This window comes from Brachyistius frenatus, unplaced genomic scaffold (genome assembly GCF_029030835.1).
Source record: "Brachyistius frenatus isolate BFR_SWC_R1_liver_20210118 unplaced genomic scaffold, ASM2903083v1 Contig_26, whole genome shotgun sequence".
NCBI classification, from domain to species: Eukaryota; Metazoa; Chordata; class Actinopteri; family Embiotocidae; genus Brachyistius; species Brachyistius frenatus.
Window position 1 is genome coordinate 4,208,275 of NW_027210625.1, and position 279,510 is coordinate 4,487,784.

Here is a 279,510-nt window from a genome sequence, read left to right on the forward strand (position 1 = left end):
CGAGATTCCCCGTGTCGCTTTTATGTGTTAATCGTCACCGCTCAGTGAGACTATTGTGCTGTCTGCATCGCCGGGGGAGGAAACCGCAAAAAAAAAAAAAAATAAAAAAAGAGAGGAGTTTATACGGGGAATGAATGCGAGCAGCGGAGACTGCCAGCACCGTTTCACACGAGCAGAGAATCGCCTCATCCCCCCGTTGACGAGGGTCCAAGAGTGCAATGTGGTGCTCTGCCATCGCAGACGTCTCTAATTGGTGGGAAAGAAAATGCAAAGCAAATGAAGAGTTCATTTTTATATTCAGGATGGAAGGACAATTATCACCTCAAGCCCTCGAAGACGTAAGGGAGCAGGTGTGAGCAGGTCTGCCCGCCACCGACCGAAGTTACCTGTGAGCCCTTTAAAGTGGCCCTAAGCAGTCGCACATCTGTCACCTCAACTTCACACTTTAAAGCCTCAATGCGTCAGTCGGTGTATTCAAATATTTTTGTGTAATCTTAAAGGGATACTGTCCTGCGTTTTTCCCGGAAAACGGTGACGTAATACAACAGTCGTATAGGAGAAATGCCCATTTTAGATTTTTCTTAAACACTCTTTTAAACCTGCACGTTTAAGGAGAAATTTTGGGATCGATAATGTAGTTGAGCAGGAGACTTTCTTCTGTAAACTCATCTTAATGTGTTCAACCGTCAGTGGAAATTCAAGCCCCGATTCCTGCCAATGTCCGAAAGTTTCCCGAGATACCGAATATGAATTATGAGCACGAGACGTCGAGAATACGTCTATTTGATAAAATAATAAGGCGAATATTAACTGTGGATTCTCGGGGTGTATATTCACCTTAATATAGACATGTGGCTCCGTGGCAGATAAGGAATATTCTGCATTAGTGATGTCAGTTAATGTGGATAAACATTCGACACATTCGACCATTTGAAGGCATAAAGAAGTCGGAGAGAGAATATCGGTGTCGAGTTCGGCCACCTTCGTGCGACCCTCTTCCCTTAAAGGGCCATTCCAGAGATTTAGAGTAAAAGAAATGTAAAATCGAAGCAGCAGAGGTCCCGAGTTTGCAATCCTCCGTTTCCCAGAATGCAAGTTGACGGCGTCTTTTCCCACGTTACCAGCGTATTATGCAGCTTTACTGTCGAAAGCATCAGTCCCAAACTGAAATAACACTGAAACCACCCATGTTAACACGTCAGACGTGTCAAAGTTCCTACAAAAAACGCAGCAGAAGTTTGTAAGGCTGAGTCGAGCTCCCCGCGGTGATTCAAATTAGGTTTATATGTACATCTGTAACTGTAAGTAGCTTCTGTTTTTTCTTTAAGAACAATTTCAAACATGTATAATAATTTAGGTTGCTCGGTTTTTATTTGACTAGAAATACAGAGCAGTTTGGACACAGAAATTTCCCTCAGGATGCATTTAAGTTCCATCTTATCTCCTTTGTATCGACATGTTTTCTCACTGCACTGGTCAAATATCACCACAGTAAAAAAAAATGTATAAGCTGCATCACGTGTAAAATTAGAATGAAAATGAATGAAACTTAATTATTATTATTATTATTATTAATTCTGCAGAATTAGTCCTATTATTTGGTGGCTTTTTCAGGAAATTTTGAAATCAGATTTGGATTTATTAGTATGAATAGTGGCTTGTTGCACAATGTGAAGTTGTAACGATGGAGCTCCTGATGAAGAGTCACAGAAGTTGAAGAGGTTAAGGGGAATTTACAGTGTGAAGTGTTAAGTGTTGTTGCTCCCTAGCTGCTTTAAAAAAGAACAAATACACTGAAAAGCTGCTCAGTTGCAGCTCTGCTCTGAATGCTAATATCTCAGCTGTGTGTGTGTGTGTGTGTGTGTGTGTGTGTGTGTGTGTGTGTGTGTGTGTGTGTGTGTGTGTGTGTGTGTGTGTGTGTGTGTGTGTGTGTGTGTGTGTGTGTGTGTGGGTGTGCAAAGCAGATGCCATTCTGCTGATCTCAGTCCACATCCATCCGTCTACAGCCCAAATCTTCCCGAAGGCCGCCGGGAGGATCCGTCTTCCCTCCGCAGGTCAGGCGGCGTCTGAACCGTTTCATCTCGTCTCGCAGGTCGACCGACGCCTGACGAAGAACATCTGCCCGACAAAAATTCACAAGCTGCCGCAGACACGGCGTCAACAGTCGGTTTGTGTTTCTGCCGCCACACGGTGTCATCGACAGTGTTGAATGTTGACGAATCTGTTGTGCTGCCGAGTTAGCTGCGTCTCTGTCTGATCTGCAGGGATTCAAATAACAACAAATGTCTTTCAATGTAAATGCTATTCAACACGTGCAATTCACAGCACTTTGTATTTAAATGGAGTCCCAACTCGGAGTCTTTTATTTTTCTGGTCAAAATCAACAACAAAAAATTCCCTTCGACTTTAAGAAAATCTGAAAAAAAATAAAACGATAATATAACGCTCGCGTATGAAAATAAAGTAGGAAACTACAAATAAATATCTTAATATTGACAAGTAAGATGTGAATGTGGAAAAATATGCAAATGGTAACTTAAAAAAGCAAGAATATAATTTTAGTAACAGTTGAATATTAACTCAAGATGATAACTGAAAAATAAAGAAAAGTGGCTCATTTATTTTCAAAGAAGAAACAACAGTCCAAATTTCAGTCATTTCGACCTGCATTCTGGTGACCTTTCCGCAACTTTTTTTTTTTAGAGAAATTGCTGCAGCTCCTTTTAATAAAGGAGCACTTTAACCCCGATCCACCGCATCTGATAAACCTACCAATCCAAAAGCACCACCCCGGTTTAGAAATGAGCTCTAAAAGCGGATTTGCGGCAGCAGAACAAAGGCAAGTTTGAAAAGGTTTAAAGGTTGCATGGACTGTGTGGAGAGTGCAGCTTGTTACGACTCAAACTGCGAGCGCACTCGTTTGCAGAAACGTGTGCGGAGGGTTTAAAGGTCGCATACATTGAGCAGAAACGTAGTGAAACCATTTGACTTCCCTGGAAAAGTACAGTCAATATTGTGAGAGGCTTTAATGGTCAAACATATGCATATGTTCTGCTCCAGTCTTCCAGCTTTGATAAAGCTAAAATACATTCGGTATCATCTATCAAACGGGGTGGAGGAGGAGGAGGAGGCGGAGGAGGAGGAGGAAGAGGAAGAGGAGGGGAGGCTGCAGAACAGAAGTTAGGTTTCGCCACGGTACCGAGCAGTTATTTTATTGACGTGGGAAGACACAGGAAACGAGCTGCTTTCACTCTTGCATGTCGAGTCCTTCTGTTGGCGCGCGAATCCAAAACAATTTGAGATTTTGAGAAATACGGGGGCAGCTGGCGTTCCCACAGCCGTGCTGGAATTAGCCGTTTACGCGCTGCAACCCTATCTGCTCTGCACCTGGGCGGCTCGCAGGGCAAGCCTGCACCTTTGACTCGGGCGCACAGGCCATTACTGTCTGTGAGAGGGTGAGACAGGCAGCATGTGCTGCGAGCGTCTCATGGCCCAAGAAAAACCTTCTGCAGCACCTCCCTGCATGTATTTAAACTTTATTTTCACTAGTTGGATGTTAGTTTAGTGTCATGACCATCGGGCACTTTGAAGTCATATTAACACACAATTAAAACCTGACAGCTCCCCTGCAAATAAATTATTCAAAATAACCTCTCGGATTGCACAACACTGGCTATACGCTGAGCTTAAGTAAGAAAACGTAATACTTTTGCAATTTATGTATGCGATATTGTCGGTGCGGGAATTCAAAATTCAACAAGCTACAGAAAAAAAAGCTGCAGAAAACCAAAGAAAATGATGAGAAATTGCCTTAAAAGTAAAAAGGTTACGAAAAAATAATGAGAAAGGTTAGAAATGATGGGTGTCTTATTTTGGGCGATGCTGGCAGTAAGGCAATACATCATCATAAAACAGCCATTTATTGAATGTACTGTTATTATTCTGATAAGAAAGTACATACAATTTTGTAAATGGTCAGTCACGCCTCAGTTCAGAAAACAGACAGGGTGTTATCGTGGATCCAAACCGACCACAGGTCCACGGGAAGTCTATCAAACCTGCACTGAATAAATATTTAATTAGCAGGACTTCATTGGTTTGGGTTTTACTGAAGAGGATTTGGTGTCATAAAGGCTTTCCCAGCCGGCCAAAATTCTAACTCTGCATTCACTGCCGGTGACTTCATCTCTACTGGACCTTTCGTACCGGTGCGGCGTGACAGGCAGGCGTGGTGAACAGCGGTGAGGAGCGAACATGTTGTCGCCCGTGTTGAACATCTGACCTGGCTGGAACCTGCGGCGAGCGGCACAGCTGAACAGGAGGCCGTCTGGATGGGAGAGGAAGGGGGGAGGGAGGGAGGCTTGGCTGTACAAGCTTGGCTACTTGCCCCGGTCCCATTGACCAGACAGCTGAACTAGCGAGGGAAGGAGGGAGGGAGGGAGGACAGGCAGGAAATGGATGGAGCTTCTGTTTTTTTATACATGAGAAAATAATCATCTGAGCAGTTAACGATCACTCTGAGGTGTGTCTGCACCTGTCCATCGAACGTCTGCGTGTGAGGTCCTCTGTGGTGGGAAATACATCCGGTTGATGTCTCGAGTTTCTGTCTCCAACAGGAAAAGTGACCCGAGAGCAACAGATTTGTCCACAGTAAAAGGCCCAGTAACCCAGTCACACCGCAGCGATGATAACGCTACCTGAGGAAGAAGTCAGGACAAGGTGAGTGCTGCTAACATTAGCATCGCTGAAGTCATGAACTGACTTATTTACGGTCGAGCGGACCAAAACATTTCAACATTGGGTTCTTTAGAAGCAGATTTTATTGAAAAAAAAATTAATTTTCGTCTTCTTCTATTTGTGTGTCCATGCAGAGCACACTTGTAGGCGTACGCAGCTTGAGCACGTGTCCCTGTTGTCTGTCGGTGCCCGTCTCCACGTGACTGCCTCTGCTGGGTCCCAGCGGGGGGCCCGCGGGTGGCCCCGCCCACCCGGAGTTGGTTCCAGCCAATCAGGTGCTAATGTGCGGGAACAGGAGAGGGCTGCGCTGACAGATGGCGGACTGACCTGGAAAACCTGCCCCCTTTTCAGGGTTCAGCAGTCGGCAGATGACAGGTATTATTTCATAACCCAAAGAGTGAAGAGGGGACGGTGGTGGGATTCACACACACACACACACACACACACACACGCTGTCAGTTTGAATCATTAACGAGTTGAATGTCTTGTTGCGTTTGGTCACTTTTGCTCGTGAATTCGGCCGTTTTTCTCTCTTAGAATCAAATCGTAAGCATGTCGTATATATCATTGAATCTTTCTGGTTTTATCACCTACAAAATGTTTTTCAATCTAAACAAAGACGTGCATTATGAACAAAACATATTGCACATGTATAAGAAATAATATTAATTTTAGGCTCAGAAAAACAGTTATTAGAGTTGTTATAATTGTTTTTTTGAAGCACAATGCATATGCGATACCTGCTTCACACTCCTATTGGCACCAAAAATCATGTTTTCGAAAAGATTTAATTTGATTTTTTTTTTTTTTTTTTTTTAGGCTGCAGATTTCCAAAAGTTACACACTCTGCCAGCTCCCAGTTTTACCTTCAACCACCGACACACAAACACACACACACTCATTTATCTGACTCTCCAACCAGCCATGTAACTCCAACGTCAGGGCAGATCTGTCTGGCAGAAAGTGCTTTTTGATGAAGTTGTTCATAAATTTTAATACAACATGTCAGCTAACATGATGTATAGACTGGCTGCTCATTCATATTTCAAAGAGTCTGCTGTTGAGAAAACAGCGGGGTTGTACCTTGCTCTACCTTAAAGTGCCGTGTGGTTGCAGCTGTCAGAGTGTGTGCAGGAGCGCAGAGAAACGCTGCGAGCGAGTCGCTGACAATTTACACTCTCGGTTCAGGGATTTTGATACAAATCGACCATTTCTGCCCGCACCGTAGAGAAAACAGAGGTATCAGAAATATAATCTCCAATAAATGAAGAAAATCTGAAACATTCTGGTGTGAAAAATATCCGTTAAAGGATAAATCATTTATTTGTCATCAATAATGTAATCATTTTAAGAGCAAGAAGGTAATAGCTGTTGACACAGTGCAGTCCAGAGCTGCCTTCTACATGTTTGTACTCCAGATAGATAGTTGTAAACTATACAAATGATTATATTATATTGTGCCAGCAGCAAAAACAGAAATCAGTGTGCTAATAGTTCATATCGAATAGTAAATAAATGTTAGCTCACACAACGATGTAATGAGATGGCGATAAAACAGGTGTTTTCAGTGGTCAGTGACAAAAATGAACATAATTACATTAAAAGGCAAGGCAGGTTTATTTGTGTATCAAACTTTTAACAAAATGGCAATTTGAAGCGTGAAAACATCAAGCCAAAAAAAAAAACACACCAAACAAGACATTTAAAAACAATTAAAAACAGTAAAAAGTTCAAAGTAAAAAAACAAATAAAAAAAAAACAGGATAGTTCATGTAAAAAATTAAAGGTTCAATGAAAGGCAGCAGCAAACGTAAAAGTTTCCGTGCGATTAATAAGGCAACTTTTGAAAAGTTAGTATGCGCGGGAGTAGTTTAATTTTAACTTTGTAAATGATCGATGTTGATGCTTCAGAGGGTGAAAGGTCACGGCTGGAGTTATTTAATGTTTTTCTTCATATCAATGAATCAGCTCAAAACTGACAACATGTTTGTCCCGAGTACTTTCACTAAAAACTGGTCCGATCGCTGCAGTTTCTTAATTTTCAGCTCCGAGTTTTCACATCGAATGACGGAGTGAGTATTTCTGGCAGCAGGATGGCGTATCAACTCAAACTGGTAGTCGCGATTTTGCCAGCGGAAGCTCACGTATCCCAGTGAAACCGTGGCTGGCCTAAAAACCTGCCAGCTTTCCACTTTAAAGATCTTTACTGCAACAGAAAACCACTTCTTAAACCACGACAGATGAAAGATCTCAAACTTTGGGAGTTAAAAAATGTGGAGGGTCAAAAGGAGAAGCGAGAGCCAGACAGAAAGTATTCCTCGTGCGATGCCGCCCTGAACAGCTGAGCATCATATCGAATTCTCCTCCACATAACTCCGACTGATGCTCGCCTCGCTCAGTCGAAGGTGGCCGATATCTGATTTTCCCAACCTAAGACTCTCGCCTTGTATGAAAATGAGACACATTACCGGTCCATTAATTGATCCGGGCGCCGCTTTGAAATGTGGACCTTCCTGAGAATCAGGAATTAGGGCCGACCCCCGGGCCAATTAGGTGAGACTTTGCCGTGTCTCCACCGGCTCCTCCGATGCATCTCAATCAATGCGGACCGTCCGCAGGTGAAATGCCAGACGGAGTCGCCGGTCGCTGTCGTGAATGCTAAAGGCAGGTCGGGCGGTAATACTATTCATGTCCAAATCATGCCACGCATACAGCACAGCGGGGCAGAGGCTAATAGTCTCTCAGCGGCTGCTTTTACCTTTCATGATCCTCCGTCTGCTGCTAAACATCATTGACCGATCAGAAACGGGTTCTTCGCCCGGCGTGCGATACCACCTTTTACCTTCCCGTTTCATCTCCACCAATAACAGAAGCGGCACCGCTACGAATAGCAAAGAAGAAACGGCGAGGTAGTTATCCCTCTGAGAGGATCCACGCCTTCTCTCGTGATACACCTTTTAATATGTAATGCACATCGACTGACGGGATGTGTCTCTGAGAATAGTTACGTAAAAGATTCACGGAGAGGCATTATTTTTTTGCTTATACTGTGGGCCCTTTACATCCTCCACAGGGAGGTCAAAGGTCAGGCAGCATCGTGCTATTATGATTAGGTCTTTCAGTGCTAAAGCTAAGTCCAACATCACATATATGACACTGTTCAGCTGAACTTTTAGGCTACTCGAGGGACAGTCATTATCGGACAATTTTTTTTTTTTAAATAGACAATAAATTTAACCCTATCCGTTATCACAATGCGTACGCGTATAGCCGACGACACGCAGACATCAGTAGCTTTATGTTTTGTATATATATTAAATTATGTAGGGTTAAATTATACTTCTTAAAGTGCGTGTACAATTAGAGCATGTGGGAGTGCCAAGAACTTATGTTGAAGATATAATTAAGCTGTTTGCAACGATAATGAAGCAGTAAGAAAAAGGAAAATAATTCCACAAGTAAATATTGCTGCAGTTACATTTCAACTTTTTCCTGTAAACATATTTTGTTGTTGTAAGAATACAACTAAAGACAACCCATTAAAAATATTCACACAGTTTCAGCTCACTTTAATGTAAACATTTGAAAAAGTATTGAGTTAGAAAACTCAAATCAACCGTGACCCACAACAAATTTAGAGCACACCAAAAAAAAAATATGGTGAATAATAAAGTTGTTTTTTTTTTTAAATAGATTTGACTGATCTATGAAAATGAAAATAGTAAAAGTGTCCCTGCATCAAAACCCTATCTTTGGACAGATAATGACTGCCCCTGCTGCCTGTGTTCATACTAATTCTGGCTCGCTGTCTGTCATATCTCAGCGATATAATCCCTGGGCGTCGACTGGCTGACCATGTGCTGTGTTCAGATGTGTCCTGCCACTCTAAACCCTGTTGTAATCCCGCGTTCAGCCAGCGTGAGCCTTAATTGAAATAATCCCTGCCGATGAGCGGGGCGGTGCTGCACAGACCTGCGGCCGGAGCCAGTTTCACGATGGGTCCAGTTTAACCCACTGTGTGACTCTGACCTTTCCCTCGCTGCTCGCTGGGACCATCTGAACCCGTCCCAGTAAGGACATCTGGTCGGGTACCGGGGAGGTCGTTTGATCCGCCCGGCTGGTCCCAGAGGCCTTTCAGACCTCTCAGACTTACTGTACAACGCCGAGTGCTGCTGGAGGGGCGAGTGACAGCAGCACAGCAGAGCAGCTTTCCATCAGTCACAGAGAGGAGATGATTTTGGACTCGTGTGTTGAGTCAGCGGCTGAAAAATACATGTTTTCGATGACCTATTTACAGCAGCCCATTAGAAAACATATTAATATAAACCTGCCTCAGCAGGCCGCAGTTCAACATTTTAACGCCTTTGTTTTAGATTTCTAAATATCATCTGTACATATTTGGTCCAAAATATAATAACTCGGGGTTGCATTTTCTCCCTCGGCACGTAATTTAATAACATTATTTAATACATCTGCAGGGAACGTGCAGCAACACGGGACAAAAATAACTTTATTTCAGCAGAATAATCAGGATAGTATCAGCGATACTTTAAACTAGTATTTTAACACTACGTCTAATAAAAAACAAACAAATGCCACAGTTGTAAGTGTTTTTACTGGCCCGTTGCCAGATTAATTTAATTGTCACAGAATAGTCACGCGCGCTATTCAAAAACTGAGCATATAATCATTGTGGAGGCAAAAATAAGCTTCCGCAAAGTGACAAACATTTAGTATACAAACATTTTACGGGGTAAAGTCTGTCATCTGCTTCAAAAATTATCCACCATAACAAGTAGCATCGTCAATAGGTTCATAAGCCTGAAAAAACTCAAAACCCAATGAGCTGAGAGGATTACTTCTAGTAAGAGTCATTTTAATTTAAACACCTAAACAACGCCTTCGGACGTACAGAAATTACTTCATTTCAGAGCCTAAAATACACCTAAAAAGAAATAAACCTAAAAAAAAAAAACCAAACTCCTTCAATTTCCAGTGTAATTGTTTCTTTAACTTAAAGAAGCTTCATCGAAACACTCGCGTCTTATTTCAAAGTACAAAAAACATCCCGACTGGATGTTTGAACCAGAGACCTGAGCCAATAAACTTCAGGACATCACGAGGCCGAGCCGAGTGAAACCTACACAGAAGATTTGAAACATTCCCGCTGTGTTTAAACAGCAGTGTTTATAAGGCATCGCCTCTGAATTATTATCCAGCGTGTGTTCTGCTCTAATGAATGTGTTTCTCTCTCTGGATGTGCGTCTGAACGGGTTTGTCTCTGCCTCTTTTTCCTGCCACTGTATCTAAAACAGTGCATTAACATCTGCAGCCCATTTAATGCTGCTGACACCAGGCTAATAACAGTGTGTGTGCGTGTGCGTGTGTGTGTGTGTGCGTGCGTGTGTGTAAGCACCAGCCAACAAGCACAGCTGAAAGGTGTCACCGAGGCTCCTACGCCTCCTCTAACAGTAACTGATTCACGGGGCGCTTGTTGTTTTGTTTTTTTCTTCCTCTTTTTCCTTTCTTTTTTTTTTTTTTTTCGCGGCCTCAAGCTGCCGGCTTTAAAGGGACATTCAGCAGAAATGTTGTACGTGTTCGACATCCAGTCGGTTGTTTTCAGCCCGGTTCGGCGGCTGTAATGGCTCCGTTATTAGACGTAATGAAACGCCTCAGAAGGTTGCCGCCGCCGACACCTGAGGGACATATCTGGAGGTGAACGGGGGGGGGGGGGGGGGGGCTGATTGGTGCATGCAGATGGGAAGGAGGGGCGGTCGTTAAAAAAGGAAAAAAATCGCGTAACGCTGTGTCCGCACCTCCTGCTTATTCCTCCACTCTCTTTCTCTGCATTGTTATTTGTCCAGTTCAAATTATTGATCTTTTACAAATATTTTTCAAGGTATCTTAATTACTCGCAAAAGAAGCGGCGCCTTGGCCGGCGGACAACACAAATAAGTTAATTTGCATTTCTGTGTTGTGAGTGTTTTGGCAGGCGCTGCGCCGGTCCAGATTGTAACCCCTATTTCTGCCTCCAAAAACCTGCCTTGGAGGAGCGTCCACGGAGGGATTAGGGATTTAGTGGGGAAGGTAAGTGTGACTACAAGCTTTGGCTCGCCATCTGCTCCCCAGCAGAGTTGAGGCCAACCTGTGCAGCCTGCAGCAAAGACCTGGGCACTGTGCTAACTCTGGCTCGAGCCAACCTGGCGCCCGCGGCCCCAATCACCAACAGTCTGCTGATTAGTTGTAAGAAGCACTCCATATGTAGCAAAGTTTTTTCCTCCTCTCTGTCTGTCTGTCTGTCTCCTTCCCTTCCTTCCTTCCTTCCTCTCCTCCTCGTGTATTCTCTCAGCACATTAAATAAATATGGATGTATGGAATTTTTTTTTTTTTTTTTTTTTTTTTTTTACAGCAAATGGCAGATCGCCTTCGGTTGTCTGGCAGGGTGAAAACGAGGCTGTTCTTCTTCTCTCTCTCCCTCCCTCTCACCTCTGACTGAATACCCAGCCAGGGAAGGAAAAGGAGATGAAGAAGAAGAAATCCTGGCCGTCCTCCTCTCTTCTTCTCCTTCCCTCCCTTGCTCTCGTTTGCCTGGCAGCGCCGGGAGACAGATGACAGGGGTTTGTGGCCGTCTGATCACCCCTGGGTGGGTATTTCTAATTTATTTAACGGCAGCTTATTAAAGAAAAAACAAGATGAAGAGGAGGAGGAGGAGGAAGAAGAATAAAGAACACAGGCGGAAGGCAGGTCTCTCGCCCCAGCGGCCAGGGGAGTCAACCCAGCCAAGGAAGAACCAACGAAGAAGAAGAGGATGCGGCGACTCCCTCGGTAGAGATACCCGAGAAGATCAAACGACACCGGAGGAGGACGAGAGAAAGAAAAGGAGGTGGGGGGGGGGGACACAGAAGAAACATAATGCTCATTATTAAATTGCAGCCATTCCTGCTGCCAGGAACCTATTTCTCAGTATTAATTATTCATATTTTATTTCAGTAATCCAATACTCAGGTGAGAGCGGCTGCTCGTGATAGAACATGTAATTTTGAAGCTTAATGGCAGCGGGGCGGCCTCAGCAGAGGATTAGAAACCGAGTATAAATCACTAACGGCTGCACCGACGCGCGGCGCCTCGGATCCGTCTTGCTTTGTGTTTACTTCTGTTTTATTGCGCCGCGACGCTCCGAGGAAAACACTTTGCCTCGACCTCTCTCCCGAACCGGAGAAACAACGCTTGCAGGAAAGGGAGAGGGGGGGGGGAGATAAAAACAAAATCACTGTTGACAAGCCGAATAAGAGAATTTCCTGATTTGTCTAAACAAAGAGTTCATCAGCATTTTCCTCCGTTCCTCTGAACGCACAGGAAGCGGAGGCCCGACAAACACGGCCCGATTCGTACAAATTGTGTTTTTCAGGCGCAGCGGCGCCATCGCTTATTTTTGATCCGATTAGCTTGATTCTGTTCCCTCCTCGTTGAAATTCATCTTCACCCCAACACCTCCATTTGTCTGCTCGCTGCAGCTCCTCACCGCCGGAGCAATTTATGGACCTGCAGGAATTTGGAAAAGATTATAAACGCGCAGCGTTTTTGTTTTTTTTGTCAGCTCACTGTAAAAGCCCGAGGCGTCCACATAAATGTCTCTGTCGTCCCGTAAGCCATCGCTCTCAGACCGGACGGGTGCAAAGGAGCGAGCGCCTCCTGCACCGTCCGCCTTCTCCGGTACAGAAAAAAGCAAAACGCTGGAACCCAAAGACAGACGAACGCTCGACAGCGACCCGGCGCGCTCGAAACATTTACGTCAGCGGGCGCTTTTTAAGTTCCTCGTCTCTTTTTGCCGAGCGTCGGGACGAGAAGATCGACGCCTCTCTCGCGATCTCTGCAATAGGTATGAAGTTTAAGCGAGTTAGCTTAGCTTAGCATAAAGACTGGAAATGGGTGCAAACTGCTAGCTCGAGTGTCTTTTCTCGCTTCCCTTTTCGTACGAAGTTAAAACGTCCAGATCTTATTGTTTTCCGCGAGGCAGCAAACCCGTTGGGTTTCTTAAAAAGAAAACGGGCGGTCCGACAAAACAATAGGACGCGAGCTGGCGGAGAATCCAACAAGAGGCGGCATCCAAACACGGAAAGCAACCGGGTGGATAAAGAACAGTTCTCGGGTGGACTCGGGCACTCTGACAACAGGCCAACATAACAGTCTGGCAGCAGAGAGGTGAACAGGCTGAGCACAAATACCTGGTGGGAAAACAAGACGCGGGCGGGGAAACTAAAAAAAAAACAAATTGTCAGGAGACAAAGCGCACGGGGACGCTGCAGGAGGAGGAATCTGAAATAAAACAGGAAGCGGTCGCACAGAGTCCACGATCAGAAACGTCTCCACGCTCACGTAGGTGAGTTTTTTGTTTTCTAACGAGCCGGTGAATTTGACGTCTTCGCTGTAAACATCTCAGACGGGTTCATTCAAGGACAATGATTCTCTTGTTAAATGCTCTTAATTCTACTTTACCAAACACCCCGGGCCCGTCGGGTCACGTCCGCCGAGCGGGCGGTGAGGATCTCTGCCCCACAAGAAAAGGGAAAAAAACAAAACAATTAGGTCATAGAATATGCACACATCTTGCATGCTCTCTGGTCTCCCGCAATTTGGGCTCAAAAAAAAAAAAAAAAAAAAAAAAAGTAAAGGTCAGCCACGTTAGTCAGATTGCGCTCGACAAATTCTAAAAAGGCTCGCCGGTCACGCCGAATGTATTCCCTGCAACATAATTAGCCCCCTCAATTCCCTGTCGTGCCAGGCAACCGGGTGTCTCAAAAGCCCCACCCTTTCCCCCAAAATGCCTTTCACCTTTGCTTGCTCTGCAGTGATGCCCCCTCCTCTTCCTCCTCCTCCCTTCCTCTATCACACATTGTTGCTCCCCTAAACTTGCTGCAGATGCGGTCGGCTGATGCATAAATTAGTCATCAACATTAGCATTAGCCGGAGCGTGGCACCCGGTGCCAACTGCTCTCCGAACGGCCATAAAAGGTCATGTTTTGATGACTGAATGCCACACAGGCACCTTGGCTCCCCGGAGGAGGGTTCCCCAGGTGCACGTGAAAGGTTAAAAATTACCTACCCGCCACCGCCTGTCTCTGGTGAAGGAAATAATTAGGGGGTTTTTAGGGAGCGGCAGAATGCCTCGCTGTCAGATGACAGAGCGTTACCTAATGGTCGTATCTGGGGAAGAGTCAACCGGCCTGTCATTCTCTTGACAGGACAAATGAGCATAATGGTGGCAGGGAAATGGGCGCCTGTTCCCCCCTTCTTTTTTTTTTTTCCAGCCAGGGAGGTGGGGAGGAGGAAGGAGGAGGAGGAGGGGTGGGGGTGGGGGGGTGAAATGGCAGTGCCTGAGCAGAATAACACAAGGACGTTAACCTTTTACATAAATCTGTTAACACGTGTATGAGTGCTGTAAAAGTGAGGCTTGATGCTCTGCCGCTCCGAGGTGGGGCCGGCCTGTTGTTTCCTGCCGATCCCTGCTCGAATTTCAACGTAGTGTATTTTTTTTTAATTTTATTCTTTCTTTCTTTCTTTCTTTTATCAGGTGAACTTCAATCTGTCCCGTCTTGTCGCTGACAGAGAGAGGATTCGTACTCGCAGGAAAATGACAGATGACGTAAAGGGCATTAGATCGTCCAATCAGAGCCCGCTTAAATACATACGGGACATCGACGCAATATTTTCAAATAGAAATAGCCTGCGAGGTTTGATAGGTGATGCTGAATCGAAACCAGAGCCCGTAAAGAACAGGGCACGCGTTCCAGTGAGTGTCGATGCCTGATTTTATGATCATTTGCCTCAACAACTCACCACCTCCTCGAGCCCCTTCACTTTAAAAGCCTTCCAGCAGGGGTGGAAGAAGCATCCAGGTCCTTTACTTAAGTAAAAGTACTAAAACCCCCGCTGTCAGTAAAAGCCCCCTTATTCAAAACCCAAGTAAAACGCTTCCCGTCAGTGCGTTGCTGTTGTATTTTCTGCTGCATTAACGTGTATGTAATTGCAGGAGTTGATTAAAAATGTGCCAATTAATGTAATTTTTTTTTTTTATATATACTGTTTATTGTACAGTACCGCATCATAATTGTAGCGCCGCTGTCCAGCGAGAACCACGTATCTCTAAAATGTCAACAAACTGACCCAAGAAGGTTTTTAAATAGTTTATTTAGCTGGAGAAGTAGGAGATTTTTTTTTTTTCCACAGCCATAAAGGAACAATTAACTATCCAGTTTAGCAGAGAAATTCAAAATTACAAACTCTTGTAGATAAGTGCGGCAATACTTTTACTGTGAAAAGTTACCAGTATCTAAAGCTCTGATAAATGTAGTAAAACAAATTTTAATTTTTTTAATTTTTTTTTTTTAAATTGTAGTAAAACCTACAATATTTATAGTGGTGTAGAAGTATAACGTTGCATACAAATTTTGGAAGACATTAGTTGGTACATGCAGCACATTTGTTTTGAAGATTTACTCTGCAGTTCAGCCTCCCGTGCAGCAGGTGGCGGTGTCACACGTCGTCGGTGTCTCGCGGCTCAGACTCAGCAGACGAAGAAGAAATCGGAAACGGTGGAGCGCAACGGGGGACGTCAATGTTTTGTTTTGGAGGATAATTTTCATGAAATAACGAAGGTAGGCAGACGTGCACGTTAAAGTCACTGAGATTTAAACACCAACACGAACTAATAGCGCGGTGTGTTTCTCAGGTTCGGTGAGGACGAGCTGCAGCTGAGCCTCGTGAACTCACCTGCGTCCAGCAGTCACGAGGTAAACGCACACACCTGCGTCTTGTTTACTGTAAACACTGAAATAATTCATCATTTGGATGAATTTAATCATTCTTTCGAGCAAAAAAAAATATCTAAATATGTGTTCTGCTTTGCTCTCTTGTTTTAAATGGTAAAAATAATATATATATATATATTTTTTTTTTCTTTAAAGCAGATTTTAGACTGATGTGGTCAGAAAAAAAACAACCCGGGACATTTAAAGACGTCAGAATCGTACGTGGTTAATTATAAATGATATTCTTGCATTTTGATGAAGTCCTTTAGTAAAAAAAAAAAAAAAAAAAAAAAATGCTGTGAAGTTTGCAGACCTGACGTGTCTTTGTGTCACGTGAGACATTTAAAAGGCTAAAAGTTTACATTGCAAATAGATTTTACTTGCAAAAGTTGGATAAGTGTCAATATTTGGAGGTTGGGTTCATTTGATTTGATTCATGTTACTTGTGGTTAACAAGTGTAAACATCAATGAGTTCTTTCTACGGTAAATAAATCTACAGGCTTGCACATAAACTCGTATTTAAGACAGAGTATATAGTTGTTATTATTATTAGTTCATGTTCTTGAAGAGTATTAAGATACTCCCAGCCTGCGATGAGGTGCAGGTTAACTTCCTCAGAGCGCTGCACAAATACCGCCCGAGTTAAGGCTTAAATAATTGATTTAAACTACACGGGATGTCCAGCTGACCTTTCCCGTCCGTCCGTCTTTGGCGCGAGATGTGCGAGTACGTCCACTCGTGTATGCGCATCGCTGTGTCTGAGGATCGCGAGTACGGCGTTGAAATGGCACTCGGTCGCTCAGTTTCATCTTTTGCACGAATGTTGCATCTTTTTCATTTTGCAAAAGCACTTGTAGCTCTTTATATCTCTTCACTGATAATTCGAGCCGCGTCAGTCGGTCCAGTTTACTCCCGACTCGTGGATGCAGACCGGCAAAAAGCTGCAGCAGGAGATCCGCCCGTGCCTCGAGGCGTGTGCGAAATAAAAACGTCATTATTAATCTTAACTGTAGATTTGGCCTTCAGGTAATTTTGCGATCAGAGCTGCTGTGGATTCGTCTCTTGTCTCCAGCTGTTCAGCTCGTCACACCTCAGATCAGCCTCACAGGTTCCACCCAGGCTCTAAGGTACACTTTAACACACACACACATGCCGGCTTCATCTCTGTTTTCTTCCTGCGCCACATCCTGCATGCTAACAGAGGGGTTATTAACATAACAAACTTAAATGCCCTATATAAATAATATGTTCACAGAAATGCAAACCGGCTCAGCTGACACTGTTTAGGCAGCGCCTCCAACATCTGTTTATGAGCACTTTGCCTAATGATATCATCCGATATCATTAACTGTGGCAGTGCACAGCACAGCAGCAGGTGCAGCTGTTTATGCCCCCCCCCCTCCAACACCACCCCCCTCCACCCCTCATCCCAACACCTCCCCAACACACACACACACACACACACTCGAAGAGAAAAGACTTTCACTGTCTCCTCCAGCAGCAGCACCAACCCTTCCCTCCCTTCCACCCCACAAATCGCCAAACCACTCATTAGGACAATTTTCCTCAACAAAAAAAGCGGCCCCTATGATTTCAATCTGTATATCACCTGTAATTGTAGTTTTTAGCCCGAGTCTGATTCCATACATTTAGCGGCAGTAAACTGCGACTGCGGGCGCGAGCGCCGAAAGCACGCCTCTCGCTGCGGCCGCCAGCTGCAGAGGCTGTTTTTAGATGGCAGCAGCTTTCTGTGGGGAGGCTCGCGAAGGCCTCCGAGTGTGTGTGTGTGTGTGTGTGTGTGTGTGTGTGTGTGTGTGTGTGTGTGTGTGTGTGTGTGTGTGTGTGTGTGTGTGTTATCTGGGAGTGGAGCTTGGCGGGCCACTGCTTTGTTTCCTGACTTGGTCTGCTGTGTTTAGATGATGGAAATTACAGAAAATTATTGAAATTATTATTTCTGCAGCGACAACGCGGCAGCTTCCTCTTCCTGACCGGAAGGCCACGTTCAGGGACTCCGCAGGTTCTCAGATCTCTTCGTTCGCTGCTGCAATTAGTCAGATGGTCCATTTAAATGTTGCGCGACACTGAACTATCTGTTGCATTAGCGCCGCGCTCGAGGCGATTACAGTATTTATAGATCCCAAACAAACAATGCATGTGGCGAGACGTCGACCGACTCCATCTTCATGTTTATTCATAGACCGAAGAATTTGATTTGTGCTTTTTGCAGCCATTTTTGCTCGCACGTTTCAAACTTCAAACTGTCTTGAGTGTCTGAGAATCGGTCATTGTTGTAGTTTGGCCTCAGGTTTGTGCGTCTGTATGTCTCATACAGTAACCGGGTGTCACTAGTGGGTCCAGGAGGGCTTCTGTCAGCTGCTGGGAACTGGTGCATCACCATCATCATCCTCTTCTTCATCCCATGAAGACCGTGTGTGTTGTTTGACTTTGAATTTCACGACCGCGGCTCCTTGTGAACATGTCGCGCTGAGATCAGTGTTTACGTTCCGTCTGTTCGGGTCTCGTTGTGTCGGCTAGTTATTGTCGCAGGTTTGGACCGGACAAAACACGTTGGACTGAACTGTTCACACTGGAACTAAAACTTGTACATTTTCCCGTCCTTCACGCGGCCGTGGATGAAAGTTTTGAAGGTGAAGGTGGTGATTTTGTTTACGCTGATGTAAACTGTCAGTTATTCTACAAAAGCGTAAACACCCTCGTCCGTGGTGAGCTCCTTCTCCGTCAAGCCTCCTTCGCTCTGACAGCTCCACCCAGAGACGAGCGTGCTGGCGCCCGGCGGAGGAGTTTGATTTGCGGGCAAAGACCCCGACTCTGAACCCGCTCTGAGCACCGAGGGCCGGCGGGGAATACGCACCGACCGCACACAGACACACACCCGATGATCCGCCACGAAACCAAAACACACACACGACAGATCAGATATATCTGAACGTGAGAAAACACACACACACACACACACACACACACTTAGACTCAGTCCTCCTTCCAGCTGTTCTCTAAATGTTGATTACACAAGACACCGGGGGGAGGCTCTTCCTCCTCCTCCTTCCCCCCTCCTCCTTCCTCCTCCTCGATCCGGTAGCCGGGCGATTCCTTCACAAGGAGGCTGAGCGGAACCGGCCGACCCGAGGTGCTCAGTGACCCGGGGTTGGGGGTCCAGAGAGGGCCGCGGCCCCGGGGCCTCTTGGCTCGGCTCCCCCCTTCCCCTCTCCCTCTTTCCCTCAGCTCCGTGAGCAGCACATCTCGGGACGGGAGACACGGGCAGAGACAGCAACGGCCCGGGGACAACTGGCCGAGGAGCAGGAATAAGAAACCAAACCCTGAAACTCCTCCGCTGTCGAGACGCTCGGCTAACTTTGCGTCGGCGCGAGATGATTTTTATTTGAGTTGATTTTGTTCAGAGGAAATTTGTACATTTTCAGGCTTTTAGCTGAGGCTCTTATCCAGCAGGAGAATGAGATGAAGGCACTTGAGGCGGCGTGTTGATGTAAAAAATACTCTCCATCGGTGGAAGCGCGGGGTCCCGTTAGAGACGACCGACCGACCGCTCTCAGATGGACAGAAGTGATCGGTTACATCAGAAGACAAAACACCTGCGGCCGGGCAGAAAAGAAAACTTTTTTTTTTTTTTTTTTTTTTAAATTAGTCGACAAACCCCACATCTGTCAGTCTGCGTCCTTATTGGACCGATTCCTGTTTTACTGTGTCAGTAACATGAAAAGCACGGAATACACACCGGGTCCTTGTGTGTCCTTGCTGCGTGGTTTGACCACCAGAGGACACTTGACGAGTATCTTCACTTATTTCATTTACGTCTTCGTCTCCGTGAGACGATATTTTTTGTGGTTTTAAGAAGCGAAGGATATCTTTGCGTGGTTTTACATTTCTTCATCTTCTCGCTGGAGCTCCACCACCAACAGGCTGTTTTGTGTCCGTGTCTTTAAGGCGCATTAACGACCCGCTCCTCTGATTGGCCGGCTCTTTTCTGAGTGACACGCATCCGGGCCAATCGCACGTTTCCTTCCGTCTTGTAGTTTTGTAGCTCCACGACAGAGTTGCTGCTCGTTGTTTTCTTGCACACGAGAGGTCGGACTGGGCGGCGCCGAGGGCGTGACGTGCGACGTGAGTTTGTGACATCACTAACTGGCAGGAAGTCCTAACAGCACATTTGCTAGATACGGGCTGTGTGCATTTGTGGGGCTTTAAAATGTGCTTTTCAGTCTATGAAGGATCCATTGATATGTTATTTGGCCACAAGTTAAATTGTCCCCGATAAACATATAATCGATATAATTATGAAAAAACGACGGATACTCAGTGAACCGGGGCCTTTCTGCGGCCACCGAGGAGTTTCCTACTTCACCTGGTCGGTATTCCAGCGTCGCTGTTCATTGTTTGTGTCCGTTTCTTGTGATTCTCGGTGCACGTAGGAAATGTTTAGTGCTTTGATGAACACCTCGCTGTGCATAACGCTGATCTGACAAACGGCAGCTACAAACGCTCATAAAACGAGGTTGAAAATGTCTGTCGAATACATCCAGTGGGAAATCAGCAGTTTGTGCAGTAAAAAAAAAAAAAGGGAGTTTGGAGCGATCTGCATATACGTGCGTTCGGCATTCAGCCCCCGCGTCAGCTGCCTCTAAGCCTGAACTTCCTGCTGCTTAATGTATGCTCGCTGTGCGTTTGCCTGACCTGTCTGAAGTGACTTCTGACGGCCTTGTTTAATTAGCCGGATGTGTGTGTACTTTTATACATATTCATCGAGCGCGGATTTCAGGCCGATTGATGTTGTAATTGATTCAGAAGGTTTTATAATTCCTGCAAAAGCAGACCAGGAATTTCAATGACTTTGCGATTTGGGGGGAAGAGAAAGGGAGGGAGGGGGTAGGAGGGGCGGAGGGGGGGGGGGTGTGAGGGCGCTGCGTCTCCACCTGAGGAGACGTCGACACGCTCGGTCGCTGTGATTTTTATCATTTTACAGAGGAACAGACAGAGAGAGGGGAATGTCAGCTGCTTTGTTGTTCCTTTTTCACACGTAAATTACACATTTAGGATTTATTAAGACAAGAAACAGTTTTCAAATAGTGAATCTGTGGAGCCTCCGTGGAGATGTGCTCATTACTCTGTAGCCCCGGGCCATGTTCAGCACCTCAAATGTGTCTTTTTTTTTTTTTTTTTTTTCTCTCTCCTCTTCTTCCTCCCCTCAGTCTGTGTTTTTCGCCGCCGCGTTGCCGTGCCTGATGCCGTAATGTCGCAGCGGTTTGTTCAAAGCTGCGACGATGATTTGGGCTCCCAGCAGGTGCCGCCCCGATGTCTGTTCAATTATTAAAGTGAGGGCCACATGGATGCATTACAGCCGCCGCACCCATTAGATAAAAAGACGACAGCTTTTGACACGGCGCATATTTCCTCTCCGCCTCACAAAGAAACCGGCGCCGCCGCCGCAGTCCTTTCTTGTTGCTTCTTTTTGTTTTATTCATCACCGTTCGTATGATTTTTTTTTTTTTTTTTTCCCAGTTCTTTTGGTATGCATGGAAATATTAAAGAGCCATTTGTTCCCTTTCAGTGTTGTGGGTACAAGAGCTATCGTGATCTTTTTGATTCCCCCTCGTCAAACTGAGGTCACGTCTGCTCCTTGTAGCTTCCTCCACTCTTTTTAACTTCCCAGCGGCCCCCCCGCCGCCCCAATCTAACCATGAAAACTGCTGTCGAGTTGATAAATAAATCATGCGGTGGACACAAAGTCAAAACCTCGTCACAATCGCTTCCAGCAGGCCGCCGCCTTCGTCTTTTTCCTCCTCCTCCTCGAGCGCTCAGATGTTCACACTTTGATGACGCCCCAGTAACCAATCAATGCCGGAACAAAGTCCATCGCAATTATTGGAATCGGGCATCAACTCGAAACTAAAAGACGTCACCTATAAATTCTTTATCTGTTATTTCTTCTTCCTCCTTCACAAAAACAAAAAAAAACTTCAACTTTTTTCCTTTTGATTTTCTTTTGTCACGAGAGCGTGAGAAGAAGCAGAAAATGCAGCGGCAGAGTTTGAAGTTAAAACCCGCGGACGACGCGGAGATTTCCGCGAGAGGAACGCGGAGCCGAGCGCCGACGTGCAGAACAAATACTTTTTCCAACCCCACCTGCGTTTAGTCCGTACGGTAGAGGTAGAGCCACAAACTGTAATTAAATCTGGATAGGCGATGTCCACTTTTTGACCCGTATCGCGTATGAATGAGCCGAGAGTTCCAACCGAACCAGCCGGCTGCGTTCTTTGAATTCAAACTACAAGCGAGATGAGAGCAGCTGTCGTGCCTTTGTCTTTTTCCTCCACCTTGAACTGTTGGCTGTTGACTGACGACGCTTTGATAACCAATCGGGGTACTAGGTCCTCCTGAGGGACCCGCTCTCAGGTTGCGTTCAGATGATTTTCACCTGTAGCCGCCGATTGCGGTGAGATTGAGTTTTTATCGTTGTTCGATTTCATCCGTCGTTCGTGTTGACACTTCTCCAGTTAAATTCAAACTGAAGGTGCTTTTTTTTTTTTTTTTTTTTTTAATTTTTGTTCAAATCCAAACGCCTCTCTCATCTTCATCAAGTGTAGATAGTGGTAGTATGAGGCCACACATGCAACCTTCCACTCCCACATAAACAAACCCCAACCTCTCCTCCTCCTCCTCCTCCTCCTTTGATTCTTCGTTGTGTGTTCTGTACATGCCAACAAATCCTAATTGCACCCCACACTCTTTTCTTCCCACCGATGCTGCGCGCGTCGTGCCACCAAATTCCTTGTGTGCTAATTAGGCACGCAACCACGGCGGATACACTCCTGACAGGTGCTGCTGGCCTGCCGGGGTCAAACACACACACACACACACACACACACACACACACACACACACACACACACACACACACACACACACACACACACACACACGACGCGAGAGACAAGGAGAGAGAGAGAGAGAACGCTCGTGCTCGCAGCATTAAAAATAAATGGAGAGAGGAGAATAACGAGAGAGGCAAGACGTGTTAATTTCTAGCTTCCATCTGTTATTACATAAGCACTGCCAACAAGAGAAGAGGAGAGGAGAGGAAGACGGAGAGCCGGAAAAATACCCACAACAACAGCCGTAACCGAAGTCCTCCTGCACTGAAGAAGAATTCCTCGGGGAGGCCGGCCGAGTGGAAATCAGATTGATCGAGCGAACGCACACTTGAAGATTCATCTGAAGGATTTTGCTTCCAAAACAGTTTGAACACATAACCTGGTGTTCCTTCTGCGAAATGTGGCAAAAAAAAACAAAACAACCAACAACAAAGAAAACAAGAAAAGCTTCGACAAATCGAACCTCCGGAGGGAGAAATGTTAAAAAAGTTTTGTAAAAGAGAGGAAACAAAGGAAGAAACAAGTGAATGAGTTTCGCGATTCGTAGGGAAAAAAAAAAAAAAGATCTCTGACTTGTGTTCACAAATCTTTGAACCGGTTGCAGTTGTAAACTAAATGTGATCTTCAGGTAGCGTCGCGCTGGGTTTTCATCCTCTGAAAAGGATGCAAGGAGCTTAAAAAGAGCTTTGCAGGCAGATTTGTTCATCGCTTTCCCAAATGGCTGCCGTTACGAATGAGGTCGCGCTCGACCGCAAAGACAGAAAATGAAGCCGGCAGGTGGCGGTCTGATGTGAAGGAGTTCAAGGGTACCAGTGGGTTGACTTGAGTTTGCCTGTTCTGTATCTGAGGAACATGCATCTAAATATTCATATTCTGTTTCTGTGTTTGTACCGAGGACACGCCGCCTCCTAATTTTGATCAGAATCGACCTCAGCTGTAACTTTGAGATGTGGGGTTTTTTTTGGTGTTTTTTTTCAAGCCCAACATTTTCCATCAGCGTGTTCCAGCCCGATCTGTCCTGTCAAAATAATCCAGTGACAGCGAAGACGTAGCGGCCGGTCACGCAACAAAAACATTTCCCCGTCCGAGGAACAATGGGACGAGCCGAAAAAACAAAGAGCTCCGCGGAGTGACGAGCCGCTCGGGTCCGCGCCGCGTGCTCGGGTCTGGGATCTTTTCCACAGACGCGGCGCTGAGGCGTGTCGATGTCCCGGAGGTGGCGTTTGTGGAGCGAGGTGCAGCAGACAGGAACCCGGCCTTTGTTTTTCAGGAGAGGCCGTGCGAGTGTTTGCCGGGACGGCGCAGATTCTTTCCCAGGGCGGAGGGACGGTGCCGTCAGGATCGTCGCTGCCAGAATACACACCGTAGATCTCGGCAGCATTTCAACACTCCCGCAGTGATATATGCACGCTGGACCGCCGGGAAGCTCAACGGCTCAAAAGCCCGTAGCTGCTGTCTCTGTAATCGGCAGTGTGGGAACGCGCGTTATAATTGTTTGTTCAATTATTTTTCTTGGACGCCGCACCTGAACTTCACCAAGTGAACTCCTGAGGCCGAAGCGCAATTAAGCCTCGCCGACGCCGGCTTAAAGAGCGAGGAGGGACTCGCATAAATACCTTTTTAGCACTCAAGGTAACAAGCGGAGGGTGACAGCGAGAAGGCTCGCAGGGAGCAATTTCCTATTTATTTGTCTTCCGATTTGACCTCTCTCTCGACAAGGTTCCCCGGCTTATTACCGTAGCTGTCCTGCGCTCTAATCGCGGCCCATTACAAGTGTTCGGCGTGCTGAAAGGGCCAGATGTGGGCGAAGGATAAAGGAGGCATTGACGCCCTCGGAAATGTTTAGCGAGGGTCGAGTTTTCACAGATAAGTAGCTCAGATGTTTGCCGAACAACGTAGATAGTGTTGTCTGACCTCCGCCGGCCACTTTAACGAGAGTTTTTGTGCAAAGTGAAGAGCAGAGGTGCGAAGCCGTTTCACACGCGAAGGGAGAAAGTTTACACTTTTCGCTTCGGCGAGGAGAAGTCCCGCAAAGGTTCACGCGCAAGAAAACACGGAGTTCATATTAACTGTGAGAAATGTTCCCACGTACGGCCGTTAACTAAACCGGAACCGGAACCGGCCGAGAAGTACCGCCGAGTCCGCACCGCGGAAAGCCAGAAACCTGCACCTGAAAACCACCCGCCCGTCCGTTCTGGAGCGTACAGAACTTAATTTGAGACGAGCCGAGTGGGGGTTCGTTACAGTGAATCCTCGGGGAGAGCTCGACTGTTTCGCACACCTACCTCCTTGTACGTCAACAGGAAGTCGCGTCCCGTACGTACGACACTTTCCGTTCGAACCTGTTGCACCTGAGGGCCTCGAAGCTGTCACGCTTAATCGCAGGACGCAAACATCATATCAGGGCACCTCGAGTCAGGATCGCTGAAAAAATGTCGTATCCGAGGTGTTCGGGAGCGTTTAATTATCGTTCGGGTCATTCATGAAGTCAAAACTTAAAAAACATCCTCCGATTCCAGCTGATTTTTTTTTTTTGCGCGTGATGTCATTTTTGATCAAAACATTTTGTGGTTTGAAACTATCTGTCGTGCAGCTTCAACCCATCAGATCCCTTTTTGCAGGCTGATCAGTCATACAGTTCATTAGAAAAAGGTTCCTAACATTGAAGAGAATATTTTCAGTACGTTCCACTGAGTTGAAGTGTTTGATGTGATGATCGGACGCCTCGCAGCGGACGTCCGACGAGCGTTTGAGCGTTCGCTCGTTCTGCACACGGAAGCCGGTCGGTGCTTTACGCGGCCCGTCTTCAGTCACACAGCTATCAACCTGGCCGTGCGTACCTTCTCTCCTCCACGCTCGCTGCCCGCCATGCATTATTCACAACCGCATTAAAATAGCGGGCCGGGAGCGAGCGTCGCACGTTAAGGCAGCTGAGTCGGGGAGGTGCCGTCACAACAGCTGAAAGTGTCTGTCACAGAATTATAACTTTTCTTTTTTTCCCATAGTTCCCCGGCAGTGCAGCTGCCTAAATGAGAGGGATTAAGTTAACTCCCTGCTTAGAGGAAGAGCAGGCCCTGGATTAGGGCACTGGGCATGGACACAGAGAGCATTCAAGCAGGAGCCACCGCTTTTTTAAAAAAAAAAAAAAAAAGAGAGAGACGTGGGGAAGAGAGGAAGCAGCGGTGCGCAGCCCTCGCGGGGACCGGCGGCCGAGTTGCTTGAACAAATACATTGACAAGTGTGACGCTGCGCCCGCAACACGGAAAAGGGTGTCAGGGCAAAGAGGGGGAACACAAAAGTTGTGTTTTTTTTTTTACCTCCCCGCCATCTTGCGTCACAACCTCAAACACTGTTTCTCCAAGAAATACGATGACATTGAAGAAACGGGCCGACATTTACAGATCGGCATCTCGATACCGCGCGCTGTATTAACCCTCTGCTCAATGTGAAATGTATTCTTCATATATTGACCTCAAAAATGTTCCTAGCAGTAATTAGTAATAACCAGTGTACCTGTCAGCTGCGGCTCCCTGCGCGAGTAAAGTAATCATTTGGAAGATTTGGATTTAGATGAATGAATGTCTGTTGCCTCCGAATGAAGTAAGACGGTGGCGATTGCGTCCGCGGTCCGCCGAGTAAACCGAAGGAGCTCGGCGTCTGCGGCCGGGCGCTCGGGCGTGCGACGTGTTTCCCGTCACCCGGCTGCGGTCGTCCCGCCCGCCGGAGACGGGCTCGTAGGCGCCACGTGTCACACGCAACACCGGGGGGTGAAAACGCGGCCGAAGTCGGCGCTTAAAACCGGAGGTGCCGTCAAAGAGAGCGAAACGGAGATCTCCCGGATCGCTGCCGTAACTGTCGAAGGAGTCGCGGAGGGGGAATGACGGCGTCGTTGTTTTAGTAGATATTTTGTCGGCGTCCGGACTCCGGAGGTGGTGTCCTGCAGTCGTCGAACGAAAGACCTTCCTTTTCTTTAAAGCTGCACACCGCCGAATGCTGCGGGTTTTAATTTGTGTTTGTTCACTGAATAAAGTCAGTGTCGCACTCCAGGAAAAAAAAAACTCGACGCAGCGGAGGGAAAAGCGAAACAGTTTGAACATAGAGCGGTTCATTTAGTTAATATTGGCCTCAGAGACATAGAAATACATTTTTGAGCTCTTCTTTCGATAAATTGGGCGTCAGAGGTAAACGTGCGCGCACCCTGCTCTATTTCCTGAGGTCTGAAAAGCCCTCCGCAGAGGAGGGGAAAAAAGAAGAAGAAAAAAAGCGCTGGGAAGGAGTGGAGATGAGAACAGGTGGTGAAACAGTGTGAGAAACACGAGGGAGAAAAACAACAGACACCTGCTCGTGAAACCCAACCTGGTTCCTCCATCACATTCCTGCAGAGTTCAGGCTGAGCTGCAGGCAGCGGCTGGGGAGGACGCTCTCCATCTCCGACGCTAAATTACGCCGTGGACATTTACGCGGCTGAGATTACACTCGCGCGCCCGTTGCCGTGTGCGTTTTTAACGGCGGGTTTTGTGTCGGCGGCGAGCTTTTCTTTTTCGGATAAGCGTTTGACGCTGAAACTCTCCTTTGAAGCGTAAACGGTCTCGGCGTCTCCTGGACCTCTGCGCTCCTGCGTTTTACACAACGGCCCTGCTCGTCGCCGTAGAGGAGCAGCCGGTGCAGCTTCACGGCCCCGCGCTTTGGAGTAGAAATGATAAGAGGCGGAGTGCCGGCTTCCCGCTGGAGCCGGCTCCCAGTTTGAGTTTCAGGAGGCGGAGGACCTTCCCCACTTGTGACGATCAGGCTGAAAACTTTCCCGTACAGCCTCAGTCGACCCCGAGCCGTCCCTCAGTCGACCCAGGCCGCTGCATGTCTTTAACGTGGTTTATTATTCCTTCATTTGTCTGCTGCGTGTCCTGTGATTGGAAGGTGTTTTGGGACCACGCTGCGCGTTTCAAACTGATTTACATTGAGCCGAATGTCACGTTAACGGGACGAGTTCACGGTTGAGTTTGTTTTCTTAAAGGTCGGAGACATTTTGGACGGATTGTTTTGGAGCTTATGACCGGAGGCCCTGCTTCCTGTTCTACTCCCGCACATTTAAACGGACTGTTCACTGACAAATGAGACGTCGGACAACGCGTAAAGGCCAGGTGTCACGGCACCGCAGTCCCGCTCGTGGTTTCAACCTGCATCTTTGAGTCAATAATTAAGGGCCCCTGATTTCCTCTGTCTGCTCGTGGCCGCAGGCAGAAGAACCAGGCCTCAGTCACGTCAGCTCCGTGACATCGAAGCGACCGTGACACCGCGCCGGGCCGCCGATGACCGATGCCTTTTTGTCTTCCGCAGTCGGGACGGATCGCGCGGCCGGCGGACGACTGTAATCGGACCGACAGGTGCCGCACACGCGGAAACCGGAAGACGACGACGGGGCGGACCGCTCGGATCACGTGATCGCAGGCCTCCTCGGAGAACAGCGAGCGCGTGAAGAGTTTCACCGTGACGTCACGTGACATTTAGGAGGCGGAACGGCGACCTCGAGACGATCTGCGATCCACACAGGAGACAGCGGGTTTGACATTTCAGAGGGCGTCGCCTCATTTAGGGAAAATATTTTTAAAAAAGACATTTAAGCTAAATTATTAATAACGTGACTGATCCCGATGTTTTAAATATCCTCTCCGCGTGCGATTAGTGCAGCTTCCTGTCGCTCTCCACCTCCGCGGATAGAAAGTGTCGGAGGCAATTTGCTCCAAAAACAACAACTTTTAATATTTTGTGCCGTAAAGCAATCCATCGGATTTTTAATAACGTCTCAATCACTGCGTAAATGTAACGTACAACCTGAAATTCCGTCGAGGCTCTTGTTTGGCGCGCTTCTGCTTTTGTCTCAGAGTTAGTGTCCTTCCTTTAAAGTGAAACGCGTTGGTAAAAGAAAACAAAGAATCGATTTAGTTTGGATGTTAGAAAACGTATTACGCTGCGAGTGTTTGAGAAGTTTTCGTTTGTTCTTTAAAAAAAAAAAAAAAAAAAAAAAAAAACAACGGCCGCGTTACAAAGTGTAAAAGTGACCGGCTCAGTTTTGTGTCACTGACATGACAAGTCGCCTCTGATGTCAAATTCAAACGTCCCTCCGTCATTGAAATTGTCTTCTCGGTCTGTAAAGTCTTCACATCCAGCAGACGTCTTTTGTTCAGTTCATGACGCTCGGTTTGTTTGAGACGCTGTCAGGCTTTGAATTTCTCAGCTTTGTTATCTTTATTTAAATGTTTGTAATAAAGAATGATAGAGAATCTAAATGTACCATAAATGCGTCACGAGTTACCGCAAATAAAACATTCTGCGGTGAGGGGAATATGGAAGGGATGGAGCTGATGTTCGTCTGTTAGAGACAGACAGTAGATACGACTGCACGTTCACCTTGTGATCTTTATGTGTCGTACATATGCACACGAAAGCAGTAGATTGCGCGGGCACGTTGCAATTCATAGCAGCGGCCGCCGCCGCCGCAAAGTGCGCAGTTTGAAGCGCGTGTTTGTATTTTGCTCGGCAAACTTCAGAGGAACTTTGTAGAGCTTTTTGTCATCTGTGGCCCAATTAGCAAACAAATTTCCCAGAGAACAGCAAAAGCGAACGAGCACATATTGTTGTAGGTGGATCGTGAGCTGGAAATAAAGGAGAAGCCCCCCCTCGATGCTGCGCCCTCACACCCCGACCGTTTCAAAGAGCGGCGGCTCGTTTTGTGCCGTCGAATCCCCTCGTCGTTTTATTAGCCGGGCGTCCTCGACGGGCGCCACGCGACCGAATCCCAAATCTTTGCCGCGGCTTCTCGTCTCGAACGCATCTAAGCCGGCGAAGCTCGCGACGGCCCTTCTTCTCCCCCAAACAGAGCGACGGGCCCGGGGCCGGAGAGCGAGACGCGGCTCGGCCGGAGCCCGGGGGAGGCCGGATCCGGTCCGATTTGTTAGAGCTCTCCTTCGTCACTTCTCATCGACGGGGAGGTGGGAGGGGGTGGAGGGGGGGGGGGGGGGGGGGGCTCTAATGTGTTCGCGTCGTCCTCTTCCCCGCATGAGTGTTTTCTGTTTGGCTGCTGTCACTGAAAACAGACACATAAGTACTCGCTCTGTGCCTTCGTGCGCGCGCACACACACACACACACACACACACACACACACACACACACACACACACACACACACACACTCTGTCTGTGAAACACGCTCGGCGGACGCAGCGCTGTGCTCTCCGGGGCTGAGATTTTCCCCTCTCTGTCTTTATCTGCTGGTAAATGTTGACAGACCGCTGAACCCTGATGTCGGTCCGTGACAGGCTGAGCTGTTTGCGGCAGAAAGAACAGAAACAAAAGGGCCTCCGGCGCGGCGGTTAGCCATCGCGGCGGCTCGGCTCGGCTCGGCTCGCGGCGAAAGGACCTCTCGCGCCGCCGTCCCGGCTCCGCCGCGGAGGCGAGCGCTCGGCTGCTCCCGGGTCGGCCCGCTCCGAGACCATTAGGGAAATGGCTGAAGGGTTCTCGCGTTTCAAACCCGGCCGCGCCGTTCAAATTAATGAGGGGATTGTCAGCATATCAGAGTTGACGGGTGTGACGAGCGAGGCCCCGGTACGGATCCGGAAAACAAGAACGCTCGGGACAAAACCGACTCCAGCGGAAACACGGAGGGACTCTTTGGCCTAGTTTGCGCTGCAGTTGGAAACTTCTGGTTTTCTTTTGTGGCGCTTTGACCTCCTGTCTGTCCCTCGGACGGACATGAAGACGCTTTGTTTAGGTCAGGAGAGATCGTTGGTTCAGACAATCACAGTTTCGGGTCGAAACAGAACATTTAGAGAATGAAGGGGCGTTTCATACGCTGCGTACGTATTATTTCTGCGGCCACGTCAGTGTGACTCGGTGCTAACGCGGGAAACAAACACCCGGACACAGATAATGAGGAGCGCTTCGTAGCTTCTCCTCTTTTAGTAGTTGTCGTAGTCCTCGGCTTTCACGCGAACGAACCGGCGTCGGAGCGGGTAGGTACGAAACTGCCCGGCGCGTACGGACCGGGAAAAAAAACAAACGTCTTCGGCGGCCCGGTTTTCAAAGCGAAACGAACTGCGGGGAAGACGGTCCTTCCTTTTTGGGAGGTGTGGAGCCGAAGCGGCGGAGCAGCTCTGGTCTGGCAGCTTCCAGATGAGCAACACGTCCGTGCACCCCGAGACTCAGCGGGACAAAGTGCACACAGACACATCAAACCAGATCCGACGTGACAAAAGCGCCTCTCTCTTTTTATTTTTCCCCGGCCCACCAGCTGCAGCTCGGTCTGCTGCTGCAAGTGTCACAGGCGCTCACCTCTGCTCGTTTGATACGCTTCCCCCGCATCGTTTTTTCCCACCTCTCTCCGCTTCCTGCGGGAGCCGCGTTTCCCCCGGCGAGCCGGAGCGGGGTCACATCTGAGCGAGCCGCCAAACGCGACGGTCCGTGAAGACACAGAGGTGGGGACGGACAATGAGGCGCGGCGCCGGCGGGGTCCCGACCCGCCGGGGCGCCGAGCTTTGACGGTGACAGCGTCTTCCGGCGCGGATGTCGCCCTGACACGTCGGGAGGAACAATGGAGGCCGGGAGCGCAGGATGTAACTGAGCAAATTAAACCGCAGTCACGCGGGCTTCTTTGAATGGAAATGGAAACGCGTCGCGCACCTCCGTATCGAGGCACCGAGCCGCCGGTGTTTCTCCGAAGGAGGAATTAAACGTGTCCTCGGTGTCCTTTCCCGCCCGCGTGCCGCTGAACAAACGCCGCCCGCTGGCTTTGCGTCGGGCCCGGTGAGCGTGGAGGTGTTGAAGTTAGACAACGGGTTCAGGAGAGAGCTTCCCGGTTTCTGTCAGTAAAGATGAAAACGATGATTTGAAATCTGTAAATGGAGGAAACGTGCTGCGCCCGCCCGCCGAAACCCTTCCGATCTGTCCCGTCTGCTCTCTCGCGCGAAGGAAAGGACACACGCGATGTAGTCAATAGACAGGAAAGGCCTGTGACATTCATCTCTGACGTTTGAAATCATGTCTTTTTATGCATAAATACATTTAAAAAAATTATTTTTTAAAAATGCCCATTAAAGCAGACGCATCCAAAATATTCAGGAGTTCAAAATCATCAGCTGCCATTGGAGGATAGTAATCAATGTATTTTTCACCCGCTGTAGGAAAAAGCTCCCGTTAATCGGGTGTCAGAGAGCACGAGAGGAACCGTCCTCCCAGTCGGAGGCGGCTGATTAGAGACAGTTGAACGCGGAGTTAAATGTACGGCAACGATCCCTCGCCCCGCTCCATCTGAACTCGGCTCTCGCGCAGGTCAGTGGACAGTTTTCACAGCGATGATTAAACCAGAGCTGAGCTCATCGTTTCTCCTCCACATCCTGCAGGAAGCTGTTTTCTGTCCACTTGTTTTCCCTCTCTCTCTCCCTCCCTCCCCCTCCCTCCCTCCCTCCTTTCTCCTTCCATCTCGGGGAATTCACTTCACTTTAATTGTTTGACAGTCTTTTCCTGCCTTTACGCCACACGGCCACAGAAGGTGCAGAAGATTTTTTTTTTTTTTTTTCCTCCTTTTTTGAGGCATTAATAACATTCCGCTCGACTGATTCCCCGGGGCACAACCTCATTATGGCTTATAGGCAGAAAAAATAAACTGTCTGTACCGCCTGGCAGCTTTTTCCCCCTCCTTTTCTCTGAGAACTGAGGAGTCGGTGTAAAGTGGCTGCTTGTAAAACAGTCTCCTCGTTGCTAACTAAAACACATGTCTGGGGTGTTATCTGTTTCCGTGGCAGCTGCTGTTGACGGCAGTCTGCACTGGGTGGCAGCACTGTGGGCGACTCACAGAGGAGACGGACTCCGAGCGGAGGACAGGCACGGGTTTATAGACGAGGTCTTCACAAATCCTCTTTTTATTGTAATGATTATATCCCAAAAAATAATAATAATAACCATAATAACTGGATCAATTACAGCTGCGGTGAACGATTGACTGATGCGCAGCACCGATCGGATCGAATGATAAAGCCTTATTTACCTTCACGTGCAGAAATGATTCACAGGGATGATTGAAACTCGTAACAGAAACGTGAAGATCTACTTCCTAGATATGCACTGCAGCTTTCTGTCTTCATCTCCGGTGGTTAATGTTGATCCCTGTGGGCTCATAGAGACGCGATCCTGACTTCTTCCCTGAATGAAAGATGAATACATAGATTATGTTTTATCTGGATGCAGCGGAAGTGGATATGCGGCACAAATAAATGATACATTTTACAAATAAAAGGGACAGCTTTCATCTCGGAATGTGTGAAAATCACCTGAAATTCAATAAGAAGCGACAACATTAAATAAACCTGCAGAATCGCTTTCGGTTGCGATCTTAAAAATGCATTTAAATATCATTTTGTGTGCAGATATTTGAACTTGAAAAACATGCGGGGAGGATGCTTCTTAAATACGAGCTGTTAGAAGCAAAAAGGAAATACAAATCTGGAAAAATATTAGTTTAGTAACAAAGTAAATGAACACGTATAGATATTTGTCTTTACCTTGGTTCTTCTGCATTTAACGTAACAATAGTTATGAAATATGACACGTTTATTAGACAGTAAATAAATCGGTTAAACTACAACATTACAGTTTCTACTTTAATTTCACTGACATTTTAAGTGCGGCACTTTTACTTGTAATGAAGTCGTATTACTACTTTTACTGAGATCAAAGATTTGATTACTTGAAACTGAAGACCATATAACACCGTAAACATCAACAATATTATAATGATGTTGTGTCATCGTTCCTGCCGCATCCTAAAAACCTCTGAACTTTGTAGAATTGAAGGACAAAGTCGTATTTTACTAAGGTTCGTTAAACGCGTTCGGTATCTGCGTTGAAGAGGTGAAACCAAACGGTACGAGCACACAGTCGGTCCGAAAACAAACACGGCCCTCAAAGTACAAAGCGAGAGGAGTCAAATGAAGATTTTAAATCGCATCTAATCATCCGAGGGCAGAGGAGGCGCTTCATCTCGTATTCAAACTGGAAGACGGCCAGTCGTCGGCTGCCGGACGCGCAGCGGTCCGAGGTCAGGAGTCTCGGCCGGAGGTCGGCCGGGCGGCGGCGGGTGGAGTCGGAGAGCTCGTCCTCGTTTTGACGCTCCCTGGTGAAATGTGCCGCTCGAACACCGGAGAGGCCGACGCGCGGAGGCTTTGAATTTCACAGTGAAATATTTCAACCCCTCACGCGCCTCCCCTCTGAGTCCCAAACGAAGACGTTGTTCGTTTAAAGTTGTATTTTAACGCAGCGATCCTCCGCCGTGACCTCGTGGAATAATGCGGAGTTGTTATTATTACATTATTCTGACGGCGAGGACGCGCGGAGACTCTTCCGATCGGTTCGGTCCGTTTCAGTAAAACATCTCGTTGCAAAACTTTTCCTCGAGCGATTCGAACGGCCGGTCGTCGAGACGACGCGACAGCTGCGGAGCGACGCTCTCTCCTCCTCCTCCTCCTCCTCCCGCTCCCGAACGAACGTTCGACGTGAAGCAGATTTAACGTCTTTGTTGTCCCGCGTCGTCGTACCCGTCGCCGTTTTAGCGCCGCGTTTCTGAAAGCTCCTCCCGCTCTCGATTTATATTCATTCGGTTAAATTAAGGGCCGGGTTTGTCGGGAGACGAGTCGAGCGTCGATACGACTTCAATCAGCCGGCATGAATTTCAGGGAGCATCCGGGCAAGGTCTGCATCAAATCCCACTAATGTGCCTCCCAAATTGCAGTTATTGAGTGAAGGCTTGTAATTAAAGGCAGGTTCACATCGATGAATATGGGTTATTTAGCTCAAAGGATAATTTCTGGCGATGCTTTACATAATCCTTAAAATATACAAGGAAGCCCTGCTCCCCAGGAAAAAACATAAATTAATGGGAAAGCTAATGGACATGTTGATGGCATTTCGGTAAACCTAATAAGAATTGATTCGCGGTTGTGAGAACATTTTCATTCCTCAAACCTCCCCCGTGCTTTACATGTGTAATGAACCTGCCTGAGCATTGATCAGAAACAAAAATCGGAGGAGTAAATCTTCTTAAAAAGCCCGTCACCCTCCCCTCCCCCCCTCGTCCGCCCGGGCTTTGTCCTGGCAGCAGGCCGGCCAGCACTTACCGAGGCGCTATATGTCTCTTAAATGACTAAATTGCCTGGCGGCCCCCGTGCCTTTCTCCACCGGCGATGGTTCGCGGGCATTAGCCGAAAGTTTTTCCCGCAAATATTTAATCCTCGCCGTGACTGACAATGTTGTCAGACCTCCGGACGGGTTTTACGCCGTTATTACAAGCGCCGCTCCGTCCGTGGCACTTTGGATTATTCAAGATTATGTTGTAATCCCTTTAATCCTCATTGCATTAAGATTTCAGTCAAAATACCGCAACAGTAAAGTAGCACTCAGAAGCAACGAGGTCTTAAGCAGGCGTCACGACCGGGCCTCGGTTTCCTCCCCGCTCCTCTTTATTTGTCCCGCGCTCTTCTCCGCGTTGTCAATAAGCCGAGCAACAGATATTTGCTTTTGACAAACCGCAACGAGTTATTCGAGGCCGCGGAAGCCGTCTCCAATCACCGCGGAGGAAAAACACATATTTACCAGCTGGCGGCGGCGAGGCGAACCGAGGCGAACCGAGGGCGGGCCGCGTTGGCCAGCACGCCGAGCATCCGAGTTTCCCCCGGCCTGAACTTTTCCGACGAAACGTTCGTCTCCGGCGGCGCGTCCCGCGGTTCCCGTTCAACCGTTTCTCCCCCGACCGACGTTCTCCCGCCGCTCCGTGCGGCCCTCGTCTCGCCGGAGATCCTCCGGCGGACCGTCCGTCTGCGTCCGCGAGCTCCGTGAATAAAACAACGTCCGACTTTTTAAAGCGGGCCTCGTTCACTCGCATCTGAAGAAGGACATTAATCTGCGGGAGCCCCGACGGTGTCGAAGCAGACGTGTCGGGACGCGTGCGTTTGAGGTGATTGTGGATCTTCACGGTTTGATGAAGAGCATCGTGTGCCTGAACTGGCTCGCCGGGTATCGCTCTATTTTAGGCCCGATAATAGTAAATAATAATAAATAATCCACTTTATTTGCTGCGGAAAACGATGAGGTGGAATTATTAGAAGTTATTGTCACGATGATGCGGAATGATCGCTGTCAGGTTTAGCAGAAAATGAGGGAAAAGCTTTTAAAGCAAGCCGTCTAACATCACCTCACAGTCATAGAACAAACCGTTTTTAAGATCAAAAATGAACTTGGACGCTCAAGTTTTTCCCTTTTCTGCACAGGAAGTGCTCGTTGCTCAAATTGTTTTAATATTGAAATAAATTTGAATTAAGGTTGAATATTTCAGAGTGAACTTCACTGAACGCGTACAATTTACACCGCGGAAGTCAGTTTATTTATGCCGCTTTAAAAAAAAAAAACAGTTTTCATGAAAAAGTAAAAGTAGAGTTTGGAAATCTTGTAAATTGTAAGTTAAACTTTGATGATGTTTGACTGCAAGAAAAGATGTAAGGAAATCGGAGGGTTAAAGTCAATAAATGTATCAAGTGCCAACGTGAAGGAAATTAAATCTGGTTAAATATAAGATATATAAATTTCAAAGTAGAGCTACTCTTTTTTTCCTGACCCCAGTATTGATCAGTATTGGATGAGAGCTTTCAGTTCCGACTTAATGATTATTTCTTAAAAGTCCGGTGAACAGTTAGCCGCGCTCGGCGTGAGGTCACGTTCCCGCTGCAGCCGACCGGCCGTTTCCTAATCTGCTCCGTTCTTCCTGTTTTTATCGGCGCCGACATGTTTTCACCGGCGCTCCGAGGCACGGGAGGGAAGATTTTGAACAGCATCGTCCTTAATGCGATCACTGCCGCTCCGCCGGTCCTCCCCGACCACAAAGAGAGAACCCGCTCTGCCTCCTCCGGCTCTTTTCTTCCTTTTCGCCTGATGCGGAAGACGCCGGAGGACGAGATATCGTAGAGGAGGAGAGACCTCTGACGGAACCAGGCCGGGTGGGTGGGACGGGACGGGACGGGACGAGACGAGAACAGCATCGAGAGACAATCGGCAGCAAATACCGGGCAGGTTGATGAGGCCAAGAGATACCCGCAGAGAGGGGCGAGAACAGACCGAGAGGAGAGAGAGAGAGAGACACGTTCGGGGATGTTGGTCAATGCGCAACTTTTAACGAGTCCGGGTCCTCCATCCGTCCTCCATCCGTCTCGGCCGAGTCACTGCACGAATTTAAGATTTGATAATCGTCTGGTTTCGCTCTGTGGCCGATTATAAAAGTAGTTTTCTGTCGCTTTAAATGTCAGTCACAGTTTGATGTCAATGTTTCTTCACAACAGGGATTAAAACACAGGCTGCATGGGATCGGTTACAAAATGCAGTCGACAGGAGAAAGACAGAGAAACCGGCGAGTTCGATCCACATTTAGGGGCGTCAGATCTTTACTTCATTTTGACCTGTCTTTACGGAGTCCGTACTTGGTGTCCTTGAAAAAGACAGTTTTGGGACATCGGGCGCTGCCTTCTTTCTCGGTTTCTAAATCTGCGTTTTCTCCGTTCAAAGTAAAGACGTCTGCCTTGAAATGGCGCACGTACGGTGTAACGGCATGTGAAATGTATAGCGGAGCGGCAGCGACGCACCGCGGGGGGCCGAGGGATCGGAGCCACCCACACTGAGAGAACTCTGAGACTCTTCTGTAGATGCCCTAAAGTTTGCTTCACTACCTCTTTTCTCTTGTGGCCTTTTGACTTTGCAAAACAGACCGAACGTCAAGAGTGGACTGCGTGGCAGGATGTCTGACTGTGTGCGTGGGGGGTGGGGTGGAGGGGGGGTGAAAGTAGGTTACAGTTTGCTTTTAGGACATGTAGCTAACCCCCTGACCCCTGGCTTGAATCCTGCTCCCAGACCCCTTGAGCAGCAACAAACACACACTTCTCCCTGCCGGCCCGCGGGACTCGGTTGCCGGTGTCAGAGTGCACGGGCAGCCCGCAGAAGCTTTCACATAGCGGCAACACTCAAACGGCCGCCCGGCCGTCCCTCCTCCTCCTCCTCCTCCTCCTCCTCCCCGAACGCCGCCCTACAGATGTGTTTTTCCGCAGCTTGTCCCCAAACTCTGTCCTCGTAACGGCCGTCATCGTCGTTGTCGCCTCGGTCACGTCGCAGCGAGCGAGCGGCCGCCGCGCGCCGGCTCGGACGGTTGAGTCAGAGCTGCGGCGAAGCCTCTGACGGTTTGCCTTTGGACGACCCGGATCATGTTGACAAAAACAACAGCGGCGGTTGCACCTCAGAGACACAGAAGTTACCCTGAAAAACGTCCCCGTGATTCGGCTCGGGGCTCAGACTGACATGAAGACGATGATCGAGTGTGTTTGTCCCCCGCGCGTCCAACCGCACACAGTCCAGCTTCGTGTTGAACTCCATTTATCCTCCATTTTGTAAAGCATCAGTCCGACTGATTCGGTGCTGATGAACCAAACTATTTATTGACGTGCAGGAAAACTTCGGTTCTTCTTCTTCTTCTTCTTCTCGCTGCATTTGAAGCGTGAATATGTTTTGTATTTATTTGTGTTAGTATTTGTGCAATATTTAGAATATAGTTTTGTGTCACTTAACTGTGGAGGTGTGTTTTGTCCCATTTTTGTGGTAATGCTGCGTTCATGAGCAACTGGAAAGTTTGATTTTGACCTTTTGATTTAATTAGAGATACAGGTTGATATTTATTGACTGGTTTATATAAAATATGTTTTTTATGGTGTTCATTGAAGTGTGTCAGGAGCAGTTGTGTAGGAAAGACGTATTATTTGTCGGGAGACGGAGCAGTAAGGCCGCGGCGTCGAGGAGGTTTTTCTCTGAAGGTGAGAGCTCGAGCTTCGTCTGCAGTCGTGACTTCTTCTTTTTTTCTTTTCTTTTTTTTTTTTTTATCCCCGGCGATTTCAAGGGAACGCTTGCGTAAAAGGGGCGAGACGTTCCCGCCAGCGCACTTGTGTTTCTTTTCCAGTTTATACGAGGCGCAGCACACACACGCCATAACACAGAAATATTTTGTCAACAGGCATATACAAAGCGCTCCGCGGGCCACAGGAGAGCCCCGAGAGTGTGTCCAATGTTTTTAAGAGGTCGGTTCTGTGTTAAAAACAATGGGCAGTTAAAAAAAAAAGAAGAAGGCCCCCCCCCTCCCCCTCGCCCGGAGGAGAGCGGCCACTTTCGCCGAGTGTTTACACATGCTCAGCTGGATCCGTCGGACCCCACCTCGCCGCCGACCTGCGCCGCCGTACAAATAAACAGGAAGGCCGCAGGCGCTTGGACGGAGGCCACGCTCATAATTCACCAAAAGCAGCGTATTTTACAGACACTTTGGTGCGGCTCCAGCGAAAGGAATAAACTGTTAATCCATAAAAGGGCGCGCTGGTTATGCGATACAGCACTTAGGTGCCATCTGAAGGCTCCGCGTCCTTTAAGCAGCCGGCAGATCTGGATGGAAGTTTAAAGAGGACTGTCAACAATAGAGATCGTATAACACGGCTGTTTGTCAGAAGCGTATTTATACGAAAGTTGTGAGAGGGGGAAAAAAAGAAACGGACCTTTTATAGCAGAAAGTACCGGAATGTAAAAATGTCCAAAACAGCTGCGGCTCAATGAAGTTCGCTCCACAGAAAGAATATTCCCATCAAGCGCCGACCGTTTCCACACGCCGGCGTGCAGCGTGTTGAAACGTGACACCTTGACGATTGACACGAAGTGTTTATCTCGTTAGCGAGAAACAAAAGCGGGAAATTGGCCCTAGAGCCGCCGTTTGCAGACGCTTCGAGCCGAGCGACTCCTTCTCGCGCTTTCTTCACCCGAGCAGCCGAACCGTGCCACAAAAGAGAAAACCGTCCAGATCTTCTGCGCTGCACTTAAACGCTCAAACGAACATGAAAAGCAATCTTCAAAAGCTATCTTTATCCCTCTGCAGTTTGAAGTGCCGAAATTAAAGTTGCATACGGATGCCATCGAGACGCGAGCCACTCGGGGAGATTAACGACAACACGAGGCACCCGCGCGTTCCTAAACCGTGCGCGTCCCGCTCGTATCCCCGCCGCAGCTGACGGGCCCGACGCGTCCTCGCAGATCGGGCCGCGATAATCTCAAATCGCCTCTTTTCAAAGATGTCTAAATCCGGGCCGGGTTACGGCGCCGCCGGAAACCCTCCGAACCGAAGCGCCCGTCGCAATCGGACCGACGTCGTCCGAACAAAGTCGAGGCCTCGCGGTCCGCCCTAAGGAGCCCGTCGCAGTTGTAGATCATCCGTTGACGTTTCGTAGATTAGGAAGAAGCTAATCGATCCGCGTAAGAGTTTTTACAAGTTCAAATTCACGTAGGGAAGAGGTTTTAAAGCGGTAACTGGTGTCGTTAAATTGGTACGATTCGTTACGGCTTTCTACAACATTTCAGTCAGTCCAAAAGAAACGCGTTTTACGCACGACGAAAAGAGTCGGCGCAGAAAGTAACCGCGAAGGATACGAGTCTTCGTCGTCCTCGTCGACTCCCGACCGGCGATGACGAGCGTCCCGACGGGAGTCCGCAGCGGAAGGTGCGCGCCGCGGGAAATATTTCACAAGGAGGGAGTCTTACAAAACGCACCTCTTCTGCAATCCAAACAGGATTTTCATCTAAACTGTGTACACAGCCACAACAGTTCAGCTGCAGCGGCTCAGGTCTGAGCTCACTAATATGGCAGGCAGCATCGATATCACTCAAAGAGCCCAAAGTAAATACAAGCCGGCGACTCGTCCGAGGTAACAATCGAGGTTGTGTACGGTACGACGGAACGCCACAGAACCCCATCGAACGCTACTTCAAATATTTAGATTTCTTTTCGGTATAAATATAACAAGAGAGTTTCGCAGCCGTGGCATTGTTTGGAGGGCCGAGGAAGCCGCGCGTTATAAATGAGGCTCGGTGACAGGTGGCCGCGCAGAAGCGAAGAGCGTCGGGGCCGGAGGTAAACAGAGCGGCCTCGGTGCGTTCGGAGGCGGCGCCGGCCGCCGCCGCCGCGGCATATTTCTCCGCGGTCGCGAGTTTTATTACCTCGGTCGGGCCGCGGAGGAGAAGTCCCCCCGCGCGGCGGGAGCGGCTCTGGAAACGCGACGCCGACGCGTCGTTTTAACTTTGGCTCCGATGCGCGGGGTCACGACGCCCGACCTCCCGTCCCCGTCCTCGTGACGAGCAAGCGAAAAGCGCCGCCGTCTGTTCGGCCGACCTCCCTCCGGAGCGGAGGTCGGTAATTGCTCTGCGCGTCGTGAAGAGGCGCGAGGACGGAGCCTTTTCTTTCCGAGGTCGGGGCCGCGTCACATCAGAGGCCAGACTTTGAAGACACGCGCACTTAAAGCTCGCGCGGCGGAGATGGTAAACACGTCGAGATTGGCTTTAGGAGGAGACGAGCGAGGTATCAAAGCCAGTTAATTTTGCCAGTTAGGAGAATCTGTCAGCGCTTAGAAAGCCTTAAGGAGGAGGACGCTGTCGACTTAAATACGACGTGACGCGTCCACGAGCCACGACCGACCATCTCCATCTCTGAGGATCGCACGCGCGCTGGACAAATTGTCTTTTTGTGGCTCGAACAGCAGCAGAATCGCTTTAATCAGTCGTCCCCCGTCCCCCCCCCAAAAAAAAAAAGAGATTTAACTCGCTTAAGAAAATGAGAAAAACCCTCTTTAATGCTCCTCGCTGCCGCTGGAAGGAGGTTCATTAAGGTTTGATGTGACTGGATAATCACCCTTCAAAATACAAGCAGCGCTGGTAAACACGAATTACCGGGGGAGGGGGGGAACTCCGCAGCAGGACCTCATTTGTAATGCAAAACTTTAATACTCACGACTGAAGAGGCTCGACGTGCCGAGGTGTAATGTCAGCGATCGATTGATCGGCGCTCGGGTGTCTCGCGTCAGACCCCATTGACATTCTCTCGTCTTACGATGGAGGGAACTCGTTATATCTGTTTACGGACGAGAATTCCTTGCTCGTCTCCTTCTTCTTCTTCCCCCCCTTTTTCTGGGAAGGAATCGTAACGGATCTACCGGCGTGTCAGCCGCGGCTCAGGCCGGTGACTGTAAGTGCAAACGGGATTGATCGGTCGCCGTGACGCACACCTCAAACGCACACACACACTCTGGACTGGGTTTGTTTTCAGGCGTTTGAGGGACACAGCTGATGATTTTAGGATGAACAGGACCGGCCGGTGTTTCTGTTATTTTGACTGAGGTTAAATCACAGAAACGTGAGCGAGGATTTGCTCCATTAACTCTTCAACGATGCCGCATCTTTGTTTCTGGACTCTTGTTTTGTAGTTCCGTATTATTTACAAATTGTTTATTTCTTTCAGCTGATCTCTTTAATATCTGGTGATTCCAAACCGTGGCGTTGTCGACCTGCAGTTTGTCACGCCTCTAAAACACTCTCTTCGTATGTATTTTCTCAAAACAAACTCCCAAACACCCGCAGCGAGCGCGCATGTGTTGTTAGGTGACCATCCCCTCCTCGAGGCCCCCTTACCCACACACACACACACACACACACACACACACACACACACACACACACACACACACACACACACACACACACACACACACACACACACACACACACACACACACACACACACACACACACCCCGCCCCGCCCGGTTCATCGCTCTCAGCGGGGTTATTGATTGTGACGTGCTGGCGGCGCACCTTCCCAGTCGCCTGTCAGACAGATGCAGGCTGGCAGGTCCGGTCGCCCGCCACACCCCCACGGCTCCCGCACGGCAGGGAGTGTGTGTATGTGTGTGTGTGTGGAGAGGGTGAGGGGTGGAGGGTGGAGGGGAGCACAGAGGGAGAGAGACAGCTGGCGGGGGCCCGGCCCTCCACGTGTCCCCTCTCTGTCCCCGCGGAAGGAGAAGGTGAACCTCGATTCCTCTGAGCCGCTCCGGTCTGCGTTGCTGTCGTCGTGGCAACAAGGTGAGCGCGGGTCAGCCTCCGTCCGAGGCTCATCAGGTCCGTCACAATGGATCCTCTGCGCCGTATCAACCCTGAGCTGAGCTGCCCCCTCGGGGCCGCAGCGAAGCGTTTCGGTGTGTGCGCCGCGTGACTGTCGCGTTTAGTACAACAAACCCTCCCCTCCCCTCCCCTCCCGGACACCCAAACACACACACACAGTCGACAGACTTTCCATAAAATAACACCACCGTTTGTTTCTGACATCGGCTTATAAATTTATATTCAATCAGGTCCCATTAAGTGTTCCTTTGTGTTACAGAGTTGAAGCGGCTCGTTCCACGAATCGGAAACGACCTCACTTCTCTACCGAACACTAATTTTAGATTTCAAGATGTTCAGATCTGTTGTTGTTGTTTGAAGCTGTTAACATTTTGAAAACATTTTAAAGCTGTGGCGGAGCTTCTCGCGTCCTGTCGCGGGCGGACGATGTTGTAGTTTAGGTGGAGTTTAAATGTGCAGCTGAAATCTTTTGAAAGCGGTCTCGTTGGTCCAAACTCAACAGTTAATTCGAAGCCCCCGTGATTGCGAACAGAAGTTAGTCGTCGGTGTGTTAAAGCTCTCGCCGCCGCGGCTGAGAGTAATAACCAGCACGTGTTGGGACCAGCCCGAAATACTAAATGGATCATAAGTAATAATCACCCCCGGGGTTGCAGACAATAACCCCCCCCGCCCCCCCTCTCCCCTCCGGTATCTCCATTCATTCGTCTTGGAAAAAGGAAATTACTAAATCCAATACGGTTGGATAAAAATCTGGCCCGTCTGGATCGGCCGCTGCAGGATAACGCGGCCTGATAACGCCGCTCGTTTCCGGCCGCGCGCCATCCGTCATCCGGGGGTCGCCGCGCCGGTCAAGCTGTCTGTGGCTCCAACGGACGACCGCAGCGGTTCAGCCGCCCGACGCGCCGCCGAGGCCGCCGAGTCTAGTTGTTCCGAAAGTGTCCGTTCTTTGTTTTTAGCCGCTTTTTTTTTTAAGTCGGCCGAGGATCTGAAACGGACGTGTAAGATGACAGGATCTAGTTTAGTTTGTCAACGCGTCGCTCATCGGTTCAGCCTTCGCTCCCTGCTTCGTACCGTCTGAAACCCGATGTCCTGTCGATGTGACCTCTGACCCCTGCGGGCCCCCCCCTCGAAGCATCGCATCTGTTTCTCTCGTCAGCGATTGACAACCTGCGGCGCTCGTGTGACAGAGCGCGCTGATTAAAGGGAGACCGGACCTCGGTCACGTTCGATAAACTTTGCGGGACTCGAGCGACGGGTCGGGAACCACCGCCGGGTGACTTTCTGGGCTTCCTGGTGTCCGAGTTTTGTTCCCGTTTGGGCCGTTTGTGCCGTGACCTATGACAGTTTTAGTTCCGCCGTTTCCGATGAGAGTACCGGCGATGTGACGCGCGAGCCCCAACAGAGGACACGCGGCGACGGATGTAATCCGGGTTCAGAACCGCTTCCCGCCACACGTTCCTGAAATCGCCCGCTGGATGTTTCCTTCGGGTCCATCGGGAGGTTTCAGCTCCTGCGGTCCTTCGGCTTCTTACAGCGGCGGGAAGCTGCGCCAGGCTGCGGCGTGTATAAATAGGACACAGAAATGAATACTAATCGCCCATTACGAAGCAGATTTGCTTAACAAGTCTCCCTCCGCGGCCCGAGGGAGAACAGGATGTGTCGTCTTTTACTTAAGGTGGCGCCCGACCTCCGAACGACCCGCCGATAAAGAGGGACAAATGTCGCTGCTGTTAACGAGCCGAGGGCGGCGGAGATCGTGAGGGAGGAAGGTGTAAATATCGGGACGCCGTCGGAGACGACGGTCCGAGGGAGCGGAGGAAGCGGGGGGGAGGCCGCGCGCTTCGGTTCGTTTATTTCAGCCGGTGGACGGACAGGACGTGGCGTTTTTTTGCAGTTTACGGATTCTCGGGATCTCGACACGACGCGCCCGTCAATTGTAAACGACACTGAACCGATTTCAGCGATGAAAGTTGTAGTCGACGCGGCGATTTCATTTTTTTCCACGACGCGGCGTAACGGCAGATAAAACGCCTTCTCCGTGCGCAGCGAGTCCGGATCCCCGCCGCCGCCTCCTCCTCGGAGGGTTATCCTGCGGTCCAACCCCCGCGCGGTTTGTCCGGAGAGGCCACCCCGGTCGGCCGCCGGGGCTCCGCGATGCGCCCGTCTGGATTCCATCCACGTCCCCGCCGCAGCGTTTCAACAGACACTTCATGTCATACTTGTTTACGGCTCTCTCTGGAGATCTCAAGTTCAAAATGCATTTTTAATTCAAAATTAAGCCAGAGAAGAAGAAAGAGGAGGAGAGGGGAGGAGAGGGTGGGGTGGGGGGGGTATTCCATGTTCACTTTGCTACAGTTTGACAAACATGACCTCCCCTCGCCGGGGCGGAGGGATTATGTGGAACAAAAGTTGGCCCACTCGCCGTACCAGGGCTTAAGGCTACTGGGGCGACAGATTAGAATATCTTTCACCCTCTGGAGGAGATAAGAGAGACACAACCATCAGGAAACATAATGAACTCCTGATCTCCCTGCACCGGAGAGCACGTGTGGAGTTGAGATTCATAAATCTTCAAAACAGTAATGCAGATTTGTGCACTAATGCTTAAAACATGATGTGGGTTATCAGAGGTTGGAGAGCCTCCCCGCTCATTGTCTTTTTCCTTTCCGAGGAGTCCGCTCTCGGCTCAAACACGGTCCGTCGCCGCGTTTCTTATTATCCCGGATAATTGCAAACATGTCAGACGTGTCCCGGCGCGACGTCCTCCGACGCCGGCGTGTCGGCGGGCCGCGCGGCCGCGGCGACACGGCGATACATCTCGGCCTCTCCCGCTCTCAATTAGCTCCCGGCGCTCCAGGTTAATGGAACTTTTGATTGGGGGAAACTCCGGTTTCCCGGACGCCCGGTTTCCTCGTAGACGGGACGCGCGGGGGGGTCGACCTCGTCCTTATCTGCCGCTGCCGCCTAAACGTACCCGCTGCCGCTTCACTCGATGACCGAAGAGCAGTTGTGACCTCGACAGCGGGTATTAGAATATATTATAATACGTAACAAACGGCATATATGGTACAATATGTAATACGAGCTTCGGTAACGACACGACGATGATGCCATTCCTTTCCGGAGCACGTCGCTCTTTACGTGTACATAATGACGAGGGGAACCAAATATTTGTAGTACCTTACTGTGAATACAAGTATCGACACACGACGTGGTTTTATTTATTGCAATCGGCCGGTTTGTCGGAGGACATTTTGCACCTCGGTCGTCATCCAGTCGAAATGCAACAATAGAACCTTAATATTCGATCTGATGTAGGAAACGGCGTTGAAGCTGCAACTCGGAGTCCGCGTGTCCATCTTTTAAGACGCCTCATTTCACAAGTCAAATGTTGAGCTTGGAGGTTTTAAACACGACAAAGAGCAACGAGAGCGTTGAATCTTTATTGAACTTTAGATAAACTTGAGTCGTGTTTTTAACGTTGCATTTGAATCCACGACACAAATGGATCTAATGCTCTGCTTGCTGGTGAAAAGCAATTCGAGGGTTTAGCTTTAAATCTGAGCAACAGCGACACCGACCGAGTCTATTGGTTTTTTGAAGGCAAGTTTTTGTTTGTGTTGAGGAGTTCTGGCTGCGACCTCCGGGTGGCGGCAAAGAGCGGAGACGGCGCCGCCGTTACGGATGAACGTGTGCTTTCATGCGATTTAAGAGATCTACGGACCTCAGTGCATTTTGGCGAACTTGTGTTTACTACAAAACTCCTTTAATCAGCTGCCGTAAACAATCAGGCGTGAGCAGCTTCATCCGGGACACGGCCGGTTTCTGAGAGGGGAGCGACTCGGCCGCGAGGTCGGAGAGATTACCGGACTCTCGGTCAGCATCCCTCCGCGCAAACCTCCTCCTCCTCCTCGCTCTGGAGCAAACGCATCAGTGAGTCTCACTGCAGCTTGTTTGCGGCCATGTTGGAGGCAAGGTGACAAGAGCAGCACAAGAGAAACATTCCTGTGATTTCCAAACAGAGCTTAAGGTGGAATTGTTCTCGGGAGGGTGGTTGGGGGAGAGAGGGGGGAGGGGGGGGGAGCTGCCTGCCACCTCTCCTTCTTCTTCCCCTGTTTACCTAACTGGCCAAAAAAAAAAGGGGGAGACTTCACCCACACACACACACACAGACAGAGCCCTCCTGAGGAATGGCTGGCGAGCGGGGCAGAAATGCGCCTTGACAATCTCCCCTTCCCTCCGGCAGCTGGATGCCAGAAACGAGCGCAGTTTCTTCTGAGAGATCTTTTACCGAAGATGCCAGGGATTAAGAAAGAAAAGACTGCAGGACACGGCCGTGTCACCTAACATTAAACAGCCCTAAACTCTCCGGTTATGAGATACTCTGCGCAAAATAGGTCAGGCGGGGCGAAATCCCACGGCAAAAAGAGACGTTTTGATTTCTTATCTTTTTTTGCGTGCGCCTTTTCCTCGGAGCTGCGCGGCCTCCGGACGCATCGTGGTGCTCGGCGCCTTCGCACACAAAAAACAAATTATATTCACTAAAATGTAAAAAAAAAAAAAAAACATGGAAGAGGTTTAAGAAGTTGTGTGTTGTAGATGTTTTGCTACAAGGTGGAAGAAAACTTGAGCTGAACTGAGATCCGAATGTGTTTTGTGTTTATTCTTTCTGCGGTGTTTGGACGGAAAATATTTGGGTGTTCAAACTGCCCAATGACAAGTTTAGTTTCCGTCACGGGTGTCAGAGCGTACAAATAATATTGTAAACGTTTACTGCGAAACTCCCGAGTTGCTTCTTTGTGTCATTTCTGCACAAAATAGGGTTTTTGATTTGAAGTATTTGTAGATTCCTATTTTGTATGAAACCAAATGTAACTTTTCTGCTTCCTGACTGTGCTTTTGCCCTCAGGTCTGACCAGGAACAATCCAGGAAGACCCACCGAACTCTGGCCTGAAGAGAGGCGGCTCATTTAATCTGTAAGTCAAGAGTTCAGAGAGCGTTTGTAATGGAGTCCAAACCAAGTCCGGAGCTCTTTTACGCGAAGGTTCTTCTGATCTACGTCGATAAGTTAACTCGCAATAAGTTGAGCGCTCGTACATGTTCCGCCAAAAATCATTTTTAAACGCAGGTTTGCTCTGTGGTATTTTGGGGAAAAGAAATACGTTTTGTTAGTTTTGAGAATTTGCAGACAAAAAAAATCCAGGCAGTGCGACAAATCCAGCAGCCGAGTCGCACAGAGGTCGGCTCTGCCCCCATTTAGAAACGCCTTTCTAATCGTTCGGTTCGTAAAACACCAGATTCCTGGCCCCCCGAGGCGACGTCATGTTTTATTAATGCGAGGCAACAAAAAGCCGGCGTTTGCGGGCACATATTTTGCCTGAAAGAAGTCCTGAATTTTCAGTTTGTTCGATTAAATGAGAATGTAGACAAAATGTGAAACGCGCCTGCTTCAGTGTGTTTCTTTGCGTTTGTTTGACTCTTCTCCGCTCCTGTCGTTCAGCCTTTCGTTGTACTTTTTAAACGGGTCGAGTCGTTCGGACTTCACGTCGTCTACCTGCTGCTCCGACGACAGCTGCGTTTGATGTTTGTGGGTTCAGACGCAGACAGGAAACGCGAGCGCGGTTTGCGGCGCTACAGCGACGACCCAGACCGTTTCTCAAGCAACAGGACGCCCTAAAAAAAGTAAAAAAAAAAAAAAAAAAAAAAAAAACTTTGACAAAGCCACTGCTGCTCTTTAAAGAAGCGTCTGGTGTCGCATTTTAAAATGGAAAAAAAAAAAAAAAAAAAAAACAGGCCCAAAGTTTCCTGTTGTCATCTCTGCGAAGCCGCTCTGCCCGCTCTGAATAATTCAGCGGCTGCCTGGTCGAATGCAAACAAACGGAATAAAACATAGATAGTTATCAGGCATAAATATGAACAAACAGCATCTAAAAGCATTAAGGAAACACAGAGCGTCTGGGGTTTGGAGCGACAGATGAGGACAGCGCGTTTGACTGGCTGGACGGAGCCGTCCCCCCCACCTCCTTCACCCATCCCCCTCCTCCCCCCCTAATGATGTGTGGCCTGTCAGAGAGACGCAGCCAAATTACATTCAGGACTACAAAGCCTTCGTCCGAGGTTTTCTCTCTCTGTGCAACACGCTGCAAAACAATAACTGGGATTCAGCAGCTGCAAATTGCACTAAAATTTCCCAGTCTCTTTCTGTGAATTATTAATGAGAGCCAAACCAAAAAAGACAAAAAAAAAAAAAAGGAGGGGGAGAGGGGGTATATCTACACATGCCCGAGCAGTGGAGAATGCTATAAAGCTGTAATTATGCCAGAGAATGAGAAATGGAACAAAGTTATGGAGCCAGAAAAGGAGAGGCAGAAACTGAAACTAAGAGCTGGAAATTTAGAGCTCGGGGGGGCGAAAAGAAAAGTAGTTTTATTACATATGCAAAAAGCCGAAGCTGCGGGATCGACACGCAATTAAAACGGGGACGAACAACAGCATTCGCAGCCGTCTCTGTCAGGTTTGTTCTGCGAATGCAAACGGGAGGAGAGAGGAGGTCAAATCTACCATCGACTTTTTTGAAGAAAAAAAAAAAAAAAAAAAAAACCAGTTTGGAAACAATCCACAGACTCGAGCGAAAGGAAAACAGAAAAGTGCAGAATAAAAAAATAAAAAAAAGAATACAGCAACAGGTTAAGTGTGCAGACTAGAGTAAAAAAACAAGATTTATACACGATAAAATAGGGAGAACTCAAAACAACCAAAAGAAATCTGTAAAATCCGAAGAACGATTGCAGCTGTAAGAGAAAAAGAGCAGTTAATGTTGAGCGAAGGCAACAAATGCCTTCCAATAAGTAATAACTCACGATGACTCAGATAAGGGAATAAAAGGGTCAATAAACTGTGATTTCCTGATGTGATTTTTCAACATAAAAGGCAGCACCCGGAGTTGACTTTAATCCGATATGAAAAACAATTTTTTTGTTATGAAGTACAATTCCAACTACAGCGACGACGGTGGCATTTCTCTTTTGGACGTATTCGTTGTAAACGGCATCAGAGCTTCTATGTCGACGTTGCCTACGGCAACAGGCCCAAATTGCCGTTGCTAAGAGACGTGCCGTTGGCTCCCACGTCGCGTCCTCGCCCCGTGGAGCCAGTAGACGTCGTTATCGCACGCGCTTCGTTGTGTTCGTGCTGTTTAGTTTGTCTTTTCAGTGTAAAACTAGAAACTAGTGCCGGATGACTTTTGTTGTGTCTAATTTCAGTTTAAATCCTTTGAAGCCCTCGCTCGAAAAAGTTGCAGCGGACCGAGTCGTTCCTCAGTCTGCTTCCAGGAAAGAAATGCTTCATTTTTGTTGCGCTTGAAGATGCCAGGATGTGTATAGATCAGCTTTAATCTGTCGCTTAACACGAAAACTGAACTTTCCATACACATTCTTGTCGCGTATGTAACTCTGATGAAACGTGGTAGTTTCAAAATAAGACATAAACTTTACTGGACAAAATGTGACCAAATTGAAAGGGCACATGTAATGTAGTTGTGTACCAAAACTGAGCGATAAACATTATTAATCCTGTTTCTTTGAAGCGCTTTTCATCGAACCGCATCGTAGAAAGAAAAACAAAAGAAAATAAGTCATTTCAATGTTAATTATTTAAAAAAAATATATATATATATGTTACTTTTAACAGTGTAAACAGTCTTGGGAGCTCCGCTGTCTTTGTCGTCAACATGTTGTCATCTGCTTCTTTATTGTGCGCACGGAGGGACAACTAAAAGCTGTGCAGCTCAGAAGACGTGGTGGTAGTAGTACTAGTAGTAGCAGCAGCGAAAGGTGAGTAAAAGTGACTCAGACTTTGCGACTGACATCTTCTTACCTGTTGCAGCACCCTAACAGCAGCTGCTCGGGGTTAAAGGTCACAATGAGCTGCCAGTGACACTCAGGATTGAAAAGCTCTGCGGGTTCGGGTCTGTTTCCTGGTGCTGTGCTGCCCTCTACTGGCCGCTTGGTGGAAGTGTTGCCGGTGAACTGAGGTGCATGTTGATTTGGTTCTGTATGTTCAAAAGGTGTAGTGACGAAATTTCCATGGTTTTTTTTGTCGTTGTTTCGTTTTGATCTACTGAAGTGTATTTTCGCACGCTAGCGTTCACGTGTAAATCCCTCACCTTCTCCTCAGAGAGTCGATGGTTGAACATCCACTCCGCCGTGATACACTTTTAACACGAGGTTTCCACAAGTAAATAGTGATCCGGAGATGAGAACATCTCAGACTGTGTCACGGTCGGTTTGTAGGATGAAGTATTCAGACCAGCGAGTGAAGTAAAAGAAGCAAAGGTAATATAAGTATTGCACGACAAGTGAAACCTGTGCATTTGTTGTTTTATTCAGCCAAATGGAAGTGTTTATTGTTGTGTAAAGGAAATGAAATGTCTGTAACAGGTCACTCTGCAAACCAAACGCTTTCACTTGCGGCACTTAATATTTTGATGCTGATAGTTTTGTATTTGCGCGACGCATCGCAGGATCACGAGTCTCCGAACGTCATTTACACGAGCGCGTTAATGTTTACGAAGGAGTCGACTTTGTGTTTGAGAGCAGGATCGCGCGTTGTCGCTTTAACGTACATCTGAACCTGCGCTCGTGTCCGGTCTCCTCCTCTTCCCAGGGTTCAAGGTCGCGGCGCGGCTATTTCCAGCTCGTCTTCGGCGCGATCCGTGTCGCAAAATGACAAGGTAGCGCCACTCGGGGGGTCAGCTGCGTTACAGGAAAGAGGAAATCAATCCTGCCTGACAGTGTCTTCGGGATACTCTGACCTGACTGGACCATCTCACACACAGATGTATACAAACAAACATAGCGCGAACACACACTCGACCTCTGTCAGCTCCGGTTTGTCTCGTCAAGGTGCCGGCTAAAAGTGAATCGCAGAAGCACCGTGTGCGAAAAGCTGTTTGCGGCGCTGAGAAATATCCCTTTTATTGGACAAATTATGAATTTATGTGGAAACAAAAAGCACTCGAACATATTGTTAAGCGTGAATTCTCATCGAAGACATTTCACCCTAACGAAGGGTAATTATTGAGTGCACAAATATATAAATATGGTGAAAATGGGATTACATAATGAGATGAATAAAACGAGATTACAAATACACCAGAAACAAACTTTCATGAGCTAATTTGGTAGAGGCCATTTTAAATGGAGCCAAAACAATTAACAGTTTGGGAAATTAATCTAGGCGTTGAATAAAGTATTGGGTTCGGGTTAGATATATGTATGTGTTCATACATTTATGCATATATATATGTATGTATTTATGTGTATATGTACGTACCAACATATGCGGACCACGTGCTAGAGTAGGAATTTTTTTCGTCGTGGGAAGATGTGCCTGTGTCGCTTTTGATTCATGTATTTATTTATCTATATATGTATACACACACATATATATATACAGTGGGTATGGAAAGTATTCAGACCCCTTTAAATTTTTCACTCTTTGCTTCATTGCAGCCATTTGCTAAAATCAAAAAAGTTCATTTTATTTCTCATTATTGTACACTCAGCACCCCATCTTGACAGAAAAAAACAGAAATGTAGAAATTTGTGCAAATGTATTAAAAAAGAAAAACTGAAATATCACATGGTCATAAGTATTCAGACCCTTTGCTGTGACACTCATATTTAACTCACATGCTGTCCATTTCTTCTGATCCTCCTTGAGATGGTTCTACTCCTTCATTGGAGTCCAACTGTGTTTAATTAAACTGATTGGACTTGATTAGGAAAGGCACACATCTGTCTATATAAGACCTTACAGCGCATGTCAGAGCAAATGAGAATCATGAGGTCGAAGGAACTGTCCAAGGAGCTCAGAGACAGAATTGTGGCAAGGCACAGATCTGGCCGTGGTTACAAAATAATTTCTGCAGCACTCAAGGTTCCTAAGAGCACAGTGGCCTCCATAATCCTTAAATGGAAGAAGTTTGGGACGACCAGAACTCTTCCTAGACCTGGCCGTCCAGCCAAACTGAGCAATCGTGGGAGAAGAGCCTTGGTGAGAGAGGTAAAGAAGAACCCAAAGATCACTGTGGCTGAGCTCCAGAGATGCAGTAGGGAGATGGGAGAAAGTTCCACAAAGTCAACGATCACTGCAGCCCTCCACCAGTCGGGGCTTTATGGCAGAGTGGCCCGACGGAAGCCTCTCCTCAGTGCAAGACATATGAAAGCCCGCATAGAGTTTGCCAAAACACACATGAAGGACTCCCAGACTATGAGAAATAAGATTCTCTGGTCTGATGAGACCAAGATTGAACTTTTTGGCGTTAATTCTAAGCGGTATGTGTGGAGAAAACCAGGCACTGCTCATCACCTGCCCAATACAACCCCAACAGTGAAACATGGTGGTGGCAGCATCATGCCATGTTTTTTTTTTTCAGCTGCAGGGACAGGACGACCGGTTGCAATTGAAGGAAAGATGAATGCGGCCAAGTACAGAGATATCCTGGAAGAAAACCTCTTCCAGAGTGCTCTGGACCTCAGACTGGGCCGAAGGTTCACCTTCCAACAAGACAACGACCCGAAGCACACAGCTAAAATAACAAAGGAGTGGCTTGGGAACAACTCTGTGACCATTCTTGACCGGCCCAGCCAGAGCCCTGACCTAAACCCAATTGAGCATCTCTGGAGAGACCTGAAAATGTCTGTCCACCAACGTTCACCATCCAACCTGACGGAACTGGAGAGGATCTGCAAGGAAGAATGGCAGAGGATCCCCAAATCCAGGTGTGAAAAGCTTGTTGCATCATTCCCAAGAAGACTCATAGCTGTACGAGCTCAAAAGGGTGCTTCTACTCAATACTGAGCAAAGGGTCTGAATACTTATGACCATGTGATATTTCAGTTTTTCTTTTTTAATAAATTTGCACAAATTTCTACATTTCTGTTTTTTTCTGTCAAGATGGGGTGCTGAGTGTACATTAATGAGAAATAAAATGAACTTTTTTGATTTTAGCAAATGGCTGCAATGAAACAAAGAGTGAAAAATTTAAAGGGTTCTGAATACTTTCCGTACCCACTGTATATATATATATCCATGGCTCGGGGCATATTTGATCCATTGTAACGAATGTTGTCTTTGTTATTGTTACGGTGGTGGGCGGGTTTAAAACGTGTCTTTCTTTTTTGCGTGACATTTTGAAGGTCATCACGGCGCGCCAGAGGAAAAGGGAGGCATTGAAGGTAAGAAAAAATATTTGTCCAGATGCAACAGTCCTCATGATGGTGATGAGGGGCAATATTTTTACAGGCAAATAAAGATGAAAGATTTCAAGAACTTTAAGGAGATATGATTGTGTTGTTGTTGCAGAGGAGGTCCGCGGTGGGCTAATGAAATCAATCGAACCCGTCCATAAAACGGCTGTTTGTACAACGTTTGACTGCGTGGCGTTCATCTTTGTTCTGTTTGTTGTTTTTCTTACATGCTCCGCTGGCGTGGTAAAGCCGGTTGTTCTTCCACCTCGTCCTTCCTCGCAGCGTCTCGGATGCGCAGCTACTTCGACGAGTCCAGTCAGCGGCAGCATCCTTAAAGTTTACGAGTTACCGAAAGTTAGAGATTTGAAAAGTTAGTGTTTGTTAACATTACTCATTTTAAAGTTGTCTAACTTTGTGTTTGTTAAAGTTAGAGGTTTTAGCAGTTAAAGTTTCACTTAGAAGTTATCAAAGTGTCTTAAGCATTGTAAGAGTTAGTGTTTCAAAGGTTTTTAAACATTTCACATTTCCAAGTTGTCAAGGCTATGTCGCAAAACAACATTACAAGTCACATTAGTAACAAATACAGCCACCTGAGCACAAGTCAGTTACATCACAGTAGCCGCTAATCTAGCGCGTGAAGGAAGGAAAGAGGGAACACCAAACGATAAAAAAAAGTGACAGTTGTGATAATAAAATATAATTGCAATAAACTGGTTTGTCACATGTCAAATGGAAAGGTGTTAAAGTTGTGATGTTTTATCCCCGCAGGTGGACAGCAGACCTGTGCGAGGTCAATGGTAAATTAGGAATCACACGTAAATAAGTGTACATCATGCATGTGTAACCCAATTTACAGATGTTCCAGAAACGTCTCACCATGCGAGCAGAGCCCCCCCCCACGCAGACAAGGTTTGGAGGAAAGTACGACATTTTGAGATTCCCAAGAGATATCGAGTGCTTGTTAACCAAGTTGTGTCTGATAATTGTCATTCATTCACATTGAGGAACATAAAGTAAAAACCAGTCAGGCAGGATAACAACGTTTTGCATGATGTGACTTAATTATTAACTAACAGTCATTGTTAGGAGCTGTTTTAGTGTGTGTGTAAATTGTTTTAAAGTTCTTGTATATGTTGATTGCCAAGTGTTTGAAATTGAGGCAAAATGAGACCTGTCAGTGGGCGGTAGGAACTTATTTGCACTTTGTTTTCTGAGATTCAAACAAACAACTGCAAATACCCAACCCTTCTCTCACGGAACAAATAACTGAAAAACAAAATATCAATAGCACTTATTACATTTTTGTTTAGTTAACTTAATGCTGGTCTTTGAATTACTGCAAAAATATTTTTCGTGAATGTTCATGTTTTTAAAATGCTTGCACCATTTACTACCAGTAGCAGCTAATAAAAAAACATACAATTTACTGCTTCTTATAAAGAGATCAAATTAATATTGAGCTCAGCCTGTTGGCCCTCCACAACAGTCTGAAAGACGAGTCTCTTATTACTATGACTGTTGTCTATTTCCTGTGAAACTGTCACATTTCAGGGGGTACACAGGTTGTGGAGTACTCACAGTTGCCCTTCCTCTTCCTCCAGGACCAGGACGCCCCTCTGAGATCAGATCCGGATGTCAAGAGACCAGTTTCTTATTTGTCAACGACCGACCTGTGGACAGAAGCTGCCAAAGACTTCACACTTGTCTCCATTTCCACTCGCTTTGACCTTCACAGCGACATCTGTCAGATTCATCTTGTTATTCACATTTAGGTTTAAATAGTCTTTATTGAAACTTAAAGTAAGTCATTGGGGGGAGGGAGAGAGAAGTGGGCAGGGCATTTATTCAGCACGTACTCTTAAAAGCAGAAATATTGCTGGTATCAACTAACGTTGCTTTGACATTAGGGATATGAAGTGTATGAAACAGCTCAATAACTGTCAGATAGTGACTTTCTCTATCATTTTGGACTGTGTCTGTGCTTCGTGCCAGGAGGTGAGGAAGATGACATCAGAACCCTCGGCCTGGTTCTCCACAGGCAGAACTGTCAGGTACCTTTTGAAAGAGCGCTACCTCGTCCCTATCAGGAATGCTCTTGAAATATCCGGTCAGCCCTGTTTCCTATTTAACTAGACGCCTACCTACCTGATTTTGGCATAAATAGTATTTAAACAATAATCATTAAGAGATGTGTTTGCAAAAAAATTGAAGGAAAAGTCAGAAATTGTGTGAAGTCATCATTATGAAATCACTTCAATCAGTTTTTGTCCACTTGTCAGTGAGCACGATGCACAAGACCTACTCAAATGTATTTAATCAGCCAGTCGACGTTCGTCCCCTCCAGTTCTATTGTGCTCTTTCTTTAAAGGACATGAGTAAGAGTCCAAAGAATGTGAAGAAGCTGCTGCCTAAGAGGAAACCTTCAGAGGAGGACTTCACGGCCCCAAGACGCGACAGACTCTGAACTCGAGTGAGTGTACACAGCTACTGTACGTGTTAACCATCGTGTGTTCTCTGCAGTTTTTTTAGACAAGGGTGAAAAAAATGCGGCTTTACTTTGAGGTTAAATATAATAAAAGATTACAGGACAGTCAGGGAGGAAGTACAATGTAGCTAAATTGTCTTCATTGTGTTTCTGTCTTCTAACAAATATCAGCGGGAAAATGTTTGAGACACGTCGCATCATCCATTGTGCCTCTGAGGAAAGCGGGACCGATCGGCGCAGCAGGTAGGTCCTCTTGTCTGTTAAACCTGGTTAGATGTGGAAAGTAGTTGCGATGATGCCAGCCTGTAATGACTTTCAGCACTTTGTATTGTAAGGATGTTTGTGAGCTCATTGAAATTGGACATCTGGAGTAGCACAAAGAAGTCTGTTAAAATGACCAGCGTCTATTCTCCTCCACCGGAAACAAGTTGGCTCCAGTTCAATATTAAGAAACCTAAATTGTGTGATTTATAAACAACAGAAATGGATATGTTTAATATTTGAGAGATGCAAAAAAATAAAGTATTTTCGAGGAGGAAAAAAATGAGGTTTGACTTTGTTGAGATTAAATATAATGAAAGACGAGAGGACAGTCAAAGTAGCTTTTTAAGTGGGAGAACTCGCACAATCGGTGGCCGAGCTCCTTTATCAAGTGTAATCCGGGCTCTTCCGATCGAATAATAATAAATATGCGATTTAGAAGTTTGCAATTTTTTAAATTCTTGATCTCAGGGTAACGAAAAGAAGGATCCTTAAATAACCCAAGAAATTATGTCGGCGCAAACGGAGCCACACTTTGTTTACGTCCTCAGATTTGTAACTGAAATGAGGACAGCGTGCATATTTATTAACAAGCTGCCGGTGTACGCACAATTAACCGTTACGGTATTAATGTAACCTATAGTGTCTGAACCTGCTGAATGCTAAAACTCACTACAAGTTCTTGTCATTAAAATAATGTTAACTATTACATTTTAATTTGATGCCACAGCTCTGTTATTTAAGCTAAAGTGATAAACTACTAAGATCTTAAATCAATAGAAGAGCCACATTCATTAACGTCTGTATATTTTATAGTGCATGTTATACTCCCGTGTTGTTTGTAAAGTGCACCGATAGCGGATGAAATGTCGCTAATAAAACTGCGACTCATTTGTTGTTAGCTTAATAGTTAGAGACTTTGTTTGGAAATGTTTTTGCTACAGCAGTATATATATATATGTCTGTTGTGTAACGTGTACACGGAGCGAAATGTGTAGAGGCCGACGAATACGCGATGTCAATGTAAGTGGTAAACAAAAGTTAGCTGGACTTGCTAATTAAATTTTTCGGAGGACTCGCGGGCCGTGAGGCGGTTGTTTTTTTTTAAAGTCCGAGTCCAAAACGGATGTCAAAATTACCGAGAGAAGTTGTATGTTGTAGCGTCACGGTGGCGCAGTGGTTAGGCTTGGTGCCTTTCATGTCAAAGGTAGCGGGTTTGGTTCCCGTCCTACCCGCTCTCACCAGACACTGAGGAAGCGTACGCGCGCCCAGAGAGAGAGAGAGAGAGAGAGAGAGAGAGAGAGAGAGAGAGAGAGAGAGAGAGAGAGAGAGAGAGAGAGAGAGAGAGAGAGAGAGAGAGAGAGAGAGAGAGAGAGAGAGAGAGAGAGAGAGAGAGAGAGAGAGAGAGAGAGAGAGAGAGAGAGAGAGAGAGAGAGAGAGAGAGAGAGAGAGAGAGAGAGAGAGAGAGAGAGAGAGAGAGAGAGAGAGAGAGAGAGAGAGAGATTTTGCCTCACGCTCTTACCTGCCTGCAGAGAGATTTTGCCTGATTTAATGCGCAGCCATTAAAAGACAAAAAATAAACATAGGAGTCCAAATGTTACAAAAGTAACCCGAGTTAGTACATTACTTGGTGCAGAAACTAAACTAAGAGCCAAATCAGAGGCCCAAACATTTGTTTAACAGTACTGTTTAGCCAATCAGAACACAATGTGCACCTTTGAAACTTAACTACTCCAGATGTCCAACTTCAATGAGCTCACAAACATCCTTACAATAACAAGTGCTGAAACTCGCGACAACCCGTACAGAAGTCGTTACGGGCTGACAAATGAACAGAATCAATCACTGTCAAACCGATTTCCGCAGACGCTACTCACCTTCTCCAGCGAACGACACCCGTCCGTTAACAGTCGCTCCCGATTCCTTTGGATCTGCTTCCGTACGGTAAACCTGTGTAGGTCAGGGGAGTCGTCAATTAGATGTGGAAAGACAGACAAATCTTTTCTTTCCATCAACACTGTGCACCGTGGAAGTAAACTTTTAGCGTCGGAGTGTAGTTTATTGAAGAAACACACAGTGAGAACATTCAGACGTGGTTTACGTTTCAAATACAAGTCTCGTTATCCAATATTTATATTCACGTATACAACAAATTTCTGTTTTATATCAGTACCATAGTTTCCGGGAGGAACCGGCCTCACGTGACTTCGGTTTCTAATCTGTCACAGTGATTGACAGAACTCGTACAGGTATATTGGTGGGCCGAGTGGCTACCATGACAACAACGGCATATTTAATTGTATGTACTGTGGCGAAAACCTCACCTGCGTTCGGCACGTTTAGGGGTCCGTGTTCTCGTCCTCCGGCTAGAAATGGAAATAAAAACCGTAATTATTTTCACCGCACTATTAACATATCACTTTTTTGTGTTCACAACTACATTTATTTACATTTCTATCTGCCCTTTTATGGGCATCGGTCACGTGACTCCCCTCAACAACAAATCGTAAGAAGAGGACCTACCCGCTGCTGCGCCCATCCCGATCGGTCCGTTATTCAAAGCCGGCTTTCCTGAGAGACGAGACAAAACAGATGATGCGACGTGTCTCAAACATTTTACCGCTAATATTTGTTAGAAGACAATTTAGCTGCACTGTACTTCCTCCCTGACTGTCCTGTAATCTTTGATTATATTTAATCCCAACCAACTCAAAGTAAAGCCGCATTTTTTTTTCACCTCAAATATACTTTATTTTTTGTGTCTAAAACAACTACAGTGAAACTTTACTTTAAATCTGATAAATCAGGCTTGTTTTCAGTCCGGCAGTTCTCTGCACTGTACAGAAGTGGTTACGGGCTGACAAATGACCACAATCACACAGAATCTGCATCACAACAACTTTCCACATCTAATATATATATATGTATATATCTTTGTACATATAATGTATATATCTGTGTATATACAGTGAACCCTCGTTTTCCGCGGGGGTTACGTTCCAAATAGAAACCGTGATAGGCGAAATCCGTGAAGTAGTAACCTTTATTTTTTTTGCAATTATTGTACATTGAAACCAAAGAACAAAACCTTTTTACAGGCCCAAGCATTTGTTTAACAAATAAAAGTACTGTTTAAAATTTTTTTTTTACAAATAACTACTGTAAAATAATAATTTTAATCATCGAGATCAGCACCGCGACCCGAGTCATTGGATTAGAACGGGAGATTCATTAATTCCGTAATGGCGACCTACAGCCGCATAGCTTCTACCTTCATTTAACATGTCCAGAAGTTTAACTTTTTCTGCGATAGTTAGCATCTTCCTCTGCCTTTTGGGCCCGACCGCAAGTGCCTTTGTCGGTGCAGAACGTTTTGTCGACATTATGGGTTTTAGCAAAACTTGAAATTGCAAGAGAATTTGTAAATTTGGCAAGCTGTTTTACATACGTGTACATATTACACCGCAACGTTATTGACAAACAGGTAGAGAAGAAGCGGAGAGACTGTTCAGCCAATCAGAATGCAGAACACGATGCGAGACCGCAAAAGGTGTACCGCGTTATAGCGAGGGTTCACTGTATATATATATGTGTGTATATATGTATATCTTTGCACATATATGTGTGTATGTATATATACATATATAATGTGTGTATATATCTGTATGTATGCATGTTTATGTGTGTGTGTATTTATGTATGTATATGTTTATGTGTACATATATATCTTTGTACATATATATGTGTGTGTATATATATCTATGCATGTATATATATATATATATATAATGTGTATATGTTTATATGTATATCTTTGTACATATATGTATGTGTATATATCTTTGTACATATATGTATGTGTGTATATATCTGTGTGTGTGTGTATATATATAATGTGTATGTGTGTATATATCTGTATATGTGTGTGTGTATATATATAATGTGTATGTGTGTATATATCTGTATAGGTATGTATCGGTGTGTGTGTATGTATATATATATATACAGTGAACCCTCGCTATAACGCGGTTCACCTTTCACGGTCTCGCTGCTTCACGGATTTGCATCGTGCATTGAAATCACATTACGACTATATGTAACGTAGATATATTTAATGTCCAGTTCTATCTATTTCAATTGTAAAATAAAGGTTACTACTTCACGGATTTCGCCTATCACGGTTTCTATTTGGAACGTAACCCCCGCGAAAAACGAGGGTTCACTGTATATATATATATATATATATGTTTATTATGAATTAAATGACACAAGCACAAGTCAGGTTGCAGCTTTGATGTGTGTATGTATGTATATATATATATCTGTGTGTGTATATGTATGTTATTATATATATATATACACGTATATACATACATACATATATGTATATGTATATATATACACAGATATCTATATATATATACATACAGATATATATATTATATATATAATCTATATATTATATATATACACACAGATATATATGACAACAACATATTTAATTGTATGTACTGTGGCGAAAACCTCACCTGCATTCGGCACGTTTAGGGTCCCAGTCGGTCCGGTCTGTGTCCTTCCTGTGTTCTCGGTCCTCCGGCTTGAAATGGAAATAAAAAACATCGCTTTTAACCGCTGTGTTTTAGTCATTTTTTTCACGACACTATTAAAATATTACTTTTTTTGTTCACAACTGCATTTATTTACATTCACCAAGCTTGTATACATATATATGTGTGTGTATGTGTATATATATACTTACGGTAGTAAGTAAGTAAGTGTCTTTGTTGCCCTGAAGTGATGTAGCTTTGCTGCAATATTGGACCTTGTCAAGTGTTGTGTCCATGTTTATTATGAATGAAATGACACAAGCACAAAAGGCACGTCGCAGCTTTGAAGTGTACATATATATATATATATGTATGTATGTATGTATGTATGTATGTATGTATGTATGTATGTATATATATATATATATCGGTGTGTATGTATGTATGTATATATATCTTTGTGTATATCTCCTCTGTGTCCAGTGGACACAATAACCTGGTAGAGTGGTTGGGATGTGACTGTACTTGCCCCCCCCCCGACCTTAAATCTACTGGAGATCGCACGGTGTCAGTTGGGTCTGCAAATTAAGTAATATGTCTGACAACCACTTTGGAAGCACTGCTCTATCAATCTGAACCACAACTCCTCGCACAGTTGTCTTGATTACAAAGGGGGGGGGCACTGAAGTTTTTGCCTGTTTTAAAAAAAATTAACACAAAAAATTCTTGTTCCTGACTTCTGTAAAAAAATTTCTACATTTCTAGACGTGTGTGTGTGTATATATATATATATATATATATATATATATATACACACACGTATATACATACATATATATATGTGTGTGTATGTAGATATATATATATAGATACACACATCAAAGCTGCGACGTGCCTTTTGTGCTTGTGTCATTTCATTCATAATAAACATGGACACAACACTTCACAAGGTCCAATATTGCAGCAAAGCTACATCACTTCAGGGCAACAAAGACACTTACTTACTTACTACCGTAAGTATATATATATATATATACAGTTGAAACCAGAAGTTTACATACACTGCAAAAAGACACATAACACTTTTTTTCTCACTCACTGCCTGAGGTTAAATCAGACTAAACCTCTCCTGTTTCAGGTCCGTTAGGATTACCTAAATTATTTAACTTTTGCTAAATGTCGCAATAATGACAAAGAGAATTTCTTAGAGAATTTTATATTACTTTCTTTGAGGTCAAAAGTACTATGTCTTTAAACAACGTGGGCGGGCCCGGATGATGATGTCATGGCTTTTGAAGCTCCTGATAGGTTAACTGACAACATGTGAGTTAATTGAAGGCACACCTGGGGATGTATTTTAAGGCCACACCTCAAACGCTCTGCTTCCTCGTTTGAAATCATGGAAAAGTCAAAAGGAATCGTGGAGCTCCACAAGTCTGGTTCTGCCATTTCCACATGCTTGAAGGTGCCACGTTCATCTGTGCAAACAATTATACGCAAGTATAAACGTGGGAATGTCCGACTTTCGCTCCGTGTCCCGGAGATGAACGAAAGCTAAAGACCTTGTGAAGATGACGGCTGAAGCTGGTAAGAAAGTGTCATTGTCCTGCGCCTACTCGGCAAGAAGGAAGCCGTTACTCCTAAAGAAACGTCAAAAAGACACCGAGACAAAGACCTTAACTCCTGGAGACGTGTCCTGTGGTCTGATGAAACTAAAGTGGAGCACCGTTACATTTGGAGGAAAAAGGGGGAAGCTTGTAGACTTGAAAACACCATCTCAACTGTGAAGCGTCGTGTCTTGGGGACGTTTTGCTGCAGCGGGAACTGGAGCTCTTCGTAAAATAGACGTCATCGTGAAGAAAGAACATTACCGGGAAATATTAAGGCGACGTCTCAGGACATCAGCCGGGAAGCTAAAACTTGGGCGCAATTGGGTCTTCCGAATGGACAATGACCCTAAGCGTACTGCCAAAATAGTTTAACAAAAAAGTGGCTTGAGGACAACAAAGCCCAGATCTGAAAAGGCGCGTGCGAGCGAGGCGGCCGACAAACCTGACTCGGAGTACTGTAAGAAGCTTGTGGAAGGATACCCAAAACGTTTGACCCAAGTCGTGCGGTTCAAAGGCAATGCTACTAAATACTAAGGAACTGTATGTAAACTTTTGACCTTGAAGGAAGTCATGAAAAATTCTCTAAAATATTCTCTTTCTCATTATTGTGACATTTAGCAAACGTTACATAATTTCGGTAATCCTAACGGACCTGAAACAGCAGAGGTTTAGTCTGATTTAACTTCAGACGGTGAGAAATAAAGGGTTATGCGTCTTTTTGCACAGCGTATGTAAACTTCTGGTTTCAACTGTATATATACACATACATACATATATACACAGTCACTCCTGATTCCTACAGGTTTACCATACGAAAGCAGATACAAAGGAATCGGGAGTGACTATTAATGGACGGGTCGTTTGCTGGAGAAGGTGTGATTGATTGTCTGTGTTGTCTTGGTGTTGCTTGTTTTTGTGATGATGATGCAGATTCTGTGTGATTGTGGTCATTTGTCCACAAGAAGAGGACCTACCCGCTGCGCCGATCCCGATCGGTCCGTTATTCAAAACCGTCCCGTCCGTCTCCGCCGGCGTCCCGCTTTCCTGAGAGACGAGACAAAACGGATGATGCGACGTGTCTCCAACATTTTACCGCTAATATTTGTTATAAGACAGAAACACAATGAAGACAATTTAGCTGCATTGTACTTCCTCCCTGACTGTCCTGTAATCTTTTATCTTTTATTAGATTTAATCCCAACAACCTCAAGTAAAGCCGCATTTTTTTTTCTCCTGTAAATGCTCCTCAAAAATACTTTATTTTTTGCGTCTCCTTAAAAAAACACTACGGTGAAACTTTAATTTATTGCTTCCTGGTTTGTTGTCATAAATTCAGCTCGTTTTCAGTCCGGCGGCCTAAAAACTGCACATTCCTGTATTTTTAATACAAATACGACGATTGCTGCTGCAATAATATGGGATTTTTGCTTTATTATATTTGTATTTATTTAAATGTGTTTTTATCTCTTTTATACACCTTCAAATTATAAAGTGCATTTCTTACAAGACCCCATTTCCCTTTGTTTTTTTTAAGTTTTATTTTTTTTTGACTCATCACCTCAATCAATGAAGTGTGTTAATTTGCACCCTCAAAGAATTGAAACAATCCAAGCTCACTTTTTCCTATTGCCCTAAAAGTCTGAAACAATGCAGCTTCTATATAGATATTTAATGTACTGTATATATACTGTATGTACTGTGCATTTTATATTTATATTTTTTATTTTATTGCTTTTCTATTATATTATTCTATTCTATTATTATTTTATTCTATTGTTTCTATTATTGCTCCTGTATGTATGCTGCTGTGGCGAAAAAATTTCCCCTCGGGGATTAATAAAGTATATACATACCTACCTACCTTCTGCTACTGTGAGGACAAAGGGCAGAAGGATTCGCATCCAATTGTTTTCTCTAAATTAATGATAATAATTGTAATACCTGTTTTTTATTTTATTTTATCCAAATCAAAAAACAAATTAACTCATCAGTTTACATTCTGCATGTAACTTACTTCCTCTGCTTTCAGGAGGTACTTCTCACTTACAAACAAATCTCAACGACACGGTCCTTCCTCACGTCGGTCGATATAACCGGTGAAGAAGGCCGGCTACAAACTGGACAGCCTGGAAAAGGTGGTGGAGAGGAGGACGCTGAACAAACTATTGTCCGTATTGGATAATCCTGACCTGCACCTCTGGCAAAATCCATCACACAATAATAACACAGTTGTCTGTGTTTCTTGGTTGTTTGTATATATATAGACTGTACTGTGCATTTTATATTTTATATTTTGTATTGCTTTCTATTGTTCTATTATTATCTTATTGCTTCCTGTATGCTGCTGCAGCGAAAAAAAAAAAATTATTAATAAATAAATAAAGGATTAATAAAGTAACTACCTGACCTAAAGGACACTAATCTGACGTTTCGCCAGCTTGAAACTTGATAGCTCTAGTTACAGTAAAACACAAAAACAAGTCTACCAGGTTATTTTGCGAGTAAATCTGCATTTGACATGATTTCTGTTCATTTGTTTACGTTTCCCTCCGATCTACGGTGGCCTACAGACTCCATATCCACGTGTGCCCGTATTTCCATTTTATCGTTCGACTTTTTCGTGCGCATGCGCACGAGTGTTTTTTTTGTTTTGTTTGTTTTTTTGGCACACGCACGTATTCGTCACATTTACACCATTTTTACTTTGAAAACACACAATTTTAAAGTACATACATTGAATTGTTTGACGTACCGGGAGAATGAAGCCGGTCGGACGGTTCGTGCTTCTCCTCCTCCCTCCTCCTCTCGGACACCTTCACCGGGAGACTCCCGAACAAACGGCATTTTCCAAAACTGCTCATTTCGCCTCCGTTTTTCTTTGTCGGCGTCGGTCCCTCGACGATAATTACAGCTTTTCTGCATATTTCGGCTCCGACAGTTTCTTCATACTTAACTACCGCCGTGTCGTTACCTTTGCCTCGTCCCAAATTTTAAAAATGGCGGGGCGCGCGAGTCCATCCGGTCCCCCCCCCCCCCCCTTCCCCTCAGATTAGCCGCGGCGAAAATGATACTGCCCCCCCTACAGGCCGGCGGTGCACTTACGCTTTTACCCCAGACGGTCCCTCGTCTTCTTCTTCTTGTTCTCGTTGTTCCTTTTTGTTGAAATAACTTTGACAAAGCTGCGCTGTAAATTACTTCTGATTTTATTCAATGAAAAAAAAAAAAAAAATGAAAAAAAAAAACTATAAAAAAAAAAAACGACCTTCAAGCAAATACAGTAATTCCCATAGTACACACAGACAGGAACATAAATTAGAGGCGTGGCAGAGACAGACGTCGGAGGGGAAAAGGTGAAATGACACTCTGGACTTTCCGCGTTATTCGTAAAGTCACCGAAAAAGTCGACTGTTCCTGTACACCGACGTCTAAATCAAAGTACAAAAAAAGGGAATAATACAAAATACAAAAAAAAAAAAATAAACAGGGGGAAAAACTGCCCTCGAAACAAACCATAAATATTCATATCGATGCACATTGGTTTAACGAAACGATCGCTTCTGTAAACATTTTGAACACGAGGTGTGCGTTACAATGTAAAAAACCGCCGCGGTCGCGTCCGAAGGGTTACGCGGTCAAAATCGCAGAAACACAAAGACTAACAACTAAGTCCCGGTTCAAAAGACGCCGCTCGGTTCACGTCGTCCCCCCCCCCCCCCCTTCCTCCTCCCCCGAGTGGTTTTCTAACGCCTCCACCGCCCCCACCTCGCACCGGAGGACGCGCCGGGAAGAAAAACAAAACGAGCCGAAGACGTCGAACGCCGTCCTGGGACGGAGCCGCCGCTCGGTTTAAGCGGCGCGCGTCTTCGGTCCGGACTGTCCGAAGAACGTCAACGCAAAGAAACGCCACACGTATACAAATAGAGGTCCGACGTCGAGTCGCGCGGCCGGTTCGGACTAAAGTGTTCCCGCAGTACGCGACGTCCAAACTCGGGCAACTTTTAATCGACTCTTGTAAGGCGACCGTTTAGGGAAACGGGAAGCTAAACTCTCCTTCCAAATAAAGCGTCGGACGATGGGAGACGTCCCGGCCGGGCGGATGGAGGACGATCCGCTGACCCCCCTTCCCTCCTCCATCCCTTCCTGTCAATCCGGCCCGCTGGCCTCCGTGCTACCTTTACGGCCACCCGCGTGTCTTAATTCACAGTTTATCCTCGCCCTGCTCGCGACCGCTACGTTGAAACGGAAAAATCCAGATATTTGTCCCGAAACTCACATTTCCGGGTCTGTGCCGTCGGCGTGGATTTTACATTTCCGGTCCGGGAACCGCGGAAACTAAAGCGGACTGGAAATCCCTCCACACCCCCACCCCCACCCTCACCCCTCCCCTCCTCCCTCCCCAAAAAGTCACTTCGTCGCTAAATAAAAGCCCTACGAATACAGACGGGTGATAAATAGGGTGGATTTTTTTTTTTTTTTTTCTTCCTTTCAAACTCCTTTACGGGTGCGTTCCTTATTTATGTGCAGCGAGTCCAAATATACAGTGTATATTAAAAAAAAAAAAAAAAAAAACGGGGAGGCTAGTTTTGTTCGCCGCGCCGTCGTAAACGGGGCGACTTCTGTCCGACGGAACCTGCGGCGCACGAGGCGACGCGGTAAAAGGAGCGCGGAGAAGTCCGAAGGCCCTCGGTACGTACGGGCCGACATCCGGCGCCCCGCGTTTAGCGGACACGTCGACGACGTCCCTTCGTAAGTCTTCGCTCTAAGGCAAATCGTTCGGCTAAAGTGAAGACGCGGAGGCGGATTTAAACGTCGAGCGTCGTTTCGTCGGAGGAGAACCGCCGCGTTCGCGACGCTCGACGTGGAAATCTTACCGCGGCGGGCGGAACCGGGAGTCGCCCGGACGGACGGGACCGAGCGCGGCCCCTCGTCGAGCTCGGCGGAAGAGGAGAAGGGGATCGGCGCCGAGTCCGGTCCCGTCCGTCGTTCGGGAGTCCGCCTTCTCCGGCTCGGGCGCTTCTCTTCTTCTCATCTCCTTCGTCGTCGGTCGCAATCGTCGCGTCTGTTCGGTCGACGCTTTCGGCGCGGCGGCTGACGTCGGAGGGCGTCGCCTACCAGCTCATGAGGGAGGAGCGGCCCAGGGTCATGAAGTACACCTGGCTGGCGCCTCCGGGGCGCACGGAGGCAAAGAAGACCTGGAGGACCGGCCGCAAAGAGAAAGAACGTATTAACTGCGGGCTGCCGGCGCTCGCCGTCAACTCGTTACTTTCGTTCGCCTTTACGGCTACGTTTGTATTTATGTAAATATTCCACTTTTACAGCCTCGGCGTTTCTTCCGTCGCCCGTTTCGCGCTCACCTTGTCGTTCCTCTCGCAGAGGAACTTGAGTCTCTGGGCTCTCTTGTGCATGAAGACGCCGTCCAGGTGGCCCGTCTCCACGGAGCGGATCTCTATGGCCTTCTCGCCCCAGCCCATGATCTGGTTGGACCTAATGTAGGCTGCGCGGACACACGCGTTTATTGTAATACATAAATAAATACATAAATATTTATTTTTTTTAAACGCAAAAACGAGTCGGATCTCGCCGCTTACCCACTGAAGTCGGCATCTCTCCCCACTGCAGCACCACGTCCTTGGTGATGCGCCCGTAGGTGTTGACGTAGACGCCCTCGTCCTCGTAGCACACCAGCAGCTCGATGCCGTCCGTGTTGGGCAGGATGATGACGGCGTGGCACTGGATGCTGGTCTGGATCTGAGGGAGGAGAGGAGAGGGGAGGAGAGGAGTCGCCAGAGTAAAGGCCGGCGCCGTAAACGAGCCGCGGTCGGACGGCACTCACGTGCGTGGGCAGGTAGATGTCGTAGACGGCGCCCGAGTCCACGTCCACGGCGTGGAAGCCCGAGCGGGAGCCGTAGATGATCTTTAACCTCTGACCTTCTTCCACCGTCAGGTCCACCAGCAGAGGCTTGTGCGCCAGGTCGCCGAAGGACTGGAGCCGACCGAGGACAAAAAGAGTTATCGGGGCGAACCGGCGGCGACGGCTAGAGGGTCGTGGCGGGTCGGCTCACCTTAAAGGCCATGAACTTGTGGTAGGGTTTGGGCGCCCAGGCGTACACCTCCACGGCGCTCCTCAAGGCCAGCACCAGGAACTTGATCCTCTCGTACTTCACTGGAAGAAAAAACAAAGAGGGAGAGGCCGAGCGGCCGTTAAACTCCGGTCCGACTCCGGCTCCGGGAGGCTCGGACCGGCGGGGAAACGTACCGACTTTGTAGTGGACGCAGCCCTCCAGGTCGCCCACGTTCACCCAGCCCTGCTTCTTCTCCACCTCGGGGTCGTTGTGCAAAATCTTGTTCCTCAGCCACGACAGGTAATACACTCGCAGCTTGTTCTTTTTACCTGCGAGGGAAAGACGCGTCGGTAACGCTGTCGAGGCGCCGCCGGAGGCGGAGGCCGAGCTCCGCGGTCAGCGCGCGCGGCTTACCCGATATAGTGACCAGGACGTTGAGTCCCTCCAGGACGTCCATCTGCTGGACGCGTCGTCGGTTGATCAGCGGGTACACCTTCCCCTGACCGCTTCGGTCCAGCAGCATCAGGCCGCTCTCCGTCCCCACCAGCAGATTCACTCCTGGAGCAGAGAAACACGCGTCTTACGCCCGGACGCCTCGGCGAGCGCGCGACCGCTCCTCCTCCTCCTCCTCCTGCTCCTCGTCCTCCGGTCGGCTACTTACCCCAGAGCGCCGCGCACAGGATCTCCGAGTTGAACCTCTTCTTGTACTTGCGGATCTCCGGGGTGTCGCTCGGCGGACGCGTGTTGACCGGGTTGACGTTGACCACCGAGCCTTTGCGGGACGGGTCGGACCTCGGCGGGTCCGCCGGCCGCCCGTCTTGCCCGAATGCCGCTGGAGGGGAGGGGGAGAAACGGAGGAAGGGGCCCGCGTGAGGCCCGGTGTCGGCACGCCGTTAAGAAAACTCAGAGCTGTCCTCGCGGTTGTCCACTCACCCGTGTTGTTGAGGGAGCCGCCGCCGGACGGAGACACCTGGAGCAGGCGCGGGTCGATGAAGGGCGTGAACGAAGAGGAAGACTTGTGCTTGGACGCGGAGTTGCTCTCCGACTGGGAGTGACGGGACATATCGGACGTTTAGAGACCGATGCGGCGCGGACGCCGAAAAGACCTAGACCCGAGTCCGTCCGTCTCTAATGAAACGAATGAAGCCCGACCGCCGCCGGCCGCTCGGAAAGCAGGCGCTCGGCTTAACCGCGTTCCGTCCGGATGTGTTTTTTTTTTTAACCGCCCGAACGAGCCGGGATGGCAAAGTTGAAACGGCGCGTTAAAGGTGACGCGCGGTGACGTTAGTTGTTTTGAAGCGAGCGAGAGGCGCGTAGGGAAACGAGAGACGATCCCGAACGCGGGCTGCTGTCAATTGTTAGAGGAAGAAGCTGCTCGTAGTGAAGACAAAAGAGGGTCGGAACTCCGCCGCCCGGGACGCGTGTCGTTTCCGACGTACGTGTCGCGCCGCTCCTGGGACGTACGCGCGCGAGGATCGTCGCGTCTAAGAACCGCCGTCGCCCCGGGCGCGGCCGCGGCGACTTCGAGCGCGCTTCTTCGTAGCGACTCCCGACGTGCTAAGGTTTAAGTTCTACCGCCGGGCGGCACCGGTGTTAAGCGGCGCAAGGCGGAGGAAAGGAGAAGAGAGGTTGCGGCAGCTCAGGAGATTCGAACCGGGTGTCGGCCGAGTCGGGGAGAAGGGGGGGGGGGGGGGGGCAGGGGGAGGAGGGAGAGGAGGGAAAGGACGCAGAGAGGCTCGGACTCACCGTCGAGGACGGGACGGTTGGCGCGTACGGACTCGGGAGGCCGACGTGAACCCGAATACTTTGAAACGAGCAGCATTTGCAAATGATTTATTTGACCCGGCCGAGGAGGAGATGAAAAGCTGACGGTTATCGTCGCCGCGCTGTAAATTCTTCGCCGTCGTCAACTCGCTAGACCGACAAACATTTGCGGACGACGCTCCGCGGCCGTCCGTTCCTCGGTCGTTCGCCTCGGCGGGTCGAGGGCGACGTATCTCTACGGCGTTGTGGCTACGTGACGAAGGGAAGGAGGGGGAAGAGGAGCGATGGCTCTGCTGGATAAGCGGCGTACGCGGCCGGCGAAGCCGTTTTTCTCAGGGAGCCGGCCGCGACCGGAGCCGGGCGAGGAGGAGGAGGAGGACAACGACGGACCGACCGACCGACCGACCGACCGCTTTGTGTCAGCTGCGCTCCGGAAGCGAGAACGGGCACGCTTTGGGCTCCGGCGAGCGGGCGGAGAGAAGGAGGAGCTGTACGTTCGACCGCTTCCCGTCATCGTTCGCTCCCGTTTCGTCGCACGCCGCGTTCCTTTTATCTGCGTTATATCTACCGATACGCACGAGCTACGACGACGCGACGTATCCGTAAAAGCCAACGGTCGCGCGGGAAGTCCGTCGAACGGAACGGTGACGCGCGGACCCGTAACGGAGGACGAGGACATAAACGCCGGGACGGACGGCGGGAAAATGACATTCCCGCACGCCGCTTTCGTACCTGTCTGATGACCGGCGTGCCGTCCTTGGAGGGCGTCGTCGCTCGCTCGCTCTCCGAGTCTTCCGCCGTCGTGGTCTTCGCGGACTCCGTCTCTCCGTCGCTCGGCCTCCTGTAGAAGCCACGGGAATATCTGACGTCCCCGTAACCGGACCGGTGTTAGCGGCCGTGCGGAGAAGCCGTGCGGAGAAGCCGTGCGGCGGCCTCGACGGGCGCGAAGCCGCCGCCGGCGCTCGTTCCGGCTCAATATTTCTCATTATCCGACGGGGACCGCGGATACCTACCCGGCTCTGGACTCCTCGGCTCCCGAGGTGGACTCCTCTCCCGCCTCCTGGTCCACCTCCTCGTCGTCGTCTTCGTCGGTGGTGCCCGACTCCTCGCTCGAGGAGGAGTAGTCGGTCACCTTGTGGGGAGGCCGCGCGTCGTCCGCGGCGCGGAGCTCCTTGGCCAGAGCGGTCAGGTCCTGAGAGCGACAGGCGACGACTCTGAGAAACACTCGACGTTTGACTTTTATTTGGAAAAACTCAGAGCGACGTTCGGCGGGTTTCTTTTTTCCCCCTATTACGGACCAAATTGAAACGGGGTGAACCGCTTACGAATACGAGAGGCAGCCCGTCCGAGGATAGGGGCCTCGGAGCGACCGCCTTCTCGCTTCGCGCCGACTCCCGGAGATCCGATCGGGTCTTTCCTCGCTCGGATCCCCGGCTACGTGTAGTCGTTTATTTTTTTATCCCGGGGGGAGCCTCTTCTCTGACCGAACGCCCGCGTTCGGGTCAGCGACTTCGCCCCGAGCCAGAGTATCGCCAGCCGAAGGAAAGACGAAAAAAAAAAGAAGGTCCGTTCGACACCTCGCTCGACGTCGGCTCGGATCCCGGCCGGCTAAGTAACGCGTCGTTTGGAAACTCGAGTCGTCGGATCGCTAACGAGCCCCTTTCCGCGTCCCGCTTCCACGACGCGTTCGACGAAGGCAAACGGGCCGCGGTTTATCCCGCGACGAAGCCGGGTGAGATCGGGAGCTACTCTGACGAGCGCGCGGAGGCCGGAGGAGAACGCGTTTGCGTTCGGTCGCGATCCGGCGAGCGATGCGCTCGTAGAGGCGGGGAGGCGATGACGTCGCGGGCGGGAAAACAAATACCGCGTTAATCCCCGCAAAGGAGCGAACCTTTGATGCCGCGAGCGGGGCGGCGGCGCGAGCGTAGAGGTGACATTACATCGTCTCGTTGAAGAGGCTTAAATGCATCGCCCTGAGCACTTTCGCACCCCGGGCAGTTCGATATTCAGAATAGCGGACGATACGAGAAACTAGGAACCGCCGGTTTTCAACCGCTCGCGAGCGTACGACTTTAGTAGGGGAGAGAGAGAGAGAGAGAGACTTACGGCTGGTCGAGTCGGCCTGGCCGGGTTCTTTTCGTCTTGTTTTTTGGGGACGTTTTCAGGCCGCTGGAGAGGCGATCCTTCGGATTTAGAGGAAGCTTTGTGGAAACAAAAGGAAACGGCGTGAGCGAGGGGCCGACGGGAGAGCCGGCCTCTCGAAGGATCTCCCCTCGAAAAACGGCACAAAACTTCAAAGGGCGCGAGCGGACAGCCCGGCGTCGCGTTTGAGCGACAGCGTTGCGATGACGAGCGGTGGGCCGAATGCGGCCGAATACAGTACCGGGGGACTCGCGGCGTGGCCTGAAGCGCTCTCCCGGACCGGCCTGGGCGCCGGGGTCGGAGGAGCCGGAGGAGCTGCCGCTGCCCGGCCGAGACTGCAGCTTCTCCACCCGGTCCCACAGCGGGCGCTGCTCCGCGTTACTGTCACGGAGAACAACGGCACATTTAACAAAACGTCTCGGCGGGGCGCCGGACCTTCCGCTAACTCTCGGCCCCTTTCGACCGCCGCCGAACAAAGACGTCCGTTCGCTCACCCGCCGGCGTTCCTCTGTCCGCCCTGGTTGCCGGGCTGCGACGGCAGCGGGGACTCTCTGCGCGACAGAACCGGAGACCTGGATGTCGTCCTCACCGGTACCTGGAGGAGACGAGACGAGACGACGTTACGCGATTCTACTGAACCGACACCCGAACGACAAACGACAATGTTCCCAAAACGCACCTCCGACATTCAGTTTCGGTACGCGGATGCGTTTTTAGGACGTTCGGCTCCGTAATCGTCGACGCGGGAGCTTTCCCTTCCCTTCCCTTCCCGCGTCGACGGAAAAATACGACGAGGATACGATGCCGCGAAGGACAAAAGATCACGGAAAGACACCCGAGAAGAGCGTCGTGTTCGCCGAGATCCGGTAAAGCCGCGTTTACTGCCGACGGCACCGTTTAGCCCAGAGTCCTCGACGGTTTGGATCGGAGAAACGTTCGCGTCCAAAGTTCCCGAACCTACGCTCTAGAAAAAGGTGTTCGCGACGTCGCCTTCGACGTTAACAAAGGAGACCGAACGCGGGCGGGCGGAGGCCCGACAGCACGACGAGCGGAGAGAGTGACGGAGGAGAGGGTGGAGGACGGGACGGGGCGGGGAGAGGGGCGGCCCGCGGCGGCTCCTTACCTTGGGAGGGACCTCCTCGCCGCCGGCCCGCTGTTCGAGCCGAGCCTGGGCCTGAGGGTGGTGGTGGAGGGGAGGTTGGGGTTGGGGGTCTGTGCGTGCGGGCGATGGGTGGTGGTGGTGGTGGTGGTGATGGTGGGGGTCCTGGGAGCGCAGGTGAAGTTGTGCAAAGTTAGAGGTCACACCACCGGACTCGCTGAAAGACTGGGAGCGAGAGACCACAAGAGGAGGAGGAGGAGGAGGAGGAGGAGGAGGAGAGGGGGAGGCGCTGTTGCTGCTCTTTAGAGCGGCCAGGTGGGCCCGCTGGACGTTTTACGGGGTGAAGGAGGGGGTGGGGTAAGAGGAGGAGGAGGGAGGGAGGGAGGGAGGGAGGGATGGAGGTGGAACAAGCAGACAACACAGTGAGACATGAGGGAAGATGGCTTTTCACATACATGTGCTCAGATATATACACGCGTGAACGACACACGACAACGACGTGTTTCGCTCTGATTTGTCGTCCGGGTTTGGTATTAAAAGACCTGATTTCTAATCGGCAGTGAGGAAGGAAGAGAGTGAGAGGAGTGAGCGGAGGAAGAGGAGGAGGAGGAGGAGGAGGAGGAGGAAGAGGAGGAGGTAAGGGCTGTGGAGCAGCGGGGCGAGTTACCTGAAGCTCCGCGGGCCGGTGCGCGGCGGAGGCCTCGGAGGAGCCGCCGTTGGAGAACGGTTCAGTGGAGCGGGGAGGCAGCGGGGGCTGCTTGGTAGGAGGGGCGATCTGAGGGGAGCCCTGAATGTTCTTACGGTACCTCTCGTCAGCCTGGGAGGAGGGAGGAGAGAGGAGAGAGGAAGGAGGAGAGAGGCGTGGAGGACAAAGACGGGATGAGGGTCGGGGGAAAAAACAGTTGCGCGTTTGAACTCTAAATGGAGAAAATCCAGTAGGAGGGAACCGACGGCCGGAACGCTCGCGGCGTATTTTCTATCCCGATTCTAAACGGTTCCCGACTCCTCGTATTTTCTAGCGTTACGGCCCCCCGAGGAATCCGCAAAATATCACGTCCGACCGACGGCGATGAAAAGGCGCCGACGACCGTGATATTAAACGCGCTCGAGGCCCGTCTCGCGTGCGTGGAGAGTCACGGCGGCCGCGCGCTGAAGATTTGTTTTCGTTTTCAGGTCGACCGTCTGAGACGAAGAGAAACGCCTCGCGCCGTCGGCCCTTTACTCGAAGGACAAAACCGCTAACTGCGTCTCTCCGACGAACGACGGCGTCTTTCTCTCGTTCCGCCCGCTTAAAGTGAAAATGACAACGACGGATAGATATTTCATCGTCGCTTTAGCGGTAGAGCCGCAGAGTCCGCTCCGCCGTGTCAACCGCTACCTTCCAAATGCGCAGACTCTTATCTTTTTACTCCCGCGTTTCAATATTAGCGACGAGGACGACACGCGATGCGGAATCGAAAAAAAAAAAAAAAAAAAAAATCACTTCCCGACCATTGCTCGAAACCGCCGGTGCGCCGGCCCTCCCCGAAGACACGAGAAGGCGGGCGAGGCCGAGAAACGACATCTCTCTTTTCTTTGTCGCGTAAAGGCGTCGAAGGTCCGAACGAAACTCAGACGACGCCGCGGAACGTTTACCGATGACTTCGAAAGCCTTCCTCGACGTCGTACTTTAAAAGACTCCGACGACATCCGAGCGACTCCGACTAAAGTCCGAACGCGCCGTCCCGAACTACGTCGACCGTTTCTTTCAAGATCTCCGTAACTCGCGCCGAGGGCGCCGATATATCGAGGAGGTGGAATGTGTGTGCGTGCGTGCGCGCGACTGACCAGCAGCGTGGCCTGCTCGCGGAGCAGCTGCTCCTGCAGCATCTCCAGGTGTCTCTGCTCCTCCTCCAGCTGACGCCTGATGTACTCCTGTGGGCGGGGAGAAGCGGGGGGAAACGAGCCAGGTTAGAAACGCGGCGAGCGGAGCGGGATGTACGGGCGACCCGGGCCGCGAGAAACCGACCTGCTCGCGATCGTTCCTCCTCTTCTCGTCCTGGCGGCGTTCCTCCTCCTCTTTACGCCGCCGATCCAGCTCCTCGACGCGCCTCTTGTCCTCTTGCTCGCGGCGACGCTGCTCGCGCTCCTGCTGCCTCCTCATCTCCCGTTCGCGTCGCTGTTGCTGCGGGGCGGAAAGCGAGTCGAGAGACGTTACGGGTTTACCCCGACGGGGCGGCTTCTCTCCGAGAGCTGCGCGACGGCGTGGACCCTACCTCCTCCAGCCGCCTCCTCTGCTCCTTCTGTTGCTCGATGCGCTTTTGCCTCTCGGCCAGCAGTTGCCGCTTGTACTCCTCTTGCTCGCGGAGTTGCTGCTCCTGGAGGAGTTGCTGGTGACGGAGCGCCTCCGACCGCTCCTTGTTCTCCTGCTGCAGGCGGATGAAGTCGCGGCGCAGCGTGGACTCGCCGGGCACGTTGACGATGGAGCTGGAGGAGGAGGAGAGAGAGGAGGAGGAGAGGGAGGAGGAGAGGGATCGGGACAGAACGTTACAGTTTCCTTCCGGATGCCTTCGGACGATCGGTTTTCGGGAAGCGGCGCGAGCGTTCGTCCGTACCTGGGCTCTCCTTCCTGCTCCGGAGGGTCCTCCTCCTCCTCCTCGCTGCCGCTGTACTCGTACTCCGTCTCATCTGCACGTGCAAAAAATGACAAACGCGGGCGCCTTAGAATCGCTCACGACGGCTACGGACCGGATACGCGTACCGAACGTCCTTCGGAGAGAGAAAACGCAGAGACGGACGCACCCTTCTCGCCCCTCTTCTTCTTGGTCCGGTCGATGTGGTCTTTGAGCTGTATGCGGACTTGCCTTTCGTTGGGCTGGTCTCGAATGAACGGGTGTTTCAGCAGCTGCTCGGTCGGCGGGCGCTGCGTGTAGTTCTTCACCAGGCAGCCCTCGATGAAGCTGAAAAACTTCTTGGACCTGCAGCGGTTACGGAGGAGACGGGAGCGTTAAAAGGAGACGGCGGGAGCCGGAATAACGTTTCGGCCGCTCGAGGTCGGAGCGCGTCCCGGGATCCCGAGTAAAACCCCGCATTTCTGCGACGCCGCTCCTCCACCCACCCTTTGGCCCCCCACCCCGCCCCCCTCCGAAACCCTCCGCGGCGTCACGACGGCCTCCGGTTTCTCGCTCTAAAGTGGCGGTGAAACCCTCATCGGCGTCGGGTTTAATTAACTTTAATTAATTTATTTAACGCTTTAATTCTTTTCAATTTGAAACCGCGACTCCGCTTTCTGCGCTTTCCGTTTGAAAGACAATCCTAAACCCCGATTCCTCCGAGACCTCGAGCCGGCTATAAAGGACAACGAGAAAAAGAAGAGTTATTTCTGCGGCGCGCGAGTGCCGGCGGAGGCCGAGCTCGAGCCCGCCGGAGCGGGTGTGCCGCGGACGTTCGGCTCCGCGGCGAAGCGCGGAGGAAAGGCCGAGCTCTCGCATTTAAGCCTCCGCGCGAAATCGATACGCCCGATATCCCGGGCTCGCTTTACGCGTCGGGATCTTTTAGGGGTACAGACGAGGATCGGAAAAGCGTCCTTTCGGCCTCGGCACTCACCATTTTTTGGACTTGAGCCGAGGAGGAGGGTTTCTCGGAATGAGGAAGAGCGCACGCATCGGGTGCATGTCGCAAAGAGCTGCGAAAACAGTCACAAAGTCACCAAGGATTCGGCACACGGAAGAAAAACCAAAACGCCAGCGGGGACGGAAACTCACGCGGCGCTCCTTCGGCCATCTCGATCGCCGTGATGCCGCAGGACCACAGGTCGCTCTGCAAGACGAGACTCCAGTTCAGCAAACCCACGGCCAGACACATCGAGGCGTAACACGCGCTCGCTTCACATAATCGCAACGTCCGATTCGGAGAACCTTACTCTGTAGTCGTACGTCGCGTCCGGGTTCTCGTCGCAGGCGATGACCTCCGGGGCCATCCAGTAAGGGGTCCCGATGAAGGTGTTTCTCCTCCCCACCGTCCGGTCCAGCTGAGCGCTCACACCAAAGTCCACTGGAGAGAGAGAAAGAGAGAGAAAAGAAAGAGTGAAAAGTGTCGACGGAGGGCTGAAAAATGTGCCTTTCGCTTTTCCTAATCGATCGCTATCGCTCGACTTTCGGCCGGGATCCAAAGTCACGCGGCGTGCGGTGACGGCGGATCTTCGGCCGCTTGTTATCGGACGCGTTAAAACCGTCGCTCACCCAGTTTAACTTCGGCGTTCTCGGTCAACAGGACGTTCTGGCCTTTGATGTCACGGTGGATGACGTGGTGGGCGTGCAAGTGGGCCAGACCCTGAGGAGGGTGGAGAGACGTTAGTGATGGAGAGGAGAGGAGAGGAGAGGAGAGGAGAGGAGAGGAGAGGAGAGGAGAGGAGAGGAGAGGAGAGGAGAGGAGAGGAGAGGAGAGGAGAGGAGAATGAACTCACTCTGAGGATCTCTCTGGAGATGTATGCGATCCAGTCTTCCTTCAGCTGGTTCCCCTTGGTGTTCTTCACCAGGTCCGTGATGGATCCGGCACCACAGAACTCCATCACCAGCTGGGAAGCAGACACATGTCAATAATCAGGAAGGAAGGAAGGAAGGAAAGAAGGAAGGAAGGAAAGAGGGAAAAAAAAAAAAAAAAAAAAAAGCCTCCGATATCTGACCGGACAATCAAAAAAACATCTCAGCTCGGGGAAAAGGGACAAATTGGAAATATCACAGAGCTTAAAGGAATATAAAACAGGAAGCTGGTAATGAGCAAAGCTGCTACATATTTTTGCCCGGTTTACATTTTTCCCCCTCAAACTTCATTTCCTTCGCCCCTCGGATGGATTTGAGGACTTACCCAGAGCTGGTCGTCGTGTCCCGGAGGGCTCTTCTTGATGAAAGCCCCGTAGTAGGTGGCTATGTTTCTGTGGTGGGAATACTTCTTGAGCATATTGATCTCCAGTTTAATTTCCTCCTCTTCATCCTAGACAGACAAAACACACACGCACACGCGCGCGAACGAACAAAAGTTAAAAAGAGGTCTGGAAAATCCTTATGAGAAAACACAATTACGACCGTGCGGTCGTAACGATGCGGTAGGGGTCCCGGCGACGGCCCCTTTGTTTAAGGATTCGTGACGCCCGAGTGAATCGCGTTGCGAGTTAGGTACGTCGGGTAGGTGTACAGGGTAGGTGTAGGTGTAACGTGTACGTTAGTGTCCTCCTAATATCGTCCCGATTCAACCTTCTTCAGAGTGGAAAGGAAGCCTGGAACGCCATTTACAGTAAAGTGGAAGAGAGTTACGACTCGGCAGAGGGTCGATGAAAATCGGCGAGCGGACGTGGCAATCGCGCCGCGTTTCATCTCTGCCGGAAATGACCTTCAGGAAGCGACCCGTCCGCTGACGCTTCTTCACAAAAACCAAAGGTCGGACCTAGCCGCGGCGCAAAGTCCCCGCTTGCACCCAATAGCGACTTCGCATCGATTAACCGCGACACACTAATTGAACACGCGCAGAGAGCAGCCTGCGAGTGCTTGGTCATTTCACGGCCTCTCCTATAGGCGGCAGCGTTACCCCCCCCCATCTTCCCCCCGCATGATGCGATATGTGGGGGTTCGCGTCATAAAATGAACATTATTTTATACAACGCGGCTGCACAGCACTGAAATGTAGCGCGCTCCTTTAACAAGGGAGACGCTGTGTTCACCGTGCAAACATCAAGTAAAATGGCAGTCATCCGTAATGCTGCTGCATGACTCGTTTTGAGTTGACGTAAGCCTTTCTGTTGTGAGCCTCCGACCCCCCCCCTTCCCCATCCACACCCCCACCCCCCTCCTCCTCCTCCTCCTCCTCCTCCTCTCTGCTGCGCAGCTGTTGGATTATCACACTCCCGACTGTGAAAGCCTCGCTGCCACAAGTCACATGGTGAGAGGACGGCAGACAATCATATGGTGATGTGTGTCAGAGAGGGAGGGGGAGAGAGAGAGGGAGGGGGGGAGAGAGAGAGGGGCTTTGGTCAAAAAAAGCACCGAGGAGATGAGGGAAAACAATATGTACTCGAACGCAGAACATGTTATTAATCTGCGGTACTGGGTCACTTATAAAAAGAATTTTAAAAAATACTTTTTTTTTTTTTTTTTTTTTTAAAAGGCACGCTTTACGCTCAAAGATACAAAGCATAGAAACAACCGACTATAACTCGCTTCAAGTGAATTGTTTCAGCCCTAATCGGGTCGTATCTCCCGCTACGACTCTGCGACTGAACAAAGAGCGGCCTCAAATTCAAGGTGAAGTCAGAGGACGGAAAGCTGCGAGTCGCGGTTTCAATAGTGTTCGATAATCGGCCGAACCGGCTTTAAAGAAACCCGCGTGAGGTCTAGGTCGTAAAAACGCAGCTTCGCTTCAAGGCGACGTCTGCCGCCATAGCCGTCTGGGACGTCTGCGAGCGGGTGCTTCTCTCAGGAGCGAGCGCCCGGGACACAATCAGTCAGCGCCGCGCTACGGAGATACAGATTGCGGACAAATACAAAAAGACACCGGCAGTCCAGAGTTTTTTTTTTTTTTCCCCGCCCGATACGGTCTAACGGGTTTACCTGTCGGTGAATCTGCGTGTGACAGATGATTTCCGTTGGACACGAGCGGCGTCGCCCACAAGTTCCTACGTGCCCGGAAGGCGCGCCCCGCGTTGCGTCAGGCCGAGCGGGAAAACGGTCGGGCGAGCGTGCAACTCTGACTCATCGCCACGACCGCTTACGGGAAGAGCGGCGGAGGGCGAGTCGGGGCGCACGGACCTACGCATCATCGTATTATAAGTGGATTGGGGTGTGTGTGTGTGTGTGTGTGGTGGGGGGGGGCACCTGCTGCACCTGCCGGTGTTGTGACGTCATCGCTGACACGATACGCCGTCTGGCCTTACCTCTGTGACGTCCATGACTTTGATGGCAGCCAGCTGTCCGGTCTTGACGTGTCGTCCCTGTGAGGAAACAAAACAGACGTGAGCGCTCGTTTATTGCCGTGACTGTAAAGTCGACATATTCGGGGTTCGGGCGCCGATCCGACCGAACCGAGTATCCAAAGTCGCCGACTTGAGCTCTGGCAACTTGTAATGGTCGCGTTTCGCTACTTCTTGAACATTTCGTGCACAAAACGGTCAATTAACGCGAGGGTGACAAAACAATTGGCTACCGAGGAGGACGTCCGGCACCCGGAGCTGCGAAGCTCCGACGTTCCCAGACTGCTCTGCTCTCCGAAAACCCTCCTGCCACTCCTTACAAAGGACCCGAACAGAGGCCTCTCTGCGTCCCCTCCCTCCGACCGTGTAGAGGAGATAAAACACGGGACGCTCTCGGTGGGCGTTCGGGGGGGGGGCGTTCGGGTATTCCCCTTCCTTCCTTCTCCGGGACAACTGCTGTCGATCCCCGCGGCAGCTGTACCGGACGCACGCGTGTCAACACGCCGCGCGGACCGTTTCGCCAAAGAGTGACAAGTATTCTCGACACGGTGATCTTAGCCGGTGCGTTCCGTAGTCAATTGAAACTGTACGGATTATGACAATAAAAGCCACGCGGGCTGAGGGGCCCTCTCTTTTCAGGGGGACGAGAGAGGGCCACTTCACAATGACTTTAATCCTCTCCGCTTTCTCCCCAGAGGTCGCCGCTCCGGCGACAACACCGAAGCTCCACGGCAGAGCTCCCCGGCGTGCGGCGCTACGACTACCCTTCAGGGGGAAAAGTCAACATGTAGTCAAAGGATTTCTGGACGTTTGTTTCCGTCTCAATCCGGTGTTCGCGAACAACGCGGCATATTTGTAAATGACTGGGTGCTGCGGTATATCTTGACTTTTTATTATAGTATCGCAATAACTTTACTATTGAGCTAATATAATACTTTATTTAATCAGAACATCAGTCACAACACTGTATTGATTACGGCTTCTTAAATGTAAACGGTTCGGGATTGTAGGTTGGACGAATGAGGTACAGACGTCGTCAATTTTCTAGGTAAATTAAGATTTTTCGCGTACTCGCTGACAAAAAAAACCCCCGAATGAATAAAGACAGAAAATGATGAGCAGGTTAATCAAACGACGCGTAAATTGTGAGCGACGGTGTGGACGAGGGAGGGGTCTTTCGCATGAATGGAAGATCAATCGCGCTCGGCAACTGGCTTTCTCACCGGCTCGACCCGCTGTCCGGCGCAACGCGGTGCTCGGAGCGACCGACGAGCTCGCTGACGAGCCTCGCGGGTGCGAAACAAACTCGCTTTCATGTTATTGGTGCACACGTGGAGGAGGGAGGGAGGGAGGGAGGGAGGGATACCGCTGATGCTGCTGCTGCTGCATACCAGCACACTGACCCAATTCTCACACACACACACACACACACACACACACCCTGGCCCTGCCACCTCCACCCCAGCACTCCCCAGAGAAGTGAGGACAGAAGTGGGGCGATCAGAGACGAGAGACGAGATGAGCGGAGGCGAAACGAAGGACGAGAGGCAACGACAATCACGGGGAGCGCTGAACGCGAGACTGAAAGCCTTGACGGGACCGTTCGTCTATTGATCGCAGTGCAGCAGCTCGCCGCCTCGCCGTGCTTTTCCTCACGACCGCACGGGAACCGACCGACATTTCAACAACATTTGAAGGGTGCGAAACCAACCGAAGGCCGTAAATGATAAATATTTCACTCGCTTATTTGAAGCTTTTTAAGCCGGGGAAAATATTCTCATCCCCGGTACCGGTGTCGTACAAATCAAATCGACTCGTCAAAAAAATGAGAGAAACACCTGACCGATACAAATGGGCTTTCCGTGAAAAAGACCGACGTGTATCTATAAGATCTATTTTTTTTTTCCGCTGCCTATTGGGCCATTAAAGCCAAGACATTTCTTTAGGAAATGTGATCCGGAGGAGAAAAGAGCTACAGAGCGGAGAAAGACAGACAAGAGATTGTCTCGTCCGCCAGCGCCTTTGTGTCTCATCTCAACACCACTCGAGTAATGAGGTGGCTCAATGAGCTACACACACACACACACACACACACACACACACACACACACACACACACACACACACACACACACACACACACACACACACACACACACACAGACAGACACACACACACAGACAGACAGACAGACAGACAGACAGACAGACACACAGAAAGTTTTGTTCAGGCGGCGTGTCCAGTTAGGGGATGTTGCCGGTCTTGTGACACCCATTAGGGAGAGGGGTCACTGTGGGGGAGACGGGGACAAAAGGGACGTCAGATCGAAAAGATGCAGAGCAGAGGAGTGTGTTGCTGTGTGTGTGTGTGTGTGTGTGTGTGTGTGTCTCTCTCGCACTCGCAGCTTTAACTTGCGGTGGAGATGTTTCACACGTCGCGCTGTTCAACCCGATCCTGTGAGCCAACGCAGCGTGCGGGTGAAAAGAGAAAGAGGGACGGGACGCGGGACCGCAGCCGCGGCGTGGGCACGCGGCATTCGACGCCCCCGCCCGGATTCTGACCCGAGAGCAGCCAATCGGCAGCCGGGCTCCCGGGCGCCTCGTTAATTGCGGTGAACGGGCGAGACGCTGCACTGCCGCGAGGTCCCGCGATGGCAACTAAACCGGTCGTCACTTGTGCTGTATTCATTCATTTGACCGGCAAATAGTGAAGCATACCTACACGTTCGATTAAAATCACAAATTAAAAACAATTTAGGATTTAGGTTTTCTTTTTTTCCTTCTTCTTCTTCTTGATTTTACAGCAGACGTTCAAAGAGCCTTCAGTCGCTGCTACTTCCCGCCCTGAGGTTAAATACCGGTCTGGCCCAGCACCGTATGGCACCGGCAGGTATTCAACAGATTGCACGAGAGGCTCGGCCGCCCTCCCCGGAGGCGGCGGCGTAGCTCGCCCCCCGAGGACTTCTTAGTCTGAGGGGAGGGGCGAGGCCGGCCCTCGGGGTGGTGGAGAAAACAAAGACGGAGGACGAGAGCCGCCGAGTTGCAGGGAACCGCTACGAGCCGCTTCCCGATCCATCTTTAGCGTTCGATATCGTTAAACGTCAAGTTACGACTCGCGCCTCAGGCCCCGGCTATATAAGGTCGTTCTGTAGAGCGGAGGGGAATCTAGCCTGCGTACCGGCAACGGTTTGAGGAATTGTGTCTTTTTTCTATTTTATCATTATTTATTTTTTTTTTTTTTACATCCTTCTATCCAGAGAGAAGCACGGGAAGGTCTACGGAGCCAGCTGGTCCGCTGCCAAGAGATACAGAGGGAGAGAGGCTCGGTGAGAGCGCATCTCTTTGTGGAGTGAAACAGCAGTACGTTACAGCGGCGTAGCTACAAATGCATTATCTTCAAATGTGTGCGTCAGACTTCCTGGTGCCGTACTTTGGAGCGACCGCTCATTTCCTACAAACGCCGTATCGCAGGTGGTGACTTAAGTTTTGGGATCTCTTGAAAGCCTAGTTTTTCAACAGAAAGCGTTCGACCGCGGCGCTCGAAGCACTCCGGGCGAATCCGTAAACGAGCGCGTTCGATCTCTTTATGGATCCGGGCTTTTATTCCAATCGGCCGGCTGCTCGAAGCGAAACCGAGCGATCTGAAAAGTGCTTCTTAGCCATTATGCGCTATGCATAATTGCCATTATGGCTGTCAGTCGAGATAGTGCTGTGCTGGTTGTTCAGAAGGTGACTGATGGTAAAGTGGCCCCGGGGGCAGCGGCTCGGAGAAAAGCTCGGGCCCTTGATATGCTATATATACACGTATATATGTGTATATGGAGAGATTCTTATAAGATACAGTCTAAAATGGCCAAAATTAGGATTACAATCAGGATACATCTGATCCCGTAATAAGTCAACGGGGCTACAAATGTGGCCGAACGCGTCGCACCCGACGTTCAGGTACCGCTGGCGGACGAAACGGTCATTTCTCCGCCTCCGAGTGCTGCGCAAATGTTCTCCCGAACAACGTCGAGTGTCGTCAAACATTCATACCGGGAACGTTACGATCGCGTTACGGCGAGGTTCGAAAGACGAAGCTATAAATGCAAATTAAACTGCAACTCTTATTGCCAAAACGAACTTCCTATTCGGTACTTAGGTCCGGACCGGACGTTCCGCTCCCGATAGCCTTCCTTAAATAACTAAACGACTGAAAGGGGAAACGTCTCGAAGGAATCAAAAGTCACGACAAATCAAAGAAGCTCGGTCGCATTGTGTTATCTAAAAGGGTCTCGCAAACTGTGACCGAGCGCTGGACAAAGCAGCAAAAAGGCCTCGGAGGGAGAACAAACTCCGCCCCGTTTTCAGTCGGGGGGCGGGGGGGGGGGGGGGGCCCTGCTGTGATTATTCAAGTCGGTTGGACTTTGAAACCCCCGCGGACAAACGCCTCCTTTCTGTGGAGCCGAGAGACCCAAAAGAGTGAGGAGACAAACTGGGCTTTGTGAGAGTGGTGGGCAGGTTCTGTCTGGAACTGGACAGCTGCTCTTCTACCAGTTGCAGCAGCAGTGCAGCACTCCCCCCCCCCCCCCCGCCTCCACCGCTCCCTTCCCTCGCCTCCTCTCACACCACGGCAGTCCCGCTGCACGTGCTCCCTCCGGTTGACGAGACGGCCAACGCGCCGATCGACAGCTGATCGCCAGGAAGCGACTGCAGCGAAGCCCTCGGTGTCGGGCGACGGCGAGCCGTGACCCCGACGGAGACGCGTCATCTCGACGACCCGAGTCTTCGCGTCAACTCGGAGCTTAATCTGACGGCCCTCGCTTGTACGAGCCCCATTTCCCCACGCGGCAGCGCTCGCAAATAGATTTAGCGTTTGGACGGTGAATGGAGGGAGAGATTAAAAGAGACAAAAACAATTATAAATTCATAAATAAAAAGAGGGAGAAGCAGTATTTCACGGCTCAGAACCAGACCTCCGTGTGGCGACCGGGACACGATGCACGGGCCTGAGCTCAGGTGTGGTGGTTGTGCGCGCACACACACACACACACACACAGATGGGTTCGCTCTGTGAGCTGAGGCAGGAGGAGGAGGGAGGGAGGGAGGGAGGGAGGAAGGGGAAGAAAAAAAGGGGGGGTATCCTGGGTGTGCTAGGGGATTGAATGCAGGTCACTGGAGCAGAGTGGGCTGTCAGAATTAAATACTCAGCTTAGCTTGCTGCTTAGCGCACAAGCAAAGTGATGTTGTTGGTTTTTTTTGGTGGGGGGACCGAAGGGGGCTAGCCTATTAACAGCTAGATATCTGGTTAACTTGTAGTAGCTGTGTGGTTAAATTCCATTTAGCAACGGGCAACAAAATGGAGCCTCCGCTGATTTCACAGCAACAACAACAACAACAACAACAACAACACAAGAAGGCTGCCCTCTTGGATCTGAGGCCATCCCGCCGCTTCGCACAGAAAGAACAAATCTTTGACTTCTACGCCGGGCATTCGCCGTCTTCTCCCTCGTCCTTCTTGGCAACGTCTTTCCACAGCCGCGATGTTAATTTTCACACCGGGAAACGGGACACCGAGAGCAGATGGCCCGGAGAGTGGGACACCCATCCGCTGAACCGGAAAAGAGTTGTGATTTACAGAGGATGTGACATGTGCTGCGGGACAGATGCGAGGCCAGCGGGATTAGTCTTCTGACAGATACGGTTTCGTAGGCGCCGCCTTGCAGGTGATGCAAGAAAGGTGATGCATCAGACGGCAGACCGTCTGATTCAATCCTTGCTCACGCACCTCCCAGCTGAGTAGTTAACAATAACACCAGTCTCCCATTCAGACCCGCTATTTCGTGTTTTCTTTCAACGTAAACATCTGTAATGTGGTTCAATAGCATCGAAAAGATGTCTCTTTTTAAAAAGGCACTTCCTGTGTACCCGGATTTGATTAAAAAATAAATAAATAAATAAAAGGGAATAAAACCATCACGATGGTCAAGATGTGTCTCCACTGTGAAAACAGGACAGGCCGTGCACTGCGCCTCCAACCAACCTTGTATACTTGTCCGTAGGTGCCATTTCCAACTACCTCCACCAGCTCAAATATCCCAGCTGGATCCTGAAAAGAAAAACACACAAATGGATTTCAGTTGGAATAAAAAAAAAAAATTTTTTTTTTTTTTTTTTTTTTAAAGTCATGTTTTTGTGTTATTGTTTGGTTGTTGTTTTTTTTTTTTTTTTTTTTTAAATCATCCTACGAATATTATCCAGGGTGAGCCAGCTGTTGCGCCCTGGTCTACCCTACATGCCAAAATGCATCTCGAACAAAGGAAACCCAGACACTGGCAACACCTCGCTGTGGCTCAGCGGTCATTTTCAACACTTAACCAGCAGAGACACAGAACAACAGCTGGAAACGTGCTCGTATGAGGCAGACGGTGTGGGTTTTTTTTTTTTAATATATATATATATATATATATCGATATGCGTAAACTAAAAGCCGGCAAAAGAGCAAATAATAATCATTTACACAAAAAAAAAAAAAAAAAAAAAAAAAAACATCGCCTCGGTTCGGCAGCACTCACCCGCAACGAAGCCAAGTCGATGTCTACTAGACTTTTAGCCGGAGAGTCGTTCGCCATCTTTCGAATAAAAGCCGAGCTTTCCTTTGCTTTTACCAAAAAAATGGCTCCTGAATCATTTGCAGAGGATGGGGGGGGGGGGGGGGAGCTTCGGGAGAGTCAAATAAATAAGAGGCCGCCGGGTATTCCTCTCTTCGGGGTCCGCTTCTTTGCAGTGAATGCTCGGGTCTCGCTACTCCATGTTGAGGTGGCAGCAGCGAGCTCCCTGTTCGCTCGTGCCACTCGGTGTCAAAACCAGCCCGAGCAGTATCTCACTTCCGGTAGGAGATTTCAACATAAAAGCCGGCAATGCGAGAACAAAATCAAAATAGAATAATAATTTTTTTTTTTTAATTAAAAAAAATAGAGATAGTTTTTCATCGCTTTCTCGAATATAAATGGGGTAAAATAAATTAATAATAAAAAAAAATGTCACTAATATAGCAGGATACAATTTCAAAAACGAGGCAGGTCAAAATTGGAGTATTTAAATACACTACCTCATTTTTATATATATACATAATAAAAAAAATAAAGGATCAATAACACACACAAAAAAATTCTTCTTTAAAACCCTTTAAAAAAAATTAGATTGTATAGCCAGCGCTTCCAGGAAGTTTTTTTTAATTTAATTCTTTTTATCACGAACTTGAATATTTTTCCTGTCCGTTACGGTTCGTTGTGGTTTTATACTGAAAGTAAATCTGCCGGTCTTCCGCTTTCCTCGTGCCCGCTTCCGTGCAGCTTCACGCAGCTTTTGGTTGAGCGTCGCACAAACACAGGAAGCCGGCTCGGCTCCGCACAAGAGAGGGGGAAAAAAAAAAAGGGCTGGGCCTCGACGCATCAAGCGTGGACACCGAGATGAGTTAATGCGCCGCTCCTCCGTGACTCACCGAAACGCACCATTCATCAATGAAGCGGCACAGTTTGCGTTTGTTTTAACAGTTCACACAGAAACCGTAGGACGCACGTGTGATAGAGAGAGAGAGATATATACCTATATAGATGGATGGATGGATGGGTGGATGGATGGAGGCCTTCTGGAGAGAGCATCCGTGTGGACATGCGCGTGTGGGGGGGCTTCACTGTCAATATTGGTAATCATGGGTGTGGCACGTGAGTGATGCTCAAGAGTGAGCAGCACAGCAGAGACAAATAAATCCACCTTTACTGCAGCCGCATGCACGATACCGGCTTCACCAACAAGGTTTCACTCCGCCCTCTTGAGAGAGAAAAAAAATTATAGCTACATAGTCAAAGTGTGTTACGTCATTTAACATTTAACAGGACGAACCAGTCGGACAGCGTGAGAGTGGGAAGCAGGCGGGACGGAGACACACACATATACATGTATAGGAGGATGCGTGAGCAAAGTCTTAAGACACTTAACTGAACGCTTGGGCTCTGTAAATCAACTTAAATCCACCTGCCAAAAGGTAAACTCGGATATTTGACACTGAACGTGTAAATCCTCTTCCACCGCAGGCACGCAACGCTTTCGGGATGTTTGTTACCGACATATAAGGCTGCGAGGTATTTGTTTTAGCCCTCACACTTATGGTTCAAATGTCATTTAGTGTGCTGACATTTCGTCGGAAGGCTTTCAACGAGGTTTGCGGTTCCTCTCGTTACGTGCGTTACCGCCACCTTGCGGACATTTGTCGGTATTGCAACGGTCGCTGCAGTACGTGTAGGGCGAGGTAGTATGTACCTTGTTTTTTTGGATTTTAAAAAAAAGGAGCTTTTTGTTGACTTAGTGCCACGGAGAGGGGGAGGGAGAGGGGGGAGGGAGGGGGAGAGTGGGGGGGGACATCATTTCTGAAGGCCTTTAAAAAAAAAAACAAAAAAAACTTTCAAAACGTACTTATGAAAACACAAAACAAATACTTTACATGTAACTTTATTACAAACTGGCGTTGTCCTTGCAGCACGACCGCCACCTGTGCGAAAGGTCGCCGGGTGGCTGCGGGGAGGCGGTACCGTCCTCCGACCGAGGCGCCGTTTGTGCCGCCGGTCGGCGAGTTAATATTATTATAAATAGCGACGCGTGATACAAATGTCGGGTTGCGAGAGTCACGTTAAGAGCGTTTTACACACGCGGTACATTTCGGATAGAAAATAACACGGTCCTTTAAAATCCAGCGCCGGTTTCCTTCGGTGTCCCGGTAGCGTTAACGGCTAAATAGACGGAGCACTCGGGTATCTTTCCGTTTCGGCGAAGGCGGGCCGGTACGGAGCGCGTTCGAACCGATCGGGAGTCATTTACCGCCTCGCGTGAGACATCCGCGCGAATCCGCGGTACAAAATGTTAAAAGTTTTACGCGAAACGCATCCGTGTCCGATCGGGTCGTATTATATTCTCGCCCGCGGCCGGGCCTCCCCGACCGTCTCCGCCCGCGTCCGGCTTCACGGCTACGAGTGCAGAAGACGGGACGCGTCGTCGAAACCGGAGGTCCGTACGTGGCGACGTGACGTCTCCGCTACGGGGCGAGGGGCCCGTGTCCCCCGGCGTCACCAAGCGCACGGCAACCTTAAATATAACGGCGCGTTTCATTTGCACCTGTAGTTGACCTGTATAAGGACTTCGTCTTCTCGCCGTGGAGACGCTGCGATGATCGCCGACGTCTCCTCCCTCCTACGAAACGCCGTCGAATTGTTACGAAAATACTTCGCCGGCGGGAAGCGCTCGGTCGTCCCGGCTACGGTGGCTAAAATGAGAAGGGGGACGTGGCGCGCGGGTAGCTACGATACGCCTCCGTCCGTCCGTCAACCCGAGATGCCGTCGGCGTCCGGCGGTTTTAGTTCAGCAGAAAGTCCGGGCTCGGGTAGCCGAAGAGGCCGAAGTCGCCGCGGTAACGCGCGTAGAGACGCCTGACGTCCCGCTTGCTGACGCCCGAGAAGTAGCGCTCCACCTTGGTCCTGTTGTAGCGGGTGATGCCCAGAGGGATGGCCGGGTAGGACACCAGCCCCTCGACGCCGGCCGCCCTGAGGATGTGGGGGGCGTCCCGCTCCAGCGTCTCGTGGTGGCCGACCACGCTGTAGTGTATTTCGCACGGCGCGCACAGCTCGGCGTAAGTCACCCAGTGGATAATGTGCTCGCCGAACTGCCGGTCCGTTCGCCGGCGGCCCTCCGCGTCACCCAGGTAACGGACAAAGTCCTCGAAGTGCAGACCCGAGGCGGCGAGGTCGTCGTCGCGGTGGACCTTGCGGTATTTCCGTATGATGGCGGGAGCGATGTCGTGCTTGTACCAAGGCTCGAAGCGAGGGTTCTTCACAAACTTGTCCTTGAACGCGGAGATCAGGCGCTCGAAGGGATCTCGCACGATGAAGAACTTAAAGTACGTGTTCAATCTGTTCAGGCACACAGCGAAGTTTCATGAGAACACTTGTGAACTCTTGTTGACCACCATAAAAATAAAAAAAAATTAAATTAAAAAATGACATTAAAAATAAAAACATGAAATTAAAAATAAAAATAAATAAATAAAATTAAAAAAAATGAAATAAAAATTTTAAAAAATGAAATTACAAAATGACATTAAAAATAAAAACATGAAATTAAAAATAAAAATAAATAAATAAAAAAAATTTAAAAAATGAAATAAAATTTTTAAAAATGAAATTAAAAATTGACATTAAAAATAAAAACATGAAATTAAAAATAAAAATAAATAAATAAAATAAAAAAAATGAAATAAAATTTTTAAAAAATGAAATTAAAAAATGACATTAAAAAAAAAAACATGAAATTAAAAATAAAAATAAATAAATAAAATAAAAAATGAAATAAAATTTTAAAAAAATGAAATTAAAAATTGACATTAAAAATAAAAACATGAAGTTAAAAATAAAAATAAATAAATAAAATTTAAAAAAATGAAATAAATTTTTTTTTAAATGAAATTTAAAAATGACATTAAAAATAAAAACATGAAATTAAAAATAAAAATAAATAAATAAAAAATTTTAAAAAAATGAAATAAAATTTTTAAAAAATGAAATTAAAAATTGACATTAAAAATAAAAACATGAAATTAAAAATAAAAATAAATAAATAAAATAAAAAAATGAAATAAAATTTTAAAAAATGAAATTAAAAAATGACATTAAAAATAAAAACATGAAATTAAAAATAAAAATAAATAAATAAAATTAAAAAAATGAAATAAAATTTTAAAAAAATGAAATTAAAAATTGACATTAAAAATAAAAACATGAAGTTAAAAATAAAAATAAATAAATAAAATAAAAAAAATGAAATAAATTTTTTTTAAATGAAATTAAAAAATGACATTAAAAATAAAAACATGAAATTATAAATAAAAATAAATAAATAAAATAAAAAAATGAAATAAAATTTTAAAAAATGAAATTAAAAATTGACATTAAAAATAAAAACATGAAATTAAAAATAAAAATAAATAAATAAAATTAAAAAATGAAATAAAAATGTTTAAAAATGAAATTAAAAAATGACATTAAAAATAAAAACATGAAATTAAAAATAAAAATAAATAAATAAAATTAAAAAATGAAATAAAAAAAATTTAAAAATGGAATTAAATATAAAAATATGAAATTAAAAATAAAAATAAATAAATAACATTTTAAAAAATGAAATTAAAAATATAAATAAAAAAACTGAACCCATCTTTCATTGTAATAAGTGAAGACTTTAGAGATTATTATCATTATCATCCCACCGCGAGACACAATTTTGGTACATTCTGTCCCGTATTTCGAGGTCATCCGCATCCCGCTGCCTCATTGTTTTCCCCTCATGTCTGTGGAAGACTTATTTTGCAGGAGGTGGGGGGGATTATTTTTCTTTATACATTTTTCAAGCGCGTCGGGGTTTTTTTGTTTTGTTTTTTATCATCACGTGTTCAAAAACATTTGGACAATAAATAAAGAACACCACAGAATCTTTTAGAAGCTAAAACACTCGCGGGACAAAATCATTCAGCTGCTCGCTTTTACATCGGTCCGGTTTCAGGCGACGCCCGACGAGGCTCGTGAAACCGGACCAGACGAGCGCACGGTCGACTGACCTGTGAGTTATTTCCTGCGGAGCGAGTGAGGAGAGGCGAGGCAGGCCGTTTTTGTCGTGGTCGTGGACGAGGTTTTCTGGGATCTCCTCCACACTGGGGAACGCTCCTGCAAACGACAACAGAAACCGTCAACTGAATCAACTAAATCGTCGCCGTCGTAATAATTAACAGGTTGATCCACGACGTCTTTTTCTCACCGCGTCGCTTTTACCTTCGTCCGATCCCCGCTTACCGTTGAGCACAATGAGGACCTTCTTCCACTGCGTGTTTCCCACTTTAGGCGTCTGGCAGAACAGGATCTTTTGTTTGTCGCAGACGAAGATGCGGTCGAGGACGAACTTGCTGATGGAGACGCGAGTCAGATTCCTGAGGCTGCTGTTCTTGCACACGGACGAGAGCAGCTCGACTCGCTTGTCGGAGACCGACTGCCACTCCGTCGCTGTTGGAACCACCGAAAACTGAAAACGCAAACAAATAAACAACAACAACAACAACGCTTAGCCTTGTTTTTAATGTGTTACAGCAGAGAAAAAAAAAAAAAAAAAAAAAAAAAGGAAATGGACTACAATTAGTGACGTGTCAATAAAACACCTGATCTGATGGCTTTGGAGCTCGTTTTTCTGGCCTGGTCCCAGGAATGGGTTTAACCCCCCTGGTGCCCGCCACCGTCCCACTCTGACCACCGGCTCTCTCTCCATAGTCTACAACAACAACAACAACAACAACAAATACACATACACACACGTTATTTACCTCTCTAACCGCGTCAGCTGTGGTTATCAGCATTAAAAGCAGCAGCTCACCATCCACGGCTCTGAAGCTGATGAACTTGCTGACGAACATCAGGATGAGCAGCACCCAGCCGCAAGCCCCGAGGAGCAGCCAGTGGTGCCGCATCGCGTCCTGCGTGAGCCGACGGCCATGGAAACAGCGAGCAGCGCTCCCACCTGGATAGATATAGATATAGATAGATAGATAAATCAATAAATCGTTCAAACATCGTATCAAACGTGTTGTTTTGTTTTGGGTTTTTTTTTTTGTTTTTTTTTAGCCAGCGAGCTAGCTGGTCAGCTAGCCGACCAACTAGCCACACCTGCCGGACTGTCGTCAGCCGAGGAGCGACTTCAACCCGCGCTAATTCAGGTTTTATTCACATTATAATTAAAGAAAGAAAAAAGAAAAGAAAAAAAAAAAACCACACGCCGACCTGAGCTGCCTCGTATCTCACCTCCTCGTCGAGTTACAGCTACTTCACGTCGGACGGAGCCATCGCGTCTCGCCTTCTTCACAACATCCGACTGACAGTAAAAACCAGTAGCGCCCCCTGGCGGCGGCGGCTGGCAGCGGCGGCGCCCCCTGGCGGCGCAGCTCGGTGGCGCACATCCACCTTTTGTTCTCGCTTCATCCAGCCGACGGTGTCTCGATAAATACCTCAAGTATGAAAAGAACTGCAAGGCCGCTTTGTCATGTCTGTCTCCTTCAACGACATACTAATAGGAAGAAATTAAAAACCTTTTTTTTTTTTTCCTTTTCTGACGCAACCATCCTTTCAGCATGTACAGTTGAAATTATGAGGAAGACGCATCGATCGGAGGAGGAAGGACCGGCCGCAAAACAGCTCTTTATTGTCTTAATAAAAGTCATCTTGGTAATAAACATGTTATTGCAAACCCGTCACCAGCATATCGCTCGATTTATATGTTGTTTTTTTCCCCCGTTATAGTACACTTTATGTGTAACGTATAATCCAAAACCCAAACTAACCTTTTAGTATAAAACAAAACCTGAAATAAAGCCACGACAAAAAGAGCTCTTTTTATTTAATTTATTCCACTCGCAGAGGGGACAAATCTAGTTTTCATCAACATTGACCGTCTGCAGACCTGTGGAAGAGAAGAGAGACATGATTTAATAACACGCTTCGATTACATCCGTACACGAGTCGGCGAGCTGCGCGTTTTATTTACCTTTGCATGTGGTGACGGGGACGTACGTGACCAGGGTGTACAGTTTGTTGGGAGAGTCCTCGTCCTCGTTACGCTTCCTGGACAGACGTACGCGTATCCTGTACGGCACGTTCCTGCGGGGGACACACACACACACACCAACACTTAGGACGTCCCGTTTCCAGCACCGCCGAGTGTTATTTCACCGTATTTCAAACGGCCGCCGTCTCACCTGACACCTTTGCTCCACACCGCCTTGTTGAGGCGGGTGTCGATGCGGACATCGGGGGTTCCCATCTCCTTCACCGCGAACTTGCGGATCTCCTTGATGGCGCGTGGAGCCCTCCTCTTGAACCCGCTGCAACAAAAACAACAAACAAACAAACAAACAAACAAACACGTTAAGACTTGGAAGTCGTTCCCTGTTTTCCAAACACGTCTTGGTGGTGTTGAAGATCTCCACTCACACTCCGTGGATGCGCTTGTGGACATTGATGGTGTACTCTCTGGTCACCACCTCGTTGATGGCTGAACGCCCCTTCTTTTTCTCTCCTTTCTTAGTTGGGGCCATCTGCAAACAAGCACGTTGACTTTTGATTTATTTATTTTAAATCTTAAGCGTTAAATACGAGCTGCGCATGCGCAGTTTAAAAAACAACAACAAGACGTTAATAAACTTCGGAGATATCATCGTTTGCGGACTTTATAAGTCCTGTAATAGCAAAGAAAACCCACACAAAAAATACAAAACTGCTTTCAGCACCTACGCAAGCACAAAGTAAAGCTGCGAAGTTAAACGCGAACAACCATTTTAGAGTAAAAACGAGCACCGAGCAGCCCGGCGGTACGAAACCTCCCGCTCGTCGCTGTTAATCGTTTTTAAACACATCCGACCGCGTCAAAAACCTCCCGCGGCAGCACGGAGAATACTAATACACGTATTTACGACAAGTCTGCGCTCAATTCTGCCTTTAATGACACAGGATGGCTCTAGATTGTGGAAATCTAATTCCCGATGAAAACACTCACCTCGGCTGTGAGCTGAGGCGGAAGTCGGAAGGACGGATCAAAAGTAGAGCATTGTGGGTAAAGGAAACCAGTCCGTGTTTTTTTTTATGTCCGCTGACAACAAATGCACTCGCGAGAGTTCCTAGTGTTTCACTAATTCGTATTTGTTCTGCTGAATGGACAAACTTTACCGAAAACAATAAATCAAACAAACTTACGCCCAAAAAAACGTCTACGTTATTGTACTTTTATAAATATTTGGACACGATGAAGACGGTTAAAAGTATTTATCATATTGTAGTATTTATGTTCCCACCTATTCTGCCGTCGTTTATTTCGTTCGTTTAGTGATTTCCTTTTTCTTTGAACGTCAACATAAACCACCTTAACTGCAGTAATACTGCAACGACACGAGCGGATCACGGCAATTGTATTACGGACAATAAAACCCATCGTTGTACTCAATTCAGGAGGCATTTTGGCAAAAGACAATAGATCTCCAGCATTACAAGGGACGACGAGAAACTCCAAATGTTTAGGACGAACATAAGACACGACAAGAGCGCTTCATAATGGTGACACCGTCATTAAGTGGTTGTGGTTATATGTAAATCACAACTTACCTCAAAATGGTTAAGCTTGCTCCTAGAGGCTGACTTCATATCGATGCTCCTGTATATGTTCGTCCTGATAACGCAGCGCCGTGTGTTTATGTTTCTGCACAGGTCGTCTTTGTTTGTCTTTACTCGGCAAGATGTCATCACAGTGTAAAAAAAAAATGCCATTCTGTATTTATTTTTGCAGTAAAAAAAATAAATTAAAAAAAATAATCAATAAATAAAAAATACAGCGTTAAACCACATATTACTCGTGCGGCTCAAAACTTCACCTTCAACCTCAGACGGGGAAAAAAAACCAAAAAGCAGTTCGGGAAAGTGTTTTTTTGTTGTTGTTGTTGTTGTTTGTTTTTCTAACGCCAGTGGTCACACAAACAGATCTCTCCATGTCTGTAATGTTACTCGTATATTTCACGTCACAGTTGCGTGGCCGAGGACGGGGTTGTCATGGTGAATCCAGGGTTTTGAGAGACCCCCCCCCCCTCCCCTCTCCCTCCTCCTCCCCACCTCCTCCCTCCTCCTCTTCCTCCTCCTCCATCCTAATCTGTTCTTTAACCTGTTCCGCTGGTTTGTCCATTGAAATTGTGTCCCAGCGCTCCCAGAGTGAACAACCTGCTCTTTTTTTTAACCGTCTCTTGTTGAGTTTGAGAGTGTTGTGACACCCACGTCCCGCTGGAGCACTTGTTTCTTCCAGCTGTGCGAGACTTATCGTGACCCTGGACGGTCAGGCTGCCGGACACAGAAGGAAGGAGGTCAGATTAATGACGTTTTCCGTCAGTTTTCTCTAAGCGGTATAATGTCTTCTTCTTTTTTTCCTATTGGGAACATCTTGCCTCCTTTTCTTTTTTTGGGGGGAGTGGGGGGGTGATGATGTGGGGCTGGCGAGGAGAGGAAATCCCACATGGCGGTGTCGGCGATCGCTTCAGTTCATGCCAAACCGCTCAAAAAGAAATACATCGACCGAAAAACAAAACAAATCCCGTTCCCACATCTGTAACAAATGACATTGGAATAAAGGAATAGTTTGCAAAGCAAAAGACCCGTTACAAACATCCATCAACATCTAACGATTTTAATGCACAACATAGGAAATCGAATCAGTCATTAGGTTAAGAGGGCCAAACTGACGTACAAAATCTGCTCTAAAACACGGTAATAATGCACAAAAAAAAAAAAACACACAAAGCCCTCGGGACGCTTTCTCCTACATGGTTCACTACACGCCTCCGTAGGCCACAATGTCCTGTCGTCTATTGTGCGGCACTTGCGGATCATCCAAAACACGCAAGATTCACAATTTGGCTGTTTTTCCGGTATTTCCTCTCAGGACTTCAAAGAAGAAGAAAAAACAAAAAAACAAAAAAAAAAAAAAAAACATTACGTCATGAAATGAGAGAATGACAGAAACAGAGTTAGGGCTGAGAAGCTTATCACTTATCGTGTGTTTTTGTTGTCGTTGATGTTTGTTTGTTTGTTTGTTTGTTTTATTTTACTCTCAGGACACACACACCTCCGGCTGTGCTTCGCTGAGCTTATTACCGCCGGCCTCAGAGACTTCGGCCGCCGGTGCCGGTCCGCCGTCCGACCGTTCTGGTGCCGACGCCTGGCCGGCCATTGTCCTTCTGAAGAGACGCATGCTCATCTGGAGCAGCTCGTTGTCTACCACGGGCGTAGTGGGGTACTGCTTGGTTAGGCCCTGAAAATGAAAATAATAATAATTTAAAAAAAAGAAAAGCAAAAGACAAAAAAAAAGAGAGAGAGAGAGAGAGAGAGCACATTTCTCTTTCCAGCTCTTCGTCAGACCGGTACATCTCAATGACTTCTACGCACTCTAACAACGGCCCGCGACGCGAGTCGTCGCCGCGTTACGATCGGAGGACGTCTACCTTCTCGTTTTTTAACAGCTGCCGGCGGATGGCGAAGTCCCTGCGCGCGCACAGGGCCTTGCAGCAGGGCCCCAGGTTGGTCAGTAGGCCCGCCCTCTCCACCCGCCTGTTCAGGGCCGCCATGTTCAGGGCCCCCAGGTCGTGCTCGAAGAGCTTGTCGACATCTGGAAGGAGAGTATCGACGGAGAGCTTTAGACTGACGGGTCGTGCCGCAATTTCAAATAAGAATGAATACCTGACCTGTATTAAATAAATAAATACATTTAAAAATAAATAAACAGCACAAACGTTCTTCGCCTTTAACTGCGGAATACGGACATTCGACTCACGGAGGACGAAATGACCGAGATGAGAAGTAACGCGACGGCTCGACCGTGTCGCGACTCACCTTTGGGATCGTCCAACTCTGACTTGCACACCTCCTTGACTTGCTGCAGGAGTTCGGGGCCGGCGAGTCGCTTGGAGATGCCCGCCCTGAGAAGCACCGCCCCCGGGGTGAACCGGAGCAGGGCGGCCCCTGCCGCCCGGGGCTCCTGTTTCTGTTTAGGCATCAGGCTGGACCAGTCCACATCAATCACGTCCAGAGGACCTGTTCACGGAGACGCGGTGGGTTCATTTCAAGAGGAAGAGTTATTGTAATTTTTTTTATTTGTTTGATTATGATTATGATTATTATTATTATTATTATAATATAATAGTTTTGGAACAAACTACCGCTCAAGAAAAAGTAAACAAAAGACTTGAAGATAAACAAAGGACAACAGAAATTCCACCAAACGTTTCCGCACCGTTATTTTTCTCCGTAGGAGCTATTAAACGATACCTGTAATTTTCTCGTCGTCTTGTTGATCCTCTTTTTTCTGGCTGTCGGCCAGAATCTCGTCCAGCTCGTCGTCGCTGATCGGTTCGTACTCCTCTCCGACGGACGCGGCTGACTGGCCGTCGTCTTCTTTCCCGTCGTCGTCCCCTAAAAAAACAACATACAGCGGCCCGTTCGTTTAAATCCAAGCGGGAGAAACGGAGGAAGCGGGTCGACGACGCGGACGCGTATCCGTCTCCTTACCGTCGACGCTGTCCGTCCTCTCCGTCTCCCGCTGCTCTCCGGCGAGATGGTGACTGTTGCTCGGTTTGTCGGCCTCTTGAGGACCGAAGGCCTCCCGCGGCAGCAGAGGCTCGTAGTCGCCCCTGTCCTGCCTCGTCGGGTCTCCTCTCATTTCGCCCCTCACGTCCCCTCGTCCCGGAGCCCTGGGGTCCCCGTGCGGCGGCGGGTCCGTCGTCATCGTCGCCCTCTCCCTGTCTCGATCGCCCCCTCTTTCGCCTCTGCCGTCTCTCTCCCGCTCCCTCTCTCGTTCCCTCTCCCGCTCCCGCTCGTGCTGTTGGATGAGTCCTTCGGGGAGTAAGCGTTCCCTGTCCCTGACGTCCCGCTCTCGCAGGAGCGGTTCGCGACCGGGACGCATCAGCAGGGGCTCCCGTCCCCTGCTCGGCCAGTCCCTGGGCTCAGGCTCCCAGTCTCTCTGCTGCTGCAGCGGCTGTTGGAGGAGCATGGGCGGCTGTTGCTGCTGCTGTTGTTGCTGCTGCTGCTGCTGTTGTTGTTGCTGTTGCTGCTGTTGCTGTTGCTGTTGTTGCTGTTGCTGTTGCTGTTGCTGAGGAAGAGGTCGGAGGTCCTTTCGGTCTCGTTCCCTCTCGAACGGCTCCCTGTCTCTCTCCCGCTCTCTGCTGTCGTAGGAGCCGGCGCGGGACCTGGACCTCGCCTGCCTCTCGGAGTCCGGAGAGCTGCGTCTGGAGCTGTGGCTGCGGGAATCTTGCCGGTCTGTAAAGCGGTAAAAGAGAAACGTTTTAGCTTTAAACTAAATACGGTCTACTAAAGTTTACAAAACTCGGTGAATTCGTGGCGCGTCCGTACCCGACGAGGTGCTGCGGCTGGGCTCTCCTCTTCTCAGCTGGTCGATTCGAGATTTCCTCTCCGCCCCCGGAAGTTCGCTCGGCGCCGGCCTCTCGCGCTCTCTTTCTCTCTCCCGATCCCGAGAGTTGGCGCCCCGCGGCCTGCCGCGGCGCGACCGCGGCCCCTGGGGGTCGTCCCGGTGGGCGGACTCGTCGGAGGGTGAACGCGGGCGTCGGGAGGACGCGCGGCTCTGGTTGCTGCCCATGCTGCTGCTGCGCGTCTGCTCCGGCGGGGGCTTGCGGAGCAGCGGCTGGGACATGAGAGGCTGCGGAGTCATAGTCTGCAGCAGCATCGGGGGATCCTGGGAGAGCAGCGGAGCGATGGGCGGCGGGTTACACCTCTCCCTGTCCCTGCCCGCCCGGAGGCCGCCGCCGCCGCCTCTCCTGAGAGGTTCGGCCAGGGTCTTCTCGGCGGGTGCCGGGGGAGCCGGCGTTTCCGGCGGTCCTCCTCGCTCCGTGACCTCCTCGTCCGACCAGTCGCTGAAGTTGTCCGTTTTGGAAAGCGGCGAGGGCGCGGCGGCGCCCCCGGCTACGCCGCGGTGATCGGGTCTCGTCGAGGGCGGCGGTGTCCGAGGACCCCTCTTTCTCTTATTGTGAGGCTGACGGGCTAAAGTTTCCTCCTCGGACGCGTCCGATTCTCCCTCTCGCGACCGTTTCCGCTTTCGCTCGAGCGCCTTCTTCTTGGCCCCTTTCCTCGGAGAGTGCGAGGCCGGAGGCACGTCTGAGAAAGCGGCGGTCGGGGGCTCGGGGTTGAAGCGGTCCCCCGCCGTAGCCGGGCTGTTGCAGGCGCCGATCTCCTCTTCTTTGCGCCCCTTCTTTACGCCCTTCCTCTGCGACTTGGCCTTCTTCTTTCCCTCCTCGTGGGACTGCGAGCCGACCGCGTCTCTGTCGTCGCCGCCGGCGAGGGACGAAGGGGGAGGCGGCGTGGAGTCTCGCTGCTCTCGGCCTCGGCTACGGGAGTCGGGCGGGGCGTCCGGGAGGTGCTCCGCGCGTCTGTCGACCGCTCTGCTTCGCTCCGGGCGAGGCTCCGGCTCCTCGTGGCGACCTCGGGCGTCCCTCTTGTCCCCGCGGCGCTCTTCGTCCTTCCAGTGGGCGGACTTGTCGTCGGACGCGGCTCCCCTCGGCGGCGACCGTAACGAGGGGTCCTGGGGACGCACCACCTGGCTCAGCAGACGATGCTTGTCTCCGTCTGGGCGCGAGACACGGCAGAGGGACGGAAATTATCCACAGACATGACTTTTTCATTTTGTACATTTGCGAGATCTGTCTAAACAAATGGAGGCGACGCGCTTCACGTTCAAAAACAATTTCCTTACTGTCAGATGGAGGCGGACACGCCGGGCTGGGGAGGAGCGGCGGCGGGTGGAGCTTGGCCTGCCCTCGGCCGATCGGGCGCTCGCTTTTGTCCTCGCCGCTATTGTAGCCGTCGCTGTCTGCGGGACTGAGATCCCGCGCCGTGCGCTTGGGCGAGGGTCGGGGGCTCGGGCTGCTCTCCACCCGGGGTCTCTTGCGGCTAAAAGGCGGAGGACCAAAAGCGCAGAATAAATATCAGACGTTCGGGCGTCGGGGCGGATCGACGTGCGCGCCCGGTCTCGATACGTGCCTCGTCTTGCGATCGTCCCGGGTGTCTCGGACGGACCGGTTGTCCCTGCCTCCTCCTCCGCCGCCGCCGCCGTCGTCTCTCCTCTCCCTCCTCTCGTCCCGTCCTCTCTCTCGCTCCTCCCACTCCCGCTGCCTCTCCCTCTCCCGCTGCTCCCTCTCCCTCTCCCGCTCCCTCTCCTTCCTCTCCCGCTCCCTCTCTCGCTCCTCCCTTTCTCTCTCTCGCTCCTCCCTCTCCTCGCGCTCGCGCTCCCGCTCTCTCTCCCGCTCTCGTTCCCGCTCCCTCTCTCTCTCTCTGAGCCGCTCCCTCTCGACCTCCCTCTCCTTCTCCTTCTCCCTCTCCTTCTCCCTCTCCCGCTCCCTGTCCCGCTCCTTCTCTTTCTCCCTGTCCCGCTCCCTCTCTCGCTCTCTGTCCCGGTCGCGGGTCCTGTCCTCTCGCCTGTCCTCGGTTCGATCTGTCCTGCGCTCGTCTCTTCTCTCCTCCCTCTCGGGCTCCTCTGACCTCCCCTGATGTCTGTTTGGAGAAGCTGCTCTCTGGTCTGGAAGGAGAGAAAAGAAAGCGATCGCCAATTAGTTTCTTCTTCTTTCGACGCGTCCAAATAAACCCCGTCCTCCTCGCACCTCTGTCTCGGTTGTCTCTGCGATCCCGCTCTCCGTGTCCTCCTCTCCTGTCGTAAGAGGAGTCTCGGGCCGGCTCTCCTCTTCTGTCGCTCTCGTAGCGATCTCGGTCCGAACCCTTCTCGGAGCTTCTTTCGTTGGCGCTCCTCTCCGCGCTCCTCTCCGCGCTGCGTTCGCGTACCGCGCCGCTCCGGGAATCCCAGTTGTCGTGGCCGCTTTCCAGCTGGGATCCGCGGGAGCTTCTGTTTGAGCCTGGCCGAAGACATAAAGGAAAAAGGAGAAAAAAGAGGAGAAAAAAAGAAATTACACACAGGCGCGCGGGACAAAACGGCAGTTGCATTTTCATACCGTCGGCGTCGCTTAAAAGCTCCTTGGAAAAAAACAACATAAAAAAAGTTCGTGCCTTTCTCAGACGTTTCGTTCGCGCGTCCTCTCCCTCGCCCGTTCCTGTCGGCTCTGTCCGTCCTGCTCTCCGTCCGTCCCTCGCTTCTACTTCCGTCTTCGCGTCCGTGACCTCTCCCGTAACTCCTGTCGTCCTGAGCCGCTTCCTCCTTCCTGTGGGCGTCCGTCCTCTCGCGCTCCTTCTCCTTTTCCCGCTCTCTCTCCTTCTCCCTCTCTCGCTCCCTGTCGCGGTGCTCGAGCGACTCCCGACTGGAGCGCGTCTCCGTCCTGCTCTCTCTCGAGTCCTTGGCGTCCCTGTTGTCTCGGCCGTCCCGGGACTCTCGGGCCGTCTCCCTCCCTCGATCGCGAGCGTCCCGTTGCTCGCGGCTCTCCCTGGCGTCTCTGTCGTCGCGAGCGTCCCGCGACGATACCTGCTCGGAGTCGTAGTCCCGGTCGTCGCGGAAACTGTCCTTGTCTCGTTTGCCGCGGCTTTCTGTTTGCAGAAGAGACGCAAAGCTTAACCGGCGAAGAAGGGGAGGATTTTACGAATGAATGAGAACACGGATTGGAAAAAAATCTTCAAAACGGCCAACGGAGACAAAAGACAAAACAAGTACGGCGGCTGAGCGCCGAGATTACCGTCTCTGCGCTCGCGTTTGCGCTCCTGAGCCGGCGGACTCCTCTCTCTTTCCCCGCGGCTCCTCTCTCGGCCCCTGGAGCGGCGTCGGCCGGGGCTCGATCGGTCGGACCGCCGGTGGGGCGAGGAGGCGTCGTGGGAGGCGGGAGGCGATCGGGAGCGCCGGGAGCTCGGAGGCGAGGAGGCGGAGGCCTGCGCCGCGGAGCTCCTGCGGTAGCCCGGGGACGAAGAGCGCCGCCGCCGCGGCGAGGGAGACTGTCGCTGGGCGGAGGAACCCGAGTGGGAGGAAGGGGAGCGGTGGCGAGGAGGACTGGGGGAGCGCCGGTGGCGCGGAGGGGATGGAGACCTGCGGGGAAATCGGGTTATTTCTTCAGGGCCGCCGTGTCCGGTATTTCAACGGTGACGGTTTCGGGAGGGGGGGGTGCCTCGCCGTCACATAAAATATACGCGCTAACCTGTGAGGAAGGGAAGCCGGCGCCGGGGATTTGTGGGACGGAGCTTTAGGAGAGGGGGATTTCTTCCTGGCCGAGGGCGACGCCCCCCCGGAAGGAAACGACACGCTACGAGAACGCTCCTCCGACGTCACCGACCGCTTGGCCTTGTTGGAACTGTCCGATCGGTCCCTACGAACAAAAAGATCACGTTTAGGACGAGCCGGAGATAACGAGTCAGGATAACGGCGCAGACATTTGCTTCTATAAACAACAAAGAACACTTAGACAAAGAAGAAAAACAAACAACGGTCGGCACTCCACCTGCGTTTCTCCTTCTTCTCCTTATGTTTCTCGGTATCTCGTCCGCGGTCTTTCCCCTCTTTCTGCTTCTCCTCGGACTTCTCCTTGTTCTTGTGCTTGCCTTTGTGTTTCTTCCCGACCGCCGGGAGGTCCGGAGGGACCGGGGGAGGAGGGCTGGGGGTACGGGGCCCTTTCTTCTTACCGTGGCTTCCTTTGGTAGGCCTGCTTCGACGTAACGTGGAGAATATGAATCGCACGAGATGTCGGTTATAGCGGGTCCAAAAACCCTCGGACGCAATGAAGCGCGTTTAATAACGAGGATTAAAAGCAGGCAATTTCACTTCGGTCTCGTCGAAATTCTTTTGAAAAAAGTTGAAATTACGATTCCGTACATCCCGGCAACTAAAAACAACGGCTTCTCACCTGGCAGTCTCTGACACGGGCGAGGACGCCGCCGCCTTTTTCTCTTTCTTCCCGGAGCCGGGCCCTTTGGTCCCGCTTTTGCTTTTCGGGGAGCCGCCGGACTTCCTGGACGACGGCGAGTCTTTGGAGCTCGACCGCTCGGGGGAGGCCTGAGGGACAGAGACGACGATTGAGACTCAGACCCGTATTTCGGCGAGCCGTCACGCGCGCGTTCGGGCTGAAAATAGCTAAAAGTCTAATTCCGATCACGGGTTCAACGCGTCGCTGCGGACTTACCTTTGGCAAAGCCGTGGTTCGGACTTTCGAGGGAGTCTCGTCTTTCTTGACGACAATCTCGTCTCTCTTTTCCAGGTTCTCCTGTTCCAGTTTCATCAGTTCACGCTGAATCTTCTGGCGTTTCATCTCGAGGGATAACTCGTAGTCGTAGTCGCCGATATCAGAGTCTGGACGTCGGTAGGACAGGAAAAGCGTCAGTCAAAGTCAAAGCGCACGTGTTCTTTAACTCACTTCCATCCGTTATGACATTTGCATATAATCGCGTCACTTGGGCCTTTAAACTTGAACAAAACCAGCTACTAAAACCTTCGCGGTTGGTTTCCCACTCTGTGGGCTCTTCTTCGCTGGCTGGGGTGCGCTCCTTTGTGATCTTGATATCCTCCTTCTCCCTGTGTCGGCCTCTGGACGAATCTCTCTGCTGCGGACGGACAAACAATTATTACAATAACACGCAGGCGGTACCTTTTACTTCTTGGTCTTTACAGTTGTGTTCCTAGTTGCGAGTTTAACAACGATTCGCAATCGGATGCGTTGACAAACTCTCTTACTGTGGGGGACGTGGGCTCGTCTAAGTCTCGCTTCAGGTTTTCCGTGTCAACATCCTGTCTTTTATTCTTCATCCTCTCCCGCAGATCACCTGTGGGTCTCTCGGTTGACCTGCTCCATTCAGACGCAAACACGTAAACAAACGCGCACAAAAAAAAAAAAAAAAAAAAAAAACATGATGTGATGCAGATAATAAATAAATAAACCAACAACAGGAATGAATATTAATCACATTGAGAGATCCCAGGCATCTTACCGGCTAAAGCTAAATCCTTTGCCTCTCGGCTGAGGTCCATGTGTGTAGCGACAAGTGTTGCCGTAACTGCAATTACCGGTCTTCAGCCAATTTCTACAGTGACTCTGGAAGACACGAGTAAACAAGCCCGGTCAGGTGGTCAGGTGGTCGGTCAGGTGGTCAGGTGGTCAGGTAACATCTAGTCACCTGATGGAAGCAGGCGACACTTACATCAGCAGCATTACTCCCAGTGCTGGGGCCAAGTCTCTCGAACACGCTGGGCCTGCGGGAGGGGGCGGCGGGGTTGCTGTTGTTGTTGTTGTTGTTGGTGGTGGTGGTGGTGGTGCTGCTGGTGGTGGTGGTGGTGGTGCTGCTGTCAGATATGGTCTTTGAATTCTCCACTGTTACCTTCCGCCTGATCTTGGACATTCTGCAGGACTGGAAATAAAAACAACAACAACAACAACAAAAAACAAGAAGAAGAAGAGGCTCGGTGAGTTATCCCCGCGCGACATGTCAACAACCACAACCAATAACCTGCAGGTTAACGAGGTTCCCACCGATTATCACTTCTATAATAAACTCATAACACATCCGACCGCTGACTTCTGGCGAGCGCGCTAACTTAAGCTTAGCCGAAGCTAACTAAACAACGTTTAACCCCGCTGTTCCGGCGTCATTCAACTTATCCGACACGCGTGAATATTAGATAAACGAGTGATTAATGATGATGATGATGCCTCGCGCCTCGCGGGCGGACGTTTAACGCGGCGGTGAACTCGTTCAAGTCAACCGAAAGAGCTCGTGGCTGCTCGCTCCATCGTCGCGCGGGGCCTCGGCGCCTCCTTTCAGGCAGCCCTCGCCGCGTCGCGGCGGACGCGGAGCGGCGGGTCTCACCCAAGATATTGTTTCGGTGTCGCATCTGCTTTAGTCCAGTCAGCGGATTTAGCGCTTGTAGAATTTACAAGGCTTATTCTTTCAAATCAAAGGCAGACGCTGCCCTGGCTGCCTTCATATTGGCGGAGAGTGCGCGTCGTATGTCGTCTTCTTCGTCTGTGTTTAATAAAGGGGACTCGGACTCCAGGGGTTGACGCATTAGCGCCCCCTGCTGGCGTTCTTTTTTATTATTTTTCTAAATTATTTATTATTTTTCATCTTCAGCTGTCTATCCAAAAACTAGTATTTCCCTTCTACGTGTCAATTATATTATTTTATTAATGATGGCGCAGATTTTCATTGACATTTCATTCATGAAGTCGTAATAAACAGAGAAAGTTAAATCTTTATTTGATTTTTTTTGTTGTTGTTGTTTTTTTTACACATCTTACACATTCTTTACAGATGTCCACAAATATTCATTGATCAGTACATTGACAACAAATAGTTTTCTTTACCGTCTATATGCAAATGATCACTATATGCGTGCGCTGAAAACAACGTGTGGAAAACAAGACACCCATTTAACATGCTATATATGCATATATATATATATGTAAAATAAAAATACCACAAATTGCAATTACCGATTAGCCGGTCGGCTGATATTTTAGCCACGACACAAAGTCTGCGTTAAAAGGCATCAGGCCCAAGACCGGCTCCCTTCGTCAGTCCGAGGAGGACTTGTCGGAGCTGGTGTTTTCTCTATAACCTTGAGAGCGACGGTCTTCACGGCGAGCAGAGCTTCGTTGCAGGCGCCGGAAATGAAAGACGGCGGCAAGAGGAAGCCATAGCGGCCGCGGTCCTGGAGCTCAAACGTGAAGGAGTATTTGATGCCGAGCTTGTGCGACCAGTCGTCCGAACCGCCGGGTGCCAGGTCTGGAGAAAAGACGGTCACGCTCACGTGTGCCCAAATCAAAAGACAAACTCATTTCATTTCAGAAAAGAAGCCTTTCTTACATATCGTCTTTCCTCCGGCGCCGTATCTGTAGATGCTGCGATAGTATCTTCTGATTTTCTGGGCAGCTTCTTGGCTCATCTCGAGCTTGAAAAAGAAGAACGCACCGACGAGAGGATTAAGGAGGAAGAATTCGGGAAGTCCTCACCCAATATTCGCAGGGTTTTTGGGGACTTGATTGATCGGACCAAACCGCTCACCAGTTCTCTGTGGTTCTCTGCTTCGTCCAAGGTGTAGGAGTAGGGGAAGAGCAGCATCTGGGAGTAGGCGTGGATGGAGAGGTAGAGCTGAACCGAGTCCTTGCGACTGCGCAAGAAATCGGCCACGGCCTGCGACTCGGGCTCGGACTCGGGGAAGGCGCCGCAGTAGATCTCGGTGCAGGGATCGGGAGAGGCTCCCTCCGCTGGGATAGACCGGGAACACTTTACATCGGAGGAGCTGCCGACAGTCTCGCAGTCGTTCTACTGTTCGGTGAAACAACCGTAATGCGAAGGGAAAACTTACTGCACCAGTTGGCGTCAAAGTTTCTGTTGAGGTCGACTCCGACGCAGTCGGTGCCCTCGGCGATGGAGCGGTTCTTCCTCCACATCCTTTTCTGAGACAGACAAAAAAAAAAACACAAAATCAACACAAAACAAACATCCAGTTGAAGTGACTTCCTTCTTTTAAAAAGAAACACTTCCGTTTCACGTGTTCTTACTGTCGTCCACGTGTACTTGTATCCGTCGGGGTTCACGACGGGCAGGACGTAGACGTCCATGTTGTCCAGGATGCGAGTGATGTCTTGGTTTATCTTGTAAAATGACAAAGACTGCAGAGGAAGAAACGGTAGCGGATTTGAACCCTCCGATTAGAGGACGCACTCCTCCACCTCTACCGACTGCCACAAACATTAGACGTTCGTCCGGGTACTCACGTAGTGCACAAACCATAAGCAGAAAGCAGGAGCGATCCACTCTCTGGCGTGGATCCCACAGTCGATCCACATCGCTTTCTTATTCGGCCTGTCGTTCAAAGACAGCTGAGAAACAAACGTTAGTCTGGGGAGGATATTACTTTGGGTCAAAACAATCAGCTACGTTTCACAGTTTAGAGCCATCGCCTGAACGCCTCTGAAAACTTGTCATCTTAAAATACTTGTAATACAAGAAATAATGCTGATTAATCTGCCCTGAATGTACGCAAATAAAAGGTTCACATGAGCTATAAACCTATTTAACGTCATCATACTTCCTTCGGAGACGACAGATGGACTTTTACCTTCAAAACATACAGCGGTCGCTTCTCGTACGAAGATCCAATGAGGATGGTTTTGACTGTGCTCGGGTTGTCACGCGCGGTTCTATTGATCCAGTCGTAGATCTACAATGGAGACACGTGTTTGGACAAAGTGTAACGTGTCATTAAGTACAGCGTATCTCTACTTCCCCATGCAATGTGGAATAAAAACAACAACAACAACAACAACAACAAAAACCTTTGCGAAGCTTAAAATGTCCAAATCCTCTCAATATACTGTTGATTGCGGCAAAAGATTTAAAAACAAAAACAAAAACATACATACATCCTCCAAAGTGTGATATCTCTCGTAGAAGGTCGCGCCGCTCCGCGGGTCGGTGGAGTTCATCGTCTGCATTTCAACCAGCTCGTTCGCGTCGGCCAGCAGCACCCTGAGATAAAAACGTGCGGAGCAGCAATTATTCACCCAGAAATTGATGCCGTCCGGTAATCCTGAGCGACGCGCGGCGACATACTCGTGTGTTAAAGCGTGTTTCTGCAGCAGGTCCGTCACCGTCTCGGAGCTGTTTGCGGGAACAAAGAGGTGGACTTGAGTTTCTTCTTTGATGTACTGCGGGGAAGCAGGCTGCCACAAGACTGTCTGGGAGAAAACAGCTGATGTCATGATTCATAGATGGCAATTACAAATAAATAAATACATCAATTAAAAAAAATTAAAAAAAAATGAAGGTAATCTTTATAACGAAGAAAGTCACATTTCTACCTCGTACTGGGTGGACACATTCTTCAAGATGTCCACTTGTTCTTGTGTTTTTGGGGTGATTGATAGAATCTGGTCACTGAATGTAAAGACGACAGAAAAACAACAGTTTGAGTACATGTGTATGTGTCACAACAGGGTTGCGCGCGTTTGCGTAATTGTGTCGCAACCCCTTTTTCTCCGTGGAAAAGGGGTTACCTGCCCTACCGAGCCATGTCGCCCCCGATAAAAGGCACACGAAAGCATCAAAGAGTATGATTTACCGTGTTTCTGCGCAGAGACCCGTCTTCAGGAGTACATCCAAATTCATAAACGCAAACACAATCCACAGAGTCGTCATGGTGTCAGGACCCAGACTGGGAAATGACTGAGGTTTGTTTCAGCTCCGGGGGTAGAGAGTCATTATTGATTGAAACCGTGTTTATTTAGAAGTTAAAGTTTACTCTTTTTTTTTTTTTTTTGGAGAGAGAGAGCCGGGGCATCGATCAGTATTTTTTTTTTGTTTTTTTTTTTGTGAGCACTATAAATTGATTCTTCGTCCGTTCAAACTGGACTCGCCGGTGCGGTGAGACACCCGCGCCTGCAGGGGGCGCCGCATTAAGAGAGCGACAGAAGGGAAGTGACGGTGTGACGTGTTGTTGAATTTCTGTTGGCAAGATGTCGGGCCACGATCAGCTGGTCTCATGTTTGTGTGAATTAACGAGGTAAGATGCGTTTGTTTTCAAACCAAGTCTCGAAAGCGTGTGATAAAAACCGGAATCGAAAGCAGTTAGGAAATTAATTCGATGACCGTAATCTGTAGGAACAAATATAATCCGGGGGGAGGAGGAGGAGGAGGAGGAGAGGAGGGGGTTCCTGTCTCCATTAATAGCGTTGCTATGAAAACGAAGCCGCGTTGAGCATCTTTACGCACTCGTTGTTGTCCCTCCGTGTTTCAGGCTGCTGTGGAAGCTGCTGCTGCCTCTGGTGTTTCTGTCCGTGCTGCTGGTGGCCGTCCTCGTCCTGATGGTGCTGGCGGTGCGTTTGTGGCTGCAGAGCAACAGGAACGCCCGGCGGGCGCGGGACGGCCGTCCCACCGTGGCCTTCTTTCACCCCTACTGCAACGCGGGTGGCGGCGGGGAGAGGGTGCTCTGGTGTGCCATCAGGGCGCTGCAGAACAGGTAAAGCCCGATCCGGTCGCGTTGTTGAATGTGTTGTTGTTGTTGTTGTTTTTTTTTAACCTTACGGGACAGTAAATCTTTCTTTCAAGGTACGCGGACATCAACTTCGTGGTGTACACGGGCGACCTGGGCGTGACCGGGCAGCAGATCCTGCAGGGAGCGCGGCGTCGCTTCAACATCGTCCTCCCCCGGCCGGTCCACTTCGTCTTCCTGAGGCACCGGCTGCTGGTGGAGCCCGGCCTGTTCCCTCACTTCACCCTGCTGGGGCAGAGCGTGGGCTCCGTCTTCCTGGGATGGGAGGCCCTGACGGAGTTCGTCCCCGACGTCTACGTCGACTCCATGGGCTACGCCTTCACCCTGCCCCTGTTTCGCTACCTGGGAGGCTGCGGCGTGGGCAGCTACGTCCACTACCCCACCGTCAGCACCGACATGCTGTCCGTGGTGAGAGAGAGGAACCCCAGGTAAAGCACATCCGGTCACGATTGACGCGTGGCGACGCGCCGGAGGCTTTCCGTTTCCTTCTCTGTCCGCGGAGCCGTTTCTCAAACCGCTGTGCCCAATTAACTCGAGCTGTTCCCGTCTCAAGGTTCAACAACCCGGACTACGTCACCGACAGTCTGTTCCTGAGCGCCTTCAAGGTGGTCTACTACTGCCTGTTCGCCGTGCTCTACGGCCTGGCCGGCTCCTGCGGCGACCTCATCATGGTCAACTCCTCCTGGACCCTGGATCACATCCTGTCGCTGTGGCGCTCGCCCAACCGCACCAGCGTGGTGTACCCGCCCTGCGACGTCGGCGCCTTCCTGGACATCCCGCTGGAGGAGGACGGGGAACGGAAGTGCCACTCGATCGTCTCCGTCGGGCAGTTCAGACCGGAGAAGGACCACCGGCTGCAGATCCGAGCCTTCAAGAAGGTGTTGGACGGGAGGAGGGAGGGCTCGAGGGGCCGAGGGGAACTGAAGCTGGTTCTGATCGGCGGATGCCGGAACCGGGAGGACGAGGACAGGGTGCTCATGTTGAGGGGGCTGTGCCAGGAGCTGGGCGTGGCTGACCGGGTGGAGTTTAAACTGAATGTATCTTTCGAGGAGCTGAAGAGAGAGATGGCCGAAGCTACGATTGGACTACATACCATGTGGAACGAGCACTTCGGAATAGGTAAATGACGACCGACCCGTTCTACGTTCGACCCGTCTACGCTTTCTAGAAAATGCATCTTCGCTTCTCTTTTTTTTTTTCCCTCCCAGGGGTTGTGGAGTGTATGGCGGCAGGGAAAGTGATCCTGGCCCACAAGTCCGGCGGTCCCAAGCTGGACATCGTGGTGCCTTTCGAAGGGGGCCAGACCGGCTTCCTGGCTGACGACGAGGACGGCTACGCGGAGGCCGTCGAGAGGATCCTGGCTCTGCCGCCCGCCAGCCGGTTGCAGATCCGACGCACCGCCCGTCAGTCTGTGGCCCGCTTCTCAGATCAGGAGTTTGAAGCCTGCTTCCTGGCCGCCATGGAGCCTCTGATGGGAACACTCGAACGATGAGAGGAGGACTCTTTTTGTTGTTGTTGTGTGTCTGTGTGTGTCTGTGCATGTATTGTGAAATTTGACACTCGGGAGCACCTTTACTTTGATGCCCGCAGGGTTGCGCTTAGTAGGACCGGTGACAAAACGTGGTTATAACGGATACACGGAGATCGGTCACGTGCTCACACGGAGGAGGATTTAAACGATTCCCAGAAAGGTCTCGGCTCGCAGAAGTTCAAATCTGAAAATATCATCTTCTTCGTGGCGTGGGAGTGAACGCAGCTACAGCACTGTGTTTAGACTTTGTAATTTTTTTGAGGACACATTCCTTTGTTTTGTTTTTTTGTAGTGCCAGTTTTGTTCAAATGATACGTATTATATATGGGGGGGTGGGGAGGGGAGGAGAGGAGGGTACTGTCCTGAGAATATTGTAAAAGGAGGCTAGATATGCTGAACGGAAACATAATTATTGTTTACCAGAACTAGAATTCTTTTCCAAGCCCAAAATGTGAAGTATTTTTGATATTGAGGATGAATGTAATAAAGATACAATGAGTGAAAGGGATTTTTGTATTCATTTGGCCGATTAGCGTGCTTGAAATAATGTTCTGGGTGAAAGGGAAACGTTACCTGCTCTCTGAACTAATCTCCTCTGCTCCATTTGATTTGGCCTACAGAGATCAAAAGCCCAAACTGCTGAGGTACAAACAGTATCCGCTCCGTGAATTTGACAGTTTAAGAGTACGTCTGATAGATGATGTGAGTGAAAATCGGATCTACAATCCTCATCACGGGCCTCATTCAATTGAGCACATCCGCTTGGGATCAATAGTGCAGAACAAAGGTTAGGAGTGATTGCATGGAGGAGGGAAGCGGGTTTTTTTTCCACGGGGTTACGGAGGGTAGGAGGCGGTGCGCACGGTTCGTCGGTACATAAGCCGAGCGTGTTTAGAGGGAGCCGAAAGCAGGACCGAAGCTCTTGGTGTGGTGAAGATGAGGTCGTACGTGCTTCTCCTGGCCCTGCTGCGAGCTCTGGGATGCGCAGGTGAGCGAGTCGGTGCCGATCGCTTCAAAACCCGGATGCGGTAACTGTCCCTGACGCCATCTCTGACCTTGCAGGCGTCCCGCTGTACAACTCTGAGCTGCGGTCTACGGCAGGCGTGGGTCTCGGAGCGGCTCTCGCCGAGGTCAACGCCGCCTATGCCGTCAACCGTCTCTACCGGCTGACTCGGGCCTCCGTGACCAAGGTGAGCCTGCACAGGAAATATTTCAAAGACAGAAACTCGTAAGTCATTTTGCACCGTTTAACAGCTGTGGCGGTTGCTTTTTTTTTTTAACCCTCTCCTATATACTTACGTGTGACCTGCCAGGTTATTCCTAAGGGCCAGAGCACTATTGACCTGCTGATGAAATTTGGCATCAAAGAGAGCGAGTGTGCAAAGACCTCAGGAAAGGACCCGCAGACGTGTGACTACAGACGTGGCTTCTTTATGGTGAGACCTCAGGGATGAAATCACTTCAATTAAATATATGTAAGCTTTTAGTCATAAAAGAATACTACAAACAGCAAAAAGACAAATGGAGCTCATATACATCATATATAAAATATATATAAAATAAAACAACGTCCTATAGTCCTGTAATCTTTTCGAATAAACTATCAGTTCAAGAATAAATGCTCAAGTGTTTAAGCGGGACAGTCAACAGCCGGGATGTTGTATATCTCACGTTACCTGTACACTACTGTTGGACTCTTTCGAGGCCTGATAACTCGGTCCCCGATTCCACCAACTCCTCTAGCCCACTGTTTACTTTGGCACGGATTCACCGGGACGGGATGTGTCGATGACATGTGCTCGGCCGTGATGGCACAAAACAATGTACTTACCGAGACATCCTGCACCTCTCACCCGCATTTGCTCCAGCCCTCCTTCTCCTGCTCCACCCGGGTACGAACGTCCGGCGGCTCGGCCCAGGTGCTCTCTCTCAGATGTGGCCCCGACAGCAGCTCCAGCTCAGAGTCCAGCGAGGAGGTGAGGAGGCAGCAAAGAGTGAGGCAGAGGTGGAGAGTGGGGTGGAGGGGGGGAGAGGAGGGTCTGAAGCTATTAACAGACAAGACATTCATTTGTAAGTTGTACATCATTCACCACTCATTTAAGTACGATTTGCAGCAAACCAACCGCGATAAATGAACCCAATAAACTCTTTTAAGTTAAGGTCAAACAAAAGCAAATAAATGAATAATAAAATGGTTTGGATTCCGCAGCTTTTCTCAAGAGGGAGACATCAGTTCAATGTCCCATTCATAAACAGAGGTGAGCACAGTACGCTACAATACCATCAAATAGGTTGTTTTAATCCTCTTCAAAAGATTTGACCTTTTTTTTTTTGGTGACTGAAGACCCCCCCCAAATCTTTTGACAGTCCCAGCTCCTGCCGCTCCTGCCACTCCTTCCGCACCTCCCGTCCAACCCGGTCGCTCCCTCCTTCCCCAGATGGAGGAGGTGCAGCCCAGAGGAGACACTTTCAGCAACTACCTGGTGTGAGAGTTCGGCTCGGGATACATTTAGGTGCCGATCGGAACTCGGAAATAAAAAAAATTTAAAAAAAAGTGCACCTTTTTTTTTTCTTCGGTCTCTTTTTATTCCCATTTAATTATATTTATTTGGTTATATTTACAAAGCTTTAGCCGATCAGTAAAACACACGAGAGAATACATTCCATCTCAATTTGTAGGTTCCTCATCATTTTTTTTAATCCTTCTATTTCACAGTAAAATGCTGCATTCCTCTGCACTTGTAAATTGGTTAGTGTAAGGCAAAGATCTGACCGCTAGAGGGAGCCGGAGGTCCACTGATCGTTAGTACTTGGGGACGGTGATGGTTGCTTTAAATACATGACGTTAAATAAATCCTTCCAGCTATACATTATTCAATCGGTCGAACAAATGAGCACTCCGAGACAGATTGAGGTCTGGTTTGAACATTTATATTGTGATTTTTCAGTTTATATGCAAGAGGACACAGTTAACTCTATCTGCAACCATTTTTCTTCATCTCATTTGCCCCCCCTCCCCTTCCCCCACGTGTTCACATCAGCACGTCAATAACTTACATACAGTGGCGTTTAAACCCGCTGCGGCTGCTGCGTGGGGCGAAAACAATAAGATGTTAACCGGGCCACGCTTGGATGGACTCGACCGGCACGGCGCGCATTTCCACTCGGAAGCCAATTCTGTTTAAAATGATCTGAAATGTTAAATGATACGTCATCCCGGCACACATGGACGTGATGACAACGAGCTCCTTTGAACGTCGGCACCGGCACCCCGACCACGGAAACCCTCCTGCGCACTGAGCCGAGGTGAAGCGGCGACGGCACCGTGAAGATCCGACAAGACACGTTCGGTCCAACGCAGCGTCAGCTGATTCCTGTCGTCAACTACGTCATTTAATGCGCTGTACATTAACCGGGCAAACCGACGACATGGGTCACATGGCTGAATCCAGTTTCCGGCATCCTGGATGCCGTGCGACTTCCCCCAAAAAAAAAATTAAAAAAGAAAAGGCGGTGGGTGGGGAGATGGAGATGGAGGGAGGTGGAGGAGGAGGGGGCAGTTAACGGAGCAGCAGCTGCAACTGTACAGATAGAAACTGAAGGAGAAGGTCCCAAAAAAACAAAAAAGAACAAAAATCAAGCGGACACACAGGGAACTCACACAGTCCACGAAGATACACCACCCTAGGCCTCCTCTCCATTTACAGATTACAAGTTTTTCATTAAATAAACAAAAACAACAAAAAAAAGGAAGTGTATTTTATTTAATTTTTTTTCTTCGGGTTTGCACAGTCCAGACTCTGCAGAGTCTTTGGAAGATATCTCCTTTCTGTTTTGACCTCCGTGCAAGACTTTGGGAATAAGGCTTCCTTCTGATTTACATTTGCCAAGTGGTGAAACAGTCCAGAAATGCTTTAAGACGACAGATGTCAAAAGTTCGGATCACCTTCCGTATACATTCCATTGTGCCCTAATGTTGTTCCTCTCTAGGCTTCGTTGACCTGCTATTAAAAGACACTTATAAAAAACAAAACAAAAATCCTTCCATTTATCAGTCATTAAATAATTTGATATAAAAGCAAACCTAACGACGCCCGTCCCAGCGAAGGCCCTCTCCGACTACTTCGCCGCCGTAGAACCGTACGCGCATGCGCCAACGTAATGCACGTGTGCATACTCGGTCTCCGTTTCGCTCTCTCTCTCTCTCTCTCTCTCTCGCACACGCACCAGAACAGCTCGGCGATTTACAGCTCGTTGTTTACATGTTGTCCATGCGGTACCAAAAGCGGTAAGATCCTGATGTGTTTTTTGTTTTTTTTGTGATTTTATTTTATTTTTTTCCCGTCTCCGGTACGTGGCACAAACTTATGGCAAAGAAGCGGATGCGTGACTTTGGCTCAGACCCGGATCCGGGAATATTTGCACGATTCTTATTAAGAGTTTGTTCGAGTCTGCTGGGTGTGCCGGACGGGTGGGATTTACCGTACAGGGGCAATGCAATGTGTCCTGGAGAGTTTGGGCGATCGCACAAAATTCATTTGAGTTTTCTGTGACCTCAAACTTACCTGCTCCAGTTTTTACTGTCCCAATATTGTAAACCCCACTGATCTAGAATACCTGGCATGTTTAAAAAAAACAAAAACAAACAAAAACAAAAAAATGCAATAATTAGCAAACACGAATTGACCACGGTCCGGTTTGGCTTGGAGTATACAGTCTATTTTATCACTGCGATCCCAAGAGAAAGGGAGTCCTTCGCTCCCATTCGCTTCGCTATATCCTTTCGTTTATTCGTCCGTCTTCATTGCGTCCCGACCTCCGAGTTCAACAATCTCAAGTAAGTTTGGTCGCGTCCCCCCGTTTGGGCGGCGCGGGCGGGGGTCCTCGTCGTAGCGTCGCGTAGCCCGAGATGTTTCCGGACGCGTAGCCGCCGTTTCCTCCGTTGCTTTGCTTCCCTCGGTCCGGCAGCGGCTCGGGGGGCGGCGGAGGCGGCGCCGCGTCGTCCGCGGTCCCCGCGGAGTTGAGGGAACTCTGGCGACCCGCCGACTTTCGCTTCAGCGTCCGGTTGAGATCCGCCAGGAAGTTGGGCTGGCCCGAGCTGCCCTTCGGGGAGGTGGGTGGAGGCGGCGAGAGCGGAGGGGGCTCCGGGGTGTTGTTGCTCCGCCGCGCGAGGGTGGGCGGAGGAGTCTTTTTCAGCGAGCTCTTCCCCCACGTCGAGTTGCTGACGAGGGAGACGGGCGGCGGTGGCGGGGGAGCCTGGGGCTGGGGGTTGACCACCGCGACCCGAGGAGGTCCTCCGCCGTGGGCGTCGTTGGCCGGAGGCGGCGGCGGCGGCGGAGGGGGGAAGAGCTCGGAGGCGGGGGGGGGAGGCGGGAAGAAGGCGCACTCGGGCGGCGGGGAGGGGAAGTCGCCGCCGGACTGCTTCGCCTGGCTCACTTTGGCCTGTAGCGCCGCGGGTAGATTGGACAGGTTGAGCTTTCCCGGTTTCGGGGGAGCAGGGGGTCCGGTTGAGAAGTCCTTGGAAGGGGATCCGGCAGAGGAGGCGAGACGTAGGGAGGAAGAGGAGGCGTCGCCCCGGGGAGCGAATTTGCTGAGCAAGTTTCTCCTGGATTCCTCGTAGGAGTCGTTGGACTTGATGCTGGAGTTCCTCTGCGGGGTCGGAGGAGGTTTCTTACCTCCCCACCCGGAGGAGCCGGAGGGTGACCTCCTCAGGTCCGGGGAGTCCAGGTTTCCGGGAGGAAGGGGAGGCGGGGGCGGTGTTGGGCCAGTGACGGGTGCCGGGGGCGGCGGCGGCGGCGGAGGGGGCGGAGGAGGAGGAGGAGGTGCCGAGAAGCCCGCGTTGCCGTCCAGGGGAGGAGGAGGAGGGAACTCTGGAGACTGGAGCTGCTGGCCACCTCCCGGCTGCCATTTTGGTTTGGTCTTCACCGCGGGTGGGGAGAGGGGGGCTCTGGGGCTCTCCGTGTGATTGGCCCCGTGGGATGAAGCTCCCGGAAACTGACTCGCCAGCTGTTTCACCAGAGACGTGGTCGGAGGGGCTCCGGTGGAAGTCGGCGCCGGTTTCGACAGGCTGTGCTGCTTGGGCAGAGTTGGAGGCGGGTGGCCCACCTGGAGGCCGAACTGCTTCTTGAAGGGAGCTGGTGGAGGAGGGGGCGGCGGCGGCGGCGGGGTCGGGCCGGCCGTGGCGGCGGCGGGAGGCGGGGCGGGAGGGAACGGGGAGACCGGGGACGTAGGCTTGGGGGCCGTGTGAGGGAGAAACCCCGGGGTGAAGGTTTTGGGCGGCGCCGGCGGGGGTGCCGGAGGAGGCGGAAACCGGGCCGATACTGGGAACTGCTGGGGAGGAGGAGGAGGAGGCGGCGGCGGCGGGGGTGGAGGCGGAGGAGGTGGGGGCGGTGGAGCCGGGGCGGGCGGCGGGGAGTCCTCGAGGCCTCCGTTTGGAGACGGGAGGTCCCGTGGCGGGCTGGGAAATCGCTCCTTCGGTGCGTACCTCGGCCCGTCGGGGTAAACGGGCTGACTCGTGGGAGCCAGCGCAGGTGGAGGCGGTGGAGGAAATGCTAGTCCGTTGGTCTGTGGGGGAGCCGGCGGTGGAGGGATGAAGGCGGGCGGGGCAGCCGGACTCGGAGGGCCCAGCTTCAGCACAGCCATGGCTGACCCGGGGGTCGGCATGGACGGCGGAGGCGGAGGAGGCGGAGGAGGGGGAGGAGGGACATTAGTCCTTGCGGCGATGTGATTGACGTTGGGTTTGATGACTTGCACCGTCGGAGCCGGGGGCAGAACCAGCTGGGCGGTTGCGAGGAGGTGACCGGGCAACTTGTGGTGATTGGTCCCCGGGAAGGCCTTCTGGTTCTGCAGCCGGGTGATGGTGCTGTACTTGTACATGGTGGGAGCCGGCGAGTGATGGGACACTGTTTGAACGAGGGGCGGAGGGGGAGGAGGAGGCGGCGGCGGTGGCGGAGGGGGTGCTGGAGCCGGCAGTTGCTGCGGCGGCGGTATGTGGTTGTAGCTGCTGATGGACTGCTCCTGCTGTGGAGACCGCGGAGGCCCCTGTGGCGCCTGGGACGGCGGTGGCGGCGGCGGCTGTGGGGCGTGTTGAGGATACGGAGGCAGGTGATGGTGTTGCTGTGGCGGGGTCGGTGTCTGGAGTTGGACCGGCGTGTGCTGAGGCTGTGGCGGGTGATGTTGGTAGGGCTGAGGCTGCACCTGAGGCTGCACCTGAGGCTGCACCTGAGGCTGCACCTGAGGCTGCACCTGAGGCTGCACCTGAGGCTGCACCTGAAGCTGCACCTGAGGCTGCACCTGAGGCTGCACCTGAGGCTGCGGAGGAGGCGTCAGCGCCAGGTGGTCAACTGAATGTTGGCTGTGATGCCGATGGCCGTGGGAACCGTGAGGCAGCGTGGCCCCTCTGGATGCCTCCATTCTCATCTGCTGACAGAAGGTCATGTGTTAGCTTACATATTCTGTAACAAAACAGGAGAGGTTTTTGGTTTTTGCTCAGTCATACCTTGGTGTTTTCCTCGATCTGGGTTCCTCTCTTCCAGGCTTCAGAAAAAATGGAGCTCACCACACTCTGGGACCGGCCATGAGAGGAGCCCGTGTCCACCCCGCTGTCAGAGTGGCCTGAATGATTAGATTGGGACTCTGAAAGAACACGCAAACAAAAGTTAAGACAATCCGAGAGGAGTATATCGTGAGTGGAAACAATTATTTTCCGGGAGATGTTTCCTGAGTTCCGAATGACATCCTGCCGGCGAGGTGCGCTCGATTAACTGTCAACCGGCCAACCGCGAGGAGCTTAGCTCGGCTCTGACCAGAAAGTGAATTTACCGGGTATGCTGGCGGAGCTGGAGCCAGACCGGATGCTGGCGGTAGACAGAGACGACCAATCGTAGGCCGCCTCCGTCCTCTTCATGGCTTCCTGGTAGTTCACGTAGAGCTGCTTGCCATACTGTACGCGAGATCAAAGAAGACGTCAAATTAAGTAACGTACGTTAACGCTTATTTTCGTTTGACTATTTCTTGGTCTTGAACAGCAGCTCGGGCTTCCGTCTACCTTGGCGATGCGGATTCCGTTCACCCACTGGTGCAAGGTCCTGACATCATCGCAGCACAGGTACTTGATGTACTGGGACTTCTTCTGGATTTGCGGATGCTGGAAAGAGATGTAAACATGTATATTACCATCGAGAGTAAAGGATTATATATGTGACGCGTCACGGGCCGCTGGCTTTAGAGCATCTCCCGTTCATTTACCGGACTATTTCATGTTTCTAAATTAAATACGCCGAGTCGTAAAACATCCTACTCATTAAATGGCAATAATAACCGACTTGTTTGGAAACTATCTGCAGAGTGCTTTGTCTAGCGGTGATAGAAGACCTCTCGGGGGCTCTCGAAACAATTTCACGCGTTCACACCTCTGATGTAAACGTGTGCACCTGACGTGAAAGTCACCCTCTACCGTTTCTGAGTTTCTTTAGACATATTTTTGCGCCATTCCACAGATGAATAAAGGCCTTTGGAGGAATTTGCCGGTACGTTATATATATATATATATATTTTTAGAACAAAGAAGTTGCACGACGCAAAAACTGCCGGCTCCGGTGACGGGGCTTCACCTTCAGAGCCAGGCAGTAGTCAGTAGGAGCCTTGTATTTGCTGCGGTAGTCCTGGCCGTAGTACACGTTGACGTGGTCCAACTGGAGGAAGCACACAAGATCTCTGGACGCCTGCGGAGACACGGGAGACAACGTTACGTATCGAAGACGCGTGGCAGACTTACAAAAGAGACAAAAACCTGTGCGGGGTGAAAATACAATCGAGTTTGGATTACGGGTATAGAAACGGTCTATGTTACAAACTCACGTTCTAAAAGCTAAATTCTGCGAGCTCGTGCTGTTTACGTGCATTAGTGAAGCTGCTCCGGAATGGCTGTAATTAATGAAGCTAAAAAAGATCCAAGTACCTCACTAGTCCAAGATTTACGTGTAAATGCTTTTCAAGGCAATTACACCCATTTATATGAAATTCATAGTGCTTTACTCGGTGCCTAAAACTGTCACTATAATGTATCGTAAGACACCGAAGCTACTTTTTAGCTCGTACGAGGCTGCGGAATTGAAATAACGCAACAAAGTCAGAAACCGTTTTGCCGGTGTCTCTGAAATCTGTACGAAAAGTGTAAAGTGCTAAAAAAAAAAAAAAAATAGAGCACGTGCGCGCGGAACCCGCCCCGATGCGAGTGCCATTTGCCGTTTCTGTTGTTCAAAGCGATCGGACCCAAAACAGGAAATACCGCAAAGCGGACGGGTGCCGATCTGGTTTTCATAACCCCGACCCGCACTTCCGCTCTCCGTCTTTATCTGGTTGGAGTAGCGTGACTGTGTGCCCACGGTACACCATCTCAATACAGTCTCACTGACCTTGGCTTTGCCTTTGGGGACGTAGTAAATCCCCGAGGCCCTGAGGAGGAAGTAGCGCTTCTTCCACGACTTCTTCCCGTCCTCTTTGAGCCACAGGACGCCCTCGATCTCTGGCACGGACACGGAGCCGCCGCAGAAACATTCCTGACGGATACGCGCAGAAAATTAAGAGGAAAAAAAAACAATTATAAAAAAAAATTAATAATAATCAGTTGAAAAAAAAAACAGGGAAAGTCTGTGGCTGTGATTGTGCAAGCTCACCTCTAATAAAGCCTCCTTATTCCTGTCAGCCATCTCTGACGTCTCCTTCCGCCCCAACAAATAGTTCTGAAAGTGAGTGAGGGAAAGGGGGAAGTGAACGGAGGGCAGGGAAGAGGGGGTAAAGTCGGCAGCTTACCTCGTCTTATGCGAAATAAATTATTTACCTTTACTCGCGTTAGCGCTTTGACCTACTTCCATCTCTCCTACGCAAACACGCTCCCGTGTTTGCTGTCTGGCTGCGCAGGCACTCGACATGCATAAACAATGTCGCCCGTGTGTACAGCGTATACGCTCGGCGTTTACGCACCCAAATGCAGCGCGGCTCGAAAGGAGAGGATAATCTGCTCCTCGCTTTGCCGAGTATGTCGCCGTATGTGCGCTGCAATGTAACACACGTAGTCACCTGCGGGTTCTTGAAAAGAGCGTATTTCTCGATGCGCTCGATGAACATCAGCTTGTTGTGGCTGTCCCGGGTCCAGTTCAAAAGATTCTCCACCAAGTTCTCGTGATCCTCAAAGATCCGCTCTGAGGACGAGAGAGAGAGAGAAGAGAAGTAATGAAGACAAGATGCCAGATATGCTGATTTTTTTTTTTTGCTGACATGCAAATGTACTATTCGTTTCCCTCGTGCGGGGATTTCTGTTTTTTGGGTGGGGCGGAATCTTCAACCGTAAGCCCGACAATCAGCCTGAAGTCACAAACGGTGACGAGAGATACGTCTAATATACGTTTAGCGCCCGTTTACATTGTCCCCGCTTTGTGTATTTTGCTGTGTGTGTGTAAAAAACAAAAACAAAGAAAAAAAACATCCATATGCCCACAGCGCAGACTAAACTAGTGTTTATGTGACTCTGGTGCGGTGGAAACTGTCCGCTCCCCTCTCTCACCCATCTGTAGCTCCGTGATGGTTTCCACAAGGGACCAGTCGGGGCTGTAGCCACAGTGGGACTTATCCAACAGGCTGTCCAGCACCTGCCTGACTGTCTGCCGCTCGTCCACCATCATGGTCTTGGAGCTCTCGTCTGACATGTGGACCCTGATCACCAGCTGAGGAAGAGCGGGAGGAGAAAAGAGGACGCATAATCGACGAAGGGTTCTTTTACACGGACACCTTTGTATAATATCTATTCGTGTGCGTGCGGTAGATCATTTACTCTGTATGCTAGCGGCTTCGCGTAAACCACATCTACAATTCAACATAACTTGTGTCCGCAAATGGCAGAACGTCAAGCAAGTTTTTAAATCGCGTGATTGTAAATCATCCTCGTCAAATGAAAATCTGCTTTTTTAAAAAGAACCTTTTCATGTCTCCGGCAACATATTCGTCAATTCCGCAGTGATCTTTTATTCTATCGTCTATAACGCCCGCCACATTCAGAGAAAAGGCTTGTCGTTTATTGTCCATTTTGAGTAAATATTAGCCAGCTGTGCTTCGCCGCCTTTCATTTAACACCGATTACCATTTAGCGTTACCATCGTCCCTCAAATTCATTTCTGCCAGCCGTTATTGTCTTTTATGACCGAGTGGAAAATCTCCCTAAAAAAAAAAAAAAAACTATAACCTTACGAGCTCCGGTATAAATGTAGGAAATATTTTCCTCTTTCAATCTGCGGCTTTAATGTACTAGAAGGTTGAAATCTAATCGTGTGCTTGAAAAGCTTGTTTCCAAAACTACTTATGGGGTCACGGTGTCCCATTTACATCCACAAAACACCCAATAATCTGCCCAAAGTTTTGCATCTGCAAGCATCCAAAAGTCCTCCGTAATAAACGAGCTTAAACTAATCTGAACGTGCCACAAACACACGTGCCAAATCCGGCGTCGGCAAGTCGCGTCCTACATAAGAGCCGTCCTGGAGAGAAAACCAAATGAAGCCGTCGATTCCTTGACCTCCTGTTTGTCCCCCCCCTCCCGCTGCGATCCCGACACCCAATCGGCGATTGAAGGGATGCTTAGACCAATGAGGATGCTGGGAGATCAGGGCGTCTTAGACGTGGGGAGTCTGACCTACATTTTGTCACAGGAGACTCCCTCACCCCCCCCACCCTCCCCAGCACTGCAACACAAAAGTTAAAGTCAAAATATAACTGCTCGAATGAAGATGATCCAAACCTGCAACCAAGCTGCTTCAGTGTCATGAATCCAATCCAAAGTCTAGTAAATTGCCAGTCCTGTAAAATGCTGACAACCACTAATAATTTTGCACATCGCAGCACTCTCCCTTGTCGTCTGTGGCGGCTGTACCAGCGCCCTTTATACTGTCGTATCGTATTTACTTGGCAGATGAAGTCGGGCACTGTGCATTGAGACACTGTTGGGCTTCAGCTATTCATCGCGCGAAGAAAGGACACCGTTCTGCTAAGTGGCATCGCTCTCATTCACAGAGACGGTTCCATTCACTGGCGGAAACACTGGACAAAAAAAATGGCCTGCCTGTAGAGCGCCGTGTCGACTTCCCGACGGAGACGTTCAACACGGAAGCAAAGCGCCTCCGGTTGTTCCCCAAATAAATTTAAAAAAAAATAACGCGTCTTGTGTCGAGTGCGTCCGCATTGTCTCTCAACGCACACCCCGTCTTTTTTCTGAAGCCTGCCTCTGATTCCTTGCTCCCTCCCCACACACATAATCAAACACCGCAATGACCTATTTTCTCTGCGCTTCACTGCCTCGCTGTGAATGAAGTTCACCGAGAAATGCAGCGTGCGATGGATATGACAAGACAGCAATTATTATCGCACAGGCTTTTCTTTTCTTCTTTTTTTTTCTTCCAGAAACCGAGTCATCGAGTAGTGTGTACACAAAGGAAAAAGGGCTACCTTTTTAACCTGGGCCTCCTTGATTTTCTCCAGGGCGACTCGGATCTTCTCCGCCTTCAATTTGGCAGCTTGCTCCTCCTGGATGGACACAGAAGCACAGTTAATACAGTGAACCCACGAATTCCTTTTGATTTCATAGCCTTGCCTCATCCTCTTTAGGCACGTCTTTCATTATCCCTCTGGCAGGAACAAGACATCACGCACACACAACTTCATTACATAGTTAGCAGCATCGGAAAGCGTTTAAATGCCCGAGCCTCTGGCGTGATGGCACAGGGTGTCACGTGCAACAAAAAACAACAACCAGATTTTCCTCTGCTTTGGCTCCCTTACCTGCCCCCTCCAGCAAGATGCCATCACCTCCATTCTACAGGTCGGGTACGCTTCCACGCGTGTTCGTGGGGTTTCGGTTTGATTACTTTGATCGGACACAAATAAACGCCGGCGATGCTAAAACCGCGTCGACATCGGTCCGGCGTTCACTCAAATATGGCGCTCCATTTGCCGCTTATAGTTTCATACCGGATTCACGTGGAGCTGCAGCAGTTTCCTTTGATCTCGCTGTACAGCAGAAGGGAAACAATAGTGGAAGATCCCCAAAGGGCGAGAGGCTGCGGATGAATGCGGGATCAGTTCAGACAGCATCTACGCCTTCCATTCAGATACCAAAATCTGACTTTAAAAAGGAAAACCTCCAAAGCGTCCATGATTGATAAAAATTTTGTTTTTTAAAAATAAAAATAAAAAACGATTGAAACTATTGAAACGAAACAAAAACAACACACACAAAAAAAAAAAAAAAAAAAAAAAACAGTTTTTTTTTTTTTACATTTTACGATGCGATAGAAAAAGTTATTCCACCGTGGTCCTCAGCAGATGAAATTCAGCCTCGCATCCCCATCCTCCGTCGCTCAGCGACGGCGTTGGTCCGAGCTACCCGAGACTTCGCTGAGCAGACGGCGTGGGTTCACTGACGCGCAGACGTGTGCGCCCGAGATTTGCGCGATTTGGCCAAAACCCCCCAAGTGAGACAGTAGGGAGGACAAAGCCCCTCCCCCTTCCGTGCCTCCCTCCCTCCCTCTTCCTCTCTCTCCTCTCTCTCCCATCCCCTGCTTCCTCTCTTCAGAACAGATGCGGGGGTTTGGGAGCGTGCCCAATCGATGGAGCGTAATCCCCCACAAAAATAGTAGACCGATGAGGTCGGCCAACCGGCGAGCCCCGTTTTCAAGACCCTGCGCCCTCCAGCCAATCGGGACGAAAGCGGGGAGGGGGGAGACCGTGACCGACCCTGGTCCTGGAGATAAACTAGAGCGACAAGGACGGACCGGAATTTGGGTGAATGAGAAGCCGAGGTGCTGAATATTTGAAGGCGTGTGTGTTAAAAAGCAACGGGGGTGAGGGGCATTACCAACTGCTCCCCAAGCCTCTTATCTCAAGAAGCCCCCCTCCCTCCCTCCACCCTCCTTTCTTGACCCAGACTACCATTTCCACATGACCAACCCCAAGGCACATACACAATAATGCAATAAAAACAAGACTCCGTTTGCCAACACATCGTGGCAGGCTTTTAGTCAGCCGAGTGAGTGAGGGAGGGAGAGGAGCAGCGATGAAGAGAAGAGGTCACGGGGGTTGTGCAGATTACAGTCCCGAGTCAATCTGTGTCACACTGTAGATTTAGCCTTACGAAATGTCAGCGTGACCCCCCCCTCCACATCTCACTCTCCCCTCCTTTATTCACCTCTCCACATGACACCTACACTCTGCTTTCTTTTTTTTTTTTTTTTTTTTTTAACCAGACATTTAATCCGATTCCTATTCCACAGGCGTTTTCCCCTCCACTTTCACGCTCAGCCACAGCGCGGACGACTTCAAAAAGGCTCTTCTGCCTCGCCTGAAATATAAATCTAAAAAAAAAGCCTCTGCTCCCTCTTTCTTTGATGTCTCTCCCGCCTCGCTTGTTCCCAAACATCCCGCTCTCGTTCAGTATTCCGATATGCGAGCGAGGAGAGGGAGAATATTTGCAAGTCCGAGCAATTGTGGCTCTCCCCCTTCTCCGGCAGAAAGAGTAACACTGACCCATAAACTCTCTCGCTCGCAGGCTGCACGCAGCAGGCCGTCGCTCCTCTCCTCGCCTTTTAAAACTATTCAAATGCTCTCCGCGTCCACGGACGGGCCGAGAGCTCAGATACCAGAAAGCTTTGAAACGCCGAATTAATTCCCTTGTTTTGTAACGCAGAGAGAGAAAGACAAGAGCGACTGTCCCTCCGACATTTCGGCTGTAAAACGTGGCTACCTCAGCGAGAGGAAGCCAGCTTCACTGTTGCCACCTATTATATTCAAATAAATGGAGAAAGAGTTCTGGAAAAAAAAAGAAAAGAAAAGAAAAAGCTTCATTCAGCGCCTACAAGCGCTCATGGAGATCTTTCAGGATGCTCTTGTCTAAAATGTATACGACTATATTTTATTATCTCAAGTAGGATTTTAAAAAATCAAAACGATTTCCTTCTGTATCTCCCCGTCTTTCAATGCCCTCGTTTCCAACTTTTATTGACAACTTCCGCACCCGTCCGATCGACATACGTTCCGCACGAGAGCCAAAAGCTGCAGCTGATACATCTGCTGAGAAGCCGCGAGACGTTTCAAGTAAAGCAGAGAGGGTTGGAAACCGAAGACCGGATGTGAACGATACCGTACGGTGAACGGGAGAGCACAGAGGGTTTCTCCCTCCTCACTGGTCAGACCCGTATTCACAGCGTCCTGCGTGTGTTACAGTTGCGAGCTTTCCTTTCACACTCAATGCAAATCAAAAGGCAGCGACACACAAGAGACACAAGAAAAGTGAATGAAGAGAAGAGACCGCAGGCCAGTGAATGATACACGTGGAAGCATGAAGGAAAAAAAACAATCGAGTGTGCTCAATCAGTGTGGGAGGTCAACGATGAGGACAAATCCATTCCGATCACCCTGTTAGATACGTGCGGATTTTTTGTTACTTGCGACTTATTTTTCGTGCCAAACCTTTCATAAGTTGCATTTTTACAACTTCTCATCTTTCATGAGTTTAAATAAATGAGCAAAGGCTTCTTTTATGTAAACACCAGAGGGTTTTTTTCCTCTCCAATTTTGTTCACCGGTCTGTGTTGGTGAGTGCTTTAACAGTGTTCCCAGTATGGATTCTTCCACAAAAAGACATGCAGAGCAGACGAGAGAAGCAGCACACACACACACACACACACACACACACACACACACACACACACACACACACACACACACACACACACACACACACACACACACACACACACACACACACACACACACACACACACCAGAGAAATATGGAAGAAAAGGCGAGTGTATGAGGAAGTCACCTTGGTCAGGAGGTGAGAAGGCTTTCCAGCTATGCTTTTCAGAATGAGCGAGGTTTCTCGGTCCAGATAGGAGTGCTTGGGTGAGGAGGTGAGGGGATAAAAAAAGAAGAAAAAAAAAGGAGAGCAGAGGAAGAGACAAAATATAGAGAAGTCAGGGCCAGATGATTCTCGGTGGCTTATTAATCGCAGGTGTTTAGATCTTATTTGATACAAAGAAGCGTGGAAGCGAGAGAAGGCTCCATAAATGAAGCGCGCAGCAGGGGTGGTTGTCATTAGCTGCAGCTGTGGGTAAAGAAGCAATGATTGTGAGAAGTACTTGAGAGAGAGAGACAATGATTACAATACACTGAATACATGGTAGGGTTTGTATTCTGCCACAGACACGACACGCATCCTTCGTTCACACCGTACACATTTTCTGGTCACGTGGGCGTTGTGCACAAACCCCGAGGCCGCACAAGACAGCTGAAATGTTTATTCCGATAGTCACGGTTACACCTTTACCAATATTTTGTAACAGGATCCAAATAGACAAAATAAGAGAATAGAAACTTCTTTTTAACGTGACGGCATCGATACGTTATCGTACTCGGTACAGCCTTAAAATGGAACATTTTCATGCGCACATGCACTTACGGTGGCCCGGTCCACTTCGCCCCGCCCCGAGGCGAAGTCAAGCTGCCGCCTGGCCGGCTGACTTTTGGCCCGTCGCAGTGTGACATGCTGGGAAAAAGCAGGAGGTGCAGGCGAGGTGTGCGCGTGTGGGACGGAGGATGCAAACACAGACAATGTAAACACATGCAGAGAGGGACAAGGGACATGCGAGATACAGCGTTTCGTCAGAACTCAAACACTATATCGATCCTTCCTCTCAAACAAAGTCACCTAAACAAAATGTTAGCCGCTTGGAAAATAGGTTAAACAAACTTTTCTTGAATTAGTCCGGTGTGCTTTGTTAAAGTAAGCGAATGAAGTCAGAAAACGGTCGGCGCTCACGTTGTAATCCGAGTCACGCTCGGGATTACGACGTATCCGGTGACGTGACTTCATTGCGGGCTTACGGTCAATTCGCCCTCATCGATCGGATTCGGAAACCGAATTGACCGCGGCGCTGATTCACGCACATCTCACTTACCGTTGCGGCTGGAAATGCGCAGAATTTTCACACTCCTTCACACGCACTTTGTCATCAGCTGATAAACGCTCTGTCTTTGATATCCTTGGCTACGTTCTTTATGTTTTCATACCTCTGTGCTGGTCTGGTTTTGCCCCTGTGCGCTCTGACTGCCCTCCGCCTCTCCGCCCGCCGTCGCTTTATCGGTGTCCAGGGAGTCCGTGCTGGAAGCCGAGGCGCACGCCGAGTTCACGCTGGACCGCTGGGACGGAGCCTCTTGCTCGCTGACGGCGCCCGCCGAGCCGGTCCTGCGGTGCTGCCCCCCGCCGCCGGAAGATCCGGACGAGGGCCGCCGCAGGGTGGTGGAGGAAAACGAGGACGACGAGGAGGAGGAAGAGGAGGAGGAGGTGGTCTGACGTGCCGCTTCGTCCATGCTGAGAGAGGCCTTCTCCAGCTGAGAGGTGATGTCGTCCAGGGAGATGTTGGAGGCCGCGGGGCGAGCGTTGACGCCGCCGCCTCGGACGGTGTTGGCCGGCGACGCCCGGGTGCTGCTGCTGGCACTTCCTGTTGGGGAGGTTCGAGTTTAAACGCGGCTCAGAAAGGAGATGGGAACAGGGGATGCATTTCTTCATATTTCACGGCATTCGTTTCACATTTCTGCCAGATTTCGGAAGCTCTCGCATTTTAACACGCGTGTGACAAACACATGTCAACCTTTCAACGAGTATGACGCTGAATGTGATATAGCTCGTGGCGAACGGGATGTCCCCTCCTTTTTCCGCCTATAAAAATATTTCCTTGCGGGGTTTTGCTTTCTCTTCGGCTTTACTGGAGAGGATCAGCCTTTTGTCGATCGTTTATTTATCCCCCGTCAGCCTTTCACCGCTTCCGCCGCCGGATCCGCCTCTTTGATGAGGGGAAAAGTGTGATATTTCAGTGTTCTTAATGGTCATATTTCAGCAGGACTACCTCCGCTGCTTCCCCCTCCGCCGGTGCCCGTGTGCTTCGCGCTCGCGCTCCGCCCCCCGGGGCCCCTCTGCTGGCCTTTGTTCTGGCTGCGCGAAGTTGCGTTGGGCTTGGAGATGGTATTGAGCTCCTGCTCGATGGAGCACAGGTCAGCCATCAGGGCGTCCAGGTCCACCGTGTCTCCCTGGTTCAACGCCTCTGCAGGGGAGTAAAGATAAAGGAAGAACAGAGGGCGGGGTTGGGGGGTTAAACGATATCGATTATTCGACCTTTTCTGGACGCTGTTCTTGTAACGACACCGTGAGTGTGGTCTCACCGTTTATGTTGTACATTGAGAAACGGTAGGAGAAGTTGGCCATGTTGGTCTCCTGCCTGAGAGGAGGCTTCTGCAGCGCTTTCTGCGGCCTGCCGTCATCCAGACTCTGCAGCGCACACACGAGCGAAATTCTGACATTACAGTGGAAGCGCGGCACCCTAACAACCGTGTCTGCCTGCTAGACTCCTTAGTCACACGCAAACACACGGACCTGCACAAATACACGACACAAAGTGGTGGTGGGAGGGGGGAGTTGCTAGGATACAGTATAGGGAGACAGAATTAGCAGTGTTAATGTTGCTATGGATACAGCCCCTTCCTTCTCTCTCTGCTCTTTTACCTGTGTGAGTGTGTCTGAGTAACCAACCATCCCGTGTGTATGTGTGTGTGGGTGTGTGTGTGTGTGTGTGCGTGTGTGCGTGTGTGCGTGTGTGTGTGGATGTATGTTTTAACCTGTGTGAGCTTGTCCAGCTCTCCCAGCCAGGCTCCAAACATCTTGTCCAGGTCCTGGTCCTCCTTGTCACTGTCTTCCTCGGCTCCATGGTCCAACTCATCATCAGATACCTGCTCCATCTTCACACGCACGCATGCACGCGCACACACGCACACACACACACACACACACACACACACACACACACACACACACACACACACACACACACACACACACACACACACACACACACACACACACGTGAGGAAAAAGCAGATAGAAATATGAGAAGTTGTCAGATGATTCAACACACGTACACAAATTCACACAATCAGGTCACACCCGCAGACCAGAAATGATCAAAAAAAATAATAATAATAATTCAGCTCAGCTCATGCCAACCTCACTGCCTGTTCCCATGACAACCGCTCATGCACCCCTAGCGGGCACCCGGTGCTGTGTGATCAATGGATCTCCCTGTTAGTGAGTGTCTGGTGTACCGACACACCCGGCATCTCTACCTCTACCGAAAGAGAGGGAGGCCGGCGGACCAGACGGAGGAGGAGGAGGAGGAGGAGCACAGCATCTTCCTCAGACCTGTAAGGAAACCACTATAACCTCATGTGCATTACCGTGTTATTTTGGGACCCATAAATCAGCACTAAAACGACAGACGGGATATTAATCCGACACCGTTCGTGGCCGTATTGTCCAGTGTGAGTGATGCTGGCTGCGGGAGCCAGGCTGCGCTTTGTCAAAGGTGATGGCAGAGCTCTCTCTAGTGGACAGAAAGGAAAGTTGCGCAGCTGTTTGGCTCAGCCCTGCGGTTCATATCTAGCAATGCTAGAGAACAAGTCAGACGGAGTCAGAAAAAGGTAGAATAAAATGGTTAGTAATGTCCAAAAATCAAACCATCAAAGGATCTACAGTCAACATGTGTATGCTTTCCATTTCAGAAACCGCTTTGTAACCTGCGTATACGTTACACGAGCGAGCTGCCTTACCCTTGTCGGTACATACTGGGACATTTTACGGTAGACAAAATGCTAAATTAAAATGAAATCGAGTAGAGTGAAAGAAAAATTGCCTCCATTCAACACCGTGCAGCTTTAACGTGAGCCGAAGTCCTTCCCTGTTTTTTTTCTTTCATTTATTTGTGTGACAGCTGGGCAGTTATACAGTTGAGACAATCTGATGTTACCCAACCTTGGGGAAGGAAGAAAAAAACAAAACACAAATGCCAGCCTGCATTTGAGGAAGAATGTTATCTAATCTGGTGATACATTCGTCAAGTGGAAGGAAAAGCACGGGGAGAGTCACGTCTGTGACGCCTGGTCAGGTGCCGGAGGAAGTGCGGCGTGCGCGCTTTCTCATCGCACCTTTCCATCTCAACACACACGGAGACATTTATTACACCAAAGTCATGTTGCACTGGACAGTAAATAAACTACGTAGGACAGGGCAACTTGACAAGCCTTCCCCTGAAGAGTGCCATTGTCTTGGTACAGTCTGGTGCCCCCATTACAGTCCAGTCAGATGGAATATTCCTCTTGTAATCCCATTGATGTTTTCAGAGGGTGTCATTCCCTCCTGTTATCCACGCTTTGTGGTGTCAGTCACTGGTGGGGACTGTTCCAAACCGGGATTAACCCCTCCGATGACCCCTGTTTCTTTTGATCCAGTAAAATGTCTGCGTGTGACTCAATGTGTGTGTGTACACAAGGGACTTTTGTGTGTCTGTGCCTCATGGTGGTGGTGCTGCTGCATACTCGAGACGCAATTTGAAAGTCGTGCTCTGTTGTTACAGAATGTGATAAAAGCAGGAAATAAACCAGGCGGTGGGTGAAAGGCACTAGCAGGAGGCGGCGTTTGGCAAAGCAAACGGGAACGCGCGGCAGCTGAGGGGCACTTGTTGCATTCCAGGCAGCACTCGTGTTTACTCCTTAAAGTCAGTGTATGTACAGTGCACGTACAATAAAATAAATACACTCCCTCACCTAGCGTGCGTGCACTACGGCGTCGATAAGACAGATTCCTGCTTCGGCCACCTTGCCGAGGGACGTGGGCATCTAAATACGTAAACAAAAACAACCAAAATGTGTACAAAATTACATCCGTGCACTCGCGGTCGCGTGTGGGAGTCGGAACGGAAAATAGCCCGGATGTGCAGGATTCCTAATTTCCCTCGTGGCCCCGTTTGTTGGCAGGAAACTCCAGCTGTCCCTCAGTTTGTCCAGACCGCTTACTGGGAGGGCGGGAGGAGGCCTTCGGGGCGCTAAAAGAGAGATCCGGACTCATCTACTGCGTCGTTTAGGGGGGACCCGGGAATACAGCCGTTTTCCCGAATCTAAGTGACATGGTGCCACCAACCATTTGAAGAATAATCACCGGTCTACTTGGCTTAATATGTGGTCACACGCAAACATCTGTTTTGTGGGTTCCCCCGCTATGAAAATAGGTGAGTGTAACCCCTCTCTGCGGCATGACATCATGGCCGGAAAGAGGAAATGAGTCATATGTAAATACCCAAGTGGGTCACACTGCAGGACACTTTTAATAGCTGTGTTTAAACAGCAATCAGCCTGGGGGGGGGGGCTTCACAACACACACACATACAAGCACTTGGACTAATATACATATGCTACAGGTACCTATTCAGTCTAGATGCACTGAATAGTGATATAGTGAATAGTAGATATGAAACTGGAGCCAAAAACAAGCAGCCTTTTTGGAAATAGCCGCTGTGGTCATCCTAATGGAATCGCAGCGTCGACAGGAGCATATGCTGCTGCAGGTTTAAGTGAATTACCACCTGAGGCCCTGCTTTTAAGCTTACGGAGCGTGACCTGGGAGAGACACAGGGAAGGGGAGGAGGGAAGCCGTGTGCGAATGCACTCCCGCAAGCATCATCGCAAACCGAACACCGGCCCGGGCCCTTTTTGCCCTCCCGATACTGCACGCTCCTTCTTTTTTTGTCCGAGCATGACCCCCACTCATCTGTCTCCCGTGACTGCTGGGTGGCTCAGAGGTCTAGGGGTGAAAGGTCAAAGGTCTTCCCATCGGGCTTCTTCTTTTCTTTTTTTTTTGGTCCACGGAAAAACTTGCGGTTCTCGCCGATGCTGCAATACATGGCAGAAAGAGATGAAGAGTCAAAAGGGAGGGGGGCCACTGGGGAAAACTACATATGAGAGAAAGTATAGCAAGCATCCGGTGCTGAGGAGGTTGAAGAGGGGGAGGAGGAAGACATGTCTATCTTTAGACCGAGTCATTCAGATCAGAGAGTATCGAGAGGATTGAAAAAAGGGAGCGGTATGAAGACGAGAACTGTCTGCAATAGTTTTTTCATACTTGCAACAGTATTAAATATTGATGAAAAATTTGGCACTGTGTTTTAAAGTGGCAGGTTTTTCCTCAACCGACCGCCTCCAGATGTATCGGGCCTAATCTGATTTCGATACGACTGTTGTTGAGCTGGTAGAAAGTAGGTTAATGAGTGAGAAAAGAGCGCCTTGACTCGAGGCAAAGAAACGCCGGTGAACTTGCTGACTTCTCGTCCCGCTTTAGGTCACGTGACTTGGAATGACGGACGCTGCCGGTGGGCTATTTTCACACCAAATGTGGCACACAAATGGAGTCGCTCCAAACTGCGGTGCGGACAAGTCTCGTCAAACATCCGAGGTTACGAAAAGGAACATTATTAATCCCTTTAGGTGGGAAATACATTCTCTGGCTTTCATCTATTGTAAATGTTTAGGATCAACTTCACTTCTGTGGCCTGGTGTGCTCCTTAACATCTGTGGCGTGGGAAATAACCAGAGAACCAAGAGGAAGTCTGTGAGAAGACAGAGAAGAGATCTCAGACCTTGTTGCTCTTTTATGTCTTTAGACAAAAAAAAAAAAGGAAAAGAGGAAGATGGAAAAGGCTGCCGTACAGAAAGAAAGAAAGTGTGTTAGAAAGAGAGGGAGAGCGTGAAATGCCGTGATAGGTCAGATTAGGTCTCCACGGTTGGCTTCTTCTTAACCCAGTTTGCATGACGGGGATGTTTCTCCATTTGGTTCACATTAAACTGCATCTGGGACAGAAGAACAACAACTTTTTACAGCACACGAGCCAGATGAGTGTCTCGGGTAGCTGACGAGTATACGACTTGCCTCTCAGTCACCGTGACGGCGGACGGGCGTCGTTTGCGATCATTCGCGTGTCCGTCCGGGGCGAAAGAGCACTTTCTAAACTCATATTTCTGCAGACGGTAATCTTTTCTTTGCCTTATTGCCGTTGCCTTTTGTAACGTGTTTGCTGGACTCGCACTGACTTTGTAACAATAAACACAAACGGCCCAAAAAAAAAAAAAAAACTCGCGCGTACAAGAGAAAGGAAAATGGGCCCAGACTGCAATACCCGTCACTGACAGCTTCAGCACCACCTGCCCCGTCTCCACCTCTCATTCAAATGTGAGGTGGAGACTAAGCTTAGCATTTGAGATACAAATAAGTCCTTTCATATTTCAGTCGCACAGGAAACAGCAGGGCCGGGATGTGGAATATGACCGGAGCTGTGTAAACACTATTGTGGCCAGATGATCCTGCTGCGATGATGATTGCGTACATGTTTCCATCGAGTGCTTCTAAATACACTATTTTTGGACCAACATATTCCATCTCGCCACATTTTTCTGTGTGTACGGTGGCAGAGAGGACTGCGTTGGGTAATAAAACCGGGCACGAGTCCTTTGGCTCTCATCGTCTCCGCCTCGGAAAAAAACAGTGAATCGCACGCACCGACTTCCAAAGCCACTTCGTCCTCACAGCTATTTCGCTCTCCTCTCCAATTATCTTCACAAAAATATTCTAATAGCGAGTGTCTGACACCTCGCAGCTAAAAATACTCTCAACACATCATTTCTTCCCATCAAACTGAGCCAAAACTGAGAAGAAACAGAGCGGAGAAGACATGAGAAGGCGCGAGGCTAGAAATCAGCAGGGCGGTCACAGAAACTCGGTGAGCTTGTGCGAGGCGTGAATATGCTGCTGCGGTCTACGGCTGCAAATGGAGAAAAGGAATCATCGAGACGCAAACGATCCCGCTGACGAAGAGTCGATACGGGCGCGGATGCAGACGGAGCTCAAACAGGTAAAACATTCAGCGTACCCGAGGCTAGGAATAGCTCCAAACGCAGTCACGCACCGGGCTCCGGGAGGGGAACGCTGCTCATTAAGTCCCGTGTGACAAAAAGGCCAACGCTGCACGTGCACGACGGGAGAGGAAGTGGCATGTTTGAAGGGTCTTTTTTTCAATTCACGGTGCTCACAAGGTGGGAAACCCTACTGCGAACACCCGAGCCACAGAATACCTTTGTAATTCAGCATTGTTGTGTATGAAGACATGTAAATATAAACACAAATAATTTCCTTGTTCCTGAAACTACATCTATTAATAATCTTAACAAACAATGATTAAGCCCGTCATCTGGTACCGACCGCCCTTCCAGCCTGACAGACTGTGACTAACCTCTTACACGTACACGCGTCTCGTTGTCGTCGCAGCTCGCGCGGCCCACGTACTCGAAGCAATAAAACACTTCGAGTGTCAACGTATTGTACCGAGATCATGTGTGCGCTTCAGACTGCGTCTTGTAATCTTGTGCGCGGCCGGAACAAAGCCCGCTTGGTGTCACTGCCTTTGAGATATGAAGCAGATACAATCTCATCATAAACGTGCGAGCGTGTAATAATTCCCTCGTCTTGCCTCGCCCCTTTTCTTTTTCTTTTTTTCCCTCATGTTGGACTCCCTTTAAAAACTGACCAAGAGAGCAGAAAACCAACGTCGCCGCTTCACATGGACATCGTGCAAGTTAAAAGTAAAAAGAGGAAAGTGGCTAAGAGCTGTAGCTGGCGGTGCCATTAAAAGGACTCTTTGAAAAAGGGAGCGGCGAGTCGGCCACCGTCCAAAGTCCGAGTAGGTGGGGTTGGTTTGTCAACCTCGGCTGGCCTGCAGCGGCCACCGATGTCTGACTCAAAAGGGACACGATACTCTGCGCGTGTTTGCCCTGGATGAACGAGAAATGTTGGGTGGATGCAGCTTTAAATGGTTAAAGAAAGCAGGCTTGTGACGAGATGATTACAGGATCACAGACACAGTACGGGTGAGGAACAGCCCCTCTCTCTCTATCTCGCTCTCTCTATCTCTCTCTCTCTGCAACCAGAAAATGTGCTGCATGGCACTTTCCATGCACATGCACCACCTCCTGCAGATGACTACACCTCCGACGTGGACGTACAGTACGATCTACGGCGCTGTCGTTAATACAGCCTTATTTTTCATGGGTCGTCCTGATTCCTGCAGCGTTCTATTTTTTTATTATTATTGTTACAACAACACCTCCCACCTGCTACACCGAACACAAGGCAGCTTTTATGGAAATGTGGACAGCAAAGCATGGATTAAAAAAAAAAAAAAAAAAGTGTCATACATCACATAAAAGAGCAGAGAGCGCCACGGCGGAAGGACCGCAGGGGGACAAAGAGGCGAGTGGAGATGGATGGGTACAATAATGGAGCAACACAGCCAGCTATTAGATTGTGGATGAAGGGGAGGGACCGATGTCCGAAACAACAGCTCCAGTGTCATTAGTCGAGCGCGAGCAACAGCCTGCGAGCAGAGACACGCATACGGATCCGCAAACACATTCGGGCTCACTCGAGCACAGCGTGACACAGTAAGGCTCTCCGGCTTATACAGCCAATTAGGAGGGAGGAGCAGGGGAAGAGATGGGGGACAGAGAGAGGAGAAAGATGGGGAGGATGTCGGGAGCAGACAGATGGAGAGGGAGTCATGGTGTGTGGGGGAGGGGGGGAGCACGGAGAAAGGAAAAGCAGCGAGTGTGAAAATGCATCGTCACACACACACACACACACACTGGTGGGCGGTAGGTGTGAGGACTCGATAGCTCACTAATATCAGAGCGAGCCAAACCGAAGCTGCCCTGCATCTCTGCGAATGGCTGTTGCCATGGCAACACACATGCACACATGTCGGCGTTGGCGTGCTTCGCGGACAGACACGCGACTATCAAAAGGCTCCATTGTGATTCTCAGTAACGACTAAAATATCGCTGTCATCATATCGCATCCGTTTCCCTGGATCCCCATAATTTATCAATATTGCATGATGTGGTAATATAAAAATTAGAAAAAACAAACAGGGGATCTGTGCTGTGTGTGCGTGTGTGTGCGTACGTGCGTGCGTGCGTGTCTCTATCCTACACACACACACACACAGAGGATGTATCAGCTTCCCTCCAGGACAGCAGTCCAAATGTGAAATCAATTGTCTTGTCCATTCCCCTCAAGAGTTCAGGTTACACGCACGCACGCACGAGCTCAGGTGGTCTGCTGCAATGGGCTCACACACACCCACACTAACTTTTAAACATGATGCAGCACTGCAGCAGCCGACAACAGAGGCTGACTCCTGAGAAGAACAAGCCAGTCAAAAAAAAAAGGATGAGAGTGCATCTGATCTGTTAAATTGCAAAGCTAGAGGAGCTGCGATGTCGGGCAGTAATTCCTCTGCAGAGTGTCTCTTCTTGTGTTTTGTTAAACTGAAGTTTGCCGCATCGTAATTCAAACTTATATTTTGCGCGTGGTCAGATGTAAAATTGAAGCTGCTGTAACTTCATCATTTAGAGATAAATGGGGTTTTGTTGTATCGTGAAACCATCGATATCTGCGTCACTTTGAAACAGGCTTTCAGCAGACTTCGCCGCTTAGTTTGATGTAAGACTTTAATACACAATTATGAGTGACAAAGTACGAATGGATGATGGAAAACCAGTTGGAACATAAAAGCCTAGAATTATTAATTATACAACAATAACGCCTAATTCATTAAATCAGCTTGGCCTGGACCTGGATGAGAGCCACAAAATGGATTTACGGATTTAAAAATGCAAAACGATCAATTCATTTAAGTAAATTTTTTTGCTAAAACAGGCCGTACGGGGCGGACTCCTGCCTCCTCTGCACAAAATCTACTGTTCAAACAATCCAAATTTAATTTTAGAGGTTATTAACATCTCCTGGCAGCCTCATTGCAGCAGGGAAAAGGAAAAAAAATGTAAGACTTTTTGACGTATTCAAAAGGCATTTTTGAGGGACTTAACCTTTAAAGAGCTGCATATGCCCTGCAAATAATTCCAGACTGCTCACTCTCGAGTGGAAATTAAAGCATGCCGCAAGCTTGTTGATGTAAATTCATGCAATCAAATCATCTACTGCAGATAAATGAAATCATTTTGAGCCAAAAGGTCTTCCTATTTTTACTTGGTCAGGCTAAAAAGGCGGTTTACATCTGCCACCTGTCAGGGAATACAAAACACTGTCGGTGTGACTTACTGCACGAGCTACACGTGCCAAACCGTACGCACGGATGGCTGCGCTGCGAACAACGCCGCAACCAGCCAGTCGTGTGCAACGGGCTGCGCGTAAAGGCAAAAGAGGAAGACTCCAACGTCTGCACGCACGCCACGAGCAGCCGGGGACGTCTTCTTCTGTTAGCTTAGTTTCCCATCTCCCCTTGAGCTCTGCCCTTCTGCGCATAACCCCTGCAGCTCGTGTGTGTGTGTGTGTGTGTGTGTGTGTGTGTGTGTGTGTGTGTGTGTGTGTGTGTGTGTGTGTGTGTGTGTGTGTGTGTGTGTGTGTGTGTGTGTGTGTGTGTGTGTGTGTGTCTGCTTCCTGCTGCCAGCATTGCTGCTGTCCACATATTTTTTTCATTTCCCAACGGTCACATCTTCAGGGACAAGCGGCAGAGATCATTTTAAGGTCAGTCCGTTTTAAGGAGTGCCCGGTGCACGAATGAAGCGGTTGCCGTGACAACCACGTCACGGCGCACAGTACGAGACGGACGCTGACAGCTGAGCGTCAGCGGCCGTTTCCCCCCATGACAACCCCGCCTCGAAACACATGACGCGCGCACGCAGCTATAAACCTCAGTGACATGTGCGACTTCACTTCCTGGAACCGTTGAAGTCCAGGGGAGCAGACTTCCTCGTTAAAGCCCCAGACTTCATCTCCAGCTTCCTTTTCTTTCTTTTTTTTTTTTACCCGTTACAAGTTTGTTTTCCGACATTAAAATGATCCAGTAGGAGTCTGAGCCTTTGTCCATCCACATCCACGTTTTTCATTTTTAAATACCTGACGTGAAGGTCTATAACTTTTATAACGTGAAGAATAAGAACACTGTATTCATTCCCTACTGGGACAAAATGGAAAAGTCACGTTGAGTTATGAATTAGGAAAAGGCGCAAGTGAGAGATTTCTCCTTCTTAATATGATATAAACAACCCGTAGACCGTACCGTGACCAGATAAAGGAGACGACTGTACCGACAATGTTTCAGCCCTGCTGCCTCTCAGTCTAGAAGCATCAACCAGACTGCCACCCGAACATTTACTTTTTCTAATGAATTTCCATACACAAAAACATCCTGGAAAATAGCAGACAGTGTGCCAATGTATTTGTGGAGTTGCTTCCGTTTTGCTTCTGTTCATAAAGCTGCTATTTTGCATTCTCGGTCTTGTGCACTACTGTGTCGTTTTCCCTCCACTGTGTTACAGGAACAAATTTCCGATGCGTGTTGTCGTCACGCAGCCAAGGCAGCTACCTGACAACAGATCTGTTTGACAAACAGTGAGACACCGAAGTGACTTGATCTGTGAAAAGAAAAAAAGGAAGTCAGCGTCTTGTATAAAAACAAGAGCGGAAACTTTTGCAATTACGAATTCACCACAGATCTGCGATAGTACGAAGATGAAAGCTCGCTGTGAGGAGCGTCCTCTTTCTAGCGACCGCAGCCACGGTTCGGCCGCACGTGGTTCCACTTAAGTCAAGAATTATCTCTCTTGGCGAGGAAGACTTTTTCCCTGACAAGATCCTCAGAGGTCTGACTTCTCTTTCATTTTGGCTTTGATTTACAAGGCCTTCTGAAACGAGGCCTTTTCGGGGGAAACGCACTCCTCCAGCCCTGACTCCTTTTACAACAAACAACACACGCATAGATCTGTCAACAGGGGATTCCGCTTACTTCAACAAAAAAGATGATAGGACGCCTCGGTTAAGCACGTCAGAAGCACGGCGATAAAACTGGCATTCAAAGAACAGCCTTACGTGTAACTTCCCCAGCGGCCGAACAACTCGTGTCAGAAAAACAATCTTTGTGATGTTTGCGCTTACGGGCGTCGACGCAGATTTTCCTTTTTCCTTCTGCTCAGACTTTATTACCCGCAGAAAGTCGAGATGGCACGGGAACTCTTACCTCTGAAATGGCTTTCCCTGCTTCCGACTGACGTCAAAGGTCAGATGAAACCGCCAGTCCGCGCCGTGACTGGGCTTTTTAGACCCCTAGAAAAGAGCAGGGGGGAAGAAAAAAAAAAATAACTGTTAGATATACGATTTAGAGTGAGCTGTGAAATAGCAAACTTATGGGTGTTTGTTCTCGCTGCGCCGCGGGAGGATCGCGAGACTCGGCAGCTGGAGGAGCGCGGACCGATTTCACTGTCGCAAGAATGCAGGGGATTAACTGTGGAGGGCTGCCTGAGCCGGAGTCTTAACTAGGCACAGACAAAAATGACACGCGCAGCCAGAGAGACACTTATCGCAGAGCTCTGAAAGCAATCGAGCGCGGCTACCCCTCTTCATTATGGATTCTCTTCATCGCTACGGCTACATTAAGAATGTGACATTTCAGCTGCTTCTCCGCTACGAAGCCTCTCTCACACCGGCACGCACGAAGTCGACTTAATAAGCATGGCAAGCGCCACAGGCTGACAATTTCACATGAGTCAGAGTAGAAACCTTTTCGGTACTCTGACACCGACGGTGACTCACCGGTCTCCACCTGTTCTCAAAACAGTGCTTTCGACATGTCAGCGAATCCTCAACGACAGCTGACTCAGGGTGGACTATTTTATCAAAAATAATCTGAATGCTGAATCACAGTTTAGCTGGAAAAAAGATAATTCAGGTTGTAACGTGCTGAGCTGCACAGGAAATTTCAACGCTGTGATTTTGTCGTGGTGTCAGAGGGGAGGCAGCTGATGTTGTGACTAACTACTATAGAGCTTTTCCCGCTGGCCTCAGCTGTTCCTTCGTTTTTCTATGTACCAACTGTTGTTCGGGCGCAGCACGTCCGACCCCCACGCTCTCCTGGCAAAAAAAAAAAAAGCGCGCGCCTCCGAGTGTGTTTTCACAGCAAACACGCTCCTTGTAACAAGGAGAGAGTGTCAGAAAGGTCTCGCGTGTGCGTCCCTACATGCGAGTCTAGGACAAAAAAAAAAAAAAAAAAAAGCGGCCTGCTCAGATTACAGCACGCCCCACACCCAAACACCCACATCATCTAGTGATTCGCACACAGTTAGCGTGTGATATCGCTCCGTCGGCACGAGGCCATTTGAACAGGTGTGGCGGCGACACATGGGCCCGTGCAGCTGCAGGGAACGCAGTTGCTTCGGTCACGGCGGCACCGGGGGCCGACGGGCAGCTGCCGCCGGTGCCGAAAACAAAGACGGGGCCGGCGACAGATGCGCACGCAAACGTGACCGACTCGTACCGAGGAGTAAATGGTGTGCGGAGAAGCAAAAGTTCACGCGAATTCATTATAAAAGACTTCAATTAAACAACTCCAGAGTCCTAACCGAACTGTGTCGTCAGAACGGTGAAAGATATCACGTGCGTGCGCAGCACAGTGTTTGTGGAGCCCTGGAAACAGTATCTTCACTTGATTAAAAGCTGAGGCGACTCTTGGGGCACTTAAAAAAAAAAAATAAAACTTCCCCAAATGGTGCCCTGTGTATCAACAGTTAGCTCCAACAGACTTTTTACATGGCCTAGATCTGTGCCCTGCTTTAATAACAGGCCGAGGGGAAACACAGGGTCCAGTGTAGTGGACACAGGTGTGTCCTTGTCCACCCATTAATGGCGCTCCTCTGGGAGCCGCTCATTTCCTGTCCGGGCGGGAAGTGGGAAAGGAGGGCAGTGCTCCGAGCGAGCGGGGGTGGTGATGATGATGTCACGGCAGGAAATAAAGACGGGATTGTTGGATGGGGGAAGTACAGCGAGCCGAGGCCCGATACAAGTGTACAGTGGGTCTTGGGTCTATTGTACGTTGGCAAATTCTGTGACTTCATCGTGGTCCTCACAGCCACAATTATGAGATTAACTATCGAGATATGTCGGTCTTTGATGCGCAGTTTACTGACCTCATTTTAGGAAAAGACACTTGTATTTTTTTTTTTTATTAAGAAGATCGTACATAATTTAGAGGAGATGTATGTCCACTTTTTCATTATAAAGATAAACCAATTCCCAAAGCTATTACATTACATTCTGTGTCACAGTTAGACGGCTAAATTGTGTTGAAAAATATAACAATAAGGAATAACTCACTTACTCCCGTGCGACGACAGTACAAACAAGGGCCTTAAAATGATCAAATTAAATAAACACGTAACCCAGCATCTGTTCATCCTTCATCCGTGATCTTGTTAGATCGCAACGACGTACATACGACCACCCGCTAACCTATAAACGGAGAGAAAAGCCTGCTGTCAATCATTCCGGCGCAAAAAAGCACAAACGAGACGTCACGGTGACGCCACGGAGACTACGGAGCGGCGATTGGAGAGGCGCTCCGCTCGTTCCCGTGTCGGGCGAGAGGATCTGGAAATGTGATCTTATAATTACACTGTGAAACGTAGAGAAGAAAAACGCCACGTAGTGACTTCCGATTCACGAGACGAAACAGATACGCTGCCAAATTCAACAGTGATTCGGCCCAGAGATTTATTGATTAGAATCAGCCAACGGGACCTCCGTCTGCTTTCGGAACAAGAAAAAGCCTCGGCGGTGACCCCGGCAGCGTTCCCGTCGGGGCACCGAGGTAAACCGTCAGTCGGACGCAGAGCTGGGAAGGCGCATTAGTATTGATCGGTGTATCGGTTTTGTACCAAGTCAAGTGGGAGTCCAAGAAGCAACTGCTGCCACTTTCACGCAGCGAGCTGCCTGACCTCATCAGGAGGTCGATACAAAATTCCCTTCAAAAGATCTCAAATTGTTAGTCTGAAATCACCTGCGTCAAAGCTGGGAGCAAACGAGGTGCGACATGCAACTTCACTGCGTGACAGATGGTGAGATGTTACCAAAGTAATAATTTCGCATTCATATAACCCGCCGAATTTCAACATAGGATGTAGACCGAGAGGCAACTCGCCCATTGCTTCGTAAACTGCATCAGTCTGGCATTTTGGCTGTCGCCATGTGCATTTTTTGGAGCCAGAAGTGGACGTATTTGGACGAGTTTAACGACAGATTCAAAAACATGAAAACGGAGGCCAGATGTGCAGGTGTCACTGAACTGACCCTTTACGGACTCTTTTTTTTATTCCCACTCGTACACGCCTGTTCATCATCTGGCATCATCTGGCTGCGATTAACAGGAGCCGCTGATCTCTCCTCAGTGGGATTCGCCACAGTCTGTACGGTGAGCGCTCGGCTCTGGAAAAAACACACGTGGTGGGAATTATGGAATAATGCTGCGTCAGGAATGTTCCCACGATGGCCAGTGGGATCTGACGGCGGTCCCGCTGGCTGGCAGGAGTTTACTCGCTAATGCAACACACGCATACAGACTTCCACGATGAAACGCCTCTGGTGCGATTCCACACGTGGACCTGTTGGATCAAAATAGACCTTTGTGTCAAAGCGTTTGTGCACCGTTTCCTTCTAACGGCAAAATAAATCAGTATTTACCTCAATCCTCATCATTAACACAGCTTGATCACAGCTCAGATCAGTTTAAAGACAAGAGATTCCATTTAACAATTCCGCTGTTTTGTTTGAATAATCTCTCGATGGGGATCACTGACTGAATATATGCGACCTGACCCTGCTCGTGGCTCCGAAAGGCGGTCACGGTGCCAAACTCGGGGGGGCGGATGACGATTTGGTCACTGGGTAGGGTTGCCCGCGTGGCACGTGGGCCAAAAATAATCTGGAATCGCTAGAGAGTGAAAATCAGCGAAGCGGAGAGAGATTAGCGAGCTACTCAGCCACGACTTAACCCAGAGACTCAGTCAATAGGAGCTCGCGCTCCCTCGTAGAGCTGCCGGGGTATTAGTGAATGGGATTTGGCACGAGGCAGTCACACACAAGCGCACGTACGTACAGAGCGCTATTTTGTGAGATTAAGCTCGCGGGTTTGAGTAACTGTCAAGGGATTCTCTCGTGAAAATGTGTCAGTCCACTGACCGCCAGCTCGATTCTCTCGTTGCGTCGTAGGTCGCCGACTGAAACTCTTTACGTTCCTTCGGCGTCCTACGTGAACTCTGATGTAAAGCGAAAACAAACAAACAAAAATAGAGCAGCGGGCTGCCAACGTTAGCCTGTCTGGTCAACGCGGAGCACGAGGTGGAAGCCAAGTGCTGCGAGGGAGTGTGACTCCCAGACTTTGGCAGAGGACGCAAGGAAAACGAAGAATGACCTCAGTGTTTCCAAGCCTTCGCATTTCATAGGACGTCAGCTGCACCGAGGAATACTTTATAGGTTCTCATAAACCTCTCCCTCCTCCTTCTTACTTCTTTCCTCAAACCATCTCACATTTTCACCCTCCTCCTCCTCACAGGTGTTCCTCCACGAGTGAGGTGTTAATGGCTAAACCTGTGTGCTCTCGGCTCGGGGTGCAACCGGCAGGCGATGTGGGCGGCTTTCCAACCCCTCGCGTTTCCCTTCCTTGACGCTTAAGTACCGCCTGGATGGTGCAGTTAGATTTCTGAAAGACGTGAGCTGGGGCAACTTTCATGATGAGAGTGTAGTTAAAAGATCCGGGGGGGGGGGGGGGGACTAGGCTTCAGTGCATATTTAATGGCAAAACGAGCCTTTTCAGCTCCAGTTTTCAGAGCGCTGTTGGTTTGTGGCTCGCGCCGAGCACAGAAACACTTTCGATAATGTACGCGTGAACTTTTTTTTTTTTTTTGTGCTTTCAATGCGTCGCGGAATACTTTTAAGAGAGCTGCAGTTTGAGAGGACGACAACTTAAATAGGACGCGCGCTTGAGGTTTGGAATCTACTTTCTATTCGAGGCGAGCTATTTGTTTGTCCCAGACATACGCCGCTGCCATCGTGACCAAACGTGGCACCGCCGACACAATGCCACGCTAACCCCCACCTCCCGAAGGAGACACTGCGAAGGAATGCTGCATTTGCCGTGACTACATCCTTGACTTTCCCTGATAAGTCTCATAATGCTGCTATTGTTAGTGTTTTCAAAGTGGCGAATCAAACTGAATCCTCGGCGGATTTCTCTGGAATGTAACCACGGAGGTCGACGGTTAGAAAGCAACTGTACAAGCACGCGCTCCTCTACGCAGAGGCCGTCCAAACATTTTAGCCCGGGAGGTAGGCATTTCACAGCCGGGTGAGGGGAAACGCCGCAGCTTCATTTGTTTGCGTTTTGCACGCGGCGCTTTTGCTCCGTCGAAAACCCGATCTGCACTCAGCTGTAACGTACGCGTTATCAAAGGCCGCCGAAAGGCAAACAAACACACCGAACCCACACTGACACGCAACCTCGCCGTCACGGTTTCATGAGAACCGAGTGAACTTCGATCAGACTGGGCCGCTTATGTCGATGTTTATCCCAGACTGTAAAGAAACCCACGGCCGAGATCTGCAGCAAAGCGTCGGCCATTTAATATAATTCAACTGAGCTTGTAAAAAAGTGCACGCGAAGGCAATACGGAGGGCAGCTCGAAATAAATCCACTTCCATATGTAATTCCTACAGCAGACAGATCACCCCTAGTCAGTGATATATTTTCTACGCAGCGGGCCAGGCGGCGCGCGTATGGTTCCTCCGAGTGAGCGCTTTAATACTAGTCTCTCTGAAGCGCTTCCGCGAGCCTTCGGCATTCTGTGTCGTCTCCGCGTCAAAGATCCATTATCCACCTCTAAAGGCTGTCCGTCCCAGCGCAGACCAAAGCCCTCCCCGTCCGTCGACCCGTCTCACGTCTGTTGTGGCGGAGCTTCGACCGGACTTTGCCGCGGATTACACCGGCCGCTGGCGGTGGAGGGGAAAAAATAAATCGCCTCCTCCGCTCCGAGTTCCCCTCGATGCTATTCGATGCGGCGGCCGGAGTTCCGGCTGAGAATTCCCACCGGGATGAGATTCCCTCTTTCCGACCTTGGATGTCGAGATCGGGTTCGGGGTGATTACCGCGCGAAACTTAAACTCGCAGATAGGCACGCAAAAACACGGCAGGGGGGGCCCTCGAGGCGGGAACGGTCTCGGGTGTTGATCCCGCTGCCTGCGCGGCGGGGACGGAGAGCCGCGATCGAGACGGTACGCTTCACAAAAGACCCCTTATTTCCCGTCACCTGCGCCGTTCAGCTGACAAAGACTGAACTCCTGCAACAGTGAATGAAACAGACCATCTGCAATACAGTAGGGGGGAGAGGAGGGGGGAGGGAGCGGGGTTGAGAATCAGCCACCTGCCATTGTCAAAGTCACAGTGATTAATAGCTGCCTAAGCTGCTTAAACAAACTGTACGGTGAAAGAGGTAGCGACAAAAGGGACAATTAATGACTGAACAATACAAACAGGCTAAACATGTATTGTAGCAGATCAGAGGAAAAGAGAGGAAAATAGGTCACGGAGGAAGCAGTGTGGAGATAAAGACCGACAGACGGAGGTGGTTATGTGGTGTAGACGGTGCTGCGAGGCCCTATTTGTGACATGAAAAAAGAAAAGAAGAAATCCGCCCTTTGAGTTTTCTACAGATGACTGGCAATTACACAGGGAGAAATCCATCATGAAAGAAGGAGAAGTGTCAGTTTCTCCTCTGATAGTAGCCGCTATCGCTTTATCATCTCTCTAAAAGTCCCTCTCTCTACCTCGCGGATGCAAACCCGTTCGCCGACAGTTGTCTCGAGGTAATCTGGGTAATGTAAGACAGCGGACAAGGGTGAGGGAACACCACAACATTTCTCGATACAATCATTTCTAGGAGATCGATATCATATCCGGCCGCGTAAAAGCACCTGCGGGTAGGTTTTCCCCCCCAATAAGAAAATAAATCCCAGCAGAGCTGACCCGAACTACAAATGTTTCCAACTCGAGATGCAGCTTTCACCCATTGGCACAGATATAAGAACCAACATGGCAGAGAGATTGTAGGTCAACCCTCGCCGTTTGGAGCGGTCTTTACGCAGCGCTGGGTGTGTTTGCTTTAATATTGCCTGTGTGTGTCCAAGATAATGCAGAAGAGGAGGAGAGGCGGTTGCCCTCCTTCTGCCTACTCCAATCAGTGGTACAGAGTACAGGCTGCAATGTCCATATATATCTATCGTAGGTGAGACAGTGAATAAAAACAAAATGTTAGCATTCTTTTGATCTTCTCCCGTTTACCCCATTAAAGTCACTGTGTGCCACTGCTAATACAAAATCAAAACCCTTCCTGTATTGTAGTGTTGGGGTGCATTGATGACAGAGCTGTAAGGCAGCAAAAGTGCATTTTTTTTTTTTTTTTAAGGTCATAAAGCCTTATCATTATCACTTTCCATTTTTAAATAGCAGAAATCAATCATCACAAAAGAAAAGGCTGTACAAACAGTTGACTTCCTGCTAAACAGGGCTCCGACATACAGCGAATTTCTAAGTATATACTGTAAGGAAAGGGCAACAGGAAGAGCAACTCAATATGTGGACTAAGGGAGGTTTTGAACGCTACAAGCGGGCTGGTTAGCCATTTGTCTTTGTTTGCAAATGGCAGGGGCAGCTGCCACCGAAGGTCAGCAAAATGTTACCAGTGCGAGGCCCAGCAGAGGCTGACACCATGCGCCTGTGACGAGCAGGGGGACACACCCGGGTGGAGTGAAACACGCACGCTTTCCCTTGCATTTCAACTCCCACAACACACCCGTAACGAGGCATCTAGTCTGGCATCGAGGGGCTCGGCCCTGATGCAGCTGGTGGCCTTTAACGAGTTTACGCTCCGCTCCCCAACCCGAGCGACGGTACGGCGTGGAAAGATCCGGTTACACGCTTCGCCTGCAGCTCTCCGTCAGGGTGAGCTGAATGCAGCGTTTGAAGTGCCATCCTCCTCCACCGCCCCTTGCCCTCCTTCATCCACCTACACCTCCGGCTGTAACCCGACCTGGGTAAACTTACACCAACCAGCATCACCACCTACACCCCCCCCCCGACCACACCTCGGGCCTCGTCTTTGGAGCTTTTGTGTCGGGACGGTCTCGTGCCCAGGGACGTGTCTGGATGGATGGATGGATGGGTGTTAAGACAGGGGGGCCCTCGCAACTCGTACGACAGAGCCGGCAAAGTGCTGGCAGACGGACAGACCGGCGCGCGGGAGATGCTCACGCAACCGAACCGAGAATAGCCTTCAAATCTCTCCTCTCCAACGTCTCCGGGGATCATTCCTCAAGCCTCAAATTCCTTTGACAACTGTTTTTCTCATCTAATCAGCTGCATCCCGAGGAAATCAAGCAAGGATGAAAAGGAGCAGAGGGATGAAGGGAAGAAAAAAAAGAAAAAAAAACAGCCTCCTCTGAGGCTGTTTTGGTTTTTTTTTCTTCCCTCTTTTGGCAAAATAAGACAGCGTGGATGAACGAGAACAACCCTATTTCTGGTTATGTACTTTTGTTGGGAGCTGATGTTTCTTGCAAAATATCTCTCCCTCGGTTCTCTTTTCAATAGCCTGGAGAAAAAAGGCTGACAGTAAAACAGAAATGAAAAGAAAGAAAAAAAGAAAACCCTTCCATATGCTTTTAAACGGGAGCAGTAAAATGACACGGTACCTTCTAACATATGTTTTACCTCCCTGACTGGAAATTGAATCCGTGACTGGTCTTTTTTATGACTAAGCTGTATACCGTACAGCTTGAATACTGCGACTAAAAAGTCTACCGAGTAAAATGTCTCGTGTGATACTAAACATGAAATGCTGAGTCGCGTTTTAGTTGCGAGTTTGCACCAATGCCGTCAACAACAATTATTCTTTTTGCTGCACGCAAACTACAATAATCCTGTTGGACTCGCCACCAACGGGCCTGGAATAAGACAAACGAGTTGCTTCTAACATCAAAAGGAGAGCAAATATTTTTCAGTGCTTCCATTTTACATAACCAGCTGGCAATTAAAGGTCCTAAAAAACACATAGAGCCACGGTTAACAATGCCCGCAGGAATATTTCACTGGCTTTTCCAGATGTGTTTGGGGTATCATTCATTTCAGTCCTCTTCTGTGTATCTGACAAGACACTGACTGAAATTTGACTCCAAACTGCGGCTAGTTTTGTCTCGCAAAAAAAAAAAAAAAAAAAAAAAAAAAAAAAAAAGAAACACAGCAAGCTTAAAGGCATCTGCCCGAGGGGGGAGCAACCAGAAGGCCAGCAGTTATTTTCAACCCATTAACTGCACCGTAAGCGAATGGGTCGCATTGTCACTGCACTGTCTCAATGCCCAGAATAATGCGCTTCGAGTCTAGTGCTTTGTGGATGCAAATCAAGCGTGCCTTCAGGACAGAAGGTCTATTATAATGCCACTGTGGGGAATGAAGGCTGGGCCAAGTGGCTGCTTAGTGGCTTTTTGTTTTTCTTCCTTTTGGAGAAAATGTTGTTTGTTTTGTTGAGTTAACTCGTGAATTACAGTTTAAAAAAAACAAAAACAAAACTGTCCTCTGCTGGCCTGGGGAGGGAAAATAACAGAAAAATAAAATGTTCACTGGATGACGACCTGGGCCCGTGTGGCAAAAAGCCAGACAGCAGCAGCAGCAGCTCCTCTGTACAAATGACATTTGAACCCTCCAGTCAATGAAGGGTCATTATCTTTCCAGTGTTAATGTCTGGGAGGGAAACATAAGGTTGACCTCAGTGGAGATGCCTGTTTGTTAAGAGTCATTTACAATCATTTGTTGTGGAATTTCAAAGTTAATTCTTCCATCTAAGCATCAGCACAGTGAAGACGAGAAATAATAATGTAAACGTGTTAAAAACATTATTTTTTTTTTATTTTTTTTAAATAAAAAAATTTGCTTTCAGAAAAAAGCTTGGGCTTTAGACTGCTCTGAACATGCACTAAACCAGTTCGGTCTGTGCCATAAAAGTATCAAAGATTGGTACGCAGGCCTACTGTTATGTTTCACAACAAGCCGATAATATGGGCTGCATAAATGATCAATTGAAGACAAACAGAGTTTTTTTTAACTGTTAATCATGCAAAGCTTCTATTTTAGAGTTCACGAATATAAAAAAAAAAAAAAAACAACCTGAAAATGATTACCATGGGTCCCCTTTAACTTTTCTTTCATTGCTTGTAAGATTTGGGCTGAGGTGCATGAAAGCCGCTGGTCATACTGACTGTATGTTATCCAATCTGCAGCCGGCGGCGTCGGCCAACAAAGGGAATTAAAACAGTGACCGTGAGCCGCAGTGAAGAGGCAGCTGATCGTGAGGTGAACCCAGACACGTGAACATAAATTACCGCTTGTCTCACAGGTTGTTAAAGACATAAAACCTGGTGTTTCGTAAATGCACTATATAAACATTAGCGCGGCCATTACCAGGAGCTGATAGCCTCCTTGCGCTAAACAGGGTGGAGACTAGCCCCTCATCTTTCTGTTCAGCTGGATGCAGAGGAGGAAAATTAGGTTGGAAATCGCTCCAGACGTCCACGATCGAGACCCAGGGCTTGTCTTTGGCAACAAAAACTAACAAATACATCAAAACAATGGGATCGTCATGTTCAATTGGCACTCCCACGAAAGCGCTTTTCCCAGTCGGCCCAAAACGCTGCACACCCTTTCTCCCCAAGAAAGGGATTGTTCAATGGCCGCATAGGGAGGGGGAGACCCCCCCCCCCCCCATTCAGACATCCTGCCACCCCAAACACTTCAGCAAAGAGGCAACAACACAACCACGGGCTTGTTTCCAAATACCTAATGGTTTAGATTGAACAAGTCTCATCCACTCCTCCGTTTCCTCTCCCGAGGACGCAGTCTAGGATGGGCTTCCAACAGTGTGTGGTCAAATAAACTCATGTTTAACCTACTTATGCTTGACATTTTCTCTCTATGATTTTTCTACAGAAGACAAAAAGGCTAAAGACAATCAAAACACACATAGAAGAGAGAGGGGGGAAAAAAAAAAATCCACTTACAGGAAAATTGGATTCACAAAGCGGGTCCTCTCCTCCGCTGTGTTTCCCAATGGGAGCAAACACCCCTGTCCTCAGGGGAATCAAGAAGAAAAACTCCTGGTACGGTAAGCGTAACGATCTGCCTTTAAAAAAACAGCAATGTGGTTAAAAAACTAACAGTTGTCCTCGTGTTTTCACACGCTGCCTCGTCTGCATACACGGCCCTGCTCCCTTTCCCATTCTTCTCTCCCGGAGCTGCTGCTGAGGAGACACGCTGCGCGTCTCCGTCGTTTCCTGTCCAGCCCAGGATCCAGCGCTGCCTTCACGGTCTGTCGGAAATATTGGATACCACGGGATAAGGAATGAGCCAGCTAAAAGGAAGATGTCTGACAACAATAATAATAATACTACTACTAATACTAATAATAGTAATATCGTTTTTCTATGTACTCCAATACACTTAAAATATGGAGTACTGCATTGCTTCCATTTGATGCTCACCTAAAAATACCACCACCACCAGACAAAAGGGGCATGTTCCAGATTAGGAGATTATTGTTATCCATATGGACACACGGCATTACAAAATCACCAATTCCCCCACCCTCATCCATTTGCCGAGTTACAAACACACACAACCTTTAAAAAAAAAAAAAAAAAAAAAAAAAAAAAAAGCTCTAATCCCCACTTTAAAATCCCATGAATCTGTCACCATGTGTGGCCACACAAAAATAAATATTTTCTCTTTTACATATCTCTAATCCCTGCTTTAGGCTCAGTCGAAAAAGAAAAAAAAGTCACTGAAGCAAAGAGAAACACTGATGCAAATGAAATGTAATTGTGATGAAAAACTACTTTTTCCAACTTGTGATAATAGAAAACTACTGTCATCAACAGGCTAATCAGAATAAAATGATTCATTGCCATCTGGTGGACTAAAAGTGTATTGCCTATTATTTACAACATGAATATCTACCCTTACTTTGAATTATTGACACCATCAGAGATTTATAACTAGTGTATCGGTAATAAACTATGGAGGATAGTTACCTCCACTTAAAACTAGTATGCGGCACAGCGGAGTCCCGACAGAGTGCTTTACCTGTGCTACTGTTTGATCCTGTGCGCTACTCTGACTCACAGTATCCAGACAGTAACTTCTTCTGAATGTATTTTCTCCACCAGTCAGCATTTCCTGCAACGACACGAATGTCGGTTCAGCATCTGTTGGTGTTTTTCAGTGTGTCCAGTGAACGTTCCCACGCAGTACGCAGCAGGTCGGGTCGTTGCACTCTCGGTCACTCCACCTCCAACTTTGGCAGCAACACTAGTCCTTTCAAACAACTGCAGAGCAACAAATGCAAAAGTATAGCTCATAAAATCTATCTTCTAGAGCCCATTCGCAAACAAATACTAGAATGGTGCAACTTTTTTTTTTTTTTTTTTTTTCTGGTCAAGCTATAACGAGTCATCCCATCATCTCCCTTTGTCTCCCCCCCATAACCACACAATGAAACAGCATAACAGAGTTTTAAATGTGCAGCAGCTTCCAACATACTTTACTTAAGCTCGGCATCCTCTAAACACATATTTACACGTGTTCACAATGATTCTGTATGTTTTTGTGCGCAAAAAGATGTTTGATCGCAGGACACGGAAACTTTCAGAGGAAGAGGAATAAAAACGTTCAAAGTGTACAGCAGGATCGTTGTGTCACATTATCTAATGTTAGGGCCCCCAAATCAGGGAGAGAGCGGAAACTTCAGAAGAGGAGGTGTTATGTGCTACAGGATGTTTCTCTCTCTCTCTCTCTCTAGAGAGAGATGCGCGTGTGCGCGTAAAAGCTCAGTCGCCGCGGTGCAGTGGGAGTGCTTCAGTCTGGAGGCCGAGCGAGGATGTGATGCGTGACGTGTAAATGAGTACGTGAATGGAAGCGGGGTGGATGCTGGCAGAGTAACGGCTCGCATTTCTCTGCAAAACGTACGGATTGTGTAAATTTGGGGTCAAAGTTGTTTTTGTTGTTGTTGTTGTTGTTTTTTTGGGAGGGGGGTGATGAGGGAAAGCCTCGAGGGCGTCATTCTGCTGGAGGCAAGTTCACACTCTCGGCGGGAAAGATGAGACTCGTCTGCTGGGTGCTCGTAATCCTGCTGGGTTGCGGGTTCTCTCGCGGCACTCCGTCGAGCAGCAACGGTACTTGCGCCGGTAAGTTGTAGACTTATTTGAATTACTTTAACCAAAAATCAAGCTGATAATAATTCGTACGCTGACGTTACGAGACGTGTAAATTTGTTTGCAACTACTGTCCATTAACGGCAAGTAATTAGGAGGGGAAGAAAAAAAACCATTTAATTTAACTTAACAGTAAATAGCCATTTCTGATTGACAATCCCTGAGAGTTTTGCACATGCGGTGACAGTGGGACACCTTAGTTTCACTTGCAAACACTGAGGTTAGCACCTTTATTAGTAGTGGTACAGTAAAGCCAGAGTGTAATATATTTATAACGTGTGGTATCGGCTCATACTCAGGCCCAGTAATTTAACTCCTCTCGAGGTTGAAGTATAAGTACATAAAACGTGAAAAAGGTGTCAATACAATTATAGTGAACATATTCTTAGTTATTATAATTGTATCTGGCGATTAGTACCTAAGATCATCCTTACAGTCTCCTCAGCTTTTATCAGATATCAGAATAAGAGCGCAGTAAAACCTTCATGCAACAAATGGCAACGGGAACCATAAACCGCAACCTTGTGAGTGGCAGCGGCTGACTCGAGCACTCCGACTGCAAGTTCAGTTTTTCATATGAAACTCAGTGGAAAAAGGTAAACGTGCTTCAGACATGCCCATGTCAAAAAGATATTCTGTGTGTGGGTGGAGTTGCTCTGAAATGACGAGTTTCAAAGCCTGAATTTCGGTTTAGCGGAATTAAATGCAAATAATTTGAGTGTTAGAGGGAAACCAAGCCGTTTTGCAACCGAGTCTGGTGACAAGACAGACACAAACGTCCGAACTTGCTGACACGGGAATCGCAATGTTTTTGACACTTTACAGTCACGTAAGCAGTATTTTCCCCGAGCGTTATTCCGCGTGACACTTATTCAGAGATCTTACAAAATACTGTGATTGAGACACTAAATACAACTGCACCCATTTATTTTTTTTGTCTCCAGAGCTGCTGAAGATTTACCGCATCCCTGCGAATGGCAGCATGTCTGTATTTGTGTCGTGCCCCAATGTGACCGGCAGGGACGTGACCTTTACGCTCTTCAAGGGCAAGGAGGAGCTTTACAAACACTGTGTGGGCTCCGATGGCAAGACCTCACCGGACTGCCAATCGCAGCAGCCCAGGCCGGATATAAAACCAAACAAAAACAAAGAGGATAAATTTGTTGGCTTCATCCTTTCCGGAGTAGCAGACAGAACCCTCGACATGTACAGATGTCGGGTCACCATCACGTTCCCTCCTCCCCTTCAAACTGAATGGAGTACTCGACCGATCCTGGTTGTTTTAGAAGGTAAACACTGTTAAGAGGTGGAGGTTTTGTGTGCGTGAACACGTACGGTACAGTAAACTCTTCCTTCTCTCTGTAGGACAACACTGCATAGAGGATGACAACATTGGGCATAAAGTGAAGACAGAAGATACAACGCAAAGATTCCCATGGATCTGGGTGCTGGTGGTGGCATTTCTCAGCACCTACAGCCTAACGGTCACCGTCATTGCCTTCGTCAGCTGGGTGAGACGTTGCCGAGATCTTTTCCCGCAAAAAGTTTTCACGTTGGCCAATATGTAAACTGATATCGATACATCTGCGACAGGCTCGAGTATTGAACAACGTGGTGCTACTTAAGAGCTACTTAAAAAACATGTCACATATTCTGACATCTCCCTGATTCAAATCTTTTTTTACACATTTATTTAATTTGTTTACCCGTTTTATTATTACAGCTACTATATTATTATTATTATTATTAATAATAATATTCTCTGTGTTTTCCCTCCTAATGCCGGGATCTGGGATCATTTTGGTATTTCTATTGCATTTATCCAATAGTGCAATTCTAATTTATTCTCGGGGTGAAAATAGATGTCGGGCCAGAAAGCTTTGGGGCCCTCGCCGACAGCCCCGTCTTCACTTACAGGCGTCGTCGGCTGATACTTCATCCGTCTTTGTCTTCGTGTGTCTCCTTCCAGTTGAAGTTGAGGGAGACGGATTCCCAGAGCGACTACATGAACACCAAGCCCAGAGCGCCCGGGGACCGCAGGAAGAAGAGGGGGGTTCTGAATCCTATACCGCGATACTTCTGATCGCTTCGTGGGATCATTTGCACAGATTTATTTAGAAAAAACAAGACAGGGTGTGTCCTTGTAGTAGCTTCATCTCAACAGAACATTATTATGAGCGAGATTTGTGTTGTTTCCTTTGTGTATTTTGTTTGCGAGTAGCCTCGTTGTTTTTGTCTACACAGCAAAAGATGTAGCTGTATGAAATAATAGTAATAAAAAAACCTACCCATCGTTTCTGGTTTTCCTCACTTTGTTTCACTTTGCTGTCTCTTCCTGTCACATGCAGCCCTGCACTTGGTGGGAACCCCTATCTGTGGTCGAAACAGAAGGTGGTGTCTCAATGGGGGGATTTAACCACATTTAAAGGGCGTGTGTGTGTGTGTGTGTGTGTGTGTGTGTGTGTGTATATGTATATATATATATATATATATATATATATATATATATATATATATATATAAAGGGCTTCTACCAACCCTCAAAAATCAAGATTTGCTAGTGATTAAAACTGCAATGCGCTTATCTTTCAAGTTTGCAGGTTCTTATTTCAAAGAAAACACAATGTGCTCTCGGAGATGGCATCACCGAGGTTGATGACGAGAAGCAGATTAACAGCAAGGAGCGGCAAGTACTTCAAACAATAACAATCTGCACCATTTCCTGTCTTCCTCCCTCAATTTCTTTCCACGTCTTGCTGCTTTCTGCAGATGAAGCAGCTTCAAAGGGACTCCACCTTTTACCTTGCTCACCTTGCACTTTCTGTTGCAGTTACTGCAAGCGCTCACGCTGGTTTTATTGGTTTGCATTCGGCCGCATGGTCTTACTCAGCTACTAGCTCGGCGACATTACCGTGTTGTTTCTAGTAAGCCGTTTGGATGGCTTTGGCAGCTGATTAAAAACAAACGATAAAAAAAAAAAAAATTTCTCCTCCGATGAGCGAAACTCTCCCACAAACTGGAGGCGGTAGCGCTACGCAAAGGAAAGTTTAGGTTTTCTGCTAAAAAACGGCTACAAGTTGTCTGAAATCTGCAAAGTTACATTTGTACTTGTCTCACTGAACCATTGAATTATTTAAATATTTCTGCCTTTCTCTGAATATGGTGTTATTTTTATTAAGAACTGTTTTTCAAGCTTTTATTGCACTCGTGGCTGTCCGACTGTCTGTGGAGGAAATGTTCCTATTTCAGTTTGACGTTTGCATAGTTTAAGTAAAAAAAAATATATATATATATAAAAAAAATCTAAATTCCTTCTAAGGCAAAGCTAACTAATCATCTGATATCGTGCATTAAAAGTCATAGAATAAATATAGTAAAGCAAGATCTCCGTCATAATTACGAGGCAAAAATCTAATGTTTTATTTTGTGTGCAGATTTTTTTTGGCAACAAAAAATGAGCATGAATAAATGTATAACTTTGCCTCTAATGTGTACCTCCCAGCTCAGTTCATCCAGTGGCATCAGTCATTTCAAATACGTTAATATACTTTTACAGCCTGATAAACCTGTTTTCGTGACGGCCGCAGGCCGACTGGAGCGGAAACGGCTTCGACATCCGTCTTCAAGACCCCACGTGCTCCACTGCAGCTGGTGTTTCTGACCGGTGTTGTTCTGAAAAAATCTGTCCCCTGAGGAAATCCGTCCTCTTTTCCTCAGGGACAGAGCGCAGCTCCTGCTCCGCTATCTGGGGAACAGGGTGAAGATCATGTTAGTCTCGCTATCGCCGTGATGAACTCAACACTGACACTTGTTCCATTAGTGAAGGTTTCATTTATGGTTTGAAGAAGGATCTTACTTGTTGCCGTGGAGAAATACAATGTTTAGATATTAAGTAAATTAGAAGCATTATCATGTCTATAACGTGTAACTTTGGAGATGATGAAGCCAAACTGTATGAATGTATTTATAATAGATGGCTAATGATAATGGAATGTTTGCCAAACCTAATACTGGTATAATGGTAGTTAGTAAAAGAATTAGGAGCAAAATAAGTAAGAGAGAAGCTTTTGAATGAACAAATACTCTAAAGAAGTAAATGACGTGTCCGAATAAAAGAAGGAGAGTCAGAGTCTTACGAGGACAGGGTTATATCCCAGGATCTTCAGATGGCGAACCTTCACAGCCAGGGGACCGCGAGGATTGGATGTACCGTAGCAAAAACCAGACAACGGGGCGTAAATTACTGCAATTCTAAGAAATCGAGAAAAAAAAAAACAGTTAGCTTTCAAAAGGTCAACATTTGAATTTAAGTCACATGACAGATTGAAAGAGGATTATTTATTTTCAGAGATAACGTCAACTTACACAATACACTCCTGCTTTATGGTTTCTATATTCTTAAGGTACTATTGAATGCCCAAATAAGTCCTTCACTGAACTGTTTTAGTGTGAATTGTAGACTTTCTGCACTTTGTTGCATGCAAAGTTACACAATCAGATATTTGATGTTAGATTAGCACGCCGTTCGTCAATGCACAGCACCATCAGAGCAGAAAAAAACCTCCACCTGCGCTCACAGCTTCACGCTTCATTAAGCGTGACTCATCGAATTGAAAACGGAGGGTGGAAATATAAAATACCACGACAAGTTTCTTCATGATGTTATCCAACACAGACTAACTCTGATCTCTTACCTTTGGCTGCTCTCTGCCGGAGAACTCTCTTCCTCTCCACAGCTACTTGCTTCAGTCACAGAAGTTTGGTTTGGCGGAGGTTCGGTTATGACGCCATCTAAGAGTAAACGTACACAAACACAGGTGCCTGCTCGCATCGTAGTTTCAAAACCATCTCATAAAGTATATAGTTTAAGTTAAAATGGAGCGACTTAAGTGTCATCTCACGTGTTTTTTTGTGCCTTTACCTATGAGGTAGAATTTCTCCACCACCACCATTTCCTGTAGCTTTACGTGTTCCTGATCTGCCACCACACTCCGCAGATTGTGCGAGAGATGCGAGTCGACTGACGGAGCGCCGGGCGTCGGGTTCGCCAGGGCCGACGCGTGGACGGACAGGGGCCGAGGAAGAGGAGGACGGTCGAGACGGAGACACAAGTCCACGGTACGAACCATTTTCTCCCGGCTCTTCGGAAACTTTGATGCTGAGGAAGGAGAGAAGATCACAAGGATGACGTTCAAAAATCCAAAGAAACAGACTACACCTGCCAGACTGCGCGTGTGTGAATTAGTGTCTTACTGGCAAGCTGCTCCAGCGTACAACTCTGTAGAAGTTGCTCCAGTAGTGCAAAGGGGAAATGGCCCAGCAGGCAGAGATAGTAAACGGCTTTTAATAAATCTAACCCAGACATCCTGGGTAGATAGGGCACCAGGGCATCGCCGAGACTGTCGAGAAACCTTGAGCGGCAAGAAAGACGTCACATTTTTAAAGTTACGGAACATCTACTGTCGCCATCTGGTTGTTATTCCATCGTGGCGGTGGGCTTGTTTATTGTCTGAAGACAGTTAAATTTTGTACGCTGGAGACACGTTCGTGACGTACGGCTGTCTTTGCTGCTGCAGATCATAATTCAGAGAGGAGTACACCTTGAGGAGACAGAGGAGGTCTTTAAGTGTCAGGACGTCGGGGTTGGCGATCACTCTCTCAGCGTAAGCCTCCATCAAGGCAGCGGGACAGAAGACGAGGTCCTCAAACACAGACAGGAAGAGGAGCCTCTAAACAGAGAGGAAGGAGTAATGCAGTTAAGGAGGTAAATGTAGTAGCTTGAATTTTATTCTAACACGAGTCAATTTATAGCAGCACCTGTTTGTTGGTCCATATGTCAAGTGTGGAAGCAACATAGTCTGAAATGGCAGTGAGCAGGTCAAAGTCTCTGTAGAGCAACGCCCTATAGGACTGCAGCAATTTATACAGATTGTTGAAGGGGATTCCGTTGATGTTTTCTACCAGAGAAGAGAGACATGGAAAAGAAAAACATACGTGAAATAATATCTAAGGCAAAATATGCAAAGGCTCTTTTCATTTTTGTGACTCTTTAGCCGCTTTTTCTTGTGGAAAAGGTTTCTACCCGATATTTTTTTACTGCACACGTCCAGCAGCGGTTTGGAGTAGAAGCCCATTGTGGCCATAGTGGAGATCATGTACTGGGCGTTGGGAAGGCTGAGCTGGTCTGTCATTGATAAGGCCTTTTTCTGGAAGAAGCAGTGTGCAGAGCAAATGACAACATGGAAGGGATTCAGTGACAGATTACAAAAAAAAGTATTTTTGAAGTACTAAAATGTTTTATTAAGCAAAATACCTCAAGTTTCCATTTGAGCTCCTTTGGGGCATCTTTTCCCAACAGGCGCATCATGGTCTGGAGAGCCATTACCTTCTTGATCCCGGGAAGACGAGCCTCGACTACCAGCCTAAGACGGAACGACAGCAAAAATCACTGTAAGGAGGTGGAAAGGTAAGAATGTATACGGTAACAAACCAATTTTGTCTGCACTACTTTGGGATTCATGGGGTATTCTTTCAGGTATTTCTCAACCCTTCCTAAATGTGTACTGCTTAGGTCATACCTCATGCCTTCTTTAAGTGCACCGACATTGGGGCTGCTCTCCATATGTTCCAGACACGAGGCCAAGATGGACAGACACTTCTCATCAAAGTCATTCAGTCTCTCCTGTTGACGGATGAAAAACATATTTGCGTGAGTAACAAAACATAAACACTACCAATGAGGAAAAAAAAAGTTGACAAAGTTTTGAGCTTACTTTGCAGACTCCGAGGAAAGTTTGAACCACTCGGCTATGTTGAGGCACACCCAGCTTGACCATGCTCAGGAGAGCGTAAGTCAGGTCCTCGTTGCGCATGTGCTGCACAGTCTTCATGGCCTTTTGCAGTAGTTTTTCCAACTCCGTATGCTCGAACATTAGCCGCAGCTCATAGTGTCGCTGCTCGTCTGACATCTTCTTTGTGGTGGACCACATGTGGGACAGGCAGTTGCTGACCTGTCGAATTGTGGGAGAGTACTGACAGGTCAGGTCGAGCACGTCTGATGGGGAACCGCAGCGCTGCAGGTGGTCCATTAAAGGGGACGTCCTCTGTCTCTGCTCCGAGGCCGACTGGTCAAAGTGGTCCACCTCAGCTGGCGGTGATGACTCAGAGGAGACACGGTCGCTCTCCACCAGTTCACCGCCGTAGCTCTTACTCTGCGAGTAAAACCTTACTGAACTCGCATGACTACCAGAGAGCCACGTCTGGCTCTGCCTCGGGCGACGTATCGGTGCCAGCTGTCTACATCCAAGTAAAGATGTCGTCACCTGGAAACTGCGCTGTTGCCACGGAGACGTGCGGCTGCAAAAGCGCAGGCAACTTCTTATGACCTCCTCCGCCGCAAAGACGGACATAGTTCCCGAATAATTGAGGGGACACTTAAGTGGGGAGGAACGTTAATAAGACACTTGGAAGTCCTAATTTATGTCCGCATTGCGTCCGTGTGTTGTAAATAACAACAACAAACAACAACAACAACGAAGTGTTAGGACAAATTTGGAGCCAAAGAATCGGTACGTTTTACGAATGTTTCTGAATCTACTTCACGCTGTCAAACAAGGTCAACAAATGACTCGTATATTAATACTCTAATTGTATAAACGTACCGATGCATTTCTTTACGGAACACGTTGTACTTGCCAGATAATGAGAGAAAACGTCGTTCTCCGGAGCAACATTAGCCTTAAACGTCCCGTTCGCGTTAGCATTCGCACGCGCCGGCTGTTACCGTGTGCGCTGCCGTATTTTGTCCCCCTGTAAACATCTGAAACGCGTTCTGTATTTAATTTTTTTTTTAATATAAATTATGTTCATTATAAACACAGCGTGTTTTAGATATATCAATTGCTCTTAAAAAAAATAAAAAAATTTAAAAAAAATCATCTCTTTAAACTCGTACATTAATACGCTTCCTGATATATATGTATAATTTTTTTTTAGTTTTCATGCGTTTACCACACGGAATCAAATGAGTGCAACGCCACCCGTTTCCTAGCAACCAGCGCTTTCCGATCATAATGGCAAAATTTGTGCTTGCCGGTAAGTAATGTTACGTTTTTACCCTCTAATATTTAACTATATTTCAAATAATTTGTTTCTACGTTGTCAACCTTCACAGGCAAAACAGACTGCCCTCATTACGCCAAAGCGGAACTTTTAGTCGACTGTCTGCAACGGTGTCTGCCAGACTTCAGGGTCCACAAGATTTGCATCCTCCCAGAGGAATGGAAGGTAATCTCTCTCTCCTATCAAAAAGTATTTGCAAGCCAGTTGCATATGTGTTTTTAGTCATCGACGTGACATGTCCTGGGCTTCTGACAGGAATGGCTCGAGGCCACCTGCAAAAGAAATGTCTGGAAACACGAGCGCTCTCCTTTGGTTTGGAGGGAACTCGTGGACCAAGGGGGCAAAGGGATGCTCTTAGGGGGCTATAATGAATTCCTGGAGCACTGCCAGGTAGGCATAGATAGGTTGTCTCGATTAAAGATACGTCAAAACTACCAAACCTGGTAATGCGTTTCATCTGTGGTTGTGTAGGATTACTACAACATCACATCAGACATGCCGACCGATATGATGCTGAGTGTCGCGGCAGAGAACGAGGAGACCGAGATGAGCCTTATTGGGGAAGAGCGGCATCGCGTCGGTCTTATCCAGCACTTTCACATATGGATTAGCGGGTGGGTTTGATGCACGTTCCCCCCCTGCGGTTTGCTTCAAGAGTGATTCGACTGACAGATTTGTCCTTTTCAGTGCTCTCAGCCCAACGAGCTACGTTCTGATCCCCCATCTGCTTTCTGCTGAGGTGTTCCCCCACGCTACTGTAATCAACCTGCACCTACTGGACCTGGAGGGGAGCCAGGAGGAGCTGCAGGGGCTCCGGATGGAGACTGTGGACATGTCACTCAGTGTACTTCATCAGGTACGGGACTTTCGCAAAGCTTAGATTCTTTAATCACGTCGGAAAGAATATAAAGTCATCTAAACGAATGTGTTCACAGGTGACTACTCACACAGATCTCGAGCAAGCCTTTCGAGAAGCTGATGTCATCCTCCTGCTGGATGATGGCCGGTCTGGTGACACAGATAGAGAGAAAGAGAAAGACAAAGACAAAGAGAAAGAGAAAGAGAATGAGAAAGACAAAGAGAAAGACAAAGAGAAAGAGAATGAGAAAGAGAATGAGAAAGACAAAGAGAAAGACAAAGAGAAAGAGAATGAGAAAGACAAAGAGAAAGAGAAAGAGAGAGAGAAAGACAAAGAGAATGAGAAAGACAAAGACAAAGAGAAAGAGAGAGAGAAAGACAAAGAGAATGAGAGCGAGAGAGAGAGAAAGACAAAGAGAGAGAGAAAGACAAAGAGAATGAGAATGAGAAAGACAAAGAGAAAGAGAGAGAGAAAGACAAAGAGAAAGAGAGAGAGAAAGACAAAGAGAAAGAGAGAGAGAAAGACAAAGAGAATGAGACAGAGAATGAGAAAGAGAGAGAGAATGAGAAAGAGAGAGAGAAAGAGAGAGAGAAAGAGAGAGTGAGAGAGAAAGAGAGAGCGAAAGAGAGAGAGAGAGAGAAAGAGAAAGAGAGAGAGGAGGAGAAAGAGAGAGAGAAAGAGAGAGAGAAAAAGAGAGAGGAGGAGAAAGAGAAAGAGAGAGAGGAGGAGGAGAAGAAGAAGAAGAAGAAAATAAAGGACATCTCGGACCGGTACCGAGAGTATGGACAACTGATCGACACGAGAGCCAAGAAGACGGTGAAGGTGATCGTGTCGGGAGACTCGTTTGTCAACTTGAGATGCTCCCTTCTTGTGGACGCTGCAAGCTCCATTGACAGCCACCAGTTTGTCGCCGCGGCAACTCGGCTGGAGAATCAAGCCAGGGCTGTAATTGCAAAGAAGTTGAAAGTGAGGACATCAGGTATCTAGTGTACACTTCGACTTTGATTTCCCTTGCCTTTCAGCACTATCGTCTCAAATACTGTGTGAACATTTTTTTCTTCTTCTATTGCAGATATAAGAGGAGTCATTGTGTGGGGAAACATCAGTGGTTTTTTCTACGTTGACCTGCAGAGGGCGGAGGTTTTCAACTACGATGGAGCAATCAATGGACCACCTTTCTTTTCCCAACAAATCCTGCAGATCGTTACGGACAGGTCTGTTACAATAACAAACAGTAAGTTTTCACTAGTTTCAATATGCAACAGACCGCCGGACTCGGAGCTCAGCTACGTAGGTGGTTATTTCTTAATATGCATTCATTTTAACGGTTAACTCCAACTAACTGCCACTTTGGCTGGCTAAACGAACATAATATGACAAGGTCTGACGCTGGTCTACCATCGCATTACCGAACCCTAGCCTGCTGTGATGTCAGCCTGCGCAAATGTTGATTGCGCAATAGATTTGTCCCAACAGTGTCTCTGCCCTGATCAAAAACATCCTGTGCAGAGATGTGCCAAAAGGGCAATAATCCCCTCCTCCTTTCCAGGACATGGTTGGAAACAGACTTTCAACACCTGGTGTGTCATCATAGCAGAGCTGTGGCTTCAAAGACCGGCCAAGCCGTGTTGGCCGCAGATGGGATCCTCGTTGTCCTGAAGGCTTGGAATGGCGGTAGCGGTCCAGATGAGGTCCTGTCTGTGGGTGTACTTTGCCCAGGTTAGGACGCGTTGACCTCAGCCACTCCAATGTAAAGTTCTGGAAAACACGGGAGATTCACATGACTATTGCTACTTCCAGGCCACTACAACCTCCCAGATGGCATCGTCCTCTCAGTTCCAGTTACCTTTACAGACGGTAAACTGTCCGTACTGCTCGACGTCACTGTTGGAGACAAGCTAAAGGAGAAGCTTCAGCTTTCTGCTAGTGAACTGCAGCAGGTGTCGTCATAAAAACAAAACAAAGGAGTTAGACATCATATTTAAAGCAAACGTACTAACTGGGTCTTTTTTTTCTTTCCCAGGAAAAACAACTTGGATCAGAAAACGGCTCGATTGTCACAAAAGAAGATGTTTGAAAGACATTTGTTCCTGGTAACATTAAAAAAAATAAAAATAAATTAAAAAAAAAAAATCACTTAATATGTACCACACACACTCAAAACACAAGTTAGAAGTCAGTTCGAATGATCAAAGGTAGTAATCCAGATAAATTTCAATGCCACATCCTAAAGTTTGTTTCAGTTTGTTCTTTTATTCTCTTAACTTTCACATGTAGAGTTGCAGTTTTATTTTACCAGTTGAATGACAATAAATCCTTCCCGCTCGGAGAAACTCGTCCACAGCTGTTGTATTTTTAGACGTAAAAGATCAAACTGAGTACTTTATGGAAAAAGGAGAAATTAGAAAATATATTCCTTTTTTTTTTTTCTTTTTAAATTGTACAGTTCAGTAAGTGTCTTTTTTTATTTTTTTTTATAGGTAAATAAGCGGTATTTGAAGCATAAAACACACGACTACAATACACAGACTAGTCCGTTAACAGCGTTCTCTACATCTGATGTTATCGCTTGCCACCCATTTCCATTTACAGTTGGGTGGTCTTTTCAAAGTAAGGACACATCAAAACTTGAATTCCCCTCATTGATAATGAAATATTAATAAACTGAATTCAATGGGCTTTTTTTAACCTGAAACATTCAAAGTGACTCTTTTTTTCTCACAAATTGTGCAGTACTTTGTCAGCTGACAAGGAGAACTTGAACAGAGTGCTGTTTTTACATGCAGAATATACACTTTCCTTTTGTTTTGTTTTTTTGCATTTCTACACTATACACAAGTAGGCATTGACTGGAAAAAAAAATAAAAAGGAAAGGTTACAAATACAGTGCACTACACTAAAGTTGGGAAAAATGGACACATATTCTGCAATATTATATTCACTTTGTACAACCCACCCCTGAGATTTGGATGCCGAGTGGTTTACAAAAAGCAAAATCAGCCTCTTCGTACAGTCGAACACGCTGCTAGATCTCTGGTCAATTTTTTTGCCATACGTGACACATAATTAAAAGTATTATGCCCCTTCCTTAGCTGAAAAAAAAAATCTGCTCCAGTTAAAGTCCTGCTCTTTTGAAACTTGACCTCAGATATTGATCACGGTGAATACGTGCGTGATGCACGGCATGCATAAACTTGTCGTGGCACGCAGGAGGTTATTCATACATATGCCAGTGATACATGTACAGATAGTACATGGGCCTGTCTAACCAGTCTCAAAGTTGTAGCTTCAAAATAAATTCAATTCCATATGGAAATTAAAGCCCATTCACGAGGCATCCGTCGCAGAGAGGAAACATTTCGGGAACATTTCTTTTATCTCGTCACGTGAAAGTCACTTGTGTGTAAAGATCTAGGAGTTGTCAACATCCAGTAATGTCAAGGATTCCATGTTCAGGCAACAAGTGAAAAACCACCGCACGACTTCTCTTTGTCAAAACTGCAACCTTGCAGGTAAAGATCGGGAGCAATATATTGTTTTTAAACTCGGGGAACATACAACTACAATTTAAACCTGGACGTCCGCGGTGTCGTCATTAAAACACTCGCATTATAATCTTTATGGGGAACTGAAGGGGTACTTTCAAACTCCTTCTCACCGTAATAATAATCATCAAACTGACAATTAAATTAAATAATTTATAGCATATATTAATAGTTACATAATCCAACATTTCAACTCTTCATAACACCATCTGCTTCTAAATGAGAAAATAAAAGCATCACGGTTGTACCGAGAGAAAACAACTCGGTAACGATGTCTCCGTAACTGTTAATCTGAGCGCTGGCTTTCTCTCACTGGACATGTTACTATCGGGACAGCAGTCAGCGTAACACAAAAACCTCGACTGTAAACGCAGTATAAATCATCTCTGTTGTAGCTTGTGTATTTAACGGTACGGTGAAGCCGTGTCTTTGTGAATGACACCTGGTAGTAGCTCATGATCCTGGACTCGAAACAGGTACACACCCCACAAGGCTATGAAAGCACAGAGTATCTCAACCATCTGCTACACAATCACCAACCAACAGCATTAAACGCCAAACTCTTTGATAAATGTATTGTATGAAGCAGTATGTATGTATGTATGTATGTATGTATGTATGTTTATAATGTAGTTTTAACGTACAAATAAAAACAGAACATTTGGGGGGCGGGGGGAGGCAACAGGGCAGCTATGACTGTGGTTGATGCTGAGGAGATGGAGGTGAGTCTGGAGCTCCTCCCACCACCTGTCTGTCAGAGCTGAGATCCAGCTCTTCATCCGCCTGCTCCAGTTCACTTTGGTCCAAAAGCTCAAAGTCCTCTTCTTCGGTCTGGACGAGCGTGTCGTCCGGGAACTCCTCGCCGCCGGCGCCGCTTTCTGTCGTGAAGGCCTCGTCCGGGTCCTTGTCGGGACCCGGCGCCCCGACCGCGGTAATTGTAGTGTTAGCGATGGCGTCTGCGGGCTCGGTGGGGGTCTCCGGAACGCCCGGTGGGGTTTCGGTCGGGAGGAACTCGGCCAGGGAGGGCTCCTCGCTGGCCTCGCTGGAGCGCAGCAGGGCTGACAGAGTGTTCTGCACTACGGTGGAGATGGCCGTGCTCACGATCTCCTCGCTCAGCGCCTCCAGGGAGCGCTGCGCATCCCGGGTTACTGCATCTTCCCTCTCCTCTGCCTCCCGCCTCTCCGCTTCCTCCCCTGCGTCCGGAACGGGCAGCGTGCCCTCCTCACTCCCGGGTGGTCGTCCGTGTCCGTTGAAATGAGTGTTCACAAAGTGAAGAGGGGACGCTAGGTGTTGGATAAGCAGGCTGGCGGGGCTCAACGGTTCCCCCTCTGCCTGACCACCAACCTGGGTTCCGTCTCCCTGGCCTGGGCCCCGCAGAGGAAAGTGAAGCAGGTTGCGATCGATGGACGGAAACTCCTCAATCGAGGGGAACTCGGGGAGATCCCGGAGGTAGGACTCCTCTGGGTCGCTGTGTAAACTCTGTTGGTCCAAATCTGTAGCAGCAAGCAAAAATGTTTTTGGTTTTAAAAACAAGACCAAACTGAAGATTTGAACAGCTGAATATACCAGGAGGTGAGGCCACACTGTGGGTAAGATAAATTTAGAAAGTAAGTACGTGAATAGTGTTTACTTGAGTGCAGGCTTGAGCTGAAAACCCCTGTAATTATCCTGTTAAACAAATAAGTACTGATGCGGGGAAGGATGTCATACTTCACTAGTTCAAAACAACAACAACTGCATGGACATTTTGTTTCATATTTTCAGAGCAGAGAAAAACACAGACACTTTGACCTCAAAAAACAACAACATCTATACAGGCAGTAATCTTACCTTCAGAGAGGTCCGCGAGTTGAGGAGTGGTGGCTCTGGACACCGAGAAGCCTCCACTCTCCAGGATGGATGCCTCTTCGTCCGACAACTCCGAGTCCGTGATGGCCATTGCCAAAGCCGTAGTCTTCGCATCCACCTGACCCAAAACACAAACGTATCATCATCTTCCTCATCTCTTACGTAACTGAAACGGGAAAACTTCCAATAAAAGGATGAAGATAAGTCTGACTTTGGTAGGTACACTCATCGCTCACTCGTTACTCACTGCTGGCGACTGTGACCTTCAGGGACAGCAGTAAACCAGACGGATAAATGATAGTAGTTTGTGTTTATTGCGGTTTTCTGCGGGTCTAAATTCATTCCACAGACGTAGCGTCACGACTGAATACCCGACACAACATCAACATTGTCGGTAATGCATGCGAACCACGTGCATCTGACAGTAGCGCTAATGGAATGTGGTCGTACTTGAGGCCACACCACAGACCTCCGTTCCCACCCAAGTACTCATGAAGGTTGATGCTGACCTCAGCACACCACACATCCGGCTCCCGATACTGCCTCTTCTGCTGGTGCTCTTATGGGTTTCTAGCTCCACCCACACTCATAAAAGTGTGTGTAGTGTGTGTAGCGTGTGTGTGTGTGTGTGTGTGTACCGTCGGGGCAAAACAGGACAGCTCCTCCTCACTCTCGCTTTCCGTTTCAGCTCTGGGCTCGTGCCCCTCCTCCAGCTCCTTCTTCACCTCTGTTAAAACACACACGTTTAACATGTCATGCTGACAAAGGAGACACATGTGGACCTCCTGCAATGCCACAACAGAGACAAATGAATGGCAACAGTATAACATACTCTTTGTAAGAAATGGGATGTGGGTGCAATTGTACCCGAAGGAAGCGCTGTTCCATTTTCACAATTATGTAACAGGTGTGTAACATTACAGTGTCTTTTATTCTTTCTGTGTCTGCAGAGTGTCTCAGGTTGGGTGTCGGTGAGAGGAAAAAGAAAGGTGATCTACAGCGATTCAGAACTCTGCTCCATGTGTAACAGTGGCTCCACTGTATGGTCAGGTACCGTATCAAATGTTACAATCAGGCGTGTTGCAGCTGCAGGATTTCTATAGCCGCAGAGTGTGCCGGTGACACTCACTCCTCTTGTCGTGCTTGCGGTGCTCGGTGTCTCCCTTCATGCTGTAGTCCAGTTTCATCAGGATTGGTTCCAAGCCCGTGTACATCCTCTGGATGAGCTCGTGGTACACGACCAGCGGCCACAAAAGCACACTGAGGACTGAAAAAGCACAATAACAACTTTATGAACTGTCCTTTAACCGTATTCAAAGCAAGATCGCTGTAAAGATACAGGAAACATGGCCCGTTTCCCAAAGAAAATCCAGTTATGTAACTGATAAATAAGGGAGGAAGAGATACATTTACAAATACAAGCTTGACTTATTAGATAAATGTGATTCTTCAATAACAAGGAATGCAAAAAAAAAAAAAAAAAAAAAAAAAGATGTAATTACTCCACTAACGGCCATTCTTACCTAATGACCACACGCCCTCTGTCTGTCATGACAACCAGGCAGCCAAACAGCTATGTTAATTAGGCATGAAGTGACTCACCTATAATGTAGGAGATCATGATTCCTGGTACATAATGTCCAACCACAGCGAGTACCAAGCAGCCACTGCACATCATCACACAGAACTGGGAGATAGAAAAAGTGAAGGGTATTAGATGACTTTATCCTCGAGCCACAAGGGGTGCAAGATGAGGAAGTGGAAACGGTACATCTCTGCAGGTGTGTCTTCTAGTACTGTGTGATAGAGGACGCGGTCTAAATGTGTCCTCGCAGCTGCATTACCTTCTGAGTTTGCGTCAGTCTTTTATAATTCCTAAACATTTATCTTCCAGTCAGACTGTTAGTTTAACAATTAATGAGCTGCACAATCCTGATTTAAAATAAGTCGCCACCAGATAGCGTGCTTGTAAATAGATTTACAGATGCACTGTTTTCGAACCATAACCTGAGTATTACACGCATTTTAATTAGTCAAAGTCCCGGTGCGGTACCTTGCCGTGGTTCTGCCGTTTGTACAGCAGCATCTCCTGCAGATACAGACACCAGATCAGGTAGCTCTCAGCCAGGTGGTGGCTGAGCTCGGGAATACTGAGCAGACGCTGCTCCCCGCTCATTGATTCTCTGCGTTCAAACACAAGGACACGACACACAAACACGGGAAGATAGCGACAGAAATCAACACGTGTAAAGAACAGAAATCCGTACTTCAGGTGCTCCAGGCTGCACTTAAAGGCTTGCAGAGAGGTAGTGCAGGATTCCATGTCCGTGTAATGACAACGGAGGGAGACACGCAGATTATCACAAATGCTATGCATTAATAAACAAGACGGGGCTCCACATTTAAAATTTTTTTTTTTTTTAATAATAGTGTGACGTGATGAAAACGGAACAAATGATCTCGTATTAAATTACCCCAGGAAATGACGACAAGAGTTGTGTCGTAGAATTTTTTTTACATTAGTAGTTTGTCATGCACATACCTTTGTACGGGTTGAGCCTCTGCTTGTTGAACTACAGTTGAGGAAAAACACATGATTAGCCGCAGGTCATGAACAAAATTGGTATTTCAGTAGAAACATCTTAAATTGTTTTTTGAAGATTAAAGCGCTGTGGTGTAAAAATAAATAATCTCAGAATGCCCCTAAACCTGTGATCGAGGGGCACAAATTGTGACTGATTAATTATAATGTACAAGTTTAAGTCAATATCCTATTTTAAAATATCACTTATTCCATTTAATTTAAATTTCCGTCTCTAACGCGCAGTCACACAAACAGCGCCGTTGTTCAGTCACGAAGTTCAGAACTTATTGATTCTTATGGATGTTCTGTAAAATCTGGGTATCCAGGGCTAAATAAAAGCGTAAATACTTCAAAGCGTCTCTTGATTTCCGTCACATACAGATGGTGCTTTATTCAGATGAGGATGATTGTGCACTTTTCTTTGCTTTTCATTTACTCCTACTACAAGTTACTGCATGCATTTGATTTGAGCTCATTTTACACTAAATACAGAAACTTTACGCACTAATTAAAGAGGGGGGGGGGGCAAAAATTCTCTTTTCGTTGTTGTTTTTATTTTTTATTTACTACACTGTTGGTAAAAAAAAAGACCTACCGGTAATGACGGGCAACTTGGGCTTCCACCTCTCCAGTAGCATCAGTCCCAGCAGGGAGACGCTCAACAGGAAGAGAGGCCGCAGGGAGGTGGAGGACAGGAGCCTGTGGAGACACATGGAGACGCATGGAGACACATGGAGACGCATGGAGACGTAACCCAACAACTGAAATAAAGATACACATCCATTGCACGTCTCAGCTCCGATATAGGAGGCGGGAGAAAGTAAGAGTCTGTCACCGACAGCTGCTTCACGAGGCCCGATGTCTCGAGCGAGCATTAACAGCTGCGATAACGCAAAAATAACCTATTTGTCTATTTCGCAACACAATATGTTTACGACATCGCATCCGCCGTGCTGGAAACAAACGTGAACTGGCTTGCGAGGTCCGTTAGCATGAAGCTAAAGACGTGGGATTAGCAAACTAAACGTGACATTCGCTCGTGATTTCCCCAGCGAGGCTAAACAACAACAACAACAACAACATATAGCGCCATCAAAAACAAAGCGGATTAAACAACACGGACTTGGGACGGCTACCAGAATAATGTGTTGAGTGTCAGGGCGACGGAGACGCTGTACAGCGGCCTCTCCCACACCAACAGCCTCTGCACCCACAGCAGCAAGGGCTCGTACTGCGAAAGCCAAGCCTGGAGACGCTCCCGCAGGCGGACGAGCTCCGGGTTTTCATCCCCGCAGGCCTGCTCCGATGTCCCGGCGGGGAAAAGAGCCTCCAGGCCGACCGAAGAGGAGGTAACAGAGAGGCGTCTTATGGCCTCCTCTCCGCTCGCCATGTTTCCCCCCACTTTGTTATGTTGTTTTTGGTGATCACGGGGTGTACGGAAGGACCAGCATCAAGCGTGACACTTAAAAAAAAAAAAAAAAAAAAACCTAAAAAAAAACAAGCTTCCGGTTGTGGCTTTCAAAATAAAATAATCGACGCCAGCGTTAAAAAAAAAAAAACAATGTCACAATTATGGAATCAATCAATCAATCAATCAATAAATAGATGGTAAATTTATATTTCATATGAAGATTAGAAAAACATTATGCATTTGGCCAATGTCCGGTAAGTTTATTTCGCTTTAAAGGCTATACCAGTTTCTGTCTTTGCGCTTGATTATTTCCCGCAGCTTGACATACCATTGATGGGCGCACAGATGGGCGGACGGATAATAAGGCCCGTCATAGGAGAGAAAAAACAAAAACGTAGTCACGTGTTTCCTTGTTTACTGTGTCGAGAGAACAGGGTTCAAGAAAGCCTCAGTGTACCACCGTGTGGTTAGAGATGCTGTCGCGTGTGTGAAACGTTGCATGAAGGTGAACACTTGCAAAGACCTGCAAAAGCTCTGTGCAACCTTCTACTACTTTTTTTTTTTTCTTTCCACGTGTGTTTCGTGGATGTTATTTTATACGTGTGCATATCTAGCAGTTTTCACATATTTATTTTTGAAGAGGCACATTGAAAAGACAACACATCAATTTTGATACAAATTTAATACAGAAATATATCGTATGGAGTAAACGTAAATTGATCAATTTGATCAAATGCAGCCAATGCGGAAATTGTGCTGGGGACCTATGAAGGTACATTACGGCATTAAGGTCAGCTCACTGTCCATTAATATTACCTATTAATAATAGGCCTTAGGTCACAGAAGACATTTTAATGTAAACAGCGGCACAGCCAGGGAATTTTTCTTCCTCTTATAATCTCTCATTTCAGTCGTACGTCAATTTCTGAAAGACACAAATGAAATCTACCGTCATTCTGTTTACCAGCTATTATGGGATTCCTCTAATGAAGCAAAGCCCCTGTTGAGAAGCTGGAGTTGTGTGTTTTTGAGTGCAAGATTTGTTCACATAACTCACTAATGTGAAAAAAAAGGAGGGTTCAAAGTCTCTGGGTGCTGGTAACCACACAACAGGGTGCAGCTGGGGGTTGTTTGGAGTGGAGCCTACCTGCGCGGGTACGCTGCCAGGACCGGAGCCTATACAGATGGTAAAGGAGGGTGGGTGACCCTCTGTACCCCTGCCGCTAGGACAAAAGGGTGTCAATACCTGCTGGGGTTAAGACCATGGCCTGCAGCAGGTCAGACAGGGAGACTATGCCCTTCACCACGTTGGCTCTGTCCACCAGGACCAGCCGATGGACCTGGGATGGACAAGACAACACAGAAAGGGATCTTCTTTTATAATTCAGTCACACGATTTGATAAGAAATCTTAAAGAATATATATTTTTAAAAAAACAACATACCTCAGCTTCGACTATACGGTCTAAAATAGTTTCCAAGGTTTCATCGGGATAGCACTTCATCACTCCCTCAACATAACACGTGCGCCTGCGAACAGCCTCCTGCATTGTCATGTCCAGATTGTTGTAAGTCTTCTGGGCTGCTACATTCTGCCGTGGAGCAAAAGGAAGTGTCAGTAAAAAATTGCTATGATGTGCAGCAGACTGTTGTAACTCGGCACGGGACGTTAGATTTCTGAACGGTACTTACAATGACATCAAATCTTGAGTAGAGTGCCACCACTTTGCCTGAAAAAACAAATCGTCGGATGCTGTAGTAGCCATCGACGCTAATACATACAGGTCTGAACATCACGCGTAATCTTTAAAAAGGCGAAGTAAGTATACCTCGTTCATCCACCACCGGCAGCGCAGACACCCGCCTCTCCACAAATATAGAGAGGGCATCATAAAGCGATGCTGTCTGCTGCACAGTGGCAATGTTCCTGAAGGTTCCTATCCCGAGCTCCTGGATCTGACGCTGTATAAATGCCGGCTTGGGAACTTTTTTCCCCTGAAAACATCCAAACACCGCAGTTGAAGAGTCACCGAGGCGCTTAAGGTTACGTCAAACGCAAACATCAGGCTTAAAGTGAGCTTACAAATATATGGAGGAACTTGAAGATCCTTTTGTGGGTCAGAATGTGCAGAACATTTCCAGACTCCGGGTCGATCACGGGCAGCCTGTGGATCTTATATCGGAGTAAGGAATAGATGGCGTCGAAGAGGCTGGGAGGAGGAGAGACAACAGAGGAGGGTGTAGCTCAGCAGGAAGGACACTCAAATCAAAGATCTCAGAGCGTTGCGTGCACTCACCTAGCCTCCGGAGAGATGCTGATGAGGACGTGATTGGAGTACTCCAAGTACACATCTGGACACAAGAAGAGAGAGTTCAAATGTAAATTCACACAGCGGTGTACAGAGAGAGCGCCACTGATCTGCGCCGGTTATTTACTTTGAAGTGAATCACCTCTCCATGTCTCAATCTTGTGGCTCTCCAGTTCGTACATCTGAACCTTTGGAGATAAAAAGACAAAGTCAACATTGTTATAGATTACGAGAGGCAACCAAAATATTCCAATCGCAGATTACGTAAACTTGCTTTTATCGGTGTGGTTTATAATAAGGGTAGAGGATGTCAAAAAATTATCTGCGTAATCCTAAATATCTATGCTATCTTAAAATAGTGCCGATCCAAAGGAGTTTTATAGCTCTGAGCTGTTGACATGTCATACTCGCCATCGGGGATCTGTAATAGCGGTGGAGGATGTTGATGAAATCTGTGATAGTCAGCATACCTGTGGCAGACAAGGATTCATGTTGCCGTTATTAAGATTCAGAGGGACCGATACTACACTATGTGTATTCCATTAATGACCCGTCTTACCCACAAATCTTTGTAACTTGCTGTCCCATAGAGGTGCAGCCCTCAAGCCATTTGCCACCAGCGCAAAAAAGGCCTTTTTCACCTGTGGAGGAAGATAAATTCACACAGTCGGTGAAGTTTTACGTGCGACATATATATGAACAGCTTTTCATGCATCCTTACTTGTAGCGTGGTATCAAATATGACTAGTTTACAGCTGGTTGGAATGGCATCGTAGCAGCGGTGACTTTTCATGAAGTTCATGTAGACAGTGGCATCAGCCTCTAGGAGGAATTACATCAACCAGTTGTATACAGAGTGGATATAGATACGGATATACAGTACTTATGCGCACACACACACACACACACAACATAAACACGTGCTCATTATGCATGCTTACAAAGGCACAGATCCAAATGCAGCTACATGGTTGTAGTTGTAATCTTACCTTGTTTATGCATCTCCTTCTTCTTTTCTGGGAATGACACCTACAACACAGCGAGTGAAACATTCTCCACATGACCTTGTCAAAATGGTTTGAAATCTTCAAGCCTACTCATTTTCCCTGGTTTCAGTAATAGCTTATTAAACTTCACAAACATCCCATAACTATGGTCACACCAAAGCAACAATTCACCTGTGAAGGAGGCTCCATAACTCTGATGTTTGTCCATGGAAAACAAAAACAAAAAAAAGAGAAAACTCAAGACTGTCGGTGACTGTTCGGTTTCCTACAAAGCGGTCAGGTCTATATTAGGAGCTCTCGAGTGGCACTTCGGGCTGAGGGGCGCCGAGTAGGGGAAGAAGAAGCTGGCACGGACTCAAGGGGAGGGAACACTTCACATTCTACCGAAACCAGACATCTGCTTCCCCTCTGCGTAAAAACTCTTATTGTCACTGTGCATTTACAGTTGCTGAAAGGAATGCATTAGCTTTTGAGAAGCATTTGTGATCTTGTTACATTGCCACTAATAAAACATACGGAGAGTTCGGTACTACTTGTTGCACTCCAGGTGGAAGATGACTTGGAGCAAAGAATTAAAAATATCTTTGGGCGTATACGACTTACCGAGGTCGACGCAGATGACGGTTTCGCGTATGTCACATTTGAAATGGTATGAAGTCTTGTTCTCTGTAAATGTCGAGGTTAGAGTGCTGTAAAGGTCTGTTAAAAGTTCAAACATGCAAAGCGTATCGTCGACGGACAAGTTGTGAACACAGTGTTTCAAAGAGATCCGTTGACGTATGATTCTGTTGATGTAGATAACAAACAAATCTCTCAAAGAAATGCATTCTTTATTGTTTTTTTTTTTGCATTTTATAATATTTGTACTTTACAGCATGTACAAAATTAAAGGACTTCGTGCTCCAAAGTGTATCAAATTCAAATGCTCAAAGCAATTTGTCAAAGGTTCAATTACAAAGTCAATGTCCGTGTGTAACTGTGTCCATAAAAATAACTCTTTACAATTTTCTCTGGTGTTTTTAAAAGATATGACGATGCAGTAATAATGGAGTGACATGTCTGGTTGAAGCCGGATGAGCAAATTCCAGACCGCATTAACATGAGGAACGCTGCAGGAAGCCTTTAACGTGTTATAATACAAAACCAAAAGCCAACTAGAAATTGCATGAAACCCCAGCAGCACATCTTTTATAAAGACTTTCCACGTGGAGAAGAGGAAACTCAAATCTCAGAAAATTGGCAATTACCCTGTTACAGGAAGGTGTTGCCACATCAAATGTGGTAAATGTTTTTGACTGCATTAAGAAAATGCTATAATATAGCTATAGCTATAAATAACCAGAATAAGAGGAGTCGGTGTGCTCTGTCTTTGATGCTTTCTCCTTCGTAAAGGGGAAAGTTATCAAGGACAGGTTTTGAAAAAAACAAACAAAAAAACAACAACTTTCTGGTGTACAAAAATCAGTGCTTGCAGCATGTGTATGACAGATGTCTGATGTAAACCTCCAACTGCATAAAGAAAAATATACGCTAACTTGAAGCAAATATGGCAAACCCAAAACGTATTTAGTCCCTTCTTCTCAGACCTCAATCATTAAACAAAAACGTAAGTGCTTAAACTCAACTTTCAGATATAAACAAAACCCTTCACACACATCCATCAACCTGCGTGAACAGCTTTAAGATTACTGCTCAGACGTGTTAACTCGAAACGCATTCATCACAAAGGCCCTACATTACCGTCTGACAGGTCTGAACTTTCAAACATTGATAAATGTGGGTGGCAAAACAGTTTGGTTGCTGCTAAGAAAAACATTTAATGACCTTCATATTCCTTGTGATGAAAGCTGCAGTAAAAAACAAGTTTCAGTGAATCAATCCAATGCTATGGCATCATAATGAAGTCAAATTTACTCTGCAGTATTGAACTATAAATTAATTTTCACCTCGTGCTGCGCCATCAAGCTCTCTCGCTCTGAAAAGTGCCTATTTATTTACTCTCGACTTGACTTGCCACCTGTGTTCTAGATCTGTAAAAGTCCATAAAAACATAACTTGGGAGCAGGTGACGAGTCGTGAAAATAATGCTGGTGAAATTGCCAGAGTCCATTACTACAGGTCGACAAGTTGCGATGTTACTAACCGGGCATGAGCAGAGCTCGGACCTTGTCGACGGGGAGCATCGACTCCGGGTGGCAGCGTCGCAGCTGTACGGGAGGAAACGCTTCGAGGGGAGAGTTCAGATTTGGCTCCGCAGCTCCGAGGAAGCTGGAGGACAGCCACGATGCGTGATGCTGATGGTGAACGAGGGGACCGTGAACGAGGAGCGCCGAGGTGTTTTTTAGCTCGCACTGAAGAGGAGGGAGGGTTGCGAGACAGCCAGGACAGATGAAGGAGGCAGCAGACCAGGGTTCCATTTCAGACTTCGGTTCAGGATGTATGTGACCCATTGAGGCGAGAAGGGAACCCCAGAGACACAAGACTGATGTCTGCGCAGAGGTCGGTGGGGGACTTTGTCTGTGCTGTTGGTTGATTCCTAGTGAGTCGGTCTGAAGGTTCAGACTCTTGTTAGCCGGGACGCAGCAGGGGAGGCGGTGGGCTGGAGCGGGGGCTTCTGGATTGAGGCTGGAAGTCTGAAGGTGGGCCACGCTGATCTCACCTGGAAGTGGAAGCAGGGGCTGGTCACTTCTGGAGAGGCTGAGCTGGTGCATCACAGCACTGGTGGCAATGAGTCCAGCCACACTGGTTAGATAGACCAAGCCAAGCATACAGGATACCTGACAACAACAAAAAACAGGGTGAAATCTTACTATCGAACCTAATTATGATAATATTGCGATACATTATTAGAGGCGCAGACATTTCTTAATTCTAAGATGCAGTCAGAAAATATAACACGCTCTCCTACGGTGGCCCAACCCGCTAGATAAAAATCACTTGAATCCCTCCCACCTTTGTAAAGTGCTGGTAGATGGCTGTGAGGGCTTGACTCCATGCAGACTGCTCCAGAAGCACACAGAGGTCAGTGTAGGTGAACCAGCCGCGTTTCATCCCTTGTCGTTCCGCAATGCTGCAAATACGGAGGACAGAGGCAGAAATAAATCTTTAACAAACAACTTTTCACTGAATTAATGTAATTTGGGGGGGAGGGGGGGGGGCGTTTAAATATATCTAACGAGGACTGCCATTTAGCATTGAACTTGTACACAGCTGATCACAAACCTGGCTTCCAGGTGACTTAGTATATCGAAGAAGTCATTTGGCTCCGTGAAGAGGCTCCACTCCTACAAGATACGACACAACAGTTGGAACAGACCTTGAGCCAAACACACACAAACAAACAAACACAAACACACACACACACACGCTTACAATGGCGTTCAAGAAATTCATCTCCAGGTTATTGACCGTTTGGACATCCAGCTTCCCGGCTGCTCCCCACTCGTCGTTGAAAACCTCTTCTTCCTCACCTTCGTCATACAGGTACTTGCTGGCAACCATCTAAAAATAAAAGTGAGAATTCAACGTGTTTGCCGGCAATACATTGTTATACTCATTTACAGTATAGTCCCCATCAGCCTGAAAGCAAAAAGAACAAACTTTATTGTAAAAAAAAAAAATGAGTGGGGCACATACTATTAATAACAGCACCGCACATTTAAATGACCTTTAACCCTCAGGCACATACCATAGAGATCAGGAATAGGTCAGAGGAGGAGATCTTTTGCAGGTATTCTGGGTTTCTGTGTCGGAGTCTTTCAATGTAAACTAGAGCCAGCATCATGGCACACGGGGAGATGCAGGCCTCCCTGAACAAACGAGGACATCCGGTTTAAAAACGCGTGACTGACGGTGACGTAATTTTGTTCTTACAAGAATGCATAATACAGTACAAACCTGGCAACGTGAGAGGCATACTTCTTCTGGAGCTTTCGTATTGGGCTTGGGGCAGATTTCTGGAGGATTTCGACAGCTATATCTGCAATGCCCGGAAGCAGAAAGTCACCTTTGCACTTCACTGACTTTTCAGGTGTACTTCGATGACATACATAAAAAAAAATAAAAATGTGCTCACCTGTAACAGGGCAAGAGAGGGCGTCGAGAGAGACATCTCTGTCCAGGCCATAGTACAGTCGCTTTCTCACTCGCTCGGTCAGTTTTTGGTGTCCGGGGATGAACTGTGGAAACGAAAACATTAACCGGGCGGTGTCAGCTTTCCGGTTGCATCAGATCAGCTAACGCGAGGCCCGTAGCTCCGGAGAGTTAGCCTTGAAGCTAATGAACCGCTAACGTAATGCCATCCACGTTGTTTTTTTTTTTTTAGCGTTTTAGAAATGTTAAAATAGAAAGTGTACAAGTTCAGTCGGTTACACGTAATCGAGATAGCCTCGCTATCTCCCTTCCTCGGATCCATATCCTGGATCGGGGGACCCCGCTGTAAACGTAACGCGCCTATTTTCTTTTGGTCTTCGCTCGACAACATACCGTGAACTCCTGGAAGTCCGAAAACTGAAACGTCCTTTCGTTAAATAACGCGTCGAAATCCATATTTACTATAGATCCAACATTTAGTCCGCCGAAATACTGAAGAGACGACTGCTTCGGCCTGGCCCGCCGCCGCCTTGTTTGGTAGCTTGACACGCGTCCTGACCGGGGACTGGAGCCTCCAGCTGTTCTCCTGCAGGACGCAGCTGATGTTACACAATCAAGAAACTCACAAACTCGTAAAACAGAATTTATTGATCTGAACTTAAACAACAACAACAAATCACAATACTACAACCCAAAGCTTAAATAAAATTAAAAAAAAAAAAAATCCATGACAGCTTTTATACCGACTAATTTACGTTAATATATTCAGCAGGAAACACAAGCAATAGACTCAATGCAACAAGAGGCAGTGTTGAGGCTGTGATTAGAAGTTTTGTCATCCCCTTATTTATCACAACTCTCCCTCTTGTAGCTTTAAATGATCTAAAACTCAGGTCAGAGATCATTTAAAGTTTCAACAGGAACAGAAAATGTCTATTTTGTCTTTAACCAAATAATATGACATCACAAACTAACAAAAAGTCAACACGGAAATATAAAAACATAAATATGAACAAAATCAAATTGGTGGAAGGAAAAATACAACACTTTGGACGCTATATATTTTAATGTAAATACAAATGTAGAGAAGAAGGCATGAGAGAACATGCACTCCTATACATTTCTTGAGAAGTAAACCATAAAAGGTACATATTGTCATCCGTCTTTTCACTTGTGGTATTTGTTTGAACTCTTTGTCCAAGTCCCGACATAAAACCTGAGGTATAATCACAACCATGGGATATAAAGTGTATTTTACATTGAAACATAGTGTTAATACCTCCTCAGTTTTATTAAGGCACCTTTCCTTTTATCCATGACTTGCCATTGCACATTTACTTGGAAAACTCAAAGTAAATAACATTTTCACCTTGCCGAGTGTTCGATCACATTTAAATCAACTTTTTACGATTAATAAACGTGAAAGAAAGTAGAGTTTTCTGTTAAACAATAAATACATTCAGAGCCAGGGCGACCTGAGAGCTGAGTGGTTACCACGTGGGCACGTATGCTCCGAGTCCCCAGTTTGATTCTCCACATCTCCTGTCTGGCAAAAATGCCTCAAAACAAAGCTTTAAAAATACTTTCAGTTCCCGTGGTGGCCTGAGGAGGTTGACGGTGGCTGCAGTTTCTCAGACTTGCGATCTTTGGCTTCCGTGTCGGACGAGGAATCCGAGTCCTGGGCCTGCTGCTGGTTTATCCACATGTCTGCATACAAGCCTCCTTTGAGCAGCAATTCCTCGTGTCTTGGATGGAAAGATGTCCGTTACTTACAGTTCAGTGAAGATAAAAATGCATCGTATGGTTGACGGCGTGTCACTCTGAACAACGGGTCAGGAAGGTGCACTTACCGTCCCCGCTCAGCGATCCGGCCCTCGTTGATAACTAGAATCTGGTCGGCTCCGATGACGGTGGACAACCTTTAATACGAATAGTAAAAACATATGACTCGTCACTGAAAACAATGAGTTTGCTTAAATGAATGCTTCAGAACAACTTAAAAACCACACAGAGGACATGGATCTCTTACCTGTGAGCTACTACAACTGTTGTACGATTGGCACAGACTTTAGTCAGGGAGGCCTGGATGTTGCGTTCTGTCTGCGTGTCCAGCGCCGATGTGGCCTGCAGAGATACGATGTTATAAAACTGTAAATAACAGCCTTTTAAAGTAGTATAATAGTTGCCCAACACGCTTCTAAAAACTCATACATTTACACTAAAACTGAGCAGCAATGGATTCAGGAAAATCAATAGGACAATAAAGTTAATATTTTTAGAAGCTTCGATCGCTAGACTATAATGGATCAATAAATGGCATGAAATGACAGCTTCTGATCGTGTCTGATACCTCGTCCAGCAGGATGATCTGTGGTGCTTTGAGGATAGTCCTGGCAATAGCAACCCTCTGCTTTTCTCCTCCGCTCAGCTTCAGACCTCTTTCTCCCACCTGTGTATCGTAACCTGCCAGACACAAATACAGGCAAGCGGTGAAAAAAGTTTGCACGCTACAGATGATGCTCGGGGATAAAATAGATAAACAAAAACAAAAAAATCTATGGCTGCTATTTCAGCAGAGTTAGAAGCTTGAAAAAAAAAAAAAAAAAAAAAAAGTTCAAAAGTTGAAAAAGCCCTCAAAGTTACATGCCGATAATAACAAAGACGGACGTTACCTTCGGGGAAGGCCATGATCTGATCATGGATATCCGCGGCTACAGCAGCCTCGTCCACCTCCTGGTCACTGGCAGAGACGCGGCCGTAGCGAATGTTATCCCGGATGGTGTCGTTGAAAAGCACCGTGTCCTGGGGGACCACGCCGATATGAGCCCGCAGAGACGTCTGCTTCACCTGAGGGAAATGCGATGAAGACAAAGTAATAACTGGACTGAGCCAGCTATATTAAAGACACTCTAACTTGGGCTTCGATTGCACATGGTAGCACGGGGCCAATTTATGCCTGGAGGAGAGTGATGACTTCAGTTGCACATGATACAATGTACAGTCCCTTTTAATGCATGTTAGGACAAGCTATTTAGCTCATTTGTCACTGTAACAAACATTCAATCTGTAACTAATGTTTGTTCATAATGTAAAGCTGTTTTATCAATAAAAATGAATGAACAATGTCTGTTTAAACTCCAATATCCAGAAATGAAACACCATATTTTATAATGCTGTTGAACTTCCCATCGAATTGAATTAGAAAACACCACAATCTACAATAAAAGTATTGTTTATTATTATTTTTTTTTACCATGTAAATATATGCTACAGTACATACAGACATTTTAGACTATAAGTGATACTTGGAATTCTCGTGTACTAGCACTGGTGCCAAAAACTTACTTTTGATATGTCCTGGCCATCGATGCGAATGCATCCTCCCTGAATGTTATAGAAACGGAAGAGCAGTCGAATGATGGTGCTTTTCCCAGATCCCGACGGTCCCACCTTGGGAAGATACATGGACAATAAAATTAACGATATTGCTGTAACAGAGAACGCAGGATGTAACGGTGAGGAGAAGGAAAACAAAATTCTCACCAGTGCGACTGTATGTCCTGGAGGAACAGTGAAGGACACGTCCTTGAGAATCTCCTTGCTGTAAAACAAAGACAATTTAAGAATGAGTGATGTAAGAAAACCACTTTGCACAAACGTTTTACCAAAACTATCAAAGTAAACATGAACCAACCCGTCCACGTAGCTGAAATAAACGTTCTCAAACTCCACTTTTCCCAGTTTATAGAGGAGATTGACTGCATTTACTTCATCTTTCACCTGCATAAAAGGAACATATACAGAATAATAATACAATTTTTTTTTTTTAAAAAGCACCAAAACCAGTACTGATGTCACTGTTTAAAATATTCATCCGTTTCAAACGTACCTCCTCATCTTCTTCAAAAAGTTTGAACATGCTTTCCATGTCAATGAACGAATTCTGGATCATTCTGCAGGAAAACAAAAGAGACATCAACCACAAGAGGCACAGATCCTTACAGGGACGACGACAACAACAACAACAACAACAACTCATCAGAGCAGGCTACTTATACTGTCAGGATTTTTCCCTTCTTACCTGTAGTAGGTTCCAAACCAGTTGAGGGGGGTGTACAGCTGGATGATGTAGGTACCGAAGAGAACAAAATCTCCAACCTAAGATCAGAGGATTTTATAATGGTCAAACTGAATAGGACAACTCAAAGTAGCACTGCTATTCTTCATGTTTGGAACAGTAAAACATTCATTTAAACGTATTTCAAGACATCATCTCAAAAGTGCACAAGTCATTTATGCGTATTTGTGTGTCGGTACCTGAAACTTCCCCTCTGTGACGAAGTAAGCACAGAGCAGGGAGCCGGCCAGCAGCCCTGATCCGATGATGAGGTTCTGTGTCTGATTGAGGAAGGCCAGGGAAGCCTGGGTCTTCCACTCTGAAGCCTAGAATAAGAGGAGACGAGGACTGTTAGATGCGTGTTTCAAGATTTACTTGTACTTCGTAAATACAAACGTCTGACTTACCTGATACTTTAAGATGGCGCCCTCAAAGCGCTCGGCCTCATAGTTCTCTGCATTGTAGTATTTGACCTAAGAAAAACAGACAAACGGTAGAAAAAGAGTTTGTCTTTTTGTACTTTACGGTGCATCTTTGTTTCCTGAAACTTCTTAAGGATCCAAAAGAGAAAATGTTTGTTTGACGTACCGTCTCAAAGTTTAACAAGGAGTCGACGGCCTTCGACTTGGCGTTGTTGTCCTGCTTGTTCATGTCTCGTCTGTATTTGGTTCTCCATTCGGTGATGATGATGGTCAGAGCTGCACGGACACATCGACAGGCAGTCAGGACATTTTCAAGGAGGATTTAAATACCTTGCCTAAGACTTCGCTCGGCTACAGGAAAGTATAATAAAGTTAGAATTGCAGTTATTACTTAAGTTCAGTGGACTTACTGAGATACAGAGCCATGCAGATGAAGACGATAAGGCCGAACCAGGCGTTGAAATAAGTGATGAAGTAGATGATAGAAATGACGATGTCGGCGATGGTGGGAAAGATGCTGAACACAATGTAGCTGTGGAAAAACACATAGTTTTAGCAAATAGGAAAGTAAAACTTAACCCTGATTCTACTACGTACAGAATATTTGGAGTTGTTAGAATGCTTAGCTGAATCTACAGTTTTATTAAAGGGTCATCCATTCATTTATAACGATGTTATGTGTAATCTATGAAGCTCCATCTCTACCTGAGCAAGCTGTTAATGGAAGAGGTGCCGCGGTCGATGCTGCGCAGCACGTCGCCGGTTTTGCGTCCCAGATGCCAGCGCAAGGAGAGGGAGTGCAAGTGGGCGAACAGACGCACCTGAACCACTCGGTTGGTGTACTGCTGCACCCGGATCCAGAAGAAAGAGCGCAAGTTGCTGACAAACCCCGAGGCGCCTGGGAAGAGACGGAGACGATGTGGAAAGAGATAAACCGGCCGTGCAATACGAGACAGAGAATTAATGTGACCTTATGCATACAGAGCGTGAATGAATAAGTCCTACCTGCCCCTCCGCCTTGCAAGAACTTGAGCAGGACATAAATGCACACTGTGGTGGCCAGAGTGCGCCAGCTGCTGCCGTCAGTCAGTTCATTCACTGAGTGAGGAACACAAGACACCAAAGTCAATGTCACAAGGCCTCGAGTTTAGCTTGGAGATAAGGTAGATAAACAAGATGATAAATAGGACAAAGCGAACTTCTGCAGTGTCTCTCTGGTTCTCTGGAAACCTTCAGAAGAATTCAATTCAATCTCATGACATCTTCAGAGTATATTCAACGTTATCATAATGGCCGTTTTTACGTGTTTTCAACCTACGGCTCAAATTCAATAAATTAAAAGCACATTAAGATTGTGGTTCAGGCTCCCTGCAACAATGTTATTGCAGTAACAGGACGTTTAACTTGTGGAGTTCAACATTCGAGCGTATGCTGGAAAGTTGGCAGGACTCATCACTCACCGATATTTTTGTAGTAAATGGGTACGAAGACATTAATGACCCTCTCGATTCCCAGCAGCCCCAAACAGAAGACGACCAGCAGCTGCAGGATGATGTTGTTCCGGGGCCACATGTACGGAACAAGCAGACAGACCTTCTCCGTGAAACCCTGCCAGGTAGACTGGTTCTCCTCTCCTCTTCCCAACAGGCTCTGAGTAAAAGAGACACATCAAACGCTTAAAACAGCATTAAATAGTGTAATAATATTGTCGCCAGATAGAAGTGTCTGTGCGGTAAACCGAACGCTGTTAAATGTGTCGCTACCTGTCCGCTGTTTTCTACGTCCCTCTCGTCTTCATTTATCAGCAGCATATAAGGTCGCCGTGGCAACCCCGGAGCTTTGAGACCAATGAAGAAGAGCAGCCCGGTGCAGACGTAGCGCATCAGCCACAGAGCAAACTGCACCTGAGGGGTTTATAGACATTATAAATCAGCAGATCAGTGTGGACACCACATCAACAGCAGCAGCAACCAGTGGAGAGAATTTAATACATTCATTCATAACACAGCTACACTGATGAGTGTGTGCTTTACTAAACCGTGACCAAGCCGCTGAGTAGTTTACCATTAATATATAATTTACTATTAAAATTACACTATATCGAATCAAGAAAAGGGATCCTAAATACTACAAAATGTTGAGTCATGCCTACAGTTCAGTAATCACAAAGAGGAACCTCCAGCATGGGACTCGGTGTGGGAGGAGCAAGATTTTCTCTCGTGATTTGATTGGCCAACAGTGAAGCATTTAGGATCTGTAAGTGAGAGATAGCAATGACTCAACAAAAAAAAAAAAAAAAAAGAAGAGTGTTTTCTTTTGCTTTTTTTGCATGTCATCTTGTGTCGCTTTGTTAGCTGGGTGGAAACTATGTACTACGGACAAGACAGGTTGCACAGCTTATAGAGGAGTGGCACACTTATCTTTGGTAAATAACTAACCTTTGGCCCATTTGACTGTTTAAACACATAACAAGGAGGGTTTTATCACAATGCAGATTAAGGGCACACACTGTAGGTACATTCTTGGATCAAAACTGGGGAAATGAAGTCAACTAATATTTTGATTAAAGCCTGTCTGAAAATAGTCTTAACTATAGACTTATGTCACAAATCTACCACAACCTTTTTTTTTTTTTTTTTTTTTGGGGGGGAGGGTTATTTTCAAAATAACAGTTCAGGAATATATCTTCTGTGGTCTTCAATCTTTCCTTACCTGCTGCTGATTGTTCTCCATGCCCCACCACCAGCGAGGACTGTACCAGGAGACGAAGGCCAAGTTCTCCGCGGAGAAAGCCAAGGCCCAGAACAGCAGCAGGGCCGCGCTGTGTCCCCTCGTCCGGTCCATCACCAGGGCCCTCCGCCTCTCCACCCTCAGCAGGGCTATGGCCCAGGCCCAGCCCAGTGCAGAGAAGCAGCCGTACAGCACCACGTAGCCCGGGAGCTCTCTTGCGGTGGCAGCTTGCCACACCATCCCGCTCAGAAACTGGAGCAGGAGAAGGACGGAGAGGGACAGCTGGAAACCATAGAGGCGGGAGCGTGGGATGAACTTGGGCTCCATCGTCGTGCCATACTTCCGGTAGAATATGCAGTGGAGTGTGCCGAGGAAGAAGGCGATAGTGAGCAGGATGGTGGGGACCAGTGTGAAGTAGAAGCAGGGGGAGATGCCTTTATCCACCCAGGTGCGGGAGATGGAGGAATTTGCTTCGCAGTAGCTCTGCAAAAATATCATGGCTGCAGCTGCAAGAGAGACGGAGAGGTTATTTCATGACTTTTACTTAATCTCATTGAGGTCAAGATCTGTTTTCCAGCTGAGACCTGAGAACAATAAACATTCACAAGAACATAAATCAGCAAAAATGTGACGACAACAGCGCGATGAACAAGATATAAACAATCCCTAAGGGGGCTCAAAGACTCTACTTTGAGGGTAGTTTGGAGTTCATTTAATTCAGAAGGTGCATAGTACCTGAAATCAGATCTGCCAACATTAGTGCATACGTGAGGGATCTCTAAGGTCAAGTAGTTACTGGATTGTGTATTATTAGACTGAAATGAGAGAGGAGATGTGAATATCAATGAATAACATGAGACTTCTTCTTGACTGGGATTAAGTCCATTCATCTCCAGAGATCCACAACATGGAACAGATTACACGTGCAGAAGACTGTACACTTTGAAATAAAACGTGCAACAAATCATATGGGACCTTAAAATGGAGACATCCTCCCAACAAAGAAAGAGCACATCTCTGGAGACTACACCGACTCATGCTCCGTCAGGGCTGCGATGTAGGCGATAGCATCCGATCGTGTCGACGGTTTCAGGATTTTCTAGACATTAAATTAAGTTTCTAACATTACCTTGTGCGCCAGGCAGGTCGCCGTGTACTGTCAAAGCCACTCAACTTGTCAATACCAGAGGTTGCTCCGGGGAAACCAGCCGCCGTGCTATCCGCTGGCTCATACGTCGGCGAGCTGCAGTTTTAACGCAATTGCTTGCTGAAAGTACAACACAATAATGTGTCCGTCATCGCTGCCGCCAAATGCGTGAACTCATGCTGCCGAAGCGGTTGTCCTTGTGTGTGTGTGTGTGTGTGTGTGTTAAACAACAGCCATCCGTGACTCGGCAATCGGCGCTTTACGTAAACGACGTCCGACTGCGTGCTTATGCACTGCAGCGCCCCCCAGAGGACGGAAAGGGAGCAGACCGCTGGACAGAGAAGGGGTGAGTAGTCAAAAGCACCGACAGCTTTTAGGGGAGAAAATTCACTCTAAATGAGTATAAAGTAACACAAAATGGAAACATCACATTTTTACTCTAATACGCAGCCAAAAATACCAGTATATACCAGTAATATAAATAAAATCCCAATGAAAAGTCCTGCATGAATAAGTAAAAGTCGCCTACATGTGTTTTAGCAGCAAAATGTAGTGAAATTAGTAAAGTGAAAGTACTGGTTTGATCCCTCTGACTGATATATTATTTTTTACTACATCATTACGTAATTAAAATTGAATCATGCATGCAATGCTGCAAAATGATCAGTAGATGACGCCAAATACTAAAGGTACAATTACAGGAAGCCAGTTTATACATATAAAGCAGACTCGTGAACGAAAGATAATAAAACCTTCACAACCAAACGTGTGAGGAAGAACTGCCCCCGCAGATTGAATATAATAGAAAATGTGTTACATTTAACAATATGTCAATTGCCTCCTACATTAAAACCACCGATTGAATGATTATTTACACTATACATTAGCAACAAGTGAGTCTGTTCTACTTAAAAGTCATTTTCAACATAAAGACTCATAAAGAGCATCGTTCTCCAGTGATGAGAGGCTTTACGTTAAGAGCCTTTCCCATCAAACTGTAAATTCAGGGTTTAGTATGAGAAGGGAAGTGATTTAAAAGCCAGCTGTCACATCTGTCCTCTGTGTGAGGGGAATAAAAGACTCTTTAGGTGTGTGTGTGTGTGTGTGTGTGTGTTCGTGCGTGCAGTCAATCAAAAGAGTAAAATGCTCATCAAATCCACTCAGAGCGACTACATCATCTCCGATTCTTAAAAAGGTCAGATACAGATCAGACTTTTTATTGAGCGTGCCTGATGCTGAGCCATGTTGGTGTCTTTTTGGCTGCAGGTGGCAATGTTGCTCTACAATAGAGCTTCACCTCTTTTTTGCGTGTGCTTCTTTTGTTCTTTTAATGAATTAGGGGGGAAACCTGTAGAATAGACTTTATGGAGGAACACATCAGCAAAGCTAATAATGATTCTTCCTGACAAATCATGTAAATCAGGTTAGGGGAATAGTAGCTAGTCAGCAGTGATGAGATTTGATGTATGAATTTGTTATTATGTATTTTTCTTTTGTAGTATTTGAGTATTTATTGATAAAAACTAGTTGAATCAAAGGTTTTACGGTACATAAAAACAATTTAAATCATCTGGCCTCTTTTGGAATTGGACTACAGCAGCAACAGGTGTCAAAACGGGAAAAAAATAAAAAAGGCTCCATGGGTGTGATATAAGAAGTTAAGCTATCTCACAAACTGGTTTAAAGGCTGACATTGTGGAAAATCCTGTTTTCTTTCTTCCCAACCTGGAAATTTTGTGCAGATTTATCACCTGCTGAAAGATATAGGCTCAGCGCAGGAGATAAGCAGGAAATAGGGACCACGTATGGATGGTGTGGCGGGGCGTATATGTCTCACGCAAACGGAGGGAAATGACTCTCCGGGGAGCGAAAAACCAGGAGAGAAAAACAGGATTCGGTCTCTGTATGAGGCAAAGGCGAACCAAAATAGTGGTGCTGACAGCTTCCTCCAGCCAGACCCGGTGGGAGCGCTTATCCAGTTTTGCGTTGGGAGATAAGAGGGGGATTTATTTATTCAGGTTGATAGCTCTAGCACACTTTGAACGATAAAGGAGTGTGTTTGGGTGCTGTGTGTGTTCATCCACTTTCAGTGTGCCAATCAGGATTAATGGTCACGGTCTGTGGGACAAATGTATATTAGAATCCAGAAATGAGGGGTGTCAGTTTCTTAATGTTCCCGTCCCTTTTGTGTGCGGCCTTCTTCCTATTTTGTGCACCCGAGAGCCGTGATCAAACCCTGCCAAGCACATTCCCATTAAAGCACATGAAAACAGCAGAAGGAAAAAAAAAAGCCCACATCAAACACGAAGGCCAGAATATTTTCAGCCATTGTCTACTAAAAAAAACCCACATCTAAAGCGGGGATAAACGGAAAAGGAGCCTTTTGTTGTGGTTATCCTCCTGGTGGTTGAAAGGAAGGTGTTGAGTTCACTTTGGGATGGATCTGATGTTATTTCAGTCAGAGAAGACATCTGTTCTGCTGTAAGTCACATCCGCGTTAACTTCCCTGGTGCACACGCTTCCCGGCACGGTGATTTATTTGTCTCAGACGGTGGGTGTTTGGGCTGCTGAGGTTCTGCAAGGTGCTGTTGGCACAGCTGATGAGGAGCACCGGGGGCCTCCAAGAGAGACTTTATTTTCATTTCAGGAGCTGTTGCACTTGGCTCATGTGCCACATCCACATACTGTTAGGAAGAGAGCTGTTTAAGGGCAACAAAAGCGCAAGTTAAAGAAAAGGTTTCAGTGAATTAATCTTCCCTGTGCTGTTGCGTTTTGCAATCTTTAGCTTTGAAATGGCTGTCCAAAGGTTGAAAGCTTAACTGAATGCTGACATCCTCAGATTTATAGTTGGCTCAGATTTGTTTACCCGTCTAATGCACAAACGGGATGTCCCCGCTTTTAATTTTATGACTTTGCATGGTTTATTTTACACTTGCATGAAGGGCTGGACAAAATGTTTGAAACACTGGACAAAAGTTACAAAAACGGACAGGGTGCAATCTTGTTTGATGGTCTTCAGAGTATCTCAGACTTTACCAAATAGATTTTTTTTAACTGTTAGTACGTTACATTTCATTTAGCTGATGCTTTTATCCAAAGCGATTTACAATAAGTGCATTCAGTGTTTATTAAAAACCTGATTAATCCCCAAATCGTCCCTATAGTTTGAAAACATGCATCCCCAGGTCAACCCTAAGAGATTCCTGACTCTGATTCCCAGCATATTCTATCACAAGATGGCTTAATCCAGTAAAACTCAACTGTCCCTGCACTCCGTCAAAATGAAGCAGAGCATGGGAACCAGACAAAGGTCTGTGTGCCAGCGCCGCAGGTGGCCGCATGAGACCCTCACAGCTCAGATAAAAAAACAAATCTCACAATAGCATCAACTGGAAAACACCAGAGATCAGAGGAAGAGTGTGGCTGCCCCTGTCATGGGTGTTTGGGGATGCCTTATGGGGGTGTAAAGGTGTGGCCCCGCAGGTCAAGCCACCGCTTTCCTCTCTCCTCCACTGGGAGGGACCCCAGTGTCTGTTACAACAGGAAGAGACTGAAGGTCAAAGCACAGACCTATTGTCTTCCTGCCTGTGTGACAGACGCCTGTCAATGTTTACTATCTTTGTCAGCATATACGGTGAGAAAGGGCAGAGCTGGTGATTCATACATAAAGAAAAGGAAAATGTATCGACTCCAATGAAGCAAATGTATCATATAAGATTTATATAAGGAGAACTTTGACTGTAAACTTTAAGAAAAAAACACCCAGCTATTTCTATTTATCTTGTAACAGAAGGTAAAGCTGTGGTCAGATTTTTATAAAAATCTTTTTTAGTATCAATAACATCACTGACAGGTCAAAGGTAAAGAAAAATCAACACTGTGCTCAGGAGCTGTGTTCCAAATCTTATACTTTTCGTTTTACCTCCAGTATGTACTGCAAATTATGCACAGTTGTGTGCAGTGTGCACACAATTGGGATACTTTGTCATAAAAATGCACCTTGAACTGCTGTTTAGATGCACCTACAAAAAAAAAAAAAAAACGTTAATTTAGATACGCTAAATGTTATTTACAAGAAATATGGATAAATCTGGGCTTAATCATGGTGAAACGACACAGAGACCCAGCTGAACGGATGACAGAGCAGCAGTTTCACAGCGAATTATTTGACTGAAAAGCAGCAGGGGTCAGTGCCACACAATTCAGACTAGCAGACAGATCTGCAGCCCTACAGCCACCGTCTCTCCCCAGTCCATTATCTCACCTCTGTAAAGCCCTCAGCTGTACAACTTCATAGGCATTTCCTTCGCCGTGAAAGACACACGTGGCCTTTTTGATAAGATAAACGCAGACACGGCAAAGCGAGGCCTCTTTCAGCTTCTCCAGCCAAACAATTCAAACGTCTATTTCAGCAGATAAGGTCGCCCAGACAGACCGCTCCAAACCTCAGAGACACACACTCGTCCCTTTGTGCCCCGATAAAGGAGACCTGTGGATGCATGTAATCAGCATATTATTGATAGTCTTAATGAGAAAGGCTCTGAGTCACTGAAGCTATTAGCCAGGATAAAAGAGGCTTAATTGTTTTGGGTGTGCGCGAGTTGTGCACGTGTGTGTGTTTTATGGTGTGCACATGTTCCTGGGCTAAGATCAGGCTAATTAAATTCATTTCCTTCGTTAGCAACTTTTTCTCTCTTAATTAAGAGGGTTAATTATGGGCCTGGACAGAGGTCGCTTGCTTGTTTGTGTGCATGTAGACTAAAGCTGAGTGTAATGGTGCAATCTGGATGAGAGGCACATAATAACACAATGAGCGTTCGTGGCTTCAACAAAACAGCCTTTGGTATTTATTTAAATTCAAGGAAGGAGCAAACACTTTAAGTCAGATAACATCTCTAGTAAATGATAGAGTCGTCTGCCTTGAATTTCAATAGCTACGAGTAATAACACAGCAATCTCTTTGATAATGGCCCCCTATGTCTGTCTTTGTTAAAGATCTTTTACCAAACAATAATGACTAAGAATTTTTTTTTTAGCCAAGTTGATTGATATCTGGTATGTACCGTCTTAGGTATTTCATATTTATATGTCTAAATAAATGTCGGTTTAACGTTGAAGTTTGATATAATTGTTTTAAATTAGGTTGCGCTGCCTTTGTGACATCATGTTTTATGATGTTACATGGATAAACCAAATCTTGTTTGGACCGCCGTCACTTAACCTATGACTCACCGGCAGACTTGGATGTTTGTCCGCCTCTCAGCCCGCTGCTCCACGAGGACCATTTGCCTCCAAGCCTGCCCACTTCACAGACGGCGGAGAAGGGCTACCCGGACTCAGGGTTCCTTAAGTGCTTGTGAGGCTTGTGAGGTTCCTCCCGACGAGAGGAAACACCCAGATTTTAAAAACAAAAGGGTTTCCTTTTCTAGATGACGATGTGCCCCTGAGGCAGCTGACTGAGGTTCCTCTGCCTCCACCTGTCCCCTTGCAGAGAAAAAAAAACAAAACCTAAATTTGTCTATTGTCACTTTTCCTTGTCGAGATGATGACGATGTTCGTTTTTCTTTGTGAATAAAAGCTGATTGTGACTTTAACGGTGAAAGGTAAATTAACATCCTCTGACAAAGGGACATTTTTAAATCAACTGGTAATATACTGAGGCGAGGTGGTTGAACTGTGATTGCTCTAGGCGAAGAGGAAGGTCATCCTCACACTCACTTCCTTGTAGTAATGCGATTCAACTACACACAGTTTTCACCAAAGTCAGAGGATTAGAGGCTGTAAGTTCAGGCTGATAGTTTCCTACCAAAATAGACTTGTGGGTGAGAAGAAATCTTTCAGATAACACAGCAGCCTCCTCTCCTTGCAAACCTTTTGCTCTGGGTTTGGCTACTATAATTATGTCTAAACAACAGAGCGTTTAACCACACTCCACCTACTTAAGAATCAATAGTGAGTTACCACAACTTGAACAACATATACAAGTAAATGGGCCTTTTTCAAAGCCGTCATTTTTAACTCGTCACAGTTAGGACTGCACGGGTGACATTAGCGATAGCGGTGTTCCATTTAGTGTCCCAGTAAGCCACCAAATTGAACCAGCGTGCACAAAACCAGTGTGAGTGGAATTCAACCATCACTATTTCATCAATGGTGCTTTTACCTGCTGTGGCATGTCAAAACGTCTGCTGTGGAAAAAGGTCCCTGGAACAACAACAAAACCATTTCTTTAAAAAAAAAAACTAATTGTTGCATTTACATGGTTCACTTGGTACCTGTCTAACCAGGCTGACACCAAACATCCAACACGGCTGCTGCCTCCAGGTGCATATGATTGGACAGGAGCTGCTGATTGGGCTGTGTCTTTAAGAGCAAAGAACAAGAGCACACAAGGACACCCTCTAGTCTACAGGAATGGTTCAAACATATTAATATATATGCATGAAATGCATGAAAGCACGGCGATATAAATTGCTGAATGATGAAAAGTAATTGCGAAAGAGCATACAGTACAGCAAAAAAAAGAGTGAAGAAGAATATAAATAACATGAAATAGCAACTAAAAGATCCATAATACTCACCTAAACAAAACACAAAAAACAAAAATGCAAATTTTTAAAATTACAATCTATAAAGAATCATGGGACACAAGGGACAACACAATTACCATCAGAAACAGTGATCGACAGGATGCCCGGTACTTCATGAGCCGGTAGGTCACTGAGTCCAGGATGGACTCATAAGCAGTAACGCAGTGTTATCAGCATGCATAATGCCTTGAGACATAAATGCACACTTAGAGTGATTTATCCCTAACAAGTTTGAATAATAGAGTATGAAGTGAGAAGTATTTAATGAACTACAAGCGCCTCTTCCTCCCCCTCATCCCCCTCCTCAAGAAAGATTAGGAGGAGGGGAGGCACCTTCCTGCATGAGTAGCTCTGCAGCTGGGCTGACTTCCACATGGTTTGCTGGGGACGCTGCCAGGGAGCAGAATGTCAATTTTAAAAGAGCATCTCTTTCCTCTGGGCTGGAGGGTGACGGATAATGCTTCTGTGCATTACCGAGGGGAGGGCCATCCATCATGTGCATTTGCTGGTCTGCTGAGAGTGTGTGTGTGTGTGTACAGTATCTGCGTGATTATATGCAGGTAGCGTTGCACTCCTCCAGGCTGCAGTGTGGATATGGGAGTGGAGGAGGAGGGAGGAGGGGAGTCGGGGCTTGAGGGTAGATGCCGTGCAGGCAGAGACAAGGACTCTCACTGGTGTCAAGCGGGGGCGGGTTATTTATTTGGTTGGGGGTCGTGGGAATACTGGAAGCATCTTGCTGATGAAGAACTGTTGCTCTCAGACACATTGGTGGTGTGTGTTCGGTGTCAGAGGCTACCTTTCTGACACCAGCTGTTGTCATGCAACTCGGCCGTTTGGTGGGGAAGGAAGGAGACACAGTAATGCAAAGTGAAGCTTACGCACACAAATCTGCGGTATATGCACACACACACACACACACACAGAATATTCAAGAGTCATGTGGGCTGTTTTTAATGGCAACATTTCTGACAGTGTCACCAGACAAAACTCAGCGGGAGACAAGACGGTGCAGCGGGAGGGCTCGCATTCGCAGGAAAATATCATGTTCAAAAAAAGACACAAGTGGCTGGAAAATACAGGTGAAAAGCAGTGCAGAAGTGGATTTATATGCACATAATTTACAGAAGCTTTTTGTATTTTCACTTGCACATAAATCTCGGGAGGCAATCCACTCAATACGGAGGCACACGAGTACAGAAGCATTTCTCGTTCTTGGCGAGGTGCTGATGGAGAGAGGGAGATACTGTAGTTTGACCTGCTGAACTTCCTCTGCTTAGCGTCCCGTGCTCTCTGGGGCTAAAGTCCAACACCCATGCAAATGCAGCTGCTGCAGCCACTCTCGTTTCCATAACAACTAAAGGTGAAGGAAACGGGCCTCTAACTAAAAGGCCTGGGTGGGAGGACACCGGGGAGCTAAACCTATACATGCACACGGTTAAACACACAAGCAGGTTCATACATGCAAACAACAATACACACCTACATGTTATAATTTTGCACGCACACACACACACACACACACACACACACACACACACACACACACACACACACACACACACACACACACACACACACACACTTGTTGTTTTCCCTCCCCAGGTGTGTTCAGGTGGTGCACAGTCCCCAGCTTTCATCCTCTGAGGGTTATTACTGTTACAAATAATCCCATGATGACGCCAACTTCAGACAGTGACAAAAATAAAGACGGGATATTGATTTGATATTTGCAACAGTGGATTCGGCTTCTTGTTTGTTGTTTTTCTTCTCTGTGTATATATGGAAACTGCAGCACTTGCGTCTTTGTGTATGGCCTCGGTCATGGGAGGAAGGCCTTTTGTGTAGCGTGCTTATTCTACTACGATATGTTTACTTGACTCCATGCTTGTGCCCCAGTGGCCTGATGCTGTTATGTCTCAAAGGGCCCAAACTGTAGTTTGAGAGGGACTGATAAGCAAAGTGAGTCGGCCCCTTTCCTCTCCGTTCTGTTATATACAGAGCGATTGTTCCATTTGTATATGTCCCACTCATCTTTGCAGAGTTGTTGTAATTCAGCTACGTTGGAAGGTTTTCCAGCATGAACCGCCTTTTTAAAGGTCATGCTGAGGCAAGTGAGGCCTGCAGTTCTTTGGATGTTGTTGTGGGGTCTTTTGTGACCTCTCGGAGGAGTTGTCGCTGCGCTTTTGAGGTAATTTTGGTCGGCCGGCCGCTCCTGGGAAGGTTCACCACTGTTCCATGTTTTCTCCATTTGTGGATAATGGCTCTCACTGTGGTTCTCTGGAGTCCCAAAGCTTCAGAAATGGCTTTATAACCTTTTCCAGACTGGTAGATCTCAATTACTTTCTTTCTCATTTGTTCCTGAATTTCTTTGGATCTCGGATGATGTCTATCTTTTGAGGATCTTTTGGTCTACTCCACTTTGTCAGGCAGGTCCTATTTAAGTGATTTCTTGATTGAGAACAGGTGTGGCAGTAATCAGGCCTGGGTGTGGCTGGAGAAATTGAACTCAGGTGTGATAAACCACAGTTAAGTTATGTTTTAACAGGAGGGGACAAACACTTTTTCACACAGGGCCAAGTGGGTTTGGATTGTTTTTCTCCCTTAATAATAAAAACCTTCATTTAAAAACTGCATTTTGTGTTTACTTGTGTTATCTTTGACTAATATTGAAATTTGTTTGATGATCTGAAACATTTAAGTGTGACAGACATGCAAAAAAAAATTGGAAATCAGGAAGGGGGCAAACACTTTTTCACACCACTGTATATCTCCAAAAACACCTACTGCAAATGTCGCATGAATCTACCTCCGTGGCATCGCTCAGCAGGAGCCTGTGTGTGTATGTTGTGAAAAAGGGTGTGTGTGTGTGTGTGTGTGTGTGTGGCGAGATGAAGAAGAGAGGAGCTAAGTTGGCGGTTTGAATGACGTTTAACTGGAGCTCAGTGGAGTTGAATGAGGCTGAAAATCCGCTTTCCTCCTGGGTGCAGATACTCAGAGCAGTATGGTACAGAACCATCAGAGAGAGAGGGACGTCACCACATTGCAGTCACCCTCGCACACTATTTCTACCTCCTACAAGGCATAAAATATAACCCCGTACCATCAACAGCAACCCACTCAAGAGGATTGAGGGTATACACAGAGCACAGAGCTCCATCCCACATTAACCAAACACAGAGAGCTCTCCTCTTGAGACTTCACGTCGACACCGGCCTCACTCACTGGCACATAATCTCCCTCTGCCACACCACTTTTCTCCGCACCTTACCCTTCTTGATCAAATCAGTTAAAAGAAAAACTAGAAAACAACTCTGGTCACTGAGTGACAGCTGCAATTTCACGCTATAATGGAAATCAGGCTTTTGTGTAAATAAAATGAAGGATGCCGATAGTTGTTGTTTTTTTTCCTGCTAAAAGAAATCTTCCTATATTTATAACCTCATTTCAGATTATTTATTTAAGCACCACACTGGAGCATTTTAATGGCAAAAAATAACAAACATTCCATGCTTTTATATTGTGACTTATTTACTGCTGCATTTCTACCAACATCACACGCCATTGTCCAACTTCATCAAAGGGGGAATGTGGCGGGTGTTCCTACAAAGCTGCTTGGTAAATGCACGTTACTTGTGGAGCTAATTTAATTCATATGAGGAGATTTATGTGCAGAGCCGCCGAGACTCTGGAGTTTTTTTGTTTTTTGTTTTTTTTGAAGGGGAGAATCGTCAATTATTTTGGAACAGATGGGTCTCAAAGTGCAATTGAATTTGATTATCATCGCAATGGAATACACAATAAAAGAGCCTAAATTTGTAGAGAAAGTTATGAGAAAGCCATTTCAATTACTCAAAAAAACCCAACTAAACTGGGGTACGAGCCTCACACAAACAGGCCGAGACATTCAGATGATTTTCTTTGTCTTATTTTCTGTCTTTCTTCCCCATTAATGGCAGCGAGCGTGAATCATGATGAGCACAGTTGTTTATTTGCTTGTTTCTGAAATCTGCCCCAGCTGCATTCTTGAAAGAGCGTTGGTTTTTTTCTTTGTTAATTGATTACCACTTTTCATGAAATACAACTTTTTTTCTTTTTTTTTCCACTCTATTATTGACACGCTTGTTCAAATAATAACAGGCTTAACAGCTCAACTCAGTTGAAAATCATTTGACAGATTCGGAGTGAGGAATTGTCTACGGTGCCAGCATCGAACAGATTATTACAGAGGCTTTAAGATGTTTTGTCCAACAACACTCAAATGCTGACAACCTGTCAAGCGTGATTGCTCCACTAACAGCTTTCCTTTCCTTAACTTGTGACTGACAGATACATTTTTAGTTGTTTTTATCTCAGTTCAAGAGCTCACGTTTATTAAGGTTTCACAGAACTTATTTGATGTGTTTTGAGAATTTGGTTTTGTTAAAACTTTTAGGAATCATCAGCTATTCTTTTTTGTTAGAGCACAAACACAATGATCACTCTTCCCTCTAAATGCAATTTTAAAGAATTGATTGCAGCTGGACTAAACAATAGAGGCAGATGATCAGAAAAGTACTATGAGCTGAGTCAAGTTTGCCAGACCTCTGAGGCGAGAGGCTCAAGGATATATTAGTTGCTACAGTGAACACATCTGATTTGAACTATTTGTAGCCAGATTGCATTATGGGTACTGTCGGCACCAGATTTTATGAAGAAGGGAGACTGCACGGAATAAAAAAAGATGCGATGAGTGTCCAATGTGTGGTTCTCACGAGGTCCTTTCAAGGACGAAAAAAATGAAATAGATGACACATGCAATGGTTGAACAAGAAGCAAAGTAGGCTAGATGTCAGGAACAATGAAATGATTACTGTCAATTGATAGTAATTCTGACCCCGATACCAAAATAGAGATTTCATCTCATGCAACATAGCAACAGTGATAGCTATAAAAGATTTCCTTGGGCAAAGTAAACTTAATCATTTCAATGAAATATATCAAAGACAGACAAAAGGTCTGCAAACCCCTTAATGTTCCACAGATTTCAATTACAAAAAACTGTGCTGAGCATTAATTTGAAGCAAGTGATTGCAATCATCTGCTTCTAAATGTGAGCAAGCCCGAGAAGATGGAGGTCTGAAGAACTGTGAAACATCATGTGTGAGGAGGTTTCTGAGGACTACCTATGCTTGGGTGTGCACTTGAAAAAGACACTGAACTGGAAGATGAACAAAGAAGAGGTGAGTGACTCTATTTTGTGAAGAAGCTCAGATCATTCAATGAATGCCACAAGATGAGCAGAGGATCTTCTACCAGTCTGTGGTCCTGAGGACCCATCTGCTGTGCTGTGGTTCGCTGGGAGCGCAGCATCAGTGCCAGAGATGCCAGCGTGCCTGAGCTATCTTTGGTCAAAACTGGGAGACGTTCAAGGAGGCAAGGAGCAGGAGGTCACAGCGCAGACTGCTCTCCGTCGAGGACAATCCTTCCTATCTATCTATCTATCTATCTATCTATCTATCTATCTATCTATCTATCTATCTATCTATCTATCTATCTATCTATCTATCTATCTATCTATCTATCTATCTATCTATCTATCTATCTATCTATCTATCTATCTATCTATCTATCTATCTATCTATCTATCTATCTATCTATCTAGAGCACTGTTTCGACTTGGTGAAAATTTTCATTGGTCCCCAATGTCAAGCACTTGAACCGCGACACCTTCACTCAAACTCAACCACCGTCACTCCAGACAGATGGTTAGGGCTGACTGTGGAGGCCTCCCGTCGTGCCCGATAACAAGTTTCCTGGGCTATATAGGGCAACTGTGACTGTAAACACACCAGCCTCCAGTGGAGCGAACAGGTGGCCCACCACATAGGACCACTGGTCACGTTGCGAGTCCAAAACAAAAGTTCAAAAGTGATGAGGAAAATGCTTGAGTGTCTCAATAGCTTGATGCGGGAATGAAGATGAAGGAAATAGATGCTTCGGGGAAATCAAATTCAGGGTTTTGAGCAAAAGCAGCATGAGGCATTGAGGTTCAGTCTGGAGGGAGTGACATCCGAGAATAAACAAAACTAAAGCCAACACCATCAGCGATGTGGTCCCCGGTCAACAGATCCCAAAATTGCCTCAAATCACACTCGGTATCTTTTTATCAAGTTAATTTCCTCTGCCATGCTTCACAATGACAAGACTGCTGGCCTAGTTCAGAGATGTGAATGGAGCTTTTTCTCATTCCAATCATTTTCTCCATGTATTTGTTTTCAGTATCCTCTGGAGGTGGGGAAATGATAATGTCACAGAGGAAGGAAAAGTGATGGTCTGCCTGCTGTTTATACAAGACTTTGGCATTTGTTGTCATTGGGTCTGCCGTCATTGGCGGGCACGCCGCCACAGACCTCCCCCCCCCACACACACACACAAACATACATACATACACACGCACACACTGACCCATATAGGTGCTTTGAATCGCTGGCAGGCCCGACAAGATAATCTGGGCCCCTTTCCCAGGAAGACCATTGGGATGTGGGTGCGCGGCGCTGCTGGTGGTGTGTGTGTGTGTGTGTGTGTGTGTGTGTGTGTGTGTGTGTGTGTGTGTGTGTGTGTGCGTGCGCACATGAAAAATATCTAAAAATGTGAGCGCGCCGTCAGCCTCTGGATGTGCATGTGTGTATATGCACGGACGCTGCAGTCTGTGACAGCACTTTGGATGCAGTTAAAAGAGATGTAAGGTTTAGTCTCCAGGTGCTTCTCTTCTTCAGACTGTCAGAAGGTGCAGTGAACAGGATATGGAGGATTTTTGAATTTTGGATTTCTGAATCACTCCTGGGACAGTAGAATTCTGTCCTATTGAAATCCAAAGCCGTTTTCAAGGGTTAACAAGATTTAAAACCAATCTGACAGTGCTTGGAAACAAGGAGAAGCCACTGTGCTGCAATATAAAAGAAAGACTGAGTGATTAAATTCAAAGACCAAACAAAGTTTACTTTCCAACTGTGATGACTAACATTCTGCCTGTATGGCTTCTCTTCCATCCTGATTACATAATCCTCAGATTAATTATCTGTGTGTTTCAGTCACTTCCTGTAGCGCGACCCTCAAATGGGCTCCCTCTGCAATCTGGCCTATCGACTTACAGGGCGCCAGAGCTTTTTCTTTGAAGACCGCCTTGGCTTCAGAGGCGAAAAAAACTCTCTGATCTGACGGCGAAAGGAAAGGGCCCCTGCAGTGTGCCGTTACAGGCTGATAAAAAAAAAAAAAACCTAGACAAACAACATTTGGGTAACACACACACTCCCCGGGAAAAAAAAAAATTAAGAATAATTTGGTTGGGAAAACAAGAGGCGGTACGGGACAATGACAATCTGGCTACTTTGGTAATTTCCTCTCTGCGTTCACTCGTGTGATGTGGTCGTGACTGTTCTGCCGGGATCAATCAAACCTGCGAGCAGATGGCATCGCACTCCTCCGGTGGACTGGGGACTGTCTGTGTTTTTTCAGAGATGGTAATTGGCCCGCTATGTCACGGACCGGAGCATCCTAACAGGCACTGCCATCGCCGCTGCGCAGCGACAACACCTATCGTTCTACTTTGTATGGCTCATAATGTGGTACCTGCGCGACGGGCTCCATTGCATACCAACTCAAACTCATGTTAAACGCTGCTGCGGATAATAAAACTATGATGACAGTGTGATTCGGGGAGTAAAAACACATTTCGGCACAGCACACAAGCCAGGAAACGCAACATTAACTTTGGCACTTCCATTTATCCTCTAAGTCATGACTGTAACATCACTATAAGTCCCCCCCAAACAGAATTTGGTTGACTTTGCGTGCCTTACTCAAAGGCATCCACGAGCCCCACAAGAGTCAAAGATATCACATTCTGGATCTGAAACTCTGCGCTGGATTTGCAAACAGGGTTTGCATTTAGGTGAAGAAAGCTTACGCGGATAAATGGAACCGTGTGTGGGAGACTCAGCAAGCTGTAGAAAAGAGAAACAGAGTAATTGCATGTGTACTGTATGAATCTGTGTGTGTGTGTGTGTGTGTGTGTGTCTGAGACGTCGGGCATTTCAAAGCTTTGATGTTGGAGCGCCTAAATGAGGGCCACCAGAGGTCCAGACTAATGGGACATCATGGGGAGATTAGAGGCCAAGTGTAGCAGGCTGACAACACAGCATTATGTATGCGTGTGTGACAGAGAAAGGCAGCGAGAACGCACGTTCATGTGTGCTGGAGTTCCTGTGTGCATTCTTTTTGCAATTAAAAGTGAAAGTTTGGCTCCGAGTCTCAGACAAGAGTTTGTCGGTAATTGGACAGGAAGTATCTTGTTGTGTCCACAAGTGCTGCAGGAATGTCAACAACACGACAAATGTTCTGTTTTTCATCAAATTTTCTAAATATAAAAAAAAAAAAAATCTAGCACCTTCCTCGGTATGGTATAAATCCTTTATTAAATAATCATAACAATAATTATAATAACAATCATAAAAAGAGCATTTCTGTACAAAGACTCCTTTAAAACAACAACAACAGCAGTCCTAGCAGTGCGAAGGGTGTGTGTGTGTGTGTGGGGGGGATCCTGTCCTCTTTATGTTGTTTGGTCCTCCCAGGCCGAAGGGAGCGCTGTGACTGTCACTGTCAGTGTCAAATTACTGTTTCTGATACCGGCTCCAAAGGCAAGCTGGATCCCCGAGGCTCCAAGGCACTTTGAAAAGAGTCAGTGGGATCCAGAGATGTGGGCCTCAGAGGAGAGAGACAGCCAGCGTCGTGAAGGTGACAGGGATGGAAATGTTGAGTGCGTGTGCGTCGTGAACTGATGGTATTTTATGTTCTTCGTGGTCTCAAATATATGAGTCGCGCCTCGCAGCAGAAGTCATTGTTCTCTTCATTTTTAGGCCTCAGTGCCTTTCAGTGTGTCCAAAGTGTTTCTGAGAGAGAGTAAATGTTCTGTACATACATCTGTATATACAAGTGAAGCGTGTGGATGAACACTGAGACCTTCCCTCTCACTCTCTCCTTCTCATGGCTTATGAGTGCGTTCAGAGCATGCAAGGCAAGACCCTTTCAGATTGGCTCAACACTGCCTTGAAAAAAAAAAAAAAAATACTTGTCTTGCTGTGAGCGCTGCCATTTAAAAAAAATAAATCAACACACACAAAAAAAAAAAAAAATCACAAAATTGGCCACAATTAGCCAGCAGGTTGAGGTGGGGTGATGTGTGTGCGTTGGAGGGAGGGGAGGAGGAGGGGTAGGTCCTTTAAATCATGGCTTTTTGAGGTCCACATGTAAAAGAGAGAGAGTTGCATTTCCCGCTCTCTCGTCTCGGTGTCACCTCAACGTTCCTTTTTCAACATTTCCGCGAAACGGTTTGCTTTTAAGGCTTGTCGTGTGTCCGGGCGCACAGTCATTCGATTGAGGAGAGTTTCTGTTTCTGGTTAATCGTTTGTTTTTGATCCCATTTTTATTTTTTAGTACTCGTGAGAACGTGGCCCCTGTGAGAGAGGGGCGGGGGATTTTAGTGCTCCGTCAGTCAGTCTCTCTCACTCTCTCTCTCTTTGTTCCTCTTCCTTCAGTGGTTCAGTCTCTGCCCTTAACAGCAATCCATAGGTTGCACCGCCCAAAGCTCCTTGACCTTTTTACCATTAACCACAATGTAAACGTGACCTTCTGACAGGAACCAGCAACAACAGACTCCGACAACTAAATCTAACAATAACGTCTCTCTGTCATTAAAAGAAAGTGTTAAAATGCCCCCCCCCCACTCCTCCCCACCTCTACACACACACACATACTGTCTTTGACTCCTTTTTTTTTTTTTGTCCAACTTATCTGCCATCGCAGACTGGCAGCGGGCAAGAACGAAAACATTGAACAGAAATAGAGTGATTGAGCAGAAAGACAAACTCGAGGGATGTCGGTGACTAAAAATACCACAAACTGTCAGGAACTAAGAGGATAACTGAGGCCGATAGGTAGCGGGGTCTACGACGGAACAAAAGAGCCAACAGGTCACACAAAGGAGCTAAGTTCTAGGCCACTGTGTTCACATGTGATCAAAAAAGACGCTTTCTAAGCACGTTCCTAACCTACCACCTTTCCAACACAATGTGTCTGGCTCTCTGTTTGTGTAGTTTACAGTATCCAGTTTCAAAACTAGACCTCTTACAAATCTATGATGCATTTATAAACAGTTCTCTTTTGGTGGACCAGGAGCAGTATTTGATATGTGTAGATATGTATTTTTTGAGGCCTGACACCCCGCAGTGGGACAGTCCCTCTCGGTAACCCTGGTCTTTCCCTGACTGGTTCCTTTTGCCACAAAAAAACTTACTGATACTGGACTGTGCCACATTTTCCAAACAGAAAACAAGTTCTCAAAAAAGTCCACGCGTCCTGGGATCTGCACCTTTGAGGAAGTAAACTGACACTAAAGTGAACTGGAGGAAATGAAGAAGAGTGAGAGGCTTTCGTAAAAAAAGGCCACGTCTCTCGTTTTCGTTTCACCTGTTTCCGTGTCGCCTCTCTCTCACGCCTCGGTGCAGCAGCGCTGTTGGTTGAGTTTGACCTTGTGCTTGAGGCCGTCGTACAGTTCGAAGTTGTAGTTCTCCAGGGTGGTGGAGGAGCGGGACGACAGGCCGCTGTAAGAGCAGGTACAGTACAGGAGGAGGCCGGCGCACACCGCCCCGAGGAGGACGCCCAGGGAGCTCATGACGATGATCGTGACCAGGATGGGGTCCAGCGTGTACAACCACGAGTTGTCCTTCTCTGATACACGTGTCACCGGAGGTTCGGATGAAGGGGACGCTGTGTTCCACTCAGGGAACTGTAAACCTGTGACAGGGCGGGAGGGAGGAAAGTAGACAAGAAATGTTGGACGAGTGCCGATTGTACAGACGCAGAGCTGACACAGAACAGCACATTTCCCAGCATTGGGATTCGTGAATTGTTGCAAGAGGGAGAGCTAGGAGGAATGCACTTTGGAGAAAAGACAGAAACTAAAAGAAATGTGCAGAAAGGGGAGAAGCATATTGAAAAAAAAAAGGTAACGACCAACACAAAACTTCTCCAACTACTAATCGAAAGTTATGACGGCGAGCCTTACCGCCACCGAGTGGGTCTCTGCCACTGAAAAGTCGTCCATCTCCAAACTCATTGGGTCTCTTAACTGTCGGAGAGAAACACAGGACACACTGACTTTGAGCATCAAGCAAATTCTACACAGCAGTTATGACAAAGTAACAAAACAAAAACAAAAAAATCATCAAAACATGGAAGTAGAAATTGCACTGTAGTTGTAACATATTTGGAGCAATTGTCAGATCGCTTATATTGAATATGACTGTTTCTAGTTCTAATTCAGTGCACAGTATTGTAATACACACACACACACACGCCCACTTAAGAATAGAAAAATATGACTTTATTAATAGAGAAAGATCATTAAGATACATTCCTGTCAAACACACTGTCATCACATGAGATACCGATGGTATAAGACTGCTCATTCTGAATAAAAATGCAAACATGTCATCATCAAATAATTAAGATAACCCATCATTATCACTTTTAAAATCATCGGCACGGTCACTGTCAAGTTTAAGAGGGGTGTAGTAGGTGATTGAGAAGAAACAAAACAAAACAAAAAAAAATCAGCGTTTAAGAAGTGCACGTGACAGTCGTGCTTTCTGCGATAGAAACACTCCTGCCGGGCGGCGTGAACTGAAAATTGATATGTATGCGAGTGTCTGGATTGGAAGAATACAAGTGTGGAAAAACTAGAAATGGCTGAAGCACTTTAGTTGAGCCCAACAGCTCAAGTGTACTTGTACTTTAGATGAGTTTTCTTTTTTACTGTGTGTGTTCGTGTGTATGCATTTGCGCTTGCTGCTCTTGGCAAGCGTTCAGGAGTGGGAGTAACTGCTTGGCAAGGCGCACGTCCAGATCTGGAGGTCTATGATGGCCAATGGCATTATTAATACCGTTTCCGGGGCAACTGAAGTTGGCAGCGGATTGGGTGATGGAGGTGCGGTAAATGGGAGGGAAAAGTGCTTACCGCAGCCTTAATAAATGTTATCTGTCCATTAACTAATTACAACTATTAGAGGCTTGGAGCGTAATGGTGTCGAGATGGACCGAGTAGGGTGTCCAATCCCTCCTCCCCAAGTTGATTTAAAAGCACATGGTGAGAGCGTGCCAATAAAGCAATTTTTTTTCACTCCGGAGAGAAACGCGCAGCTTTCTAAATCGTGACAACGAATCGGGGTGCGTTCTGCTGAGCTCTGGGCTTGTAGGTGATTTTTGCAGCTGTGACGGACCACGAAAGCATGAGTTGTTAAGCCGCAGAGGGAAGACCACAATTTCAGTCAATCCGGGGTGTTAAACTGAGCTCGTGTTAAATCTCACCGCCCCTGTACAGACTGATAAAGAGAATTTGGTGCCAATTTGTCTGTCAGTCAGATTTTGGAGAAATTTCACTTCAAAATAAGCTTTTAGATCGCAGATGTGTTAAATATTAACAAGAGGTGAATTAGCTATTCTATAAGCCAGTCGTGGCATTTCATGGCACTTAAGCGAAAACCAAACAGCTGGATCTCTGCTCTGGTTTTCATAACGTCTCGGATCCCTCTCAAGGGCGCACATATACAGCAAAACACTTCACTTATGGCTTCCAGCTGGTCCAGCGGCATTGTGGGATTTGTAGGAGTATAAATCAAGGAAGAAGTGGTGATGGCAGACAGCTGTGTCTATTTACAACCCCCCAAAAAACAACAAGCACATATTCAACACTGAAAACACGACAAGGCTGGGCTCGGCGTGGCTTTCATCTGGGCAGCTTAAAGACATGGGGAACAACGGGAGTGGGTGGTATGAAGCATGAATGGAAGTGGAACAACGTGCTTTATTACACCAGAGAATCAAGATGAAACACTAAACACTGAAGACGGCCACATCCATCACTGCCTGATGCCTTTATCGGGAGAAGACGAGACGTTCAATCGAACGAGCTGGTTATCTCCATTTGTGATGCAGGACTTTAAGTCTGATGGATTCGCATTCCTTTGTTTTTAAATGTGCACATGCTTTGTTGAAAAAAGGACAATGGAAACATTTTTCCTCCTCTGTTGCAACACCCTCGCTATTGGCACAACTGTATCGCAGCTATCCTGTTGTTATTATACAAGATACCGAGAGCTTTATTTTCTGGGGCTTGCCAGATCATTTCCATAGCGAGCACATTGAATGCCTCTCAGCCTAACAGTTTTCTCCTCTCTCTCTCTCAGCACTGCAGAGCTCCTCGTGTCTCTGGGGTCTTGTTTTAGCCTTGTGGTTTGGCAGCTCTGGCTGGCTCTTGTAGCGAAACCAGCTCGAACCCCCCCACCCTCTTCCCAGCCCACACATTTCTGTGTGTACGTCCGTGCCGGGGTCATTCCGGGAGGACCCGTGAGGTTGCGAGGAGCCAGACGGCACTCGATGGTCCGAATCGTGCTGCTCGGATAAATAACTTACTCAGACCCGAGTCCTCTCATCGGGAGCAGCGTAGTGTGAAATGTCAACAGAGAACTCCGTAATGGAACAGAGAAGAAAACAGCAACCGGAGCGACATCCATAAGAGACAGAGAGAGAGGCCACAGTGTTTCTTTGCAAATTTCCACTTCGCAATGCAGGACAATGTCTGCGTCATCATCGCCGTTGCAACTGTAAACTAAAGGAAGGAGGGTTCGTCGAGTGGATGTTCTGTTAGTCTTGCGGCATCCTGACTCACACTGCCACTGACATCACAAGCTGGCATCCCCCTCTGCCAAAATACAATGCAGCTAAGTGCTTCTTTTTAGCAGAGGGTACGGTGTCGGTCCCGGCTGTCCAACCTCACTGTCAGGACCGGCTCCACCCCTGGGGTGGCCATACTGGAGGACCAGTTAGAATACTGGAAGCACTGCGAGGAGCTGTGATAGGCCACTGACAGCTGGCTCTTCTTGGTGGCCAGGTGTTGTCGACAGCAACAGAGGGCTCTGACCAAGATGGCCACAGCCAGGAGAAGGAGGGCGCCCCCGGCAGCCATAATGTAATACCAGTGGATGGGCAAGGGAGGCACAGGAACGCCTGCCCCTGGTGGAGAGATACAGAATAATTTGCCAGCGGGAAAAGAGAGGAGTGGCACTTTTCTACATTTAATTCTCTATTCTCTATCCCTACTGGTCTTCATCATACGAACAGCAGGCGTGCACCTCATATGAGCATGCGCGAGCATGCCGGTTGCAAAAAATAAAATAAATCTCCAAGGCCAAAACAAGAAAAAATGTAATGCATCCATTTCTCTCATGTGGCTCGGGTTGCAGTCGGAGGACAAGTTTTCACACCAAGATCATCGAGAGATTTGGTTTGAAATCAGTCCAATAGTTGATCCAATTAAATGCAATGCCATTACTTTTTTTTTTTTTTTTTCAAGCTCCGCTGAAATGACTTGGTGTGAAACGAAAACCAAAAACGATTAGTCATAAAAACACTCCCACACATTGAATTAAGGAGCTTCCTCTTCCTGTTTTCACACTAGCACAGGAAGACACAAACAGCCGCCTGGTACAGTGTCAGAACCATGCGAGACACATTCGGACACCACATGGGAATCCAATGTTCCACAGCTCTCACCGAGCTGCTATTGGATTGGGATTTGTTATTTAGTTGGCTCAAGTTGGCAGATTTGTTTTGAGTACATAATTTATCCCTTTCTCTGCTCTTGGTTTTTGCATTTTCTTTTTTCTCATGCATCAGCCTCCTGGCCAATCCTCTCCTCCTCAAGCCAAAGCGCTGTCTCCTCGGAGACTATCTCCACAGATCCTCTATGCTGCTGCTCCTGGCTTGAACCCCTTTTCTCAAATTCTTGGTAAGGACCGGCTAACGGGCTTCCAAGAAGCTTCTACTCCTCCATCCAACTCTGCTGAAACAAACCCTCGAGAACACTGAAAATCGAGCCATGTAGGATCCAGACTGGAGAGCTGTATGTACGATGTCACATTGAACTAGGGAAAGTGAAGCAGAGCTGAATACATCCTGATTTTTGGACCATGTCACATAATTACAGAGGGAAATGGTGCGTGCCGCTGCTACTTCACACTGCACACACTCATTAGACAGAGCTGAGTTAGGGAGAGGAGAGAGAGACACCCGTGCTCGATGCTGCTCAGTCACTCTATCTGATTACTTTTCACTGGGGACACTGGTGTGTGTGTGTGTGTGTGTGTGTGTGTGTGTGTGTGTGTGTGTGTGTGTGTGTGTGTGTGTGTGTGTGTGGTGATATTAATGTGTCAAGGGTTAGAAACCGTGTGCATGTGAAGGCAGAGGAGTAGAAAAGCTGAAGAAATGCACACACATCACATTCGTACCGAAACCGCCGAGCTCTTATCTTATTGGAAGACATTATGAGATGCCAACAGACTAACATCAATCTCGTAGAGTCCCACTGGATGCTCTAAATATTTTTCACGAGGCAGACAGTTATTTAAAACCCTTCGGGCTGCGTCAGGCAGCCGAGACCTGAGAATATGCAGCTCTTTTCAAACATCGGACTCCGTGAGGAGGGCTTGATTTAGCTCGCCTTGCGCGCCGAGTTTGCTCTTTTGAGACTAATCCTTTGTTTCCATTGAGACTGACGAGTAAAAATAAGCACAGCAACAAATTACGGAAATTATGTATTGAGCAACTTGGTTAGAGTTTGAGAAAATTTGTTTGGTATTTCCAGATCTAATCATTTCGATTTTAGTGGGGTTTTTAGCAGCTGCTGATGATGTGTGGGATTCAGTCTTATTAATCTGGGATCACAGAACTCTTGCAGACTCCGTTGTCACTGAAGGAGTGGTTTATGCTCTTTTTTTTCGTTTAGACAAGTTTGTGCCACCAAGCAAAAAAACCCCAGGCTAGTGCATTACCAACGGGCAGGGAGCAAGACCAGAGAGGAAGTGACATCACACCAAACTCACCTGGATTTTCAGGAGAGAACGCTGCAAAGGGTTCTGCGAGGACAGAGAGAGAGAGAGAGAGAGTCAGGCAGAGACGGGAAGAGAAAGAGAGAGTGAGAGAAATGTTAGATAACTTTAAATATGAGGGAAAAGTCAGCCAAATGTCACAGAAATGTCACAAGACTATCAAACTCCTCCTGAGGAAATTTAAGTTAATTCCTCAGATAACGCACATGAATTATGGCATTTACTGGGCTCCTTCGCTACAATGCATTTTCAAACCGAGCGCACGGTGTGAGCTGGGAGTTTGAGACGGGTTGGGCCGAGAGTGTATATGTGCATGTGTGTTCACAAAGTTCACGCATTTCAAGTTGTTTATCTGTGGAGTCCAGTTGAACAGGAGCGGGCTGGTTTCTTTTTTTTTGGCTCGCTGTAAATGCACAGAGCAGAACCTTCACTTTGATTGCCTGGAATGCAAACACAAAGAGCTGGTGTGTGTCTCTGTGTGTGTTAGAAAGTGAGTGTGTGTTTGTGTGCGTGTCGACGGGTGGGTGAAAATGAAAGAAAGAGGGAAACCGACTTGGGAACTGGTGCCTTTTGGCGGGAACGCCAACGTACTGTGAAAAACTCAACTGTGTTGGGTGATAAGCAACATCCCAGCATGCTCTGCGAGTGGCAAAGGAGGAGCGGGAGGGGAAGAGGGAGGAAATGCAACGACGTGGAGGCAGGAGGATGAGGGCTGGGGAGGGGGGAGAGGGGGGCTAGGCTGTCATCTTGGCTGCTCTGCTTTGACTCTTGCGGGACTCTCATGACACACACGGCAACACAAAAATGACTGATAGAGAACGCAGACACGACGAGACAAAAACGCACAAAAGCAGACGTGTTGGCCGAAGACTAACAATGCAACACATGCGCACACTTTCCCTCAATTACACTGTGCCGGCTCCCCGCTGCGGTCCGGCTCCAAAGCGCACTGGACGTCAGTCAGAAGTGATGACGGCAGGTTTTTGGCTCTGAACCCCTCGGCTTGGTCTCTGATCTGTTTAAGACCCTCTCAGAAGCCCCTGCTTGGGCCAGATTAAAGAGGCTGCGCTGGTGCTCGGCTCACACCAGGCACCCAAGAAAACTTGCTTGGGAAACAGCCCGTCTAGTAATTCCCTTTGACGGCTCGGGAAAAGCTCTGTTTACAAATACGACGGAGGAGTGAGCACGAGAGAGATAGAGGGAGAGGAGAGAAAAGAGAAATCTAATGAAACATAGATTAGCATCGCTGGGGCCCACGGGGCGTTTATGGCCTAGTTTTCCTATTCTTCTTTTCTTTTCTTTTTTCTTTTTGGTGGAGGAGTAAATTCTGTCCCTCCCTCTCCTTCCTCCTTTCATCTCTTTTTTAGGTGGGCTCTTTGGAGGAGAAACTGTCTCCGAAACTGGGATGGGAGGGTGAGCGATGGGGAGGGGAGGACCGGAGTGTGGGGGTGTTTATCACTTCATTTGTGTCACTGTAAAGGACCTTGAGGCTTGAAGTGGAAGGTAAATAGATTCAGATTGTTGGAGGGCGAGATGATTAGGAGATGGTTGTGCTGACAGAGAACGAGGTCGGTCAAATGGATGTGTGTGTGTGTGTGTGTGTGTTTGTGTTTGTGTTTGTGTATTTTCAATATTTTTTGGGTGGAAAAGATTTTAACAAACTCAAGCGAGAAGTAAGAAAACATGACTTACGTGTGCATTCTTTCAGAGGCGAGCTGGAGCTCATGTGGATGTTGTCTATCCAGATGTGTCCTCTGGTGCCATGCACAAAGAAACCCTCCATCACGACCTACCGCAGCCAAAACAGAGGAGGAAGAGGAAGAGGAGGGAAGAAGCAGAGAGAGGAAGACGGAGACAGGATGGAGGCAAAGGGGTGGAGGGTTGGGGAGGGAAGCAGGGGGGATGGAGGCAAATTGAGAATGGGGACAAGTGGGAGGAGGAGGAAGAGGAGGAGAACAGGGATAAAAACTTAATACGGTGCCTGTGATTTCAAAGTTGCACTCAACACTTGCAATCATTCTCCCCATCTCTGCAAGCATCTTCGACTAACTTTTTTATGAGAACGTTAACTGCTTGTGATGTCTCTGACAAATGCACAGCAAAGCCCCAAACAATCATGAAGACAGTGGAGACAATATGGCATGCTTTATCTGCTTTTGAAGTCAAACCTGGCCTGAGGTGACACAGAGGTTAAAACTGATGTTCTGAGATGAATTCATCTCTGCAACCTGCTTGAATGGAGACATTAAAGACACGTTTCCCTTTTTGAGGAGACACACGATAAAAGGTGTGACCCAGATACAGATTTATCAAGCGAACGTACTCGCGGGCACTGGCCAGGATTCAAATTCTTTCCTTCTCCAGTCCCCTGCTTTTTCAGTTTTTATTTGAACTAAGAACGGAGTTTTATCATTACCTGGAAGTCTTTAGGGGAGCGAGGCAGGATGGTGCGGCCCTCCTTCCAGACGGGGCCCTGGTCGTCTTTCAGAGTCCACAGGACCGTCTCCTCGTTGTGGGCGTCCCGCAGCAGGACCTTCAGGTGGCCCTGCGCCTCGCCCCACAGCTGGTACGAGAAGCTCAGGCAGAGGGGCCCCGTGTCGGCGGCCACCACCGGGCTCACGAGCCGGGCTCGCTGCTGCTCCGTCTTCAGGCTCGCGTCCATGTACAGATAGCTGTTGAGCTCTGGAGGCGGAGGGAGATATGACGAGAGATTAGTGTTTGTAAAAGTCATCGCGCGTGCTTTTATTTAGCTGTATTTACCAATTTTGAAAAACCTATGAAATTTGGATTTAAAACACTCGTTCAAATCCCAATTAGATAAACTCAGGAGATCATATGTCAGGTAAAAATTAAAGCTGATTGCTGAAAGACAATTTTACAGCAACAATATGAAACCGAGATGTTTTTTGTATTTTCGGCACTTTCAAAAAAATTAGCAGTGCTTTGTTTTAACCTTCAATTTGCTGGTTGTCAAATGAAAGTGGTAAAAAAAAAAAAAAAAGTGATTTAATGGGTTTTCATTTCAGCCCTCAAGGCAATAAAAAAGTAGGAAATTTGAAAGGCTGTGGAGACTTTTGATACCCACTGTAGATGGATGCTGCTAGAATTAGTTGGTGTGGCACAAACGGAGCACATACACATGGCGTGTGTGCGCTCAGTCACACAGTTATTAATCATGACCAGTGGCACATGTATACTGGCAGTCGTTTCACACAATTAGACATTTCCAACAAGACTCTTAAACAAAAAAAGAAACTAAATCATCAGTTGCTTACAGGAATGGGATCACAATAGTCACGCCACACAATAGAGACAAATATAAACATAGAAGAATAGGTCGACATTTGTGCACCAGAACTCCAGCTAAGACCCTCGGGGCCTATTTCTCTTCATTCCCTTCCAGGTAAATGGCTTAAACAACGGAAAAGTCCAACAAAATGCACGTCGCTCCATTTGTTTACACCAGAGGATGTTTACTTTGCAAATTGGATGTCGGCATGAATTCCATTGTGAGCAAGTCAGGCTGCCAACTGTATGTATGAGTATGAGAAAAAGGAGGCCGTGCATATGTGTGAGAGAGTGACTCAGTCAGGCGTCTGGTGAAGAATTTCTTAAGTGGGCCCTGTGGGAAAATGTCCACTATCAACAATCTGCAGATTAAATCACCTGCTTTATCATGTCTGTCTGTGTGTGTGTGTGTGTGTGTGTGTGTGTGTGTGTGTGTGTGTGTGTGCGCGCGCGCGCGTGTGTGTGTCTGTGTGTTGTAGCACAAAAATCAGGGAGTGCACAGAAATATTTTGCAGAATATGCGTGAATGTGTCCATTATAGTTTTTTTTTCAGTTATACTACAGTTTTTTTTTGTCCCATAAGAGTCCCGTATGTTTTTAATGCAGTACGCTCAGGTCATTTAGAGACTGCACTCATAACCTTTTGCTGTGTGGTGTGTGTGTGTGTGTGTGTGTGTGTGTGTGTGTATATTTCTAGCAGATCACACAAGCAGTATCTGGGGGGACAAATCTTTCTCCGATCTGACAGCTCCCCTCTGCCCGCCATACGCCCAGAGTCGCCTGTGTGTGACACTTCAGACAGTGTGTGTGTGACAGTATATCCCTTGGCCCTTTGCAGCCCTGGAATAAGTGTGTCTGTGTCACTGTGTGCGCTCCCTTTTTTTATTTAGGTGTGTGTGTATACTGTGAAAGAGAACATATTTTCGCGCTCATTTTAAAGCCTCTTCCATCGTCTTTTCTTTGTGTTGAAGCACGCACATCTTGCAGAAAACTCCCCCCATTGTTGCGTCTCTTGGTCACCAGACAGCTCGTAATCGAGGCTGTCTCGCCACACGCGATACAACAGAGCAGTATTAGTCTATTTCACAGTGGTTTCCTGCAGCCAGAAGCAAACAATGATTCAATCTACGAAGCCTGGTTATTGTGTTTTTACTAAGCTAAATACTACAACAGAATATGATGGCTAATTCTAGAGCTGCGCTTTTTTCCCCTGGTTTCATGCAGTCAAGAGGTGAGGCGTTTGTGGTCTCTGGGTCACATGGGAAAAAGGAACTCTATAGAGGAGGAAACAGTGATTTGATAGCGGTGAAATAATGATCCTGCGCTGGCTGGGATTTCTGACCTTTGACACGTGCAGGAAAATCAAAGTGGCTGCGTGGCGTGTCAAAATGGCTGGAAGCGATACTTCATACATGAGAGCTACAACCTGACTAATCTAAGCAACCCTTTCCAATCCGCCCCTTGATGAAAGAAGCCGCTTTGAAGCCCCCTGTCAAAGACGGTTAGGGCCCAAATAGGTCACACTTCAGGAGCATTTCCTCCCGCCTTTCCGCTGTGAGATCTGTCGTCCCGCTGAACATGACCCAGGTGACGTCACAAATTTGACAGAAAAACGTGGGCTTTTTTTAACCTCTTTTTTAATTCTCTCCAGCTGCAGAGACGCTGAATCTTTCATGGACACTTGCTCTAAACCAATGACTTTTAAAACAAAGTTGGGATAACAATCCCTTTTCCCTGCCTATGAAACATTATAAACAGTGCTATAAAAAAACCTCCCTAAACCCAGCAGGAAATGCCTTCTATAGCTTTTAATAACATGCCAAAAGCTGCACTTTTGATCCGTGGGTATGTGTAAAGCGAAAATGCTTAATTATTTCTTCAAGGAATGTCTAAGTAGATGGAAGTCTACGTAGCATCATATGGGATGTGCTTCAGGTAATGGAGGGGCAGTAAAGGACGGCTGGGAATAACCGCTCCTCTTTGGAATCTCCTGCTCCGTCTTTAATTGGAGCTACTGGGTCTTAACCCCTTCCTGCCGAGACTTTAGACGCACGAGCTGGTGTGTATCACACGTGTCACATGCGAGGCTGCACGACAGCGCCGTGGTGTCTGTTTCCCTCCGATTCCCTCAGTTCATTTTCATTCTCATTCGCTCGGAGAGAGCAGCGCGGCTGGCAGACAATGTTGCTGCTAAATTAGACCGGGTTCAATTTAAGGAATTATTTTAATCAAATTGAAAAAGGCCTCAGTGAAGATGCGGAAGGAGAATGACTCCATTTAATTATAGAAAATAGAGTCTTGTCTGGACCCAGTGAAGTTGATAAAATAAACTTAGTGCATTTGTGTTTGTGCAATTTTCTGCAGTCAAATACATTTCTTCTTGCAGCTGCATACATAAAAGCTCGCAGAGGACAGAAGCTGATAAAAAGTCACCAAACACCAGATTCAAATTGGAGATGGCCATAGTCTGAATTGTTTCGTCAGTTCAACCAGAACTAAATTTAAAACGGATCCAACATATGGTCGGAAAAACTTTCCCAAAGCTAAATCCGAGTCATTCTGCTAATCGGCGAGTCAGACGGAATCTTTTTAGACTCACCGTGGCTGTGCAAGGACCAGAGCAGCGGGGCGACGGGGTCGTGCGTCCACCCACACAGGCCGTGGTCAAAGTCACACACGCTGTCCGACGGAGGAGAGGTGGCTGCTGTAGAGGTGGAGGAGGAAGAGCGAGAGCCGAAGGGCACAGAGGCGGGGGGGGTTATTTAGGATAAAGAAGCTGCTCTACATAATGTCACGCAGCCCTTTCAAAAGTCTTTCTTCTTTATTATTACAGTTTCCTAATGACACTATTAATCCAGCAGTTATTATGCTTTCATGTAAAACACTTTCGTCTCACCCGTAGTTGTGATGGGGACAGTGGTGGTTTCGACGTCAGTCGGGGTGACGGTGTCGGCCGGTGTGCTGGTTTCTACAGAAACAAACACGAGACAACTCAGGGTCAAAGGCGGTCTTATGAAACAATCCTCAGATGAAATCCACTGGTGTTTATTTGACTGATTAGACATTTTGCTTATATTCCAATGTTTCCATAGAAACATCAACTAATTATTAGCACAAAGACTGGAAAGAGCACAACCTGGGTCAGCACAAGAGAAAAAAAAAATTCACTTAACAAAAAACAAATGTAAAAAGAAAATTCTCAGTTTTCTGGGGGTCAATTTTTGTCATGCCAAGACAGCCTCATAGTGAGAGGATATGTCAAACAGGAAACCGGAGTCATACTGCCATTTAAGTAACTTTTTAACCCATAAACAACATGTTTAAGCTTCTTATTAAGGGTGTGTATATCCAAAACTAACCCTCTGTCTTGTCTCCACTCGGAGACAGGCGGAGGACGGCACAGATCGCCCCAGAACACCCAGGAGAGCCCCTGTCATGTTGTGTCTGTGAGCTCGGGCGTCAGTATCTGTCTCCCGCTCGTACTGGCCTCAAATATACAGACAAACAGATGTACAGGCCCGGATGTCCACAGTCTAATACACACACACACACACACACACACATACACACACACACACATGTGCATAGAAGGCCTGGCGCTACAGCTGATAGATGGATGTGTCTAACAAACTCCCCTCGACCTTGGACAGGATGATCACACTCTGGGACCACTCTGTGGCTGTCAGGAGAGCACACACACTCTCAGAGACTCCCACTCTGAGCTGTTGGGTATGCATGTGTTGCAGACCGTGTCCCCTCACTCCATAACTCATATGGAAAAAGGGGAAAGCAAACACAAAGTGTGATTTTCAGTCTGCCATTACCATCAATTGAAATCCACATTCATCACAAAGAAGGACAAACAACGCACAAAGGCATAAATAAGCCAACGGTTCGCTCGTTAAAACGCATCACATGCAAACGCACATGTGTTGAGCAGGCTGCAGCTGGAATGACAAGTGGTCTTATTAGTAGCAGATGCGTCAACCCTGCTGGTGTGTTATGGGAGTTATACGGGAGTTTGGGTCAAGTCTCACCCCAAAGGTCCAAATTGATCATGTGTAGAAACAGTGTGAGCTGTTTGCCCTCTCCGTTTTCTGTCTGTTTAACTATTCCATAAAGCCAATAACAACATATTTACGCAATGAATGTGTTTTGTCACTTTCACTAAGCTAGAATGGAACAGATTGCACTCATCTGACATTAATGACTACGAAATAATTTGTGCTTTCTTCTTGGGCTTCATATTCATTTGTCAGCATTGTCACATCCAAATGACTCTGGGGCTCGGATGCCTGATCATGCGAGGCAGAGCGTACAAGTGGAAAAAAGAAACACAACGAGTACACAAACATCTAAAAAGAAAGAGTCTCATTGGTTCACCGATCTGAACGCCTCTTACCAGCACCTCCAACTGTTCATTTTCCTTTTCCTGTATGACTACATTATCATTTAAAGCAGGGGTGTCAAACTCATTTTATTTAAGGGGCCACATACTGTCCACTTTCACCTCAAGTGGGCCAGACCAGTAAATTCATAGCATAATAACGCATTCATAACGACAATATTTCTCTAAGTTTAAATCATTGGTGAAGGTTTTTGGATGATAAATCCTATTTTAAGGTCTTTCTACAATAAACTAGAAACATAAAGACCAAAAACTCAGACATCAGCCCACTGTTTATCTGCCTGGGCTCTCCTCTGCAGATTCCCTAGCAGCGAGCGCTGCTGCCTGTGGCAATGAGCGCTGCTGCCTCCGGAGCAGAAATCACATTTACGCTGTTTTTGAAGCAATTACTGGATCGATTAAAAAAAAAAATTACAAAATGTTTGTACTCATAAACCTCCATATTCTCATAGAAATGGAATTTATGTCTTTCTGTAATTTTCACACTTAGCAAAGTCATCCGGCGGGCCGAGCTGGACCCCCTGGCGGGCCGGATCCGGCCCGCGGGCCGTATGTTTGATACCCCTGATTTAAAGACTGTGAAATGCAATAAGGGCAACAAACACACCGCGATCTGCAATTGATCTGCTTAAAATAACTTCCTGTGGAAGTGAGCGCAACGGCGCCCCAGCTGGAGAAATGGCAGACATGAAAGGACCGGCCACAGCTGGCGACGGCTCCTGACATTAACTCAGCGTTAATGTCACGTCCTTTATGCCAGTCATTAACTACCTAATGAGACTCTTATCGCTGCCGGCCCACTGGGGAGGCAGAGGCAAGGAAAGCGAGTCTCTTCCTGAAACCTCTCCTCCTCCTGACTCTCAGATGCGCGACCATCTCAGGTTCACCACCTTCTCCTCCTCATTCTGTCTCTTGTGTTCGCTCTTCTTGTGTTTGCCATCTTTATTCCAGTCTAACCTTTGAGTCCTCCAGTTAAGTCCTGGGACCAGGTGTTAAAATAAACCCAGTGTCTCCACATGACTTGCGCGCTCCTACGTGTGCCTATAACTAAACACACATAAACACCAAAACACACATTCTACAGTCCATTAAGATTCCAGCCGGCTCCTGAGTACTCTATGCTTTCAAAGGTCAGGCCTTGTCACAGTGTAAATGTGCTGACCTTTCCAGGGTGTGACAGGAGTGTCGAGGGCAATGGGAATGGGAGTGACTTGGCGTGTTAGTGTGTGTGTGTGTTTACGTGAGACACAGAGAGAACGCCTGTTAACGTATGTGACCTGCCTACCTTGCCCCGAGCCCCTGACCTTGAAGCGTGTGAGGACTACAGGCGGGCCCTACTGTACATGCGCATCGGAGGGCCTTGTAATGCGTGAAGAGTCCCTCTGCAGCAGATTGTTGTCTTATATAATGTGCCTACTGCTGCAGGTGATGATGCAAGTCATCATCATGCAAGGGATGAGACACCAACACTTAGAGCTGGGCCCCGGGGAACTGCTGACATAGATAATGGAGATGCACACTCGCATACATGCATGCTCCCGGATACGGATTTTAAATTTTTTTATTTCATTTTTTTTGTTTTAAATACACAGAGAGGTGAGGGCCAACCCTCCCTGCATAAAAGACGTTGTTCGCTCCAAAAGAATCTGACTCAGCAATATGTCAGAGAAGAGAAAAAAAAAATTATTCAATTATGGAGAAAGCCTTTCTGTAAATCTCTCCCTGGCAGCCCCGAGCACACATACGCTGACGGATGGATGTGTGAGTACATACAACCCCCCCCCCAAAAAAAATCACAATGGGTAAGACGATCAGCCATTGTTTGATAATCAGACGGGTGAGGTTAAGTGCTCAGATCAAGGTCCATCCACACACAGTCATGTTTCTATCACTTTACATTGACTTGCATTCATTTCTCGGAGGGTTACTCTGATCAAAACCGTGACAACTGGTTGCCAAAGGCTTAACCTAAAATTTAATCACTTACATTGAGGGTTATTGCTTTTTTTCCTCACAGTGTGACTGTAAACCAACTCATGTCCCCACAACAAGTAATTAAAGCACATAAAAATACACGCACACGTCTGCTCACAGTGAGGCAGAACTTCCAGAGAACATCCCAAATAATATATACATAGGACCAAACTGTGTTTTTATTATTATTATTATTATCATTTTACAGTGATCTCTACTGTATTTACTGGGATGTTGAAGGAATCAGAAATATAGTGTGAAGCTAAAACACTTGAGGTTTAAATTACAGGTGTATGTGCCTGTGTGAGCTCCACTACTCAGTGCAAAGATTAAAATGATTCTACCTGGAAAGAGAAAAAGGTGATATATTTTTTTTTCTACTCTAACATTTCTTTCCTGAGCTCATACATTTTTCATTCTGGGAGTACATACAACTAAAAAAAGAAAGGAGAAACTGTCTCTGTAAGCCGCTGTGTGTGAGACAGCTGTGAAGTGGGAAACAGAAGGAGTCGGGACCAACAGCAGCGAGCATGGAAAAGAGGTGCGAGTGATGAGTAACAGAGGAGGAGGAAGAGGAGGAGGGCGGGAGGAAAAGAGAGGAGGCATGGTAACCAAAAAAAGAACAAAAACATTTATAGACCCACGCACTGAGCCTCAGGGTGGGAAGAGGAAGAACTGCAACCATGTGTAGGAATGGGGAGAGAGGCCTTATTCTGCCTCGCTGTAATAACTGCTGCTATGTTCAAACTGCACAACAGTAAAGATATGGGGTAAAAATGAGTCCATTTTATGAGCCGTGTGAATGAGACATCACTGAGGGCACAACAGAAACAGTGAATCGTTTGAGTGGAAGAGGAAGTGAGTGATTTACAGGATGTCAGCAGGAGTCCACTCGTCCTGCTGTGCTGCAGTGGTCTGTGAACAACGTGTGACCCTCAACAACTTTCTGTGCCACATTTCCCCTCCAGTCCATCTGGTAAAAGTCACCTCTTTGTAAAAGAGTGGTACTCTCTAAGGCACTTCATTTTGCTTCCATCTCAGCAGTTACTGTTCATTGTTCAGTGTATTTCTGCGCGACGTTTTCCACAGGGCACTCGTCAGTCAGCAGCTGATGTAAAACACATTGTTTCCTGTGTTGTGGATGAGTTCAGTGGGGGAAATAAAATGCCCAGAGACGTGTGTTTAATGCAGCAAACCAAAGGAACGGTCACAAACTGCATGCAAGTGAAATTACTGTTATTATTCTTTTACTTTTTTTTTTAATTGTTTTTTACTATAATGTTACACTAATATCATGTGATGTGTGGTTAAGCTTGCTTTAAAGTGACTAGAGGTGATCGTGACAATGTGATATTATGAATATTTAATCTAGAGAGCAGGGCACTTCATCAGCCCTCGTGCAAAGATGCACATAAATCACCTTAATGAAGGCACAGCCTGACTTGCATTTATAGTGTTGATTCCACAGAGAGTGTGTGTGTGTGTGTGTGTGTGTGTGAAGAGCCTGGAGAACGTACATGTACACGTCTATTTTTCTGCGGTTTGTTTGGTAAATTAGTGTCAGAACGTGTGTCCGTGCTGAGCATGTTGAGTTGTAACAGCTCCGTCGTCCTGTTTAGGCACAGAGGGAGTAGTAAACAGTGTCAGTCCATATGTGTGTATGTGAGTGTGTGTGATCCAGCACTACCGCACATCTGGGAAACAGACCATGCTGGAAAGTGAACAAACCCATGCTCTCACTCTCTGTTTCTCTCTCTCTCTCAGGGAACACATTCCTTAAAACCGAACCCTGTCCACTCCCTGCTGCTGCTGCTGCTGCTGCTGCTGCTGCTGATGATGATGATGATGATGATGATGATGATGATGATGATGATGATGATGCTCGCATAAGTCAATCTTAAATATTCCAGGTGAAACAATATCAGAATTGAATCCAAATTATAACTTTTCCAGCTCTCACAATTCCTTTTTCTTTTCACCTCCGGCAGACTCTTATGACTCTCACGGATATCTAATGTGGACCTCATGTTTCTAGTGAGCCACCTTCCTCAAGGTCCATTCGATCCTGGTTAGAAGTCACCTGACTTCATTACAGTGCGGGGCAAATAATTCAGCCTGGGATACTGTGGGCTGCAAATTATCATATATAAAGTCACACCCTGTCACACAAGCAGCGGCACAATGTCCTACCTGGAAGGTCACAGCCCAGTATCTCCACCCTCATCCCGATCCCGGCTGGAGACCACCTCTCTGGATACAGCCTGACGTACTGGGCCACTGTCTCCTCAAAATGACGAAGCTCCGGAGTGTCGTAGTGCGTGTTCCCCTCAAAAATCTGCACAAAATACACAAAACTGCAATGATTACTCAACTTGGAAACAAAAAGCATCATCCTCCTCATCTGTTGTTGGAAAAATTGCTCAGAGGCTTGGTTCAAAATCAAACACATTGGACATTTATTCTTGCAAGAAGGAGCAAATACATGCACCCTCAAAGAGAGGTGTCCAGCATTGCCCCCAGATCTCCTCTGTAGGGCAGCTTTTTACAGTGTGACAAACAGTTGACAGTCACTCCTGTTCCCTTTGTATCTGCTTTCGTATGGTAATACTGAGTTGGTTGTAGGTCACAAGATAAGGACACAGGGGAGTCGTCAATTAGATGTGGAAAGTAAAACAAAAAGGAATCACTTGCAAATAAGAGAGAAAACAGAAGAGACTTTTTGGAGCCTGCTTGACAACAGACTTTCCGGAGCCACAATGCAAACGAGAGGAAGGGACAAATCTTTTTTTCCATCATCTGTCCTCCACCCTCTCACCCACCTTGGGTAGGCTCGTCTTGCTGTCCATGATGAAGTTCCACTCCTTTCCGTTCAGACTGTGCGCCACTTTGTACTTCCTGACAAATGCCCGGTTGTCGGTGGTTGCTCCGCTTCCTGCGTCTCCTCCCCTCGCTCCCTGGGTGATGACTCCGCGCACCGTTTTGGGCACACCCAAGTCCACCTGTAGAGATTAGATTTAGATTTGGATTAAAACACTTAATGCAAAAAAAACACATAGTTGAAGCTTGTTTGGCAACTTCATATGCAATATGCGGAAGCCAGAATTTAAAGGAGCTACGTGTTGCATTTATAAACATGACATTCAGACTGTGAAACCTACTCACTGCATCTTTAATACATAAAACAAACCAGACATGGATCTGCATAAATGTATTTAAAAGCCTCTTGTACCTGCAGCCACTCCTCTCCGGCAAGGGGCTGTGCCGGAGCGGGGAACCAGCCGGAGCGGCTTGCCACAAGTCGGGCGGTCCCGGGATTCCACACCATGTCCCGGCTGGACGAGGCCGAGATCTGTGCGTCGGGCAGCAGCCCGGACAGCAGGCCCTGCAGGTTCGAGCAGGGAGCATCTGGAGCAGAGGCAGCGAGGGCAGAGATTAGACTTTCACTTTCACTTCGGGGGAGTGACGATGGAGAAGATTCAGCGATGGCTATAACATACACTCGTGCCGTTACACATATTCCCACCAGGAAACTGTTAAGCTTCGCCGCAGGATTGCACTACTGGCCGCTAAAGCATGAACAGTTTAGACTGGAAGAAATAAGGAAAGGATGAGTTGAGAGAGCGAGGAGGGAGGGAAGAGAAAAAAAAAGACGTGTAACGCAGCACTACTGCTTCATGTTCCATTTGCAATTAGACTACCATTAGTGAGATAAAAGCATATGCTTAGTCTGCTGCTGAATGGGCACTCTTTCCTGCTTCACATCCCACACAAATATTTAAGCATCTTTTAATGTTGTTCGGTGTAGTGTTTCTTTATATTCTGTACAAAAGCTCATCTGATCACTATGTAGCACATATTTTAAGTAGATTCACTGACTCAGGGAAAGTTCTACGTACACGTCAAAGCACTGGGAAATGAAACTCAATCGGATATGGATGGGCGAGTAGAAAATAACTTGCCGAGGGAGTATGTGAGAAGGAGAAATGAGGATTAAGGGGATAAGAAAGGTATAATACGAAGAGCTGGGAGGCAGAGGAGTAGAGAGCGGAAAGAGTGGAGGAAATAAAAAAGCAAAGAGAGAGGGAGAGAGGCTCAGAGAAGACGGCTGCGGGAGACGGGGAGAAGGAGAGCAATATGTAGAGATGAGACGCCTACGGACACAAACAATGTGAGGGGGAAGGATGCAAGTGGGAGGAGTTACAGAGTGGTGGCGTTGAGAGGTAGCGAGAGCTCGAGGAAGAAGAGGAAGGGAGAGACACAGAGGAAGAGAGATGGGGGGAGATGTTAGTTGTGCTGACGGTTTAAGAGAACACAGATCAAAGTTTCATGCTGTTATGTCACTGCAAATGCAGGAGATGTAAATAATGAATAATAGGCACAGGAAGTGTATGTGCACACGCCGGTGGGTGGTGTCTGTTTCTAAAAAGGTGCGCTTGCTTTTGAGGTCATCAGTTATATTTAGAAACTGCCCGTGTGTGGATGTACCTATACTGTAAGAGCTAATAGTTATTTCAATAGCAGCTGTTGAGACCGAAGCGAATCACAGTTTCTGATGTAAGAGCGAATGGGGAGCCGTGAATGATTGATCGCTACTCGTTTCTCAATATAGAGGAGCTTGCGGTGCAAAGAGGACACATCAAAAAGTATCTAAAACCATGAGAGGGAGGAGTGGGGGGGAGAAAAGAGGGCCAGCGTTGTGGGAGTCGGAGATAGAAAGCGAGCGCAGACGGAGGGAAATGACACCGGTGGTGCCGCCGGAAGGAAGACTCGAGTAAAAGTTTCCTCTAATTAGCCGGAGGGTTGCTATGTTTAAAAGATAGCAAGGGGAATGTGGAAAAGACACTGAACACACATGTATGTCTGATGCGTGTGTGAGATGCTGGTTTTTATGCTTTTGGGTTGTTAGAGCTCAATTTATTTTTTTAAAGCAAATTATATTCAGTGTTCAAAACAGGGTTTTTTTCTTGGCAGGAAAAGGTGCAACATTGCAGGTTTTAACCCCCGAGGCACCAAACTGGAGGATCAAATAACCGATGAAGTGCTGATGAGACTGAACCCAAAAGTGCAACAAAAAGTTGTTGTTTTCTTCTATTCAAACTTTAAGCAGGGTGATGCTGGCAACTGGAGTTTCTTTCAGGAAAATAACAGCTTAGAGAAACGTAACCTTGCGACAAACACACACACACCTGTAATCTGGCATCCGTAGAGCTCAAAGCGGAGGGCGATGCCGTTCCTCCAGGTCTGCGGTCGGATCCGAACAAACCGGGCCAGAACCGGCTGCGGGACGCGGTTCAGGACCACTTCGGCTGGGTCTGTGTTGGCGTGGAAAATCTGGGAAAAGACAAACAAAAGGTTGGAGGAAATGTACTGTACATAAGCTCTGTAAGTGCTTCTTCCTCTCTTTCTCACACACTACCTCTGGCTTCAACACCCACCCACAGTGCACCGTTTCGCTTGGCTTCACACACACAGTGGCAGGCCGGACAAAGCATAGACAACCCAAACACGGATCCAATGTCACCCGCCCAGCTGTCGATGTGTTCTCGGGTCAAAGGTTCAGCTCTGGGAGGCTGAGAAAGCCCAGCGAAGGATGGGGTTCTCTCTGTTTCACCTTACACACACACACACACACACACACACACACACACACACACACACACACACACACACACACACACACACACACACACACACACACACACACACACACACACACACACACACACACACACCGACCTGCACACACCTCCATGCTGGTGACCATAGGAAGCAGTGGGAGACGTGACCTGACACGACCAAACATGATTAGCCGTCAGACGCAGGAAGTCTGTCCAGGTGGGCAGGATGGGAGTGAAATTCCCTTCCTAAGGCGTCCACGTAAAAACGTCAACATTCACTTCTTCTCCTTGAATGCTCCCTTCCTTCCAGGGCGGGGGTCGGAGGGCAAATGTAACCGGGGTGGTCAAGTTACTTCTGATTTAGGGCAGAAAAGGGCCGAGTGATGCTGCAGGGCATTGAATGGGGATGCTCAGTCTTTCCTTTTTGCATCCCGGTTTGCAATTATGAATAACTTCCTCCTCCACATCCTCTTCCCTCCACTCTCTGCTTGTTGTTACCACATCCCTCTCAATCCCTTCATCTCAAACACCTCCATTTTCTCCATAAATCCCTTCCTCGAGACCGCACAGTTGATATCTCTCCACACCTCCTCTTTCACCCCCGTATGCCTTTTCTTCCTCCTGTCGGTGGCGACTAACTGAAACCACGCACACACACACACACACACACACACACACACACACACACACACACACACACACACACACACACACACACACACACACACACACACACACACACACACACACACACACACACACACACACACACACACACACACGCCTTTTCTTCCTCCTGTCGGTGGCTACTAACTGAAACCACACACACACGCACACACGCACACACACACACACACACACACACACACACACACACACACACACACACACACACACACACACACACACACACACACACACACACACACACACACACAAAGACTCCGGAAACCACAGGAAACCAACACAAACACACACATACATCCTCCGTGCTCAGATAAGCAAAGGAAGTGTCTTTTAACCGACTGTTAAGTGTCATTCACTCTATCTGTCTGCGGTTGCCGGGTGATAGGGAGAGCTACCGTTGACCATTGACGGATATCAGCCAAACCGCAGCGCAGAGCGTTGTAGCCGCTGCACACAATGGAGAGATGGAAAGACAACTGCTACAAGCAGCTGAATTAAAGATTAAAGGCATCATTTCTAAAAAAAAAAAAGGTCCCAACATGATTTTTCTTTTCCTTTCATCTCAGCACAACATGATCAAACCTAAACATGCTCCCACAGCCTAAAAATTTGATTCTCCTCTTCTTTTTTTTATGCTGTTTTATCATAAGTGAAAAACAGTCTGGTTCCTATTAGAGTTAAAATATTATGATACCATACTGCTGTAACCTGACCCATTTGTAAAACCCCCGCACCTCTTAAAATTATATTCCAGAAATTCCATAACCAGTGGGAATACGAGGGATATGACTTCAAAATCCTACTCAAGGGGTTTTATTTGATTTTGGGCATGGCCTGATTTAATCAAGTGAAGCTGACACTGGTAATACAAAGCAGTGGGAGTGTTTGAACAGATAAGCGGGACTATCTGTGCTGTATCTGCTGCAGCATCGAGGACAGACAGCTGCTGTGTTTACCTAAGAGGCAAAACAGTGGATGTGGGCGCTTATGGGGGTTACGCAAACACCCATGCATGCTCACGCACAAAGACAAGTGTATGATGGAGGGTCTGCCGCGCGTACAAGCTGCCCCGTCTTTTCCACTCCGAGATATTCTGTCAGTGAAACAAAAGGAGTGGAGAGGACGGGGAAAACTGTAAAAGGACTGCAGGGAGGAAGAGTGTCCTCAGAAGGGTGGTTAAAAAGAGATGATGGAGGAGGGTGTGAGTGAGGGGAGACACAGAAAAAGGTTGAATGGAGGACAGAGGATGTAACTCAGGAATATGAAGAGAGGAATGTGGGACAGGAGGCAGGGAGTGGTGGCGAGTAGGAAGGAAAGAACAACGAGAAGATTCATGGCTGAAACAGGAAATACTCCATCCAAGTATTTATCTCATAATTAGATAAAAACTGTGAAATTCTATGGAATTTCCTCAAATCGGAAGTAAATTACTGGCACCGCATCGCAAGACAAACAGCGCAATTCAAGCAAAAGTTTAAACTTTTACTTGATTTTATTCTTTAATGAAAGAAAATATATGATGAAGTGTGATTAAAAAAAAAAGAAAGATGACATGTTTAGTTGAATTAATGGCTCAGTTTTTTATTTACTTTCCAGAAATGTCTTGTTCCAATATGCGAAATGCCCAGTATCACAGAGAGGCCATTAGCTGGCGCATTACAAAGCTGCCAGCTGCTTTTCTTTTTGTTTTCATCCTAGGATAAAAGCTGGGAATATGGCCAACATCACTGACACAAAAAGAACAATTTGTTCAATAAGAATCAGCTCTCGAGAAGCTCTTTTCATTTTTCCTTTGGATGCGTGCAAAGACAGAAGGAACTTAGACAGGAGGAGGAGAACGGAGAGAGACGAGTCTCTTCCTCCAGTCTATTGTCAGGATACCTGAGAGGTCGCTCATTTGACTCCTGACCCATTGCTTCGAAGGTCAAAGGTCAATGGCCTCAGGAAGCAGATGGTTGGTCATTGACCAACTTGTTGATAACATGGTTACATTTTGACTAACTGGGAATGAAGACAATTAAAATACAGCTTTTCAAAGTGCGTGTGTGTGTGTGTGTGCATGTCTTGGATGTATGTGTAAGGTTGCTGGCGCGTTGTCTATCCCACCTCTGTAATCTGCCTAACAACAGGCATGTTTTTGTCTGTATGAGTATGAGTGTCTATCAGCCTCGCCCCTCACGTGACACGCCATCATAGTAGACTGAATAATTAATGTTGTCATGTGTGTCCTGGTGTGGAGAGTCATGAAAATATAACTAAGGCAGCTGTTACAGACACATACATACACACACACACACACACACACACACACACACACACACACACACACACACACACACACACACACACACACACACACACACACACACACACACACACACACACACACACACACACACACACACACACTCAGCAGCATGCTACGGTCAGACCCCCATTTGTGTGGACATTGGCGGGATGCAGGCACTGTAGGTATTTAACTATTGATGGCCCCGCCGGAGAACGAGGTCACAGTGAACGGTGTGTGTGTGTGTGTGTGTGTGTGTGTGTGTGTGTGTGTGTGTGTGTGTGTGTGTGTGTGTGTTATAGGAAACACCATCACTGAAGATCTCAGTAAATACAGTGAAAAGAATCTAAATGGAGAAAATCCACTGGATCCTGTGAGAGCGAAGAACATTTGTTTCTGGGAAATGAAGCATGGACAGATGTATATATCATAGCATGATTCATTCACCGCCTCTCGCTCCATTCTGTGCTCTTGGCACACGTCTCCTTCCTCGGCCTGTGTTTGTCTACAGGCTGATGGCACCAAGGGGAGATGTGGCAAGCTCTGCGCAAGCCATTACTCGTTTTCACGGCCGTTTTTTTTTTTTTTCATTCCCATGTTGTTCCATTGATCCCGGGACTCTTTCTCTGTCCATTGCACTCCTCATCCCCGTGTCTCCCTGCTTCTCCCCTTCCCCACTTTCTTGGTATGAAGATGTTGACAGTAGGAACTGGTTCCAGCTGGCCGCCCTTCACAACGGGCTCCAAGAAGGGCTGGCAGTGTGTGTGTGTGTGTGTGTGTGTGTGTGTGTGTGTGTGTGTGTGTGTGTGTGTGCAATGATCCTCACTCTACCTTTGGTTGATGTCTCCCACTTGATGTTAATAAATCGTGTCTGACTGTGTCTGTGTGCACATCTTTACTTGTGTGTGCATATGCAAAATGATTATGTTTGTGTATATATTGTATTTTTTTTTTTTAAGCATCAGCATGTAGAATAAGTGAAAGACAAAGCGTGTTGTTTGTGTCTGTGTTTGTGACACAGTGTGATGGAGGAGCAGGCTGAAATGCTGTGTGGGCTGTTTTTTTCTCTGTCTTAGGTTACTGTACGTGTGTGTGTGTGTGTGTGTGTGTGTGTGTGTGTGTGTGTGTGTGTGTGTGTGTGTGTGTGTGTGTGTGTGTGTGTGTGTGTGTTCAACAGATTTAGCCCAACCTCACAGTGCATTTCACCGAAACAAAGCTTGTTTAGCACTGGGACTACTGGGATTTTTCCTCACAGATGGATGACAGTGTGTGTTTTTAATTTGAATTCATTTGGGCTCAAGTGTGTGTGTCTGTGTTACAAAAAATATATTAAAAAAAAACAATGTGTGTTTCCGTGTGAGATGTGCAATTCCTAAGTGTGCTGGCATATCATCAAGTAATGAGGTGCATATGTGAGCAGTGTGACTTAAATTAACAAGTCACATGGGTGTCAAAATGAAAATGTGTTCGTGTGCAGAAAACGAGTGAAAAGAAAATTTACACAAACGCACACAGATGCACGAGGCCTGTGTGCCGGTGTGACTGAGGTGACTAATGTGCACCGCCGGTGTTTTTTTTATCTTCCTGCAAGCACTTTGATTTGCTAAAAAAATTCACGTTTTCCTTCTGCTTCAAAACTTTATTGGCATTTCTTCTTTCTGCCTTTGTTCACGCAACAAATACAGACACACATCTTGACAACAAATGGGAAAGGGCTCTCGCCCAATAACAAACACGGTAAAGTAGGAACTGGCAAGCAGGTCCTTTATTTTGTTCGTGTGCGATTCATATCCGATGGACACTCGTGCCTCAGCCCTCCACAAACACGCATACTACACAGGCCCATGGCACGCGTGCTCTTTTGCAAAGCCACATTAACTTCAAGCTCACTGTTAAATGACAATTAGAAGAACCAAATCCCAGTCTTTACAGGACCCCCTGACGAGAACTGAGCTTCAACTACTTAGGACTCTTTGGGGGGGCTTAGGATGGGCTAACTGGGAGTTTGTGCGACATGACTGGTGGATTAACAGTCACGGAAGATTCCCCCGCGGCCCGTGGGGACAGGAGGAAAACCTGGCTGACGAGGAGTATGAAGGGTACCGTGAACTCTTCAGTTTTAGCCTTATAATGTCCGACCGGGCTAAAATGGTGGCTATGAATTGTCCTAGTTGCTCACTATCACTATCTGATGTTCAGGAAAAATCTGTTTTATCCAGAAGCCCTGCCTCTTTATTGTACATCAGACTGCAACCATGCACAATAAATCCTTGCCTAATTTGAGAGCCCTGTCCTGCAGAGTAAATGCTGTAACTACCATCTTTTCTTTATCGTAATGAAAAACAGATGGTGTACTTTATCATATCTTCAATTTATGGAGATTATGCAATATCATATTAGTTAAAGTAGCGGATATTGTTTCCAGGGATACTCAAAAAGTCTTTGGTCGACTTAAATTAATGCTGTGTTTCCCTGCAGTCACATCTTTTTCGTCTTTTAGTGATCGCTCATCTTCCTCCTGGTGTTTTCTCAAAGCTGAAGACGGTCTTCAGAGGAACCACCACAGCTACAGTAATATCTCTCACAAATGCATGTTGATGCATCTGTCTGAATCCATATCTGAAAGTAGTCTGAGCATTTCTTTTTTTTTCCCTCAGACAGATTATTGGATTCAGATTACACCATACAGACAGAGAGGCACACAACATATACATATGTGCACACATGCACATATCTCAAGACAGGGAGATCAGCTAGAGGTTATCTCGAGGAGGGGGCTGTGGGAGTGGAAGGAGTGTGTGTGTGTGTGTGTGTGGGTGGGGGGGTCTAATAAATATCACAGATGTTGACTTTTAAGTCAAATCCACATTTTGCTCAATAATCTCCACATCAAATACCCCCCACTGACCCCACCCAAACCAATCACTGGAACACACAGATGAGGGGCCCAGTCTATGTGGGTGAGTGAATGTGGATTAACTCCTTCCCCCCTCTCCCCCCGCCCCTCTCCCACACACACACACACACACACACACACGCTACTCTCTTTTTCTGCTTGAAATCCACTGTGACCTTAACCCAGATACGAGGGACAGAGTTCGAATCCCCCGGAGACGGGCTCACTTCCTGTAGGGTACCACCATGACATCAACAACCTGCACTGTATATGTATTCACACATATGTGTGCACAACCCTCACACACAAAGATGAATACAATGAGGCTCAACCAGAGCTCGAAACATGAACGGTTTCAGGAAATAATGCAGCAACGCAAACTTCCTCAATCCGCACCTCGTGGAACTCCGAGGCTTTCACAACCCCAGGTGTGCGTGTTTGTATGCGTGTTAGATCTGAGAGAGACGATAAATAGCGAGCCCAGATAAGGGCACATAGAGGACTCCATTGTTCTTGTTTGTCAGCTTCTCCCTCTTATCTTTATCTCTTCCTCCCTCCCGTTCCCTTCTTCTCCAAGTCATAACTGGGGTCATGACTTCAGATTCATAAACCGTGCTCGAAAGGGGAAACACTCCTTCAGGAATGTTGCATCCACTGATACGACTCATGGATGAATACAACAAGCCCCTGTTGTTTGAGAACATTTAGTGATGGTGATAGAAAAAAGGGCCCCTTTGTTACGCAAAATTTCAAATTCTGTTTGGAACAAATAAATGTTTTAAGCTTGTGGGCTCAATTTCCCTTTAATGCACGCTTGTGTGTTTGACTTCTTTTTCATAATCTACAGTTTATGTGTGAATGTAGAAGTGCATATAAAAGCTTACCTTGTGGTTCTTGCCATGCCGGTACACCATCCAGTCCTCTCCATTGGTGCTGACCTCAAGCTTGAAGGTGGTGACATAGTAAGACTTCTGAGTCTCCTTGGATACGGCACCCTGCGTGGAGATCCCTGTCAAAACCTTGAGGAAATGGAGGTCAACCTGGAAGAAAAGACAGGATTTAAAACTCTTTATTGGATAGAAATGTGTTTTCTAAATGAAGTGACTAGAGCAGATTAGAAATAATAGAAGAGAACTGCACAGATTGTGGGATTTATGGTGCTGATGGAGATACCGGGCCAGCAGCTGTGTGTATCAGTCACACAGACAGCAGGGGATGGACGCCGACTGTGGCCTACTGCTGAGGGAAGCCTAGGTGGTATTTATGTGTGTGTCTGTGTGTATGTGTGTGCATCTGTGCATTGTCATGTGTAAGGGGAGGAAGGCTGGAGGCAAAGATCAATGGCGTAGTGTTCGGATGCATTCCATGAGAGCACCTTCATCAATCACGGGCTTCTCGCCGCACTCCTCTGAGCTCCACGTAGGCATGTACGCGCGTGTGCGTCTGAGACAGGAAAGATTGAGAGTGCAGAAGCACTTCCTTATCATCAGTCCACAGTTCCTCCATTTCCTCTATGCGTGTACCGCTGCGTCCTCGCAGTAAACGAGATGCTGTTGCTCAGTGCATCCTTTCCTCTACACTAGTATCACAGAGACACATTTATTGTCCTCAGCAAGTGAAAGTAATCCTGATTCAGATATCTTTAGGTGGTTTTTAGAGTCACTTCACAACTTGGGTTGTGATGATTTTTGTTTTGAAATGTAGGATTTTACTGGATTACACTTCTGTCTTTAAATTATTATACACAGAAAAGATTAAACCTACTGTTGTTTAAGTCAGAGTTTGTCTTTGCTGCTCTAAATATCGAGAAAAAGAAACTTCTTCAACGGCAAAGTAGAAAGACGACGTGTAATACGGTATGATCTTGCACATTAATACCTGTATGTACTCCTTGTTGCTGTCCTCGGAGGGCGTCCAGGCATTGTCGTCATTGTTGAGGCGGGCCTGACGTGGTAACCAGCGGTTGTCATAGAAGGTTGTCGAGGCGGAGATTTGATCATCGCTGATCTTCCCCGGCTCCATACCGAGAGCCATGCTGCAGTGGAAAGCTGACGGGAGACGGAGGAAGCAACGTTAGCTGTATGTTTGTGGAGATGGAAAATGAGCTGTAAGAAAGAAGGAAGGAAGGGAAGGTGGATATAATGAATGACAAGAGAGGAAAAGGTAAAGTCAGACAGAGACGAAAGGACAGCGGGAACTGGAGAGCCACCCAACAGGTGAGCAGAGGCAAATTGAGGTGAAGTTAATTTATATTCTAAAGGAAAATAGTATGAGCCTGCTGAAAAATCATGCTCTATTAGGAGAGAGCAAAATAGTCTGAGAGGGTTGAGAGAGCGCTTGGAGATTGAAATAGCATTAAAGTAGGCAAAGCTGAAAAGATCGAGAGGTTGAGAGTAGAGAAAGATGAAGAAAGAAAGATGAGTGTCAGCAGAGATGACAGAGACGCAACGGTTGAAAGAGAGAAAATAGAGGTGGGGATAAAAACAGGTAAACAAACCTTTTGCACACACAAAAATACACACAGTCACACACTCTGTAAAAGTTATCTGGCACTCACAGTCGGTGACTTCTTTGTGCGTCATGTTGTAGCGGGCGGAGAAGCCGTCTTTGGCCACGGCCATGTCGGTGTGGAAGGAGAGGGACAGCAGGCCGGAGGACGACTGGATTTCTGGAGGGATCTTCGTCCCGCAGTACCGACCAATCAGAGGAGCCACTGCAGACACACACACACACACAAATCAAATCGATGCAAACGTGCAGGATATTTGTCATTTTTTGTAGTTTTTTGTGTAAAAAAAAAATCATTTTAAGACACTTGATTAAAAAGTAAAAGGAAGATGTTTGTGCTGTTGTATCCTATTGCATTTACTGCTTCAGCTATATGCTACTTGCTACAAGATAAAATCTTACGAACGACAGTGTGTTCTGTCTTTCCATCTAAAATTAGAAAAAGGAATCCAGCAAGGCAAAGACAGGTTTCCAGTGGCCATGCTGCTTCAGTAAGTGTTGTCTAATGAGTCACAGCATGCTTCCCCCCCCTCCATGTCCCTGCCTCCCATCATTCCTCTCTCTCCCTCAGCGCTCCTGTCCATCCCTCCATCTGCCATGTGTGTCTCAGCCAGGGCCCAGCAGGGGGATTGGAATCCCTCTGCCTTAATGCAAGCTGCACTGGGATCAGCTGCAGACAAGCACGCACACACAGGCACACACAAACACTGAGGATTACAATAGTCTCAAGACAGCTCCCTCGCCAGACGTCAAATTCTTCACCCTTCTTCCACCCGTCTTGTCTCCCGTCCCTCTTTCAAGCCCGAGGACTGAGCTCACTGGAACTGGGTTACACTTTAATTTGCTCCTAATTCTCAACTTTGAATGGTATAAATTGTTTTCAGCTATCAAAGCTGCTAAATTCAAGGCTATAATTGGAATTTTAAATCCACTTGGATCCCTTTTTAGCAACTGAAAATGGAATAATTAGAGCAAATCCTCAGTTCCCCGTTTCATATTTTGAAAAAAAAAAAAAAAGAGGGGGGGGACTCTGCAAGTGAGAGGTGAGAAATGAAGCACTCACCACTACTAATGTGGTTTTCATCAGCACCACAGCTACTACCATTACCCTATGGCTATGGCGGCTACTGTCAAAAGCCCTTGATAACATCCTCAAATGTTTTTCTTTTTCCTCACTACTTCCTGATCTTTTGCAACACTTGGCTCCTCCTATCGGACAGATACTCATCGTCGTGGCCGTCACTCTCGCTCGCCCGGGGAGGAAGGAAGTGGTAGGTGATAAGGAGGGAGGACGGGGCGGATAGGAAGGGGGTGATGAAGGGTGTTATTATGGAGAGGGAAGAGGGCCATGGGAAAGGACTGCTCCTTAGGGGTTGTCCAGGCACTTTCAGCTCCCTGTGTGAAATAACGTTTCCTCTATGTAATGTAATAGGATGTAAGGCAAGGCCGCCTACATCAAAGAGAGTGATAGCTGCTCAGGAAATTGAAGGCTGCTATGCAAATTTCTGTACAGGAATGTGGGGGATTGCACAGGTCGGTATGAGTTCTGACCTATGAATGTGATGGCGTGTCGCCTGCACCCAGAAACATACATTTTTAAAGCATGTGTGTGTCCATGCAGCTCAATAGTTGAGGATGAGGATTGTGTGTGTGTGTGTGTGTGTGTGTGTGTGTGTGTGTGTGTGTGTGTGTGTGTGTGTGTGTGTGGGTGCCTGTGTTGAGTCATTCATGCATGCGTGCCCTCACCTTGTGGAAGGCCGTCCCACACGTCCAGCCAGTCGTACTTGCAGTCGCCTTCTCCCACCAGCAGGGGGTCGTTCTCAAGGTCAAAGGTCAGGAATGTGAGAGTGATATCCATGTGGGGCGGGGCGATGATCATGTAGGAGCACTCCAGATTGTGAGGGTATTTATCTGGGAACCCAGGGGACTCGATCATCCCGGAGGGGCTGGTGAAATTTCGGAAGCAGAATTCTGACCCTGAAAGGATAAGAGGATATTTAGGAAAATAAATAAATAAATCGGTCACATTAAGAGAAGATACAGGCGTGAGCAATCGATCACATGCGATATCTCATCTGACTTGCAGAGGGTGTTTCAGAAAGTCGTTTGTCAGCGACAGCCGGCTGGAATATACAATAGCATCTCAACCCGCTCCTCCAAACACACACGCGATTTACGATTACAGATGGAGTGAGAAATACACAGCGAGCAAATGCTCAAGTGGGTGTATGTAATGTTGCATCATGCCATATGAGCAGCTCTTTGTGCCACGTCCCAACGAACTGATGAGTACAGCCAGCATTTTCTGACACAAAGCAAATTTCAACAGCTTCAAAAACATAAACGTGTACTTAAGATTACAAAAAAAAAATCAGCAATATTATTTTTAATGGCTTAGTGGTACTCTTGTCCATTTTATGCTGTGTGTGTGTGTGTGTGTGTGTGTGTGTGTGTGTGTGTGTGTGTGTGTGTGTGTGTCGCTCTCTCACACACACTCAAACACCACAAAAGTTGTGTAATGGTTCTAAGTGGGCCCTCTGCGGCAGCTCCTCATTAGCCATGCAGATTTATGCGCCCTGGGCGGCTCACCTTGAGCGGCAGCAGCTGTGTGGCTCAGATCATCTACCCATCAGCCACTGCTCTGCGGCCCCACTGGGGAGCCTGAGTCACGGCCGAGTGTTTATGGACCGGCACATCAATGAGTGTGGCAGAGAGCTGGCAGTCTCCACACACACACACACACACACACACACACACACACACACACACACACACACACACACACACACACACACACACACACACACACACACACACACACACACACACACACACACACACACACACCCTCATTCACAAACTGCGGTTATCTTCTCAGCCTGTCTGTTCGCTGTCCCCTCCAACATTTCTATCTTTATAATGTTGGCTATAAACAGTCAGCTCTGTTTCATTGTCTGTCTTTAGGCATCTATTTTTATGCTCGCCGGAAGGACAAATATCTTCACGATGTCGCGAGGAGACTGCGGGGTTTTCATTAGGTCTTTTGCTTAAATGTACATGTCGGGAATGCCGTCGCCGGTGGCCTTTCTAAACTGACTGATGACACTTATTTAATCACCGCTCTCCGTGCAAGTATTTATAAGTGCACTTGTGCAGAACATCCACCTTCTCTCCTGCTGATTTTTCTGATGCAAGGTTAACTGAAGATACATTTCATTACGAGTTTCTTTGCCAAGACGTTTAGAATTGGCAATCATATAACTAGCATAAGGAAACAAGTCTGCTTATGTGGTATTTTCCCATCATTCACTGTGTTGGAAAAGCACACAGGGAGGTGAGGTTGAAGAGGCTCACGGGAGAAGCATCTGGTAGATTTCAGACCTGGGAAAGCAGGGTTGCATTCAGCAGCCCTGCGCTGTCTCATGGAGCTGCTAGGCTGCGTTTGAGAACCAGATTCATATTCATAAATGCAGCGCAGAAACGTTAGCGGAACATTCCTTCGGCGGCATTCCTCCGAGGCACCAGTCCTTATTATCAGGCAGCCCTATAAAAGCGGCGGGGTCGACTGGCTGCTCTGGCCCTCCCCTGTCTACACTTGGTTAATGGCAGACAACTGACCCCAATCAGCACAGAGACAGAGGAAAAACACTCAGGAGACACACACTCTGTCTCTCCCTTTGTTTTTCCTGTTGTAGAGCTCCTTGTTTATATCTGTTTTTTTGTTTTTCATCTCATCATTTTTGCTTTATTTTAATGCCGATTACCTTTTCACTCCCTGATTTACATATGTGCATGTATTTATAATCTGTGTCAGGATCTGTGTATTGATTCATTTGGCACATGTTTGCTGCATTGTGTATCAGCTTCACTGAAGATGTCCACAACAAATGTATGAATCTACCCCCACATGTCAAAAGCAGCATTGAACCTCTTGTGTCGCCTCCCACACGCACCGCAACATCAAAACACCCGTGAATCATCTGCCTTCTTGCTAAGAGCCTGTCTGCCCACACACACACACACACACACACACACACACACACACACACACACACACACACACACACACACACACACACACACACACACACACACACACACACACACACACACACACACACACACACACACACACACGCACGGCATGTTGAAATATGACGGCGATTTAAAGCAAGCTACCGGCAATATCTCCCTATCCTCTCAACAACTGACCTCACCTCTCTGTGTTGAGTGTGTTTTGTGTTCGTGTGTGTGTGTGTGTGTGTCTAAAATTACAGCGTCTGAGTGAGCAGCATAAATGTTGCACGTAATTGTAATGTGCTTATAAAGAAACAGTAAACACACGCCTGTGAAGGTGCCTCTTCGGATGCGTAACGTATCTTTTTGTTTGTGCCTTTTGTTAAGCTGCTCGCGTGTGTATTTCCTACTGGGATGCTTGTCTCTCTGTATGCGTCTCCCGTGTGTCTGAAGGTGTGTGTGTGTGTGTGTGTGGTTGTGTGAGTGACAGTATGTTTGAGACCTAGTAACACACTGGCCTGGTTTCTTACTGGGTCACAGTGCAGCAGTCTGGAGCCCTACTGCCTGAAAACTTCAATCTGAGCACAGCTTGACTCCGTCGCCTCCAAATACACCACTCTGTGTTCAGACTGTGTCTTTTACACCAACTAGTCGCCTCGCACACTCTCACATGCCAACGCTGTGTGTACGCGTGTGTGTGTGTGTGTGTGTGTGTGTGTGTGTGTGTTCACGTATGCACGAGTACCTTCTCCTTTCGTTATTGCTCATTAGTTCACAGTATATGAACATGCCAAAAACAAGTCCCCCTTCCTGCCTCCCTCCTTCATCCTTCAGCGCACACACACACACACACACACACACACACACACACACACACACACACACACACACACACACACACACACACACACACACACACACACACACACACACACACACACACACACACACACACACACGCTTGCCGTACGCAGGCCCCTGGTTGGTGCTTGCATCGCGCCATGAGCTGCCATTTGGCAAGAGCTGTCTGCTGGCAAAAGAGCGGGAGGTCATGGTGTGAGTGTGTGAGAGTGTGTGTCAGTGTGACGCGGGGAGAGGGGGGTCGAGAAAGGCGAGAGGGTGAGTTGCTGGGTAGAAACCACTTGGCTCTTGCACATGAGTGCCTGATGTAGTAGCAGCTCCACATGTTGTGTCAGGGCAACCCCCGGCCCTCCTCCTCCTCCTCCTCTTCCTCCTCCTCCCTCATTCCTTCTCCTCTCGGCAGCGAAGTGCAGACTCTGTTCATTCACTCTTTTAACTCTCAGTCCCGTCTGGCGTCTGGCGTAGTCTCGCTCCTTCCTGTCCTGGGCACGCAACTCTCGCTGAGGGCTCACCTTTGCGTTTTCGCTGTGTCTGCTGCACATCAACGCCTCCAACCCCTCACCCTCCGCTCTCTACCTGCCTGTCTCCGTCTGACACAGATCTACTCCTCACACACAGATCTCTCATGTAACCCGACTTGAGCACAGTTCAGGGTTTCATTGAAGAAAATCTCTCCCGAGGCATCCGGGGAAGAGGGAGTGTGTGTGTGTGTAGCGGAAGGGGCATGGTACACAAGGGAGTTAGAGTGGAAAACCCACAACAACAACAACAACAACAACACTGCGAACAACACGAACACCCAAGAAAAGGAAAACAACATTCTTGGCGTGCCACACTTTGACACTTTTTTCGACCCACAGATACACTGTCCGTCCATTTACACAGAGAGGAATGCTTCTTCTAAGTCACATTTCACGCTGATGCCTCTGTGTTTTGTTGTTTAAAGGAACGCCATCATCAAGTTTTTTTCATCTTCAGCACGAAAAATGCAGATGCCAAAAAGCCTCCTGCTGCTTGGGATCAAAGTGTTTATGCAGTATGTGCGGTTGCTGATCATGCCTTATTATTATTTCATTCTGGGTTGCGCTTTCTTCATCACTGATCACTCTTAAACACTCTTTGTGCTCAGTTTATTTATTCATGAATTGAATTCACCTTTGCCAGTTAATTACTTTTGGTGTAATTCCAGCGACGGGATGACTTGTGTGTTTCGGGAGTAACTGACAAATCGCAATCAGCCAAACAGTAACAGACATCACTGACACGAGGGTCAGCGTCCAATCAACATGATGGCATTAGAAATACACACAGCGCCAGTGTTCCTGACTGGCGCTCGAGCAGGGGGATGGGAAGGGGTTAAGCTGTGCTCCCACTGCGACCCCACAGCTACCACGGCAGCGGTCACAAGCGGTCGCAGAGGGAACCCAAAGCCCTACGGTGCTTTAGACCCGGGTCTCAACTCGGGATTGGCTGCAGCGCTACATCTGCCCCCCCTCTGCTGCGCTAGCGGTGGGCTTTGGGGAGCACGTACAAGGGGGCTTCGTTGGCAAGTCTTCCCCTTGTAGCCGTGGTAACAGCATCAGCACCACGTGACTTTGAGTAAGCGAAAGTGCACGAGGGATGGATGGGGGCATTGGGGGAGGGTGAGGGGTGGTGGGGTGGCAGTCGGGGCTGAATAAAGGGTTAAGCACGCATGAGTAGGACCAAAGTAGGCCACAACAATAAGGGGGAGGAGGCGTGCACTTTCACTGTACAGCAGGATTAAGTTGTACTGTATGTGTGTGTGTGTGTGTGTGTGTGTGTGTGTGTGTGTGTGTGTGTGTGTGTGTGTGAGGGTGGGTGGTGGGGATGGATGGAAGGATGTTGTTTTGGGGCAAACGCTCACCCTGCCTCCCCTCAGGAGGTGCACTGAAGGGTGGAGGGGTATTCAGGATGGATGTAGAGTCAAAGGTCGACTCCTGATCTTACTCGCTGGAAATAATTAGCTTTCGCTGCGCTGTACTTCAACACACACACACACACACACACACACACACACACACACACACACACACACACACACACACACACACACACACACACACACACACACACACACACACACACACACACACACACACACACACACACACACAGATTGCTTGTCCAATTCCAAATCCCCTGGAGTAGTTACAGTCACCGCTTACGTAATAAGGTTGAATGAACAAAACAAAAACAAGCCGTGGTATCATTAGTTCATTGTACGGAAAGCAGGCCAAGATACACACACACACACACACTCACCGAGTAAAAAAAGACAGACACACACTGTCTGACTTCTAGAAACAGTGTGGTGGGGTCAGCCTGTGCCACGAGCTGTACTGTCTGTTTAAGATGGAAAGGAAGCAACACACACACACACAAGTCTCCCAGCTGTGGCCTCAGATTTCTATCTTTGTCAGGACGCACCCTTTAAAAACACATACAGATCCATAAACACAATCTGCACACTATACACACAAACTGACTTTGAAATAGAGGTGCATCAAAATATTGTTGATAATTTTTTATTTTTCCCCCCAAAATAAAAGTAAACAAAAACACATTAACGAGAGCGACAGTAGAGGTTGTGAAATTACTTCTGCTCTTGTAAATAAACAGATCTGCGCCAGGATCTCTGTGTCCCCCTTCAGAAGTTGTAATCTGTTCAGTGGAAAGCCGTGGCCCGGGCCTGCCACGCGGAGACAAACAGCGATGATGAGCGAGCGTGCAGGCACTGGAAACGCCGTAATTAACACATGGCCTCAATCACGCATGCCGAATACATTTTCACTCTCTGACTCACTCTCTTTTTGTCAGTCTGTCTCCCTTCACCCCAATCATTTTCCCACCGTGTCCGTCTCTTTTTATCTGTCTCTCTCTCTCTCTCTCTCTCTCTCTCTCTCTCTCTCTCTCTCTCTCTCTCACACACACACACACACACACACACACACACACACACACACACACACACACACACACACACACACACACACACACACACACACACACACACACACATCATACCGCCTCCACATACAGACAGACAGACAGTATCTCGCACAACAAGCTGAGTGGAACCACCCACACGTGCAGGCAGCAGACACCTACATGTGCTCACACAGTGACACAATCTCCTATACCCCCTGAATTTATACCAGGATCTTGTTAAAGCCATGGCAACCGCATCCCCCATCCACCAGCCTTCAATCCATCTGTGTCTGCGTGCGTGTGTGTGTGTGTGTGTCTGCGTATAAGACAGATGCAATCTACACCCTTACATTGTCGGGGTTTGGGCTGGTGGCCTTGGTAACAGAGCTGAACGACAAATCTGGGTCACATTCATTTGACACAAAACCAGAGATATTTTTCAAAGGAAGGAGGTGATAACTTAATGCATTCTTTCCAAGAGGAATGCACTTTTTTTTTTTAAGCTCCAGAAACCTCAACTCTTTTTTTCTGCAATGGCTTTCAATATCGACATTCTTTCAATTTCTCAAATCGAGATCCATTTTGAGAGCTAAAAGCTGATTTTAAATGACCGAGGAGCCGCCATGAATGTTGCAAACACTGCAGAGACAATCAGCTGGTAACTCACTTGAGCATAAATCTTGCTGCCCCAAGGCCACCTGACCATTTCACCTCGACAACACACACACACACACACACACCTGCCCCCAACCGTCAAAACAAATATACTTCAACCACGTCTGCGAAGTGCACTTCGTCTCGGGCACTTTGACGACTTCAAGAAAATTTCATTTCGGCACACACACGTCCCCATCAATCTCCTCGCTGCAGCCTCTGCCCATAAACCTTTAACCTTAAGTCCAGCTCCGCGTTGCCTCGGAGCTCCTCTCCATCATCCCGCCGCAACCTCTCACACCCAGCCCTCCTCGTCTCCCCAGAGGAAGTGGGTCCGGAGCCAATTAAGCAAGCATTCCTCACATGCTTCCAGGCGGCTTGAAAGTAGCTTTTTTTCTTTGTAAGTTTTGTTTACGTGCCCGGCTGCCTCCGTTGATGCGATATGCGGTGACTGATCACAGGTTTTGGGCAATTACCACGAGGGCAAAGAAGTGGAACAAAGATGAAATCATTAACCCAAGATTTAATGTTTAGCATAGCCTTATGATTGGCTCAGAGTTGTGTTTCCCACAAAAGTCTTTGTGTACTTTTCAGCTGAATTACATGCAGTGAGCGGTAGACCCCGGCCAAGAGTGCATTTTGTTTCTACTTTTTTGTCTTTTCTCCTTTTATTTTATTGGTTGGATGTTTGATTTGTTACCTGTTCTTCACTGATATATTGGATATGCCTTCTGTTGCTTTGAGGTTTTTTTTCCACTATAAAATATTACTTAAATGGACAAAAAAACCAACATTAAAACACCTCACTTACAAGTAATTATATCATAGTTGGATAAATGATCAATGAAGTAACATTACTGATCAAAATATCCTGCATCATTCTATAAATAGACTCATCTTTGACAAGCTAATTGCTTTAATTAATGGTTGCTCACCTGTTTTAAAAATTTCGTAGCGCAGAGAGAAGCCCGCCCCCTGATGGGCGTAGTCCGAGACAAACCGGATCTGGAGGGACGACCCTGACGAGATGATGGGCGCCGGGGCGATGTTGCTGCAGTGTCGACCCAAAACATCAGCCGTTTCTGAAGTCCCATCGCGGATCTCTATGAAGTCGTATCTGATCCACAAAAACACAAAGTGAAAGAGATTATTCAAATGTTTTCTTGAAAGTATTCATTAAAAAAAAAACAACCCGATTTCAGCATTCAGTTTACATTGAGCTTAATGCAGCTGGAAGGGATTAAGAAAGGTAATAAAAAGGAGAGCGGAAGAGGGGAGATAAACATAGATAGATAGTTATGGGGTTATGCAACCAGCTAAGCTAATAAAAACCAGACAGGTGTGGACCTATTTACCATCAGTGTTCAGCCTCAGGACAAAACTCTGAGCGTCTGTCTGAGCGGGAACACACAACATAAAGACATAAATAAATATATCTGCAGCAGACTTCAGCTTGCATGAAACTGCATTCAATAAATTCAGCTTTTATGACCAAGCTATGCTTCGGATAACAAACTCAGATCCCTTAGACAATACTTTTGGGGTGAACATTCTCCAAATCTCTGAATCCCAGGAGAGAAAACAGGGAGGGCTGCATTTCACACAGAACATAGTTGAGCCAGTGGCTGCAAACTACGGCTGAAGATGCAGGAAAATAAGACAGCTGGATGGATTCGTTAATAAGAAGTGTAAAAATAGACGGAGACGCTCATGAAAAAGTAGAGGTGAGGGCCGGGGGATGGAAAGGTGACGACTTAAGCAGCACGGGCGCTTGGGGAGTAAAAATCGGGATAAGTAAATGTGAAGATACCTTCCTTATTTTCTTATTAGCTTCCACATGCTTGAGCTCTCAGCTCATTGTGACCTTTGTCTAGCCAACTGACCCTGAACGATAAAAGCAAATTCTTAACTGTCAGGCGCGCACGCGCGCGCGCGTGTGTGTGTGTGTGTGTGTGTGTGTGTGTGTGTGTGTGTGTGTGTGTGTGTGTGTGTGTGTGTGTCAGTGTGTTTATGAGTATGTATGAGGAAGACAAAGAGAGGGCCCACCTGGCTGATCCAGAATTAGCTCACAGCCCTGTGTGTCATTCCCCTGCCATTATTAAACATAAGCAGCAGCACAGGGTCACAAATAGAGGCAACACATATATTTCCTTATGGGAACACAGGATGGGCGACAACTTCAAGACGAATCAGTCACAGAAAAGTTCTGAAAAATGAGCACCGGTATGCATGTTAGGGTCAATAATCATCTTCTGCACAAAAAAAAACTGTCACCACTGAACATATAAGTGTGAAAAATATGGGCTTACATTCTCAGTTAAATGTAGAGTACAAGAGTGATGTGGCATTTACACGGTTTATTTACCTACTCAAATATTGCTTAGATACTTGCATGACTATCAGGATATTTAAGTGGCTTTTACACTCTTTGTTACGTAGAAATTGGGAATGTAAATGTGCAGCAAAGCCGTTTGGTACCCGAGATGCTGGAAACTATGATTGACTGTAAAACTATGCATTACCTCCAATAAATATACCGTAGCTTTGTTGATATGATTAAGATGGGAGTAGTCAATTCTCAGGTGTGACAGTGAATCACTAGTTTTAAGGTAATAATGTCGGGTTGTGACAACATTAGAAGGTGTGGAAATCTCTATAATTCCTGTTTGTTCCTAACCTGCTGCTAAAGTACTGTTTAAAGCGAGCTTTGATCATTTTATTTGAGCGATGTTTCCTCTTACACACAGAGAGCGATTCTCACCTTTTTTTTTCTTCTCTTAAACGTGTTTGTCATGCTGTATGTGTGTTTGTATTTACAATTTTCAAATTTCCTTGTCCCCCTAATATCCATCCCAGTCTCCCGCTACAGTTCTAAACAAGCATCTCCTCACATGCTGCGTTTCCCTGCAAAACTAACTAACTGCATCGCTGCAGGGGCTACAATGAGGACGCCCTCCCAAATATGCAGACACGCAAACACACTCGCCTCAATTAGTTCATCTGACGAAACTGTCAAAAAAAAACACAGGGCCGCTGCTGTCTCTCACTAATTACTGTGAAGGGCTGTTTGATGCTGAAAAAGCATCGCAAGCTCTGAGTTTCGAGCTGTATTTAAACTCAGCTTCTTGCTAATTCTCCAAAACAGGAGACCACTTTTTCCTTCTTGAAAATGAAAAGTACTCAGAAAAGCTGAGACATACCAATCAGCTCCAGGCTGCGTTTCTTTCTGGCATCTAAGCACTAAGACTGCTTTTGTGCTGCCGGCTTGGAATAAAACCTGGATTAAGTAGAGTCACTAAACCTTTTTTTTTGAGGGGCGGCGGAGGGGGGGTCTATCTCATCCCTGCACTATATTGATTCCCATACAGAACATTCAGGCTAAGACTGCTGATGGAGGGATAATCTCGACCACTTTAATCTGGGTCAGATTGGAGCATGAACAGGTTAGGATCAGAGTGAGAAAAGTCAGCGATGAGCTTGTAATATCACCACAACATTGCAAATATCTGACTGATTGAGCTTTACTCCACCAAAGAAGTACAACTGTATGCAATTTTTTTTGGATTATCGAGATAAAGGAAAGGGTTCTGATTTGGCTAAAGGGAAATATTTAGGTCCTGATTTAACTGGAGATTTTTTTTAAGGGAAGCCTGTATTTGAAAGTGAAGGTGAAGAGTTTGTGATGGGAAGATTTCAGACGAGGAAGTCCTAACAAACTTATTAGACCTGCAGAAGCCAACTCTCTGCTTCTGCTGCCTCATTTTTGACTCTTTCCTTCTCTCCAAATGTCTCCTGCCAGTCCCTCAACCTTCTTGCCAGTGCGAGACTAAATTGCTGGAGAACTCTTCTACTTATTCACATTTCTTACGTTTAAAAAAAGTGCTCAAAAATGCAGTTGCATTTGGGTTTGTCTTGGTGAGGAGACATGCCTCCGTCTTCTGCCCTCTTGCAATTTAAGCGTGTGATGGTTGGGGCTAAAGCAAATCTGCACAAAAGAAGGCCTGAAGAGCGCTCAAGCTGGCGAGTAAAGAAGATGCTGTCCAATACTCTTATGCATGTCTTGGTAGTAATCCTGCATTACGGAGGCGATCGTAAAGGCTTTAGCGTCAAGCTCCCACAGTGAGTTTGCGAGAGCCGCAGCTATCCCCGAGCACGCCTGCTTAGGGCTGTAACTGACACATGCTTAGGGAAAACACACTCAAACATGTGCCAACAAAAACATGCGCGTTGAAAGACAAGACGTGCTGGACAAACAGCAGCGTGCGCGTGTACGCTTGCTGCCGTATCGCCAACACCGAGGATGAAAGGCCCGCGAAAGAGCTGAGAGCCTAATTAGGTTTTAATTGATTTTGGAGTGGGTCTCTATCCTTCTCTTTCTCTTCCTCCCTCTCTCCTGTCGTGGATTAGCGTCAGTGAGTGAGTGTTCCTCAGATGTGATTATTGACCTGTTCGCTCAGCCTCTCCCCAGGCTCTGATGAATACATGCATGAGGCCCTGACTGTGTGAGAGCCCACTGTCTGTCTCTCTCAAACACTCACTTGAACACATTCCAGGACATTGCACACACATAAATCATTTGCACATGCGCACTCGCATCTCTGCGCCCCTGAAGACGCACACACATCCAAGCAGACAGCCCCCGTCCAGATCCAGATTCCATTTGGCAATGTTTTGATCCAAACTCCGCCTTTCTGTCTGACACCATCAACTCCCCAGCTTTCTGTCTGTCTGTCTAGGTCTGCATGACCAGCCCCTGTGTTTAGGGGAGCCATTACGGGGGCACCAGTTTCACCCTCCCCTCCGTTTCCACCAGAGAGAATAGCTGCAACAGAGGGAGAGGGGGTTAAGGAAACTAAAAACCCTTAAGGGCCAGTAATTCTGCACCGATTCAGACATGTCTTCTCTTCCGCTGCTCTCATATATCACACCGCCTCTGCGACAAAACAACTAATTGCCTTTCACACCTTTGCTGTTTGTCAGGGAGCAGGGACCTTTCCTGCAGGCAGCAGCGTCTCACCACAACATAAGTGCAGTGTATACAGTAGACACTGCATGTATGTTTATCTATAGGCCTGTCGTAGGCCTTTACGGCTTCTGCTTGTGATCACTCTGCTAAAAGTACCAGTCAGTTTCTTTCCATAGGGATCAGTAACAGCCATACATACTGTATACTGTGTGCAGAACCGCTGTTGCTTCCTTCAGCTTTCATCTTTTGTGAAAAAGAATTCTTATCAAACTGCTTGTCTGCAAAACAGCAAGCTCGGGGTATTGTGTTTCATTTAGTTTTATCTAAATCCCTATATAAATACATTCATTGGGAACTTCAAAATTACATAAAAGATTAAAACACAATTTGTTGTGGGTGCGTCACGGTCGTCTGATTTATTTTGTTTATGCCGATAAAAGAGCAGCAGCTGTTCTTGAATATCAGCAAACCAAACTTGGCTGTGCTCAGACACTTGGGGCCTTCGGCTGAGATGATTTCTTTTCCTCTCTGCTGCATTGTGGGGTTTTTTTTTTTCTACCCCTGTTTTTACTCTTGGAACGCGGAAAACCCACAAGATCCCGATCCGGTAAACAATGAAGAGTCTGTTGCTCTCTTTCGTCTCCCCTCTTGGTGATTTGCAGAAGCAGAAATTAAGAAAGGCGGGAGGATGCACACACCCAGATACATCTAAACACACACACACACACACACTACCACCCACTCCTTCCACCCTCAAAGGGGACTCTGATAAACCATAAGTGCCTCTGAAATATTAACTAGATGCTGCGAGCAAAATCCCTGCAGATCTACAAGGCCTGCCATCTTCAATCTAGCCCAAAAACAAATTGCACTTCTCTTCCCCATTCTCCTCATGCCTCACTTCCCTCCTCCGCTGTCCATCACAGACTCATACTTACAGATGACTGGGATCCAACCGCTGACCACAGGCCGTCTAAGCTTGGCCCCAGACCTTCTAGTGCGGCATCGATCCTGAAACATCAGACAATAACTGCCGTCTGTGCTGAAGCCGTGACCCAGCTCACCCCTGCTGGATGCATCTTAATAGTCCTCCATCAACATCTATTTGCGATCAAGCTCATCCAGACACGCTGCTTTCGCTCCGGCGCAGAATTTAGCCCGAGCGGTCAACTTTGATTACAGGTTTGACCAATGAACTTCACGTAGAGACAACAGTGCTGCTGCAGCTGCACCAGGCGAGGCTAATCATACAGTTTTGATGCACTGCCCATATCTGATTGTCTATGTGGAAGACAGGAGAAAATTAAACACAGAAGGCATATTCAAGTTTTGCCAATACCGTTTTGTTTTACATTTAATCGTGCCGTCCACTTATTAAATCATCATTATATGCAGGCAGCTAATGACAGCCGGACACCGATGACCATGATCTTGCAGACCCAGTGCCAGATATTGACAGCTCTGAACCTGAACCGCTCCCTTTAGTCGTGACCTCTGGGAACTCATCTGTCTCTCCTTTCAACCTTAACCATCATCCTCCTCTTCATCCCTTCTTCGTTCTCCTTCCTTTAGGCTATTGCTGATCATCTATAGATTTCCCATTACAAGAGGAATACAGACATTGATCTCACACCTCTCCGTCCGCCCCCCTGGAGTATCAGTAAGAGGGTGATATCATACGTGTCCACACAGAGTTGAGAGCTCTTGCTGTGTGTTGGTGACACCTCGCCCTGTGAGGACAGAAGTTTTACAGCTCTGTGTGTGCGTGTCTGCATGTGTGTGAAGTTAGAAATTTATATCATAAACTTGCCCCCCCTCAGGCTGCATTCAATAACAAATAACCAAATAAAAGTGAGAAAATAAAACCCACAAAGGTGGAAGAAATGGATCTTCGGGAATGAGAATTGTTTTTTTTCGTGTGTGTGTGTGTGTGTGTGTGTGTGTGTGTGTGTGTGTGTGTGTGTGTGTGTGTGTGTGTGTGTGTGTGTGTGTGTGTGTGTGTGTGTGTGTGTAGGTGACTCTGCCCGTTTCAATGTTTAATTCAAATGTGTAAAAATAAAATACTTCCTCCTCGGGCTAGAGGAGAGGAGGAAATGAAAGAACAGAGACAGATCAAGAAGAATGGAGGGAGGAAAACAAAGCGAAAGAAAAACAAAGCTGGAGAGAAACAGAGAAAATGGAGGGGGAGTGATCTCCACCTGCAGCCTCCTCTCTTTCTCTCTCTCTTCCTCAGCTCCTGGTATATCACTAGGTAGCATCCTGGGGCTTGGTGATGGCAGATTGCATTAGAGATACGAGCCTGATATTTCATCTAGCCTTTATTACATTTAGTTCACATCAATCGGCTGGCAGCCTGGAGGTAAGAGCTATTTGGCACATGGCCGGACTCCCCCTGAAATGAAATCCTGAATTAAAGTGCCACCTCAGACATGGAGTGCCCTGCGTAAGGCTGCCGATTTGATTGCTGCAGTAGAGCCGCGGTTTGGCTACGCTGCATCGTTCAAGATCTGACTGTTTGAACCCACTGAGGGAAAATCACCGGCTGGCCTGGCATATTAGCCCGACTTCAGACCCCTTCCCTGAGCTGACCAAGCACTTTTCTCGGTTTTATAAAGGCCTCAAGAGCCCAAGGGGGGACATGATGGCTGATGAGTGCTTTTTTTTACCGACAGGTTGCATGCTCAAGTGTGTACGTGCGTGTGTTTTTAACAACCAAAAACATATGTTCACTCGCAGTCTTTACAACCGTGTAATCATCGTCGCTTTTTTCCTCGATGTGTCCCGTGATCAGCAGTCTCGACGACGCTCGGTGTCTTTCAGGTAACACAGCTCAGGTTTTCTCCACTGCCATCTCTGTAATCCCAGCTGTCACACAGATTTTTCAGCCCTGACAGAGATGCCGAGCCCCCATCACCTCTGGCTCCCCTTGCCTTGCAGAGGACCGTGAAAACATGCAAAAATCGACTCTCTGCTCACTCGCTCTCGCACCGCCATGCCTAATCATACAGGCCAAAAAAAAGAGGAAACAACCCGTGGTAAAAAGCAGAACACAGGACGGAGAGAGAAGCAGGAATATTGAGCAATATTTGTCTTCTTTCTACTTATTTTTGCTGTTGTTTCTATGCCCCAAAAGGAAATGCTTCCTCCATGAAGCGCAGAAGGGCAAGTGTTAGCGGTTACGCAAAAATAAATGTTGGCGTGATCCCCTATTTCTCTAATGGGCCTTTAAAATGGGGCTTTTCACACGCTGGATGGATGGATGGATGGATGGATGGATGGATGGATGGATGGATGGATGGATGGATGGATGGATGGATGGATGGATGGATGGATGGATGGATGGATGGATGGATGGATGGATGGATGGAAGGATGGATGGATGGATGGATGAATGGAAGGGTGAAGGGGAAGAGGGAAACGGAGCGGCTCGTCGTACAAACTAACACTTGCTTACATGCTTGTGGAGTTACTCACACGTAGACGCACACCCACGCTTCCCGACTACTTCTCATACATACAGGGCGAGGGGAGATTGAGTGGGAGTGTGTTGGAGGGCAGGCTAAGGCCTTAGTCCCTCCAGGCGGGTGTAAAAAAAAAAAAAATCCCAGTAAAACTGTCTTTGGAGAGGAGAAAAGAGGATGGGGGACTTCAGTTTTCTCTTCCTCCTCCTGCCCGGCATGCCTTGGGCTGTGAGAAACTACTTGCCACAGCTTACCAACAGCTGAGCCGTTGCTCTCCCGACCACTACGGCAGGAAGTCTAGTGAGCTACAGTGCTGACCCCGAAGACGCTGGTGTTAAAGCTGAGAAACATCTCGCAAAGGAGATAATTACACAATGTTTTTGCGACACGAACCTACACGGAGACACAATAAAATAATATTTCCAGTTCGCTGCAACGTGAAAAGAACCGACAACCATTACAAAGCCCTTTGACCAAAGCAGCCGTTGGTGTGCTCATAAACGTAACATTTTCCTCCTGGCCACACAAAGTGCTTTGCAGTGAATAATGCACACACAAAAAAACCCACCCATTGAGGATTATTAATTCTTCAATCTACAGAGAAAGGAGAAATAAATGGCTGCGATGGCAAAAAATGAACTGATAAATCTTGTCTGTGTTTTTTTAACTGAACAAATGGCCTTAAATGGAAGCAATTCTGCCTGACTCGGTTGTATAAAACTGGATTAAACAATGAAGACTGCTACTTCTTCCTCCTCCCTCTGAGGTCAGAGACAATAGAAGACCATATGATTTGGATTATTCATGTCTCTTAGAAAGGAAGCTGACCAACGTGGTCATATCCAGATAAACAGCTGGGTCTTATTTCTTCTGCTTCTTCCTTGTTTATTCTCTCTCTCTCTTTCTGCTCCCGCCTTCCCTCAAACCCGACTTTAAAATATGTCAGAATTCCTTTCTTTCATCCCGTCTCGTCATTCGTTTCCCTCTGACCTCCGAGACTAAAATCAGACCTACAGATTTTCAGATGTTGCTTGGCATTTGATTATCAGATGGAGCAGGATTACAGCTCTATCGTCTCAATAATGTCAGATAGCTTGCAAAAAATTCAAACGTGAACTTGAATTTTATCTAAACTTTCTGATTTTGGTGTAAAAATCCTCTGCTTCTTGAGAGAGTAAACCAAAATTATCTTCTGTATTTTGTTATCATTAAAGTTAAACGTCACTGTGGTCGTTGTCTGTTTTATTGTTTTTATTGTTACATATTTATACTTGTCTTGTTTTATCTTTGCATTTTGCACACTGTGTGACTGTGAGAAACGATATTTCGATCTCTGTCTGCATGTCTGGTACAAATGGTGGACAGACATTAAAGTTGACTTTGACTCTGATCATCAAGCAGTGGGAGGAACACATGGACTAATTATTGACTCATTCTTTCCACTCAGTCTTTTATTGTGACCTGCTTTGCTGGTCTGCGTTCACCAGAAAGACACGGAGAAACATCGGGATGTGGAAACTGAAACGAGCAACATTTCCTCCTCTCTAAAATGTTGAGTGTTGCAGCTGCTGTGCCCTTGAGCAAGGAATTTCACCAGTAATAGCCCTGGAGAAGCCTTTAAAAAGACCAATACTACTTATATTAGGCACCATCTTGGACAAAATGAGAGCAAATAGCTCGTGTTGCTCACTCAATAAATAATTATTTCACAAAATGAAAACCACAGTCTGCTTTATGGGCGGCGTTTTAGAGAACGCTTGGATCTACAATTAAAATTTCCGTTGCAGTTGACCTGTTGTGGTAACAATGTGGACAAGGTTTCAACAAGTTGGGATGCAGCCAAACCACCAGCAGTGAATTCTAATAATATGTAAAAATATGTGTGTTTCAACAGGAAATGACTTATTTCAGATACAAATGCTTTTGCTGCATACTAATGACACAAATCATCATTCAGCCAGAATAGTAGTCCACCGTGAAATCACACTGGTGGAGGCAGAAAAGAATAGTTTATGGAATCCATTATTATGACACAACTCCATCTTACTTGCAGTCGAGCCTCTCGATCTCGAAGTGTGGGTTGAAGTTGAGGACGATGCGCTGCGAGGGCTCCGGTGCCGTGACGACCCAGTGACAGTTCTGATGAGGAGGATACTCCAGGGGATAACCAGGGGAGGTGATGTAGCCGGCCTCGCTGGCATCGAAGACGCCTCCGCAATCGAGCGCTGCAAATAAAGACCGAGAGAAGGAGACAGCGGTTATTGATTGTAAAAGCAGACAATATACAGCAACAATATTTCTGATGTTTTTTGACATTTTGTCACACGGCGGAGCATCAAACCATTTAAATACCCTGTAAATGGTACAGTCCCTAGAACAGCAGCTCAGAGGACGCTCCTTCATTTACCTTGTTTCTCGATATGAAGATGTGATGAGCAACAGATGAACATTAAAACAAAGAAAGCAATTTAGACCATCAGTTAGGAGAAAATTGGAAAAACTTCTCCATTGTGGATTCTCAATGCGAGCAGGGCCACATGGGTGAGGTATTAAAACAATAAAAAGAGCATCACTGCTGCATTTGGTGAGCACACACACACACACACACACACACACACACACACACACACACACACACACACACACACACACACACACACACACACACACACACACACACACACACACACACACACACACACACACGCAGAGAGAAACACACAGAGCCTTTTTTCACCCTCTTCCACACCCAGGCCCTTATCTCCCTACTTCCCCGTTGGGAGCGTTCTCCAAGTGTAATTGTTGCTCGGCAAGCCAATCTGCAAACATTAGGACACATTCCCTGATCCTATCAAGCTCTCCCAGGAACAATAGCCTGCCAATAGCGTGGCTCTGCCAGCTTAGACAGGAAGTGACACACAGACGGCCTGTCTAGCGGGGTTCTGGGGGTCACCCCGACTCTGTAATGAGAAGCTAACGCCTCAACAAAGGCCCTATTCTCTGCTCACGCCCTGACAGCTACCGCGGCTCTCGTGCTTCACGTTATCTCCCACAAACACGCTAAACACATAAACTCACATGCACATACAAAAGGAACATGTACACACACACAATGAGTCATCTCACACACACATGTGGCATTGTGCACAGAGGCTCTTTTATTAGTCTTGCATTGCAATAGATTCACAGCATTATTATTCTTTATGGCAGCGAAAAGGCAAAACGTGTTCTCCATGACAACAGCAGGGGGTGGTTTAGCTCCCCTCCTGTCACTGTATAGTCTGCATGCATGTGTGTGTGTCTGTGTTTGCTGATGCTCCTGTGGGATCTCTAAATGTAATGAACTTTGTGATATTGAACTCAAAGCAGGACAAATACTTAATATTGTAGCTGCGGTTCGTCGACCAAATAAGGAAAACACCTTACAGACGAAGTAAAAACTGCTCTATCAAGCAACAAACTGAGTCTTCTGGTGGGCTGCCATTAACAATGCGCTACCAAACGGTGGGCTTAACCACTCAGCCGCTGAACTGAATCTATTCTTGACATAAATGGGTTGATATTTTTGCCTGTTTCTTTCAAATTTCTGTGAAAGCAGAAAAAAAAACAGCACCAAAGGCTTGAAGTGTAATAGACCCTTCAAGTGTTGACATTTCCACCGCCTATTGTGCTTAAAAGGCACACTTAAGATTCTCTGACATTTGATAGAGCTACGATGGCTTCCTTACTTTGTTACTGGAGAGGAGCAACGCCCACGCTCGCGCATCAGGCACACACAGCTGCCGGTGATTTCATGCGAGTGCGTGACTCCTGCCGCCCACATGCACACACACAGATACAAGCCATCACATGAATATACAACACACACACACACACACACACACACACACACACACACACACACACACACACACACACACACACACACGCACTGTGATTTAACACATACACACAAGCATTTATGCACACGTGTAAACACACAGCTGCTGCCACCCACACTTCCAAAAACGTACAGAGGGCCTGTCAATCATGAGGGCCAACAGAAGGGAGAAAAATAGCTAACTGAAATTTTTCAAAAAGATAGTAGGGATGGCAAAGAATGACAGAGACAGAAAGCCACACACACACATCTCTTTATCTGCTGCGGCTGTGCAGACAGACAGTCATTGTTGGGAAGCCTATGGAGGGAACGGTGTGCAGGAGGCTATCAGCGCCTGGAGCCTCCAAAGATTAAGCCGTTTGGGGAGAATCCTGCAGCCTCAACACTTTTTCCCTGAGCTGCCCATTCAATGGCCTCCGAGGAGGATGAAGACGAGCGGGCGGAGGAGGGAAGAGGATTACAGTGGGAAGGAAAATGGAAGAGGTGAAGGAGAGGAAAGGGGGGGGGGGTGGACGAGAGTGAAGAAAAGGGGGTGGAGACGAGGAGTGGGAGATGAGGAAGGGTGGATTGAAAAAGGAGGACGGACGCGGAGGCGATAGATAAAACGATGGATTGAGGAAGAAGGGAGGAAAGATTGATCGGAAGGGGAGGAGGGTGAAGGCGAGGGGCTGGGTTGATGTACGATGGGAGGGTGTGCACGCATAGGTGGGAAAGGCGAGGGAGAGTGACGACGAGTGACAGGCGCAGCGAGGGAGGGAGGCGACAAAAGGTGACGAGGAGGGAGAAATACAGAGGGTGAGGAAGGGAGGGAGAAAGATGCAGTGGGGGCTCTGTGTGTGTGTGTGTGTGTGTGTGTGTGTGTGTGTGTGTGTGTGTGTGTGTGTGCGTGCACAGAGAGCCTGACGAGCCTCATTAAGACATGCCTGCTATCCAGCAGCTCCCTGTAGACACTGACCCCACTGGGAAACCTCTGTCAGTCAGCTCACACACACCGGCGCTGGCAGCATGTGTGCGTGTGCGCGCGCGCGTGTGTGTGTGTGTGTGTGTGTGTGTGTGTGTGTGTGTGTGTGTGTGTGTGTGTTGGTGTTTGTTTGCTGCTGCTAAGAAAATAAAAGTGTAATAGTGATGCAGAAACAAATATGTCTGTACTAAATGAACTGCTGTGGGAAGATTTCTGGATTCTGAGGACAGATGGATGTTCCTAATTTGTTAGATATCTTTGAGGTTCTTTTTTTTTTTTCAAAAAGTATATGTGCATGTGCATGTGTGCGTGTTGTGCTGTCAAGCAGAATGTTTTGGTGAGAACAGCACTTGTGTTGGATGAGTAACGCAGGGGAAGCACTCAGAAGCTGCCAGCGAGCTTCATGAATTACACCGTCTCTTCTACTCGAGGAGCCCATCTGTCTGCACACGCACACGCGTGCACACAAGTGCTGCATATGTTCCTACCATGCAGGGACCAAAACCCTATTACATGAGAACAATGACACCACTATGTGTGTATGTGTGTGTGTGCAGAAGCGTGTTTTTCATCCGGGTTTCCCCTTGACAGCGGACATAACATTATTCTGTACTGAGGGACTGAAACCAGCAGTGTGTACACACCTCTATATGCAGCCACGCCATTTGTTTTTAGCATATTATAAGGCTGTATCAATGAAATAAGGAAATTCACTCTGCTTGTGTGCGTGCACATTTTCTAGTCAGTTCGGATCAAGTCAAACCTAGAGATGTCTTTGTACCCGCTGCGAGTGCCTTTATCTTCATTATCTGAGGAAAAAGTGCATATGTCTGCATGTCTTAGCTCACGTTCTGCACTCTGTGTGCGTGTGTGTGTGTGTGTGTGTGTGTGTGCGTGCGTGTGTGTGTGTGTGTGTGTGTGTGTGCGTGCATAGGTGCACATCCATGCTCTCATTTCTATTAGCTGCCTTATCAGGGAAGCATGGCGTCACGCTCTGGGATAAGCTGCGAGTGTGAGGAGAGGCGCTGATAAATCCCTCCATCATTCCTAGTGTCTCTCGCCCATGCCTTGCACCCCCTCTGCCCCCCTCACACACACCCTCCCCACCTTAATTAAAAAGTGCTATCACCCAAGAGTGAGGGAATAAGAGGGGAGAGTGGGCAGCACTCATCCATTCAGTCAAGAGCAGAGGGTTGTCTCTCCGACTGCTTTTAATCTGCACCCATTCCACAGTAGACTGGACCAAAGCAGGAGGGTGACAAAGAAATATTCACTTTCATTGGCCCCGTGCTTTCAGACCTTTAAAAAGTGGCAGCATGAGAAAAGGTTGCAGCGAGTGTGATGTACGTTTATTTATGTGCTGTTTTCAACGCTTTCTTACACCATCTGGAATATCAGCTCGGTTTCATGGCAAAAACGTGAAATAGATATGCCGGTCCACTACAGCAAAGACAGAAAGAAGACACTGCTTAGTGTAGATTGTAAAGTAAAAGTATAGAAATAAAGGGTCAAAAATCATATTCGGCTCCACATCTCCAAATTGTCAGCTACAATTATAGATGTTTCACTCCTTAATGTCTTTTGCATGTTGCACGTGAAGATATATGGTTCTATATTCTTTATGATGGATTTTTTCCCCATTAAACAGTTGTGCAAAATAGTCAATTTAGCCTCCTCAGTGGTCAGTAATGTGCACGTATGTTTTGGTTAGATTCAACATACTCTGCAGCTTTTTATCTGCCCAAAAGATAGCAAAAAACAACAATCAGCGCAGGAATGCAACATGCACAGACAATAGCTCTTTGTTAAACACTGTTAAATGTGTTTAAAAGGGGGATTTCTTCCTTTTAAGACCCAACAAAAGCCACATCAAAAGCAGATAATATCCCCCAAATCCTCTTTTCCTCTCTGTGTCTCCCTTTTCTTGCTCCCTCTCTCCACCCTCCCTCCCTAACAGGATAAGTGCCCCATGCTAATCAGCTAAATGCACAGTGCTGGCCATCATGATCAATGGTTCAATGGATCAATAGAGTAAACAGATGGTTGTTGGTGCCTGCGGGAGAACGGGAAGGGAGGAGGGGGGGGGCGGCCTAATCCTAAACACTACCTGGCTACAATATCATGTCTCCTCCACTGTCGGTGCTGTTGCGGCATCAAACCTGCACGGCCAAGGCACTTCTCACAAAAGACTTCCCTGTCTACGGGTGGAAACGGCAGAGCCTACATCAGCACGGGCGAGCTGTGAAGAATTGAGCTTTGCTGCAGGAGGCTTGGTGATTTGTTGCCACTCGCTACCCCCTCACCTTACAAACTGTTATCTTTCAGTGGAAGTGACTGCTTGGAAAAAGAATCCCTTTTTGTGTGAATAGCAGTTCTCACAAACGCTTCTTGTCTCCTTAAATTCCTGCCCTAAACTGTTTCCCCTTTCACTCGCTCTTCTTCAAACCAGCTTTTTGAATTACAGTTTATTTAAAAATGCTTTGCCTCTTCACAATGCTAACCCCCTCCAGCTCCCATCTAAACCTGTCCCTGAGCACCCGTTAAGACCCCCTATGCGGCTAATGCGACAGGCTGAAAGACCCAGCTCTGTTTTATTTATGGGGGTCTTGTTTTTAATTTCACCCTGAGTGCGGTCGGCTGTTCCAGGGCTTTTGTGTGAGCCGCTGACTCTCATACCTGACTAGTATTGAACTGGCCTGCTCAGTTTGTCGTGGGCTATGAATGCTAATAGGTGACCTTGTTTTCACAGCTGATACCTCTGAGGCCGGGCAGATTAAAATACAGAGAAATGCAAAGAATTGAAGGGCTAGTTGTAGAGGAGAGGATAAGAAAAAAGGCAATGTGGAGTAAAATAAAAAAAAAAAAAAGGAGAAGGGCAAAAACAGCAATAAAAGGTGATACAAAATGTGAAAGTTTATTCAGCCAGGAGCTAACATTTGGAGGTGAAATGATTAAATGAATAGAAATCCAACTCTGGGAAAAGTTGATACCATAGGTGGCAAGGATGCCTTGCTGCCTACTCAATAAACATGCAAATGAGCTTCTTAATGGCTTGAATATTAATGCCGGGGAATAGGAGTAATTAATGTACATGTCACTAAGTCAAACTATTGTGATTACAGTAGAAGATGAGTGGAAGTCTCCAAACTTCAGATAGAAAAATTGCAGCAAAGTGGTTTTAAAACTTAAAAATGTACTGCTTCATGTGAGGGGGCTGAACCAGCATTTACATCGAGACCGTGTAAGAATTACAGACGTTTCTGGGTAAGATGCCTCAGGTTTGCATCCGTTTGTTCCAAAACATGAACAGAAACCTATTGCTACTGGAAATGAATCGAGTAGTTTGTCATTTAATAGCAGGAACTCTTTGGAAAGTAAAAAAGCGTTACTGTGACTCCAGTGTACTTAACTTTTATAGGAGTATCATTTTGTAACAGGGTGTTTTCCACCAAATGGGAGATAGATTTCTCCTCTTTTATTTCCGTCCTCTCTGTCGAGCCCTGGCTGTGATTTTACCCCACTTTAGACGATGGTGTCACTTCATAAACCCTTAATGTGATCTGTTCCCTCTATGTCCGGGGCCATTTTAACTCTGTGACCCCTGCACGCTTTGATGTTTGCCCTCTCCTCTCATACTCTGTTTGATGCACAATCCAGTCCCCCGAGCTCTTCTCCAAGTCCTCCTCTCCCTTTACTGCCTTCGTGCTACTGGATGGCATGCTCACTTGTCTGTGCTTTGTGTGACTTTCCTCTCTTCTGCTCTGCTCTCTGTCCGCGCTGCAACCTCTCTATCTCTCCCCTGACTCGGCAGACCTTCCTGCTTCTGTCTCCGTTCTGTTCTCTGTCAGTCTCTCTTTCCTCTGGCATCTGTGTGTAATGTGGCTCTTGAGGGGAGCATGGAGGTAGGGACATGTGGTGCAGTGTCTTGGCGGAGAGAGTAGGGGGGGGGGGGGATTCAAGCTTCTTGCTTGCCTGATGACTGCCAAGAGGCCCACATCTGTCTCTGATCAATGCACGGGCAGCCAGTAAAACACACACACACACACACACACACACACACACACACACACACACACACACACACACACACACACACACACACACACACACACACACACACACACACACACACACACACACACACACACAGAGGAATGGATGGGATGACTATCCTATTTAAAACAAGTAGCCCAAAAAAGATGACCAAATGAAGTGCTTGGCTTCGTTTTGAGGCACGCCAGTGGGTGTTGTTGTAAAGGCTCAACAGTCATCACGGGATCATGAACAGCGCCCCAACCCGCCTACTCACGGAGAAAAGGAACCACAGCACTCGAGCCAAATGTATGCAAACAGCACAAAAACTATACGTCTAACTCAGAATACTCAGTGTACTATAATAGTAAATGATAGTCATGCTTATTCGAACATCTTACCGTAATAAGTATCACTGACACAATCATTTCAAGAACAAAACACTGTTTTAGTTTTCGCGTAAAAATACGCACCTGGCGACGAGCGGCCAAAAGGCGCCTATTCGCGGATAATATACAACCCCGATGCCAACTGTCCACTTTAAATGTAACAAGAATGTCAGACAAGGCTGAGCGCGCGAGGGGCCATGTGTCATCCCACCAGTGGTATCACGTCTCTGTATGGTAAACCCCGGAAAACAACCCTTTCCCACCAACCGCTCCTAAACCTGCCGTCACATCGGGTTATCACCCAAATTATCACGAAGCACCACTAATGAATGAGACCTTATTATTATTATTTGATCAGTTCTATGTAGGTGCCCAGACGGAACGCGCTGCTCCCTGGCGCACGTTTGATTAGGTTTCTAAATATAATTGGCGACTGTTCAATGTTTGAGCTCTCAGAAGTAAACTCGACAGTGCCGTTTCCCTTTTACATCAAGACGGACCCCAGCATAAGTGTACCAAAGCACGATGCTCTGAATCCATTCCAGCTGTATGGCTACTACTCTGCGGCTCGCTCTGTACTATAATCTGCCCGCATATTGTTATTTGATTGCTCAAAGCGCACGAAGGTGGGCGCTCACCAGCAGCCCTGCCTTCCCCCCTGCACAGACAACACCACGGAGCACGAGGAGATAATGAATGAGAAAGACTTGTGGTGGCTAATAAAGATAATGATGATCTTATTTGCCAAATCCTAAAAGCTACACCGGCTTTTACGCACGGATTCTTGGACACCAGCAACTGTAAAATAGCAAGTTCTACCTAAGCCTCACTAAAAACGGTTCTCATACTGATTTGAAAAGTATCATAATTAGGCATTTGTTTAGAGTCCAGTGATGGATAATTAAACTAACAAAAAACATACATGGAATAATCAGTGCGCTTGAAATTCTTCATGTATTGTATCAGTTTTTTCACAGAGAGCTCATAGTAGAGCTGGGAGAGATAACCGTTTCCAATTTTATAAATATTTTATGAGAGCATCTAACTTCTCCGATTTCAAATGTCTAACTGGCCAACTAAAAAGTCCTCCTGGTTCCCACGATTCTGTTAAAACAAACGCATGATACGCCTGTATATATATATATATAAATAAATAAATATATATATATATATAAATAAATATATATATATATATAAATATATATATGCACACATTTTATAAATATCCATTAGCCTTTCTTACTGTCACCCATATGTATATTTAAAGGAAATAAAATATCTAATACAGAGAGAAGAAACACGAATCACATAATATCTTTATCATGCAGGTGTTTGTGTGAATTGAAAACAAACACATACGGAGCTCTTGGAAATCAGCTGTAAAAAGAGTCAAATCAGTTGTAATGTAAAGACCACGGAGTTTAATTGAAATGTCATGTTTAGAGCCAATATACGCTTTTTGTGACAGACCACGCGTGCCTCAAAACCAAGAACTAAGTAAAACTCACCCTCTTCTCCTTCGACTCTCAACGCCAGATGACACATTGCCATTAAAAATCCAATCAGTGATGACACAAAATCCATCTTGGATGACTCAAAAACTTGTGGAGGGCTTTAAGTATCTGGTGTTTCCACCACAGATGCTGCTGTTCCTAAAAAAAAAAAAAAAAGAATCCACACCCTTCTAGGACCAAACACCACTGGCGGCAGTTAAAACTAAACCGCTTGAGTAAAAATCCCACGACGTTTATTAAACCATTGGCGGAGAGAACTGTATGCCAACTACATGTCATTGAGGAAATTCAGAAAAATTCTATCAGCGCAGCTCTTTTAAGTCTGTCCATTCAGCGGAGCGATGGCACCAAACCTCATCCAAAAAAAAAAAACAACAGAGAACAAACTCCGTGATCGATACTGCGTGCAGCGCTCCGCAGCTGGGAGGCTTCAGGCGATATGTGCGCCTCGGAGACGTTGGACAGCGGCTCCAGGGTGCGTCAAGTTCCGACTGCGAGGTTTCCCTGTCCTCGTATCTCCCCTCTCTGCGTCCCCGCGTATTTTGCGCACACGAGGGTTGGTTCTCCCGCAGGGGCTTTGTAGCAGCAGCCAAAGTCCACAGTTAACAGCTTTCAGAGCCCCGTAAACCTGAGTCCGAGTGTCACAAGCTGCTTTTCAATGAAGCACAAAAGTCAAAGAATAATAAATAAAAAGTACAGCGCTCATAATTATCATAAAGACCGTTCATATCATGCCACCTCCTGCAGCACCGCTCCTTTCTCCCCGTGTGTGTCTCTCTCTGTCTGGTAGCAGCTCCGTGCAACCTGCGCTCTGCTCCGGCACCAGCATGTGTCCTGCGTACAACGTCTGCGAGGTGTGTGTGTGTGTGTGTGTGTGTAGAGTGACTGTGTGAGTGATCGCGCTTTTGAGCTGAGCAGCTATCGCGTTACAGTCACGGCACCTCGACTCCGCCCCCTCCCGTCGGTCGCCGATTATAGGGAGGGACGTGCACGCGCCCCACGCTCTCTCTCTCTCTCTCTCTCTCTCTCTCTCTCTCTCTCTCTCTCTCTCTCTCTCTCTCTCTCTCTCTCTCTCTCTCTCTCTCTCTCTCTCTCTCTCACACACACACACACACACACATACAAACATCCCCCCTTCAGAAGATAGCACTGATATGAACTCTTCCACAGATAAGGCCGAGATAAAAACATACTGTAATGGTAAAGCAGGGAGCTCAACTTCTCCTGGGGCTGTTAAGGATACAGGGGAGGGGGGACAGATTTGGAATTGGAAAGAAAAAAAAAAAAAATCACAGAGTGAGAAAGGGAGGAGTGTCTGACTGGGGAAGGGGTGGCTGCACAGCAAACCAGCACACGGCTGCCTTCCACCACCAAAAACACATGAAACGACCAAAGTCAAAGCCCTCAACTCAGCGGAGGGAGAGCCCACCTCAGCCCTGCCCAATCTCAGCCCTGCAATCAACAGGCCTAAATACAGAGCGGGAGGCCGTATAATGACACAGTAGTGAGCCCAAAATAATCTGCTGAGAAAGGCCTCTGCAGCGTCCAGCCCATGTGCCCTGCCTATGGCTTGTATTACCGTGTAATGTAATGGACTGGCTGAGGCCTGGCTGTGTAATGAGGTACAGTATGTAGCCTCGCTGGCATCTTTATTTGGAACAGCTAGGTGCATTCCTAAAGGTCAGGACACATGGGAAACTTTTTGAGGCGTTGCAACACACAGTAGGTACACTTCAGGTAAGACGTTCTATGTAGGTGCATTTACTTTTAAAGGGAAGGGAACGTAATTGGACAGAAAGGTTTTGCACACACCGTCTTTCCTTATTCTCTCTGGATTATGGAAGTTGCGAGATGGAAACAACGTCAACAAAAGACCCCAATGCCCTTGACAGAAGGTTGTGTGACAGGTCTGTGTGTCAATGTCTGTTTGTCTGTCACCTCAGTCAACTGTCATCCCCTGCTGCTCCACGCCCCCCAGCTCGACTAGATGCCATCAACTCGCAGCTTTCTTACTGCCTGTCAGCCACCTCTCGCCCGAGGGCGCGGCGGCTGTCAGACGTCACCGTGATTGGCTAATCTGAGCCTCTGGGCGGGGGTCCACACTGGCATAAACCAGTTCGCCATAGTGTGAGATTATTTTTTTTATCCACGTGCCACTCGTGTGTTATATATAATATATATATATATATATATTCTCTGTCTGTGTGTGTGTGAGCTATCAGAGGAAGAAAGCTCAGATTAAACGCGATGTGATGAGCACAGCTGATCTTTCTTTAACCTCTGCTGTGACCCTTTTCACCGAGATAAAGACGGAGAGGGAGAAACACAGCCAGTATAAAACCTTCAAGTAACACTGGGTCACTTTCTGTTCTGTTCCCCCTCCTAGTCCCGAGGGGTCATTCGATACTCTCCTCTCCCATTTGTCAACATCTCTGCCCCCACCATCAGCTTTCAACCCCCCCAAATATTGGGTCAACGCATGGCTAATGGAGGCCGACCTGTGAGGGAGATACAGAGGGAGTGTTGTGGGTAGAATGTGTTTGTATTTATCCCACGAGGGAACACTGCAGTCCTCGTATATGTATATATGATTCTTCCCACTGCAGATCACCTGTCAATCAAACTGTGAAATTGGCTACACAGACAGACTAAACACTTCTATTTCACTTCCTTTCTATTTATATAAAAGAAGCTGCAGAATATGCAGCAAATGACTGAAATGAAGACTAAACACTTCTATTTCACTTCCTTTCTATTTATATAAAAGAAGCTGCAGAATATGCAGCAAATGACTGAAATGAAACCCCTACCGCCCACAAGCATGTGGAGCCCCTGTGTAAAAAAGCCTCTGCAGGTCTCAGTGACAGAGGCTGTTTAAGTACCACGGCAGTGAAATCAGACACTTAACCTGCAGCTGCAATATGTGCACCCCTTTTTTCTAGAGTATTCTTTCCACCCCCTGCAGGTCCTACCATCTGTATTTCCTCTGTCATCTCTCTGCACCGCAATACAGTCGACAAATGGCTGCCATACAGCCCGACTCCTCACCTCGGCACACCTGCGCTGTGTTCACTCATGGGTGGCAGAGAGAAACACAACAGGGTCTTTCTCCCCCCGTTATGTGAGTGTGAGTGTGAGAGAGAGAGAGAGAGCGATAGGAACCACCGCCACACTGCCGCTCTTATCACAACTTGCCCCGGAGACTGACAGCATGACTGATAACTCTCCCTCTCTTTCTTTTTCTCCCCCGTCTCTGTCACACACAAACACACACCTCTGTACCTCTTCTGCTCTCTCAACACCCCTCCTTTCCTTTCCTTTCCTTTCCTTTCCTTTCCTTTCCTTTCCTTTCCTTTCCTTTCCTTTCCTTTCCTTTCCTTTCCTTTCCTTTCCTTTCCTTTCCTTTCCTTTCCTTTCCTTTCCTTTCCTTTCCTTTCCTTTCCCCTCTCCCCTCATCCCTCATCCCTGCGTTTCAGCTGGCTATAGGTTCAAGAGGAGAAAAGTGTGTGAAAGTAGTGGTCTTTCTGAGAGGCTGAGTGATCCCGGTCGAGGCCTTCAGCTTTCTTCTCCTCATCACCGACAGACACAGCTTTAGATCTAACGGCGGGAGATAAGCTCGAGATAGCTTTGACTTGACCCTATCAGCATCTTCAGAGTGTCTGTGATTGTGTGTGTGTGTGTGTGTGTGTGTGTGGGAGGGGCTACTGTAGGCACATCGAGAGTGGAGGGTCAAAAAGAGAGTTTTGTGATCTGTTTTGGTATTCATGACACCTCAGCGTGTAAAAATATGAGCTTTCTGACATTTTTTAAGGACAGTAAACACATCATGAAATATTAAGAAGGATTACACACAAATGTGCACACACATACTAAAGCTACACAAAGCACAGGTTGGAGATAGGATGTATTAAAATGGCTCCTGCTGCATCTTTAATCTTGAAGCTCTTCTGTTTGTTGTATTTTTATCTTCTCACTGTTCTCCGCCGCTGCTGTGACCCAGTTTCCCCTTGGGATCATTAAAAATCCAACTGATCTTTATCTAATAAGTGAATCTCTGCACGCACACACACATCATAATAATTCCTCCAGGAACAAAGCAAGATCTGCACTTCTCACCAGGAGGCAACAGACTCCAAATATCTCCCGTCTTCTGCTATTTCTAGACTTGCTGCCACCGTCAAATTCCTGATGGGCCACCCAGGCTACGGGCATGCCCTGGCCAGGGTAATAATTACACACACACACACACACACACACACACACACACACACACACACACACACACACACACACACACACACACACACACACACACACACACACACACACACACACACACACACACACACACACACACACACACACACACACACTAAACCTATTGTACTGCTTACACAAATCTTACCTATGCTGTACTGGCTGACTGCTTGGATTGTATGGAAACATCTGGTGTCTGTCTGCTGTCTTACCACCACCACCACCACCACTCCTCCTTCTCCTTCTCCTTGTCCTCCTCCTCCTCCTCCTTTTCCTCTTTGTGTGTATGTGCACTTCTGTGCTACCTTCAACAGCAGAAAACAGCTCAATCATCAAAACACTTTCAGCTGCAGTTAGAAACAGCGTTCACAGCAGACAGAGAGGAAACCTCAAAGTAAAGCTGTGCGAAAATGCTGTGTTTTTGTTTAAGGAAACACCCTCAGAAACACATGGTTTCATGATCTCGCTCTTCAGATTTGTCCAGAGTTGTTGTGAACTGAAACATAAATAATCTGATATTTTGTGGTTGCCAAGATCTGTTTGTCACCTGTTCAGGTAGGAGAGATAACAAAACACTGACTGCAGTCTGGAGTCAGGTCCAATGACTTGTCAGGACCTTGCTCACGACAGGATGATTCATGTGCAGTACACAACTCAGCCTAATGGGGGCAGGCAACTGCATAAAGCTGAGGAGGGTGAGAAATCCAGGCTCCAGGCCATCTTTAGGAACATGTAAATATCAAACTTGAAGTTAGATTATGCATACATTAAAGCTATGAAGATCAAAATGCATGAAAGGTGAACATAAGACAACTATCTTGGCTGATTATCTTATTAGTTAAATCATGGCATTTCAAAAGCATCTCAATGTTTACAAAAAGAATAATTTATTAATCATTCAGTAAATCATGAAGAACTATTTTGATGGATGGTATTTTATCAAACAGCCGTTTCTGATTCACAGCAGCTTTCCTTGTTTCATATCAAAGATGGCTGCCCTGCTGTGGCTCCACATCACTGTTGTCTCAAAAATGTTGTTTGCCCACTTTAATTGCAAGATGCCGGCTCTATTCCCTGGTCACCTCTTGTTTATGATACAGCATCATTATCCTCAGTGTGCTGCAGGAGAAAAAAAGGGAAGAATACATCTTCTCCTCCTTTGCTTTTTTCTTTCTCTCCACCAGGATCTATTTTACTTCTGCTCTGCCTCTTTCATCTCTTTCCACTGGCCTGCTGTATGACTTTATAGTCACATCAAAGTTACCTTCGCCACCCTGTTTTCCTCCAAAACCCCCACCCCTCCTTTTAGTCTGGAGACCAGAGGAAAGAGAGGCGCACAGAGAGAGGCTTTACTGCACAAATTCTTCCGAGCAGCAACACAACACCTGACAATTACAACCAGAACACAATGACATAAAAGCTTCACTGCAGATGTTAGGGCGCATGTTTTGAGGCCTTATCTCTGCTACTTGACATAAAACTGTCATTGAGATCAGAAAAAAGTGAGCGACACCTACTTCCGTGTTTATTTGTGCATGTAAATTGGCATATTGAAGCATGTCTCCCCTTTTGCCTTCTTTCCTGTTTGCAGTACGAGTGTGTGTGGGACTGTGCAAGACACCGTCCACAAGGTGTTTGTAGGTGCCAACCCCACCTCATCACAACAGGAATGAAACACTGCATTAGGAGGCAATACTAAAAAGACAAGAGGCCATTCTCCATGCCTTGTTTACTCTACGGGGCCTTTATCGCTCGGCCCCTGAAACAAAGATCAGCACTTGACAAACTGGGGAGACAAAACACTGGAGGACAAGTGCATGCTAATGAGAGAGAGGGTGTTTCATTTTGGAGGGAGATAAAAGTGCTGCAAGGCCAGGAGCTACAGTTTTGTGTCCTATAATGCAAAACAGGAGAGGAGGAGTCCTTCTTGTGTGAGGTCAGGCACTTAAGCATGCATGTGGGCTCGAACTGTGCCATACTGTACTATTACATCATCCACAGGCAATTGATTATATCGAAATTATACTGCGCCTAACTTTTCTGCATGACATGTATTCTTCCAAGGACTAAACTAGTATTCTTAAAATATTTTTTGTTTAGTTTTAGTCTTTTTATGACATCTATCACAGAAAATATACACTATCACTGCCCTTTTTTGTTATTTATTTGAGTGCAATCTTATCATCTTTTTATTCCCATACAAAGCTTTTTCTCCTTTATGTTCCCATGACTTTCTCCTCTGTGTTTTGTCAGCAAACAAAAATGTTGAAACAAACCGTGATGGGAGGAGGAGGAGGAGGAGGAGGAAGAGGAGGAGGACGAGACAGAAAGATGGAGTTTGACTCCAGAAAGTGTTGGACTTGAAACATTTTGTGTTTGTTTCTGAGGAAGAAATCGTGCCAATAATTCAATTAAAATGGAGAAATATGAAGGCAGAGAGAGAAAGAGCTGCATAGACAGATGGGAAGAGGAAGTTATGGATGTAAAAGAGCCACAGAGGAGGAGATTTGTGGTGCATCTGCTGCCGGGGAGAAGGATGAAGAACGAGAGAACGAAGGGCACGCAAAAGAAGAAAGGTTCCATTAATGAAAGCAGCAAGAGGCAGAGAAAGAGAGGTAGAGGAGGGCACTTAGGGGAAGATGGCTGACAATTTAAAAAAACAGGGATCTTTGAGAAAGGCGGCTGCTTTAATGTGGTTTAACCCTGATGCATTCACATTACCATGGTAATCTTATCAATACTGCGCGTGTGTGCTGGAGACAGCTAAGCACTCGGCCCCATTAGCAAAACCTAATTGACTTACAGCCTTCTGACCACAAAGGTAACATCTGTGTTAGGCATGTAAGCGAATGCCCCGTGTCACCTCACACACACAAACACACACTTTTAAGTGGCATTTGCTGCACTGTGCATCCCTTTGCCACTGATTGACCTTGATATGCACCAGTGGATGCAATATGGACTGTATCTATGTCTCCTTGAGATGAGATAGAGCAGGAAATAACGGCAGAGAGACAGACAGACCGGTTTGTGTGAAAACATTTAACCCCTTTTTAAAGATAGTTTCCACTCGTGTTTTTAGGGCTGATCCATTTCACCAAATAGGATCTGCCTCATACACGTTGCATATTTGGATTATCACCTTTAATAGTTGTTTCAACCTTTTATTAGAACATTTTAAACTGTGTTGAATAATTAGAAAAATACCCAGCGCACACTGTGGTTTTCACTACCAGACGTCATCACATGGCTTCCTTCCAGGAAGTTGGCAGCAGATAAACCAATCTGTGGCCTGAGTTCTAATCAGAAGTTATATATATATTTTTAATGTAGTTTAATTATTCGAGAGCGAGCAGATCGGCTGGTGATCGGGACAAATGTCCATTTATTGTAGAAGTAGCTTTAATAATATTTGAAAAAAATGGAATACGTCTAAGGAATACAAGTTTTTGGATAATAAACTGTTGTTTGTATGATAAATTCAGCCTTATTTCATTGTATATTTGTTGTCAACACAATTGTTTCTGACATTTTATAGATGTTTCCAATTCAGATACAGTCACTAATCCTTTAAACACAGACTGATACTGATAATATTGCAAGACAATGACTCAAAAGCCAAATGTGTTGACAAATGTAGTGCTGCACTTATAGTTTGGTGAATTGTGAGAGATTAAAACACGAATCTTGGGTCAAAAATCACTGCATCTCAACTCAATGGCACCTTTTATGACACCCTCATTTTCTAACACTTTGAGATGTAGATGACCCCGATAACATCACGGAGGGTTATTTTCTCAGACTTCTCCCTTGTAAGTCACTATACAGCTGTATTAACAGGCTGAGTACTCCCCACTAGTCATGTGGTCTTCAAGCGTGAAATTTGTGAAGTGCCCCCTTGATTTCAGTGCACACAGGATGAGACCCAGACTAGCCAGCAGACAGACAGGCGGGAAGAGAGACGGGCACAGCAACAGCAGTGACACAGACAAAGGCGGGGAACGAAGGAATTGTCTGACAGGTGAACAAGACGAGCCCAAGGATCCATCATTATTTAGCCATGGATATAGAATATCAAACAGAGGACAGGAGACGCCTCCGTATCAGCCTGTCATTATTGAAAATGACTAATATATTCTGAAGAGTGAAAGTCAGAGAGTGAAAGAGAGATGGATGAGATATGGAATCCGATGGAGACTGACACTCAATCTTTCTGAATAGCAATCCAATAACGTCTCCTGAGTTTCCTTATGGCTAATCAATTGTGCCGCAGCGCAGAAACAAATCACCATATCGCTGAGTCAATAACCGTCAGTCACGGAAATACCTCGGCTCAACTGTCAGTGTTTATCAGGCTTGGCCGAGTCTCAGCTCGGGCTGCGAGGACGGAAAGAAGGGTGACACCGGTATGTTTGGTATGCACTCTTGGAGCTCCCTGAGGTGGCCCCCCCGGCTGGTTGTAATTTAGATTGTGATAAGAAGGAGATATCAAGGTGTTATCAAGCATGCCCTGACCTCAGGTGAAACCGAGCACGACCAAAGTAAAGATGGATGATGAGCTGCGGCTGACAGGGCAAACACAACAAACAAGTTTATCAGGGAAGGGGAATAGGTCACGTCACGCCTTCACAACAAACACAAGATATGTCCTCCAAGGCTACACGTTGTAAAGTTCACTCAAACTTTTTCTTTCACATCACTAAGAGCCAGTTTCCCCCCTTTTTCATCTGCTGCTGAGTCAATGGGCTTCTCTTCTCACGACACATCACAAAACATACACAGATCTCTCACAGGGCTGACGTTAAACTGGCCCACCGCCTGATCACAGTCAGCATCTTTGGTCAAGATCAGGACAGATCAAACTTAGGGAAACGGGAGTACAAGCCGTTCTCCTTACCTCATCGTGGACTCATCCAGATCCGGGGAGTGAAAGATCCTCCGAGGTAACATTATGAAGTCAGGCTCCAAAACTGAAGGATCAACTCTTTGAACAACATCGACAAAGAAAAAAAAGGAGTCCTAAATCAGTAAAAACTCAAGATTATGTCCAACGCTACCTGAGGAAGTTTGTCAAATGTGCCAATAAAGAGCTTGATGTCGGGGTAAATTTAAATATCCCTGGGTTGCTGTTTGAAAAGCCTGTGATAAGTTTAAAGCAGCTCTTCTCTGTAGTCTCATAATAAAGGGAAATAAAACAACCGCACAAACACTGAAGACTGAATGTTTTCTATTGATTGTTTACAACTTTTCTGTTAATGTTTGCTCAGTTGATAGATGCATCTCGGCTGACAAAGGCCTAAGAAGCTCACATTTATCTAGCAGGTTTTATTACACTGATAGAAAATACTTAAAAAAAAAAATCTCTGTTAAAGTAATAAACTGAAATACTGACGTTTAGATACAGGTTTGGGGAATGTTTTGGCCACTTCCTCTCTGCCATTACTGATCATCCTAACATGCTACCCGCCAGGCACCAAACAGCAGACGTATACAGTTAGCCTCTAAAAATGACTTAATGATCGCCATTGTTGCCAAAACTTGTCAACTTAAAGGACAATGGGTTGTGTTAATTGCTTTTATTTAGCCCTGAGGATGCAAAAAGTCAATTATGGCACATTTAAGATATTTTCACATCACATTTTAAATGATAAACCTCATGTAAACATTCATATGTTCATCAGCAAGGCTCTGTTGGCGGGTTGTTCTGTCACTGTTGCATGTTCTCCAATGAAATCAACAGCTACGTGCGAAAAGATACAATTGGTTTGCCTGTATTTAAATTCACTCATTGTCAAATGTCACTCATTAGCAGACAGTAGGCTCACTGGGTCACAATGACGACAGTGCATTAACATTAAAAGGGTAGTCAATATAATTAAAGGCTCTCTTCTTACCTTCACAGCAGGTATCTGGTCTAGTCTGTCCCCATCATTTACTGGATTAAAAACAAAAGACAGTTCAGCTCAAAGTCCTCAGTGTTGCCTGTTTTCAAGGTCTGAGATTTTGGTGAAAAGGTTGAAAAAGTAGTTGAGCCCACCTGCACTCATCAAGGCCTAACGAGTTGGTAGAGTCGTTAGGCGTGTTAATTCTGGTGTGTTTTTGCTTTCACGAGAGGAAAATGATAGGACTTCCAAAAGAGTTTACGTAGACAGATCTTTATACTCTTTATCCTCCTCATGTCACAATTAATGTAATTTCACCAACTCTGTGGGCTATAACTCTGACTCACTGATAGAGCAAGTAAGAGCAGGAGGCATCGGACCAAACCTGGCTTCAAATGAATCGACCTCATTGCAGCTTCATCGTTCTGGTTTCCTATTAATTACAGTGAGGCGAAACTGTCAAGGTTTTACCGCCATGATGATGAATGAAACATGTGACTGCTGCGTCTCTGCCAAACCAGACTTGACTCATGTCGGTTCTGACCTAGATAAGCCGACATTTGGTGATGTGTTTTAAATTTCTGTCTGAAGCGATTGGCATAATATACAGGCCGGTGATGGAGGGCTGTTTCTCATGGGGATATGTTCATGTTCATCTCTGCCTCCATCTCTCGTGTCCTTACTCAGATCATGAATATATTGCAAATGTGAAAATCCCTCACTTTTTGCTCAGTGACCTCAAATTGAAATATAATAAACACTCCAATCAGGAGTCGTCAGAAGTGAAGGTGCAAATTCCTTATTTTATTTCTTATTCCTCATTTACTTGTTTGAATGGGCAGAAAAGATGTCTTGATTTTTAAGTGGGGCTTTGGTATTAAGAAAAGCTTTACATGTGAAGCTCCTTTGTTACCAGATTAGCAGAATCCTCATCTGCATTAATACTATGTCTCCACAGCCTTTAATTATAAAACATAATTAAGAGAGCTCAACTTTCTGACTTGTCACTCTTTCTTGAAATAATTAAGAAATCCAACCTAATAGAAGGTGAATAGAGAGAGGCTTCTTCAAAATTGCTCTATTTACAAGGGATATTTCATTCTCATATTATAACATCAGTGTAGTATGAAACATCAGATGTATCTAATTATTATTATCCACCTAATGATCTCTTATTTCATGGAGTTTTAGTACGTTTTTCTATTCTGGAAGCAACCACATCTCTCCATCAAACATACTTTTGCACATTTACATAAAGCACGAGTAAAAGAATTATGTTTTTATGCTCACCATGTTTGCTGGACCCTTTCACTAATTGAAATGAATATTTAAGACAGACAATTAAAACACATTTAAAGTAGGACTAAATTTAACGAAGCTAATACATGCAGGTTCTGCCGTGCTCCTGCTACGAGTTTCTGTGTCAAATGTAGCATTTTCATCTATATTTTAGCATCTCTGGTTCAGTTTTCTGATATCACACACACACACACACACACACACACACACACACACACACACACACACACACACACACACACACACACACACACACACACACACACACACACACACACACACACACACACACACACACACACACACACACACACACACACATCATTGCTAACAAAGCTCAGTAAATTCTCAGCTGAGCTCAATCTGATAAGGGAGGCACTAAAATAAACCTTCAGTGGTGCTAAATTGACATAATGGGAATCTATCCCGAGGTCAAAAGTCTAGCGAAATGATAGTATTTATTTCTTAATGAAATATCAATTAATTAGGTGGTTTCCTCAGGCAGCTCTCACTGATTGACTGACCTATTAACCAGTTTGTTGATCTTTATAGAAGACTTTAAAGATGAGATGTCTGGTGGAATACTATCAGTGTGCTTTACATGCTTTTATTTCCATGGCTGCTATTTACTGGCACCACTACTCCACACTAAAATGTGCGTTGTCACAGCTCCTCACCTTATTCAGCACGGGTGAATGAAACTCTCTGACAAAGGACTGCTTTCTGATAGGAAACACCTCTCGGTCGGCTCCATTGCCGCTGTTGCTCATTTCAAAACAGTCAGGGCAGCAACAATATTCAAACTCCGTTTAGTTTGAGCATTTTTTTTTCTCCAACAGAGAGCTGTAAATCTGTAATTACTCCCCAACACCTCCTGCCTGAATGCTGTGATACTCCAACATCGCAGACAGACAGTTGCCAATTAGCATCCTCATTAGTGAAAAGCTGCTAAAGATACACTTTAAATCCAGCGAGAGCAGTCTGATATGTGTCAGTGTTAACTTTGGATACTTTGAGATTAATTCTGCACCAGAGTTGAGAGCCCCCCTGACGGTTTGGCTGGTTTTTTTTTTTTCCGTTGGCTCGGGTGTGTGTGCACGAGGGCGGTGTGTGGTTTTATGGTGACGACGAGCCCAGTCGAGAGTCAGATGTGGCTCAGTAGCTGCTCACCCAGCGGCCATCTTTGAAGAAGATAATGTCACCCGAGTGAAGAAAGTTATTTTTAAAAATTCATTTGATTTGGAAACAGAGGAAGAAAAGTTTCACCTAATTAGCAGAATATTTTAACTTCTTTAAACATGATTAGAGGAGTCAATACTGGGCTAAATGACTTGCTAACTCTTATCTCTCTTGCGGTGTGTGTGTGTGTGTGTGTGTGTGTGTGTGTGTGTGTGTGTGTGTGTGTGTGTGTGTGTGTGTGTGTGTGTGTGTGTGTGTGAACGAGGCAGTGATAGTTTAAGGGGCATGTCTGCCTTTCCCTTTCTCTTCCTCTGCCTCTCACCTCTGTTTCTTTTGAAGACGAAACAACAATGGCACCATTAAGTGCCGGGGGGGGGTTGTCTTTGATGTGAATGGACCCTACATGGTCCTTTCAACAGCCAGAGGTGGGAGGGTGGGAGTGTGGGGTGGGCGCATGAGCGGAGGGCAGTTAAGTATTAGATGTACTGAAGCTCATAATAACTGTGCATCTCTTTAATAACTATAGAAACAGGAAACTAAAACTATTGGAGTACAATGATTGGAGCTGAAATGAATGAACTCTGTTTCGACGAGTACAAGAGCCTTTCCACAGAAACACTAAATCTGACTTGAATATATGTTGTTTGTTGAGTTATATTGATGATTTGCATCACAGTGTGTGCATGAGAGGGCACCTGGAGTATAAGAGGACGAGGTGGATGATGGGAAATAAAGAACAAGACCGAGACGAGACAGGAGGAGGAAGGAAGGAAGAGACAGGAAAGAGAAGAAACCATCATACTGCAAGGAGGGCAGAAAGAAGGAGAGAGAAACTGTCATATCTTCGCTGTAATAGGGGAAAGGGAGCCTTTGCTGATTGGAGTTGCCATGGCGATGGTTGGCACCTAGTAGATGTGTGCATGATTGTATTTGTGTGTGAGGGGTTTTGTAGATGCGAATGTGCTTCTGAGCATCTGGAAATGTTTGTTAGTGTGTGTGTGTGTGTGTGTGTGTGTGTGTGTGTGTGTGTGTGTGTGTGTGTGTAGATGGAGGTTTGAATGGGGGGTTGGGGGGTCTTGTTGTGGGATTATCAGTGTTGTCAAAGGCAAATGAGGAAGGGGACCAGAGAGGAACAACAAAGCCTGCTAGCCCGCTCAGTGGATGGCAAACACGACCAGGAGAGAGAGAGAGAGTGTGTGTGTGTGTGTGTGTGTGTGTGTGTGTGTGTGTGTGTGTGTGTGTGTGTGTGTGTGTGTGTGTGTGTGTGTGTGTGTGTGTGTGTGTGCACATGCATGAGACAGACATACATACAGACAGAAAAAGAGAGATGTTGATCCTGTTGAGAGGGACGATGCAAAGAGGCAAAGGAACATAACATTACAGTCGTTGAGTTCGAGGAACTTTACGTGCTGTAAAATGTTGGAAAACACACAGTTCTGCACACACACACATGCATGTGAAGGCTACTGTACAGGAAATGAATCAGAAGACACACACACACTATGGTAAACATGGAAAATGTTGTCTGTAATAATACACTGTGAGGTGCCAATGTACCTTTTTGACAACAACACACAAACATACAACTGTACAACCATATTGGAAATATGACAGCAACATACACACACACACACACACCTCCCCCGCTGGTAATGACTGCGGCCAGACTCATTATTTTCAATCCCAGGTTGCAGGGCGGTTACCATCTAAAGGTCATGACAATAGCCGCTAAGTGTTTTCAGGGGTCACAAACTTGTTTGTCAAAACGTCTAATCCAGCACCTAGCATGCCATGCTCATTATTAATAATGGCCACGGTGCTGCGGCATGTCACGCCCCGCTCGGGGGTCAATGTGCTTTCAATTTGAGCAAGTCAAACTTCAAAACTGGAGCTGGTTTGGAAGCAGGCCGGCTGCCATGCTGCTAAAAACCCACACAGCAACAGAATGATGGCTGTTGAGTTTAATGGCCATACGACGTCTTGGACTGTGCAACTGTGTCTAACAGGATTAATCTTTGCCACTGAGTGTTTTTTTTGGATTTATGGACGCGTTCTGCTTCCCACACTTCGTACAGATTCCCCTGTCAGTCAACAGCACTGTGTCTTTGGATTTTCTGGTGTCAAACTATTTTTTTTTTTCAGAGTTGATGCTCACTTTACTTTCCAGCTTTGGTGAATATTGCTGCTCATGCTAACAAGCCATCCCTTCTATGTAAATTAAAATGCATCATTTGCAGTTTACCGAAGGACTTCCCAAGAAAATAGCCACCAGACAGACACTAGGTATTAAGAAGGCTACAGGCTGAGCCACTAATCTGTGATAGACAGATTCATAATGAACATTTATTTATAGGCAAGCCAAAGCAAGTTTATTTATAAAGGACATGCCACACACTAAGGCAATTCAAAGTGTTTTTTTTTTTTTATAATACATACAAGACAGAAATTAAGAAATTAAATACGTGAAACTAATAAAAAAGAAAAGAAAAGATAAATACAGAAAAGTTAATCTACCTTCTGGCAGCTTGTTCCACCTCTGCAGAATATAAAAAGAAAATGGCGATTTGTTTAGTTTAGACTTTTACCACATGACATGAGATCTGAAAATCGTTTGGGTGGGATTTTGGAAGAGGTCTGAGAAAAGATGATGACAGCAGTCCAACCTATTGGAAATTGTGGGCAAGTTTTTCCTGACCTATTTTTTTTTTTTTTACTTCCTTGCTATAAAAATAAAATAAGTTAGCATTGGCTTGATGTGGCTTTAAAAATTGACACCTGAATTTGTGATTCAACCAGGAAGTCCGACTTGAATTGGGCATTGGGTTATTGGGCTATACTTATTTACCGTACTAACAGTTGCTTGGTTGCAACAACTTTCCGATTGTTTTTCTTCAAAAGGAAAGATTTAAAATTTAGTTTGAAATCTCAGACACAAACCAGACTAATGGTAAATATTGCTTCTTTTTTTTTTCTTTCGATTACAAGGTTTTAAATATTCAAGCTATAAAGAAATAAACGACAACAACAAACTCGGTCATTACTTTGCATCGTTTTGGTTTACACACTGCGGAGTAAATACAACAATCCGCCTGAGCCTGTTGTCATTTCCCTTCCACTTCAAATCCTAAGCCACTGTGGAAAAGTGCTCAAATTCATAAATCATTCACTTGTTATTCTGCAACCCAGATTTGGAATAGACGAATGCATCGCAGCCTATAGCCTCCGATCCCACATTATGTGCTGTGGTAGAAAATCCAGGCGCAAGTTTCCGTCTTAGTAAATGTCAATCTTTCTGAGGTTTGCTTGCTTCCACGTGGCCACAATAGGCTTTTTATGACAGCTTCAGTACCATGATAATTAGGAAGAGGCTGGAGAGGCAGGCTAATACTGGGATGCCATTTGCAGAGAGACTGTGTGTGTGTGTGTGTGTGTGTGTGTGTGTGTGTGTGTGTGTGTGTGTGTGTGTGTGTGTGTGTGTGTGTGTGTGTGTGTGTGTGTGTGTGTGTGTGTATGTGGCGGTGGAGAGGAGGGGGGGTAACCGAGCTGATCCACAGTACACAATGGACTGGCAGCTGCTGTAAATGATAGCAAGGTCATCACTACTGCAGCCGCTCGATTGGTACCGAGTGTGTGAGAGTGTGCGTGAGTGTGTGTGAGCCCGGCAGAGAGAGAGAGGAGAGCGTTGGCAAGTGTGTGAACAAGTGTGGCTGCATTTCCATCCATTTGTGAGAAGGCACTGAGAGGGCTTTTCTAACTTTGCTCATAAAATGCAAATTAAGTGCAGTTCCAGCTGCTTTATTGGAGCATATAAAATATCTTACACAATATATGTGTGGTGAGTTATAGTGATGGTGGAAATACCTTGTTACATTCAGATATGTAATAAGAAGACAGCAGAGTTAGAAAAAAAAAAACTACACTGAGAAAAATGAAAGGTGCTGTTTACAAGAGGCAGAGCTGCTGAATTGCCTCCTCCTTTTCATGTTGCCATATCATATTTCATGTTGTTTGGAGACTGTTATGAGAATATCTGGGATCACAGCCCAAACAGCTCATCAGTCATGTCACTTGTCTGTTCGGGTGTCCATTTAAAGCTCAATTCGACAAAAGCAAAACAGAGATCAATGTTTTTCTCATGAATACAGTTTTTCTTCATGTAAACACTTCTTGATGTGAAAAAAAAAAGCCCTTGGAAATGTGGCTGGTGTGTGAGTGGGGTGTGAAATAGAGAAAATGGAGAGACGTGTGCACAAACTGAGGAACAGACTGTACCTGCAAACTCAGATACTGACAGATAGTGCTGCTGCTGTTATTCAGGTGTTTTTCCTCAGTGGAGACTCAGTTTTTCCCCCCTCTGTGGTGAATCAGAGACGCAGACAATCTGAGACTCTTAGCTCAAAACATTTGCTTGTCTGAGTTGTTTAGCTGCCAATTTAAAGGCTCCACACAGTTGTTGTCACTTCCTCTGATTTATCAGACCTCTGTTCAGGTTGAATTTGGGTGGAGCTGCGTGGAGAATTTGGGCGAGGTCTCCAAATCAGACCAATTCAATGATCAAAAACTGATTTTAATGAACTCTGCAATGTAAGTAATACATATAAGAGAAGTGGAAGGTAAAATGGTGGCACAGAACCAAACAAGATGAAAGGTAAAATTCATCAGCATGTAAACAGAGAAGTGGGGTATTGAAAATGTCACATTAGCTATATTTATGAATATTTTCCTGACATGGCTTGCTGTGCTCTAGATTTCCTTCTGGTGCGATAAGTTTTTTAATGAATTGGCCACCATCCAGCAGCACAACATTACGGCAACAATAGCAGCCGCTGCACACCCTCAAATGTCTGATTTCTCTGCTGATGTGAGGCGCT

The 279,510-nt window shown here is 47.0% G+C and overlaps 16 protein-coding genes and 3 long non-coding RNA genes across 31 annotated transcripts in view; 7 read left to right on the plus strand and 12 right to left on the minus strand.

The window, feature by feature from the left end:
* The window catches only part of LOC138620816 (uncharacterized), a 37,053-nt gene extending 34,756 nt beyond the window's left edge, over positions 1 to 2,297 (plus strand). The window contains exon 5 of the long non-coding RNA XR_011310903.1: positions 1,965 to 2,297. This is a non-coding gene — a long non-coding RNA (uncharacterized lncRNA). The remainder of the gene's footprint in view (positions 1 to 1,964) is intronic.
* A 12,999-nt stretch (positions 2,298 to 15,296) lies between these two features.
* On the plus strand, positions 15,297 to 50,133 carry LOC138620814 (uncharacterized). The gene is made up of 4 exons (XR_011310902.1): positions 15,297 to 15,527; positions 16,573 to 16,673; positions 47,419 to 47,486; positions 49,773 to 50,133. It is a non-coding gene; the product is annotated as an uncharacterized lncRNA (long non-coding RNA).
* Positions 50,134 to 56,214: 6,081 nt separating this feature from the next.
* Positions 56,215 to 59,405, plus strand: LOC138620817 (uncharacterized). The gene is made up of 3 exons (XR_011310904.1): positions 56,215 to 56,232; positions 56,419 to 56,490; positions 59,328 to 59,405. It is a non-coding gene; the product is annotated as an uncharacterized lncRNA (long non-coding RNA).
* An 8,234-nt stretch (positions 59,406 to 67,639) lies between these two features.
* On the minus strand, positions 67,640 to 87,528 carry LOC138620808 (mitogen-activated protein kinase kinase kinase kinase 4-like). 6 transcript variants are annotated; one of them, XM_069698355.1, is made up of 30 exons: positions 87,230 to 87,526; positions 86,698 to 86,763; positions 80,637 to 80,693; positions 78,578 to 78,703; positions 78,177 to 78,287; positions 77,953 to 78,043; positions 77,634 to 77,764; positions 77,476 to 77,530; positions 77,318 to 77,396; positions 76,514 to 76,689; positions 76,327 to 76,399; positions 75,988 to 76,198; positions 75,741 to 75,896; positions 75,560 to 75,646; positions 74,400 to 74,549; positions 73,757 to 74,056; positions 73,128 to 73,228; positions 72,875 to 73,014; positions 72,598 to 72,692; positions 71,505 to 71,683; positions 71,224 to 71,332; positions 69,661 to 69,772; positions 69,389 to 69,559; positions 69,142 to 69,285; positions 68,922 to 69,056; positions 68,728 to 68,828; positions 68,499 to 68,648; positions 68,254 to 68,413; positions 68,020 to 68,159; positions 67,640 to 67,857 (listed from the first exon to the last, which is right to left on the minus strand). In XM_069698355.1, exons 1-30 carry the CDS (start codon positions 87,284 to 87,286, stop codon positions 67,774 to 67,776), a joined length of 3,747 nt encoding a protein of 1,248 aa, XP_069554456.1. In that variant the 5' UTR covers positions 87,287 to 87,526; the 3' UTR covers positions 67,640 to 67,773. The 6 variants fall into 6 exon arrangements, with proteins under 6 accessions (XP_069554456.1, XP_069554451.1, XP_069554452.1 ...); XM_069698350.1 differs by having other exon boundaries at positions 71,224 to 71,353; XM_069698351.1 differs by lacking the exons at positions 67,640 to 67,857; positions 68,020 to 68,159; positions 68,254 to 68,413; ... (2 more) ...; positions 68,922 to 69,056; positions 71,224 to 71,332 and having other exon boundaries at positions 69,194 to 69,285; positions 87,230 to 87,528.
* A 2,358-nt stretch (positions 87,529 to 89,886) lies between these two features.
* Positions 89,887 to 93,636, minus strand: chst10 (carbohydrate sulfotransferase 10). 2 transcript variants are annotated; one of them, XM_069698357.1, is made up of 6 exons: positions 93,545 to 93,636; positions 93,120 to 93,263; positions 92,908 to 93,017; positions 92,549 to 92,774; positions 92,317 to 92,422; positions 89,887 to 90,616 (listed from the first exon to the last, which is right to left on the minus strand). In XM_069698357.1, the coding sequence occupies exons 2-6, from the start codon at positions 93,211 to 93,213 to the stop codon at positions 90,064 to 90,066; spliced, it is 1,089 nt and encodes a 362-aa protein (XP_069554458.1). In that variant the 5' UTR covers positions 93,214 to 93,263; positions 93,545 to 93,636; the 3' UTR covers positions 89,887 to 90,063. The 2 variants fall into 2 exon arrangements, with proteins under 2 accessions (XP_069554458.1, XP_069554459.1); XM_069698358.1 differs by lacking the exon at positions 92,908 to 93,017 and having other exon boundaries at positions 93,070 to 93,263.
* Positions 93,637 to 94,127: 491 nt separating this feature from the next.
* rpl31 (ribosomal protein L31) lies at positions 94,128 to 95,356 on the minus strand. The gene is made up of 5 exons (XM_069698359.1): positions 95,292 to 95,356; positions 94,730 to 94,833; positions 94,495 to 94,620; positions 94,284 to 94,396; positions 94,128 to 94,199 (listed from the first exon to the last, which is right to left on the minus strand). Exons 2-5 carry the CDS (start codon positions 94,831 to 94,833, stop codon positions 94,168 to 94,170), a joined length of 375 nt encoding a protein of 124 aa, XP_069554460.1. The 5' UTR covers positions 95,292 to 95,356; the 3' UTR covers positions 94,128 to 94,167.
* A 1,587-nt stretch (positions 95,357 to 96,943) lies between these two features.
* zc3h13 (zinc finger CCCH-type containing 13) lies at positions 96,944 to 106,203 on the minus strand. Of its 2 annotated transcripts, none has more exons than XM_069698361.1 (20): positions 106,061 to 106,203; positions 105,395 to 105,601; positions 105,185 to 105,288; positions 104,931 to 105,039; positions 104,689 to 104,800; positions 104,383 to 104,549; positions 104,107 to 104,255; positions 103,705 to 103,905; positions 103,405 to 103,572; positions 102,952 to 103,295; positions 102,335 to 102,805; positions 101,935 to 102,183; positions 101,318 to 101,852; positions 101,031 to 101,227; positions 99,677 to 100,903; positions 98,837 to 99,583; positions 98,597 to 98,740; positions 98,162 to 98,362; positions 97,774 to 97,937; positions 96,944 to 97,583 (listed from the first exon to the last, which is right to left on the minus strand). In XM_069698361.1, the coding sequence occupies exons 2-20, from the start codon at positions 105,590 to 105,592 to the stop codon at positions 97,383 to 97,385; spliced, it is 5,688 nt and encodes a 1,895-aa protein (XP_069554462.1). In that variant the 5' UTR covers positions 105,593 to 105,601; positions 106,061 to 106,203; the 3' UTR covers positions 96,944 to 97,382. The 2 variants fall into 2 exon arrangements, with proteins under 2 accessions (XP_069554462.1, XP_069554461.1); XM_069698360.1 differs by having other exon boundaries at positions 103,705 to 103,908.
* A 222-nt stretch (positions 106,204 to 106,425) lies between these two features.
* On the minus strand, positions 106,426 to 109,872 carry cpb2 (carboxypeptidase B2 (plasma)). Its single transcript, XM_069698369.1, has 11 exons — positions 109,320 to 109,872; positions 109,060 to 109,135; positions 108,812 to 108,936; positions 108,622 to 108,727; positions 108,318 to 108,419; positions 107,974 to 108,078; positions 107,758 to 107,868; positions 107,562 to 107,652; positions 107,258 to 107,460; positions 107,060 to 107,144; positions 106,426 to 106,978 (listed from the first exon to the last, which is right to left on the minus strand). The coding sequence occupies exons 1-11, from the start codon at positions 109,394 to 109,396 to the stop codon at positions 106,743 to 106,745; spliced, it is 1,317 nt and encodes a 438-aa protein (XP_069554470.1). The 5' UTR covers positions 109,397 to 109,872; the 3' UTR covers positions 106,426 to 106,742.
* On the plus strand, positions 109,678 to 112,288 carry alg11 (ALG11 alpha-1,2-mannosyltransferase). The gene is made up of 5 exons (XM_069698368.1): positions 109,678 to 109,760; positions 109,995 to 110,216; positions 110,306 to 110,677; positions 110,803 to 111,368; positions 111,458 to 112,288. Exons 1-5 carry the CDS (start codon positions 109,714 to 109,716, stop codon positions 111,739 to 111,741), a joined length of 1,491 nt encoding a protein of 496 aa, XP_069554469.1. The 5' UTR covers positions 109,678 to 109,713; the 3' UTR covers positions 111,742 to 112,288.
* Positions 112,289 to 112,547: 259 nt separating this feature from the next.
* Positions 112,548 to 114,335, plus strand: spp2 (secreted phosphoprotein 2). Of its 2 annotated transcripts, none has more exons than XM_069698371.1 (6): positions 112,548 to 112,768; positions 112,843 to 112,970; positions 113,094 to 113,216; positions 113,649 to 113,756; positions 113,990 to 114,038; positions 114,125 to 114,239. In XM_069698371.1, exons 1-6 carry the CDS (start codon positions 112,717 to 112,719, stop codon positions 114,142 to 114,144), a joined length of 480 nt encoding a protein of 159 aa, XP_069554472.1. In that variant the 5' UTR covers positions 112,548 to 112,716; the 3' UTR covers positions 114,145 to 114,239. The 2 variants fall into 2 exon arrangements, with proteins under 2 accessions (XP_069554472.1, XP_069554471.1); XM_069698370.1 differs by having other exon boundaries at positions 112,551 to 112,768; positions 114,148 to 114,335.
* A 1,749-nt stretch (positions 114,336 to 116,084) lies between these two features.
* raph1b (Ras association (RalGDS/AF-6) and pleckstrin homology domains 1b) lies at positions 116,085 to 153,042 on the minus strand. Of its 3 annotated transcripts, XM_069698364.1 has the most exons (19): positions 152,782 to 153,042; positions 151,701 to 152,008; positions 140,794 to 140,879; positions 130,499 to 130,618; positions 130,046 to 130,151; positions 129,733 to 129,927; positions 128,897 to 129,327; positions 128,286 to 128,372; positions 127,650 to 127,724; positions 124,276 to 124,353; positions 122,345 to 122,504; positions 121,861 to 121,982; positions 121,458 to 121,523; positions 121,197 to 121,340; positions 120,393 to 120,503; positions 119,828 to 119,926; positions 119,602 to 119,722; positions 119,279 to 119,415; positions 116,085 to 119,199 (listed from the first exon to the last, which is right to left on the minus strand). In XM_069698364.1, exons 4-19 carry the CDS (start codon positions 130,616 to 130,618, stop codon positions 116,614 to 116,616), a joined length of 4,638 nt encoding a protein of 1,545 aa, XP_069554465.1. In that variant the 5' UTR covers positions 140,794 to 140,879; positions 151,701 to 152,008; positions 152,782 to 153,042; the 3' UTR covers positions 116,085 to 116,613. The 3 variants fall into 3 exon arrangements, with proteins under 3 accessions (XP_069554465.1, XP_069554468.1, XP_069554466.1); XM_069698367.1 differs by lacking the exon at positions 128,286 to 128,372 and having other exon boundaries at positions 152,782 to 153,040; XM_069698365.1 differs by lacking the exons at positions 151,701 to 152,008; positions 152,782 to 153,042 and adding an exon at positions 151,105 to 151,249.
* Positions 153,043 to 153,531: 489 nt separating this feature from the next.
* On the plus strand, positions 153,532 to 156,204 carry LOC138620837 (T-cell-specific surface glycoprotein CD28). The gene is made up of 4 exons (XM_069698420.1): positions 153,532 to 153,881; positions 154,853 to 155,197; positions 155,274 to 155,419; positions 155,878 to 156,204. Exons 1-4 carry the CDS (start codon positions 153,794 to 153,796, stop codon positions 155,989 to 155,991), a joined length of 693 nt encoding a protein of 230 aa, XP_069554521.1. The 5' UTR covers positions 153,532 to 153,793; the 3' UTR covers positions 155,992 to 156,204.
* Positions 156,205 to 157,304: 1,100 nt separating this feature from the next.
* fastkd2 (FAST kinase domains 2) lies at positions 157,305 to 161,717 on the minus strand. Its single transcript, XM_069698372.1, has 11 exons — positions 160,682 to 161,717; positions 160,487 to 160,590; positions 160,222 to 160,330; positions 159,991 to 160,114; positions 159,726 to 159,865; positions 159,465 to 159,637; positions 159,162 to 159,319; positions 158,830 to 159,066; positions 158,603 to 158,699; positions 158,045 to 158,159; positions 157,305 to 157,653 (listed from the first exon to the last, which is right to left on the minus strand). The coding sequence occupies exons 1-11, from the start codon at positions 161,315 to 161,317 to the stop codon at positions 157,531 to 157,533; spliced, it is 2,016 nt and encodes a 671-aa protein (XP_069554473.1). The 5' UTR covers positions 161,318 to 161,717; the 3' UTR covers positions 157,305 to 157,530.
* On the plus strand, positions 160,558 to 165,021 carry mdh1b (malate dehydrogenase 1B, NAD (soluble)). The gene is made up of 12 exons (XM_069698375.1): positions 160,558 to 160,617; positions 161,904 to 162,002; positions 162,082 to 162,194; positions 162,285 to 162,419; positions 162,501 to 162,643; positions 162,717 to 162,885; positions 162,965 to 163,280; positions 163,382 to 163,867; positions 163,961 to 164,102; positions 164,438 to 164,607; positions 164,689 to 164,828; positions 164,912 to 165,021. The coding sequence occupies exons 2-12, from the start codon at positions 161,981 to 161,983 to the stop codon at positions 164,963 to 164,965; spliced, it is 1,890 nt and encodes a 629-aa protein (XP_069554476.1). The 5' UTR covers positions 160,558 to 160,617; positions 161,904 to 161,980; the 3' UTR covers positions 164,966 to 165,021.
* A 1,191-nt stretch (positions 165,022 to 166,212) lies between these two features.
* Positions 166,213 to 172,319, minus strand: retreg2 (reticulophagy regulator family member 2). The gene is made up of 9 exons (XM_069698373.1): positions 172,002 to 172,319; positions 171,461 to 171,564; positions 170,824 to 170,854; positions 170,335 to 170,464; positions 169,884 to 169,968; positions 169,411 to 169,548; positions 168,920 to 169,008; positions 168,264 to 168,399; positions 166,213 to 167,926 (listed from the first exon to the last, which is right to left on the minus strand). The coding sequence occupies exons 1-9, from the start codon at positions 172,253 to 172,255 to the stop codon at positions 167,124 to 167,126; spliced, it is 1,770 nt and encodes a 589-aa protein (XP_069554474.1). The 5' UTR covers positions 172,256 to 172,319; the 3' UTR covers positions 166,213 to 167,123.
* Positions 172,320 to 172,939: 620 nt separating this feature from the next.
* Positions 172,940 to 176,086, minus strand: prkag3a (protein kinase, AMP-activated, gamma 3a non-catalytic subunit). Its single transcript, XM_069698378.1, has 12 exons — positions 175,763 to 176,086; positions 175,574 to 175,613; positions 175,306 to 175,406; positions 175,144 to 175,225; positions 174,996 to 175,054; positions 174,712 to 174,772; positions 174,573 to 174,627; positions 174,359 to 174,485; positions 174,105 to 174,270; positions 173,968 to 174,005; positions 173,721 to 173,867; positions 172,940 to 173,616 (listed from the first exon to the last, which is right to left on the minus strand). The coding sequence occupies exons 1-12, from the start codon at positions 175,778 to 175,780 to the stop codon at positions 173,500 to 173,502; spliced, it is 1,011 nt and encodes a 336-aa protein (XP_069554479.1). The 5' UTR covers positions 175,781 to 176,086; the 3' UTR covers positions 172,940 to 173,499.
* A 318-nt stretch (positions 176,087 to 176,404) lies between these two features.
* On the minus strand, positions 176,405 to 180,261 carry cnppd1 (cyclin Pas1/PHO80 domain containing 1). Its single transcript, XM_069698377.1, has 8 exons — positions 180,077 to 180,261; positions 179,667 to 179,769; positions 179,489 to 179,570; positions 179,280 to 179,400; positions 178,964 to 179,092; positions 178,814 to 178,875; positions 178,544 to 178,661; positions 176,405 to 178,368 (listed from the first exon to the last, which is right to left on the minus strand). The coding sequence occupies exons 1-8, from the start codon at positions 180,137 to 180,139 to the stop codon at positions 177,730 to 177,732; spliced, it is 1,317 nt and encodes a 438-aa protein (XP_069554478.1). The 5' UTR covers positions 180,140 to 180,261; the 3' UTR covers positions 176,405 to 177,729.
* Positions 180,262 to 180,310: 49 nt separating this feature from the next.
* On the minus strand, positions 180,311 to 188,347 carry abcb6a (ATP binding cassette subfamily B member 6 (LAN blood group) a). Its single transcript, XM_069698376.1, has 20 exons — positions 188,082 to 188,347; positions 186,935 to 187,458; positions 185,986 to 186,126; positions 185,683 to 185,872; positions 185,228 to 185,320; positions 184,928 to 185,120; positions 184,633 to 184,754; positions 184,389 to 184,498; positions 184,208 to 184,273; positions 184,001 to 184,126; positions 183,765 to 183,841; positions 183,573 to 183,636; positions 183,378 to 183,463; positions 183,227 to 183,284; positions 183,029 to 183,133; positions 182,356 to 182,530; positions 182,034 to 182,146; positions 181,713 to 181,807; positions 181,534 to 181,602; positions 180,311 to 181,428 (listed from the first exon to the last, which is right to left on the minus strand). The coding sequence occupies exons 2-20, from the start codon at positions 187,448 to 187,450 to the stop codon at positions 181,269 to 181,271; spliced, it is 2,559 nt and encodes an 852-aa protein (XP_069554477.1). The 5' UTR covers positions 187,451 to 187,458; positions 188,082 to 188,347; the 3' UTR covers positions 180,311 to 181,268.
* Positions 188,348 to 203,855: 15,508 nt separating this feature from the next.
* nrp2a (neuropilin 2a) lies at positions 203,856 to 262,916 on the minus strand. 3 transcript variants are annotated; one of them, XM_069698411.1, is made up of 18 exons: positions 262,017 to 262,916; positions 253,294 to 253,471; positions 243,755 to 243,936; positions 236,085 to 236,315; positions 234,388 to 234,543; positions 233,709 to 233,878; positions 232,715 to 232,870; positions 225,529 to 225,673; positions 223,572 to 223,747; positions 223,162 to 223,341; positions 222,533 to 222,677; positions 216,857 to 216,928; positions 216,560 to 216,661; positions 213,089 to 213,354; positions 212,365 to 212,461; positions 210,667 to 210,699; positions 205,794 to 205,856; positions 203,856 to 205,522 (listed from the first exon to the last, which is right to left on the minus strand). In XM_069698411.1, exons 1-18 carry the CDS (start codon positions 262,090 to 262,092, stop codon positions 205,218 to 205,220), a joined length of 2,733 nt encoding a protein of 910 aa, XP_069554512.1. In that variant the 5' UTR covers positions 262,093 to 262,916; the 3' UTR covers positions 203,856 to 205,217. The 3 variants fall into 3 exon arrangements, with proteins under 3 accessions (XP_069554512.1, XP_069554511.1, XP_069554513.1); XM_069698410.1 differs by having other exon boundaries at positions 216,560 to 216,664; positions 262,017 to 262,915; XM_069698412.1 differs by lacking the exons at positions 203,856 to 205,522; positions 205,794 to 205,856 and adding an exon at positions 206,090 to 208,798 and having other exon boundaries at positions 216,560 to 216,664.
* Positions 262,917 to 279,510: the final 16,594 nt, after the last annotated feature.

What these genes read in the sequence shown, in the direction of transcription:
- LOC138620808 (XM_069698350.1), bottom strand. Translation starts at nt 87,286, where the DNA reads ATGGCGAACGACTCTCCGGCTAAAAGTCTAGTAGACATCGACTTGGCT. An exon ending in GGACAGAGGAACGCCGGCGG is followed by an intron (nt 73,015 to 73,127) that starts GTGAGCGAACGG and finishes TCTCCGTGACAG; the next exon opens with TAACGCGGAGCAGCGCCCGC. An exon ending in ACAAGTTCATGGCCTTTAAG is followed by an intron (nt 68,649 to 68,727) that starts GTGAGCCGACCC and finishes GGTCGGCTCCAG; the next exon opens with TCCTTCGGCGACCTGGCGCA.
- chst10 (XM_069698357.1), bottom strand. Translation starts at nt 93,213, where the DNA reads ATGCGGCACCACTGGCTGCTCCTCGGGGCTTGCGGCTGGGTGCTGCTC. An exon ending in CAGCTTCAGAGCCGTGGATG is followed by an intron (nt 93,018 to 93,119) that starts GTGAGCTGCTGC and finishes TTGTTGTTGTAG; the next exon opens with ACTATGGAGAGAGAGCCGGT. An exon ending in GGTCCTCATTGTGCTCAACG is followed by an intron (nt 92,423 to 92,548) that starts GTAAGCGGGGAT and finishes TGTCGTTTGCAG; the next exon opens with GAGCGTTCCCCAGTGTGGAG.
- rpl31 (XM_069698359.1), bottom strand. Translation starts at nt 94,833, where the DNA reads ATGGCCCCAACTAAGAAAGGAGAGAAAAAGAAGGGGCGTTCAGCCATC. An exon ending in GTGTGGAGCAAAGGTGTCAG is followed by an intron (nt 94,397 to 94,494) that starts GTGAGACGGCGG and finishes TGTCCCCCGCAG; the next exon opens with GAACGTGCCGTACAGGATAC. An exon ending in CCCCGTCACCACATGCAAAG is followed by an intron (nt 94,200 to 94,283) that starts GTAAATAAAACG and finishes TCTCTTCCACAG; the next exon opens with GTCTGCAGACGGTCAATGTT.
- zc3h13 (XM_069698360.1), bottom strand. Translation starts at nt 105,592, where the DNA reads ATGTCCAAGATCAGGCGGAAGGTAACAGTGGAGAATTCAAAGACCATA. An exon ending in GAGAAGAAGGAGAAACGCAG is followed by an intron (nt 103,573 to 103,704) that starts GTGGAGTGCCGA and finishes TTTTGTTCGTAG; the next exon opens with GGACCGATCGGACAGTTCCA. An exon ending in CGGGACGATCGCAAGACGAG is followed by an intron (nt 101,228 to 101,317) that starts GCACGTATCGAG and finishes TCCGCCTTTTAG; the next exon opens with CCGCAAGAGACCCCGGGTGG.
- cpb2 (XM_069698369.1), bottom strand. Translation starts at nt 109,396, where the DNA reads ATGACGACTCTGTGGATTGTGTTTGCGTTTATGAATTTGGATGTACTC. An exon ending in GATATCACACTTTGGAGGAT is followed by an intron (nt 108,420 to 108,621) that starts GTATGTATGTTT and finishes TCTCCATTGTAG; the next exon opens with ATCTACGACTGGATCAATAG. An exon ending in CTTTGACGCCAACTGGTGCA is followed by an intron (nt 107,461 to 107,561) that starts GTAAGTTTTCCC and finishes GGTCTATCCCAG; the next exon opens with CGGAGGGAGCCTCTCCCGAT.
- alg11 (XM_069698368.1), top strand. Translation starts at nt 109,714, where the DNA reads ATGTCGGGCCACGATCAGCTGGTCTCATGTTTGTGTGAATTAACGAG. An exon ending in TGTTTGTGTGAATTAACGAG is followed by an intron (nt 109,761 to 109,994) that starts GTAAGATGCGTT and finishes TCCGTGTTTCAG; the next exon opens with GCTGCTGTGGAAGCTGCTGC. An exon ending in ATCAGGGCGCTGCAGAACAG is followed by an intron (nt 110,217 to 110,305) that starts GTAAAGCCCGAT and finishes CTTTCTTTCAAG; the next exon opens with GTACGCGGACATCAACTTCG.
- spp2 (XM_069698370.1), top strand. Translation starts at nt 112,717, where the DNA reads ATGAGGTCGTACGTGCTTCTCCTGGCCCTGCTGCGAGCTCTGGGATGC. An exon ending in GCGAGCTCTGGGATGCGCAG is followed by an intron (nt 112,769 to 112,842) that starts GTGAGCGAGTCG and finishes CTGACCTTGCAG; the next exon opens with GCGTCCCGCTGTACAACTCT. An exon ending in GCTCAGAGTCCAGCGAGGAG is followed by an intron (nt 113,757 to 113,989) that starts GTGAGGAGGCAG and finishes TGGATTCCGCAG; the next exon opens with CTTTTCTCAAGAGGGAGACA.
- raph1b (XM_069698364.1), bottom strand. Translation starts at nt 130,618, where the DNA reads ATGGAGCAGGTATCTGATGATGAGTTGGACCATGGAGCCGAGGAAGAC. An exon ending in AAAACCAGACCAGCACAGAG is followed by an intron (nt 128,373 to 128,896) that starts GTATGAAAACAT and finishes GCTTTTTCCCAG; the next exon opens with CATGTCACACTGCGACGGGC. An exon ending in AGATCGAGGAAAACACCAAG is followed by an intron (nt 119,200 to 119,278) that starts GTATGACTGAGC and finishes TTCTGTCAGCAG; the next exon opens with ATGAGAATGGAGGCATCCAG.
- LOC138620837 (XM_069698420.1), top strand. Translation starts at nt 153,794, where the DNA reads ATGAGACTCGTCTGCTGGGTGCTCGTAATCCTGCTGGGTTGCGGGTTC. An exon ending in CAGCAACGGTACTTGCGCCG is followed by an intron (nt 153,882 to 154,852) that starts GTAAGTTGTAGA and finishes TTTTGTCTCCAG; the next exon opens with AGCTGCTGAAGATTTACCGC. An exon ending in GATCCTGGTTGTTTTAGAAG is followed by an intron (nt 155,198 to 155,273) that starts GTAAACACTGTT and finishes TTCTCTCTGTAG; the next exon opens with GACAACACTGCATAGAGGAT.
- fastkd2 (XM_069698372.1), bottom strand. Translation starts at nt 161,317, where the DNA reads ATGTCCGTCTTTGCGGCGGAGGAGGTCATAAGAAGTTGCCTGCGCTTT. An exon ending in GCACTTAAAGAAGGCATGAG is followed by an intron (nt 160,331 to 160,486) that starts GTATGACCTAAG and finishes GTTCCGTCTTAG; the next exon opens with GCTGGTAGTCGAGGCTCGTC. An exon ending in CTGCAGCAGCAAAGACAGCC is followed by an intron (nt 159,320 to 159,464) that starts GTACGTCACGAA and finishes TTGCCGCTCAAG; the next exon opens with GTTTCTCGACAGTCTCGGCG.
- mdh1b (XM_069698375.1), top strand. Translation starts at nt 161,981, where the DNA reads ATGGCAAAATTTGTGCTTGCCG. An exon ending in GTTGAAAGTGAGGACATCAG is followed by an intron (nt 163,868 to 163,960) that starts GTATCTAGTGTA and finishes CTTCTATTGCAG; the next exon opens with ATATAAGAGGAGTCATTGTG. An exon ending in CTGCAGATCGTTACGGACAG is followed by an intron (nt 164,103 to 164,437) that starts GTCTGTTACAAT and finishes CCTCCTTTCCAG; the next exon opens with GACATGGTTGGAAACAGACT.
- retreg2 (XM_069698373.1), bottom strand. Translation starts at nt 172,255, where the DNA reads ATGGCGAGCGGAGAGGAGGCCATAAGACGCCTCTCTGTTACCTCCTCT. An exon ending in AACGGCAGAACCACGGCAAG is followed by an intron (nt 169,969 to 170,334) that starts GTACCGCACCGG and finishes TCTATCTCCCAG; the next exon opens with TTCTGTGTGATGATGTGCAG. An exon ending in ACTCGCGGACCTCTCTGAAG is followed by an intron (nt 167,927 to 168,263) that starts GTAAGATTACTG and finishes TTGCTGCTACAG; the next exon opens with ATTTGGACCAACAGAGTTTA.
- prkag3a (XM_069698378.1), bottom strand. An exon ending in CAAGTTACAAAGATTTGTGG is followed by an intron (nt 175,055 to 175,143) that starts GTAAGACGGGTC and finishes TGTCTGCCACAG; the next exon opens with GTATGCTGACTATCACAGAT. An exon ending in ACCGTATAGTCGAAGCTGAG is followed by an intron (nt 173,617 to 173,720) that starts GTATGTTGTTTT and finishes TGTCCATCCCAG; the next exon opens with GTCCATCGGCTGGTCCTGGT.
- cnppd1 (XM_069698377.1), bottom strand. Translation starts at nt 180,139, where the DNA reads ATGGATTTCGACGCGTTATTTAACGAAAGGACGTTTCAGTTTTCGGAC. An exon ending in CGGACTTCCAGGAGTTCACG is followed by an intron (nt 179,770 to 180,076) that starts GTATGTTGTCGA and finishes TCGTTTCCACAG; the next exon opens with TTCATCCCCGGACACCAAAA. An exon ending in TCTACCAGCACTTTACAAAG is followed by an intron (nt 178,369 to 178,543) that starts GTGGGAGGGATT and finishes TGTTGTTGTCAG; the next exon opens with GTATCCTGTATGCTTGGCTT.
- abcb6a (XM_069698376.1), bottom strand. Translation starts at nt 187,450, where the DNA reads ATGATATTTTTGCAGAGCTACTGCGAAGCAAATTCCTCCATCTCCCGC. An exon ending in CCTTGTTAAACTTTGAGACG is followed by an intron (nt 184,274 to 184,388) that starts GTACGTCAAACA and finishes TGTTTTTCTTAG; the next exon opens with GTCAAATACTACAATGCAGA. An exon ending in ATGGCCAGGACATATCAAAA is followed by an intron (nt 182,531 to 183,028) that starts GTAAGTTTTTGG and finishes CATTTCCCTCAG; the next exon opens with GTGAAGCAGACGTCTCTGCG.
- nrp2a (XM_069698410.1), bottom strand. Translation starts at nt 262,092, where the DNA reads ATGGATTTTGTGTCATCACTGATTGGATTTTTAATGGCAATGTGTCAT. An exon ending in GTGGGACGGCCTTCCACAAG is followed by an intron (nt 234,544 to 236,084) that starts GTGAGGGCACGC and finishes GTGTGTCTGCAG; the next exon opens with TGGCTCCTCTGATTGGTCGG. An exon ending in GCCTCTGAAAGAATGCACAC is followed by an intron (nt 210,700 to 212,364) that starts GTAAGTCATGTT and finishes CTGTCCTCGCAG; the next exon opens with AACCCTTTGCAGCGTTCTCT.